Raw genomic sequence first — 215,434 nt, 5'->3', positions numbered from 1 at the left:
TATATAGATATATATATGATTTTTTTCTAAAATAGAGTCATGTCTAGGACAATTATCCAGCCTATAGGCTTTGTATTGTCTTTTTTTCTTCAAGCCAACTTCCTATTCCATCCTTTAATCTTAGTAAGAGAAATATTAATATTTAGAATTCTACTTAGAGAAATGAAAAAATGTCTCTCATCTGACATTTTTCATATACAATCTAAGTTTTTCTTAAAATATATCAAACACAAATATTGTCCTTATTTCTATATTAATTGATATTTATTGTCACTTTATGTCTTCAGAATTGCAAGGTTTGTGCTTCAAAGCTGAATTTTTTTTTTTAGGGAACCTCTATATATATGTACTCAATTTACAGTGATTGCTATTGTATGTGATCTGAAAACTGTTTATAGATATGGGTTTATCATCTCATACTTTTACTTCTTAAAATAACCGTTTTAAACCTAAAACTAGTGTTGGAGGTGTAGCTTAGTGGTACAGCGAGTGCTTAGCACGCATAAGACCCTATGTTCAATCATCAGTGTCACACACAAATGAATAAGTACCTAAAAACAGTGCTCATTAAACAGCTAAAGACAGAATCTTTAGCTAGTCTACATAATTACTTAAAAGGTCAAAGACTACCAAGGCAAAACTCATCCAACCACTTTCCCAAGCTTGAACCATCTCTATCACTCACACTCCTGTTGCCTGGTCTATTCAGAGAAACTCACTGCCTGTCAAGTCAGCTTTATCTAGTTCTTCCTTTATTTAAACAGAAGTCAATGTGTGTTCTTGTGTAGAGGCTACCTCATAAATGTTTAGTGTTATATTTTTCCAAATTATAGTTCTCATATTGATTTGTCTGACCTATCCATTCAATCATTCATCACATATCTAAGGCTTCTGCCACTTACTAGTCCCCAGGGATGAGGATTCAGTAATGAACATGAGACTTGCTTTTCTTTCTCCTAAAGTTAAAAAAATTTCTGATGTGTACTTAGAACTTCAGTGCGTCAAAACAGGTTCACATTTATATTGACATTAGCTGCAGTTTCCAAAGGCTTAACAAAGTAAAATGTATTCTGTGTTGTTAGTAGTCCCAGGTAGCTATTTCTTGTTGGCAGGTAGCTCTCCCCCACAAAGTGACCCAGTAACCCAGGCCCTTTCCATCTGATGACTCTGTGCTCTGTGCCTCAAGTTTTCTGCATCTACCTGACGGACAAGTGAGGAGAGGGTGTGGAGAGCACACCTGTTTCTTAACTGCCTTAGCCAGAAGCCAGAAGCATCACTCCCATTCCCTCACTGGCAAGCATCAGTTACATGGCCACCTAGGTGGAAGGACTGTCTAGGGAAAGACATGGTGGAGAACTGGCCAGCTTTGTTACAGTCTCCAAAATTCTTTCATGTATTTGCAGCTGTAAGGTTATTTCAGGCTTTTTTATACTGGGGCTTGAATTCAGGGCCTCACACTTACGAGTCAGGCCTTCTACTACTTGAGCCATTCTGCCAGCACCTATTTCAATGTACGTAAATCAGTGCTGGGATTGCTTACTACTGTAGTCTGAGACCTAAACAGTACTTAAATAAATTTTCCCAGACTACCTGGTTTTTATATGATAAAAGTTATTTATTGTCTAATAAGTTATTCTCATTGGAGCAATACTTAATTTAATAAATATAAAATGATATTTGTATCCATTGATCCTACTTGTAGTTATAAAATCTAAACTTTTTACTGAGTTAAGCTGCAAATGGCTAGTATTTACATAAAAACTCAGTTTTACAAAATAGAAATTGGAATGGTTTAATCACAGTCTTAATTAGAAGGCTTACTTTCTAATTTCCAAGAGTTTGTGAATCCTAGTACGTTTTTAATAGGTTTTACCTGTTTTTTTGACACCAGCTTTTTAGAGTCCTGATGATTTGTGTTCACATCATAAATGAAACCTATATCACATTTTATTCTCTCTTTTTAGAGCTTTGGCTTGGGGCTTCAGTATCTTCAATTGGTAAACAGTGGCAAGAATCCACCAAGACCTGGAGATACACACACACATACATACATGTACACACCTATGCACACATGCATGCATGCACACACACATAGACACATACATACACATATACACACACACCCAAACATATACATGTACACACATATACACACACCCTACACACACATACATATGCACAAATACACATACACATGCACACACATATACACACATGCACACACACAATATATGTACACCCCACACACACATACACACACACCCATACATATACACACACCCCACGCATACACACATACATATACACATGCACACACACACATATAGACACATGCACACATACACACATTCTACACACATAAACACATACATATATGTGTTACATATACACACATACACACATATACACATTCCCCACACATACATACACACCTGCACACACACGTACACACACGCACACACATAAACATACACAAATGGATGTAACGGTCATCGAGTTCCTCAAAGCTAAATGTAAATTGAAACATCTGGAAAGATATGTGAGTAAGAGGAAGCCAAACCTAAAACTGCTTTGTTTTTAAATCATCTCAGAGAAGAAAGTGTTCCAAGGCAGTAAAAGTGTGAAGAGCACACACAGGCTGGTTAGTTATGGTCAGTAACCCAGTCGTTGTCTTCTTTCTACTCCACAGTCCTCACTTGTTGTTGGTTGGCTTCTCTCATGGGCACAAGATGGCAGCAGCAGACCCAGCACTGCGTCCTCTCACAGAGGAGCAGTTCTTAAGACTTTCTAGGAATTTCTTCTCCTTACATGCTTAAAAAATTAAAGATTTCAGCTAGCATTTTAAGTGAGTTTGTCTCTATTTGCTATTTTATAAACAAAAACAAAAATTTTAAATACTTATTAACTCATTTAAAAGAATTACAAACCTATTGTATGTTGAGATGTATCACAGCTTTTTTTTTTTGATGACATTGGGGCTTTGAACTCAGGGCATCATGGTCTACCATTTGAGCCAAGTCACCAATGCCTCACCCCTTGGTTTTTTTTTTTGTTTTTGTTTTCATTTTTTTGCTATTTTTAGATAGATAGGGTCTCACCCCTTTTTGCCCGGACCAGCCTCAACCATAATCCTCCTACCTATGACTCCTGACTAGCAGGAATTGCAGGAGCACACCATCACTCCCAGCATGTTGATGGAGGTCTCACAAATTTTTTGCTCAGGCTGGCTTTGAACCTCAGTCCACAATTTTTGTCTCCTGAGTAACTGAGATTACAGGTATGCTCAACCATGCCTGGCTTATATCACATATTTTGTGGGAAAACATATGTATATATACACATATATATTTTTTAGTACTAGGGATTGAACCCAGGGCCCATGCTAGGCAAACACTTAATCGCTAAGCTACATCCCCAACACCACCCCTATATTTTCTAAAACAAAACAAAATTAGAATAGTGGCATGATTTGATATTTTTACAAATCTCTTTAATGTTGGTATGATAGAGAAGAGAGTTTCTCGTATCTGCTTCTCATTCAATCTGTGTGTATCACACATCACATAGCCTCAGGAAAAGTCCAGTGTACATTCATGAATGAATGAGAGTGAAAAATGCAAATGATATCTCAGCATTACTATGAAAACATTTTAGCCAATGACCCCCTGAAAGAGAGGTCTTCTTGCCTCTTTTAAGAGCTAGGGAGCCGTTCCTGAAAGTTTTCTCCAGAACACTACCCTCATGTTTAATTGACCAGAACTGGATCATTTGCCCATTTCTAAGAGAGTAAAATTGGCAGGACTGGCTTATACTAATGGCTCTCCAGAGTCCTGGAGAGTGTGTGAAACAGATTGTCCAGCCTCCAACAACAGGAGCCTGAAAATTCGCATTTTTAATGATTACTAAATGCTGCTTGCTGTCCACTGACCGCCTGTGAAAGTCACTGGTTTCAAACAATCAGGAAGAAGGGGCTGTGGCCAGGCTTCCTGGAATGTTATTGCATGGAGGAACGTGGCTATCTTCTTTCTTTTCTTTCCTTTATGTGGTGTTGGGGATCAAACCCAGGGCCTTGTGCACGCTATACAAGTATTCTACCACTGTGCTCCACACCCAACCTAGAACATGGATATCTTACCAAAAACTAAGACTCATTAAGAAGTATGAGAGGGCCACCTGTAATCCTAGCTCCTTGGGAGGCAGTGATTAGAAGGATCGAGATTCAAGGCCAGCCCCAACAAAAAACAAGACCCAACACAAAAAAAGGGCTGGTACACTTGGTGGAGTACCTCAAGTGGTAGAGTGCCTATCTAGCAAATGTGAGGCCCTGAGTTCAAACTCCAGTACCACCAAAAAAAATAAAGAGCATGTAAGGAAAATGGCTATTGGACAGCCAACAGTGTTTACTGTACTTACAATTCTCAGAAAATTTTTGGTATTCTCTTCCAAAATAGAGAAATACCTGAATACTTGGGCATTGGTTAGTGTTTTTTTTTTTTTTTTGGCAGTACTGGGGTTTGAACTCAGGGCCTCTACCTTGCGCCACTCCACTAGCCCTTTTTCTTGATGTTTTTTTTTGAGATAGGGTCTCACAAACTATTTGCCCAGGCTGGCTTCGAACCGAGATCCTCTTGATCTCTGCTTCCTGAGTAACTAGGATTACAGTCGTGAGCCTCTGACACCCAGATGTTAATGATTTTTAAAATGACTATCAAGTATATCTTAGATCATGGACAAGTGAAGAAAAGGGTGAGTGAGAGAAGAGGGACAGAAATAGGATGGGGTAGAGGTAGAAATTTAATTTTAAAAATGTCCCTTTTTTTCCTCCTCTTCCTATGTAGCTCTTCTTGCTTAGGTAAACTTGATGTGGAGAAACAAAGTGTAATTGGAGAGATCTTATTTGCAAATTTATTTTGATAATTTATGTTTTAAGTCTGCTGAGGTGTAAAATTGCATGCAGTCTGTCCCATGTCACCTTGTAATTAGCTTTGCTCTTCACTTTCACATGACTTAGTAAAAACAAATAAGCAAAACAAAAAACTCCTATGGGAGGTTGGTGTAAACATTTAAACTATGCAGAGGTCATGGTTCAGGAAATGGCCTTCTATGTTTTCTCTCCATTCATGAACTTCCATGAAAGAGGTACAGAACTTCAGTGTTGGAAAGGATCAGGGACCAACACCCCATTGTGCTGATGAAAGAACTCAGGCTGGAGAGATGCAGTAATGCACCCAGCTCATCCAGTTACCACATGGGGGTACAAATTATAATCCAGGGCTGTAATTGTGTCTATTTTTTTGAAGTTTTTTTGGGGGGAGGGCAGGGATGCTGGGAATTGAACTGAACTAAGCACACACGCTTATCACTGAGCCCTTTTCATCAGAAATTTTGGTTAGTTCGACAGGTGTTGTAAAACAGATGAGACCAAAGTGTTTAAGGTGTTTGATATCTGTGAGAAGTCACTCCCACTGTATTTTGCTTCAGGTGCAAACCTTACCTTACTACCTTCAATCCCAAACATCATAGCTCTCAGGGCTCCTGCTGCTGGAAGTTTGAGTCAAAATCCATCCAGTCTCTGACACAGCCCCACATGTGAGCCACGGAGTCCCATTTCCCTTTGCTCTCTCAGTGACTTCACTTCTGGGGTCTCCCAGCCCTTCCCTGCCATTGGCCTTTGCCAAGGTCAGCCTGTCATGCCTTTGACACTGAGCCTTAATGGAGGAAGGTGTCGGCACTCCTTCTTTCCTGAGACCACTTCTACAAATCAAGTGGTGAGGCAGTGTTTAACACACTGCCAGGAATGTGTCTATCTGCCTTCACAGTTGCCTAACTAAGGCCATGTCTTTTGGAAAACCACTGGCTGTTCTGCTTAAAGAGAAATTTGTACCCAACTACACTTGTCTACTCAGGGAGGTATTTGTCAACTTCAGAGTTCCTAAACCACTGACATCAAGAGGAAGGAGAAAGTGCTTCAATTGTAAGCAAAGCATGTAACTATTTCCTACTTTTCCCTTTCCAGAGTCAGCCAAGAAGTTCTTTTGGTCCTAGATCTTGGGTCCAGGTGTGACTTTGTTTTGGGAGGCATGGAGCAGGATAGGGAACAGGAGATCCAGGCTCTCAGACAGAGTTATGAACAGGACCTTGTAGTTGCTCTGAGTATTCAGCCCATCTAATCAGAGGAAGAGGACAGCTATAGCAGGCCCAAGACTACCAGCCAAGGCTGGCTACCCACTTCCCTGATGGCCACCATTAGCCGACTCTTACCTGAAACAAATGCCCCCTCCTGTAAATTCCCATACACTGCTTCTTGTTCTGGACAGTGCCCAGTCCAAAGTAGGAGCTAAATAAATGATGAAAAAGGAACAGCACTCCCACATTACTACTCTGAAACAGACAAGAGTGAACAGCAATGTTCTAAGTCTTTTCCTTCCCAGTTTAAACATCATTGTACCCAACAGCTATCTGTGAAACTTTACGACACTGTAAGAGCTCCTAGTTGGGCACTGGTGGCTCACTCCCTATAATCCTAGCTACTCAGGAGGCAGAGACCAGGAGGATTAAAGTTTGAAGCCAGTCCAGGCAAATAGTTTGCAAGACCCTATCTCAAAAAAACTCTTTGCAAAAATAGGGCTGGTGGAGTGGCTCAAGGTTTAGGCCCCGAGTTCCAACCCCAGCACTGAAAAAACAAAAGATAGCTCCTAGAGTCCTCACCTCCTATTCACCCTTCATAGGATGTGCTGCAACTTATCACTCCCTCTCTACACGAGCTGTAGTGGCATCCAGAATTGGTCATGATAGTCTGCACATGGCATGGCTCAGAGGAGCACAGGGGATGTGGGTATTTCCTCCCTCAGATTGCAGGTTGTATTTCCAGTAATGAATCCTAAGCTGGCACTGGCCTTTTTTGGCTCTCAGGACACAATGAAAGACAAAAGGCTTTCTCATCTATTCTCCAAAAGCTCTGGCTCCTTTGCCATCTCCCGATGTCCAGGATCCAGCTTCCCTGTGCTGAGTGTCTTGGTGGCTGAAGGGCTTGAGTCAACAGAAAGTTGGGACTCTGAATTATGTCACAGCAATAATTCAGATGAGTTATGAGTTATTCAGATGGGTGATGAGGAAGCAGGGAAGAGACCTATTGACAAGAGCTTCTGGGCCTCCAGGATCTGAATATCTCAGAGTAAATGTGATAGGTTGGTGGCTGAGAAGTGGCAAGAGGTGAGGAAGGAATAGACAACCAAGCACTCTGCTGTGACTGGGAGCCCTTGTGCCTTTATGGCCAGTTTCAGAGTAGGACAGTGGTGTTCGATCACCATGCTGTCCCTATAGTCCTTCACAGGTGCTCAGCCACATTTTGGTGAGTGTACAATATTTGTCTTAACTATGTTTTCACACTACTAATCAAAATTCCTATCAGATTCACTGTGAGTTCTGAGCAGAGGTAAAGATAGTGTACCTTTCAAAGAAAGGTCATATATCCCTCCCAACCTATGGGAGCAAAGGGAGGCCAGTTAATAGAGTTAATAATACCAAATGAGAGACTTTGTTTCTTATAGTAATTATTAGTCAGAAGTTACTGTGGATTTGTCTAATTTCTTCAAATGTGTTGGCATAAATTCTAATATTAAAAAGTATTTAGACACAATAAAATGAGAATTATTGGACCAGTGGGATTTCAAAGGCTTGTGGAAGGGTTCCCCTTACCAAATCTCCCTCCTACTGATTTCCAGTTGCCTCAGATTTCTAAATAAAAGGTAACCCTTTTCATTTCATTTCATAATTAGAAAACTTTAAAAAGTTATCAATTTATAACTGATTTAACAGGTTACCATAAATTAGTCTCCAGGTTAAAGGTCTTAAGCAAACCATTTTCTTTCGAGGAGAGTAGAACTTTAAGGTGCAGGGGACAAGGTGAGGGATGGAAGGCAGCTACTGAGAGAAACAAGGAACAGAAAGAATAGCAAGGAATAGAAAGGAAGGAAACAAGGAATAGAAAGACAAACATGATATCAGCAGAATAATTTCAAGGTTAGTATTTTTTCATTTTGCAAGAACGAACAACTGTGTTGTTCAGTCTTGATGTTAAATAATTTTTTGTTATGTAGATTGCATTTGTTGGCTCAAGGAAATTCTTCAACTGAGTATTTTCATCTTTTTTTTTCCCTATATCCTTTGTGGGGTATTGGAATTTGAATTCAGGGCCTTCCTTGCTGTACAACTTGAGCTACATCCCCTGATCATCATCTTTCATCCTTTTGCTAACTCTTTAAAGTCTAACAGGGTCACAATGTTCATAGTTTGCTTCAGGTCCTTGATTGCTGATCCTAGTGTGTGTGTGTGTGTGTGTGTGTGTGTGTGTGTGAGAGAGAGAGAGAGAGAGAGAGAGAGAGAGAGAGACTTAAAAATCTTATGTAGCGGGTAGCAGGCTGGAGGTATGGCTCAAGTGGTGGAGCACCTGCCTAGCAAGTGCAAAGGTGCTGAGTTTAGACCCAAGTACTGCCCCAAAAAAAGTTCTATGTATATTTTAAAGTAATTGTTTAAAATATTGTAAAATTTGAGGGCAAGGGCTGTTGGCAATAATGGCGTCCATAGGTTTCAGTTCTTACTGCACCCTTAAGCTTTGGTTTCCCAGGGTCAAGGTCCTGCCTCAAGTCTAGCTTGAATCCTCCTTCTGCCCCAACCTCCAATCAGCATGAACCACAAGATCCTAACCAATCAGATCATGCGGAGTCTCACTGAGGGGTATTTAAGCCCCTGCAACCCCCACTCTTGGCTCTCTCCCTCTCCCACCTGGCAATAAAGAATCTCTTGGCCAGATCACTCCTCTCCACGTGGTCATTTTGGGGCCTACATTTCCAACAAGGGCCATGTTGTATTCTTCATCTGGTTTCTCCAAGGCATGATATGGACACTAAACTGAAGCATAATACTTATATGGAAGATTATCTTTTATGTTTAATGCACTCTGAGACCTAAATGTAGTTTTATTTCCCAAAGGGATTCACAATTGTTTAGGGATCCTTATTATATTATTGTTATTAACTAATGGTAATTTTAGTACTTGTACTATATTCACCTTCATTCATACGTGAAGCAAATATCGTTTTAAAATTGCCTTTTTAAAATGAAAAATCTATGTAACATTGTCAATATTTGTAAAATCAGTCATGGAATTTTAGAACTTGACTCAGTGTAACTCCTTTCCTTTCTGACAGAATTGACAGAAGCAGGATTTTTTCTTTTTTTTTGGCTGCACTGGGGATTTAACTACCTTGCACATGCTAGGTAGGTGTCCTATACTTGAGCCAATCCTCCATCCCCAGAAGGAGGAATTCTTAAATCCAAAACTGATTTGAAACTTTTGCAGATAGGCAAAATGGAAAATAGTGTTTGCAGAGTGGCTACTATTCTTAACTATGCCCCAAATCAAGGAAGAAAGGATGCTGATCTTGTCTACTTTTTATTTTTAACTACACATACGTGAATAGTCCCACAGTCAGCAAGGCTATTTCTCTGTAATGAAAGCAAATGGAGGCGAGATGACTAAAGTTTTCCTTCTTAGCAAGCAGAACATCAATAGATTCCAGCCGGCTCTGCGTTCTTGCCTGTGAGAGCTGAAATGACGTTATCTGGTCTTAGTACTCCCTAAGACCTACTGAGGAGACTCTGTATGTAAGACAGTCACCACCAAAGACACTCGAGTGACTGCTTCATGGGGGCCAGGCTGGCTCGCAGCGCAGCAAACCTGCTTTCTAGTGGTTCCCACTTGAAGGCAAAATGTGATGCCCACTTCCGGCTCTAATTAAGATCGGACGGCATCGCATGCTGACACGATGGGGTTCGAAGGTTCCTCCAGCGGGCGAGGCTCTGAGACCTGTTTCATCCAGTTATTGTCATCCAGGCTAGGTTCAGCTGCGGTTTAGCGATAGGCGGCAAGAGTGCGTGTCTGCGCGGGTGGGAGGCTGGGGTCTCGAGGCTGGGGACGGGCGGCCCAGCTGGGCCTCGGCTCTAGTCCCGCGGCGCGGGAAGGGAGCGCGGTGGCTTGGAGTGGGGGGCTTAGGGCGCGAGACTCCCGGCCGATGTGCGGGGCCCGGGCAACGCCAGCCGCTGGGCAGCGCCAACGGCCCCGGCACGGTCCAGGCGGGCGGGCTCGCTGGCCGGGAAGGCGCCGCTTGCCGCGCCGGGTCACGTGGCGCGGTCACGTGACGCGCAGCCCGGCCGGCGGCGGCGGCGGCGGCGGCGGCGGCGGCGGCGGCCGAGGGAGGCGGAGACTCGGCTGAGACGCGGGGGGAGGCGGCGGCAGCGGCGGCGTCGGCGGTGGCGCGGGGCTGGTGGAGGCGGAGGCAGAGAAGCGCAGAGAGCCGTGGGGGCCGCCGCCGCCACGGCCGCACGGGAGGTGAGACGGCGCGGCGGAGACTGTCACCGACCGCGGCGGGTTGCGCGTTCGCGCCATCCCGCGGGAGGGGCGCCCTCGGGGCCGCGGGCGAGCGTCCCGGTCGGCGGGCCGGGTGCCGGCGCCCTCGGGCGTGGTGGGCGCGGCGGCCGGGGGCCGTCCGGGGGCGGGCGTGGTGCGGGGCTCGGCTGCGGGGGCCGGGGCTCGGGGTTCGATCCCGGGTGGGTGGGTGGCTGGGCCGCCGCCGCGGGGCTCGGGAGCGGGGCGCGGCGGGAGAGGGCGTCTGAGCCGGAGCGCCGGCGGCTGGGGCCGCCGCGGTGCTGTGCAGCCTTTTGTTTGAGCGTGTGAGGAGATGGGGCGAGCGAGGAGCTCGTGTGCGTGTGTGAGAGAGAGAGACTCAGGAGGCGTTTGGCTTGGAGCCATTTTTTTCTTATTTGTGGAGACAGAAAACCCCTTCACGGCTTTCCCGGGGAGGCGGGCTGTGCTCCCCGGCCGCCTCAGCCTCGCGATGGAGGGCTGTCCCCTCCCACCCCGCGGCGCTGCCCACCTTCTCGTCCTGTGCCCGCCCCGCTCCCCCACCCTCGGCGAAGCCCGCTAGCCCGGGGGCCGGGTGTCTGCAAAGCGGCCCGGTCACCTGTCGTGGCAGCTGCATGGAAATCCCGGCGTTGTGCTGTGTCTGGAGTCTTGCTGATTCCTCTGCAAATCACTGAGATTCCGCTTTCAGCACCAACCCTTCCGCCCTGTGCATGACGCCCAGGCAAAGTTTGACTCGCCTGGGCCCCGAGCAGGGAGGTGGCTGCTCTTCCTGTCACGACACTTCTTCAGGGTTGGGAAGGTTAGGGCCGGGGCCGTCTATCTTTGTGGAAGGAAATGGGGGGGGGGGGCGGGTGACACAGCCCTCTGCGGCCGATGTCACCCTATTCATCCTACCTGCTCACCTGCCCAGGGGATCAGAAAGTCCTGTAAGACTTCTCCCTCCTTGGCTAGGGAACAATGTCCTGGGTTTCGAGCACTTTAAGGGTATCCATTAAATCTTCTTTAGTAGGCAGGTTTTAGCAGAGAAATTGTTTTGAAGGTTTTGAAGAGTGTGCAAACCGTTCTGGGATTCCCTTTCTTTGTGCTTCTACTTCTGTCTGGGGTCTGCACTCCTGAGCTGGAGTTTAGTTCTTATAGGCAAGACCCCGGGGCGTTAGAGGCCGCGATTGCACCTTATAACACATGCCCATACTGCAACCCAGAGAGCGGTGCCAAGTCCAGGCTTTCAGGTGGGGCGGTTTGGAGCTGATCGTAACGTAGTGCAACTGATAGCCACTTTCAGAATGGGGGCCACACCTCTCCTTTTTCGTGAGCCTTTACTATCGTAGACATGAGTATATGATACATTATGAATAACAAAATCTTGTTTTTCAATTTAGAAAATAGTAATCTGTGTGAAAGAGTTACTAGAGGGTAATAATTTCCTTTAAGAATATTAAGAGCTCTGTGTTAGTTAGCAGTTTTCCATATGATGGGGGAGATGTTGCTCTTCAGACTTACAAGAATGTAGTACTGATTTAGAAGGACTCCTATGCAGGAAAAGTGTTTTTAACACAATGGAGCTTTCAGGCATGGAAGAGTAGAAAACTATGATTACTCATGTGTCTGAGGAATAACATAATGTATTTACTACTGCATATTTCAAAAATAATGTCCTCTCCATTTAGAAAGGATATATTGTATCGAATATTCTGGGTTTCATATGGAGCCATAAGAGTGGCAGTTTGGTTATTCACACTTGTTTTTCTCTAAAACCCTTTAAAGGAGGGGTGGTATATGAAACTTGTTTAAATTGAACTGTCCAGTGTTAACACTAATATACCAAGTAATGCAAGAATGATAGAGACAGCAGCTTTTCTTCAGGCCAGATTTCAGCCCTCTAACTAGATAAAGGACAGAATGCAAAGCCAGGATTTTTAAAAATTTTTTTAAGTTTGCTTACAGATATATTGAGTATCTGGATTTGGGGAGGCTTATTGAGTGACTGAAGTGAGGTGGCAGTCAGTGTCTTCACGTGTTACACAGAGTTTTCAACATCAGTCCCTCTTCTGTTCTCTTCTGTGGAGGGAGAAAGAGTGAAGACAGATGGAGTGGCCCAACTGTGCATGTACTTTGTAAAATGCACTTTAAAATTGAGTTAAAACCCTGGCATGAAATGCCGTGATTTCTGTGTAGGATTCTGTGAAGTGTTTTCAGTATTACCAAAAGCCTTACAGAAATTGTACACTTGCCCTTAGTGAGACTGCTGAAACTGCCTGGAATATGTAATTAATATGTCACATTTCTTTTAGTTTGGCTGGGATGTTAATTTAATTACTAAATTTTAACATTCTAAATTTTCTGTGGTATAATATGTTACATATATTATTACCATTTTAACCATTTTTCAGTATAGAGTTTAGTGGCATTAAGTACATTGATTGTCATTAATCTGTTACCGAAATGCAGCTTCAAAACTTTCTCAGGTTCCTAAGCTGAAACTGTACACCCAGAAAGCAGTAACTGTGTATTCTCCCCTTCTCCCATCCTGTAGCAGACACACTTCTTTGTCTATGAATCTGACAGCTTTATGGTACTCACATAATTTGAATCATACAGCGTTTATCCTTTTGTGACTGGCTTTTTTCACTTAGCATGCTGTCTAAAGGTTTATCCATGTTACAGCATGTTACAGTACATGGTTTTAAAGTAAAAAGGCTCCCTAAATAACCAAAAATACTGTTTCATCTTAAAAAATAATTTCTTGCTTGGCTTGAGTTCAGTGGCAGAGTGCTTGCCTAGTATGCTGTAAAATAGCCCTAGATTCCATCCCTGACCCTGCAAGAAAAAAAGATTTAAAAATTCTTAATAATCTTCAAATATCCAGTCATTACTTCCAGACTGCCACATGTAAGTTAATGTATACGAGCTAAAGACATAAACAGATGTTTTTTCTTTGAATTTGTACTTTTTTAAAATCACTGAATGTTGTGTGTGCTTGTGAGATTGCTTGAATTAAGACCCAAATACCACCCATACATTACAATTGTCTCTTAACCATCTTGTTTTTGTTTGTAACTTTTTATTGAATTTTCCTGATTGTATCTCCGTAATGTTAAATATGTTCTTTTATTTCTTGTATTCTATACATTGGAAGTTTGATGTAAATGCTATGTGAGATGATTCAGATTTTTGGAGGGGGATGTGCTGGGTATTTGACCTAGGGCCTTGTACATACTAAGCATACACTACCACTGAGCTACACCCCCAGCACAGCACAGATTTTAATTTTTCTGCGAGTAGGATTATTTATCTCAGGAGTTACATAATATCTGAGTCCTTTTTTTCTGGAATAATAGCAATTATTCTTTTTTTTTTCATTTTTCTTTTATTATTCATATGTGCATACAAGGCTTGGTTCATTTCTCCCCCATGCCCCCACCCCCTCCCTTCCCACCCACTCCGCCCCCTCCCTCTCCCCCCCCCAATACCCAGCAGAAACTATTTTGCCCTTATTTCTAATTTTGTTGTAGAGAGAGTATAAGCAATAATAGGAAGGAACAAGGGTTTTTGCAGGTTGAGATAAGGATAGCTATACAGGGCATTGACTCACATTGATTTCCTGTGCGTGGGTGTTATCTTCTAGGTTAATTCTTTTTGATCTAACCTTTTCTCTAGTACCTGTTCCCCTTTTCCTATTGGCCTCAGTTGCTTTAAGGTATCTGCTTTAGTTTCTCTGTGTTAAGGGCAACAAATATAGCAATTATTCTTGATCATTACCTTGGTACATTGATTGATGAATATTATCATTTGGTTAGGTTCTACTTCTGTTATTCTCTCTTTAGTTATTAACCAAAATATGTAAGTAGAACCTCCCCTTCATCAATTATGTACTTATCTTGAAATCTAGATTGTGAATATAGGTGTGAAAAATATCTGGTTATTTCAATTTTAAAAGTCTTGAACTGGTCCCCCAGAATCTTCCATCCAGCAGTCATGGATGAGAGTTTTTTCCTTTTTTGTTTTCTTTTCGGGTATCTGTCTGAACTCCCGTTATGTTAGTATATGTGACATGTTTCAGTCTATTGCAGTTGTTTTTTGATGCTCAAATTGACCCATCTGTGGGCAAAGGAAGCGTTTTCAGGTTGGTGCCTGAGTTCTTCTGATTTGCCTCTAATAATATGATAGCTTCCTTGCTTTCTGGTATGAGATGTTCCAGGCTCATCCTGTATATTTCCTGTTTCAGAATTGGAATCAGAACTGTTCCCTCCCTTCCTTCTTCCCTTCCTTCCTTCCTTTGTTTCTTCGTTTCTTCTTCCTTCCTTCCTCCCTCCACCCTCCCCCTCTTCTTGTGTTGAAGATTGAATCTGGTTGCTTTGCATGCTAGGCCAGCACTCTACCATCAGGCTGTATCTCTAGCCCAGAACAGACATTTTATTTCACTAATTAATTAATTTTGGCGGTCTTGGAGTTTGAACTTAGGGCCGCCCATTTGCTAGTCAGGTGCTCTGTCATTTGAGCCATTCCGGCAGCCCTTTTTTGCCTTGAGAATTTTCAAGATAGGGTCTCATGAACTATTTGCCCAAGCTACCCTGGAACCATAATACTTCTGATCACTACCTCCTGAGTATCAAGGATTGTGGATGTGAACCTCCAGTGCCTCGTATAAACAGGCCATTTTAAACAGAAAAATGAATGGCCAGTAAATGTATTAAAATACTTAATTTCAGCAGATATTAAAGAAACAAAATTCAAAGCAAAAATAAGGTATCATTTGCTGTGGACTGAGTATTTTTTCCCTCTACCTAAATACTTAGGTTGGAACCCCAACTGCCAGTGTGATGGTATTGGAGATGGGGCCTTTACTATGTAATTAAGGTTAGCTGAGGGCATGAGTTTAGGGCCTTCATGGTGGGATTGTTGCCCTTAAAAAAAGGAGACAGTAGAGATCTTGCTTTCTTCTACACCCCGCCTCCCCCAGAGAGTAAGTCATATGAGTACACCTTTAGATGGCAACTGCCTGCAAACCAAGAGAAAAAGCCTCAGAATGAAACCTACTCTTGCTGGCCTCTTGATTTTGGTCGTCTTGCCTCCAGAACATTGAGGAATAAATTTTTTGTTGGTGAAGTTACACAGTCTGTGGTACAGTCAGCCCTTAATATCTGTAAGTTCCAACCCACGGATTCAACCACAGATTGAAGATAGATGAAAAAATTTACATTTGTCCTGAATGTGTACAGACTTTTCCCCCTGCTTATTCTTCCCTAACCAATATATGATATTTATATTGTATTTAGATATCAAAAGTAATCTATAGATGATTTAAAATATACAGGAGCATGTGCTTTGATTATATGCAAATAATATGCCATTTTATGTAAGGAACTTGAACATCTGTGGATTTTGGTATCCATAGGGAGTCCTGGAACCAATCCTTCCTGCCCCCTCCCCTACTTTGTCCCTGTGATACTGAGGTAGCCAGAGCAAACCGAGACCATTTTTCAGTTATGTTGGCAATCTAGACCTTAGTGGATGTGAATCAATTTGGTGATAAAGCTTAATATAAAGTATAGTATTATGATAACTGCTTCGGTTCCTTCTGTTGGTAATCTTAATATTTGGACAGCTGCCAGGGATGATGGTGCAAATGAAGGGACGTATATACTCTCAGGTAGACACAATAGAGGGTAGAAATAAATGTACTCATTCTAGATAGCTGCTGTTAGGTATCAATACAAAATGCACATAGCCTTTGAGAAAGTATACACTTAGTAGGAATTTATCCTAAAGAAATAATAGAAAAGTTTTCAATGATATGTGTATATAGTAAAGAACTAGAAATAGCTTTAAATAAGAAATTTATTGGATTATGACAAATTCATTATGTGCAGCCATTGAAAATAATGATATGTAGCTATATTAACCAGTCTGTAAAAATGCCCATGATATATTATTGAATGGAAAAGGTAGATTTCAGAACTATAGGAATAGCACTTAAATTTAGTATAGGCATAGAACATGCTTAACAACCAGACTTTGAAAGTTAAACTTGGAGGATCTAGGTTTCAGGAACCACTTCATAGATAGTCTGTTTAGGTTACCATGTGTCAAAGTCTGCACCAACTGATTTCATTCTCCTGTGATTCAATTGAGATTTCCTGGAGTGAGTCTATGATTGGCCTCATTTGAGTAATTGGCTTAGAGAGAGAAAAAGAGCAAGAGAGAGAGAGAGAGTTTTCATAGGGTTCAGGTCCCTTTAACTAGAAAAAGGGAAAGACAGTCTAGGAAGCAAGGAAATAGATACTCACTACCTCTTTAGTTCAAATTAAATGCATTCTTACTTCAGAAATGTTGAATTGATTATCACAGCTCCATGAAATTACTGCCAACATATAAACTTGAGTTTTTTTCCTTTAACCATCCCATTAACATGTTAGGACTTATATTAGTGTGTCGACTATGGTTTTTTGGGTTCATAGAAAAGGACTGGTCAAAATAAAAATTTTTATTCATGGATTTAAAATATGCTGTTTTCCCCTTTAAATATCCAGTAAATAGGGTAGCAGTCTTTGTGCTTACGTGCTTTCAAGATACCCTTGAGAGAAATAATACTAAGAATAGAATTAAGACACACTGTTTATGGAAAGTCTTGGTAGTAATGGTGTAGTGAACTACAGAGTATAGAGAGTGATTCTGTAGGTATGTAGAGGTGACTTATTTGGACATCTTTCTCACTGTTATTTTAATCAAAAGCACAAGTAGAACCAGAGTGTATGTGAAAGAGCTTTGAGAAAGATAACATATACTGCTATGTAAAATAGCTTTCACTTTTAGAAAATAATTTATACATAATGGATGTGAAAGGATTTGAAAACACATTAGATGATGTATTATGTTTTAAAAACATTATAGGAGGTATTATGTTATAATTATTTGTACTTCTTTTGGTAATCTTATTACTTGGGCATCTTTTTCTAGTTTGTAACAGACATTAGAGCCACTGGGCTAATATTTTTGTAATATCAAATCTATTAATGTTTGGTTAAGGCTAAGAATTTGGCCCTTTCAGTTGAGTGCGATGGTTCACTCCTGTAATGCCAGCTACTTAAGAGATAGATTGGGAGGATCTCTGTGAGCAAAAAGTGAGTTTGTCTCAACAAACAGGCTAGGGTATGGTAGTGCATGTCTATAATTCCAGTTATGTGGGAGGCTTGCAGTCTGAGGTCAGTCTGGCAAAAAGTGCCAGGCCCTACCTGAAACATGACTTAAAGCAAGAAGGGCTGGTGTCTTGGCTCAAATGGTTGAGTGCTTGCTTTGCAAGCACCAAAATAAAGGAATTTGGCCATTTTAATGAATAACTGAAATGTCTCACTTTTATATCTCTGCTATTGATTTGGCTCGTTACTAGTTGGAACGTTAGATTCTGTTCACCATTTACAGCTTCTACTCAGAAATTATAGACAGATGTTACTGGGTTCATAATTTTTCCATCCTATTGGATGGATTTTCTTTTTTTTTTTTTTTTTTGTCGGTGCTGGGGTTTGAACTCAGGGCCTCATGCTTGCTAGGCAGGTGCTGTATCACTTTAGCAACTCCACCAGCCCATCCAGTTTCTTTGCAGCAACACAAGACAGATTACTTTAAACTTCTTGAGGCATTTACTCTTGATTTGCATGTGTATGTAACTTTCAGTCCTTTGTTAGGGAAATCAAGAATCTTTTGTAGAAAATTGTTTCAGTGCCATGTTACTCTCTGTGTCTTTGGTTATAAGAGTATATTTTACCTCTCTTCAGAAATGTCTGTCACTGTAACTGACAGAATAGTAATGCCAGAGGTCTTCAGGGGAACAGTAGGCTGAACTGTTAGTTCTGGGACAATTTAAATGTTTGTGAAAAGTTGATCAGCAGGGCCAGGCATGGCGGCTCATACCTGTAAATCACAGCTACATCGGAGGTGGAAATTGAGAATCAGGTTTGAGGCTAGCCCTGGTAAGAAGATCCTGAGCCCCCATCTCAATCAAAAAGGCAGACATGGTGGCACCTGTGGTCTCAGCTACACAGGAGGCCATAGGTAGAAGGACTGGGGTTCAAGGCCATCCGAGCAAAAATTCAAGACCTTACCTGAAAAATAACTAAAGCAAAAAAGAGCTGAACATGTGGCTCAAGTGGCAGAATGCCTTCCCAGCAAGCACAAAGCCCTGAATTCAAACCCTAGTGCCACCAAAAAAAAAAAAAGAAAAAGTTTATCAGCAGTGATACTACCATATGCCCAGTTTATATAGGATTACCTGTACACATAGTCAGTTTCTTAAGCTACAGACAACTCTCAGCCATAATAGCAGATGGACAAATTCAGCTTCAGTGTTAGAATATGAAAGCCCACATCATAAGAAGTTAGGCTTATGCTGTGCAGTTACAACCCTGCTCAGCCAAAGTTGACATTTTAGGTGGCCAGAGTTAATGTTTATAATTGTTAAATAATCAGAAAGTTTGACCATTTGTTAACATTTGTCAAAATAGAAAACGTTTTTAAGAAAGTAATACTTGGGTTTACTCTATCTCGGAGAAGGAGGTTTAAGGAGGCTGGGTCATGGGGAGAGTTAGGTAGATGAATATGGTTGATATTCGGGTCACATTTTCCAGCCCTTACAGATAATTTGAACTGTTTCCATTTTTTTATTCTTGTCATCTTTCTCTATGCAATGAGAAACTCCCTCTTGTGTCTCATCTGTGGGAAACTTAATGATATAAATCCTGTAATACTTGAAATGTCTGAAGTAAAACAAAATAACTCTTAATAAAAGATGGAAAGTTCACAATTTGCTTATCTTATTCCATTAGGAATAATTTTTAATACTGTGACAGAAGTGAGAATGCAGGTGGCACATATACTGTTTTGTCTTCTTACCCAGCATGGATTTGGAGGGATTTGGATATAAATTAAGCAGTGTAGGATTGGGGTACTGCCCAGAATCCATCCATTATAGCTTACTAGAGCATTAATTCCCAACCTTTTCAGATTTATGGCATCCTGTTTGTGTTTCTTTTGCATCTTCCTCCTCATCATGACTCTAGAGGCTATGCCAGCCAGGTCTCTCTTATCAGAACAAAGTGCTGATAATGTGAAGTCCAAAAGTTATTACCATAATTCAGTTTTATTTAATTACATCAATCTTTAATTTTAATGGCTTAACAGACCTTTTCTAGACATTATCAAGCTGCATGACTGCATTGCTATAGGTAGTATATTTTAAAAAGTTTTGTTCAATTAATGTTTTGAAAAATTTCATGACATAGTGTAGAAAGTAGTTATAATGAATGAGATTTGTATCTAATATGCATTTTTTTGTCAGAAAAGTGAATGAGATTAGTATTATTGTAGATCCCTCCTAGACTAAGATATTTTTCTTTCAGAGGTATTTATAGAAGTAATAATGTTTATGAGATGCACTATAATCAACTTTCTATGAACTTAATAAGTTTATTGTAAAATAGAGGAGTCTCAAGGCTGACCACATGGTTCAGAAATGGTATGATTGTAGTTCTTAATTCTCAGAGTCTTGGAATATCACATTTTCTCCATTTCCCTTGCTTTCTGTGTTTCGCAAATAATTGTGGTCTTTAGTTGACTGGTGATGGATGATATAAATGGAATCTGCTTGGTGGTCCTTTGCCTGTGTTCAGATAGTAAAGTTTTTTTCTCCTCCATGTGACCCAGAAAGATGTCATGCCCTATTTCTCTGGTATATAGAAGAAGACAGTCAAAATTTGTGGCGACTAGGGTGAGCATTTGTCAGGTGAATGATAACAATAATCTCTGGAGGTCAATTTAAGCCAGTTACTTCAACCTTTTAATTTTAGTCAGTTATCAAACCTTTCACTAGATTGTTAATGACTAGCAAAATTGGATTGAGTTAGACCTCCTTCAGTGCTAATGAGCAGTAAAGTGGATCCCAAGGTGACATGTCTGAAGGAGGTATGCTGTGGAATTGGACTCATTCACAAATTAGAGCATGAGTGACTCCCGGAAGCTAAGATGTGGTTCAATTCCTTTCTCTTCTTCTTGCATCTACCTGCCCTTAAGTACCATCTGTTACCACTTAATGTTATTTTGGGAAGCAAACTATCTTATATAGATTTGATTTGCCTAATAGTATTAGAAGAAGAAAATCAGCTGGGATGCCAACCTTTACCTACTGAATTTCTTGTGCAGTGATTTAGTTATGGCCATACTCTGTTCTGTGTGAAAAATACTTTGTTTCTTGGGCTTTGTATTTTTTTGTGTGTGAAACTTCAATGTCATCTGATATATACATTTTTTTTTTTTTGCTTCTTAATTCTTAATATAATGGTATGAATAATATTGAGATATTGAGCTTTTTTTTTTTTTCTTTTAGTTCTGGGGATTGAACCCAAGGCCTCATGCTAGTCATGCTCCCAATACCCCCTCACCCTTTTTCTGAGATAGGGTGTCTACAACTTTGCTTGGACTGGCCTTGAACTCTCACTTGCTAGGCATGTGCTCTGCCACTGGAGCCACACCACCAGTCCTTGGGTTTAGTTTTGATAGTGTATTTCTTTGCACTCCTTAATCTCTTCTCAGAACTTCCACTTGCGTGGTCACTAGCGTAGGTACCAAGAAGCAAAGCTTGACATACGGAGTTCAAAGAGGACAAATTTTTTATTTTAGAGGGACACTTTTGTTGTTAGTGTTCAAACAGAGGGTAGATGTTTTCTGGAGAGGCTACATTGAAGCTCTGCCTTTTCTAGTAGAGCCTCTTGGCTATAGAGAATTGGAGGCATTGGATGCCATGAGAAGAAAGAGGTGTTTAATGAGATTTGGAATGTGAGTCTGGACATTTATATTTGAAATGTGTGAAATGGTTGCAGCAGAGTACTTACATAGTTTTTTTAGGTTTTTTTTTTTTTTTTTTAAGTTTACTATGTTAGGGAATTTATTATGCCTATTATATTTTCTTATAAGTATTTTTAGTTTGTTGGTTGCTCTATGTTCATGACATATTTTTATCAAAGTGTAAATTTCTTATGTAGGCAGACTTGTCAATCTTGTTCCATAGTTTCTACTTTCATGCTTTTTTTTTTTTTTGGTGGGGTTGGGGTTTGAACTCAGGGCTTCCTGCTTGCACAGCAGGTGCTCTGCTGCTTGAACCACAACTCCAGTCCATTTTGCCCTGGTTATTTTGGAGATGGGGTCTTTTGGGCTGTCCTTGGACCTCAGTCCTCCCAATCTCAGCCTCTCAAGGAGCTAGGATTACGGAGTGAGCCACTAGGGCCCAGTTTACTTTCAAGGTTTCTTAAAAAGCATCTTCCCATGAAGTGTCAGAGAGGAAATGCTGAGGCCTTAGATGAGAAAGATCCCTTTTAATTCTGAGCCTTAGGTGCCATATTTAGGGATTTTGATTTTTATTTCAAGAGCAGATTTCTCAAGGGTTTTAAATACTCAGTATGGCATGAATACAGTGAGCTGAAGTTAATTTAAGCTGCCCTTGCTAAAGAAAACCTTGGTTCAATTTCTACAGTCCAGTTTGATTTGCTGAGCAGGCAAGGAAGGCAGTAGTAAGTGATTAAGGCTTTGGTCATTAGTAGATGTGTCTAGAGAACACAGAAGAGCAACTTTGCTTGGAATCCTATGAAGTAACTATCTTTTCTTCCTCCTTTCCAGTGTGGATGGGAGTGTGAGTGTGTATGCTTTCATGCTTTTTACCTTAAGAGTAACTTGTCAACAGTCTGTCATTCTTCTGGTCTTTGATTATTTAAGTTAAAAAATTGCAGCCAAGAAATTTGTTAAGATAATAAAACTAGGGCATATGACTTCATTGTTTATAAAATTTTAAGTTTATATTAATGTATCTCAAATTGAACTTTTAGCATCTCCAAAGGTACCTTCAAGTTTGATGTAATAAAATCTGCTCTGATTCTTATACATATGGATATATTAGCAAAACTGGATTCCATCCCAGCCATAATCAGGCAGGGAACCTGTCAAACCATATAATAAAACTGCAATGAAAAGATACAGTGTTCCTGTAATTATATTAGGATGTGATATGGTCCCTTCCTATTTTTATTAATTAGTGGAGTTGTAACACAACTCTCTCCCCCTATACATATAAGGATGCTGATCAGTGGGCATCTAAGCAGGATTTAGTTGTATTTGGGAGCCTTCTGTGTAAAGGTGGGAGGAATTGGTGTTTTAGGAAATGACAGGTAAGCCTCCTGCCAAGTTGGCATAATGTGAACAGGACTCTTCTGAGTTGCCATCTGTTTGTGGCTGGTAGAAACCAGCAGTGATTTCTGAAGAGTGAGGAACTGTTCCGTTTATGTTGAATTATTTAGGAATTAGTAATATTAAGACCGTGCTGATAGTCTTAAAATTACTGGACAGGTTGGGAGAAGCAGAGTGTATGGAATGAGTTTTTGTTCTACTAAATTTAGTAGATAGCTACTTGGTTCAACAACACTCCAACCCCCAAAAAAGAAAGCCAGGAGTCTCTTCTGCCCACGCAGACTAGCCACTTGAGTTCCATTTCAATTCTGTTCTGATCAGCTCAGGCTAGGGGGCGTGTTATTTACGTGTCAGTTGTACACTGCTGGTGGAATGTGTAAGTCACAAGGTGCGTATCCTTATGTATTTTTTAATTGTGGTAAAATATATTCAACAGAACTTAGCATTTTAACTTTTTTTTTTTTGGCAGTACTGGGGTTTGAACTCAGGGCCTCACATTTACTAGGCAGACACTCTACAATTTGAACCACTCTACTGGCCCTTTTTTATGTTGAGTATTTTTGAGATAGGGTCTCATGAACTGTTTCCCTATGCTGGCTTCAAAACAATCCGCCTGATCTCTGCCTCCTTAGCTAGAATTACAGGCCTGGCCATTTTAACAATTTTTAAATGTACAGTTCAGTGGCATTAAGTATTTATATTGTGAGACTGTCATATTGTGTCATGTTTTGTCTAAGCACTTTTCAATTTATTTTTTGAGAGAGGTTCTCCCTGTGTAGCCCAGGCTGGCCTGAAAATTCTGGCTTCTTCTTTCTCTGCCTCATGAGTACTGGAATTACAGATGTGTATGATTGTACACGGTCTTAGGTATGGGTTTTCTGATGGTATCCCTACAACTTTGCTTTGTCTCTCTTGTATTATATATTCTCTCAAAGCAGTAGTGTGGAATAATGAACAGTTCTTTCCCCTTTAACCCAGCTTTAACTGGTAGTTTACCTAGAGTAGTTAATCTGTGGCCCAAGAAAATTTCCTTGAAGTTCAGCTGTGACCTGGGAGGAGCAGCACTTGACCTTGTTCCGTTTGGGACCACTATATCTTTCTATTTTGCCTCTTCTAAAACAATCTATGGAAAGAGGCTCTAGAGCCCTCTTATTAGTCAGGAATTCTTGGTTACTAATTGGATTAACTTACACAAAAAAGGGAATTTGTTGGAAGGATTCTGGGCTGACTGCAGAATCTAGGCTGGGAGCCAGAGATTAGGATGTGGTATGGCAAGGGTCTGGGAAATGCCTTTTCTCCCTTATTTCTTAAACTCTCCTCACTTAGCCTCCTACACATGGTGCTTTTGAGTTATTTTTTTCTGATCACAGACCAACATCTTCTCCTTTGTCCATGGGGTGTAACGGGAATAGATACCTAAATATATTTGGTATCAGGGCAGAACCTGGTTGCCAGCCCCCTTGTTTTTTATATTATCTAGGTGTCTAGAGAGAGACTCTTCTCTGTGTAGCCTGGTTTTGACTTTGACTGACGATCCTCCCAAGTCATCTTCCCAAGTACTGGGATTACAGATGTGCTCCACCATGCTTGAACTAAAAATTTTTTTTAGTAGTTTTAGTTTTGAGAAAATTTTCATTTCTCCAAATGACTAGATACTTATTTCAAGATACATTGCAGTCTTATTGTCAATACTTTGAAACTACCAGCCATTGACCTCTGGAAGCACTGTAATTTGTGACGTTCTTGAATGTCACTTATGTTACCAACTGTTATGGTGGATGGCATAATGCTAATGCCAGGAGAGCTGGTCATGGAAATGCATTCACCACAGTTGCCAGTGGTCATGGGTCTGTCTTTGAAAGGAATTTTTTGGGTGCAAAATTCAGTATTTCCCTGAAAATGTGACTTCATCTTTTATTCTTATGGTCTATGGAAGACACAGAAAAAGGAGTTGCTGATATTACAGGGATTTTGGCCCATACTATGGTGGATATCTACAATTTATATTGTGAAGTATGCAGGCATCACTGTGAACTATAATCTAATTATGGCATGGTCTAGGTCATTGTGATATGTTTAACTCATATTTGTGACCAAATTTATGTGGGATAAATTTGGAAACAATGCTTTCAGTTCTGATTTGCTGCACAAATCAAGCAAATCAGATCAATTTCCTGTTACTTGATATGGTTTCTACTTTTGGTTTTAGCACAAATATCCAGGAACAAATTCTTTAACTGAATACATCTGAGAAACAGATTGTTCAGTATAATATAGCACTTTTTTTTCATGGTTCCGGGACATGAACTCAGGGCCTACACCTTGAGCCACTCCACCAGCCGCTTTCTGTGAAGGGTTTTTTTTCAAGATAGGGTCTCACAGAATTATTTGCCCAGGCTGGCTTTGAACTGAAATCCTTCTGATCTCTGCCTCCTGAGTAGCTAGGGTTGCAGTTGTGAGCCACTGGTGCCCAGCATAGTCTGTTTTTATAATAGCATTATTTGAGTTCAGAGAAATTCTGACCAAAGTTTAATCATGCAAGGTAATGATGTGGAGATATATTCCTGAAAAACTGAGTATAAATAAATAAATATGTTTATTTTATTATATATACTGGGTATAAATAAAATATTTTAAATTATACTTTAAATGCACAGGAAGAACTTGCTATCAGAATCCTTTGTAAATCCTTTTCTAAAATCTAATTTAACTTCATATTGAATTTTCATACATCACATTCACTTAAATCAGGGTTTCAGTGGATTATCCTTCCTTCTTTGCTGTCGTATTTCATTAGGGTTATCGGTTCATTGGCAGATAATATCTTCCACTGACTTATGAGGAAAATAGCTACTCCTCTATATTGGTAGTTTGGTTACATACATGGATACCCTCTATGATTTTGAGAACTCTGTATGAATTGGAATTAAGTTTGAACACCTGTGTGCATTATGAACCAAGGAGATGGAAAGTGTCATTTACTGATTGCATTTTTTTTTTTTCTGTGCTAGGGATCAAACCCAAGTCCTCATGCATGCCTGGTAAATGCCCTACCCTACACCCTAGTGATTGAGTGTTCTTTTAAATCACCTTTTCTGACTGAGTATCAGAACAATGGCTAAAAGGTCATAATGCTTCAATACCAGTTCTGACACTAATTGAGTATCCTGCAATTCAACTCAGTTCCTTGCTCGCTTGGACTTAGTGCCAGACTTAAAGCTTTTAGGACTGTCTCCATAAGACTGTTCTCATGGCAGATGCAAGGGGACTAGCTATATTTCTGACCAAGTGGATATAAATTTGGGTGTTCCTACCATCTTGTCAGTTTGGATAATTTAAACTATTGAAAGCATTTTTCTTAACCATCACAGTTATAAAATATACAACTCAGGAACAGCAGAATAGAAGAGACACACAAGGCAAGGATTGGGAAGATCCTAGCTGCTGAAATCCCATGCTTTCTCCCCATGGAGTCCTTTTGCACCCATGTTCACCAACCAGGAAGCTCTTCTAATTTGAGTGTCTAGAGTATGGGGTCCTATTGTCACATTGGCACAATGATTGAACTCAGTCTTTGTTCTTCTTCCTCCTGAGAGGACAATGGTAGGTTTAAAAGTCCTAGCCCTCTAATCACATGCTATTTCCTTTTGGGGTGGACAGCCCTTCCTTTGAAACTGTGTGAAGGTCTACTGTTTGTTACCTTTTTACTCTAAGCTCAGGTCTGGGTTAATAGGGATTCATAATGAATATGAAAAGATACTTTATCACCCAGGAAATTCCAAGGGTTTTAGGGGCTGTGTGCCAGGAACCAGGGCAAAGAACAGATTTGTTTTTATTCTATCACAATCGTGATTCAAATAAACCTTGAGTTCTTGCCAGAAGTTTCAGAGGATATTAAGATATGGTGAGTGTTTAAGCTTTCTATGTAAGGGTAGAAGTTGATGCTACAGGAGATCCCCCTAGGTGGAATGAGGAGGTAAGAGGGTCTTAGATAGAGCTCTGGGAAATGCCTGCATTTGACCAGTGGATAGAGGCTGAGAGGAGGAGGAATGCCTAATGAAGTAGAAAGAAAATAAGGAGAGCTGGTTGTCATAAAAGCCAAGGGGGAAAGTATAAATAGAGACCAGTGATCTCCAGTAGAATTTTCTGTGATGATCAAGTGGCCTAAATCTATATTTGTGTTGCCCAATAAGGTAGCTAACAGACATATGGAGCGACTGAGCAGTTGAAATGTAACAAGTACAAATGAGAATAGAGTTTTTGTGTTTACTTAATTGTACCTTATTTAAATAGCCAGACATGATGAGTAGCTACTATTTTGTATAATGTGATTTAGACTGAGGACATAGTCAACTGGTTAAGAAGGACAAAGACTTTAGGTACACTTTTTCCTCTCAGCCATTGGACTGTAGGGCTGAAGTTTTGTGGTCACTGAAGACTACAGGGTATTCCCCACAGAGGACCTGGATTATTGAGGGCAGTCTTGGAACCACTAGAGAGCTTTAAACTGGACATGGCTCAAGAAATAAATGACTTCTATAAGATGCATGTTCACTTTTCATGTGGAAATCTGGAGGCAGGCAAGCCCTGGGCTGATTGGGTGGTTTCTTGGTTGCCAGAGTCCCAAGATCGCTTTGTCATTCTCTCACCATCTTTTGCATCAGAGTTCCTAAAGTTGCAAGTGACTGCTGGAGCTCCACAATCACAATGTGACCAGATAGGAAGACAAGACAGGTTGTAAAGGGAGGGCAAAAGAATTGACTTGGCCAATACAGTCCCCTTTAAAGATCCTTCCTGGAAGGAACAACAACTTAAATTCCAGTTTCATTATAACACCTACATTTAACCACAGGGGAGGCTGGGAAGTGAGTTTTTATCTGGGCATTTTGCTGCTCCAAGTAAAACTGGAGTTCTGTTGGTGAGGAAAAAGAGGGAGTGGATAGTGGGTAGGTAATCAGCAATCTCTGCCTTGGTGAGGAATGGGTCCACCTTCATGCAGAGGGAGAAGCACCAATGCTCTCATTTCTAGCATCCTGTCCAGGAAGATAACCTACTGCCATAGACAGTGCACCATCATCCACATTGATATCTATAGACTTCTCCACAAGCCCTAGTATATTTGCCCAGCTTTTACAAGAACCCCTTTTGTTTCTCAGAGCTATTCTAGAGACCTTAGTTGTGGGCTGCCTGCTCCTCAGGTTCCAGATACTAGTAATAAGCCTAGAGCATCCCTGATTGCTCTCTACGAGGGTGCATGAATCAGAGGTCAGTTTGCAGAGGTAGTTTCTCAGGGTAGTATCCCTTAGCCCACCTAAGTCTCAGATCTACCTGTACCTACTGCAAGGTTCTGGGGACCTTGCAGAATCTTAGGTCGTTGATTTTCCTAGTTCCCTTAAAGGAAATTAAACTTGTTCACTTCCCTACATTCTGTTGTCCTTTTCAGTAAGGATACAGAAGAGGCTGAAAGGAGGCTGTAAGGGAGGTAGTATTATGGGAAGTATGTGTGGATTTATAAGTGGGTAACAATGGAAAGTGTGGAAGAGTGGAAGGCTCTCCCTTGATTGCATCATTTGGACGTGAAGTCACCTTATGACTGATTGTGAAAATTTTGTGATTGTTTTGCTTTTGAAATAGTTACTGGGTCAAGCATTGTTGTTGTTCCACTAGGTTTTCAATTCTGTTTCTCACTAGCCATCATTTCAGCCGGTCACTTCTCTCTGGGCCTCAGGTGTTTTCTGTGTGAAGAGGAGTTGCCATATTATTGTAGTGTGTATGGGTGAATGCATGTTCTTTGAAAATGTTAACCTGGAGACGCCAGTGCCCAGACGGCTTGGGAAGACGCAGACCACAAGGTGAGCTAAGTGGTGCACAGTACTCCCACAGACAACCCTGGACCAGATCAGCATAGCCCCCTGGACAGACCAACCCCCACCCAGGGAAAAAAAGAGAAACTGAGTAATAAGCAATAAGAACTATAAAGACATGTAGCAAAGAGGGTGGGGCGCCCTGAGTGCCGAAGAGGGGGGAGGAGAATCCCTCATGTAACTGTAAATAAACAAGCCCGGCCAGAGAAGGCAGGAGTGGCGGCACACGCCCAGCAACCAGGAGCGGGAAAGCTTGTAAAAGTGGCGGTGGGAGGAAAACTCCACAGGAGAGGGGGAAAGACCCACTTCCCATGTGAACTGTAAATAAACATGCTGGCCTGAGAAAGCGGGTGCAGTGTCACCTCCCCCAGTGTGCTTGGAAAGGGGAAAGCTCATAGCAGCAGCTTGCACACAGGAGAACTCTAAGTAAACAAAGCCTGCGGGGGGCCAGGTGAGTGTTAAGCTCACTCATGAGACCTGCATAAATGAAGCCTCCAGCAACAGCAGGCTGACAGTAGCGGGCAGGCGAGCCACAGCCTCAGGTAGACATTCACAGAACTGTCTCCAGACTCTTTTTTTTCTCTCTCCCTACCATTGATGAGACAACAACTGAACTACACCTGCATGCTGAAAAACTTACTGAAACTGTATTGCATTTGAACTTGGGATACTTTGTGGGGTTTTTTTTGTTTTGTGCGGTTTTATTTTTCCCCTTTGATGAGACAACTACAGAACAACATCTGATGCACCATCTCCAGCATTGGAGGCTGAGGGGAACACCAAAATTATTGACTGAAACTTTATTGCATTTGAACTTGGATATTTATATATATATATATATATATATATATATATATATATATATATATATATATATATTTCCCCATTTATTTATTTATTTATTATTATTTATTTTTTATTTTCAATCCTCTGTCTCTCTAATGCCTTTCAGCTTACAGTTGATTAGTACACTGTCTCTCCCTGTTTATATCTTTGAAACTTTTTTGTTTCTTTGTTTTGTTTTTTACTGCTTGTTTATTTGTTATTCCCTTTTCCGTTAACTTCTTTGCTTTCCATCTCCTCTCACCCTTCCATTCTAAATATCACTAGTGCTATTATTACAAGCCAGAAAATACTTAACTGCACACAGTACAGGGACAATAACAACACCAAGGGCAATGACAGGAAGACAGAAAAAACAGGGAAACCAGTTTCCCCACAGCAAAACATTAGTACAGGAACCAGAGGGAAATGAAGAAAACAGATACTCAGAACCAGACTCCCAACAAAATGTAGATTAAACTACGCCAAAGAACCCAGTGAAGCCCACAAGAATAATCTAAAAGAAGAAATACTACAGGTACTGAATGAGAATTTTATAGAGATGATACTGGATATGGTCAACCAAAATGTACAGGAGACAGTCAAGATATTCCAAGACACCAAAAATAGAGAATTTGAAAAAGCAAAAGAAGAAATAAAGGAAACCATAGAAGCACTGTATAAACACCAAAGTGAAACAAAGAACACAATTAATAAAGAGATAAATGAACTCAGGACAAAAATAGACAACATTAAAGAGGAAACCACCCAGGATATGGAAAACCTCAGAAAAAAGAATGAAGTAGAATTGCAAAAGAAAACAGAAGGCCAATCCAGCAGAATAGAACAAACAGAAGACAGAATCTCAGAACTTGAAGACGAAATGGTAATTAAAGGAAAAACTGAAGAACTATTAGTTAAACAACTCAAGACCTGTGAAAAGAAAATGCAAGAACTCAGCGACTCCATCAAAAGACCAAACCTGAGAATCATGGGCATCGAAGAAGGGAAAGAGGTGTAAGCAAAGGGAATGTGTAATATATTCAACAAAATAACAGAAAATTTCCCAAATGTAGAGAAAGATATTCCCATACAGAAGCAAGAGGCCTCCAGAACACCAAACAGACCAGATTAAAATAGAACTACCCTATGACATATCATCATTAAAACAACAAGTTCAGAAACTAAGGAAAGAATATTGAAGGCTGTAAGAGAGAAAAAACCAAATAACATACAAAGGTAAACCCATCAAAATCACAGCAGACTTCTCAACAGAAACATTAAAAGCAAGAAGAGCTTTGGGAGAGATCTTCCAGGCACTGAATGAAAATAACTTCCACCCCAGGATACTCTACCCAGCAAAACTATCATTCAAAATAGATGGAGCAATAAAAGTCTTCCATGATAAGCAGAAACTAAAACAATATGTGACCACAAAGCCACCACTACAAAATATTCTTCAAGGGATTCTGCACACAGAAAGTGTAACCCAACATAACCATGAAAGGACAGGCAGCACCAAACTACAGGAAAAGAAAAAGCAAGAAAGTAGAGAGTAACCTCAACTTAGGTACACACAATCAAACCTTCAAACAACTAAGACAACTAAATGACAGGAATCACCACATACTGTCAGTACTAACACTTAATGTTAACGGACTTAATTCCCCCATCAAAAGGCACCATTTGATGAACTGGATTAAAAAGGAAGATCCAACAATTTGTTGCTTACAGGAGACCTATCTCACTGACAGAAATAAGCATAGGCTTAGGATGAAAGGCTGGAAGATTTACCAAGCCAGTGGCCCCTGAAAACAGGCAGGAGTAGCAATACTTATCTCTGACAAAGTAGACTTCAAACCTACATTGATCAAATGAGAAAAGAAGGACATTCCATACTAATAAAAGGGGAAATAGACCAAAAGGAAATAACAGTTATCAACCTATATGCACCCAATGTCAATGCACCCAGTTTCATCAAACAAACCCTGAAAGACCTAAAAGCATATATTAACTCCAGTACAGTGGTTTAACACCCCATTATCATCAATAGATAGGTCATCCAAACAAAAAAATCAATAAATCCTAGATCTAAAATATACAGTAGATCAAATGGTTCTATTTGATGTCTACAGAACATTTCATCCAACTTCTACACAATATACATTCTTCTCAGCAGCCCATGGAACCTTCTCCCAAATAGATCATATCCTAGGGCAGAAAGCAAGCCTCAGCAAATATAAGAAAATAGAAATTATACCATGCATACTATCTGATCACAATGCACTAAAACTAGAAGTCAACAACAAAAGTAAAGACAAAAAACATGCAAACAGCTGGAAACTGAATAACTCATTGCTTAATGAACAATGGGTCACTGATGAAATAAAAGAGGAAATTAAAAAGTTCCTGCAAGTTAATGAAAATGAAAACACAACCTACCGGAACCTATGGGACACAGCAAAGACAGTCCTGGGAGGAAAGTTTATAGCCATGAGTGCATATATTAAAAAGACTGAAAGATCCCAAATCAATGACCTAATGATACATCTCAAACTCCTAGAAAAACAAGAACAAGCAAATCCCAAAACAAATAGTAGCACAGAAATAATAAAAATAAGAGCTGAAATCAATGAAATAGATACCAAAAAAACCATACAAAGAATTAATGAAACAAAATGTTGGTTCTTTGAAAAAATGAACAAGATTGACAGACCCCTGGCAAACCTGACTAAACTGAGGAGAGAAAAAACCCAGATTAGTAGAATCAGGAATGCAAAAGGGGAGATAACAACAAGCACCATGGAAGTCCAGAAAATCAACAGAGACTACTTCGAGAACCTATATTCAAATAAATTCGAAAATCTTAAAGAAATGGACAGATTTCTAGATACATATGATCATCCAAAACTGAACCAAGAGGATATTAATCACCTGAATAGATCTATAACACAAAATGAAATTGAAGCAGCAATCAAGAGTGTCCCCAAAAAGAAAAGTCCAGGACGTGATGGATTCTCTGCTGAATTCTATCAGACCTTTAAAGAAGAACTGATACCAACCCTCCTTAAACTGTTCCACGAAACAGAAAGGGAAGGAAAACTGCCTAATACATTTTATGAAGCCAGTATTACACTTATCTCAAAACCAGGCAAAGACACCTCCAAAAAGGAGAACTATAGGCCAGTCTCCTTAATGAACACTGATGCAAAAATCCTCAATAAAATAATGATAAACTGAATTCCACAGCACATCAAAAAGATCATTCACCATATTTGCCAGCTACATATCAGACAAAGGACTGAAAACCAGAATATATAAGGAACTTAAAAAACTAAATTCTCCCAAAACTAATGAATGAATAAAGAAATGGGCATGTGAACTAAACAGAACTTTCTCAAAAGAAGAAATTCAAATGGTCAAAAAACACATGAAAAAATGCTCACCATCTCTAGCAATAAAGGAAATGCAAATTAAAACCACACTAAGATTCCACCTCACCCCTGTTAGAATAGCCATCATTAGCAACACCACCAACAACAGGTGTTGGCGAGGATGTGAGGTGAAAAAGGAACCCTCTTACACTGCTGGTGGGAATGTAAACTAGTACAACCACTCTGGAAAAAAATTTGCAGGCTACATAAAAATCTAAACATTGATCTACCATTTGATCCAGCAATACCACTCTTGGGGATATACCCAAAAGACTGTGACACAGGTTACTCCAGAGGCACTTGCACACCCATGTTTATTGCAGCACTATTCACAATAGCCAAGTTATGGAAACAGCCAAGATGTCCCACTACTGACAAATGGATCAAGAAAATGTGATATCTGTACACAATGGTATTTTATGCAGCCATGAAGAAGAACGAAATGTTATCATTTGCTGGTAAATGGATAGATTGGAGAACATCATTCTGAGTGAGGTTAGCCTGGCCCAAAAGACCAAAAATCTTATGTTCTCCCTGATATGCGGACATTAGATCAAGGGCAAACACAAGGAAATTGAACTTTGATCACAAGATAAAAGCGAGAGCACACAGGGAGGGGTGAGGATAGGTAAGACACCTATATCCTCTGCGTTGTTGCCCTCCACGCAGAGAAACTAAAGCAGATACTTTAAAGTAACTGAGGCCAATAGGAGAAGGGGACCAGGAACTAGAGAAAAGGTTAGATCAAGAAGAATTAACCTAGAAGGTAACACATGCACAAGAAATCAATGTGAGTCAACTTCCTGTATAGCTATCTTTATCTCAACTATCAAAAACCCTTGTTCCTTCCTATTATTGCTTATACTCTTCAACAAAATTAGAGATAAGGGCAAAATAGTTTCTGCCAGGTTTTGAGGGGGTGGGGAGGAGAGGGAGAGGGCAGGGTGGGTAGTAAGGGAGGGGGTGGGGGCAGGGGGGAGAAATGACCCAAGCGTTGTATGCACATATGAATAATAAAAAAAAAGAAAACATTAACCTGTCATTAGTCATAATAATGTCATGTATGATAATGGAGGTTCTGGGCAAAGAAATGAATACTGCCTAAGACCTAGACACTCCAGTAGTGAATGGCTATAGGTGAGCATAGCCAACCACTTAAGATTTCAACTTCAGGGCAGTTTTGCTATGCTCTTTTAATTTTTAAATAGTAACTCCCGAACTGCTGAAGTCCGTTTTTTTCCTCATGAAAAATGCTCTAGAAGATAGAGGCAATATTAAGTGTTGTTAAATAGAGGTGAAAATTCTGAGAAATGAGTTATTAATCATAAAATAGAAATTTTGAAAAAAATAAATTTTGGCTAAATAAAAGAACACATTAAATTTGGTAGTGGCTTGGTTCTGTAATGTGAGTGAATCTATTAAAAAGAAACAATGCAATGAAATATTTTGCTTGTTAAGCAAAAGACAAAACTTGAGTGAAACTTAAGGGGTTAGATGAGGTGGAATATGCCCAGAGAATCCACTGCTGTGGCACAAACACCCTTTAGGAAAAGCCCAGGAACCTCTTCAAAGGTTCCTTTGAATTAACCAGTACTGAGGCCTTGGTATCGCCACTGAAGTAGCCTACACTGTGAATAAAGGTTGGTCTGATGATTCTGGAAATTTGTGCCACTTGAAAATTTGGAAATTTATGTATGTACTGGTTTGTCTTCTCAAATGCCCAAGACCTTCTGTATTTACACATCAGTCATAAAATATGGTTTATTACCCACTTGACTTACTAATGTATTTAAAACTCAAACTCAAAACTATTTTCCCTCCCGATAAAATGTAGCCTGTGTGGTTGATATCTTAGTGAAGGAAGTGTATGTGTAGAAGGTTGCCACCTGAATAGATGGAAGATGTCCCTGGATGGCTGCTCTGACATGCCCCTTACTTTTTTGCCTCCAGAGGGCTAGGGAACATTTTATTACTGCCTTAAAGGATTTAAAACACAAAAGGTCTTCCAAAATAGTACTGAAAGAGGCCTGCTGTCACGTCAGAATTGGGAGCACTGCCTGTAGGTTGTGGAAAACATTTTATTCCATCTGACCCACTCCTTTGATGGCCCCTTTCTTCAGATCATCGGAGATGCTCCTGCAGTATCCTGTCTTAAATAGAATGACTTGAGCCATACCTGTTACACAAATCAGAGCTAGGGAGCACCACAGACTGGGGAGATTCTGTGCCTTCAACATGACAAGTTAAGTAATGTAAAATCAGAGGACATATGGGGGGACTGATTTCATGTGGTGACTTGACAATACAGAAAGATCAAATTAATACTGTATATTTGACACCTTTTAGTGAGCATGTTAGCTTCAGAGCATTTTTACAGATGTCGTCATCTTTGATCTTTATAGTGTTTGAGGGTGGAGCAGATCATCTGTAGATAGGAGAGGGGACTTTTTCTTTAAAAAAAATTTTATTAGCATGTGTTATACAAAGTGGTTTCATTTTGATATTTATGAACATGCATGTAATGTACTTTGATGATCAAATTCATCGTGACTGTATTAGTCTTACCTAGCCTACCTTCCTTCTCTCCCTTTTAAACAGTTTTTAGTGGGTTTCTTATGCTGGTTTCATACTTACATAATGTACTTCAATCCTGTTCATTCCCCATCACCCTCTCTTTTTCCCTCCCCTCTCCTGCTGCTTCTGCCTCAACAGTCCCCCTTTTACAATCATGTCCTATAGTGATAGTGATGGTGGTGGTGTCTAAGATTCCACATAGGAGTGAAACCATGCAATATTTGGCTTTCTGAACTTGGCTTATCTCACTCAACATGATGATCTCCAGTTCCATCCATTTTTCTGCAGACATGATTTTTCTCTTTTTGTTTGTTTGTTTGAACTCAGGGCCTACACCTTGAGCCAGCCACTCCACCAGCTAGTTCATGATGGGTTTTTTTCGAGATTGGGTCTTGCGAACTATTTGCCTGGGGCTGTCTTCAAACTGCAATCCTCCTGATCTCTGCCTTCTAAGTAACTAGAACTATAGGCATGAGCCACCAGTGCCCGGCTAATTTTATTCTTTATTACTGAGTAATACCCCACTGTGTATATGCACCACGTTTTCTTTGTCCATCAATTGTCTTTGGGCACCTAGGCTGATTTCATAGCTTGGCTATTGTGAATAGTGATATAAACATGGGTGTGCGGTATCTCTCATGTATGCTGACTTACATTCCTTTGGACATTCACCTGAGTAATACAGGAGGATCATATGGATGTTCTGTTTTTAGTTTCTTTAGGAACCTCCATACTGATTTCCACAATTGCTGTAACTTATTTACAGCACATAAGGCCCCCTGCCCTCCTGGCCAGCATACGTTGCTGTTTGTTTCTTGATGACTGCCATTCTGATGGGGTGAGGTGGGATCTCAGTGTCATTTAGATTGCGTTTCCTTTATGGCTAAGGATGTTGTACATTCCCGTATCAGCCATCTGTGCTGCTTTGAAAACCGTCAGTTCAGCCTGCTTTCCTAGCTAGAACTGTATTATTTTTTTCTTTTGGTGTTCAGTTTTTTGAGTTCTTTGTATATTCTGAATATTAATCATTTGTCCCATGAATAGCTGGTAAGGATTTTCTCCCATTCTGTGGGTTGTCTTTCACAAAAACCATGCACTATGCCAGAGCTCCCAGCCAGGTGCTAGTGGGTTGGGTAGAGCCTGTCTTCTGATTCCTCCCTTGATTCTTCTCCCTTCTCTTTTTTCTGTCCTCCTTTTTTTTTTTTTTGCAGTAGTGGAGCTTGAACTCGGCCTCCACCTTGAGCCACTCCATCATCCTTTTTTTGTGAAGGGTTTTTTTGAGATAGGGTTTCATGAACTTTTTGCCCAGGCTGACTTTAAACCATGATCCTCCTGAGTAGCTAGGATTACGTGCATTTGCCATCGATCTCCAGCTCCTCCTTTTAAAAATAAATTTTATTTGGTGATAATTTCACTTATTTAGCTTCTCTTACAGAAGAGTGAAGTAGTTTATAAGTGATGACTAAGAAGGAAGTTACGTTGGTGTAAAAGTTTGTCTCAAGTATGGCAAATTCTTTTTTTCTTATTAAACTTTGAAGGTGAGATAAAAACTGTTTATGGGACTAAATAAATCTTATCTGTGTGCCCAGGGCTTCCTATCAGTTCATTGTACAGCCTCCAAATATTACAAATATATAAAGTTTTCACATTTCACTCCACATATAGGACCGTATGAATGATGACAGAAGTGACAAATGAGGGAGCTTTGTGGTTATAGACACCTTAGCTTTGCTTTTTTGGTATTATATCTACTCTGTTGTTTTTGTTTTTATGAGTTTAGGCATGAAAAGTACAAAATATTTCAGTACATTTGTATTCTCTCCTTCTTCCCTCCCTTTGGTAGCGCTGGGGCTTGAACCCAGGGCCTTGCACTTGCTAAGCTAGAGCTGTACCATGGAGCTACATTCCCCAGCTCATAGTATATTTGTAAAATGGGGGAAAAATCATCTACAGTATTCACTGTCATAACTGTTTTTTGTTTTTGTCTTTTATTTTTAGGTGGTACTGGGAATTACATTCAGGGGCTTGCTCTTGATAGGCAGGCGCTTTACCACTTGAGCTATACCTCCAGCCCTATCATAACTTTTTTAAGTATAGCTTCTCTTGAATTTTTTTCTCATGTGTTTTTTATAATTATAATTATGCTATCTCTGCATGCTTTTCAAATTTAACACGGTATAAACATTTTTTCATATCTTCATAAGTCTACTTTTTTGAAAAAAGTTTTTCTTTTAAGGCAGGTTCTCACTGTCTGGTCCAGGCTGGTCTTGCAGTCACTATGTAGCCCATGCTAGTCTTGAACTAGTAATCCTCCTGCCCTAGCCTTCCAAGTACTGGTATTACAGGCAGGTACCTGGTCTGAAAAAAATTTTATTGTGGTAAAATATACCTAAAATTTACCGTTTTGAGTATGTAATTCTGTGGCAGTAAGTATGTTCACATAGCTGTGTAACCACCACCATCCGTCTCTAGAACTTTTTTCATCTTCCCAAACTGGAACTCTGTATCATTAAACAATTACTAATTGTCCTCTACCCCTAACCCCTGAAAACCACTGTTTTGCTTCTGGCTCAGTGTTACTAGTGTTTATTCATACAGCATATATCCATTCATAACTGGCTTTTTTCACTTAGCATAATGTTCTCGAGATTCATCCATGTTGTACCATGTGTCAGAATTTCCTTCCTTTTCAAGGCTGAATGATATTCATTGCATGTATTTATACATGCATTGTGTTTATACATTCATTGGTCAATGGACATTTGGGTAATTATATTTTTTGAAGACAGGATAATAGTCAATAAATCATAATATGCTTAGAAAATGTGATTCTTGCCTTCTAAGTTGTTATGTCAATATGTCTCACCCAGTTAGAAAACCAAAGCAACTCACTAATAAGAGAAGCTAGCATGGATTCATGCAAACTAATCAAAGGAGGCTATATTTCCCTTTTAGACAGTTACTAGACTGGGGGAGGTGGCTTTCCAAAAGAAGGTCTTCAGTTGGAAATCTTGTCCTTCCTCCTGCTCTGTGTTGCTCTGTTAGGTCTCTGTGTACAGGAAGCAGCCAGTTCATAATAGTAGATCATTTGTGGATTTCACTGCTCTGCCAAGGTAATCTGCACCAATTCCCCATCATATCACTTTGTAGCGGTCCAGAGTTAACTGGAATGTTACTCTGCTGCCTGTGCATGTGACACAAGAAGGTTTGTCAGGGTCAAATTCTCAGTTCTCGCTGGTCCTGTGTAGAAAGTCTATCTTCCTTCCTCCCTCTCTTCCTTCCTTCCCCCCCTCCCTTCCTTCCTTCCCCCCTCCCTTCCTTCCTTCCCCCCTCCCTTCCTTTCTGGTACTGGGGTTTGAACATAGGACTTTTGCACTTGCTAGGTGTAGGCACTGTACTACTTGAGCCATACCCTAGCTCTTTTTGCTTTAATTATTTTTTGAATAATGTTTCACATTCTCCTGATTATGCTTTCTTTGTAGGTGGGAAGAGAGATGTGCACTACCACACTCAACTCTTATTTATTAAGATGGAGTCTTGCTAACTTTTTGCTCAGGCTTGCCTGAAGATGATCTCCTGATCTTCACCTCCCAGGTAGCAGGATTACAGGTGTGAGGCACTGTGCCTGATACTCGAAAGCCATTCTTTTTTTTTTTTTTTTTTTGGTGGGACTGGGATTTGAACTCAGGGCTTTGCATTTGCAAAGTAGGTACTTTACCACTTGAGTCATACCTCTACTCCGTTTTGCTCCAATTATTTTGGAGATAATCTCAAACTATTTCCCAAGCTAGCCTCAAACCACAAACCTCCTGATCTAAGCCTCTGAATTAGCTAGGATTACAGGTGTGAGCCACTGGAGCCTGGCTTAAAAAGTCACTTTTGAGCAGCTTTTGCCTAAAGCCCTATGGTTGAGGACAGTGTGCTTGCCCTTGCTGAATGAGTACTCTTCGGTACTTTTCTGTCAGTCTGATCCCATCTGTGCCATGCCTGTTAGACACTTAGGTGGTGCATCAGTAGTACAGTAGTTCTCTGTTGTTTTTAGTTTTCTTTCTTGGTATTTTTATATTTGATCATTTTAATGGGAATTTGAGAGGGAATAGGTAAGCACGTGGGCTCATTCATCATCTTGAATTTATTCTTGTGTATTATTGTTTTAGTTCATTCCACTGCTATAATGATTGGGTAATTTATAAACAGTAGAAACTTGTTGCTCCCCAATTTGGAGGCTGGGAATCCAAGGACAAGGCATCAGTAGATTTGGTGTCTGGTAAGGGCTCGCTCTCTGCTTTGAAGGTGGCACCTTTTTGCTGTATCCTCACATGGTAGAAGGGGTCAAGGGAGCTCACTGGAGCCTCTTAAGAAGGGCCACTAATCTCATTCATGAGGATGGAGTCCTCAAGATATAATCACTTTCCAAAGGCTCCACCCCTTAATACTCTTGTATTGGTATTAGGCTCTTATACATGAATGGGGGGAGGGGACCAACATTTAGACTATTGCAATTATGTTTTTTCATTTTACTTACTTCTCTTACTAGTTTTGATTTCATTTAGTAACATTGGGTTTTCCAGATGGAAAATTATATTATTTATAAATAAGGGTGATTTTAGGCTCTTTTCCATTTTTTACAGTGTTTTTCTTTCTGTGATAATGTACTTACTGCACTTACTAGAATGATTGCACATTTCATGAGCATCTTTGGCTTTCTCTGCATTTTAACTGTTAGCACTGTTGGTGTTTGTCACATTTTGCATGTTGCCAAATTGCTTTCTGGAAAGGTGGACTAGATTGGAGACTGTTTGTCATCCACATCCCCATGTGCTAAGTGAGTTAAGTATTGTGAAGTTGCTTCCAAATCTATGGCTCTGTCATTTTAAATCAAATTTGAGTTTGGTCATTTGTCATTTCCTCTAGAATTTCTAGAGACTGAGAACAGAGTTGGCCTAGATTTATATTTCATTTTTGGTCTCATGAAATAATCACACAACTTTCTTTTCTTATTCAAAGCAACATTGGTATGGAGTGGAAATTACTGTGGTTAATCTTTTTTTTTTGTTGTCTGTCTGTTTTTTGGAGACAGTATTTCTCTATGTACCCCAGGCTGGTTTTGAACTTGGGATCCTGATCCTGATCCCAAGCCTACCCAGTGCTGGGATTACAGGTGTCTATCAGGCTACTGTTGTTAATTCTGGCAGTGTAGTTTGGTGGAAAAAGTATGGATCTTGAAGTAAAATATCAAATCTTAGTTCTCTATTACTCATAGCCTGGTGAATTTTGATAAATTTACTTAAATTCTTTGATCCTTGGTTAAGTATTTGTAAAATGGGGATCTTTACCTTCTCCCTGGGAGGTTATAAACGAGGAATAAGATGTTCAGTGGGCCCTTAGAAATGCAGAAATCCTTATTTCTTGCTCATCCTCTCTTCTCTTCCCAGTGGCTCATTAACATAGTAAGGCCATTCAGCTTCCGAGAGGTATTGTGTTTTAGATCTTATGTATTTACTTTTGGCACTACTGGGATTTGAACTCAGGGCCTCCAAGTGTTCTACCACTTGAACCATGCCCACAAGACACCGTATCCCTCCCTTTTTTTTTTTTTTTAACTTTTAGCAAGGTTTTATTTTAGTATAACAGGATAAAATATGGAGGAGAGAGAGGGAGTAGGGAAGAGAAAGAAAGAGAAATATTTTCTGTTCCCCATGCAGGAAATGGGAGCAAAGATTCCCCCAAGCCCTTTTTGCTTTAGTTATTTTTTAGGTAGCATATCACACTTTTTGCCCAGGTTCTCTGCCTCCCAAAGAGCCAGGATTATAGACTTGAGCCAACGCACTTGGCCCCCTATTATTCTTTATCCTTGATTTTCAAATGGAATCAGAGTGAATAATAATTTACTCTGCATATCCTTTTAATAATTTGATTCCAGATTTTAAAAACTAATTAGTGGTAGAATATGAATAAAATTACAATGGCCATCTCTACATTCATTGGGCATTCTACTATGCAGCAGGCAGGTAATTGAGTACTTTGTACATGTTTATTTAATTTTCCCAACATTCACACTTCATAGGGAATGGAAGTACAGAAAGGTGCAGTTAGGGAATGTGAGAGTCAAGTCGCACCCAGGCAGTCTGGCTGCAGAGCTATACAGGTTGATAGCTCTCATCTGAAAATAATATTTTAGAGCATGTCAGACTCTGGGTTTTCAGACCACGAATGCTCAACACTCCCACTATGCCAGTAAAGCCTGCACAAATATTCAAAAGTCTGAAAAAGCATGAAATCTGAAATGCCTCTATACGAAGCATTTTGGCCAAGGGCTGTCTACCCTGTAGGAGTCACTGCTTCTGTTCTGCTATTTCTGTGCTGCCATGGTGGTCTTTGTGGGATTGTTCTTTATTCTTAAGCCCTTTGTTTTTATTTCCTTTGTTTCTTAGACCTAGGTGTTAGAAGCAAAACAAAGTGACTGATTTTTTTTTGGGGGGGGGAGAAGCTAATTATTATGAAGTTAGACAGTATCTAATGTAAAGCATTTATGTCTATTAACTGTTAATTCTGGCCTATGTCATTAAGAGTTTTTTCTTACCTAGGCAAAATAATTTTTTTTTCTCCCCCTTCTCTCTCTCTCTCCCGCACCCCCCCCCAACCCCCGCCCCACAGTACTAGGTTTGAACTCAGGGTTTAGTGCTTCCTAGATAGGCACTGTAGTACTTGAGACACATCTCCAGCCCTTCTTATATTTTAAGAACACTGGTTTGACTTTCTCCTGGATTATGATAAAGGTATCCTTATTAGGATATTCTTGTCAGTATAGTTCTTGCCGCTAGATTCTTCTTGCTTTGGTCCAAGGTTGTTTTTTCTTTCTTTGCCTTGCTATTGTACCAGATTTCCTTCAGATTCTACGTTGGCTTATGCTGCCAAGAAGCCAGCATTCTCTCAGCTCTGTTCTGAGCATTTTTTGGCTGTCGGTGATGGCATTTATCTCTTAGTGTTAACAGTTGTCTGTCTTCCCTGTCTTCTCCCGATATGCCAGATGCCCCTCAGGGCCAGCGACTGAGCTTCACTAAGCTGGGCATTGCTCCTGCCCAGCTCAGTGCCTGGACCTGTGATGGGTGCTCAGGGGACATCCCTTCCATGAATGTCCTTTGGTGCTTTCCTCATTTTGCACTTCACTTTTTAGCTATGGTGGTGTCTATTGCAGCTAAAATTAATATATATCATCTGTTGATTTGATGTTTGTCTTTTTAAAGTCTTCCCTAAGCTTTCAGCATTTCTTCCTGATGTTCTGGATACTTCACTGATGAAATCATTTCTGAATTAGAGGTAATCTACTCTTGTTTCCCATTGTGCTTGAAAGTGTCAACTTTCAAGACTGCCTTCATTTTTGTTTATGAGTTTATATAGCAGCCTAGTGTAAATATACAATGTAATTTTATATAATGTAAAGCAGTTTTACAGTAGTCTCTGATCTGTCCTATTTTATTTCATCATTAATTGTTGCTTATCATGTGGTAGTCAAAAAGTATTTCAAGACTTAGTCAGGTGGTAGCTATTTTGGGCCTGCTTCTCAGGTTCTGTCATGACTCATCAATGAAGGAGAGCAAAGAAACATCTAATGCATATAGGCTTTGTCTATGTGGCTCAGAGAGGTTGTGTGTGTGTGTTTTCCTTGTACAAATATTTGAAAGAGTAGCTTTGATTCAGGTGTAACTATTTTCCTATAATAAATTAAATCTTCTGAGAAGTTGGATCTTAAAGTTAGAAAGCACTAGACATGCACCTGTAGTGCCAGCTATTTGGGAAGCTGAGGTGTTATGATCACTGGATCCCAGGAGTTTGGGGCCAGCCAGGGCAACAGAGCAAGACTGTGTCTCAAAAAAAGGAGAACAAAAGTTAGAAAGCACCTTGAATCTGTGCCAAGGGAAGCTTATTAAATGTTGTATATGAAAAAGTAGAATTTGCTTCAAGTGAGTTCAAAGGGTGTGCACAAAAGAACTTACTGGCAGTTGTGCAGTGGAGACTTTAAAATATTTGAAAAAAAGAGATTAGAATCTTATTTCTAAGTCAAATTTAGGAGTGAGTTTCAGAAGGAATAATGGTTAGGTACCAAGGGTTTATTCCACAGTTGTTAATTTATTGATCATATGCCGTATTAGAAATATCACGAGAGAGACGACACTACTCAGAAGTCAATAGGCAAGGCAAAAATTACTTCTGCAGAAGGGTGCACACTGGGAAGTCTGAGAGGTATGCACACGGGATGGGAAGTCCACAAGGGTTTTATCTGACATCATGCTTTCCCTCTTCCGCCCCTGAATTGGACAGGTTTTGGGCTCACATTCTACATGGTTGGCTAGTTAGAAAGGGGTCAGGTTAGGAGGGCACTTTGGGAACAAAGAAGTTTAAAAGTTCAGGGAAGCAATAACTGGTTTTGGTTATCAAGTTCGGAACCAGGGCATCTAGCGGAATTCTTGCCCCTGCCCAGGTGATGATGACAACTCTTCGTTCTGAATAGAAACTTTGATCATATTAATCCATGAAGCGAGTGTATGGGAAGTGAATTAGTAAGGCAGTTATTACTGATTAAATTCTTTAACAGAAAAGACCTGACCTAAACTGATTCTTATAGCTGTCAGATATGGATGCTGCCCCTAGGGAGTTGACAGTCTGGTAGAGGAGAAAGTCTTTATAGTTATGTTATGGAGGACAATAGATCAGTTTATATAAGCAATGATCAAGCAAGTGTCATTCTGTGAGAGTGTTGGGTGAGGGTGGACCCCTGTTATGAGATACAGGAATTTTGCCTTTCACACATACTTTCCAAATCAGAGCCCTTATCTCTTACTGAGCAGGGAGTAATGAGTGTAATAAGGATCTTTCATCTAGGCAAGCATTCTACCACTAAGTCACTCCTCTAGTCCAGGACCTTTCTTCTAAAGCAACAGAAACAACATGCTCTTTCTTAATTACAATTGAGGAGTGAACATGGCCCTCAATAATGATTGCTTCAACTGTTCTTTGCTCATAATTTGTACAGGTAACAGTAAATCAATATAGAGCATCCCAAGTTGACATGTTTATGCAATAGGCTTCCTTTTTTCCTTTTTAAGTTTGGAATAGTTGGGAAGCAATGGGTGCAAAGCAGCACTTCCTTCTCTGAAAGCCATCCAGAGAAGTGTTTCTGTTATAAAACTAGGCAGGGCCTTAGTTATCCTCAGATGTGGATTTGCCTAGATTTCCCTGTCTTCAGTGTCCACCTTTTTTGGGGGGGGGTGTATTGGGGTTTGAACTCAAGGCCTTGTGCTTGTTAGGCAGGCGCTCTACCACTTGAGCCATACCCTCACTCCTTTTTGCTTTAGGTTATTTTTCAGATAGGGCAGCTATTTTGCCCAGGTGTGCACTACCACCTCTGTCTTATTTGCTGAGATAGGATCTTGCTAACGTTTTGCCCAGCTGGCCTTAAACCATTGTCCTCCTTATCGCCACCTCATGAGTAGTTGAGATTATAGATGTATACTGCCATGTCTGGCTTCATTGTCTACCTTTAATGACTCTTCAGTCAGGGAGATCAGGAAAATGACCTTTCTTTCCTGCTTTTGTTTGTTTGTTTGTTTTTTGAGATAGAGTCTCACTTTGTTGCACAGGCTGGCTTCAAACTCCTGAGGTTAAGCAGCTCTCTTGCCTCAGCCTCCTGAGTAGCTAGGACTTAAAGCATGCTAGGAAGTGAGATTTCTTAGATATGAAAGAGTACCAGAGAAAGTACTGTTGATGTTACAGCCAGGTACATTGTGCTAGGTAACTTTTGCAAACTAACCTTTGTAGTAGTGGTATTTATAACATTACTTCTTTAGAAATATTATTCAGTTCTGAACAACCCATTTACATAGACAACTTCAGTAACATAGGCTGTGGCTTAACTGGACTCCCTAATGGGGTACCAGAAGCCTTGGCCTTGGCCGCACTGGCAAGGACGGCCCTGCCTCCATTGGATTTTCTAGCTGCTGCAAGAACTCAGTTTGGGTTGTGTAGATTCATGTCTAGTCTCTAGTGTCAAACTAGGCTTGGTTACTCTGACTTTGCTGGTGGTTGGCTTTGGGTTTTGTGTGGAAGCTGTTGGTCTATACCTTAACCACCACTTACTGACACTGGGACATTTTGGAATGATTCTCAGGTTGTGGTGCATTCACTTTGTGATGCAGATACTCTAAAATCACTTCTTTTTGCTTCACTTCCTGGTGTGTGGGACGACAAATACTCCTTTTCTTTTTCTGGCATGACAAATACTCCTTTTCTTTTCCTGCTTGAGGCAGCTCTGTTTTCTTTACTAAGAGACTATAACATCAACCCTCACTGCCTAATCCTGGAATTCTCTTTCCTTCCTTTGCTAATGTGGCCTGCTATACCAGAGCCCATGCTCCAGTTGGTGTTAGACCCTGTCTCTCAGCAGGAAGTTGGTGAATGTGGACTCCTTTTCTTTTGTGTTAAACTCATCATCACAGATGAGGAGTGACAGCTTTAAATAAAGCATTTGGAAATGTAGAGTCTTTTTCTTCACAGCTTCTTTTTTTTGTTTTGTTGGTCTTGGAGTTTGAACTGAGTGCTTGCAAGGCAGGCTTTCTTCCACTCGAGTCATGCCTGTCATCCACAGCTCCTTTGAAATGAGACTCCTAAAGGTATCCATTCTATACTGTGTAGTGCAGTGAACTGTATTCACAATTAAAGAAAAAACATGTCTAGCATTGTATCTTTCCCTTCAGTTTTGCCATAGTGCATGTTGGAGAATTTAGAGGGGAAATACACAAGAAAATACTGTTCTTTTGGTTACATGCTTTAAGTGTAAAATGATCTAGCATTTTTCAAAAGATGTTTTTCTTATTTGAACCAAAAGATTGACTTTATGCTTGTGTTGCTAAAATTGTTCAAAATGTTTAATTTCATTAATTTTTTTTGTTCATTGAGGCATTTGTGTATATCACATTCCATGAAAAAAAAAAAAAATCCAGGATTTTCTCTCCTTTGTTTTGTTCTTGCTTCCTCATGGTCCTTGGTGCCAGCTGAGGTTGTCAGAACAATGGAACAAAACTGATGGGATGGGAGCAGATTATTCTGCCATTTTTCTAGATCTTTGAGTTACACATCAAATCTGGGGCTGATCAGTCCATGCTTATTTAACTTGCCTGTGCATTTCACAATAGTTTTCCCAGCTCGGTGCTCATTAGTGATTTCAACTTGGTCACTGTAATTGTGCTTCACTGTCAAAGTGAGAAACTAGTTGGAGCACAGTCTACTAGTAACCTGACCTTACTTTTCTTCTCAGCATTGTTGGTAGGTATTCTTGAGAGTATCAGGCAGGATGTTCATGCTTATTGATATAGTGGTATTGAAAGATGGTAGAAAGACTGCAATACTTAATTTTAAACCCATTTGTTTAGATCTTCCCTAGAAAAAAAGTTGGTAGCATTTTGTTTGATTTAATTTGAGAGCATTTTTAGTGTCATGAATTTAGAAAAATAGTTTCTCTGACAGTTGTGAGATGTTTTTTCTGGATCATTTTGCTTTTTAAATATTTTTAGCAGAGTTCAGCAAGTATTCTTGTGGATGGCCTGTTACGCAAGGCACTGTTGTAGAAGTGGTGAAAGGGAGGAGATTCGGAGCTGTCCCAGCCTCTGTATTTAAAGTTTGCCTGGGCCAGGTTTGTATTCCTTTACACAGACTACCAGAGACTTAGAACACTTACTGACCATAGTTTTTTGATAACATTGAATAATTGTTCTGCATTAATAGTGAGGTAATATAAAAAAATATTCAAAATTTAAATCATATATGCTTTCTCCTGTCTAGTTTAAACTTTAAAAACATGAATTGCTTTTGTGCTTATCAGTGATTTTAGCTCCTTTCCCTTCACTGCTGTATTCTAATCTTTTCTATCTTTCTTGCTTTTTTCTTTTTGATGGTATTGAGGGTTGAACTCAGGGTCTCATGCTTGCTGGGCAGGTGCTCTCCCATGTGGGCCATGTCCCTGACCCTTTTTACTTTAGTTAAAGTAAAAAGAATTTTGCACTTATGTCCAGACTGGCCTGGACTGGAATCCAGTTTTTGCTTCCTGTGTAGCTGGAATGACAGGCATGTGGCACCATACCAAGCTATTTATTGAAATGGGAGTCTCACTGACTTTCTGCCTGAAATGGCCTCCACTGGCAATCCTCCTGATGACTGCCTCCCAAGTAGCTGGGATTACAGGCATGAGCCACCATGCCTGGCTCTGTATTTTAATCTTACTGCCATGGGAAGATTATAGTATCATGTTTCATACTAAATGTTTAGAGAATACTTTCTAAGCTTACTTTATGGTATCAGTATGTAGTCAGGAGGAATGTCTTCAGTTGCTTTCAACAAATGCTTAAATGTTGCAAAAATTGGTGTTTGACTTCAGATAATTATGTTAAAAAAAAAAAAAGAATACAGTGAATTTGCTCTCTCAGGCCAGTCATTTGATATAACATAATTGGGAAAATGTCCTAGGCCTGTCTCCTCCTTGCCCCATGTGGTATCAGTCCCTTTATTTCGTACTAAGATCACAGCAGACTTATTCATTCTCTTCCAAGAAGTTATCAAAGCAGCAAGCAGCTGTGGACACTTGACACTTGCTTGGCTTGGAATCCAGCGTGTAAACCTCTCTGCCTGGAAAGTGATTTCCTAAACCAGAGAGCTGTTATTTCAGAATGACATTGTGAAATGAGGTAATGGCTCTTTATGATGAAGCTAACTGTGAGGTGTTAACTGTATGGCCATATAAGAGAAGCACCATGGTGGCCATGAGGGTTGACTTTATCAGTAAGTGGGAGTTAATCAACAATTTTGTTAAGTGGGAATATTGCATATTTCTCAAATATTCTGATTCCTTTTATTTGCCAATTAATTGTTGAGTATTGACCTTGATTTAAATTTTAATTGACCCTCTAGTACAACATTGATCTTCTATCAAGACCAATGTACTTTGAGTACATAAAGAAAGAAAATCTTATATATCTCAAAAAGAGTAGTTGAAGCCATGCCAGTACATGATATGTCATTGTATCTTTTAAAAATTGTTTAATTTGGATATTTTCAACTGATCGTTTATTTCGTTTTTTTTGTGGGTGGGGGGGACTGACATTTGAACTCAGAGCTTCACAGCTGGAAAGCAGTTGCTCTACTGGTTGAGCCACATCTCCAGTCCATTTTGCTCTGGTTATTTTTGAGATGGGGTCTTGCAAACTATTTGCTTAGTCTGTCTTCGAACAGCGATTCTCTTGATATCAGCCTCCCAAGTAGCTAGGATTACACGTATGAGCCACTGGTTCTCGGCTTTCTTAGCTTTTTGAAACAAGTGGCTCTCTGGATATAGATTTTATTTTATCATGAAGATCAATTTCTTACAGAGTTCTTCAGTGAAGAAACTATTTCATACCAAGAGAGAAACTGGTCAGGAGGAATCCCTGCACAGTTTAATTTCTGTGCTTATTGTGCATTTTTGTGGTGATCTGTGTATGCAAGTGATAGTACTATATTCTTATAAAAATTATTTTTTTACATGGCAGTGGGGATTGAACCCTGGGCCTACACCTGAGCTACATTCCAAGCCCCAATTCTATATGCCTCTTTTGTTCACACTTTTTATTAGAACATATTAATTGTGTAGTATGGGGGGGGTTATGTGATATTTCCATAGCACTTTGATTATATTTACTCCTTTTTTTAACTTTTTCTCATGCCTTCCCCCAATTCCATATTTTTAAAATGCTCCTTTTATTGGTGGAAGTACCAATAAAGGTAATCATTGCATTCATTTACTTACCCATCATCATTTAGAACAATTTCTGAAGTGCAGATTAGTCTACTTGCCTTTAGGAAACAAGTTTCTACCTTTTGTCTTCTGACATTGCAGATATTTTCTTTGCACGGTCTTTTTCCACCAGTTCTAGCCTCTCTCAATTCTTGTGTTATTCCTACTCCTTCTGAAGTCTCCTTCCTTTGACTGCTTGGCTGCCTTCAGCTCCTGCTTACCTCGGAAGATAATTTCTAAATAACATCTGTGCTTGAAAAGTGGTGGAATATATACCCTCTCCTGGAAATGAGGCTAATTAGGTATTTTTGAAAACCCCCTTGCTGTAAACACTTAAAAATATTGGAACAGATATAACAAAAATCCTTTAAAAGTCTTTATCACCAGAAAGTGAAAGAAATCCACAGGTGGAGATAAAGAGGAATGTGTGTTCCCTAGAGAGGAAAGAAGGGAGGAGGGTGCGAAACCAGTGTGGGAAGTGAGCACCTAAGGCTGGCTCTGGGTCTCAGGCCAGACAGAGGCTAGGCTGAAAAGCAAAGGAAAAAACATCTCTGAGCAAAGGAAACAGGCTGCTTTTTAAAAAGTCTGTCTTGAGGCTGTTAGGTTTGGGATTTAGATTTATGATACCTGTGTGGTCTAGAAAAAAAATTGTTTTAATTTAAGATCTTTAAGATGGAGTGCACCCCTTCTATGATTAGGAGGAACACAGGTGGAAAATGAAATTTTTATTACTTACAGGTCCAGGGGTACATGGCATGTCTGGAGGCCATAGAACACAGAGGTCAGAGAGTGAAGAAGGGAAGGGGGAAAGGCAAGGGAGAGAGAGAGAGAGACTTAGAGGAGAGTTAGAGAGAGAAAAGGGAGAGAGAGAGAGAGAGAGAGAGAGAGAGAGAGAGAGAGAGAGAGACTTCTGTTGACCTGTGTGTGCAGTTGGATCCAGGGCATGTATTTAAAGCAAGTAGGCATAAGTTCTAGGAGGGCCACACTGTGACTGCGAGTTGGTCACTTCAACATATCTGATAGTTCATAAGGAGTGTGAGGGTCAGCGGCACAGTTAAATAGACTGTATATACTGTCCTATAGGGAGGTGGTCACCAGGAGGAGTTGTATAAGGCAGATTTCTGGATTGACCTCATTAAGGAGCTCTGAGGATATAGAACTAAAAACTACGATTGAGTCTGCTTCTCATGTGAGAAACCCCAAGTTCTACTTAAAATGGATGCTGAGGCAATATAAATCTATAAGCATTTATTTTGATTTGGAAGCAGCCAGGAGTGCTTGGCAGACATAAATGCAAATCCCCTCTAGAAGAATGCCATCCTCACCCTACTGATTAAGAACTGTGAAATACGAACTAACCTCATAAACATTACTGGACGTGTAAAGTAATGAGCCACCATGGATGATAGGTCAACATAGTCACTTATGATGTGCCTTTGTTTCATTAATTCATTCCTCAAGTTTTAATTGAACACTCATCATATACTGGATGCTATTGTCAGTACTGAGGTTACGGCAAAAAATTCTACATGGAAATGAGTACCGGGCTGTTGACATGAGGTTGGACACATTTGGCGTAGGACCCTGCCCACTTCAGGGCTCTAAGTCATTGCGAGAAAACTCTGGAGCTTTCTGGTCCCAGTTGTGTTAGTCTGTTTATTTTACAAATGAAAACACTAAGACCATACTGGCTTAAGTAGCTTGTCCAAGGTATGAACCTCTGTTTTCTTATCTGTAGAATGGGGATAGTATCTATCTCATAAAGGTGCTATGATCATGAAAGTTAACCAGTACGTCATCTGCCACAAATATATCAGGTCTTCCTTCTCGTCCCTCTTAAGGGTAACAGATGGGATAAAACTTGGCTGTCTCACTTTTCAAGCTGAACACCTTTCTGCTATTGGTCTGATTTCTTGAGATCTTTGATTAGTCAAGCCATTTTTACTCTTCATTCTTGGATTATTTCATGTATGTGACTTTACCTTCATAATAGATTGTGAACCATTTATAAAGTTCAAGGACCAGATCTTGTGTTTTCATATTAACTTTATATCACCTGATCTTGGTAGATGTGTTATATAATATTTGTTTGCTGTTACTTGAGTAAGCATAGTAGTGCCATTGTAATAAGGAAATGGAAATTTTTCTCTTCAAAAAGTCATTATGTGAGAGTTTTGACAAAACAAGGAAATATTTTTGCTGGCTGTTTTTTTTTTTTTTTTTTAAATCAGAAACAGTTTTTAAATTTTTCCAAGTAAATTTATCTCTACCGAGCAAATAGTTTTGTAGCTACATGAAATAGAAGTGCCACAAATTTATACATAAAAATTTAATTAGTACTGTAAGATTATTTTCAAATAAAGCTGAACTTTATTTCAGCTTCTCTTTTCCCTTACAAACTCAAATTTAAAAAATAAAAATAAAAATTTGCTGAGCCCTGGTGGCTCATGCTTATAATCCTAGCTACTTGGAGGCTGAGATTGGGAAGATCTTGTCACATATCCCACAGCCACTTACATGTAGCTCTAAGCACCTATCTAGAATTGGAGATTAGTCTAGAAGCTGGTCCTTGGCTGAGCTTTGTTCTTGGCTCCCTGCCGCCCTGTTGTGTCCTGCCCTACTCTTTGGGCTGACGGTATAGTCTGGACTTGCTTTTTGTGTCTACTCTGCTCAAAGTCAGGCGCTTCTGCCTACCATTGGAACCAGAAAGGAGTCACTTGAACTCATCCCTCTCATAGAACACCACTGCAGCTGGAATTTAGCCAGGGCAATGTTCAGTTGCTGGCTGCATTTTAGGTATTCATCTGAGCCCTTTCTATATGAAAAACATGAAAATGCCAGGGGATTATTTTTGTAAGTAAAATAGATGGCAGCAGATGTGAAAACAGATTTATCTTATGTAAATTTGTGTTTTGTTTTCACTTTAGCTTAACAATATATATGTATTCATGACAATCTTTGACTAAAAATTAGGAAAATTTCAAGCTGCTATTATATGTTAAAATCCTTTCAGTTAAGTTTCTTTGGGAAAAAAAAGAAAAAACTTCAAGTTGTAAGTTAAAAAAATTATCAGCATTGGCCCAAACAATGTATGCACATATGAATAAATGAATAAAAAAATTATCAGCATTTGTATTGGGTAAGCTTTACATGTTTGAAGGTACAACTGATTAGGCAATATCAAACTAAAATGTCTTTTGAATTATTACTTCAAGCATTTAAAGCTTACCTAATTCAGCCATATTAATTTTTAGGACTGTGGAATACAGTAGTCAGAGTAATGTGGAATTGTTTTGTCACCTCCTTTCTTTCCTCTGGCTAATATTTCTGTTTCTATAAAAGAAATTGCTTTATATTTACTCAATAGTCATGGTTGAGAGGGTAATTGATTTTTTTTTTTTTTTTTTGGTGGGACTAGTGTTTTGAAGTCAGTACTTCGCATTTGCAAAACAGCTGCTCTACTGCTTGAGTCACACTTCTAGTCCTTTTTTTGCGACACCTAAACCTTTTTTTTTTTTTTTTAATATGTTCTGGACCATAGACTAGTTTGAATTTTCTGTATTACCATGAGTTTATGAAAATATCCTTTATTATTCATGTTGACAGTAAATTTCAGTGTGGTGATAACACCTGGATGCTTGTAGCCATGGAACATTGTCAGGGATCTAGGGATATTTTTAGCTATTTGGAGCCTCTGGATTTTTTGTTTATTTTATTTTTTTGAGACAGCTTCTTGGTCTGTATTAGCATGGGGCTGGCGTTGAACTTGCTGTATAACCCAAGCTGGCCTCAAATTGGTGATCTTCTAGCCTTTGCAGGAACTCTTTATTGTAACGTAAGTATTACGTTACAGGTTTTATTTCATAATAATTTCCAATGTGTTTACTGTCACCCAAGAGTATAGTGTTTTAGATGACTAGAATTTAGCTTTTTAAGAGCCCATAGCTTTTATTTCAGCTTTTTGATGGAAAAATTTTCTAATGGGGTTCCTTTTTTAATCAGAAGATAGTATATATCTGTCCACAGTTTACCTGCAGTTTACCATTCAGGATCATCTCTTACTCTTTTGTGAACACAAAGTGATGTTTTTGGACAGAATTGGCATGTTGGACTTTTCCCTACATTTAATGGTCATTTGCTCTGCAGATATTTACTGAGTTCCTTTCTGGGTCTGGAGATTCTGTAATGAAAATATATTTCTTGCCCTAGGAAAGTTCACAATATAGTAGAGAAGAGAGACCTGGAAATAAAGACTTAGGACACAGTGGGATTTTGAGGAGGGGAAATAGACTGGGGATATAGAGCCAGGGAAATCAGGAATCAAACTACAGTGTGAATGAAGTGTATTAAGCTCTTTAGCATCTATGTGGCCAAAGGTGTGTATGCATGAGTGTTTTATTTCTGCTTGTGACAATGGAAAGACTTTTCCTATAGTTGTTACAGGCCTGTAGAAGAATACAATTTATAATAGCATTGAGAAAACATTTCTATTTCTATACAGGGTTATTCATTCCTGGAAGAAAACATTTTTTAATAACTTACACAAATAAAAGCACTTTTATTCATTTGAATGTACATTTATTTAATACTAATTTCTTTTTTTTTAATTTTTATTTTGTTCATATGTGCATACACTGTTGGAGTCATTTTCCCCCCTTCCCCCCCACCCCCTCCTTTACCCCCCCCTTACCCCTCGCTACCCAACAGAAACTATTTTGCCCTTATCTCTAATTTTGTTGAAGAGAGAGTATAAGCAATAATAGGAAGGACCAAGGGTTTTTGCTAGTTGAGATAAGGATAGCTATACAGGGAGTTGACTCGCATTGATTTCCTGTGCATGTGTGTTACCGTCTAAGTTAATTCTTCTTGAACTAATCTTTTCTCTAGTTCCTGGTTAATACTAATTTCTTGAGGAATCTAAAAGTTCTTAACCTTAAGTAACTCCCAAGTTAGCAGGGATGATAGGGGCTCAAATACCTATAATGCAGTAGAGAATTGAATGGGCAATTTAAGAAAGTTAAAAAAAATTCTATTTTTTACTAAAAGAAGTGCATAGCTAGTTGGGAGGAACTGGCAGGGATTTATGGAATAGGCAGTTTGACGATGTGCCATGAAACATGGCTAAACTTGGGAGATTTGGCATAAGCTTTGCAATTGGGGCAATTAGTTTGGGACCTGCTTCAAATAGTGAGTGTACTTTAAAAGGAGCATAATTTTTTGCAGAGAACAGAGGAAGAGGATAAGGCTGCAAAAACAGATGTGGGACCATTCTGTGAAGAGTCCTGAATGCCAGACTGAGAAGGATATCCTTAGGCAGTGAGTGTGATCAAGTGACTGTTTAAGGTTGGCAAATGGCATTATTGCAGCTGTCCTTGAGCCTAAAGGTCGAATAGAGTAGTGGTAACAGAGAGGATATAATTTGTTTAGTATTAAGACCACTGAAATTATCAGTTGGCTTAAATGCTAGTTTCAGTGCTTAATATACTAAGGGGCTTTAACTTCAGAACCTCAGTTTTCTCATAGGGAAGATAGAAATGATAATTCCTCCCTTTACATCACTGTCTTAAATGATACAACGTTTGTGAAGTCATCTTTAATAATTTGTAGGTTCATTCATTTGGGATTTCACCCTAGGCCTTTTTTTTTTTTTTTTTTCTCTTTACAGTCTTACTAACCTTTCTTTTTCATTTTTTTACTGTTATGGTTAAAACCTCTAGTACAATGGAATAATAAGGTTCTTGTCTTCCTCATCTGGCTAGAATTTTTAGTGCATAGTGGAAACTGTTACTTTGTTTCAATATTAAGAATGTTTGGTGTACATGATTGTTAAATATTCTTTTTCAGAAGAGGAAGTTTGTTCTTGATTTGGAGTTTGTAAGAAATGCCTGTTAGACTTCACCAGACACTTGCTATACTTGTGTTGTGATGATCTTTTTTCCTTCTCTTTAGTCTTTTTAATTTGATGGATTGTACCTAATAGATTAATACATTTTTCTAATGTTAAATTACCCTTGTATTTCTTGGATAAACCCAGTGTGATCACAACCTAACATTCTCTTTATATACTATTGTATTTACTAATGTTTTGTGAGGACTTTTGTTTTATTCATGAGTGATACTGCCTTTAGTTTTTCATTCCCATATTCTCCATGTCTGGTTTTGGTATTAAGGTCTAGTCCTATAGAATTATTGTGATGCCTTTTTCTGTTCTTCAAGTATGTAAGGTAGTAAAATGGCCTGTCCTTTGAATGAACTTGTCTGTAAAATATGTGGCCTTGTGTTTTCGTTGTGGGATGATTTTGAATTACTGATTCATTTTCCTTAGTAGCTGTGGAACAATTTAGACTGTACTTCTTGAGTTAGTTTTGTTCATTGTATTTCCTAGGAATATCATATGTTATCACATTTTTTTAGCATTAAGTTGTTCATGGTATCATTTTACCTTTGTTTCAGTTCCAGTATTTATTTATGCTGCTCTCTTCTCTTCATCTATCTTGCCAGAAAGTTGTATCTTCGGTTACTTTTTTTTTTTTTAAAGAATCAGTTTGGTTTCATTTAGCCTCTGATGTTTCTTTTTTCATTTCTTAAATTTCTTTATTTCCTTCCTGTATTGTCTTTTGTTTTATGGTGTACTTTTCAAACTTTTTATATTGAGCATTTAGCTCTTTATGAATTTCTTCTCTGATGTAAGTATTTAAATAAGTGAACTACCTGCAAGATACTGCTTTTGCTGTAGTATACAAGTTTTGATGTGTAACATTTAGATTACTATTCAGTGTCTTACTGTTATTTTTTAATGTGATGCTGGAGGATTAAACCCAGGGTCTTGCACTGAACCACACCCCTAGCCCAATATTTAGTGTTTTAAACTTTCCACTATGATTTCTTCAGTTTATTTAGGACTATGTTTCTTTTTCTTTCTTTCTTTTTTGGGCAGTGCTGGGCAAAGTGCTCTACCACTGACTAGACCTCCAGCCTAGAAGTATGTTTTTTAAGTTTGTTTACAGCTTTTCAAAAGATGAACTTTTGTAGTTTACCTTTTTTGTAATTAAGTTTTTGTAATTAGTAGCTTTGTCATAGTTTAAGAGCTATGGTCTGTCTCTATGATACTTATTTTTGTTAATTTTCTAGTATGCCTGAAAAGTGTGTAGGCATCCTCTGAATTAGATACAAGAGTCAGTATATGTTCATTAAGACCAGGTTTGTTAATTACAATATTCACATCTTTGAGATTTTTACTATTTTTTCCAATTTAAACTATAAGTAATTAGGACTATGGCCTGAGGCCAAATCAAGCAAAAAAAAAAACCCCAAAAACCTGTGAGACCCTGTTTGAAAAATAACTAAAGCAAAAAGGGCTGAAAGTATGGCTCAAGTTGTGGAATGCAAATAGAAGTTCAAACCCCAGCACCACACACACACAAAATGTAAATAATTGAGATTGTTTATTGAAATCTGCTTTTATGGAGGATAACTCATTTTTCTCTATCAATTTTTGCTTCGCCTGTGTCAAGGTATTAGTATTTAGATTATACCTGTGAAATGTTTAAGGGGAATAGGAATATTTATCACTGTATGGCTCCCTCTATGCCACGTGGACTGCTTTTTGCCTTAACACGTGTTCTGTTCAGTTACCTCAGCCTTCTTTTGATTTCTCCATGCGTGATGTATCTTTAGCTCCTCTTTTTTCATTCTTAACATGATACTAGATTTTTGGTAAGTCTCCCCTGAAAGCATGTAACCTTTTTCTTTATAATAATCTAATACTGTTACCTGGCAAGAATAGGTTTTTAATCATTAGTCTATCGTATTTACTGATGTATTTGAAGTCACTTTTCTTCCATTTATTCTGCCTTTTGTTTTCTTTTTCTCTTTTCAGGGGGTTGATCTGAGTATACTACTTGCCATTTTCTTTCTACATTGTCTTGGAAGCTTTATTTCCAGTCTTTTAGTGATTGTCCTTTAAAATTTGCCATTCTTATCTAAGACAGCCAAGTGCAAGTTAGTATTTTAGCCACCGTTCTGAAACTGTAAGGGTCTGTCATCGTTCTTTTGATCAAATGGTGTTTTTAAAAGTTTTCTATTCCCTCTCTACCCTCCAAACAGACACACTGTAGAGGTTAAAACAACGGGCTAGAAATTGGCAGTTTGGTTTGAATTCCTGCTCTGCCACCTACCATATGAATAATAATGGACAAAGTATTTAACCTCCCTGTGCTTCAGTTTCTTCATCTGTAACATATGGACAATTCAGTGATCTTTCTCATAAGATTAAGGCCTTTAACTGAGAGATTCAGAGCCTATAGTTTAATATTTACAACTGTACCTAACGGTTAACAAGTGCTACATAGGAAGGTTTGCTGTTACTACTGTTACTGTCATTGTGGTTATGTTTTGAACAGATATTATTCTTACCCACATGTCTTTTCTCATAGTTTCTTCTATTTTAGATCTCCTGAGTCATTTTCATTCTACCTGAAGAATATTTTTTACAACTCACATTGTGAGGTTAGCTGTGTTTAAAATTAGCTTTTCTTCTTTTAAAACTGACTTACTATTTTACAGTAATTCTTAAAAGACAGTTTTTCTGTGTATAAATTCTGCATTATTTCCTCAGAATAGAATTTTGTATTTTCTTCAGTGCTTTAAAGATACTGTTTGGTTAATTTCTGACTGCCGTTGTTGCTCTTACGATGTCTGCTATCAGCCCAATTGCCATTATATTTTATAAGGACCTATCTTTCCTCTTAGGTTCCTTTTAAACTCTTCTCTTTGTGTTTTATTGTACAGTTTTCCCCAAATATGCCCAGGCATGGGTTTCTTTTTTATTTATCTACTTGATATATATTGGACTTCTTGTGTCTGTGGATTTCTCATCAGTTCTGACAAATTATCAGTCATAATGTTTTCATATATTTCTTCTCTATTTTCCATGTTCTATCCTTTTGTTAATTACACCTGTACCCCTTACTCTGTATTCCATTTTTAAAAATATCTCTTTTATATTTCTATCTCCTTATCCCTCTGTTCTACAAAAACTTAATGGGCAATTTCATTCATGCATTCTTTTTTTCTTTTTCTTTTCTTTCTTTTTTTTGGTGGAACAGGGGAGTGCATAACCACTTGTGCCACGCATGTCCCCAGCAGTTTTTATTGCATTTTGTTTTTGACAAAGGGTCTCACTAACTTTGCCTAGGCTGCCTCCACCTCCCAAGTAGTGGGATTACAGATATGCAGCACCATATACGGCCTTTAATGGGTAACTTTTTTTTTATTAGCATAGTAATGCATAGTACAAAGGAGTTTCATTGTGATAATTTCATAAATATAGACATTATATTTTGAACCAGTTCACCCCCTTTATCATATTCTCTTAACCTCTCTTCTTCTCCCCCCAACTTTTTTTTTCCTTTTTCTTTTATTATTCATATGTGCATACAAGGCTTGGTTCATTTCTCCCCCCTGCCCCCACCCCCTCCCTTACCACCCACTCCGCCCCCTCCCTCTCCCCCCCCTCAATACCCAGCAGAAACTATTTTGCCCTTATTTCTAATTTTGTTGTAGAGACAGTATAAGCAATAATAGGAAGGAACAAGGGTTTTTGCTGGTTGAGATAAGGATAGCTATACAGGGCATTGACTCACATTGATTTCCTGTGCGTGGGTGTTACCTTCTAGGTTAATTCTTTTTGATCTAACCTTTTCTCTAGTACCTGTTCCTCCCCTCAACTTTTAAACAGTGTTTGATGGGTTTCATTGTGTAGCTTCATATGCATATTTATGTGTATGTAATGAACTTTGATCCCCTTCACTACACAATCCTCTCCTCTCCCCCCCCCCCCCAGTGACTCCTCCCTGATAGTTTCCTTCTTATGGTCATGTCCCTTCATCATCATTTTAGGCCTAGATTCTAGATATGAGTGAAAATATGCAATATTTGACTTTGATCTTGGTTTATCTTGCTCAATATGAACTCCCATTTCTATGCATTTTTCTTACAAGCATACTTTCATTCTTCTTTGTTGCTAAATAATACTCCATTATGTTTATATGCTACATTGTCTTTACCCATTTATCAGATGTTGGGCACCTAGACTGATTCCACAGGTTGGATATTGTAAAAAGTGCTGCAGTAAACATGGATGTGTAGGAATCTGTCTTTTATGTTGATTTACACTCCTTTGAATATATGACCAAGGGTGGTATAGCAGGGTCATAGGTAGGTCTATTTTTAGTTTTTTAAGGAGTCTCCATAAAGATATCTGTAACGATTGTACTAGTTTACATTCCCACTGAAAGTTTATGAGGGTTCCTTTTTTTCTCTGTATCCTGCTAGCATTTATAATATCTTTCTAATTTTTTTGACAATACTGGGAAGGGATTTATTTGAACTCAAGACCTTATGCCTGAGTTGGTATATAGAAAAGCTAATCGTTTTTGTATGTTGGTTTTACATACTGCTACATTGCCAAAAGTGTTTATCAGATACAGAGATTTTGGTAGAATCTTGAGGGTCTTTTAAACATAGGATCATATCATCAGCATATAGGGATAATTTCACTTCTTTCTCCTTGTTTGAATCCTTTTTATTTCTCTTTTTTTTCCTGTTATTTTTATTTTTTAAATTTTTTATTTTATTCATATGTGCATACAAGGCTTGGGTCATTTCTCTCCCCTGCCCCCACCCCCTCTCTTACCACCCACTCTGCCCTCTCCCTCTCCCCCCCCACCCCCTCAATACCCAGCAGAAACTATTTTGCCCTTATTTCTAATTTTGTTGTAGAGACAGTATAAGCAATAATAGGAAGGAACAAGGGTTTTTGCTGGTTGAGATAAGGAGAGCTATACAGGGCATTGACTCACATTGATTTCCTGTGCGTGGGTGTTACCTTCTAAGTTCATTCTTCTTGGACTAACCTTTTCTCTAGTTCCTGGTCCCCATCTCCTATTGGCCTCAGTTGCTTTAAAGTATCTGCTGTAGTTTCTCTGCATTGAGGGCAACAAATGCTACCTAGTTTTTTAGGTGTCTTACCTATCCTCACCCCTCCCTTGTGTGCTCTCGCTTTTATCATGTGCTCATAGTCCAATCCCCTTGTTGTGTTTGCCCTTGATCTACTGTCCGCATATGAGGGAGAACATACGATTTTTGGTCTTTTGGGCCAGGCTAACCTCACTCAGAATGATGTTCTCCAATTCCATCCATTTACCAGCAAATGATAACATCTCGTTCATCTTCATGGCTGCATAAAATTCCATTGTGTATACATGCCACATTTTCTTGATCCATTCGTCAGTAGTGGGGCATGTTGGCTGTTTCCATAACTTGGCTATTGTGAATAGTGCCGCAATAAACATGGGTGTGCAGGTGCCTCTGGAGTAACCTGTGTCACAGTCTTTTGGGTATATCCCCAAGAGTGGTATTGCTGGATCATATAGTAGATCAATGTTTAGATTTTTAAGTAGCCTCCAACTTTTTTTCCAGAGTGGTTGTACTAGTTTACATTCCCATCAACAGTGTAAAAGGGTTCGTTTTTCCCCCCGCATCCTCGCCAACACCTGTTGTTGGTGGTGTTGCTGATGATGGCTATTCTAACAGGGGTGAGGTGGAATCTTAGTGTGGTTTTAATTTGCATTTCCTTTATTGCTAGAGATGGTGAGCATTTTTTCATGTGTTTTTTGGCCATTTGAATTTCTTCTTTTGAGAAAGTTCTGTTTAGTTCACTTGCCCATTTCTTTATTGGTTCATTAGTTTGGGGAGAATTTAGTTTTTTAAGTTCCCTGTATATTCTGGTTATCAGTCCTTTGTCTGATGTATAGTTGGCAAATATTTTCTCCCACTCTGTAGGTGTTCTCTTCAGTTTAGAGACCATTTCTTTTGACGAACAGAAGCTTTTTAGTTTTATGAGGTCCCATTTATCTATGCTATCTCTTAGTTGCTGTGCTGCTGGGGTTCCATTGAGAAAGTTCTTACCTATACCTACTAACTCCAGAGTATTTCCTACTCTTTCCTGAATCAACTTTAGAGTTTGTGGTCTGATATTAAGATCCTTGATCCATTTTGAGTTAATCTTGGTATAGGGTGATATACATGGATCTAGTTTCAGTTTTTTGCAGACTGCTAACCAGTTTTCCCAGCAGTTTTTGTTGAAGAGGCTGCTATTTCTCCATTGTATATTTTTAGCTCCTTTGTCAAAGACAAGTTGGGTATAGTTGTGTGGCTTCATATCTGGGTCCTCTATTCTGTTCCACTGGTCTTCATGTCTGTTTTTGTGCCAGTACCATGCTGTTTTTATTGTTATTGCTTTGTAATATAATTTGAAGTTGGGTATTGTGAACCTCTAGTGTTGTTCTTTTGACTGAGTATTGCCTTAGCTATTCATGACCTCTTGTGTTTCCATATAAATTTCACGGTAGATTTTTCAATCTCTTTAATGAATGTCATTGGAATTTTGATGGGAATTGCATTAAACATGTAGATTACTTTTGGGAGTATAGACATTTTTACTATGTTGATTCTACCAATCCATGAGCATGGGAGATCTCTCCACTTTCTATAGTCTTCCTCAATCTCTTTCTTCAGAAGTGTATAGTTTTCCTTGTAGAGGTCTTTCACATCTTTTGTTAGGTTTACACCTAGGTATTTGATTTTTTTTGAGGCTATTGTAAATGGAATTGTTTTCATACATTCTTTTTCCGTTTGCTCATTGTTAGTGTATAGAAATGCTAATGATTTTTCTATGTTGATTTTATATCCTGCTACAGTGCTATAGCTATTGATGATGTCTAGAAGCTTCTGAGTAGAGTTTTTTGAGTCTTTAAGGTTAAGGATTATGTCATCTGCAAATAGGGATATTTTGACAGTTTCTTTACCTATTTGTATTCCTTTTATTCCTTCCTCTTGCCTAATTGCTCTGACTAGGAATTCCAGTACTATGTTGAATAGGAGTGGGGATAGTGGGCATCCTTGTCTCGTTCCTGATTTTAGAGGGAATGGTTTCAGTTTTTCTCCGTTAAGTATAATGCTGGCTGTAGGTCATATATAGCTTTTCTAATGTTAAGGTACTTTCCTTCTATTCCTAGTTTTCTTAGCGCTTTTATCATGAAATGCTGTTGGATCCTATCAAAGGTTTTTTCTATATCTATTGAGATGATGAAGTGGTTTTTGTCTTTGCTTCTGTTAATGTGGTTTATTACATTTTTGATTTTCTTATGTTGAACCACCCCTGCATTCCTGAGATGAAGCCTACTTGGTCATGGTGAATGATGTTTTTGATGTTCTGTGGAATTCGAATTGCCTTGGCTATTCGTGGCTTCCTGTGTTGTGTTTTTTGTCTTTACTTTTGTTGTTGAATTCTAGTTTTATTGCATTGTGATCAGATAGTATGCATGGTATAATTTCTATTTTCTTATATTTGCTGAGGCTTGCTTTTTGCCCTAGGATATGATCTGTTTGGGAGAAGGTTCCATGGGCTGCTGAGACGAATGTATATTGTGTAGAAGTTTGATGAAATGTTCTGTAGACATCAAGTAGAATGATGCATTGATTTGGGGTGCATATAGGTTGATCATTGTTATTTCCTTTTGGTCTATTTCCCCTTTTATTAGTATGGAATGTCCTTCTTTATCTCATTTGGTCAATGTAGGTTTAAAGTCTATTTTGTCAGAGATAAGTATTGCTACTCCCGCCTGTTTTCGGGGGCCATTGGCTTGGTAAATCTTCTTCTAGCCTTTCACCCTAAGCCTATGCTTATTTCTGTCAGTGAGATGGGTCTCCTGTAAGCAACAAATTATTGGATCTTCCTTTTTAATCCACTTCCTCAAATGGTGCCTTTTGATGGGGGAATTAAGTCCGTTAACATTAAGTGTTAGTACTGATAGGTATGTGGTGATTCCTGTCATTTAGTTGTCTTAGTTGTTTGGAGGTTTGATTGTGTGTACCTCAGTTGAGGTTACTCTCTACTTTCTTGCCTTTTCTTTTCCTGTAGTTTGGTGCTGCCTGCCCTTTCATGGTTATATTGGGTTACACTTTCTGTGTGCAGAATCCCTTGAAGAATCTTTTGTAGTGGTGGTTTTGTAGTCACATATTCTTTTAGTTTCTGCTTATCATGGAAGACTTTTATTGCTCCATCTATTTTGAATGATAGTTTTGCTGGGTATAGTATTCTAGGGTTGAAGTTATTTTCATTCAGTGCCCAGAAGATCTCAAGCCAAGCTCTTCTTACTTTTAATGTTTCTGTTTAGAAGTCTGCTGTGATTTTGATGGGTTAACCTTTGTATGTTATTTGTTTTTTCTCTCTTACAGCCTTCAATATTCTTTCTTGGGTCTCTGTATTGGTTGTTTTAATGATAATATTCTGTGGGGTAGTTCTATTTTTGTCTGGTCTGTTTGGTGTTCTGGAGGCCTCTTGCAACTGTATGGGAATAGATTTCTCTAGATTTGGGGAATTTCTCTTATTATTTTGTTGAGTATTTTACGCATTCCCTCCGCTTGCACCTCTTCTCCTCTTCAATGCCCATGTTCTCAGGTTTGGTCTTTTGATGGAGTTGGTGAGTTCTTGCATTTTCTTTTCACAGGTCTTGAGTTGTTTAACTAATTGTTCTTCGGTTTTTCCTTTAATTACCATTTCATCTTTGAGTTCTGAGATTCTGTGTTCTGTTTGTTCTATTTTGCTGGATTGGCTTCTGTTTTGTTTTGCAATTCTGTTTGTTTGTTTTTCTGAAGTTTTCCATATCCTGAGTCATTTCCTCTTTAATGTTGTCTATTTTCGTCCTGAGTTCATTTATCTCTTTATTAATTGTGTTCTTTGTTTCACTGTGGTGTTTATACAGTGCTTCTTTCGTTTCTTTTATTCTTGTGCTTTTTCAAATTCTCTATTTTTGTTGTCTTGGAATTTCTTGAGTGTTCCTGTACATTGGGTTAACCATATCCAGTATCATCTCTATAAAATTCTCCTTGATTACCTGTAGGATTTCTTCTTTGAAATTATTCTTGTGGGCTTCATTGGGTTCTTTGGCATAGTTTATCTTCATTTTGTTGGAGTCTGGATCTGAGTATCTGTTTTCTTAATTTCCCTCTGGTTCCTGTACTAAGTTTTTGCTGTGGGGAAAGTGGTTTCCCTGTTTTTTCTGTCTGCCCATCATTGCCCTTGGTGGTGCTATCATCCTTGTACTGTGTGCAATTAAGTATTTTCTAGCTTATAATAATAACAGTGGTGATATTTAGAATGGAAGGGTGAGAGGAGAGGGAAAGCAAAGAAGTTAAAGAAAAAGGGAAAAACAAACAAACAAGTAAATAAAAACAAAACAAAAAAGTTTCAGAGATATAAACAGGGAGAGATAGTGTACTAATCAACAGTAAGCTAAAGAGGCATTAGAGAGACAGAGAGAGGATTGAAAAAAAAAAATCTCCAAGTTCAAATGACTACTTCAATCTAAGAAGTATCTAGCTCTCAGTCTCTTTAAAATTACTAATCAAGCTGTTTGTCTCACAAGCTCCATTCCCTCCTCTCTGTACCAATAATTAGATGCTCGTGTTCTTGAAACTGGCTTTTGAGACCAAGCTCAAAAAGCAAATATGGAGTAACTTCCTATGAAAATGTACCTCTTATAACGTTCTGAAAATGGCAGTGGGCCCATAGTCTTCTCCCTTGGATTCTTTTACTCACATAGACCATCATACCTGTCATCCTTAATGCTTCCAGGAGATCCAGGGTTTCTGAATGGTTGGTATTGATCCCTGCTTCACATGAAGACCTTATTCAGTCTGTATTTATTGTTTCTTACTTCCTTATAAAAACTTTGAGGCACTGCCCTGTTCAGTACCTTACTAGTCACTTCATTAAGTGTAGGGATACTTGTGAGAGTAAAAACTCTTTAGGAGTTTATGGTTTAGTAAAAGTAATTAATTAAGTAATTAATTAAATAGAAAAAAATATCTCTACCACAGCAGAGAAGACCCTTGTCACATGCTCATCTGTTCAAGACTTCTGTGTGCTGCCTGTCAAAGAGTCAGTGCTATTCTCTCTCTCTTTTTATTTCTATGTGTTTTTTTTCTTTTATTATCATATTACTGTTTTACTGGGGTTACATCGTCACATTCACAAAGTGCTTACAACATATCTTAGTTAAATTCACCCCTTCTTTCATTCTCCTAATGTTATCCTTAATAAGATAGAACTTTCTGTGGGCTGCATCTCTAAAAATTGTACTGTAATCAATGGGAGGAAAATGATTTGATACTACACGATGGTAGTAAGAATGCATCATTTAATCCTGGGTATGACTTATCTGTGTGTCTTTGTAGCTTAGTAGCATGTTTTTAGAATTCATAGGTGCAGAATGAGAGCACAATAAATAAAAAAGTCATTATTGTACTTCATCATCTTTGCAGTTGTGTTGCCATTTTTCACATAAGTAGTTGTTTCTCTCTGTTTGTAAGTAACCCCATGGTAAAGTGATTGCTTATAGTATCCCTCTCTTAAAACGTCTTTGAAGACAACTTTGAGTTAGCCTCTAAGCAGCTATTGAAAGTGATTAGAACTGGTTAGAACTGCCTTGAACTCAATAGATATTCATAGGTTCTGGAAAATTCCTGAAGGAAATTAGTAACCAATTAGAGGTAGGTCCTCCCTTTTTCCCTCCCTCTCTCTCTTCCTTCCACAAAGGAATGTATATTATAACAGTTACAGGCCTACCTCCTCCATAAATAAACCTGTACTAAGTGGGAAATAGGACCATGATACATACAGAAGGAAAGAGCATGGCATTCCAGCTCAGGGATCAGGCTCAGCACTTTGCCATTTGCAAGTACATGTCAAGGCTGCCGCAACAGATCCCACTGAAGTGGAAACAGCAGAAACTCTGCTTCAGGATCTCTCATTTGTGTCCCATTGTAGGTTTAGCCTATGACCCAGGTCCAAAAATGCCAGCCTTGTCTGCCACCAGCAGAGCTAGCTTCAGGTTCTGTTCAAATAGCCCATACCTGATGGGCATTTCCAGGAAGTAGAATGGATTCTTGAGGGCAGAATCTGATAAAATCTCATAAATTTTTGGAGAAGAGCATTGATTCCAGCTTGTATAGGAAACAGCACCACAAACTTAATCCCTGTCAGTCTCTGGAAGCAGTGCAGCTTGAATGTGTCTGTCTCCAACATCTCAGTGTCTTGAGTTTCCCTGTTCAGGAGACAGCTGCATGCCAATGGCAAAGAGTGAGTGTAACATGGAGGCCAGTATGAGTTTCTCACTGGAGATGAGACAGCTGGCCCAATCAAATGGACACTTAGTTATTAGCAGAGTTACCCAGATATTTTGCAACCACTGTCTCGTTTGCCGTGTAGTTGTGGTTCACGTCCATGCCATTGATTACCAGCACTGTGTGGTCCACTGCAGAGGTGAGGCCAAGGGTCAAGGAAGCTCTAGCACTGGGCAAGAGCTTCCCTTTGCCAAGCTTCCCTACTCCATTCAAAATTTTCTGCTGTGTTCCTTTTTCTTTTTTACTTTGTTCTCATCTGGCAACAGACGTGGATATGCAGTTTTCCCTGTACCATTTGATGGTACATACCAGTGTATGTTTTTTGGCTCCTTTGCCAAAAATCAGATGGCTGTAGCTGTGTGGGTTTATTTCTGTCTCCTCTGTTCTGTTCCATTGGTCTTTGTGTCCCCTTTTGTGCTAGCATCACACTGTCTTTGTTTCTATGAATCTGTAGTATAATTTGGGGTCTTTTGACACCTCCAGTGTTGCACTTTTTGCTCAAGATTGCTCTTGTTGTTTTGGGTCTTTTATGTTTCCATATGAATTTTAGGATTTTTTCTATTTTTGTGAAGAATAACATTGGGATATCGATGGGAATTCCTTGAATCTGTAGTTTGCTTTTGATAGTATAGCCACTTTCATGGTATTCTGCTAATCCATGAACATGGGAGGTCTTTCCATCTTCTGGTGTCTTCTATTTCTTTCTTCAAGGTTTTATAGTTTTCGGTGTAGAAGTCTTACAAATCCCTTACTTACATTTATTGTGAATGAGATTATTACAGTGAGATTCTTTCTCAGCTTCTTCATTGTTGGGATATAGCAAAGATTCAGATTTTTTGGAGGGAGGGAGGCACTGGGGTTTAAACTCAGGGCTTCACACATGCTAGGTAGGTGCTCTACCACTTAAGCCACTCTGCCAACCCCCAAAAGCTACTGATTTTTGTATGTTGGTTTATATCCTGCTACTTTTCCAAAAATGTATTTTTTTAATCAGGCCTAGGAGTATTTTTTCTGTGGAATCTTTAGGGTCATCTAAGCATAGGATCATATCTTCTTTAAATAGGTATAATTTCATTTCTTCCTTCCCTATTTGAATCCTTTTTGTTTGTCTTATTGCTCTGGCTAGGAATTCTAGTACTGTAAACGCTATCACCTTCCTGACTTTAGAGTAAATGGTTTAATTTTTTTTCCCCATTTAGTATGATGTTGGTTATAGGTTTTTCATATATAGCCCTTATAGTGTTGTAGTAAGTTGATCCTCTTCCTAGTTTCTTCACAGCTTTTATCATGAAATGATGTTGAATTTTGTCAGTGGCTTTTTCTGCATCAATGGAGATGGTCATGCGATTTTTGTCTTTCATTCTGTTTATGTGCTTTATTTATTTTTTTGTGTATGTTGAACTATCCTTCCATCCCTGGAATGATAGCTGCTTGATCATGGTGCATGATCTTTTAATTGTGTTGCTGAATGCAGTTTGCAAGTATTTTATTGAGAATTTTTGTGTATATGTTCATCAAGTAAATTGATATATAATTTTTTGTCATGTCCTTACTGAGTTTCTAGATAAGGATAATATTGACTTCACAGAATGAATTTGGTAGTATCCTTTGCTTTCTGCTTTTGTGGAATAAGTTTGAGGAGTATTGTTGTTAGTTCTTTAAGGGATTGGAGATTTTAGCATTGAATCCATCTGGTCTTGGACTTTTCTTTGTTGGTAGACTTCTATCACTGCTTCGATATTGCCTATTCTAGAACTGTTTAGTTTGCTTATCTCCTCTTGGTTCAATTTTGGCAGGAGAAATTCATCTAGAAATTTATGCACTGCTTCTATATTTTCCAGTTTATTAGATTATATGTTTCTGAATTATTTCCTGATGATCTTCTGAATTTCCTTATTTGTTGTCATGTACCCTTTTTCATGTCTGATTTTATTAACTTAGATCTTCCCCTTTCTTGTGATTAATTTGGCTACAGATTCATCAGTCTTATCAAAGAACTTTTTGTGTCATTGATATGTATCAATGAATTTACTTATTGATTTATTTATTTTAGATCTCCATTTCATTATTTTCTGCCGTAATCTTTATTATTTTTTTCTGCCTCCTAATTTTAGGTCTGTTTTTTCCTTGTTTTTCTAGGAGCTTTTTGAGGTTTCTGGTTTTTTTGTTTGTTAGTTTGTTTTTATGTCGGTGCTCATAGCTATAAACTTTCCTCTCAGCATGTATTCTGTACTTTTTGCTCTATTCCGTAGGTTATGGTAAGTTGTGTTTTCATTTTCATTCGATTCTTGGAAATTTTTATTTCCTAACTTATTTAGCAATGTGCTGTCCAATTTATGTGTTTGAACATTTTCTGTAGTTTCTTTTGCTGTTGATTTTAGTTTTATTTCATTGTGGGCTGATAAAATACAGGTGCTATTTCTTTTTTGTTGTTGTTGTTGTTTTATTAACACTTGTTTTATTTCCTAAAATATTTATTTTGTAGATAGTTTCATAGGCTGCTGAGAAGAATGTGTATTGTTTAGTTGCTGGATGAAATATTTCTATAGATGTCTGTTAAGTCCATTTGGTATATAGTATTCATTTAATTTTGAAGTTTCTTTGTTAATTTTTTTGTCTGGATGATCTATGTAATGGTCAGGGTGAGGTTTTTAAGTTTCTGACTACTATTATGTTGTGTCTAGGTGTGCTTGTATGTCCAGTAATTTGTTGTATGAAGTTGAGTGTACCCTCAGTTGGTACATATTGGTTACAAATTGTTGAATCCTCTTCATGGATTTTTCGCTCTATTTATATGAAGTGGCTTCTTTGTCTCTTCTGACTAATCTTGGTTTGAAGTCTGTTTTGTCTGAGTATAGCTACTCTTGTTTGACTTTGGAATCCATTTGCTTGGAAAATCTTTTTTTTCATCTGTTCACCCCAAGCCAATGTCTATCTTTGTCAATGAGATGTGTTTCTTGTAGGCAAGAAATGGTTGTTCTTGTTTTTTACCTCAACCTACCATTCTATGTCTTTTGATTGAAGGATTGAAACCATTAGCTAATCATTGTTATTATTGAAAGGTATGTATGTATTTTTTTGTTGTTTTGTGATGTTTGCCTTTTCCCTAATACTCATTTGTTAATCTGTTTGTCTAACTGGGAATTTATTTTCCTGGTTGTGTTTATCTTCCTCTTCTTTGTGTAGGATTCATTTAAGTATCTTCTGCAATTCTGGTTTAGTGTTCATGAATTCCTGCAGGGTTTTTTTTTTTTTTTTTAATGAAGGATTTTATTTCTCCTTCAATTCTGAAGGATAGTTTTGATGGATAGAGTAATCTAGCCTGACAGTTTTCTTTCAGGGCTTGTAATATATCATTCCATGCCTTCATTGCTTTTACAGTTTCTGTTGAAAAGTCTGCTGTTACTATGATGAGTTTGCTTTTAATTGTTGCTTGTCTCTTTCAGTATTGTTTTTTTGATCTGTATATTTTGTGTTTTTACTGTAATATGTCTGGTGGTATTTCTTTTCTGATCTTTCCTGTTTTGTTTGGTGTTTTCAAAGCCTCCTGTACCTGGATGATCCACTCTATCTCAAGACTGGGAAAGTTTTCTGCTATTATTTTATTGAGTATTTTATCTATGCCTTTAGCTTATACTTCTTCTATGATTCTAGGTTTGGTCTTTTAATGATGTCTCAGAGATCTTGCATATTCTGTTCTTATTTTCTTAGTAATTTTTTCTTTGTCTTTGTCCAGTTCATCTGATTCCTCAACTTTATCATCTGTCCCTAATAGTGTATTTTCACCCTGTTCCATTCTTTTAGCAAGACTTTCAACTGAGTTTTTAATTTGGATTATTCAGCTTTTCACTTACAGAATTTGTTTGATTTTTTTTTTTCAGTATTTCTGCAGCTTTTTGAATTCTCTTTCACTGCCTGCATTGTCTTCCTTATTTCATGCAGCTGCGCATTTGAATTCTCTTTTAGCTCACTCAGCTGCTTATTTGTATCCTCTTTGAATTCATTCAGATGTTTATATATGTCTTTAATTTCATTGGCCATTCTTAGTGTTGTTTATTTGAGTTCATTGTTTGAGATTTCATCTGTTATTATTCAAGTCCTTTATTGTGGAGTCATTCACTTTTGGAAAAGAGATGTTGCCTTTTTTTTTTTTCATATTACTTGTGTTTCTCCATTGGAATTAACATCTGAAGCTATGTTTTTTGTTGGAGATTTTGTTCTCATGTCCTTTCAGTTGGAGTTTTTACAATGTTTAGGCAAGACTAGGTAGTGACTGAGTTGTAAATAAACAAATTTATTTAATAAATAAAAATATACAAAGTAGGATTTGTTTACTTAATATTAAGTATTTATTTACTTAGAAATAAGAAATTAGTAAGAAATAGAAGACCAGGTGCTGGTGGCTCATGCCTGTAATCTTAGCTACCTGGGAGGCAGAGATCAGGAGGATTGTAGTTCAAAGCCAGCCATGGGCAAATAGTTCATGAGACCCTATCTCGAAAAAACCTATCACAAAAAACGGACTGGAGGAGTGAGTGGCTCAAGATGTCGGTGCTGAGTTCAAGCCCCAGTAAAAAAAAAAAAAAAAAAAAGAAAGAAAGTAAGAATAAGAAATATTTACCTAGTAATTTATCTTAATTTTATTTTATTAATAAATCAAAAATTTACTAAAAGTGTATTTTACATTGTAGCCATATGTCTACTGTCTGGCTGTCTGGATTACTAAAAGATGCCTAGATTCTCATATTTGCTTCTGTATTTCATCTGTTGCAATATGTTGGTTTTTTTTTTCAAGCATGTGAAGAAAATTCAACCTTGCACAGATTTGTAATTGGAAAAGAAAGAAATGTTTTACTATTTTTCCAAATAGTTGTGCATATTTTTCTCTGATTACACAAAACTCAAATATCATTTTCTTTTTTTGATGGTACTAGGATTTGAACTCAAGACTTTGTGTTTGCTAGGCAGGCATTGACTTCTTGAGCCACATCTCTATCCAATAAACTGTAGTTCCTTAAAGGCTAGTCACAATATAGAATTTGAAATATGTCAATGAATTTTTTACACAAATAGGTATTAAATGCAAATGAACATAGCATTTTGTGTTGCTATGATAAAATACTTGAGAAAGTAAAAAGATTTATTTAGCTGACAGTTTTGGAGGCTGGAAGTAGAAGATTGGGCAGCCCCAGAAGGACTTCTGGGTATGTCATAACATGGAGGATGGTGTCACATTGCAGAAGTTTGTGTGAAAGATTATATGGCCAGGGAGGGGCCATGCTCAGTGTTTTACAGTAACCTGTCTTGGAGCTCATTCTTTCCTGTGAGACCCATCCCAGTGCATGAGATCAGCATGAATAGTGTTTGCAGGACTCAGTCACCTCCCACTGGACTCTCTCCACTCACCACTTTTTAGTACTGCCACACTGGGGACCAAGCTTTCAGTACACAAACCTTTGGGGGACAAATCATATCCAAACCATAAGAGCACACAATGAAATATTAAATACAAAATAAAAAAATTATAATCACCACTAGTTGCACGAGGAATGTCTTAAGCCCTGAGGAGGTAGCAAGCTCTTAGTGACAGATGCTGGCTTTTCAAAGATCTAATTTTAATTTGAAAGCTCTGCTTTTATCATTGGCAACAACTACTGTCAAAGTAACAGGCTCACTTTGTTCATGTTCAAGAAAATGTCTGCCAAATATCCAAATTGAAGTAGCTACTTTGTCATTCATTCTTTCTAGTAAATGTGGCACACCCTGAGAAAAGCAACTAGTTCAATTTGTAACTTGAACTGTAGCGAAAGTGGTTTTCCTCAGGATTTCCAAGTCCTGTAGTCATTAAAGTTTCTCTGTATGCATTTACAATTTTGGAACATGGAATAATTGTTAGAATGAAAGAGGCATGAAAGAAGCAGAGAGATGGCTCAAACACCAGGACAGGGAAGGAACTCTGCGGAGGGGGTCCCCAGTAAGAGAGCTGGAGTCCCACAGCTGCTTATAGATTTGGAATAGATAATAGGGCAGCTGTGTGGAGGGGAAACTTCACTGGGTGGGAAAATTATTCCAGAGTGTAGTAAACCATTGCTAGGGAAAGCTACAGGTGATAAGTAGTAACTAGGTAGATCAGTTGCACGTTGCTCAGGGAGATAGAGGAGATAAGTGGTAATTAGGTAGGTAAATTGCTCAGCTCTGGACCCTTTGGCAAGGTGGCAGCTTATCATTTCCTTGTGGCTAGATGTGGTTGTTAAGGTGGGTGGTGGGGTGTCAGTAAGCTGCCTGCAAGGATGGAGGGGGCATCCTAAGGTGGCTTCTTTTTGTTCACCCTAACAATAGTAAAAAAAGATCCATGTTTAATCAAATGAATGATTTTTACTGCTGCCAGGTGCTGTAGTGTGAAACTGTAATCCCCAAGGCTGAGGCAGAAAGATTGTGAATTCAAGGCCAGCCTGGCCAACATAGCAAGACCGCGTCTCAAAATATTTTTTTGTTTGTTTGTTTTAACTGCTGGATTAAGAGCATTCTGAAGTGAAACTGGTCCTCTGACTAGTAGAATTAGCATTTCTTGGGAACTTGATAGAAATGCAGACACCCTGGCTTTGCCCTGTTTTTTTCAGTGTATGGAGGAATTAACTGCTGCATATCAGAAAGGTCACTCTGAGGCCTCCTGGAATGGGGGTGGGGTGGGGAGGTTTTGGAAACAGTCTTGCAGCCTCTTCAGAGGATGTGATGTGGGCTTGCACTTCAAGAGATAAGGGAAGAAAGTAAGATGAATTTGCTAGGGATAGATTCTCTAGGATTTTATTGTTAGTCAACAACTTAAAAGCTGAGAAAACAACTGTGCTTTGCTCTGTGTCAGGGACAGAGGACTTTTAGAAAACTCCCTTGCTGCTTCATGTCTTTAGGAAATACTGATAGTGAAAAATCATTTTAGGTAACTTCCAGTTACCTTCAGTCTCCTTTTTGAATATGTCTGCTTAAACAATGCCTTTAACCTCTATGGGGTAAAGTCACACATTCAGATCCAGGGTCTTAGAAAGGACAGTGCAGTGCAGAAGAGTAGAGGCAGTGATTTCATTCAGATATACCCAGCCACTGACAAGTTAATGAAACGGTACGTGGCAGTCAGATTCCTCACTTTGTATGTTTTCTCATACATAAAAGGGATGTATCCTTTTATCACCTGAATTTTAGCAGTCACTGTAATCAGTGCTCCATTTGATAGATGTCATCTTAAAGATGGGTCTCCAATGTAATTATAGCAATTATTTTGTTAGAACCTTTATTCTTCAGTATCTTAAAGGTTTTTTGTTCTATATTCTTTTTTGTTTTACAGATCTGTAAGACTCCAGGGTCTTCAACATGATTATCTGATGGTTCCTCAAGTAACTGGGAAAGCAAATGCTTCAAGTACCAGTTGAAGAGTGTGTATATTTAAAATCTTCTCTCTATACATGCACATTTACACAAGAAGACAGGCTTATCCTTGTGCACATCTGAGAGTTTATAACTGATGAAAATTGATTTAAGAATCAAATGGAGCAACTTGACACCACTGGGCTCAGGAGCTCAGGGAGAAAAATATATCATTAATGGCCAGTTTTCCATATGGTGTTCATAGGTAAAGAAAGTTTGCAAAAAGAAGAAAAAAAAAATTTCAGTTTAAGCCTCAAAATACCTCTCCAGTTTAAAGAAAGAACTAAGGGAGAAAGTGACCAAGGGAGAAATGTGAATTCAGATCTTGTAGGTGGGGTCATGAAGTGTTTTTTGCACTTTATTTTTTGTTGGGTTTGGTGATTTGGACAGACTTTAAGATTCTGGACTGAAAAATAACTTTTACTGTGGTTGTGGCTGGAGAAAAGCAAGTTCAAGTGTGATGGGACAAGTCTGAACAGTGAACTGATTCCTTTGCCTTTATCAGTTAACTATATTTGAAGAATTTTAACTTATCTTTTCCCTTTTCCTTTTCTGCATCTATAGGATATTATCTTAAAATAGCAATTGGAATCGATAATTACAAAATAAATATCCAGGAAAACCCAAGCAAAGCTTCCATTTCCTTGGACTAAAGGTGTGGAAACAGGCCCTAAATGTGACCAGGAAGGCGCTCATCATCAAAGCCCAGTGCACTCTAGGGAGACTGTATGGTGTAGGAAACTCTCATCTGGCCTGGGTGTGTGATGAAGAGATTGTCTGCCCTCTTGAGTCTAAGAAGATTTGCATGTAAGAGGAAGATTACTTGATGGACTTAATTCTGAAATTACTTTTTTTCATTAAAATAGAAAAATACTTGCTTTTTAGGAGAAGCAAAGTGGAGAAGTAACTAGGAAGTAAGAAAGGAGTTGAGAAAATCCTGCAGCATGACTCTTTGTGAGGAAGAGGAAGTAGGACTCATCCAAGGCAAATATTTGGTTCACTTTAATAGCTTTAGCCTCTGTCTCTGCCAAGAGAAGCGGCTTACTATCTAGCTCTATGGCATGGAAGGGTGCGCTGGCCAGTGGAAGAGTCATCCTAGGGAGCCTTGCATTCCCTGGGTCCACAGGTCCCAGCTTTGAGGCAGGAAGTTTTTGGTTTTGATCAGTGGAGGAAAGTTTTTCTTCTAAAATTTGGACTTCTGTCTGCACAAACTGTGGTCTGTTTTGCATGGTGTGTGTGCCTTTTTTCCCTTTATGCAATCTTTTTCAGCTTCAGCAGCAGCAATTTGTCTAGCTCAGAAAACATGGCAGAGGATGACTTCAGAAAATGATCCTGTGTGTTCTCTGTCTACACCTGAACTTCAGAATGAAAAGAAAATTCCAGCTAGAGGGATTCTTAAAGCCTTAAGTTACTTGAAATCTATGTGTTTGCAACCCTTTGTCTCTGGAATCACATTACACAAAACTGGAATCTCAGGCTGAATGAGAATAACCAAGTCAAGTAAAACAGAAGAGAGTTCTGTGTCTTGATCACCACTTATTGATGATGCTCGTTCTCCAAAGGATCAGCACATTCCTTTCCTCTTCTAAGGACTTGAAAATAAAAATGGACCCCATGTTTTTTTAGGCATTACCTTTTCTTAGCAGACTGCCATCATCTTTTATAGAGGAATTTTTTCACTATGCATTTGGTGGATCTTTATAAAATACTGACCTTCTAATTGGTTCCAGGTCAGTCTTAATTAAATAGGGGACAGAAGCAACGCAAGATAACCACAAAAATAAAATAAATAAACCAATGAAAGAAATTGGTTCAAAGTTTTTGGTATTAAGCATTACTTTTTAAGTAAAGTAATTTATTGAAAAAAGTATGTATGCAGCAGTGGAACATGGGCCTGTGCTTTGCAGCGACTCCAACATCCTCTGCCTGTCCTGGAAGGGGCGTGTTCCCAAGAGCGAGAAGGAGAAGCCTGTGTGCAGGAGGCGCTACTATGAGGAAGGCTGGTTGGCAACAGGCAATGGACGAGGTGTGGTGGGGGTGACTTTCACCTCCAGCCACTGCCGCAGAGACAGGAGTACTCCGCAGAGGATAAACTTCAACCTTCGGGGCCATAATAGTGAGGTAAGCTGTGCTTTTGTTTTCGTTTTTGCCTGGTCACTTTTATTCTCATTCCTTTCTCTTCTTCCCCATTTTTTATAGTGTTTGGTGGGTTTCATTTATGCTGTCTTCGAACATTACACATGTAGTGTGTTTTAACCCTCTTCCCCACCTCCCTTAGTATCCTTTCCTTGGACTTTCCTGTACTTTTTGCAGATAAACTTAATTGTATTTAGTGAAAGGAATAATGGAAACTTACCTAATTTATATCCTAGAAAGAAATTTAAACTAATAAAATATATTTATTAGAGTTTGGTGGATGTTTCATTTTTATCTGCTAGCTTTATTAAGTTATTCAGGAGACTGAGGCAGGAAACTTGAGGGTTCAAGACCAGCTTGGGCTACATAGTGAAATTTTCTGGATGGTAAAATGTAAATAAAAGGATCTTCATGGCGAGAGTTGGATAACAAATATATGAATGAAGTAAACATCACATTTAAAAAACATGTTTATAAGTTGTTTGAACATAGCTATTGTTAACTTCACTGCCTTTTTTTAATAAGATGTGGCTATTGTGCTATGCTGATCTACTGAGCACCATTGTAGATCAGGGGATGATGTGCCATGGATCAGGGTGGTCAGAGAAGCTTCCTAGAGGAGTCAGAGGATGAGCTGCACTTTGAACTCATTTTGGTTCCTTAAACATTTGAGAGCCCATATTAGGCTAGACACTGCTGGGCTTTGGCGCTATTTGACTTGGGCATCTGAGATGTAGATATCATTCATGTGGATGTGACATTGCTCTTGCTGATGGTAATTGTCATGTATCATATGCCCACAATTGTCCAGGTGTTTTATGTCCATTATTTTTTCTTACCCTCATAATAACTCTGCAACTTTATATTATTACCCTATTATATAGATGGAGAATCTTGGGCTCAGAGATGTTATGCAAGTGTCCAAGGTTTTAGAGTAGATGATGGCAGAGCTGAGATTTGGATTCATGTCGATGTGTTTTCCTTCCATAAGACACTGTTTCAAAAAAGTGAAGGGAAGTGGCACTATTATGAACAGAGAAACAAGAGTTAGGAATGGCTCTGGCAAATGCTGTGGATGCTGAAGAGTTTGATGAAATGTTGGAGGGTAGTGGAAGGCAAAGCTGGATGAGCAGGTGGAGCCAGACATACTCATGAAAAAATAGTAAGAGATGCTTGTGGGATGTTTTTTTGGTCTGGGTTGTATTCCCAGGACTATTAGAAGATGGTTGTATTTAAATAGAAATGTCAAAATATCAAGTGTCAACATAAAAATTGATACTCTGTTCAGTGAATTTATTCACCAATGTAAAAAACTGAGACTTGACAGCATTGGCTATACAGTAGACCCTTGGTATCTTTGGGAATACCATTCCAAGGAGACTGCCCTTGAGGAAAAACTGTGAATGCTCAGGATGCATAGAGTTCAGTGCTGCATTCAATGATTGCTTCATTTTTCCCGTAATGCATGGTAATGTCTGCTAAAGACATACTGCCTTTCAGCAAAGCTCAGTAGTGTGAGTTTCATTTTTACCATGTTAATACTTTCACATGGATAAATACTACTAATAAAAAATAGCAGTGTTCTGACTCCTGCCTCCCTGCCCCCATCCCTTGTCCTGGCTGCTCACTTTATTATCTTTTTGATGAATTAAGTTTAGGACTTTGACTTCATTCTCATTCGGTCAGTGGAGTTTAATTCTCTTTTTCTTGGTCACTCAGTCTAGCTTTGGGCCCATGACCTAATCATCCCAATATTGCAATATTACAATAATTGTTTCACTCAGTATTCAGTGTTTATATTATTTAAACTATGGGAGTAGTGTTCCAGATGAGACAAGTAGGGGATATAATTCATATATACATTTCCTTTATTGTTCAGCTTTTGCCTCCTTATGATAAGAATTGCCCTGTGGTTTCTTTATTGCAAAGCCTTCCTAAATCTTCAGTGCAGTTTCACACATTTAGACTAATTAGATAGCTTATCTGTTCTGATTTCTTTTCCTTGGAGACTTCCATCTGGGGAATTTTGTCCTACAGCTGCTGTATGGATTGTTTGCTCAGTGGCCTGCTGCCCAACTGATGTTCTGAGTTTCCTTTTATCATCGTCTTCTTTGGAATCCCTTTGCTCCTTACTTCTGCCAGATCTGTTTTTGGATCTCATGTTTTTGTCTTTCTTATTCTAATTCCTTCTTTTTGTTGGATCATAATCTTCAGTATCTTTCTAAGAAAGAATGTGAAAGTCATAAATTTTAAGACTATATATTGCAGGGCTGGCAGAGTGGCTCAAGTGGTAGAGTGCCTGCCTAGGAAGTATGAGGTCCAGAGTTCAAATCCCAATAACACACACACACAACGGTATTACAAAAACTGTCTTAATTCTGCCTTCACTTGTGATTGATAGTTTGGCTGGGTATAGATTTCTAGGTTGGCTCCTTCCAAAATTTGAAGACATTTTTCCATTGTTTCTATCATTCAGTATTGTTACTCACAGTATTGTTACGATCTTAAGTATTATAGTTTTTATTTGTGAAATTGATTTATAAATAGTACTTTCCTCCTAGAGGAGTTTTTGTAAGGTTTATTAAATGAGTTACTATATAAAAAGAATTTAGTGTTTGATGTATTGTGAGGATTTTGTAAATTTGGTTATTACTTCAAGTCCTTTATGTGGTGACCTTTAAAAAAAAATCTGAAAGTTTTTGCATGTGCTCTTTGCCCCTAGATATTCTGAAGTTTCATGATGATGGGCCTCAGTGAATGGCTTTTTTCTCTTAATGTGATAGGAGGAGGAGACCATGTCCTTTAGCCCGTGACAAACATATATACATATTTGCTACTGGGGTTTGACTCGGCCTCAAGCTTGCTACCACTTGAGCCACTCCACCAGCCCTTTTTTTAAAGTGTTGAGTAATTCAAGAGAGGGTCTTACAAACTATTTCCCCTGGCTGACTTCGAACCCCAATCCTCTTGATCTCTGTCTCTTACGTAGCTAGGATTATAGGTGTGAATTGTTGGCGCCTGGCTCTAGGACATATTCTTTGTCCACTACAGTCCTCCGCTCTACCAACTGAGCTATCGAAGGACTTGCATCTAGGACATATTCTTAAAACTGATTTTTGTGTTTGCTTTTTTCTTTATGTTTTGATAATTGCTTGCCACCTGCACCCTGGATTCTCTCTGTCTTCTGTAACTTATTAGACTGATGTTGCATCTCTTAAGATAAATTTGTGATTTTTAAAAATTTTACTTTTTTGACTTTCCGAGAGGTTTTTTCTCTATTCTTCAAAGCTTTCTAATTAGTTTTCTGGGGGAGCTATGTTTTTGTTTTTGGTTTTTTTTTTATGTCTTAACAGCTTGATCTCATCCTCTGTCCTAGTTATTATTTCATGAACACTGTTTTCATGTACTTTTGTAAGGATACAAATTATGGCTTTAAACAAGTTTTCTTCTCCGTCATTAGATCTGCTTTTTTTTGAGGCTTCTTTTTTAGAGATATATGTAAGTATGTATCGGGATGATTATATTTGAATCTCTCCCCAGTTTTCATTCTTGAGGCCATTATTATTTATTATTTATTAATTTATGGTAACATTGGGATTTGAACTCAGTGTCTTGCATTTGCTAGGCAGGTGCTGTACCACTTGAGCCACCCCCCCCAGCCCTTTTTGCTTGAGTTGTTTTTTAAATAGGGTCTCACTTTTATGCCCAGGCCAGCCTGAACCATAATACTATTTATGTCTCCTGTGTATTTGGGGTGACAGATTTGTGCCACCACACCCAGCTTTTATTGGTTGAGATGAAGTCTTGCAAGCTTTTTGCTGGGGCTGCTCTGGCCTGAGCCACTCCACTCTGCTTACTTGAGGCCTTTACATGTTTAATGATCCTTGAGTATTTACTCAGATTTAAAAACAAAAGACTCTAATGTTGTTTGGTATCACTATCTGTATGTATGGGGGGGGGAGGTGTTTCAGCTGGGAGACTTTTTTGTTGAATCATCTCTGCGAAAGGCAGCTGTTTTGTTGGGGACCACTAAATGTTAGCATTCAGGCATCTTTCTCTGCAGTGGTTCAGTTTCTCTTGATATACAGTAGTCCTTCAAGTTGCATCCCCATGAATTTCCTACTACTGCCATCATTCTGAGAGCTGAGAGGTATATGTGATTGTGTGTGCATATGCATGCCTTGCCCTTGTTGCACACACTGGGCCTGAGTAGTCATAGTGTTGCAGGAAGTTGCTAGCTGAGATACGAGACACTGAGGCAATTTAGCAGGAAGCAACGTTTTTTTGTGCCAGCGCAGACTCAGTGGACTCGTGTCCAAAGGCGGAGCCCCAAGAACAAAGGGTCTCACCATATATACCCTTGCAAGCAGGTTACAGAAGCAAAAAGCAAGGTCCAATCCATATATGGCTGTATTTAATTTTGTAGGCTACTTTACCCTAGTGCTACATGATTTTTTCCCCTCTCCAGTGCTATATGACCTTCCTCATGTTCAGATTTCTCGGTTTTATCTCTGCTATGACATCCCTACCTCCCTGCTATTTTCTTAGGACTCAGGCCTAGTCTGTTGTCTTCTGACCCTCCTCCCTGCTACAATAGTAGAAGCAGGAGGAGGAGCTAATGTTGGTTACTATGAGCCACACAACACTCTAAGATGCTTTAACTCATTTGATCCTCATATGAACTATGGCTTCATATCTATTATTATCATCATTTTATAGATGAGGAAACTGATGTACAGAGGTTTTAAGCAGCTTGCCCAAGGTAAGGCATGTCTGCTAATTGACAAAGCTGAAATTGAACTGAGGAATCCTCTGGATTCTACAGTCTTAACTACTATGCAATTTGGTTTCTTGGAACATAACTCTCATTTTCATTTCTTGTCATCACCTTCATTTAGCCTGCTGTCCCACATCTATTTTTTATGGTTTACTTTGCCCAAAATTAAATCTTTAGTTTCTGATGTTGATGGGAGAAAAGAATCGCCTGATCACACCTCTAATGGTCTAAGAAGGTGTCTGGCTGTGTAGGTGGGGTGGGTACTTGGGGGTAGACTGTTCCAGGTATAGTTTTTCACAGCTAGATTCAGCTTGGCTCAACCTGTGCCTGGAACCTCATAATCCTGAGTCTTCCCAGGGATTCTTTTCATGGGTTTCTTTCTGCTGGACTTTGTTTGACCTTCCTTATTAATCTGTGCTATTTCTGTCTTCAGATATTGTGGTTTGGGGTTATGATGCCCTGTTTCTTAGCCCCCTTGAAGACAGTGTTTGTGTTTATTTATTAAAACACTATATAATGGAATTATATTTTATTAAGAAAATAAAATTTGTCAAAATAATGGCACTGTACATTTTTTCCTTTCAGCAATTTGTTTTCTTTAATTTTTTTCCCCTAATAGAAATAAATGAACATGTCTGAAAATAACTTATGTATATGGGAAAAAACCATCTTCTGGGTATAATTTTGCTTGGGGAAAGAGATATGAGTATAAACAGGTATTATTATTATTATTTTGATAATTGACTTCTAGGGAAAGCAGTTTTCATGTCAAAATGAGAGTGAAGGAGATGGTTACTGATGTCATAGACAAATAAATGTTTCCTTAACTATATAATCTGTGTTCATGATTTATTAACAGGTAAACCCCTATGGGTTCTTGAATCAAACTGCTTGGGTTTAAGCAGGAATTTCTGTGTGATTTGGGATGAATTACTTCCCTTCTGTGTGCTGTGGCTATGTTCTCTATGTGGTGGCTAACATCTGCTTCTTGAAGTGTCTGTGGTAACCGGAAGATTAGATAGAGTTCATCATAGCTCCTAGAACACAAGTTTAGTTCCTTCTAATTATACTAGTCATCCTTGGGTTTTTCATTCATCTGCATTTCCTCCTATAGTTGGGACAGTGGATCCATTGCCCCTTTGCTGAGAAGTGGCCTCATGATTTCTAAATATGTGCTTGAACTATGAGGCAGGAGGCAGGTGAGGTTATAGCAGCAGGGTGAGTGGTATCCCAGCTGGGAGGGAGGCTGGACCCCTGCCACTAGTCTATCATAGGTTTGGAATTCTGGAATACTAGGCATCTAATATGTGTTGCTTCTTACCTTCAGGGCACTTCTCACTGCATCTTACAAGTAGTTTGTACAGCTGCTTACTTTTACCTAAGCCAACCTATGGTCTCAGATGTGCATGTATATTTCACCTGTGAGGCTTTTAAACTTCAGCACAGAAATATATCCATAGTACACAGAACAGTGGGTATCATATTTTACTAGAGGGTTTTTGTGTAGAAGTCCAAAGCTATTTTCCTGGAATATGATATAGGATGGGGTGGAGAGGGCACTGGAAGGGAGAATGGGAGAATCTGTACCATGGAATAGTTTGGTATTTCCAGTTGGGTCCACCCACACATTTGACTCTGAGCTTCCAAAACAAACAAGCCTATGTGTTTTCCCAAGATTATACTGCTGGGTGTTTTTGTTGTTACCTTCTGATAACCTACATTTGAATTCTCTCCCTTATTGTTGCTGTTTTAGGGAATTCTTAGTGACATGTGTTGTTAGGAAATTCTTGGTGACGTGTTGTTTTTACACTGGGCCTAGTTAGATTTGGTCTACTAAAATACAAAAGAAACTGTTTCTACATCTAGGAACCTTTCTTTATCCTGATATAATCCTTCTGTTCAGACTTAGTTCTACCCTTTCTTTTTCCTCCCTGTGCATAAGCCCTATAGTAATACATAAAGCAAAACCCAATTTTGTCTGTTTTAGCTCTATTTTTCTCTTTCTTCTTTAAATTTTTAGATTTTAAGGAAGTATTTATTAATCAGGGCCTTAAATAGAAAAGTAACTGGAAGAAATTATTTATTGTTACAGAAAATGAAAGTGGGATTGATTGTGATTAGTTAGGGAATTACCGTGAGTAAAGAGTTCTTTCTTGTTGCTTAGGTTTTTTTCCTTTAGTTATGCTTAAAAATGCCTAATTATCTATTTATTTCTGAGACTTAAATCACCTTCAGGGAGTCAGGATTTTTAATGTAAATTGGCATTTTCCCTTAGCATTGAAGTACTTAAGTGAACAACACTTCTTAAAACAAAAAAGTATTACTATTTTTTAAATCATCACTGTGCAATAGAAATATTTTAGCCACATATATAATATTAAGTTTTAAATAGGAACCACCTTAGAATAAAAATAGTTCAAAATAATTTTAGTGTTATATTATCCAGTATATTTAAAATGTTATTTTAAATACATTTTATGTAATCATTATAAAAATCATTATGAGATCATAATTTTTTCACACTTATATTTTGAAATCCAGCACATCTTAATTTGGGTTAGCCTCATGGCAAGTGTTCATTTACCACATGTTGTCAGTAGTTAGTAGAGTCCAAGAGTCAGCTGTATATATGAATATAAAAATATTTTAGAAATCATGAGTTTGTACCAATACTTCCAATTCGAAACCAACTCACATTTTATTTGTATTTCCCTCTTCCTTAATTTGCTCATTCCCATAACTCATATTAAAATAATTTCAGAATTCTATTACTCTACTAGTACTAAAATCAAACTTACTGAAACGATGTTGTGAATCAAATGTTTGTATACTCGCAAAGTTCATATGTTGAAGGCACTAATCCCCAGTGCTCTGGGAGATGGCGCATTTGAGAGGTATTTAGGATTAGGGCCCTCATGATGAGATTAGCACCTTATGTGAAGGGACAGCTGTGTGCTTACACAAAGAAGAGGCATATGAGCAAGTGGTAGGATGGCAGCTACCGAAAAGCCAAGAGAAGATGCTTCAGAATGAAATCCACCTTGCTGGAATCTTGATCTGGGACTTCTCAGCTTCCAGAACTGTCACCAAAAAAAAAAAAAAAAAAAAAAAGTCAGCTTCTGAGCTGGACACCAGGCTTGTAATCCTAGCTACTCAGGAGGCAGATATCAGGAGGATCTTGGTTCGAAGCCAGCCCCAGAGAAATAGTTTGCGAGACCCTATCTCAGAAGTACCCATTACAAAAAAAAGGGCTGATGGAATGGCTCAAGTGGTAGAGCACCTGTGTGAGGCCCTGGGTTCAAACCCCAGTACTGCCAAACATTTCTGTTATTTAAGCTACTCAGTCTATGATGTTTTGTTATGGTAGTTCAGCTGATGGATAGGAAAAAGTTCAGAATTTGTTTGCAGCTTCTCCCAACATAGCCCACCCTCTCAAGCTAGATGTATATTGTCAAGTACTGGTGTTCATAAATTGCTGTGCTTAATTTCTCTGTACTCCCCTTTCAGTGTGTGCTGTGGTCTGAATGTGCCCCTCAGAATTCATATATTGAAATTTAATTGCCAATATTTCAATATTAAGAGGAGGGGGCCTTTAAAAGATGATTAAATCATGAGGCAAAACCCTTAGAGCGTGAGGGAGTGGGTTTACCTCTCTTCTGCCACTTGAGGACACCTAGAAAGTTCCATGTAAGAGGGACAGGTCTTTGCAAAAGTCACCTGTTTTGCTGCTATCTTGATCTTTGCCTTCCCAGCTTCCAGAACTATGAGAAAGTAAATGCATGTTCTTCATAAATTGCTCAGTATCAGATATTTTGTTAAAGCTATACACATGGGCTAAGACAGTGTGGTTAGATAATTCATTTGAAATACAATTGGGTTTCAGTTTGCCTTTTAGTTTTTGGATTTTTTTCCTCCCTTCCATTCTTGTTGATTTTATTATATATTTTGAATATGTAGAACATTAATATGTAGAAGTCAAAAACACATAAAAAGATAAACCTAGAGCATTGACATTCTTTTCCTTATCTCTTCTATTTTATTCACCTATCTTGTAAATACTGGCTGATTTTTTTTTTGGTTACTTTCTGTAAAAATAGCCCCAAAGTATGTGTGCATGTTTTCTTATTTTCTTTCTTTGATAAGAGAGCATACTATATATTTGTTTTGTATTTTGCTTTTTTCACTTAACTTCTAGAAAGTACTCCATGTCAGCTTTTTTCTTTTGGAAGACAGTCTTGCTAGACTGGCCTTGAGCTCACTATCCTCCTGCGTCCACCTCTCAAATGCCAAACATGTGCCATCACTCCCAGATTTTTACTCCTTTTCTTTGTTGTTGTTTAATGGTGCACAGTGCTCCATCATATACATGTACCATAGTTTATTCATCCAGTCTAAGTTGGAATGTTTTGGGGAGTTTTGTCTATTTTGCAATCACAAATAATACTGCAATGAGTAACTTATCTTCTGGGTAGATTCTTAGAAGTGAGATTGCTTCACTGATGTGTGAAAACATTTAATTTTGTTAGATATTGCCAAACTTCCTGCCATAATGCTGAACCACTTTGCATTCCCACCAGCAGAGTACTCCAGTACCTTTTCCTCCCAGAGTGTCATCGGCAGAGTATTTTATCAAGCATTCAAATTTTTGCAAATCTAGTAGAAATGACACCTCAGTGTGATTTTTGATATCTCTTATTATGAGAATAATTGAACAGCATTTCATGTATTTAAGGCCATTTTTCTATTTTATAAATTGCCCACTGACATCTTTTCTCCTTTTTCTATTTCCTTACCTCCCCTCTTCTTCCCTCCCTTCACCTTCCTTTCCCTGCTCCCTCCTCTCCTTCCTCTCTCCCCTTCCCTCCTTCCCTTCTTTTTTTTCTTTTTCTTCTTCTTTTTTTTTTTTTAAAGACAGAATCTTGCTGTGCTGTCCAGGTTGATCATCCTGCACTCATGGTCATCCTGCCTTGCCTTCTAAGTGGTTGGGATTACAGGCATGTGCCATGAAAGCTGGCCTCTTTTGTCTATTTGTATGTTGCAGTTTTGGTCACTTTAACTTTCAAATTTTATTTTAATTAATTAATTTTGGTACTGGGAATTGTACCGGGACCTTGTGCATGCTAAGCATACATTCTGCTATTGAGCTGCATCTCCAACCCCACCTTCTTAAAATTTTAAAAGTTCTTTCTATATTGGGGACATTAGTTCTTCTTTGATATATATTGTGAATATTTTTTCTCTGTTATTTAATTTTGACTTTGCTTATTATATCTTTTGCTATGCAAAAGCTTTTTTTTTTTAGTTTTTATATTGCCAAATTTATGTCTTTTATTGGAGCTGTGTTTTGAATCATAATTACTAAGTCTTTTCCTATACTTAGGTTATGGAGGAATTCACCTATATTTTTTTCTAGCTCAGGAAAAGACTCATAGATGAAAACTGTAAGAAAATCAGTATATACTTTGTACTCATTAAGGAATTTTTGTCCATGGTTTACTTAGAGCAAGACAAGTACTTATTAAGCACTCTCAGACATTGCCAGCAATCTGTTTTAAACTTCATTATATAAATAGATAAGAACAGAGAGTTTACCGTTTAGGTACAGTTAGTGACAACATTGGGAATATATCATTTTTAAAAACACTTTGATTTCTAAATCTGTTTTTTTTTATTCATTTATTTACATGTACATACATTGTTTGGGTCATTTCTCCCCCCTGCCTCCCGCCCCCACCCTCTAAATCTGTTAAAGATTTGTGTGTGTGTGTGTGTGTGTGTGTGTGGTGGTAGGGCTTGAACTCAGGGCCTCATACTTGATAGGCAAGCGCTCTCCCACCCTTTTGCCTTTTTAGTGCAGGGAGAAGGAATGTGGTACACACACAATCAGGTGGGAATATCATCTCTGGTGTTCTCCCTCTAGAGAAAGGAGGTTCTACAGTTCTCTGGACACATTCCCAGATCAAGCACTATGAGCGCATCCAACCCTGTGCTTTCTGTGACAGTATTCTGATATCCTCATCCTGTCATCTTACCTGGAGTTCTCAAGATGTGCTTTCTCCCTCTTAAACTTACCGGGAGAAAAATTGATTCCCTTTAGCTTTGCCTTTTTCATGAAGTGCTCCGACGTTTTGGACTCAGTGGCCCCAGAGAACTCTCCAGCTTCAGTATCTTAGGGTCACTCATCTGTTTGTAACACTTGCTGGGTGGATAACTTATTGCCTGCTATTACTTTTTAGGAATGTTTGTACATCTTGCTTCTCCTGTTTATCAGTTATTTGAGTTAGAACCTTTGAAGGACTGTTGAGTATCCCAAAACAAGCAGACATGAAGTAAGATTAAAGAGTTAATGACTTTTAAAGCTCTTTCTGTTTTAAAATCATGCCTAAGAATCTGCTGCACTCAAAAAGGTTAGTATGTGTAAACTTGTAGTATTTATCAACATGAGTCACATCTTTGCTTTCTTGTTCATTTGCACATACTTTAGATCTGAATCCTGAAAATTAGTGTTTTGTTTATAAGCCTAGGTTATCTGTGAAGAAAAAATAATTTCCATATGGCTGATCCATTCAAGGACATAATTACATAGCCAATTTTGTAGCTTAAGTTTGAAAGGTTCCTAGAATAATGAAACAACTAATTATATGTGTCTTACTTTTTATATTTCACTTTCTTTTTTTGCAGTACTGGGAATTTAATCCAGGACCTTACCTATGCTAGGCAAGTTCTACCACCTGAGCCATACCCCAGCATTTGATACTTTAGAGTGAAAGTACAGGCTCTGTTGCCTGTGTTTTCTGACCTTTCGAAAGTGTGGATAGAAGGAACCATGGGATAAAGAGCATAGGATTTGAAGTTAGACCTTGAATTGATTCTTAGTTCTGTCCTCCACTAGCTGTATAATCCTTAACATGTTCCCTTATCTCTAAAGCAGAGATACAAAATCATACAGGACTGTTGTGAGGATTAAGTAGGATAATGTACATTTATCTCATATATAAAATACCTGGTATGGTGGTGGCCCCAAGAAGATGCTCAGTAAATGGTAACTTCTAGGCTTCCTATAGTGAACAATGAGATTAAAAATAAACAAACATGTATGTATATATGGAGCTTTTATTATGTGTTGGGGTCAACACTTTTACTTTTGGGAATGCTTCTTCAAAATTATCCAATATAAGCATCAACATAATAGTTTGATGTACATATGCAGTTGTCTTTAAGTATTTGTAGGAGTTTGGTTCCAGAGCCAATTCAGATACCAAATCCATGGATGCTCAGGTCTCTTATATAAAAGCAATATCCTCCACACATTCCTCTATATACTTTAAGTCATCTGTAGGTTACTTACAGTATTTACTAACATAAATACTGTGTAAAGAGTAGCTAGACTGCACTGTTTAGGGGATAATGACAAGAAAGAAAGTCTGCATGTTTTACTTCAGACAGTTGTTTTTTAGTACTTTTTTTTAGGGGCCTAGCACTTGGTAGGCAGACATTCTACTACTTGAGTCACACTCCTGCTCTTTTTTGCTTTATTTTTTAGATAAAGTCTTATGCTTTTTGCCCAGGGCTGTGGCCTTGGACTATGATCTTCCTACCTCTGCCTCCTGCATAGCTGGTATTATAGGCATGAAATACCACACCTGACTGTGAGATTGGATCTTGTTAACTTTTTCCCCAGGTTGGCCTCAAACCTCTACTCTTCTGTCTCTACGTCCCAAATAGCAGGGGTTTTAGGTGTGAGCCACCGCACCTAGCTTTTTCCCAAATACTTTCTATTCAGGGTTGGTTGCATCCAACTGAAGGTATAACTACCCATCTGCTGCCAGGCAAGCTCCCTCCAGCATGTGTCACCAGGATGAGTTCCAGAGAGAAGCTAAACCCACATAGCGAGAAAAACGGGCCTGTGGTGATGGCTTATTTAGTGGGCCCGAGGCTCACAGATAGCTACCTGCAGGAATGGAGGAGCTGTGCTCGCTGAAACTACATGATTGAGCTTGGACTTTGTCTGAAAGGGAAGGGGCTCTGAGGCCTGTGAGGTTTGTTCCAGTTCCTTTTTAAGGGCCAAGCTGGACCAAAATTTAGATGTAGGTTACAAATAGGCTGAGTATGGTGGTACACCTTTATAATCCCAGCACTTGGGAGGCTGAGGCAGGAGGACTGTGAGTATAAGACTAGTCAGGGCTTAAAGGCCAGCCTGGGCTACAAAGCAAGACCCAGTCTCAAGAAAACACCCTCCCCCCCACAAAAAAAAATCATTTAGATTATAACTGGGTCTAAAATGGTAGTATGATTTAGATTCAGCAAACATTGGTTAATTTGCTGTTAATAAGCTTTTTTCTTTTTCAAACCATACCTAGAAGAACTCAAGTTAATACTTCGAGCCAGTGGTAAATGTTACAGGCCAAATGTTTGTGTGCCCTCCAAATTTATATGTTGCTATTCTAACCTTAAGTGTGACACTGCTACAAGGTGGTGCCTTTGACAGTAATTTGGGTAATGAGTGTAGAGTCCTCCTGAATGGGAGTAGTAAGGCTCCATAAGTAGGCCTTATCTTTTTTCTCACCACGTGAAGAAATCAGGTGGCCATCTGCAACCCAGTAGAGGGCCCTCATGGAACTGGACCATACTGGCACCCTGATCTCAGACTTGTAGCAGCAGGCCTGTGAGAAGCCTCCCACTCTGCCGTATTTTGTAACAGCAGTCTGAGCTGAGACAGCGGGAAAAGACAATGGCTACTGGCTGGCTTTTTAAATTTTAATTTTTATCTGTTGGAACAAGTTGTGTTTTAAGATGAAAGTACTAATAAAATGAAGTGCATGGGGAAAATACTAATAAAATCAGTATGTAAATTGTTCCTGTTACTCTTATTTAGCTTATCAAATATGAAAAGGATCTGTAATTTTATCCTTGGCTAATTTTAGTTCTAATATGTAAGTTGTAAAATTTCATTTAGACAGATACTTATTTAGGACTTTTCTAGATGTTAAGCTGTTGCTGAAGCAAAAGTCTTTAGCCACTCCTCCTTTCCTTCCTTCCCAAAGGTTTACATTTCTACCCTTTCCTCATGACTTAATGCTTATGCTTCCATAATTCTCTGATCTTCTACATGCTCTTTTTCCCTTCAATTTAAAGTTTAATGTGTGTGCATTTTTTTTTCAAACTTGAATGTAAAATATGACCACAGCTGTATCAAGTATCCAAGATAAATTAGTTTCTTTTGAAAGCCACAACGTAGAAATGTCAGGTAGTGTTTTTTCCTGGTAAGTAACTTTTTGTCGAACTTTATTTTTAAAATTAATCCGTACAGTACAATCATTTATATGGTTTTCAGTGAATTAGAATTCCTTATTTTCCTGTACTGCAAAGGTAAGTGATATTAATGATATGATCCTAAGGGCATTAAAATATTCCAAAGTATCTTGTGAATAATTAAAGGTTATTATTTTATTACATCATAATTAACTGAAAAGCCAAAGCCTGCATATTTCTTATAAATAAAAACTTTCTCACTTAAAAATAGCATGAATCATTACTATACATACATAAAATTATAAATACAGGAATATAAAGTGTATGCATGTTTCTAGTGCAGTCACAGTTTTACTCATAGCCACGGTCTGAGCTGCCACAACCCATTGTTTGGATTGGCACACTGACCTTGGTTGCCACCTTCTCTTCTTACTTTCCTTTACCTACACAGTGGCCATAGTGATTGTTTCAGCATCCAGAGATCCTTTCATGAGCCCTCCACTGACCTCTCCCTTTGTTATTATGGCCATTAGGTTCCCCCTGGTCTCTGTGCCTCAGACTCTGTCCTCTGCTCTCTCTCTCTGCAGGTGAGTTCTCTTGCCCCTTGACCTTCCTGAAGCAAGCAAAACATACCCTCAGGCCCCAAGATTGTAGGTGAAGGTAATTGATGAGCAGGGGGGGTGATGTGAGACTGAGTCAAAAGGAGATCTGTTCTTTCTCTGAGAGGCACAGGGTCTGGCTTCAGATTGGGTTGGGTACATATATGATCTTTTTTTTTGGAGGATGAAAGGAAGGGGACAAAGTGGAAAAGCTGGTGAAGCATTGAAATAACTCCTTAGGAAATGGAACTGACCAAGGGTGAGTAATGGACTGCTGAGGAGAGTTGTGATTTGGTTAAGACTAGTAACCACACAGTACTGTGCTTCTAATAGGAGAGAGCTGTGCCCAGCAACTTGGGGGTAGTTCTACTCTATCACAGATACAGAGTAACAGTGTCTAACATTTTCTTTAATCTGGATAGTAAGAGGTGCTGCTTTCTGTGCTGTGGGATATAGTATTTGCCCATGGCCCCCATCCCCCAGAGAGTTCCAGGGCAGCATCAAGAAGTTGGGTGGTGTGGCCCTCCATCCCTCCCATCTGCAATCCACCTTCACTGGAGTTGGATTTGTTGACTTCATGACTGAGTCAAGGTTTTTATTTATTTTCAGTGCCCTAAATCAAGGCTTCATTTGTGTAGAAATGAGAGTTGTTTTTTGTTTTTTGTTCTCCCACCCCTCCAGGAGAGCATGCTTTCTTGCAGAAAAAATGTGACCAGCAAGGTTGAACAGAAGCCTGTGTCAGATGTGTATCTGAGCTGTCAGGCAAGAATCATTTAGTTTTGGTCTGTCTTCTAGTGGGCATTTTGAAATGTAAATATTGGCCTTTGATAGGAGAGGTGTCTTGAGAAGATTCTTTCTTTAGAGTCAGTACTGTATGTGCATGAAAATGACCATGTTAACCCAGCAGTCCTGCAGATATCAGCATCTCCCTTAGCTTAGTAGAATGAGCACTGCACTATCTGCTTTTGTGTCCACTGGATGGCTGAACTACACCTTTGTTGAAATCCTGTGCGCAGAAAAGGAATTGTCTCCAGAATTTAGACATTTCTCTGGTTGTTATGCTAGACCTTGCTCTGCAGTGACTGCTCCTTGGCCTCTACTTCAAGGCACCTCCCCACACTAGTCTTCTCCAACTTCTGTTTGCAGAGTAGCTTTTACTTCCTTCTAGGCTGCTGACTTTGTTCTCTGACCTCTTATTTTTCTTTAGGACCTCTGTTACATGCCATATGCAGAAAGTGTTTGCACTCCTCCTCCTCCTCCTCCTCCTCCCTTTTTTTTTTTTTTTTACTAAAGACGTTGTTAAATAAAGATAATGATGCTTCTGTGGTATTCTTAGAGGCAAATGCAAATCTATGTGTGAAGTTTAAATGTGGTTTGTGAATATTGTGCTCAGAATCGTCTACCTTTACCCTGCTAAAGTCTCTTCTTTCAGTAAACCTATCAGTTCTTGTAGTATACACACTTTACACTTTCTTTAATCAAAATGGTCCATTTCAAAGAAACTTACTGAGTCATGTGATTTATATCTTGTTTAGGGCAGTTAGTACCTGTTTTGCAAAGAATTTCTGGTTGAACTGTTGCTCTGCGTCAGTATGTTACTGTGGATAATGATGACAAAGGAATTTTTTGGTTCTTCTAGTAAAGCAGATATCTTCTATGGGTGGGGTACATCAAGCATCTGCTTTGCCTTAGGTATAAAAGAAAAAAAAAAAAAAAAAAAAACAGTGAGAAATGGTTCTGCCCTCAAAGGGCTCTTACTCGAGGGTAGAATGTCAAATCATGGAAAATGTTCGAAGCAAATGGCTCACTAAAAGCACTGTAACTTGGAGGAGAATACTTAAACTTTGATGCCATCAGAGAGGTCTTTTCAAAAGCAGGAGCACTTTAGGTAATGAAGTTCCTTAAGTGAAGAATGGGAGACAAGCACTGCCCAGCCAGGGCATTGGTAGAGGGTATAAGAAGACCAAAGTTGGCTTTGGTGAGGAGTGAGAGGACCCAGTTAGACACATGGGGAAGCATACACTGGTCTAAGCTGTTTGGCTTTTCTCCCACTCAATAGCCAGCTACTGTGCATTTTTCTCTTCAATATAAATTCTTTGATAATGAATAGAGAAGAAGAGGTGACAACTTAAGATAGTCTTCACAGGAAGAATCTGCCTCTAATTTTTTTCTCAGTGCTGAGGTTGTGAACTCAGGGTCTCATGCTTGCTAGGCAGGCAGTCTACCACTTGAGCCACACGCCCAGCCCTTTTTTGCATTAGTTATTTTCCAGATAGGTTCTCCAGTTTTTGCCTGGGGTTGGCCTCTGACCACCATCTTCTTGCCTGTGTTTCCCATGTAGCTTAGATTATAGGTGCATATCACCACACCCCACAGATTTTTTGTTTTTAATTGTTTCTGTGCCAGCCAACCTCCCCTTTCCCATGTACCTAAAAAGGAAATTGTATCTCATTGTTCACAGTGCTGTATGTTGATGGAACTTTGGAGAAAGAACCACACCCCTCTCTTTTTTTTTTTTTTTTCAGGAAAAAAAATATTTTTTTGGTAATTTTGCTGTATTCCTTCCTAATTATGTTCTCCAAGGAAACTAGTATGACCTCAAACTCATAAATTAACCATCTTAAAACTTCCAGAATTTATCCTTTTTTGCCCAGCTAAAAGGCCTTGGAACAAAAAGAGCTTACATTTTCATCTAATTATTATTATTATTATTTGCAGTGCTGAGTTGTTTTGTTTTTTTTTTAACTCTGGGCCCACACCTTGAGCCACTCCACCAAGCCTTTTTTGTGATAGGTTTTTTCGAGATTGGGTCTCACAAACTATTTGCCTAGGCTGGCTTCAATCTGTGATCCTCCTGATCTCTGCTTCCTGAGTAGCTAGGATTGCATGTGTGAGCCACTGACACCCAGCTGATCTAATTATTTGATATGTTTTTCTGTGGATTAATTAGCTTTGATTTGTTGTTCAAGTCCTCTCCTTTGGCTCATTAGTGCCAGTAGTGATTCCCTAGGCTTCTCCCTTGACTTTGGATTTGGGGGACTTGATTTTTGGACCCACCTTGGCTAAGAGTCAAAATTAATGTTTTGATTTTGGTAAAATAATTGAACCACCCCTTTTTTTCTTCCAAAAAATGTGGGCTAGATTAACCATAAGCAGCACCAATTGCATATCTTATATGTAATATATAATTACATAATTATATATGCATGGCAGCACTAGGTAGGTACCTGTGGACCAAGAAGTAACCATAGTGGATAGCTTCTCTAGCTTTTATTTCAGTTGTGGCACTCAGCATTCCTATGTTTGCCCATCCATCTTGGTAGGCTTGGCAGGGTACTGAGTCTTGAGGCAGACAATTCCAAACTTGAAAAACCTTCAGTTCACCTTCTTCTGGGTTGGCAGTCTGATGGGGTTAGTAGTGTCTACCCGAGAAGATGTGTTATTGTAAACTGTGTATTTTAGGATCTCCAAGATGATACTGTGAGTGAATAAAAAAGGAAGCTGTTGGCATCAATAGCACCAAGTAGAATGTGGGGTTTTTGAAAAATTGGGTTCTGTTACCAGTGTTACCAACAACCAGAAAATTGTGTGAAAGGAGAAGAAATCCATTATCCATTAATGTTTAGTTGGCCATTATGTATTGCTAAGATGTTTACTTAATTTTGGAAGAGTGGAAGATTATCAGAACAATCCTGCCAGCTCTGAGGTAGTAAAACAGGCCTCATCCAGAAAGCAAGCAAAAAGTACAGTCCATTTCTGTTGTCTGATGTTCATCCTCTTCAGAAGTTAGCTTGCTGCTACATTTATGTTGCTGTTAGCAAAATTATATTTAATGTAAATATTGATGTGATTAGGTTCAGGCCTGCCATTTTGTTATTTGTTTTCTGTTTATCTTAGGTTTTTTGTGTATCATTGATCTGATCCTCTTTTCCTGTCCCCCCTTTTTTCCTTATTGCATGCACGTGTGTGTGTGTGTGTGTGTGTGTGTGTGTGTGTGTGTGTGTGTGTGTTAAACAAAAACATTTCAACTTTTGGTTTTAAGTTCTTGTTCTTTGCTCTTTAAGTGATTGTTCTGCAGATTATAACATCAGTCTTGAATTTATCACAATATACTTAGAGTTAATACTGAATCTTATGGTGAAATGAAGCTGCCTTCACCCCACCCATCCTGCTGTCATAAGTCTCAGTCTCTGGTGAGTTTGAGGTACTGGACAGTTTTATGAGAGGAATGACAGCAACAACTGCCATTTTTAACAGTGCATCTAGATGCAGTGATTACTTGAATAGAATAATAATTAACTGTAGCTTTTTTGAAGTCTTTAAAATGTTTGAGGAGGGTGGCTTTTACTGTTAAAAATTGTAATGTGTTGAGAGAGATGAGCCATAGGTCCCTGGAAGAGAACTTTGAAAGCCCATTTAATCAGTGTGGCAGATTATCTTTTTATGACTTCTTTTTTTCTTTTCTTTTTTTTCCTTCTCTTTTCTTTTGTTTTCTCATCTCTTCTCCCCTGCCCTCCCCTTCTTTCTTCCCCTCCCCTCCCCTTCTTTCTTCCCCTCCCCTCCCCTGCCATCCCCCTCCCTCATTTTTTCCCTTTTGAATAAAGACTACACAGTCCTATCTGAAGAGAATGAGATAGCAGCACCTCCTGATATTAGAAGCTAACCTATTTGTGGATGAGTCTGTTTCCCCACCCGTTTCTTATGACTTACAACATTTTTTAACCTTTAACATAAAAATTTTGAGTGCATTATTTTTCCTCAAGAATATCCAAACTCCTCACTTTTAAAAGTTCTCTGGTAGTTGGAAGACTGGCATGAGATTACTTTCATTGGTCTCTACACACACAACATTGTTGAAATACCTTTGTTAGGCTGAACATAGTGGCTCACACCTATATCTCCAACTACTCAGGAGGCAAAGATCGGGAGGATCACACCTGCAATCCCACCTGCTCAGGTGGCAGAGATTGGAAAGATGGTGGTTCGAGGTCATCTTAGGCAAAAATTTAGTGAGTCTCCATCTCAACTAACAAGCCAGGTGTGGTTTTTCACTTCAGTATTCCCAGCTATATGGGAGGTATAGGTAGGAGGATTGCAGCAGTCTGAAGCTGGCCCAAAATGAAAACATGATACCCTATCCAAAAAATAAAGCCAAAAAAAAGAGAGTGGTGTCTGGGAGCACTGTGGTAGAGTACCTGTCCTAACAAATGCAAGACCCTGAGTTCAAACCCCAAATATCATCAATAAAAAAAGAAAACAAAACAAACAAAAAAGAAGTAGCTTTCCTGTGTTTAGAAATACTCATCTGAGTGGCATCAGCTCTTTTCCAGTTATGTGAACCCCCACTCTCTGGGTTATTTGTACTGAGTCTGACCACAGACTGTCTTTCATTGTGTTCTGAAAAGTGATTCTCCAGGGAAGTCTGGCCCTGTTGTAGTTACAGACAACGTAATAGGCAGACTGCCCTGGCTTTGTGCTTCTCCAGCTGGGACCAGCCAACCTCTGAACCTCTGGGTTCAGAGCCTTATTTATATTTCACTAAGGTCTTTGGTGCCTGCAGTTGTAGAATGTCCCACTCCTACATTTCACCCAAAACTACAACAGTGTTTGCGTAGTAGTCTGACTTGACACCGTCTCTGTGCTGACCTGTCTGGCTTCACACTGTTTGAAATTAATATTAATTAATATTTTATTGCCTGTTCTATCACATGAAAAACTGTAAGACCTGCTCTCGTAGTCTTTTTGTACAAGTTAAAAAATAGGCAGACAACTGTTCTGGGATTCAGATGTAGAGTTTTGGAGATGACTTTATTAGGGAATGTGTTAACCTGGCCAGTTGTACAGAAAAAGTGGTATTTGTGTATGAATCACTGTTAAATCATTGAGAGGTTCCTATTTTTATCCACTTGGAGTATTAGCTAGATTTTTGGGTTTTTTTTTTTTTTTGTAATACTGGAGTTTGAACTCAGGACCTTATACTTTCTAGGCAGGTGCTGTACCACTTGAGCCATTCCACCAGCCTCAGATTTTTATCGATTGTTATTTCAGTGTCTATTTCTATCTAAGTTAAAGATATGATAGTCATGTCTGTAGTTTATTCTTAATTAGTTAATATATACACACTTGATATTTGTAACATCTTAATTTTATGAGTGCATATTAAAATTGTGAAATAATTAATGTCATATTAAAAGAAGAATTCAGATTTAGAGAGGCACAGAGAGAACTTCTCTTCATTTAGGTCAAACCAAGGATAATTATGAATTATTTTTCAAAATTTCACCTTTGAGAAAAGAAGAGGTGAAAACTATGATTTTGTGTTAAATCTGGAGTAAACAGCATATTGTAGAGGGCCTAATAATTTGACCAAACAAATGAACAGTAAGTAAATGACTTAATTTCTTGTGAGATTCTTCCTCATTTTACTCATACTCTAGGGAAGTTGTAATGTGAATGTTGGGAAAATGTTTTCTTAATATTTAAGAGCTCTCAACTTACAGTTTTACATCTAACTGAAGCTGAAATATAAGAGAGGTTGAGAGACGTTGCGTTATTTTATAGGAAAGAATTTGGAGTCAATATAGCAAGGGTCTTTTTGTCTCAGCATTGATTACTTATGAAACCTAAACAGGTCCTTTATTCTCTGTTTTACTAGCTTCTTAGCTTGGTGGGGGGAGGTTAAATTATTTCTGTTGAAGTGATTGCTGTAGTAACTGTCTGTAGGCAGTAAACCTACTGTTAGTTTCAGGAAATGTCTTTTTTTCTTCTCACTCTTCTGTGTTACTGTGGCCATGGCTGTTGTGGAGAAGCCTGCCATTAGTCCGTGTATCATTCCCTGAAACTCTGTTTTCACTCTTGGTAGCTTCCAAGGCTTTCTCTTTATTCTCAGTGTTGTGCAGTGTCACAGCATTTGTCTAGGAGGCCCCCCCCCCGCCCCCGTCTCTGCTGGACACTCACTGTGAATTTTCAGTGTCAAGATTAATCTCTTCAGTTCTCAAAGGTTTTTGGCAGTAGTCTTAATATTCCTTCCATACCATTCCTTCTAGTTTTCATTTCTAGAAATCCTATTGGTTGTAGTTCTTCTCACCTGTTACATCACTTAGCTTCTCTGTGTGCATAGTATCTCTTTTCTAAACTTGTGACTGGGTTTTACCAATTTTCTCATTGTGGCTGGTGTTGAGTTTCTCCTATCTATTGAGGTTTTTTGTGTTTGTTTTTAAGATAGTGGGGTTTCAACTGAGGGCTTTGGGCTTCTTAGGCAAGTGCTTCTATTGAGCTTTTAATCAGTATTTCTCATTTTTGAAACTTCAAATATATTTTGCTTTCAGATCTACCTATTCTTGTTCATTATCTGCCTGATTTTTTTTTTAAACGAGCCTTTTTTGTTTTTGGTTTTCTTTCACATCTCTTTGAAGGTTTTGACACATTTATATTAAGATTGTTTTTAGTTAGCCCTGTTCTCATTTTGACAGTAGTAGGTTTATCGCTGGTTTTAAGTTTCTGTCAGTGTTCCTTAAAGTTAGTTTCCTTCGGGAGCTTTAGGCTTTGAGTTTAGAAGACTGTTTTGAAGTGGGATTCTTTGCCCCTGCTGTCTCTGCCTCCTCCCCGCCCTATCTCTTTTTGCTGTTGTTTCAGTTCCCCCCCAAACTCCTGTTTGGGTCCAGATCTTATCTTGGAGGCTCAGGCTCTTGTCCTTCTGGATTTTGGGACTGAGGAGTTCTCCTTTTGGTGGGCTGTAAGCAGTCTGTGCTGCTCTAGGCCTGTGGCTTTATCTTACCCATCGACATGGTGCAGTAGTCACAGAAGCCTTTTCAGTTTCTTTCCACAAATGTGGTTAATGTTATGAACCCATTTGTAGAACATAAACAAACAGCTCCAGCTTCTGGATTGTACCCTTTGCCACTGGTTCCACTCCTGGTCTGTCCTATACTTTGTGAGTCACAGAGCTGTGGCTTCAGCCTTATTTCCACTCTGATGATATTCCATGTGTCTTATTTATAAACATGACTTCCTCTCAAAAAATACTTTGTTCATCATTGTTATCATTTGGAGTAGTGAGTAGTATTTTAAACCTGTATCCAAAGGCCAGAAATTCTGTCTTCATTTTTTTCATCTTCACTAAATAATCTTGAATGTCTCTTCTAGCTCCACACATTCTAACTTCCCAAGTGCACCAGGCAGCAAGACAAATTATTCATGAAGTTGGGTGTTTGGCATATTATTATCAACCCAATCACTTTTCTTTCCTGATGGATTTGGGCCAGACAAGATGTCCGAAGGAAGCCAGGTGTGGTAGCTCACATGTATAATCCTAGCACTTGGGAGGCTGCGGCACAAGAACCAAGTTTGAGGCATTCTTGGACTATCTAGTGAGTCTTTGTCTCCAAAGAGGGGAAAAAGCCCCCAAAAGTCCAAAGGGGTGTGCCTCAACAGAAGCTCTTCCAGATTTATTTGCTTCCCCAGTTAGTATTTTCCAAGCTGGACTTTGCTTTTGGAGGGGTGGGAGGGATGGAGGGAGTGGGGAAACATAGGAACATGCCTTGGCCTGTCCTCATTGGCCAAAAGAGCATTTCTGTGTGAATGGTGCTGGCCAACGGCTCCTTTTCTCTGCTCAGCATCCATCTGCTTTCTTCAGAGACCTGGATGCCTCCAGAAACAGCTTCATGGGAACTGAGGACCCTTTCATTTTCTCTGACGAAACTATAGTGATGTTCAGCAGCCCGACTATTCTGACTATTCCAGCCTGGCCCAGAACAGCTCAAGTAGGGAAAGTAACAGATCATTTTCCAGTCAGGAAGAGACAGAATTTACTTTTTCACAAGATTCTGAAGTCTGTTAGTACATGATTGTTGGATCTGTTTGTTTATGTTTTACAAATAATGTTTAATGAAGAACTGCCAAAATTGCAGTTAACATTTTTTGGAAAAGTAAGTTACCACGGAAGCTACCATATGGTATCTGTTTAGAACTGGAAATGTGGAATCTAGTTTGAAAAGAATAGACCTATCAAAACAAAAAACCTCCATCCTTGTAAAAATAATTTTGGTTAATTTTTTATATTAGATTTAAGATTTTTAAACTTTTACAAATAGCATGCTAAATTTGGCAAGTAAAAATTCTGAGGAAATTTAAAATTTGATTCCAGTTGGATGGTTCTCTGATATCCTCTTATCCTTCTACTAACCTTCTAAGAATCACACATGGCTCCTGCTTTTAAGGGAACTAGACACTGTTAGAGAGGAGCAGAGGGTTGAGGCTGGCATGAGGGAGGAAGGAACCAAGAAGAGAGGGATGCAGCAGTGGCCCAGGAGTGTGCTTTGCCTGTAGCCCCAGTCTCTCCAGCATACAAAGGCACTACCTCATCTTCAAAACTCACATCAGTGATGACATTGAATTGCAAGTTTGAACTATCCATGAATTTTGTTTCCTTGATTCCATCATCCTTTGATTGGTTTGTTTGAGTACCTGTAATCCCAGGTACTCAGGAGGCAGAGCTAGAAGGAACATGGTTTCAGGTCAGCCTGGGTAAAAAGTCAGCAAAGCCCCTTCTCGTCAAAAAGCTGGACATGGTGGCATGCACCTGGCATTTAAGTTACATTGCAGGCATAAACAGGAGGATCGTGATCCAAGCTGGTCAAGGCATAAAGTCACAAGACCCTACCTAAAAAACAATTAAAGCAAAAAGGGCTGCGGATGTGGCTCCAGTGGTAGAATGCTTGCTTAGTAAGCTCAAAGCTAAGAAAGGGGTGGGGGGAGGAAAAGATTATCTATAAAAGGACTTAATTTTTTTACATAAAAATATTGTTAATGTTAAAATGATTTACAACAATTACATTGTTCTCTTCAGTTTAACTGCTTGACTCAGTGTAATGTTCTTAGCTCTTTTTGACTTTTGAACAGCATCTGATAGGCCTTTTGTCTTACATATAAAATGTGAAAGGAATCCATCCTAGTAATGTTTGGTAGTAATTGCAAACAGGGCTAGTCAGCTCAGTTGTGTCAGCACTCTGTTGGAGCTTCAGCCTCTGGGTCACCCAGTTCATTTCTTTCAGTTTTCTGAGCCCAGAAGTGGATTGCCACAGATCTATCTTTGTTAAAGAAACAAAATTTGGCTATGCAACTTGGGGATGGAATGTATGCCAGTATCATTGTAACTAAAATATATAAATCACATTCTCTTTAAGTACATAAAAATGATATAGTTGCCTGTGGGACAGCAACAAGTTAAAAAAAATTTTTAATGTTTTTATCCTCACAGTATTTAGTAGATAATTTGTTCATTCAGCATAGTACAAAGAAGCCTTACCACATGATTCTAAGTCTCTTTGACCATAACCTTGCAGAACAATGTGCCATGATATATTTTTACTTGTTTTGAGAAGCTTGTTGCAATAACTTCACAGCTGTCAATCACTGTTGTAGGAAATATGGTGCCAAATTGCAAAAAGTCCTCTCTTTACATTAGAATCGGTTTAAAAAATACAGTGATGGGACACAGTGATTCGCACCTATGAGTCCAGCTTCTCAAGAGGCAGAGCAGGGATGACCACCAATCAGGCAAAAGAGCTCGTGAGGCTAGGGAAATGTGAGGCTTATTGTAGCAGCATCCATCTTCCAGCACTAGGAACCAGAGAAAAGGAGTGAACCTTGTGGTGTCTGATTGACTCTGGTTGGTCCTGGCTCAGGCTACAGCTGAAACTCATCCTGCCCCTGGCCTTGACTCAGCCCCTCAATGTGGGAGCTGACAAGTATACTTTTAGCTTTACTTTCTCGTCATATGTGTCAGAAATCAGAGTCCCAACTGATACAGGTAATACCATTTAAATTTTAGGATTATCAGATGATTAAATGATAATCTCTACAAAGCACAGTGTCTGACATACAGAAAGCACTCAGTAGTAATTTTATTAGTCAGAAATCTACCTAACATCTAATAACTCATTCTGAAGCAGAGTAGACGCTGCAAACAGAGTCTTGCTACATAACCCAGGCTAGCCTTCAATAAGAGATCCTCCTGTCTCAGCCTCTCAAGTGCTGGGATTATAGGCTTGTGCCTACTATGCCTGGCTTATAAGAGAATATAACAGAATGTTTAACTTCTTAACCTGGCACAGGTATGCTCTACTTCTGTGCAAGGCCACATAGTTTAAAAGTCCCTAGGGCCTATAATAGCCAAGAGCTACTAGATCTGCTTAGGTTCCAGAGTTGAGGCCAGTAGAGAGTATGCATTTGAGAGTAGATTTGAATCACCTGTTGTTTTCTATTTTTTTAATATATTTAAAAAATATAATTCAGTTCTAAGCCTGGGCTACAAAGCAAGTTCAAGGCCAGCTTGGGCTACATAGTGAGACCTTGTGTCAAAACCAAAAAAGGCCAGATGTGGTGGTGTATGCCTATAATCTCAGCAATTGGAGAGGCAGAGATAGGAAGATTATGTTCTAAAGCCAACCCAGGCAAAAATGTGAGACCCTGTCCGAGAAACAAAATACAGGCAGGCTGAGTGTGATGGCTGAAGTCTATAATCCTGGCTACTAGGGAGTGGTTTGAAGCCAGCTTGGGAAAAAGTTTGTAATACCCCATCTCAACCAGTGGCTGATGGTGCATGCCTGTCATCCCAGCTATGCAAGGAAGCATAAATAGGAGGATCAACAGTCCAGGCCAGCCCAGACATGTAAAGCGAGACCCTATCTAAAAAATAACCAAAGCAAAAGGCTGGTGGCATGGCTCAAGTGGTAGAGCTAGCCTGCCCAGCAAGTGTGAGGCCCTGATTTCAACCCTAGTACCACCAAAACAAGCAAGCAAACAAACAATAGCAGCAAAACCTAAAAGCAAAAGGATTGGGAACTTGGCTTAGGTGGTGAAATAGTTGCCAACTTAGCAAGCACTATAGATCCTGAGTTCAGTCCCCAGTACTGCCAAAAAACAAAACCAAATTCCATTCTATGTGCTATTTGGGGAAAAAAAGCATGAAAGAAAGCTATTGGGTAACTTGAAAAAAATAAAGAATTCAATAATAGCAAAACAGGCAGGGACTGGTAGTCTTAATATACTGTGATGCATGATATTTTGACTACCTTTCCTTCTCCAGGTCTTCCGAAGGGGAAAAATCAGAACAAGTAACTATAGAGATGGAGATGAATCTTTTTTTTTTTTTTTAAAGCTGTAACATCAAACCACAGGGCCCATCAGATTACATAATAGCAAAAGATTTTCTGTTACCTCATCATTTTCCTAAAAGTACAGTGTAGCGTATTTTTAAAGATTAAACTGAATTAAAGTCAATTTCTGTTTTAAGAGTTTGAGTAGTATTAGGTAATTGGAAAGATCCCTGGAATGCTTCAATAATGGTGAGAGTCATTGTTCTTAATAGTGGAAATGAACTCTGAAATTACAAACACTAATATTTATACACTCCAGCTAACAACATTTTAAAATAGCGGTATTTCCAATGCGGTGGAGCTCCTGGCCCATCTGTAATAATCCTGACTTTTTAATGGTCATCTCATCATAGACACTATACTTCTAAAGTGTTGCCTTTATTATTGGAAAGCGCAAAATGTAATCCTTGGTTTTTTTGTTTGTTTCTTGCTGCTTCATAGCACTCACTATAGCAATTAGTCAGAAAACATAGAACATAAAGGTAAAGAACTAGGAAATCAAGTTTATATTTAGATTATGTTCATGCAGTAATAATGGAAACTATTGATAGAATTTTCTGTCAGCATATAGTCTAATATTGAGCAAGACGTGACCAGCTTGGCTTGCTCAAACCAAAAGAAGCTGGAGACGAAGGTAGTAAGGGTGGAGTAGGAGCTGAACTGTAAAGGAATGTTGAGTCAGGCTTTACAGAGCAAGTTCTTCAGTGTGAATGAAAGTGTGGAGTCTGGTAATAAACATGGTAACAGGCACTATGACCCTAGCCTCTACCTCTATAGCCTGACTGTGTTCTAGGTGACATTCTAGGTGTGGGCATTAATCTGTTGAATTCTCCTAACAACCCTGTTAGGGAGGTCCTTTATTAGGAAGCTGAGGGCCGTGGCTAAATGGCTTGTTCCTGGCATGCAGTGAGAAAGTGGTGGAGCTGATACTTCCACCACCTGTTCTGCCTGCTGGTACAGTGTTCCTTTGAGGAGCCTCATTTTAAGAAGCCGAGGAGACTGCCGCTAGGAAGACATCTGGTATCCACTCATCTTCTGTGCCAGGAGGACAGATGCAGAATTCAGTGTGCAGTTGTTCCATAGAGTGGTCTTTTTCACCCCAGGTTGCTTCGCACCTGGACCAGACTTGTAAAACAGTGTGTTCAATCCCACTTGTCAGTTGTGGAGTTTATCTCTATGTGATTGATATCAGTGCTTTTTAAGGAAAGGACATTTGAGTTAAACTAGTTATACAATCTAAGGTGTCTGCAAGGCTTACTCCTCCAAGAAGCTGCCTTTTTTACCTCCTCAGTCAACATAGGTTTTTCCTGAGGACTTATTCTTAATACTCACCGCCACCTGTGTTGTAATGTTTTTAGGGGTTTGTTGACCTATTCAGTAGGTGCTTTTTGAACCCCTATTGTGTTTAGTCATTGGAGATGTGGATTTAGGACCAAACTGGTCCATGGAGACTAGGTAGATTCCAGATGGCCAGGAATCCAGGAGTCCTTACTAATTAGGATAGGGCAGTTGTTCAAGATGACTATGCTTTTCTTTGTTTTGAAAGAAATCACACTGAGGAAACTGGTGAATCTCTATGTTGACACATCCTTGTATTTGAGAAGGTCGATTATACAGACTGTCTCTTGACTTGTTTTAATGATACCATTGTGATAACTATTAGTGACAGTAATGCAGTGCTGATCAATGCAGTGATGCAGTGCTTACCTGTAAGTAGTGAATTGTAAACGTGGCTGTATTGCAAATGTGGGTGGTATTTTGTAGGTTCTACAGATTTTCCAAGAATGGAAATAAATTAGGGAAGAGTTATGAAATTCAAAGAGGATAACTACTTCATTTGTTTTGTAGGATCAGCTCCCAATTTTGTGTTCCCTCATGGGCGCTTACCTGGTAAGAGAGAAGAGCTGTCACACAGATGGAAGGGAGCTCAGGGGTTCTAATCCCACTCTGTCACTGACTTAAGTAGCAAAGTTTAGCCCTTCACTCACCATGGAATTTAAAAAATCTTTTTTTTTTTTTTGGTATCTTAGAAATAGTCAAGTTGCTTATAAGAGCATTTCCCCTTTTATAACAATAGTAATACAGTGAACATGGGAATATTTTGCTGTACCAGCTGCCATTATGTAAGAGTTCATGGTTTTTAGCTTTTCAACAGTGAATTTACTCATGAATGGTACCTTCTAGAATTCATTATATTTTTGTTTTAAAACAGCTCTGAAATGTGACATTTCCTAAAGTTGCTTATTCAGGACATTTTTGATGTGCTTACATAGTTATCATAGTATTATTTTTTTCTCTTTAAAACTGTGGCTTTGCTATGCTTACATAAGCTAAGAATTCAGGTTTTCAAATATGAGTTAAGCAATTAAATGGCTTTTAAAAAAATTTAACATGTTCCCTCTCTTCCTCCTTCCTTTCCTTACCAGTATCTCCCTGTGTGGCCTTGAACTCCTGAACTCAAGTAATACTCCTGCCTCAGCCTCCCTAGTAGCTGAAGATTATAGTTGCAAGCCACCACAGCCAGCTTTAAACTAATTTATAAAATATAGAAATATGTTGAGATGTCTACAAATAAGAATTCATTCTAGATTAAAGAAACCAGAATAGCTAGAGGAAATAAAATTGTGACTCAGTGTAACTAAATTAAAGATACCTTCATTGGGTGGTACAGTGACTCAAGTTGAAGAGCACCTATCTAGCATGCATGATGTCCTGAGTTCAACCCCACAGAAACACCACAAAACCAAAAGAAATATTTGTCATGATGTGGGCACTAGTGGCACATTCCTGTCATCTCAAGCTATGTGAGAGGCTGAGTTCAGGAGAATCTCAGTGCCAGACCAACCCAAAGAAAATAGTTTTTGAGACCCCATCTCAATGGGAAAAAAACAAAAAACGAAAACTGGGTGTGGTGGCACGTGCCTATTATCCCAGCAACAGGAGGATCATGTTCCAGGCCCACCTGGGTAAAAAGACCCTATCTCCAACATAACCAGAGTGAAAAGGGTAGGGGGCATGGCTCAAATGGTAGAGTGCCTGCCTTGCAAGCACAAAGTCCTGAATTCAAACGCTAGTTCCACCAAAAAAAAAAAACCAAAAAACGAAAAAACCTGTCAAGGACAGAAATAAGGGAGATCAGTGTGGCCTAATGAATGTAACAAGACTGGATCATAAGCTGGAGGACACTCTGCTTTGTGAACTAGGGCTGGAATTCAGTAAGAAATGAGCAGAGGCTAGAGACCAGAAATAGCATGGAGTCTCATTGAGCTGGATAGATATATGGGTGGAGGGCAGTGGCTAACCCAGCTCTCTTTTCCACGTCCCATCTCTTTTGCCTCCTTCACGTCCCAGTTAGTAATCTATTGCAGCTGAGGAGATAACTCCAGAATATACTGGCCTAAAATAACAGGAATCTTGATGGTGGCTGTGGATCAGGAACATGGGGGCAAAACCATTGGGTAGTTGTGGCTGGGAGTCTGCAGCTACAACTTCACCTTCAGTTGAAGCTGCAGTCAAGTAGTGAGAGGGTGGTGCTGGTGTCGTCTCTGAGGCTCTTCACTGCTGTGTCTGATGCCTGGTCCTGACAAACCGTCACACCTTTCTGCCTGTGTGTGGTGTGTCTCCATGGTCTCCTCAGCACACCCAGACTCTTCCTTTGATTGTCCAGAGCTCCAAAGAAGTTTAATAGAAAGATACATAAGGGCAGTTGAAAGTTTCATCTTTTCTCACTTAGCCTGAAAGTCCCACAGCATCATCTCCACTGCGGTCTGAAGCCTGCCCATATTCAAAAAGTTCTCTCCATGTGAGAGTATTTTTTTGTCTCAGTTTAAGAACAACATGTGGAGTGAGATGTTAGTGCATCCATCTTTGGGAAATACATTGTGCCACAACACAAGAGGCTGGAAGAGTTAGAACTGCTTCTTTCTCAGTTTCTTGTGGGACATCACTGAGGTAAAATGAGAACCTGACTGGCAACCCTGAGAAAATTTATTTTCCATGTAACAGGAGCAGATGTGGCAAACACTACCTCATCCTTACCCTGTTGGGCACAACTGTATGTCAGGCGCTGTGCGGTCACCTCATGCCACATGAGTGACGGAACAGGAATGGCTGGTTGTGGTACTTTCTGACAGCCATGGACAAATGACGTCTGCCAACCTCTAGACTTGTGCTTTTGTAAGAGAGTGAAGCTGTTTGAGCTGCTGTCACTAGTGTTCTGTTGCTTGTACTGAATGCCTTCAGTTGATGCAGTATGCGATACTATATAATGCCGGTTAGCTGACATGTTAAGATTGGGATTTTTGCTGGTACTGTGTTTTGTTTTTCCTGTGGAACTGGTATTTGAACTCAGGTATTCATGCTTGCAAAGCAAGTGCTTTACTGCTTGAGCCAAACCTTCAGTCCATTTTGCTCTGGTTATTTTGGAAATGGGTTCTCACAAACTATTTGTCCAGGCTGGCCTCAAGCCATGATCCTCCCGATGTCAGCCTCCCAAGTAGCTAGGATTACAGGCGTGAGCCACCAATGCCTGGTTGGTACTAGGGTTTGAACTCAGGGCTTCATGCTTGCTAGGCAAGCATTCTGCCACTTGAGCCACATCCCCAGCCCCTTTTCCTTTTGGTTATTTTTTGGACAAGGGCTTGAGTTTTTGCCCAGGCAGTCTAGACCACAGTGCTTCTATTTATGCTTCCTACATAGTTGGGATAATTAGGCAGGTGCCACTGTGTCCAGCTTATTGATTGAGATGGGGCTTTCACTAACTCCTTCGTGGGTAGGTGGAGACTGGCCTCCTCTAACTGCAATTCTCTTGATCTCTCTGCCTCCCAAGTAGTTGAAGTTACAGGCATAAACCATCTTACCAGGTTCTTTATTATATACATATTTTTAGGCAGTGTCTTGTTACATTGTCTAAACTGGTCTTGAATTCCTGGGCTTAAATGGATCTCACCTCAGCCTCTTGAAGGTTTGTTTGTTTGTTTGGTTTTTAATTATTACTAATAGAAAGAAGTAGTTGAACTTTATTGGGCAGTGGAAAGCCATTTGAGGTTCCTCTGCAAAGTATGCAGTTAGTTTGTTAATGAAGTATGTGGCATGTGTGTACTGCATGTTCAGCCCTGTCTTATGCACAAAATAACATCAGAGTGGTTAAGTAACATATAATTTACTTGTAAGGAGAAAAGCAAATGAATAACAACTACTCCAAAAGCAAATATATGGCTTTTTTTGTGCCAGGTTTTATGCTGAGGATACAACATGAGCCATTACTTCTTTTAAACCTTATATATGCTACCTGAGGAAGGTATTCTTGTCCTGTTTTTTACAGATAAGCAGGCACATACTTAGAAAGGTTAAGTAGCATGACTAAGTTTAATTGTAACATATTCTGTTGTTTTAAATATAAAAAGAATTTGCTCTAGAAGTACAGATTTTCTTCTTTCTTTATTTCTGTTTGTTGGTAGTTCTGGGGTTTGAACTCTGGATTTCACACTTGCTAGGCAGGTGCTCTACAATTTGAGCCATTCCACCAGCCCTTTTTGTGTTGGGTATATTTGAGAGACAGTGTCGTGAACTATTTGCCACGCTGTTTTATAACCACGATCCTCCTGATTTCTGCCTCCTAAGTAGCTGGAGTTATAGGCATGAGCCACTGGAGCCCCCTCCAGATTTTCTACATCTTCACATGACAGTTATTTTAGCTTAATCAAGTATACTGAACCTTTGCATCAGTGCTGGACACTGCTCCGGATGTTGAGACTATGTAGATGAGCATGGTAGGATCCCTGAGCTTGAAGAGCCAAGTCCAGTGGGGAGGCTGCTTTCTCCATAACCACATGTGGAATGGCACAAAACATTTATTGAGGGCCTTCTATGTGCTACAGAATGTTTCTATGTTATCTTTTAACACACGGAGTCAAATTTTGTAATGGTCATCATATATTGTAGCATAAGGAACCATTCCAAAGCATAGTACTTAAAACAACTGTTTATTTAGCTCAAGGTTTTGTGAGTCAGTAGTTGACATGGACTGAGCTAGGCAGTACTTCTGGTCTTAGTAGAACCAGTCATGTGTCTCTGATCAGCTGCCAGTCAGCTCTCAAATTGGCAGGCTGTCAGTTGGAATGTCAGGGCAACTAAGCCATATGTCTGTCTTCACTCAGCAGGCTAGCCTGGACTTGTTTTCATGGCAGCTGCGCAGGATTCCAAGATTAAGAGCTGAAGCACATAAGGTCTCATGAGGCTTAACCTTGGAAGTTGCATATCCTTTCTTCAGCATTCTGTTGGCCCAAACCACATGGCAAACCCAGATTCAAGGGATAGAAAAATAGGTCCCACTTCTTGATAGGAGTTGCTGCAAAGTCACATTGCAAGACAGAATTGCCGTGTTTCCAGTCTGCCCCAAGTTCCATAATAGTAATTTATACCAAGCTCACTGAGACTTAAAGGAATAATTCTAGGGTCTCTTTCTTAGAATTATGGTCATATCATGTGTTAAAATTGAGCAGTCCTAATTGCTAATGAGGAAATTAGTTTTGAGAGAAAGTTCAGTTGAAAATGTTGTTAGAGGTGACAGTGGGTTATCCAAATAAAAGTGAGTTTGGGTTTAATTGGAAATTTGGACTGAGAGAAGTCAGGGCTTGAGACAGAGCTTTTTGGAATCATCTCCCCAGGGGTAATAATGATGTTGCTTTTAGAGGGAGAGGGACAGAAATCTGTGTGCTGTGTAGGATGTAGATTGGCTTGAGGAGGGCCAAAGTGGAGTAAAGACTAGTTAAGAGGCTACTGGAGTTGCCTAGGAGAGCTCTCAGACTGGCAGTACAGGTATAGTTGACACTGACAGGATCTGGATATTTCGTGGAGGTACATTGACAAGATTCACCAGTGAATTCACATTTGAAGTGTGGTAGAGAAGACGCAAACCTTCCTGGCCTGATCAGATGGAAAGGTGGAGTTGTCTACTGAATAGTGAAGATTGAGTACAATGTTTGGTCTTTTCTGGTGAACCTATAGCTGGAGTTGCCCCAAAAGGGGAAAGAGGGAAGGAAGTTCCTATCAGGGACTTTCCACAGTACCTCAAAATAGGGCCAGGAGGGATTCCAAAGAAAGAAGCACTGAATGTCAGGGTGAAAAGTGTGAAGAACAGCAGCAGCAGCCCTTGCTGTGATAATGAGAGAAAAAAAAGAGATGTTCTGTCTAAGTATGTCCACTACAAGGGATCAGGGCAGAGAGTTTAAATGCTGCTTTAAGGCATTTGACTTAGGGCCGGGGCTAAGGCTCCTACATGTTTAGCCCTTTTCATTTTTCTTTTAAATAACTCTGGAAATTCCTGCCCTCTATTCCTACTGCCCCTACCCTATCCCCATATTATGTATATACATTATATATTATAGTCAATATAATGTTATAATGCATAATTATATTTAATCATACATAATTGTATTTTATATTAACTATATAAATTTATATATGTAATATAACATTAACACTATAACAGTTGTTATAGAATATTCTTAGTATGTTATAACAAATTAATTTAATTTAGAAAGTATGACCTGAATTCATGATCTGCCTGCTTTACTTCCTGAGTAGCTAGAATTAGAGATGGAAGAACTGTGCCTGACTAGAAATTCAACTTTGAATATAAGAACTTCATGCCTGTTTAGCATTTATTTATATGTCTTTACATATGTTGACATTGGTTAGTTCTTTTCTCAGGCCAAGCATTTGAGTTTGTTGACAGCGATTAGCCAGCTGTCTAAATTGGGTTGAGATGGCATTATAACCCTAACTAGGCATGAGCAGTGACTCCACATTAGTCAGAGGTGTCAGGCCTGAACATGGTTGTGGTCAAATGACTCTAGGAAAAAGACATTCTTGGACTTGCAGAACTGACTGGACTGTCGGTTAAGAGGATAGTCAAGGGCTCATCAAATAAATGTTTGGAGTGTGCTTAATGCCTAGTGACTACAAATCAAATTATTTATTTGGAAAACTTCCAGAGGTAGCTTTAGAAATTCTGAAGTTAATGACAGATTATATCCTCAGCTCCAACATCAGGTTCTAAGTTAAAAGTTAGTTGACTAACCCAGGCCCACCAACATTTAAGACCATTCTTGCTGACTTTCTGTTGCACCTGGCTGCCATTGTGTATTACACAACTCTAAACAGGGCTTCTGGCTTGCTACCAGAAGTTAGGTTTACCATAGGTGATAACCTACAGGCACTGATTTTGGTCCAAATAAGAAGTGCACTGTGGCAGAAAGAACATGGTTTGGGGATTAGACATTGGCCTTCAGATTAGTACATGTGTTACCTTGTGCGTGCTACTCTTTGAACCTTCAATTCTTCCATAAAATGGTGATACCATCTGCCTCAAATATGTTAAACTAATATATTGCACATATATGTAAATACATACATAAAAAAGTCTACGTATAAATATACATTATGTTAGTGTACATTTACAATATATACTGCATAAGTATGTATTTTAGTAGTTGTATGTAAAGGTCTTTTGTTCTGTTTTGGTTTTGGCTACACTGGGGTTTAAACTCAGGATGTTGTACTTGCTAGGCAGGCTCTCTACCACTTGAGCCACACCTTCAGCCTTTTTTGTTTTAGGTTATTTTTCCACTAGGGTCTTTTTTTTTTTTAAATATTATATATGCTTTTTAAAAAATTTTATTTTATTCATATGTGCATATTATTGTTTGGTTCATTTCTCCCCCCTTCCCCCTGCCCCCTCCCTTGCCCCTCCACCCCTCCCTCCCTTACCCCTCCTTACCCCTCACTACCAGGTAGAAACTATTCTGCCCTTATCTCTAATTTTGTTGAAGAGAGAGTATAAACCTTCTACATTAATTCTTCTTGAACTAACCTTTTCTCTAGTTCCTGGTCACCTTCTCCTATTGGCCTCAGTTGCTTTAAAGTATCTGCTTTAGTTTCTCTTCCACTAGAGTCTTGCCATTTTTACCCAGGCCAGTCTGGACCATGATCCTTCTGTTTATGCTTCCTGAGTAGCTGGGATGCCACCATGCCCAGCTTTTATTGATTGAGATTGGGGGGGCGGGTTCTTTCTCACTAACTTTTTGCCTGGGCTGGCCTCAAATTTAATCCTCCTGATCTCTGCCTATTTAGTAGCTAGGATTACAAGCATGAACAATCATGCCTAGCCCCATTGTATAATACCTTTATTTTTTTTCTTTTCTTTTTTTTTTGTGATACTCGAGGTTGAACACAGGGCTTCACACTTACTAGGCAGGTACTCTACCATTTGAGCCACACCTCCTGTCCTTTTGCTCTGGTTATTTTGTGTGTGTGGGAGGAGGGGTTACTAGGGTTTGAACTCAGGGCCTCACATTTGCTAGGCAGGTGCTCTATTGCTTGAGCCATTCCACTAGCCGTGCTCTGGTTATTTTTGAGATAGAGTCTTGCTTTTTGCCCAACTGGGCCTGACCACAATTTTCCTATTTATACCTCCTGCATAGCTATATGAGAAGCACATGTCTCCATGACATGCTCTTCTTCCATTGAGATGGGGTCTCACACACTTTTTTCCCAGGCTGGCTTGGAACTACAGTCCTCCCCATGTTAGCCTCCTGCTTAGCTGAAATGGCAGGCCCCCACCACTGCCCCCAGCTATTAGTAGAGATGGGGTCTCGTGAACTGTTTTTGTCCAGGCTGGCCTCAAACATTCCTCAGATCTGAGCCTCCCAAGTAGCTAGAATTACAGACATGAGCCACTGTGCCTGGCTCCTATTGTATAATACCTTGATTATAAAGATTATAGTTGAAATATTAAAAATTTAATCCTTTCAGATCACTACCCCATTGATTGTAAATTTTATTATAAATTTCAGCTAAGAATGTTGTATTACTCTATCTTGTTTTGCTATCTGAGTTTGGGTAGGTTTTATTTAGCTCACAGTTCTGGAGTCCCAAGAGCAGGGTACTAACGACTCCTTGCTTCTAGTAAGGGCTTTATGGCATTTCAGCTTATGATGGAAAAGCATAAAAAGGAAGCAGGCATGGGCAGAAGAGCACATGTGGGAGAGAGAGGGGAGGTGCCAGGCTCTCTTTGTAACAACCTACTTTTATAGTAAATAACCCAGTCCCAGAAGAGCAAGAATTCCTAGGAAACTGGGAGAAAGTAGTCAAAATGGAAAAAATGTAAAAGCAGAGGGTAAAAAATAGGAAAACAAAATCCTGCCTGCAGTATGGTAGGAAGTGTGGGTAGAACATTTAGGGCTAAAACAAAGGGAGCCTTGAGGGTGCTACTGAGGCCTCATAAAGGGAAACTGTGACACAGGTACAGTAGGGTGATGAGCATGGTGGCTGTTTTTAATAGGTTGGTTGATTAAAAGCTCTCAGTGAAAGTTCATTGTGTTCACAATAAAGCACAGTCAAAACTTGGAGACCACTGCTAGTCAAGAACATCTAAATTACTATAGACCTTGTGTATTAAGTGACCATCTGGCAAGCACATATGTACCTTTATGTTGTATAAAGTTCCATAACACAACATACTTTGATGTCATTGGACTGAAGGTTTTGATCAGAAACAGAAAGAGAGATTGAAGAGCTAACTAGCTAGATAGGTAGGTATATAGGTAGATAGGTAGGTAGGTAGGTAGGTAGATAGATAGATAGATAGATAGATAGATAGATAGATAGATAGAGGAAGAAGTCATTTTAAAATGATACATAAATACCTTAAACATTTTAACTTAAAGCCTAATTCCTTCCTTCATTCCTTCTTTCCCTCCTTCCTTCCTTTCTTGATGAAAGGAAAGAAACAGGTTTATTCGAGGCTTGCCTGAGGAAAGTGGAGAAGCCCATTGGCCGCAAATCCCCATCTTTGATGGTTCAGTATGAAAGGCTTTTATAGGATATAACGGGTTGTAGTGAGACTGAGTTGGAGATCCTCAGGCTGGGTGGAGTCATTCTCCTTGGAGCATCATCTCCTTGACTGACCTCTTGCTAAAAGTCATCTGGATCTTGACCTTCTGAGGCCAGTATCTTAAAGCATAATTTCTGAAGGGCAGGTTGACCAGTGAATAGTTTTAACATATGTTCACTACAGTAGATATCATGGTGTCTTTTCCATTACCCAAGGCAGGTGCTACTTGCTATAAACATAGTGTTACCAATATTTTATTCAAGGTAGGCTCTGATGGGATTTCAGGTTGTCTTTTTTTGTACTTGTGTGTATGCACACAAAACATGGTTTCTTTTTTCTTAGCAGTTTCACTGAGATATAATTCACATGCCATACAGTACGCCTATTTCAAGTTTTTACCTACTACTTAATGGTTACAACTGTTTATTATGAGCAACACTCTAAAGCTGCCTGAAAATGAAAGCTAGCAGTGTGTACTACCCCTCTAGATTACCGTCATTAATCTTTTATCACCCTCACTTAATTCGGTTGAAATCTTTTTAATGAGCTTATTTCATTGAGTCTTTGCAACTTTTCTTAGTTTTCATAGCTAAATTCATATTTGTGACTGTACAATTCAAACTCACTCCCTCAACAAATGAATTCTGTAACTGATCATGTTTACTGTCTTATTTAGTACATATTAACATAGTTACATACAAAAGTGTACTTGTAAGAAATTTAAGTACTCGCTGGGTAGCACATATACTAAAATTGGAACCAGAGAAGATTAGCACAGTCCCTGTGCAAGAATGACATGCAAATTTGTGAAGCATTCCGTATTTAAAAAAAAAAGTATCTAAAATTCTTTAGCCAGAGTAAACAATCACATCTTTTCTGTTTTCTATATAGTAAATCTCCAGATCCATATAATTAATATAGTGCAGTAATTAGTAATTTCTGTACTTAACTAACAAATAACCCAAAATTTTGTTTATAGATTGATAATAAAATTGGTCTTATTTATCACATCAGTTTCATGAAGAAAAATAGTGAGTTTCTAATGAATCAGACAAAGCCCTCATCATAGGTATAGTTATCTTGAAACAAGTACGATACTGTTTATTATTTAACAATCACCTGAAAAAATAATGTTTGCCATAAAAATAACTTTCTGAAGTTATCAGTATAAATTAACTTTGCAAATTATAGTCAAGTAGTATCATAATTGAAATCTTAGAAGTATATGGTACAGACTAGACTAAATTGAGTTTGTCCTTGAGTTCTACAGAAGCACCCTGGTGACAGCAAAGGTGGGACTTCCCACCACTGGTTGATTGCTGTGGTGGGTACCAGTAATCCACTATTGTCAGCTTGCCCATTGTTTAGTTATTTCTGATACCTTGTCTGAATTATGAAAATGAAAGTCCCAATTCAAGATGATGTGGGTTACTGGTTCATAGTTCCAAAGAAATGTATGGATCCAAAATAAATAAGTTTCATAATTTTGCCAAATATGGTGTATTTTTGCTGAAAATATCCAAATAGGAAAAGGATTTAATTTTCTCACTAGATCCTGCAACTGAAAGCAATAAAAAGCAGCTTTTCTCTGAGATTAAAAAAAGCATACCTTTTTCTTTTACTTCTTAAATATATTAAAAAGTTGTGTTTTGGTGTGGAAATCAATTTCAGAATTTTTCCTAATGTTTTAATTGCAAATTGCTGTAAAAGAGCATATGAATCATGCTGTGTACCTCTATCCTTTGTGTTGACAGTCAGTGCTTTTGACTTAAATCATGTGTTTTCAGTATGGATTTGGCCAGAAAGTGGAGAACCCAGTAGTTTCACTCTGACCTTATTTGTGGAAAGACCCCCTCAGTTTATGGTTGTAGTACATGTTGGAAAGTGAAGCCTGGTTCAGCTGTGTTGCTTATAAATTTATGTGCATATGAGCCAGCAATTTTGCCAGGTGGTTTTATATGCTTTTAATAGTATTAAAATATTTCTGGTTGCCCAAGCCATTCATATGCCTAGGAAAAATTTAAAAAATAAGGAAGTGTTTAAAATGATGTATCTTCCGCAGTATCTAGAGAAAGTCAGTAACAGTTTAGTATCTTCTTTTTAATCCTTTTTTAAACTTTTAAATTTTTTATTGTCATATTATTGTTGTACTGAGGGTTACATTGTAACATTTACAAAAGTACTTACAATATATCTCAGTTAAATTCACCCCTCCATCATTCTCCTTTATCTCCCCTTCCCATTCTTAGAATGGTTCCAGTAGGTCTCATTTTTCCATTTTGATACAGGAGAACATAATATTTCCACCAAATCCACCCTCCTACACCATTTGTCTATATCCTCCCCTCCCCCACTGGTACCAGCCCCCAGACAGGACCTGATTAACATTCCTGTCATCCATTTTTGAGGGGAAAAATGTCATTCTTATTTTTTTAAGCTATCTATACAGACAAGGTATCTATACAGTTTCATTATGACATTTCCATGTATATATGTATTGTATCCTGAATTGGTTCATCCCCTCCATTTTTCTCCTTTCTGCCTTTATCCTCTTCTTATGGTGAGTTTAAAAGGTTTAAAATTTTTATATAATTTTGTATTGAAAGTGTATCACCCATATTTACCTTCTATACTTCCTTCTTTTACCCTCCCCTTCCTGTTACTGCCCTCCCCCTTAGCATGACCTGTTTTTCATTCTTATCCCTCATTGTTTAGTTTTCTGTTTATTGGTCAGTGGGATTTTTGCCTTGTATTATACCTGTACATGCATTGTGCTTAAGTCAGTATAAGGCCCCTCCACTGCACTTTCTCACCACTTTCCCCCATCCTGTGTTGTTTAAGGTTTTCAGTGCGTTTCCTTGTGTCTTGTTCCTACACAGATGTGTTTCATTATTATTTGCTATCTTTGTTTTCTTCTTTCCCTACTCCCTTGTTCTCCTCTACCAGTCCCATGTTTGAATACATGCTCTGTATATATTTCTAGATACATATAATATTGCTTGTATTTGTATTGGGCCTGTATTCCATACATGAGAGAAAACATGTAGCCTTTGGTTTTCTGAATCTGGCTAACGTCACTCAAGATGATGTTCTCCAGTTCCATCCATTTACCTGCAAGTGACAAAATTTCATTTTTCTTTATGACTGCATAAAATATTGTATATAGATACCACATTTTCTTAATCCATTCATCAGTGTGGGACATCTTGGCTGTTAGCATAGCTTGGCTATTGTGAATAGTGCTGCAGTAAATATGGGTGTGCAGGTGTCTTTATTATACCCTGACTTAACATTCATAGTGTGGTTTTGAGTTGCATTTCCTTTATGGCCAGAAACATTGAGAATTTCTTCATGTGGTTTTTTGTTGTTGTTGTTGTTGTTTTGTTTTTGCCATTTGGACTTCTTCCCTTCAAGAATCTCTGTTCAAGTTCATTTGCCCATTTCTTCATTAGGTCATTTGCGTTTTGGGGAGTTTTGTTTTTTTGAGCTCCCTGTATATTCTGGCTATTAATACCTTGTTAGATGTGTAGCTGGCAAAGATTTTCTCCCATTCTGTGGGCTGCCTCTTCAGTCTGGTGACCATTTCTTTTCTTATACAGAAACTTTTTAGTTTCATATACTCCCATTTGTCAATCCTTTGGTCTTAGTTGCTGAGTAATTTAAGTTTATTTAGGAAGCCATTGCCTGTGCCTGTAAGCCCCAGTGTATTCTCTACTCTTTGCTGCATTAGCTTCAAAGTTTCAGGTCTTATGTTAAAGTCCTTAACCCACTTTGAGTTGATATTTGTACAGGGTGAACGACATAGATCTTGTTCAATTTTCTGCAGGCAGATATCCAGTTTTCCCAGCAACATTTGTTGAAGAGGCTGTCTTTCCTTTGTCGTATGTTTTGGGCACCTTTGTCAAAAATCAGGTGGGCGTAGCTGCGTGGATTCCTATCTGGGTCTTGTATTCTGTTCCATTGGTCTTCATGTCTGTTTTTGTGTCAGTACCATGCTTTTTTTTTTTTTTTTTTTTTTTTTTTTATTGCAATGGCTCTGTATAGTTTGTATACTACAGCACTGCTCTTTTTTTGCTCACTGTTGCCTTGGCTATTCGCTGTCTTTTGTGCTTCCAAATGAACTTTAGGGCTGATTTTTCAATCTGTGTGATGAATGTCATGGGGATTTTGATGAACATTGCATTGAACATGTAGATTGCTTTTGGTAATATAGCTGTTTTCACAATATTGACTCTGGCAGTCCATGAGCATGGGAAATCTTTCCATCTTCTGTAGTATTCTTCAGTTTCTTTATTCAATGGTTTGTAGTTTTCATTGTAGAGATCTTTCACTTCCTTTGTTAAGTTTATTCCTAGGTATTGTGTAAATAAAATTATTTTCCTATATTTATTAGTTTTTTCATTGTTGGAATATAGAAGTGTATTGATTTTGTATCTTGCTACTTTGCTGAAGGTGTTTATGATGTTCAGCACTTTATAAAGAAGGTGGTGGGCTGAGCCACCCCTCCCCTACCAGACAGGTGTAGAGATTTTCCTCCATTTATTAGGCCAACAGCTTGTCCAGGAGGGGTGTAATTTGCAAGCTGTGCTTGACTATGGTTTCCTCCACAACAGGTGGTACGACCTGAATGGGTTGTACTATTGGGGATCAGTAGCTCAGTTTGCAGGCAGAATTCATGAGGATCTGCATCCATAAATCTTGGTAGGGTCCAGGACATTCCAGGTGCTTTCGGACTCATTCTGATGTTCTCTTTGTTCAGGTTTTGCTCTTTAGAGAGTGAGAAGAAAAAAGACCAAAAAAAAAAAAAAAGTGTGGGGGGGGACTGCTCTCCATTGGTCCTATGTGGCAGGTGGCAGCCGCAGTGCCCAAGCTTCTAGGGCTGTTCTGTGCTATAAAAAGCTAATTTAAAGATTAGTTATTGTAGATGGATCTGTCTATGTATTGGCAGTATATTACTTGGTGGAGAAGTCAGGTTCATTGGCCTTTGATACCACGAACCTGAAGTTTTCTTTCAGACTTGTGAGAGCTCAGAGTTCTGGCATCTATCAGCTATCTGCCATCTTGGTCTCCAGTATTTTCCATGGACCTTTTTTGTGCACATAAGGACAGGTAAAAGTATAGTTGTACATTTAAATGTATACAACTTTGAAAAAAACAAAATAGAATCATGGTACTGCTGGTCTGTACCTTACCAGAAGAAAAGAAAGAAGGGAGGGAGATTATTATTCAAATTAACAAATGTATCATTTATATTTACTTATTTAGCCACATATTAATGGATGTTTAAATTGTTTTGTTTTTACTGATTTGTTAGCATCTTCAAATAAGAAAAACAAAACCAAATAAAAACACCTGAATTCCAATTTGTTTTTGTTGTTTACTGCTGTGTGGGGTAATACCCATAAATAGCTATGTTTTTATGTATTTGACTTCTTAAGCGTTAACTCTATACAGTAAAGTATTCATACCTCATCTGAACAGAAGATTGACTTCTCAAGGTAAATTGGGCGTAACTACCTATCTTTATACTTCATTCACATACATTTGTAAGTAGAAATGTCTTCAGAGACTATCTGTAGAGTGTAGTTCTTATGAGAGTTTCCTAGATAAGGAAAAGTCATTACTATGCCCACAGATAGAAAAATTCAATCACAACTGGAAAAGGAGCACATAGAATGCTAAGAAGATTGAAGGCTGTGTACCAAGCAATTGAAAAATCATGGAATGGAAAATAGTACACATTTATGGAATGGTTTCCTGGAAATTGAAGACTCAAGAAAAAAGAATTTTAGTCTGTAAACATATTTGTTTTATTTTATTTTGCATGGGTCCTGTGTTTTAAAGTAGGAATAAAGTGAAAATATTTGAAATAAATGGCAGCATAGACATACTTCAATGTCATAGATTTCTTATGTAGTGTGTGAGAAGGGTAGGTAGAAGATGTGTTAATATTTTTGTGAAATCCCAAATAAAAGCCTTAAGGATATATTTTGCTATGAAGTGGTGTACAGCAAGGTCATTAGCTGTTCTTCTGTTTCCTTTTCATAGTTTTTCATAATTGTATGTGTGTAGTGCATCATGCCTCACAGAGAGAGTATAAGCATCTGTGACTTAAGCCAAATAATCATTAACAACAGTTTATAATCAGCTATAGTTTTTGAAGGTTCTCTTAGGGAATTTAAATATACAAAGACAAAATTGGTAAATATTTATAAAAGTGTTTATCTCTTGACAATGATATTCTTTTCTTTAAAACAGATCAGGCATACTAAGTTGTGGGGACTTTCAAATACTTTTTCCATACCTATTATAATAGACATGGAATTCCTGGATTCAGAAAAATGAATTAGGAAGAAGGATGGTATAGGCTAGTTAGGTATGTGTGCCTGCTTGCTTTCTAGCTCCTTGTACCAGTGTACACTGCTGTGTTTGAGGGTAATAGTTGATTGTGTCTTTGTTAGTGTTGGCTATTATATTTTACTATTTTTTTTCGTTGTCATTACATTTGTTTATGAGTAGATGTCTGATGTTACCTACAGTGGTTAGGCATGCTCTCTGCTGAGGTGCAAGAAAGCTTCACAAGATTTGGCCTTTGCTGATTTTTTTACTTCTGTTTGTTGAACTTCCAACAGTGTCTTAATGTGACAGGCAATCAGTAAATGTCTGTTGAATGAATGAAATGACAGAATATCGTGTAGCTTGGACAAACAGGAATTTGATCTTATAGTAGGATATCCACAGGCAAGTGGCTGCTACCATTTTCAGAGGCTCAAGGCAACTCTGTGATTCCTGTGGCTGCTGCTTATTCACAGTGTTTAGGGCAAGAGAGAGCAGGATAGGGTGGGGTGGTCAGAAGGTTTCTGCTCACATCTTAGAATCCAGAACTATTTCCTGTGGTGTGGCCTGACTACAGGGGGTGATTTTGTAAATAAGCAGGGGCAGGCAAGGTGAGCTCATGTTGGGATTGATTGGAGGCTGGGCAAGCCATCCACCATCCTACATTGCCATTTACCAATTTGTTTAACTTTGTGTTTCTTTGCTCAATAGAGGGGAACTAAGCATTTCCCATTATTTAGTATTTTCTTTTCATTATCCTGTTAACATTTGACAGACACAGTTTAATAATTTTCATTAACATCTCTACTAGCTGCATAAATCTGACTTTAAGTAAATAAAAAATAGAAAATTCATTGTCTCTCCTAGGGTCTGACTGGTCACATTTTGGTCCTGGGACTTAGGCTGTGTCCTCAGGTCTCTGACCTCTCCAGGTGTCAACTTGATTCTCTTTCCAGCTTCTTCCACGATGGGGAGTCCCAGCTTTCCATGACCTTAATAGTTGAGAATGCCAGGTGAAAAGGTGGACCCTTTTCCCTCACGGATGCTCTCTAACTTCAGGAGTGATTATAGTGTTCACCTCTGGAGCAATCGCTGCTATTGAAAGTGTGAACCACCTAGCTGGCCTACCTGAGGCACAGTACTCTATGCAGACTTAAGGCTAGGAGACACAGTGGTGGGGGATTCTGAGAGAAACACCTGGGTAGACTAGGGTTTCCCACCGCCTTGTGAGACTGGGTGCTGGATATATGGAAATAATGGCTGTGGTGGACACCACAGGCCTAAATGTAATTTATGTTTCCATAGTTGAGTCTATTCTTGTTTGATTATCTTTTCTTCCCTCAAACTGTAGAAAAGTGTCATTTTTTAAACCTGTTATACCTCTATAATTTTGTTTTATTCTGGCTTTGCTATAGTTTGATATTTTCATATTTTGCTCAGTCCTGAGCAAAATTGATTTGAAAGATGACTTATGATGAGGTAGCAGACTGCTAAACACTGTGGGTTCTTGATTTAAATTGCCTGACTTCACATGTGGTTCTCCTATTCAACTCTGAGACCTTAGAAAAAATTATGAAGTCCTATGCTTCAGTTTTTTCATCACTAAAAATAGGGGAAATAGTATCTTACCAAATGAGAATGTAATACTGTGAGTACAGAATTAAGCAAAGTGCTCATACCCAATATGTGTTAGCTGCCATTATTATTTTTACTGTGTTCTCTCTCTAAAAGGGAAAAAAAAATTCAGTGTAGCTTTCTCTAATTTGCATGAAACTATATAAGTAGTATGTATTTATTTTAAAAAGCTTAAAATGCACTAAAAATGTAAAAAATCTCTTGTAATCTCATCTCCTAGAGATAAGCAGTGTTTAAGCAAGGGCCTATTCCCTCCCATACTTGTTTTCCATACACATACATTGTAATATAACTTAACATGTATCACTTAAATATCCATAACTGAAAGGGGTTTGCATTCTTTTTAAGTTTTCTACTAGAAATGCAGATGCATTTCTTTAAAAATACATGTGCTTTTTCTTAGGTGCCAGCACTCAGTCTTTTTTTTTTTTTTTTTTGGCGGTACTGGGGTTTGAACTCAGAGCCTTCACCTTGAGCCACTTCGCCAGCCCTTTTTTGTGAAGATTTTTTTTGAGATAGGATCTTGTTAACTATTTGCTCTGGCTGGCTTTGAACTGCAATGCTTCTGATCTCTGCCTCCTGAGTAGATAGGAACATAGGCGTGAGCCACCGGCGCCCAGCAACACTCAGTCTTGAGAACTTGGTAGGGGCTCTTTCTGTCTGTGATGTGGTGGAAGTACAGATGGAGGCTGCAAGGCTGCAGTCTGTATTGTTTTTACATTACATTAACTAGCGATTGAGGGGAGTGGATTAGCATGGGATTGTATAGCTGGTGTAATTATGGAAGGTGAAAATGTTTGCTTCATTTTCTCTTCAGGAGAGAGATTTTCAACAATGAGATGAACTTTAGATGGATACTCACAACTAAGTACAAAGCATTCAGAGGGAATCTGGGGAAAATGACCCTGGTAGACCATCACAAGCTATATGTGTCCATCCAGTAGCTGTTTGTGGAGACACACTTTAGTGAGGGACAGGGGACAGTCCTGGCTGGGGTAGGACAGGACTGCTAGGATTTGAGATGGAGCCATGTGATCATGTGTGCTCTTATTCTGACTTGGCCAGTACTGTCCAGGATGCAGTCTGTGATGCTGCTTCTCCTTCTCCTGGCCTTGTCCAGTGGGATGTTTGCAAAGACCTTGGAAAGCAAGCTGTGCTTGATCTTCCAAACTGCCTTTTCCAGTCAGTTTGTCACGGGCCATTCTATACATATTGTAGGCCCAGTCAGCCATGCCCTGAATAAAGACAGCGTGGAATACAGCCTCAGCTGGCCCACAGGGGTACTGATATATGATCAGGTCATAAGGCCAATGCTTTTGGAACCTACAAAAACAGCACACTACCTATTATGTGGGTAAAAGTACACACATGTGGGAAAAGTACCCACCAGTTCTCTAAACCAAACTCTACCCCAACTTCCTTAGCCACCCAGTGTGTCAAAATTCACACGTTTATCTGATGTCAGAGCCTACCCTTGAAATTACTACACTGCACTCAGAGATCTTTAGCATTCATATGGTTTTTGATTAAAGGGCACTCTTTGCCCTGATTTCTAGTCACATGATACTTGGGTAATTCTTACACTGCTCTTCAGATCCCTACACTCAGGCATGAGAAGGCACTTGTTAACATTCTATAGGTGGTGGTTAGCATTCTCCTGGCCTCAGAGTTTTATGCTACAAATCACATTTAACCTGATACAGAGTTTAAGAATTACCAACCATTTTGATAAAGTTTATCAAGAGTATTCATCTATAAACATTTTTTTTTTTTGGTAGGACTGGGGTTTGAACTCAAGGCTTCACACTTGCAACCCAGGCACTCTACTGTTTGAGCCACACCTCTGGTCCATTGTGCTCTGGTTATTTTGGAGATGGATCCTCATGAACTTTTGGCCCAAACTGTTCTAGAATCATGATCCTCCTGATCTCAGCCTCCCAAACAGCTAAGATTGCAGGCATGATCCTCTGGTGCCCTACTTCTATAAATCTTTTTTAAAGTTACTGAACTAAATTAATAGAAAGGTCTTTTTATACCCAGGCATGATCTACAAACTTTTCTTGAACAACATCTTTGTCAGCACAAAATAATTAAGCAGGTACCCAGAAAGTGGCATGTTTATATATGACCTTGCCATTGCCATACTTTATAAAATAAACTGAACATGAGATGACAGTGAAATCTTTCCAGTCAGATGGATTTGTTCTAATATATAATAACAGCTGGAGGTGTAGTGCTTTAACTCATAATTGTGTGTGTAGATCCATATGCAAGTAATTGTCCTGGTCATTTCTTTTTTTCCATCTTGGAGGACCTATGTCTTGTCAGGTCTGATTAACTCATCTTTATACTTACCTCTGATGTGATTGGTGTAGAAATCATTCTAGGAAGGGGAAAAATGTTGCTTTTTTTTCTTCTCTTTCTTTTCTGTTTCCCTCCCCACCCGTCCCCATACTGGGGTTTGAAATTCAGGGCCTTTTAAGACTACTTGTGGTTAATGTAGCTAAACTACATACACAGCTCAGAAGTCCACCTATCTGGTATGAGGTAGGGACCAGAAAGCCCCGCTGTCAGTCAGTAATGTTAAATATCAGTAACATTTAGTTTTTGTTTAAATTAAGACAACTACAATGCAAACTGTTAATGTTTTTCTCCCATACACCCTGATGGAGTATCTTATATACATCCTATGGGAACCTGACTCCTCTTTGGAAATCATTGGTAAGGTCAGTTGCAAGTGGTCATGGGTCTCTCTCTCCGTGTCATGAGCCCACAGACTTCTGGTGGCCTCCACAGTGGTAATGATACTCAGGAACATTCCATTTGCTTGGCAAGACTTTTGGGATTGAGTTCTGTCAGGGTAAGTTTTCCTTCATAGTATGAGCAGTTTACTGTTTTTCACAAATTCCCAGTGTCTCTGTCATCTCAAAAGATAACCTTATGTTCAAAACAGCCAGTTGCTAAGTGATACATCTCTACTTGGGATGTATCCACTGGGATACTTGGTCTGGGATCTACAGGGTGCATAGGACAAATTAACCTAATTTGAGAAAGTTTAACTCTACAAATATCCTCCTTTTTCCAAGTTAATCCCTTGTTCTTATCAAACATTTTACAAAGGGCATCTCCCCTTTCTTGTTTTCACTAAGGAATTAATTATGTACAAAATATGTACAAAAGACCTTTAACCCTGTGGCTTTCTTTCTAAGTGTGTGTTTGTTGTTCACTTCCCTTTTGGTCAGGCCTTCTCAGAGAGCTTCCTGGGGTTCTTCTAGAAGACTGGTTTGCCTCCTTAGCACTGGGAGCTGAAGAGTCTTGCACTAAATGGATTCAACTGTTCCACTGCTTTTAGTGCACACTTAAGTTCTCACACAAGCTTTTGTCAGAATCACTGGGCAGATGTGCAAAACTAGATTGCAGGCCCTGCCCTAAACTTCAGATTCAGTTGGTCTTCAGGTCACTACCTGAGAATCTGCATCACTCACAAGTCCTTGTGTAGGTCTGATGTTGCTAACCTTAAGACTGGACTTTGAGAGCCACTGACTTGAAATACCAAGTATCTCATTGGTCTCATTTTTCTCAAGTTACAAAGCTGAGATGGGGATTCTTGTTTCAGCAATATACTAATGTGGCTCTTGGGAGATGAAGGCATTGTAGGCCAGCCTTACCATGTGGTCCTGCTCACTCCTGAAGTGACAGAGGTATGAGCCAGTAGCTTCCTGGTGTCTGCCACTGTTTTCCCTGAGACTGAGGTATCCTTGGCTGGAGTTAGAGCAAGTAGCTCTCAAGACTTGGGAATTTGCCCTGTAGATGAGGCCTGAGGGCATAGGAATGAACCCAATTCCCCAAGGACAGTGGAAACTCAGACTTGGCAGAGGACAGATGCTTGGGGGACACACCCATTTAGGGTGGGATTTCAAAATGGGCAAGCAAAGCAGTTGGGAAAGGAGTGGGAGTGTTTTGCGGCAAAACCAAGAAAGAGAGGTGATTCAAGACAGGGACGAAAGAAAGGGAGAGAGACTTGGTTTTTGTATGATTGTGAAAGCACAGAATGGGATTGGGATACACAAGCTGCTGTCTTGGTTGAGGAACTTGGCTGGGAACTTGTCATATCCAGGTGCTGGCCAGAGGTTGTTCTTGCAGCATCTCTCAGAGAAAGGAAGCATTTTAGAACACAGGCTTTGGGGTCTGGTCAATCCAGGAACCATCATTGACTCTGTCCCTTCTCACCAAGAGCTTTGGGGCAATTTTGTGAACACATGTAGGCCTGTTCCCTCATCTTTAAAAGGGGATGGTTATAATTATCATTGAGGTTTTGCAGATGGATATGTGTCAAGAAGCTGCGAATGTAAGTCAAAATGAATGGTAATTGCTGCACTTCTTGCAGCAGTCCCGTTAGTTAAAAACTGTCCCCCTTGTTTGTAGATGGGGAAACTAAGGCTCAGTAACCTCTTCAGGGAGGCTAAGTAAATCACCAGAGTCACCTGGTGGTATTCTGTCCCATTTTAGACACCACTGATAATAAAATATAATTAACTTCTGTTTGTTTTGTGGTACTAAAGTTTGAATTCGGAGACTTGCGCTTGCTGGGCACGCACTTTACATGTGAGCCATATCTCCAGCCCTCTTTTTGCTTATTATTTTTCAGGTAGGGTATCATGTTTTTGCTGAAGTTGTCCTGGACTGTGATCCTGCTTCCTGGGATCTCCTGTGTAGCTAGGATCACAGGCATGTACCACCACGCCCAGTTTATTGATTGAGATGGGATCGTGCTTTTTATTTGGGCTGGGCTTGAACCATGATCCACCCTATCTCTGCCTCCTGAGTAGCTGGGTTTATAGGTATGATCCAGCACACCTGGCCTTGACTACTATCTTTATAGTTTATTGCTTGATGAATTTTTTGGTCAAATTGCCTGTGATAATTCCTTTGAAACGAGTGTCATGTGCATTTGTCAGCAGGCTGCAGGTATTTGTGGAATAATGGATATTTCAGCAATATGGGAAAAAGTAGATTTTAATAAATAGACTTATATCTAAAAACAAATGCAGAGCTGGGCACCAGTGGCTTACATCTGTAATTCTAGCTACTTGGGAGACTTGATATTGAGAGAATCGCAGTTTGTGGACATTTTGGGCAAATAGATGGTGAGATGCCCCCCCAATCTCCAAAATAACCAGATCAAAAAAATGGACTGAGGTGTGGTTCAGGCAGTAGAGCACCTGCTTTGCAAGAGTGAAGCCTTGAGTTCAAACCCTAGTCAAGCAAAAATAAAAAATAAAAAACAAAAAACAATCTTCCCAGTGAGGCTACACATGTTGGCTCCATCTGTAATCCCAGCCACATGGGAAATGGCGGTTGGGAGGATCAAGGTTTGAGGCCAGCCTGGGCAAAAAGTTAGTGTGACCCCATCTTAACAAATAGGCCAGGTTTTGTGGCATGCCTGTGATCCCACCTATGCAGGAGGTATAGGTAGGAGAATCATGGTCCAGGCCAACCCCAGGCCAAAACACAAGACCCTTTCGAAAGCAGAAATGACTAGAGGTATGACTCAAGTGGCAGAGCCCACATAAGGCTCTGAGTTCAAACCTCAGTCCCCCCACAAAACTTTGCAATGGTTTGTAGTATACAGCTTGAACTAGACCAACTTGTAGCAGCCCACTGCATCCACTACCTCTTACGCTATGCTCTGAAGACAAGTGTGACCTCTTGCTCTCCCCTCCATTTGGCCTCCTATCCTTACATTTCCTCCCCCAGCTGCAGGCTTATCTGTGTCTGTTCCTTGTTGTGACTGTTTTTCTCCATTGTCAGTGTGTCCCCACAGGAGCTTCTAATTATCCTTGTTTAGGGGTTTCCTTTTTTGCCTTAATCACCTAACTAGTAATTAGTCATCTAGTTTAAATTTATAGCTAAAAGTATCTCATTAGCATTTACTTTCATGTATGGAAGTAAACTTTGGAACTGAGTCTAGGTTTGAATGGTGGTGCTATCCGAAATGGCTCCGTGATGTTAGAACCAAAGCACCTGACCTCTGTAAGCCTCAGTTTCCTGTTTCGTAAAATAAGAATGGCAATATGTACATCATATGCTGGTCAAGAGAATTAAAACCTCTCACCCACCAGACTATCCTTGTATCTGATACAGATGTGTCAGTGTCTGGCTTCAGTTGGCTGAAACCTTTACTGTGGTTAGTTCATTACATCCAGGTGATTGCATCCCTTGAATGCCCACTGCCATACATATTGTGTTTCACTTAGATTTTCTTCCTACCAAGATCTCCTGTGTTGTTAAAAGACCCTAACTCTGCTGCTGAAAGATAGCAGAAAGTTCCAAAGCCCTTGCATGTATTTCAATTACATCTTTGATTTGAAGCATTCCCTGAGAGATACTTGGAAAGTGTCAGGTCAGGAATTTAGCAGGTGTTTGGTGAGAGTATGTTGACTTGCTGGAGATGAAAAGGGACTGTACTGGCAGGGGAACAGTCACTGGCATCTGTGATTCTAGGCAGTTATCCCTGAGAGTTTGGCATCACAGCCAAGGGTAAAAGGGCTGATCTCCCACCAGGGACTGGTCTGATAGCAGCCCCAAAGGAAAGAGTGTGACTTTAGGGAGGCGTGATCCTCAGCTTATGAAAGGTCTTATAAATTTGTACCACCCCCTGGATTTCATTCCTTGTAACAGACACAGGTGTGAGTGCATTGGTGGGTGGGTGAGAGATAAGCTTGATAACCACTAAGGAGATGCAGAACTCAAGGGGCCTGTGTGGAAAGAGGTTTTTGGTTGGGGAAGCAAATAATTGTTTTTGCTTCTCTCTGACATCACCTCAGGAATAATGTCTAAAAATTTCTACTTCTTTTTTTTTTTTTAACCTTTAAAAAATTTTTGTTGTGGCAATGAGAAAAAATAAAGCAAGAATCTGTAGAGATGGTTTTCTGCTAAAGAACAAGAAGCCAAGAGTTTTGGCCTGGCTTTGAATTTTCCATTAGAAAAATGACAAGGAGAACAATTGATCCTTTGGCAACAGGATTTCATAAAAATGTTGAGTTTTTGTATTTAAAGTGAAAGTCTTACCTCTCACACCCTTCCCACTTCTGCCTCCCTTCCACCTCTTTTGTTTGTTTTTTTTTAAATACTAGAAAGGTACATGAAATAACCACCATCACAAGAACTTAATCTTTTGTCTCAGTATGTGCCAGGCTATGCTCTACCTGCATTAATGGAATTAATTTACCCAAGTCCCTCATACCAGCTCTGGGGAAATAAGGAAGTCATCTAAAGCCACACAGCCAGGAAGCAGTAGAACTCAGATTCAGATCCTGGTAACCATCTGCACTGTCCATGCTGTATCAGAAGGCTTATGTGCTATGGACATGAATTTCAGTATCTTTGGATGATTTCTCTTTTCCTTAGTTCCCTTTCTTCCATGTCTCCATCTTTGTTTCTATCTTCCTTTCCTTCTGCTTGTAGACAGGGTATGTTACTGAGCAGGGGACTCTATGAAACAGGAAGTGGCCCAGAGATTTCAGGAGAGATTTATTACTTGTTCCCCCAGCATGGATAACATACAACTTTTGAGAAGAAATGAACACATACAACTGCGGTGAATATATTATTAGAAGCTGACAATTACCTTGAAGGGAAAGATTGATTTTGTTGATTAGCATTCAAATATGCAGTGTCTGTATGAATTTTTCCCAGTGAAAATAATGACTCTTGGCAGTGGATTTTCACTTTGAAGATGGCCCTTGGGGTGTGCTTGGTTCTCTATGCTGTCAATGAACATTCAGTATCAGCTGGTTTGTCCTTCATGATGCTAACCATTGTGAAAGTTGGGAATCCACTCTGTGATATCTCCTCTACTGGAAGCTGGGCATTTCTAGAAGATCTGAAGGACAGCCCTTCAGGAAAACTATCTAAGGGCTGTGTTGAAGCTTGATCAGTAGTGTCATGGCAGGAAGACTCCTGCAAGTTTCCTCAATGGGTCTTAATAAGAAGCTGCCCTTCCCTAGCCCTAGAGTTTCGTGACATTGGAGAGGTGGGAGAAGGATGTCCCCTCCTGCCCATGAGTTTATGATTTGATTAAATATAAAATACAGAAATATGAAATCAGCTGAAAGTAAGGTATTAGTATTGCAAAGCTTATGACAGGAAATGGAATCATAGAAAAAGAGGTGTCAGGAACTTACCTGTTCAAGAGAATGGGCACACTTTCACTGGAATTAAATGATACACATATACACACACGTAGTCATAACAAAACAGGGAAGAAATACTTGTGACTATTAAGTCATTTCTGTGACTGGTCTTGGGGTCATAGCTAAAATTCATAACTCCCCTCTTCAGTACCTATTCTATATTCTCTTTTTCAGCAGGTACCTCAGCTAGTCATGATTCTTTCTGTGAGGGGTTTACCAAAGATAACCTACACTTTCAATCCTGAATGGTCTGGAACATTCATAATCCTTTCTAGATTGAGTTTTTGCAGTTTTTCATTGACATCAACCACAGGGCATGATAATACTGGAGACACCCTACAGAAAGGATCTCCTATATTCCAAGAATACGCTTCCTGACCTCCATGTGGAGTAGCAGTCCAGTTTCCCCTTGGTAGTTAAGATCAATCAACCCAGCCAGCACAGTGACTCTCTTCTTTGCATGTTGATCCTGAGGCATGAGGAGCCCAAAGTTGCCAGCAGCAGTCTTAACTTTTAGTTCAGTAGAGTCATTGTTGTGTCTCCTGGAAAAAGCCTTCCTCCTTTTGGAACTAAGACCTCTAAGATGATAGAGCATAAGACCTGGAAATAGGAAGCAAAAATTTTGCTAGTGTATGACTAGGGGTAATAGTGAGTAATACCACTCTCATTTCCACTCTTAATCCCCATGAGTCCTGTCTATAAACAATATAACTATATATTTTGGTTGCTGATTATGAGACTGATGCGCTGCCTACTGCTCTAAGAAGGCACTTATTTTGGTTGCTGATTGAGGGCATATATAGCCTCGTGGAGAACACCCAGCCCTGCAGAGTATTGGCACCTACCAGAGACTATAATTGAGTCTTCAAAAGGCCATTCCACCATTCTATTCAGCCAACTGCTTCAGGATTGTAGTGTACATGGTAAGACCGGTTAATTCCATGAGCATGGGCCTGGTTGATTTACTTGTTTGGTTGATAATTGGATTTCTTGGTCAGAAGCAATTCTGTATGGAGTAAAGTCCACAGATTGTAGTTTTTGACAGAAGCAAAATCAGGGATGGGAAATCCATATCCAGACTGTCTATTCTGGTGAGAACAAAATACTGCCCTTTCATGGGCATTGAACTTTGTCACTAATGTGGTCAGCCTTGGTGAGTGGAAGTCCATGTTGTTGAGATCATATGTACCCTTTGTTCATGAGCTCATTGGATAATGACTGCTGACTGGGGAAAGATGCTGTCTGGTATCCACAGAAGAGGTCATTTTATCTATAGCCCTCTGCAAGAGCTGGGCACAATGGCTTACACTTGTAATCTCAGGTACTCAAGAGGTGGAGAGCAGGAGAATCTCTACTCAAGATCAGCCTGAGTAAAAAGATAGCAAGACCCCTCCTCAATCAATAAGCCAGGCCTGGTGGTACACACATGTGATCCCAGCTTCGTGGGAGACTGCAGGTAGAAGGATCTCAGTCTGGCCAGTTCCCAGCAAAAACATAACTAAAAGCAAAAAACAAACAAACAAAAAACACCCAGGGCTGGGGGAATGGCTCAACTGCCTAGCAAGTGTGACCCTGAGTTCAAACTCCAGTTCCTCAAGAAAAACAAAAATTTCCTCTGCAGAAAGGTACCCTTTGGTAAGCAGTTTCATGATATAAACATCTTCATGGGTTTTGCCCATGCAGAGGGGTCCATCCACCTACCCTTTCTCCAAATTTCCTTGTCACCAGTTTTCTAATGGTCAGTTCCCTGACCATTGGCCATGGCCCATGGATCTGTGTATAACCACACATCTGGCCATTCTTTCTTCCAAGCAAAGTGAACAGCCAGGTATACTGCTGACCACTGGGAGACTGTTCTTTGAGTCATCGCAGAAAGAGACTATAGTGCTGCAGCCTGCATAACATGCAGAACAATCTGCAAATCAGGCCAAAATCTATTTTTCTGCCACCTCATCACAGGGGACTTCCCATGCCACCATAGGTGCAGGGTAGGAGAGAGAAGGTAGTGAAGCGAGAGTGGGAACCATGACATTTGGGCTACTTCTTCATGTAACTTTCTTGTTCCTTCAGAATCTGCTTGGGCCCAGTCATACATAAACTACTTCATTTGATGATGAAGTACTGCTATGCCCATCCAATTTATGGTGGTGGTCAGATATACCAAGCATTGCAGGAGGCTTATGTGGCATGGTAACTTAGTGGACCATGGTCAAGCATCTCGTCTCTACCAAGGCTTGCTAGCAGGCCACAAGCTGTTTTACAAAAGAAGAGTAGTCGTCTGTGGAAGATGGCAGGGTTTTGTTCCCAAATCTCAAAGGCCTTCACTGTGACTCTCCATAGAGGCACACCAAAGACTCCAAGCAGCCTCTCTGCCAAGCACCACTGAGTCTGCAGGACCCAAGTGTCAGAGCAGCTTATACACAGCAGCATGAACGTGTTGCAGAACATTCTTTTGTTCTGAGCCCCACTCAAAAGTAGCAGTTTTGGGGGGTTGCTCAGAAAATAGGCTGGAATTGACATACCTAACTAAGGAATGTGTTGTTCCTAAAATCCAGAGAGGGCCAGTCAAGTTGACATATAAAATTAAGCATCACAGGGTAATGTGCTATGATGCATTGAAACTCAATTTAGGGAGTGTTAGAGTAATCCAGGATAGCTACTCTGATCTTTGGTGATAAGAAAAAAATAGAGAACCAGATTCTCTTATGGTTCCTAAGAATGGGGTGAAGTTGGGGTCTGAGCCTCTCAAAGCCTTAGGTGGGAGATCTCAGAATTCAATACCATATATTGGCGAAATGTTCTGTGCTCCACAGAAAGGCTTTGGGGACTGTTAACAGAATTACAGAAAAATTTTTTAAAGAGTGATGGACCCCTCAAATAAAAACAACCATCCTTCTCTGCCAAAAAGTTGAGTTAAGGTCCTGTTGCAATTAGAATCAAATCTAAATGCGATGGGGAAAAAAGGATCATTTGCTTGTAGACGGTAATGGCTTATGGAAATTAATGACCTTTGCTAATTATTTATAGGGGTTAGTGCTTTTTGTTTAGACACTCTTTTCCAATTTGAAGTTTTCTTAATCCTATTTTGGTACTTCAAGTTACTGCCTTACTTTCAGCTTTATTGGTATTTAAGTCATCTGGCCTCTTTGTTTTCAGAGAGCGCCTTTCCAAACTGGAAATGCCCTTATCCAGGAACACACCTGAACAGCAGGTGGGGCCTGACATAGGTATTAGAATGTCATTTTCACCCAGAGTGGTTTGCAGGAAGACTGAATGGGAGAGAGGCAGGTAGGAAAGAGACGTTGCATCCCAGCTGAGCCTGTCCATCAAGGGCAGCTGGACTAGGTGAATAAACTGAAAGGCACAAAAATAGAAGTGCCCTCACTACTGTGAAAAGATGCCCTTTTCTTTCTCTTCCTTTCCTTTTACTTTTTATAATCGAGCAGTAAGTTCATTTTTTTAACATACTTTTTTATTTATCTCGCCAATTTAATGGAAATATATTACCTACTGGGTAATTAATTCCAAGGGATGCAATTAGATTATTTCATGATTATAAAGGTTTTTGGAAAGTCAATTATGAAGAAATAAATATGAGTAAAAGGAAATAGGAATATAGTCTTTAAATTGAAATTGGTACATGTGACACTTTGGTTTTGAGCTTTTCGTGTGTATGTGTAAATCACGTTTTCCATGATTCATGTAGTTCTATATGGGAGCCAGTGTTTCTTAAGATTCATGAATTTTTTTGGTAAAACTCTTATATTCTCTTTTAATATTATTTGAAATTTCAAAGGAAATGATTAGAAATCAAAGCATGCATATTATGCTTTATTAAGACATTTTAAAAGTAAAGCAGTTACATTTAATATGCTTTTTTAGAGATATGTTAATTTTTAAAATTATTTTGAATTCAGGGCTTTGCACTTGCTAAACAAACACTGTACCACTTGAGCCACACCTACAGCCTTAAACTGCTTTTTATATAAAGTATACATATATATATTTTTTAAAGAATAACAGTCTTAAGTGGCTTTCCATTTACCAACAAGATAAAAGCCAAATCTTTAGCCTCTCTTTTGGAACACACTGCTGGACCTGATAGAATACTTACGAAATTTATGCCAAGAGAGCAGTTGCTGTAATTCCTTTGTTTATATCAGAGGAGCATAGTGAGTACTTAAGCATTCTCAAAAGTTAATTTTGCCACTCTTAAGTATGTAGAATAGTCTCATTGTAACTGACTTTCATGTGCTTATTTGCCACGTGAATATCTTTTCTTTGGCAAAGAGTCTGTTCAAATTTCTTGCCTTTTAGGAAAAAATAGTGGTTTTTTTTTTCTTTTTTAGTTGTAAAAGTCCAATGCAAACACGGTCTATACATGGTATTAGGTTGGTATGTCTTTTAAATCTCTTTGAATTCATAGGTTCCTCATCTCTTTGTTTTTCTTGCATTAGGAAAATTCAAAGCCTGAAAAATTCTTTAAGATAAGTGAATTTTCCTAATTACATCTCTATGGTACTGGTTAGTATGTTTTCTCTGTATTTTTTTAGGCTGGTTATGTCTAATGACTTCAAGTTTACCTGGTGTTGTACTGGTACTACTTCATGCATATCCATAAGGATGTAATGTATGATTTTGGTTTTGGCATGGTGCTGGGAATTGAACTCAGGACCTTGCATGCTAGGCAAGTATCCTAACACTGACCTGCATCCCCAGCCCTTGGTTTTCTAGACAGGGCCTTGCTGTATAGCTCTGGCTGGCTTCTATCTCCCAAGTGCTAGAATTAAGGTGTACACCACAATACCTGGTGCCAAAATTGTCTTCTTGTGATGTTAAAGTTGATCAGTGAGTTAGGACTAGTCAATTTAATTCATTCATACTTGTATTCCCATCAATTTCCCACATGATTTCAGCAACCACTCACAACCATTCATAGTCATTGCTTACTTAGCAGCTGGAAAATGGTGATATCCTGATTTTATCATTTCTCCTTTATATAAAGAAAACCTTGCTAGGCACCAGTGGCTCACACCTATAATCCTGGATACTCAGGAGGCAGAGATTAGGAGCGTTGCAGTTTGAAGCCAGCCTGGGTGAATAGTTCATGAGACCCTATCTTGAAAAATCCTATCACAGAAAATTGGGCTGGTGGAGTGGCTTAAGGTGTAGGCCCTGAGTTCAAGCCCCGGTAACGCAAAAAAAAAAAAAAAAACAACTGAAAAACACCTTGCCTCTCCAACTATTTGGTTGTTATGGGGTACTGTTTATAAGTAATACCAGGTTAAATGTGTGTGTGTGTGTGTGTGTGTTGCTTACCAGTTTTCAGAGTAATAAATTTGTCTTATACCATGGTTCTAAGATTAGAAGTAATAATTTTCATTATTTAAGATCATCTTGCTTTGATGAATTTTAGCATACAGTAAATATTATTTTCAACATATTTGTTTCAGTGAATTCTTTTGTATGCTCAGATTGTTCTGCTCTTGGTCAGTGACATCCCCATCATGTTGGTTCCAGGTTTTGAATATCTGCCTTGCTTGTGGTATAACCAGATGTCCCAGGCTCATCTTACATGTTGATTTTTTATGTCAAAAGCCAGTTACTCACCCCAGCAACAATGAACACATCTAGTACCAAGACCTTGTTTGGTTTCTAATACCATTTTTCCTGTAAATGGAACCAGTGTTCCATGGAGAAATGTTTAATTCAAGGACTGAAGCAGTAAATATACATGATTAGCTGGGAGCATCTTATAGTATCAGAAAGTAAGATAGTGCCCCCAAACCAAAGTCAAACAACCCATCTGCAGTGATGATGGTATATCAAAGTGGTATAGGAGCCAACTAAAAGAACTTTATTGGCCAAAGCTGCAACAATCTGAGCAACAAAATGCAAGTGAGGTTTCATTGTATCCAGACTATAAAATAATTTATTACTCCATGCTAGTAAAACAAATGGAGCAAAATAGGCAAATCTCAAAGGCAGATGACTTACAGTTTATGTAGCTACTCCATTCTCAAGGAGGCAAATTATAACTCATCTATCCTTAAGTGTGGGCTGTGCATTACCACTTCTATGTGCAATATTTTCATAAGTTTATAGTGAAGAACAAGCACTACCTCAGCTAGGTGATCAAGGTTAGTATCTGCTATGGATTAGATGTTGAGTATCTCCCAAAGCTCCATATGTAAAGACTTTATTCCCAGGGTGGTGGTTTTGAGAGGTGCTATAGGGACCTTTAATAGAGTGAGGCCTTCTAAGTGGGGCTTATCTTCAAGGGCATGGCCTTGAAGGGGATTGCAGGAATGCCATCTCTCTTTTTCTCTCCCCTTTAATTCAAGATGTGACCATTTGCTCCTATACATGCTCCCACTGTGATGTGGCAACACCTGCTGCCCTCACCAAAGGCCAAACCAACCCCTCCCACTATCTCTGATCTTAGACTTTAAACCTCCAAAATTGTATGCTAAATAAAACACCCTTTACTTTATAAGCAGCCTGTGTTAGGAATTTTGTTGTAGTAACACAAAACTTACCAATCAATATCAGTAGCGTTGTCATGTTGATTGTACCATTGATTCGATATGTAGAGAAGGGCACTTCAAAGACCTCTTCTTCCCCCAAACCCGTGATGATAGTCTATCATGAGAAAAAACATCAGCACATCCCAATTGAGGGACATTCTACAAAATACCTCACGACAGTCACGAAAAACAAGGAAAGCTTGAGAAACTGTCATAATCAAGAGGAGCTGGAAAAGACATGACCACTAAGTAGAATGTGCTTCCTGAGATACTGGAACAGAAAAATGACACTAGGTATAACCCAAGAAAATCTGAATGAAGTATGGACATTAGTCAATAGTAACATATTTGTACTAATGCATTAACTGTGGCATGTACCCCACTGATGTAAGATGTTAATAATAGGGGAAACTAGGTGTGAGGCATGTGGGATCTCTGTAAAGTTTATTGGCAGTACTGGGGGTTGAACTCAGGACCTTTGCTTGCTAGGCAGGTATGCTACAACTCGAGCTACTTTACCAGCCTTCCCAGTTCTTGTTTTAAGTTAAGAAAAAAGTCTTTGGAGCACTGTGCATCTTCTTAGTGGTGCATCCTTCAAAATATTTATGACAATATCATAAGCTAATGTGAGTAAAAATGACTTGAAAACTATTGGGAAAGATTCTGAAACTTTCAAACAAGATAGTTTTTTCAGTTGTGGAAGTAAAATAGGTTTATTGTAGAAAAGTCAGAAAAAAGTTTTGAGTAAAAACCATAATCTACCACCATTTTAGTTTAATTTTTAGGTTTTTTTTTTCTTTTCTCAGAACTGGAACTTACTGTTATTTTCAAGGACAGGTTTGCATTGTAGCAGTATGACAGCATGAACAGCTCAGGCTTTGTGGCAGGAGGTTGCTTTCACCTGTGCATGTCCTCTCCCAGCAGCACCTGCTTGTTTCTTCATGAGTATTCATTGACTGAGTGATTGATGCCTGCAGGGCAGTTGGGTTGATTAGGATGGATCTCTAGCCTGGACCTTGACTCAGCCTGGAATCTGCCGTGAGCCTTTAGGCAAGTCAGCCCACCTCATTAGCCTGATTGTCCTCATCTGTGAGACAGTGTGCTTGGTTTTAGCTCCAAATTAGCTATTGATAACTTACTGTATACACCAAGGGTGTCTGAGAGTGAGTGGGAAGTGATGGTGGGGAAAAATGCTAATTTACGATGATAAGGCGCTTTCTACACATTGAATAGTGTTATGAGTTACTATACATTCCTGTAAATTTTTACTTGGGAGATAACAGCTGAAATTGAGTGGGAAAGAACAGAGGTTAAGAGTCATGGGGGGTATTATTTTACTGGATTTTGAGGCAAGTTAATGACTGGATATGGGGAAGAGGTGAAAGAAGTATTAACTGGTTTTTTTTTTTACAGACCATAGTTTTAATGTAGCTATTCAACATGTGCATATATTGCTTAAATGAAGGACTCTTGCTGCTACTTAGCAGACAAGAGGCTAGGAATGGTAGTTTTGCATTGATCTCAGGAGACTTGTAAAGTTCTTTTTTTCCTCCTAATTCAGCCCTGTCTGATAATATGTACTTCTATCCAATAAGAAGATGTATTCTTTTCCAACAAGCAGGTTTGGGAATTTTGGGAAGAAATATGTAGGTGTCAAGTTTCCTGGGAGGTGCCATGATGACACTGGGACCACAAAGTCATCCCTAACACACTCAGGTCAAGAACACTGTAGAGACCCCTTGGTTCCTGAATTCAGGGCTCTGATAATAGACTTATGTTCTCTGAATTATTTTATTGTCTCTAGATGATTTCATCTGTGCAGTTCTTACCAACAAATTGAATTATGTGAATGAATGGATGAGGGCTGGGATTGGGAACATTTAAATGAGAGAAATAAATTGGATTGCCTGGAAATAAAATTTAAAGTTTTTCTCAGATGTACTCAGTGTTTCAGAGGGCTTAAGATAAGAAACTCCTGCAATTAAATAATAAAAAAGATAACCCAGTTTAAAATGGACAAAGTGTATGAGTAGACATTTCTCTAAAAAGACGAATAAATAGCCAACAAGCCCCTAGAAGGACATTTAACATCATTGACCATCTGAGAAATGCAAATCACATTACTTCGTACCCACTAGAAAGACTGTAATAAAGACAGGTGATAGCTAGTATTGGAGAGAATTTTGTACAGCAACTGGAACAGTCATTTGTAGTAGGTAGAAATGTAAGTTAGTATAGCCACTTTGGAAAATAGTGTGGCATTTCCCCAAAAAGTTGAACATAGAATTATCATTTGATCCAACAAAGAGAAATGGAAATATATTTTAAAACTTGTCCACACACATTCATAACAGCCAAATGTGGGAACAGTCCAAATGTTCATCAGCTGATGAATGGATAAACAAAGTGTGAATCCATACAGTGGGATAGATTTGACCATATAAAGGAAGGTAGGTACTGACGCAACATGGATGAACCTTGCAAACATTATGCTAAGTAAAATAATTCATTTATAAATATGTGATTCCATTTATATAAAATACCAGTGGTTGACCTGGGTGGAGTATTGAGGTGCTACGTGGTGATAGCTAAAGAGTACAGGGTTTTCTGGGAGGGCATTGAAGTGGTTCTAAAACCTACTGTAATGGTTGTACAACTCTGAATACATTAAAAACTATCAAATTGTACACTTTCAGTGGATGGATGGTATGGTATGTGAATTTTTGCCTCAATAAAGCTGTTACTGAAATTAAAAAAAAAAATCTCATTTGAACCAGTTCTAACAACTCAGTGTTGAAAGAGAGAAGACAAAGTACAAAATTCTTTGAAGAGTAGTTAACCATCCTTCGAGAGCAGGTCAGTTTAGAAAGGTTGCTGACTGTCTACTCTGTACATGGCACACTGCTAGGTGAGAATGAAAGCAAAAGCAGATTCTTTCTTTCTTTCTTTAATTAATTTATTTATTATTCATATGTGCATACAATGCTTGGGTCATTTCTCCCCCCTGCCCCCACCCTCACCCTTACCTCCCATTCTGCCTCCTCCCTCTCCCTCCCACCCCCTCGATACCCAGCAGAAACTATTTTGCCCTTATCTCTAATTTTGTTGAAGACAGAGTATAAGCAATAATAGGAAGGAACAAGGGTTGCAAAATCAGATTCTGATGGGAGTGGCTCAAGTGGTAGAAGCACTGCCTAGCAAGCATGAAGCCCTGTGTTCAAGCCCCAGTACTTCCAAAAAAAACCTCTGGTGAGGGAATTGGGATAAGAAATCACAGGTTCCTCCATGACCAGACTGTATATAGAAGGTGCCATAGCCACTGTAAGAGAGAGTGGGAGGTCTGGAAGGGTTTCTCCACCAGGCATCAAGGGGCAGTAGGTGTTCCACACCAGAGTGTTCTTCTAGATCCAGAGGTGGTTAGAGGTATAGTTGTCAGGAGGTGGGTCTGGAAAAAGGAGTTAACTTTCAAAACATCCATCTTATACTAAAGAAGAGGACACTGCATGTAAATACTGTGCTGAAGCATTGTTTGACTTTGGGAACTTTTAGTTCAAACCTAGTGATTAATGATACAGAGTTCTTGGTTAGTGTGTATTTGCCATGTGCCTGGCAACCATTCTAAGGGCCTTTCTCATGCTCCTCACCACAACTTGTTGAAGATATGCCATAATGACCCTCCTTGACAGGCGAGGAATGGGACAGCAACAGGGTCCCAAGGTTGCCCACAGGCAAGTGGCAAGGCCAGAACTCAGGTCCAGTGGCCAGGCTCTAGTCTGCTCTCCTCCACATGTTTTACAGACGGTGAGCAGCCATCTGTAAAACCATCATGCTCCTTGAATGTCTTCCATTCTCTGTTTCAGTGTGCTTTGGGTTCTTTGTTTAAATGCTTAAATGCATCTAAAATTAAAGCGGCAGTCATTTTGTTTCTTTGGTACAATTGAACGCGTTGCTGTTTCGTTTAATGAATAAGAACAATTGAGTAATGCTAATCGTTTACAGGGGTTTCTTCCTCAAACTGTTTGCATTTAATGTTCATTCAAGTTACATTCCTTTTAGATTGAGGGAACTCTTTCTGAACACTGATGATCTGGCTGTTTGCTGAGGTAGTTTCCAGGTTGCTACCTCAGAAGAGTATCTCCACTAACTGGCATTTGTTTTGCTCTGCCTAAAAATAGTTCTAGATGTAAGAAATGAAGTCATTCATCTAGTGCCTTAAATTATAGCTCAAATAGACTTCTAGCAGTTATGCCTTATGCTTGTATTATAAGTTTCCCTACTTTTAATAGCTCTCAATAAGTATTTATTGATAATGCTAACTCTATAAAATGATAGAACATCATAAAGAGGGTAGCAGGCTGGTATTTTTTGACTAACCAAAGGTTTGGGACAAAACTTAGCTCATCCTCTTACTGTTTTAGTAGAAGAGTGCACACTTTAGCTAACACCTTAAATGCAAAAGTTCTTTGGTGCTTAAACTAAATTAGAGTTGTTTTCCTTTAAAAGGGCATGAACATTGTGCTTTAGGATGCTTGGGCAGATCCATAGCACCCTAAGAACCTAAGATTTGGGCGACTAAGAACCCAGATGGCCTCCTGGCTGGGTAATTTCTCAGCACTCTGGTATGTCCTAATATTGCCAAGTAGGCTGGAAGAATTTAGAGAACAGGAAATAAGCTGCTGTGAGATAAAATGGGCAGCTGTGCATTACAGACAGGAGAGGAAATGAGAATGAATACTAGCCCAAGGAAACAACATTAGCAGTTCCACTTCATTTTTAAGCCAAGAATTATTGGAAAAACGTTGGTCTCCAATTGAGGGTGTTCCCCACCTACTCAGTTATACCAGTTAGAACTCACAATGAAGAAGTATGTGAGTGGGATCACATTTCCAATTACTGCTGCATCTCAACTGATTAAGAATTACAGGATGAAATTGAGTCTGTGGACATTTCATTTACCCAACAATGGTGCTGTTTTAATACCAAGAAATCTTTAATGTTGGAAATAATTTTAAAATATCTTTTGCCTCTACTCTTTTGTGTTTGTATCATTCAGTGACTATGCAGGCTATTTTCATGAGGAAGAGGGGTTTCATTGTTGTTAACTAAATATGCACCCATACATGGCTTAGGTGAAAGTAAAAGCAAATAATATGACTAACCTCTGTCCTCTAAAATATGACACTTTATCATCAGAGAGGCTTGTGGTAGAATGAAGATTCACCGTGTTAACCTAAAGAAATACTTTAAAAATGGACCAGTCGTGATTATCATGACTGTTTTCAGATTCCATCCTATGGTATGCATTCTGAAGTACATTAAGAATTGTGGGCTTCTATGATTAATGTTTGTCTGTAGAGACCAAATTGTAGCTACAGGCACATTTGTGGATTGTAGTGTTTAGTTCAAATCACTGTTGGATCTAACAGGAGTTTATGAAGTTGGCTTTCTTAACTGTTTGGAAATTCTAAATTTTATGACACGTTCGATGTCATTTAAAAACTTCTATTGTTGTTGGCTTGACTTTTTAAAAATCAGTAATTTAAATAGCAAATTATTAGACATTAGGTAAGTGAATCTGAATTTGTTGTCCTCTTGTCTACCCATTGAGGTCGCCTGTGTATGTTCAGAATCCTGTAATTGTGTGTGATGCACTATATTATGTATGTTTAGTAAACTGAACTCTGATGGGGCCAAAATCCCCTAATCTGTGTCCTCATCACTTAATAGCGTCTGGTTCATCATAGGCAGACAGGCAATATTTGCTGCTATTAAAATGCATTTAGATAGGGCTGGCGGAGTGGCTCAAGTGGTAACAGTACTTGATTAGCAAACGTAAGGCCCTGAGTTCAAACCCAATCCCACCAAAAATGGAAAGAAAATGTACTGGAAACAGTCTTTAATATAGCTCAAGGATATAATTTAAAGGATCACAACTTCTAATTCAATATTATCCTTCATAAAATATACTCAAAATTGTTGTTAGTATTGAAGGGTCCCACACCTCAGCAGCACAGATCTGTGTCCACAAACTGATAATTAGGGTAGATGTGTTAGCGTTGCACCTGAAAAGCCAAATTATAACAAGAAAGGAGCTTCCACCTGGGATACAATTAGGTGGGGCTGCCTGGGAAGTTTTCAGTGTACACTACACATTCTTGCATGTTGACTCCAGTGTAGTTAGCCATCAAATGAATTAGATTTAACTAGTGATTGCCAGGTCTCAAGAAAGCCCAGTTTCCCAACTTCCTTTAGTTTTTGTAGGGTTTTTAAAAAGCAGCAGTATTTTTTTTCCTCTTGAAAATTTTGAGGATTTTGTTATACATCTTACAAGTGCTGATACCACTAAGTATGGTGAACCAAGGCTAAGGCCGACTAAATCAGACCATTCTTGGTGGATGGGGGGAGGTTCTCTCCTAGCTCTCTGATGACTTGGAAGCACATTTAAACACCCCAAAATCAGATGTGTCCATTGCGTAACTTTGAGAAGTATGGGGCTGTGCATTGGTCTGAAAACAAGAAGTATGCTTTAGAAAGATAGGTGAGAAGGATCTGGGCATACTAAGGGTTCTTAACCATCAGTCATTGAGCTCACTTTCTATTTCAGAATCTGTGTAAGAACTTGGAAACCCTTTACACTGGTGTCACATGTGCACGATAGTTGCTATGAATTTATTAGGCACAGGATGCTGGGAGAAGACAGAAGACGCATGTCTTGATGAATAGCAGGAGTACTCTGCTGACCAAGGTAGTACTCGTTCATCAACATGTCAGTGGTATTCAACCTCGACTTTTAACTTCTGAGAGTGGTGAGGACGGTTGTGTCCTCCATCTCAACATCAGCCCCATAGCACAAGCATAATGAATCAGTTCATGTCAGTCATCAGAATAGGCATACTGGGAGACAGCCTCAGGGAACACTCACCAAAGTGTTAGTTTTGTGGCTCAAGTTCTCCTGGGATCAGTCCAGATTCTCCTTCTCTTAGAGATTTTGCTCAACTCCGTGAGGACTGATCTCAGGTCCCTCAGGCATGTATTTACCCAGACTCACAAACCACGTGCCAAACTTTCTATCTTTTTTAGATAAGAAATTATACTTGAGAAAGAGGAAAGTAATTTGCCTCATTCAGAATTTTCTAAGTTTAAGCACTTTTTTCTAATTTTTAAAAATGTTTTAATTTAATATGTGAATTGTGTAAAAGGAACTAAGTTCTTATAACTTATGAGCTTATAACTTCTTCATGTTTCCTCTTTCCTTCATGATTATAAATCCTAAACAGCTTACATCTTTCAGTTGTTTATTTTCCAAATTGACCGTGTATAGATGTGTAACTATTCAGAAATACAGAGGTGCAGAAAAGAGAAAATTTCACTGCTTGTAGAAAATGAAGTTAAATAAGACTCACCCTTTTTTTGTGCTGAGAAAATAATACTGTGATTCAAAAACATGACAAATTTTGTGAAAACTGTTTCCCCACAACAGAGGACTAGCAGCTCAATGATCATTACACAGCTGTGAGAGACAGGTGCTGGATTCAGGTGGGTCCTCTGTGTTTTTATAGCAGTGGGCATATTCTAACTGTATTTTATTATTTGCCCAGGTGCCTGCTGTTTTCCAGAAAGCTATGTCAAGTGTTTGTGGATCTTCGTGAGACTGTCCTATGTGGGTTCCACCTGGTCCCCTCTACTTGTTCCACATCATCCCCTAGGCTTTTGCTGTGACTGCCTGTACTCTGTTTAGTTCTGGAGTCTGAACACTTCATGGAAGTAAGGTTGACCCTCTGTTTTCTTTCCTGTGATAAATATTTTCTTGTTGTTTTCTAGGTTGTGCTGGTGAGGTGGAATGAGCCATACCAGAAATTGGCCACATGTGATGCGGATGGAGGAATATTTGTATGGATTCAGTACGAAGGCAGGTGGTCTGTGGAGCTAGTGAATGACCGAGGGGCTCAGGTGAGTGGACAGCAGACCTCTTCCAAAGAAAGACTACAACACAGAGATCAGACCATGTATGCTAGAGCTCTTTCTTGCATGAGGTAAAGGAGAAGTAAATAAAATTAGAACCTTGTCTTTCATTCAACTTCTGTATGTCACTCTGGAGAGAGAGTGTGAAATCATACTTCCTTCTCGTCAGGCAGGCTGCAACTGTGAGAACTTTCCAAGCTGTAAGCAATCTGTGAATTATTTTGTACCATTCAGTGTTGTGCTTCTGGCATATCACTTTGTTCCCTTTTAGAAGGTATTATCCCTGTGCTGTGGTCTTTATATGTCTCTCACCAAGAGCACCACATGTTTCTCACAATCTACTGGCCTTAAAAACACTCTTTTCTGTCAGGTTTCAATTAGTGCAGCTACCTGTTGTCATAGGCCTTTATTTCTGATACAATTTATCTTTGCTCTGAGGAAAACAATTACTGCAAGGACATCCTGCTGAGCTGTGTTATTTCTAGAATGGCTTCATGGGTTGTTCTGGCTTGTGGTGCAGTTCCTCCTCAGATGGGAGGATGGACTGCTTTGGCATTTGCCCTCTCACATGTTTAAGGTCACGTCAGAGCAGGCAGTTCTTATCCTGTGGATTTGGCAAAACTGTGACTTCAGAATGAGTCCTTCAGAGGTCATCTATTGATGAAGTGTTTCTTGTACTGTTTTGACTCTGCCACTCTCCCAGTAGCATTTCCCTGTGATTGCCTTTCTATACTTTTCTAAAGGTTTGGATTCTCATCCTTTCCTTTGCCACCTGTTGCTTAAATAAATTATGAGCTTCTCAAGTCTGAAAGACACAGACCATTCAAGTGACATAAAATAACAAGGCATGAAGATACTGTCCTCATTGAATATTAGCAGGCTAAGAGTCTCTGTAAGATATCATCACAGAAGACCACCTACCTCTCTGGGAAAACAGAATGTTCTTTTTTTGTGAGTTTATTTAGTAGAATAAATATAACAACATTAACTGCTTCTGATAAAACCATATCAATTTTACCATGCCTCCTTGGAGTGGGAAAAGGAAGACATAATACCTGTCCTATGATAAGAGAGCTGCAAATGTGGCAGTCTCCATGACCATGAGAAATTAATATCACTTTGATGAGGGATATTGCGGTCAAGAGCATGAGCTCTGGCTTCAGACACCATAGATCAACAGTCTCACTCCAGGACTTCTGAATAGGAGATAGTTCTGTGTGCCTAGTTCCTCATCTGTAATACAGGGACTGGAATGGTCCTTGCCTCCAAGGATCACTGTGAGGATTAAACAAGAGTCTGTACATGAAAAGTACTTGTATTACTGTTTGCATGTAACAGCTGTCTTTGCATGTGACCATACCTTCAGTATTTTGCAGAACTGCTGCCTCCTAGCCTCTAGCACAGAGCTCACCTGCCTTAGAACAGTAGCTATATGTTATTCCCAAAGACAAGTTAAAGTCAGCAACTGTTTTTTGGTTTCTGTGAAGTGGAGACTTCTCTGAGGTTGACCACAGAATATAGCTAAAGTGCCATATTCTTCATCTAGGACATTATTCCCTAGAAAGGCCCAGTGATGGGCTGGGTGCATTGACCCAAGCCTGTAATCCTAGCTACTTGGGAAGTAGAGATAGAGAGGATCATGGTTTGAGGCCAACCTGGGCAAAACAGTTCATGAGACCCCATCTTAACCAATGTCTAGTTATGTTAGTGCACTCCTGTCATCCCAGCTACACAGAGAAGCACAGGAGGATCATAGTCCAGGCTGACCCAGCATAAAGTAAGACCCCTCATCAAAAATAACACACAAGTGGTAAATCACTGCCTAGCACAAGTGCAAGTCCCTGAGCTCAAGTCCAAATACCATGGCAGGAGGTACTGGGACTTGTCTTCAGAGTTAGGATGTCAAGGGTACTTTAAATCATTACTAAGAAGAAAAGAAAATTAGGAAACATGCCAGCTAAGGGTGTGGCTTTTTCATGTGTTATTTCTCTCAATGTCTATAGGAACTTTATTCTGAAATGTTGTTATTCTTAGTTGATATAAGAAAAATCCAGGTCAAGGATGTTCGGTAACTTACCCAAGTAGGTTCATTGGGAGTAAAGCAAGAACTCAAACTCCACTTTGAGTCTACAACATTCCATTACACCATTCCCAGATTAAAACTATATTCTCTTTTGGCAGAAATCCATGTATTCATAGTATACCCCAAAATTCCCAGTCTTTATTAATCATTTGAAAGGCCCACCCCCACCTACAAAGCAGCACCACCATTACATGGTTTTCTCTTGACAGCAGCCTGTCTGAGTAGGGGGCCCCTGTCATCTCCATGTAGCACCTGTGTGATCAAAACCACCTGTCGAATCCTTCCATATTTCTGTACAGAGTTTTGAGGAGTTAAACATGTCAGAAACAAGAAACGTAAGATGAAGTCAGCCTTACAGGTAAATGAGCTTATGCAGAGCACAGAACATCTGGCTGCATCCAGAGCTTCACAGATGCCTGTGGCTCCGAAGTGTCACTAAAGTAATCACTGTGTCTTGTGACCTTATTCCAATGTTTATGTAATTTTGCTGTTTGGAACTGATTCTTCAAACCTTGGAACCCGTTGAGCAGCTGTCATCATTAAACACTGGCATTCTGGGTAGGTTTGTTTGCTTTAAATTGTGTTGGAGTCAGATCTTATGTGAGTGAAAAAGACAGCACACACAGGTGATGGCAAGTCACTACTCAAGGCAGTGGTGGCAGTTTTACCTAGAGAAGTTTCTGGTTGCAAGAGCACTTCTGTGACTTACAGGAGGACCATCTTTGAAGCCAGCTCAGAGACAAATGTCTCTTGTGAAAAAGAATGACAAGGTGTTCCTTGCCTTAGAGCATGCCTTTCATTGTCATAATGTAACCAAACATTTGGCAAAAGCCAAGTGAAGCTTTAACACTTTCTTTTTCAGGGTATGATTATAAACTGATTATTTCAAATGAATCTAGAACAGTATGTGCATTACTGTACACTGTCAATCACTGAGAATGGTTCAGTACCAGGCACACACACTCTGAGACAGTCTCATGAAAACCTGCCTTAGCTTACTCAGGCTACTGCCCAGCTTCAATTAATCCACAACTAAGAACTCTCCTTAGTAAAGCAAGAGCATTGCAACCTTCTCTACTTGAAAAACAACCCAAAGAAGTAGAATTTTTGCTGGCTTTTTCCAGCATTTTATACTTGACTTTTGAGGTTTTTTTTAGTGTGCGTGTGTGTGTGTGTGTGTGTGTGTTTGCTTGCAGTTCTGGAAGTTGAATCCGGGTCCTACTGCATGCTAGACAAGCATTCTACCCCTGAACTACATCCCCAGTCCTAGATTTTTTGAGATAGGGTCTCTCTATGAAACCAATACTGGCCTTGAACTTACTGTGTAGTCCAGGTTGACCTCAAACTGACAACCCTCCTGCTCTTGCCTCAGAATGCTGGGATAAAAGACATGTACCACACCTGTCCAAATGTCATTTTATTGTGATTCTTATTGCTCCATGTTGACCTAATAAACCAAATTGGCTCATGTGAGCATCCTACATGACTTTTTTGTGAGATTGCTGCTGGCTTTTATTTCTTTGGGGGAATAAGACTCCCAAAGCACAGGAAATAAAAGCAGAAATAGACAAATAGAATTACATCAAACTAAAAAGCCTCATAACAAAGGAAGCAATTGACAGAGTAAGAGTCAACCTACAGAATGGGAGGAAACATTTGCAAATCTGCATTTGACAGGATTGGTCATAAGGAAGTTAATAGCAAAAAGCCCACATGATCCAATTAAAAACTGGGTAATAGACCTAAAAAGATGTTTCTCAAAACAAAATATACAAATCACCAACAAGTATATGAAAAAATGTTCAGCCTCACTAATCATCAGGAAAATGCAAATTTAAACCACAGTGAGATACCACCTTGTAAAGGTAACAAGTGCTAGTGGGGATGTGGAGAAAAGGGAATCCTTGCACAATGTTGGTGGGACTGTACATTAGTTCAGCTATTATAAAATCAGTATAGAAGTTCCTCAAACAATTAAAAATAGAACTCACATATGATCTGCAAGCCCATTATTAATGAATAGGTAAAGAAAATATGCAATATATATATGTACACACACAACACAAACATACACACATACAGAATAAAATACTAATCAAACTTTAAACAGATGAAATCCTCTCATTTACAACAACTTGAATGGACCTGAAAGTGAAATAAACCTGGCACAGAAAATACAAGTGCCACATGATGTCACTTATATATGGATTGTGAGAAAGTTGATCTCATGGAAATTGAAAGCAGAATCGTGATCACTAAAGGCCAGAGAGAGTAGGAGTGGGAAAGAGGAGAACGGTTGGTCAGTGGTACTAAGTTATGCTTGCTTAGATAGGAACAAGAAGTTTTAGAGTGTGGTTGTACTACAGAGTAGCTGTAGATAGCGATTATGTACTCCATATTTCAAAAAGAAGTGGAAGAAGGGATTCTTTAATGTTTTCATTACAAAGAAATAATAAATGTTTAAGGAGATAAATTTGGGGGTTGCCATTATCTCCAAGAACTTTCTTTTTAATGGCTGTATTTTTTAGCCTTCTATTAAGAAGATATGTTTCCTTTTAATACAAATCTTTTCTAGGATACATAGTTAAAATTCATGTCAGTAATAGCATTATCTTTACCCAAATGAAATACCTTTTCAGTTTTATTACAGAATATGAGTTGTCTCTAAAGGAATGTTGTTTTAAATTCTTAAGAAAAACTAAGTAATGAATTTATTGGAACATGATACGAATGAAGCTGAGGCTCTGAGTTTACCTGAGCAATACTTACTTCCATAACCTCAGAGCAGCTGTTCAAGACCTGTCTCACTAATCAGTGTCATTGTCATAAGAGACATTGCTGATCACTCAGCAGAATCCTTAGCCCCAGCTGAGAAAGCAGTCAAAAGTTATGTCCTCTGCTGTATGTTCATTTATTTTCTTATTGCTTGAAATGTGGTATTTCTAGTAATGTCACAAGTTTTTTAGAAAGCTGAAAATTATATAAGCAATAGTGAAGATTATAAATAGGAATTTTGTGGGAAAAGATTAAAAAAGAAACAAAAGGTAGTACAAACTAAAAAATTAAGGTGGTAGAAGTAGAACCAAATACAACACTAATGTAAGTGTACAAAATTCACCAATCAAAAAATATAGCTTGACAGAGTTTATTTTTTGTTTATTTATTTATTTATTTTTTATGGTACTGGGGATTGAACTCAGGGCCTTGTGCTTATTAGGCAGGCCCTTTACCAATTGAGCTACTCCCCCAGCCTACAGATTATATTTTTTAAAACCTGGATATATGCTTTGAAGAGCCATATTTAAAACTTATGGCTTATCATGCTGACGTAGCTACATTAGTATTTAAAAAACAGCTTAAAGAATGTATTGTCTATAAAGACCAGATAATAATAAAAACTGGGATTTCTCAAGATATTTTAATATGTATGCTTTTATGAATAATATACCATCAGAATATTTAAAGGAAATTGATGGAACTGAAAGGAAGACTGATATATCCATTGATATACTCTGAATTCAAACAACAACCAGAAAGATACAGAAGACCTGAGCAGTACAGTTAACAAACTTGGCCTTGTGTGCCTGCATGATTCTCAGTCTACCAATTAAAGAACATACATTTTTTTCCTCAAATGCACAGCACTGAACAATCATTGTGTTCTTGGTAAGATTCTGCAAACCTTTTCTTTACAGAAAGGGGTAAATAGTGAATATTTTAAATGTATTTATGTAAACATTATGTCACAAGAGAAAACAATTTTTTAAAAAATTGATGAAATTAAAATTGTATGAACATTAAAACTTTAATATCCTATACTTTCAGAAAATAACAAAATATTAATCTACTGATTTCTTTCTTCAGGCATTTAAAACCATTCTTAGCTTGCAGGATATACAAAAACGGACAACTGGACAGATTTGATCCACAGACCATCGTTTGACAACCCCTAATTTGGTGAATAAATAAAACCTCAGCAAATTTGTAGGCATAAGTCAGAACAGAAGTTTTTAATACAGTGCAACTGGGTTAGAAGTTAATAACAAAAATATAAATTTAAGAAATCCCTACATATTTAAATTTATTTAATGTATGGTTAAATAGTACTTGGGTTAAAGAATAAATTTATGAACATTTGTAAAATCCTAGCTCTGAATAATAATAAAACATATCAAAATTTGTAAGGTATGGTTAAAATGATAATGTGAGATAAACGTATAACCTTACTTTTTTTTTTTTTTTTTTGCAATGTTAAGGATTAAACATAGAGTCTCATCCATGCTAGACAAGTGCTGTACCACTGAGCTATACCTCTAGCCTAACCTTAATTATTTATATAGAAGTTCTCTATTATCCATAGGTATATAAAAGTAATATAATGGAAAATCCATGGAAGCAATTTACCACAGTAGATTAAAGGAGAAAAAAATTGTGGTCATTTGAATAGATGCAATAAATGCATTTGTTAAACTCAGAACCCAAGTATAAGTAATGTTTTCCAGTTAGATTTCTTTTCCTTCATTTTGATAAAGGGGATATTGTTAGCAAGACTGCAAGGGAACAAGAAACTGAAAGCTTTACTATTTTGGTAAGTGACCAACAGGCATTGATGGACAATCTGCTACTAATCATAAATGGTAGGCTGCATAAACAGTGGTTAAAAGCAAGGATCCTGGAGCCAGACATCCCTGGGATCATTGACTCTGCCCTTTGCCTGCCATGTGACTAAGTGTCTCATTTGTCTTTGGAGATGGGGTGATAATACTCACGGGTTGTTGTTATATGGCTTAATGAATTAGTTTACACAAAACATGTACAGTAGTGTTGGCACACAGTATACACTATATTACATTTCAGTTTTTATTATAGCTTTTCAAATGTCTTTTATATTGTTGTCTTTACGCCATCTTGATTATCAAAAGGCTAACTTAATTACTACATCTAGGCTTTGAAATGCTATCCCTTTCAGGTTACAAAATAAACCCTTCTCTGTGTGTCTCTCAAAGGTGAGTGATTTCACATGGAGCCACGATGGAACTCAAGCACTCATTTCATATCGAGATGGGTTTGTGCTGGTCGGTTCCGTCAGTGGACAAAGACACTGGTCATCTGAGATCAACTTGGAAAGTCAAATCACATGCGGCATATGGACTCCTGATGACCAACAGGTAATGGCTCTGGCATGTGAGAGTGTGATTTACTTACTGTGGTGACTGAGAAGGATGAAGGGGACAGGAGAGAGGGAGCTGCAAAAGCCTCTTAAAGAATCACAAAGAAAAGGAGCAATATAACTGTCCAGATACAAATTAAAACAAAAAGTTATATGAAACAGATAGGAGAAATTATATTTGCCACCAATGTGGTAAAAAAATGAGTTAACATCTTAATTATATAAAATTTCATAGAAATTAGTTTTAAAATCACATAAATAGCAAATTGATAAATAAATAATAGAAATACATAAGTCATTTACAAAATAGAAAGTTCAACTAATTAATAACCATATGGGAGAAAAATATACATTCTCGGGGCAAAATTAAAATTAGCACAATGAGGGTGTATCTTTCACTAATTAGTAAAAACAATAAAATAATATTATGATTTTGCTAAATATTGACAAGAGTATGAACAAATGAGCATTCTCATTGATTGCTGGTAATAATGTGTGTCAGACTTTTGGGGAACAATTTATCAAAATACATCAAAAGGCTTACAAATTATCCTCCACTTTTGTAATACATTTTGAATCTAGTCTAAAAAAAACAAAAGTGGAAAAAATAAGCTACAATTTTAAAGCATTATATATAATAATAAAAACTGGTCAGCATCCTTCTTGACTAAAAATAAGAGAGTGATTATATAAACTAATTTAACCACTTAAAATGAGTATAAAATAGCTCAATAAATTATAGATTGTAGTTATGAAAATCATATAATCTGAAAGAGCTTTTAGGACGTTAAGAAAAAAAATCTGGTTATGAAATGGTATGTGTGATATGTTTACACATAATAAAGCAATCAAAAGAAACTATCCATCCAGCAGAAAGCGCTGGAAGAAAACAAGTCAAAGTGCCACAGGTGGTATGGCAGTGATAGAGCTCCTGCCTCGCAAGCACGAGGCCCTGAGTTCAAAGCCAACCTAGTACCACCCAAAAAAGAAAGAAAACCCTGTCAATTTCAAATTTATAAACCTAATTTCAAAATTTTCTTAATTGTACTTGTTTGATTTAATGATCAATTAATACATAATAGCTCCATAAATTATATATTGATAATTAATTTTTAAAATATAAGTATTGACTAGTTAAAACCTTTGTAAATATAAAACTTGTGTTTTCCAGTATGGTAGAATCCATAAAATGCCAGATTTTTATCAGAGATTTAAGTTTAATACTGGTAAAGCAAGCAGTGTAGACTGAAACTGTGACTTTCATGCTGTATTTTATTTTGTGCTTGGCAGTACTGGGTTTTGAAGCCAGGGCCTAGTACTTGGTAGACAGGTGCTTTACCACTTGAGCCACACCCCAGCCCCCTTTGCTTTAGCTGTTTTTCAAAGAGGATCTTGGGTTTATGCCGACCCCAGTCTGGGCTGCAGTTCTCCTATTTACACTTCCCACAGAGTTGGGATGGCAGGTTTATACCACCATGCCCAGTTTATTTTGATTGAGATAGGATCTCATGAATTTTTTGTCCTGGCTGGCTTCAAATTGTGATCCTCCCAATTTCTGCCTCCTAAGTAGCTGGGATTACAAGTAGGAGCTACTGTGCCCAACTCATAGCATGTGCTTAATTTCATCTCTTCCTATAGCTGATTTATTCAAATGATGTGTCTTACTTCAGGCTAAAGTTTGTCTTCTGTTAAACTGCAAGAAGGAAATGTAATTCTACTGGATTTTATACGGTGGGTGAGGACTCTGCATAGTCTGCTAGGGCTGCCACAATAGAAAACCACAGAATTGGTGACTACACTGACAGAAATTTATTTCTCAAGCTGTGTGTACAAGACCAAGATGTCTCAGCAGGTTTGGTTTCTCTTGAGGCTCCTCTGCTTGGCTTATAGATGTCCACCTTCTATAAGCTTAGAGATGTCCATGTGTTCTCACATGGAGTTTTCTCTTCCTCTTAGAAGGACACCAGCCCTGTTGGATTAGACTCCCACTCAAAATGGCCTCATCTAACTTTAATTACCTCTTTACAGACTCCATATCCAAATAGTCACTAAGGGTATCAAACAAATTTAATCCATTTGCTGAAAAAAATCAGGATATTTATTTGGGGAGGCATATAATTCCATTTATGACATACTGATAAAAATATTTGGCTCATGCCTATAATCCTCCCTACTCAGAAGGTGGAGATCAAGAGGATCGTGGTTTGAAGCCAGCGCGGGCAAATAGTTCATGAGACTCTGTCTTGAAAAATGCATCATAAAAAAGAACTGTTGGAGTGGCTCAGGGTGTAGGCCCTGAGTTCAAGCACCAGTACTGCAAAAGAAAAAACAGGATGGTATACATAAAAGTGAGAAATAAATAAACATAAACATAATGGGAAAAAATATATGTGGGTCCTACTTTGATCCAGAGTAATGTGGCAGAGCAACTTTTGCCAGTCTTAGAAGGCCCTGACATCACAGCTTGGCAGGTATGAACGAGCATGCTTTGTTTCCTCTCATTCTCCAGAATGGGAGAAGACCATGATACTTGATTTATGAAGGTGCTTTGAGACACAGGCATGGAAGACTGTCCTTTCAGCAGGTTTTGATGTTGGCTGACTTCCTAGCACTGGGGAATGCTTCTCAGAGCTTGAGAGTCATCTCTATTTAAAGAAGCAGAAATGGTGACAGTCCTCCAGCAACACAATAGGCATGACTGTGGCTCTCCTTGGAGGACAGTGACCAGCTTGTCTATCTGTGCCCTCGAAGCCTCATGTTAATGTCATCTTTTCTGGACACTGCTCTTGCTCATTATCAGTCATACCTCTCAGCCAAATCTCTTGCTTCTTCCCTTTCCTCCCACCTCCCAAGGGCTGTCATCTTGCAGACATGCCCTCCTAGGTTGTTTCTAGGCTCCAAGCTTTGGGTCTCTTCCTTTTTGCCCTGTCCTGTTGGTGAGCTTTTCTACTACCAGCTCCTGCTGACCCATCACAGACTCCTTGATCCTGCCTGTTCTTGTACCTATCTCGTTCTTTACACAGTATCACTGTGCCTGCAGATGAACTCAGCCTAGACATTGCTCACCTCTAATGTGGTCGAAATTTGCCTTGTTCTGCATCCTGCTCCTACTCCCCTTTCCCCTCTTAGCCTCCTCCTCTGCTCCTGCTAATCGTGCACTCCCACCTGGGAATTTCCCTTGGTTTTCCCTTTTCTTTATCTCTACCCTTCTTCCTGGTTATCAAGACCTATCAATTCTATTTCCTTAATATTTTATATCAGAGAATTTTTTTTACATTTAAAAGTTAAAGATAGTTGGGTTAAAACTAGACTATATGAAGGTATTTAAGGTTTTGCAGCTCATAGTTCTCATGAAATACAAGTATATTCACTTTTTATAGTAGATGAATATATATAGTTGAACTGAGTTTTTGTAAGCATGGTTACATTTTAAATAATAACCTATGGGAATCTCCCTAGTTAAAGCATATGCTGTAAAAATTGCCCTTATTTAGAAGGTATTTGTTAGGTATCTTCACCTAATACATCTTTTTGTTAGCAATGTCCAGACTTCAGTTTTCTATGAATATCGGTAATATTTGTTTAAAAATTGTAAAACTATTTTTAAAAGGAAAGGATCTTAAATTTATTTTTAAAGGATTTTTAAATTTAAAAGGATCTTATACAGTCTTAAAAAGTGAATTGAATTCAAATAAAGTAGAAAGGGTCTGGATTGGTAAGTATTAGAAAGTTACCAGGATAAGACTTAAGTTTTCAGGTCTTCACACACTCAGATATAAGTGGGTAGCATTTACTTCTGCCACAATGCTGGTGGGTGGTTTGTTTTATGCTTTTTAACCTAGAAACGGAAGATTTTTTTTTTGGCTTGTCTCATCTGCTGGAAGGAGGCTTTCCACAAAATGTGATCTGATGTATGTATATGTGCTCCTGAGTCTGCTGTGTTTGTACTGCAACTGTGCACCACTGTTGATGGCACATGGGGAAAGCAACAAAAAGCCACTGAAAGTGTGATATGCCTCTGTGCCATCTGTGACATGCAGTACATTATTGGACTGGACTGGAATTAGGACTTGAATACTTGGTGTTACAGGATCACTAACATACATGTCAGTGCAGAATTTTTAAATGAAATAATTAGTTTAAATAATTTTTAAAACAATTTTTGTGGTATTAGGGTTTGAACTTAGACCCTTGAGCTTGCTAGGCATGCATTCTACCACTTGAACCATGCCCCCAATATTTTGCTTTAGTTTTGTGTTTTTTTGCACTTTATCTTTCATTAGCATAAATTAACTGTGCAAAGAGGTTTTATTGTGATATTTCCATACATGGGTATAATGTACTTTGATTACATTTCACCCCCTTATTATTCTTTCTTAACAATCCTCCTATGTAACAGTTTTTAGTGAATTTCATTATGCTATTTTCATGCCTATTTATAATGTAATCATATCATATTTGCTCCTCATCATCCTCTCTATTCTCCTCCCCCCCAAAAAAAAAGTCATTTCATATTGTTTTTTTAGGTCTAGACACCACATGAGTCAAAAAATACAATATTTTATCTTTCTGAGCTTGGCTTATCTCACTAAACATGATGATCTCCAGTTCTATCCATTTTCTGCAAACAACATAATTTCATTTTTCTCTGTTTTTGTTCAGGTAGTACTGGGGTATGAACTCAGGGCTTCACACTTGCTAAGGGGGCACTCTACCACTTGAGCCACACCTCTAGCTCTTTTTGCTCTGGTTATTTTTGAAATGAGGTCTTGCTTTTTGCCCTGGCTGGCCTGGACTGCAATCCTCCTATTTCTGCTTCTCGCAGTAGCTGGGATAAGAGGCACATACCACCATGCCTGGCTTTTTCTGTTCATCAGGATATCACAGATTTTTTTTTTTCCCAAGCTGACCTCAACCACTGTCCTCCCAGTCTTTGCCACCTGAGTAGCTAGGATTATAGGCATGAGCCACCTGATTTAATACTCCCAACGTGTTCTTGTACAACACTTTCTTTATCCATTCATCCCTTGATAGACACCTAGGCTGAATCCATAGTTTAGTTATTGTGAATACTGCTGCAATAGACATGGGCGTGCAGGTGCTTCTCTTGGATGTGGACTTAGACTCTTTTGGACATATGCCAAGAGTTGTCTTGTAGCATCATGTAGTAGTGCTATTTTCAGTTTTTTGAGGGACTTCCGTAAAACTACAGTGGCTGTACTTACTTATATCCACCGCCAGTGTATGAAGGCTCCTGTTTCTCAGCATCCTCAGCAACCCCTGTTGATTTCTTGGGAGCCATTCTGATTGAGGTGAGATGGAGTTTCAGTGGTGCTGATTTCCAGTTCCTTTGTGGCTAAGAGTGCTGAACAGTTCTTCATGCTTTCACTGGCTGTTTGTACTTTGTCTTTTGAGAAGTCTCTTCAACTCGTTTACTCATTTATGAGTTGGATTTGGTTTTTTTGCTGTTTAATATTTTGAGCTCTTTACATATTCCAGGTATTAATTTTGAAAGATTTACTCCCATTCTGTGAGTTCTTCTTCTTTATTGTCATATTCATTTCCTTTAATATGCAGAAGCTTTCTAATTTTTGTGCAATCCCATTTGTCAAAACTTGACAGTAATGGGGCCTGACCTCAGGACCTCTCTCTTTCTAAGCAAGCCTTGCACCACTTGAGCCATGCCCCCAACTTTATTTTTCAGGTAGGTCTTGTATTTTTGCCTGAGGCCAGCTTCAGACTACAGTTCTCCTACCTATGGCTTTCCATATAGCTGGGATCACAGGTATGTACACCAAGCTTGTCTTGTTGGTTAAGATGGGGTCTTGCTAACTTCTTGCCCAGGCTGGCCTCTTTACCATGTTTTTCCCAATCTCTACCTCCCAAGTAGCTGGGAGAAATTGCGTGATTCCCTGGGTGCTCAGACTTCTCAGCCTTCCTTGACAGTAGCAGAAAGTCAAACAGCTCTTGGAGGTCGAGCACTGTGCCAGCCAAGAGCGTGGTGTATTTCTGTAGTAATCCTCAGTCAATGAGTCTTGCTCTCATCAGGGAAGGCAGGGTCACTGACCACCTAACCTTTCATTGCCTGAACTCCCAGCTGCTTAAACTTTTCAGCTGGTCCACATCAGACACTTTCCTTTCCCATGAACGCCTGTTGTGGAAGTCACCTTCCCGGACACTATGACCCAGTGTTACAAGACTCTGAATCGTGATCGTTTCTTGTTTTCAAGTTCCCCAAGTGGCTCATTCCTCAAAACAATGGGGTCTTTCTCAAGATAGCACCTCTTTATATCTCTCTGAGCTACAGGAGTGAAAAATTCTGTCTTGTCTAATGCTAGCCTGTCACATAGTGAGAGTCAGTGTCCCACCCAATCCCCACACTGGGTTTAAGGCTTATGGGAGGTGTGGGCTTACCCCCACAGATATGTCTGCCAGTCTGTCGTGAGGGTCAGATTTCCCCAGTATAACCCCAAAAAAGTTAGATTTGACCAAAAAAAAAGAAAGAAAAGTAAGAGTCACAATTCATTATTTTCAGAGAATTCTTGCTCGCCATAAGAAAATACTTCCCTTGCTGGCCCTTGAGGGCTGGCTGTCCGCCATAGTGCCCTCACCTTCCCTGAAGCCGGCAGGCTGTGAATCCTACAGTACAGACTTCAGTTTCCCTGGAAAAGACTCCTAAGTCAGTGTACTCAACCCAACAAGAAAAGAGCATGGTAGTTTTTCTCACATAGCCTCTTGTATTGCGTATTTTCTGTTAAAAGTATATATATACAAAAGGTCAGTGAAGCGTGCCTATGCTGAAGGACCGGTGGGATGAACTGCTAGCTCAAGGCTTATAGGAGCACAGCTTGGAAATGAGATTCAGTCCAAAGCAATGCCAAGAGTGATTCTCTTCCCTCACTCCACATGACTTTGTAGTAGTGTGTGTACAGCAAAAGGGAAGCTTGTCTTTATTTTAAGCTCTGAACGGAACTTATATAGGAATTGTTCTTGCCAAAATAGGCAGGGAGTACATGAATCATCACAGTAAAGGAAAAGAGTAGAAACCACTCAGGAAAGAAGTTGGTAGGTGGACTCCTGCCCTTCTTGGCTATCTTTCTATTATGGTGGGGTTTTTTCCTAGTTACTTCTTTTTGTGTGCATTCTGTTGATTTTGTTAAACTTATTGTGGGAAAAATATATTTCTTTAGCAGAAGCAGGCACAGCTACTATATTTGTACTTTTCTTTCATTTTTATTTGTCAGTCTTGTTTTGGTTACTGACAGAGGCAATTAAGATGTTTGGAAATCCAAAGCTGGGTGTGGTTGTACACACCTGTAATCCCAGCACTCAGGAGACTGAGGCAAGAGGATCACCAATTTGAGTTGGCCAGACTCTGTCTCAAAAGAAAAAAGGTATTTAGGAATCTAGTTGCTCTTTATTCTCTCTGGACTCAGATCATCACTGAATCACTAACTAAGGAGCCATTATAGTTGAATTATAAAATATGTTGCAAAAATCCTTCTTGAAATTTACATTAAACAAATTATGCTAAGAATAAGAGATTGGAGAGAATTATTCATATACATTAGTTCTTATCACGTACACCTTCTTAAAACTGGCTTCTTGTGAATTTGCATCTTGGGTTTTCTTTATGTACCTTTATTACTACCACAACTTGACAACGGCCTTGGTTCTGACTCACAGATCTTATTTGAAAGCCAATGTTTTTACTGGTCAGATAGCTGGACTGCAGAAATCAGTCTTCCTGGCATTCCAAGTGAATTCTATGGAGTCATAGCTGTCCTTTCATTTCTGTCCACAGTAGCCCAGTCAGCATTTGCTGTCCTTGAAATTGAGGATATCCTGTGCCACACTGAGGGGAGATGAGATGTGTGCTGCTTTACAGTACTTGTCCACTACTGGGACAAAGACTTTCCTCGTCAACAGTCTGGCCGGGCACCCCTGAGCCCTTTTCTCAACCGTGCCTAACCTTGACCTATAAAAACTGCAGGATCTCATCACACATAGTTTTATACATGCTCCTTACCTCCCCCCCCATCCTATGCTAAGACTTGAACAAACACTGTCATTATTTCTAATAACTCATGGCTGTGTCCCTAGGATGATGACACCAGCCTCTTAAGTTCCTGCCTGGGAAAACTTAAGGCTGTCAAGAGAACTGACTCTCCTGGCCTCCACCCAAAGATAGGGCCCATCTCCAGGTTTCTGTGAGAGGGCAGGGGCCTAATGGTGATAAGCAGACTCAGAAGACCTAATCACATTAACAAATCCCTGTCCTATTTTTGTTTATTTGTACTCTGCTCAAGCCCCCAACATGCTCCCTCCTTCTTCATTTTCCCTTTAAAGCCCAAGGAGAAATGGAGTTCAGGTCACTCTACACTCTCATCCTGGCCACAGTAGTTATTATCAATTAAAACTTATCCATCCTGCTTTAATTTATGTCAGGCTTGGTTTGTTCTTGGCCACAGTTACAGAACTGTGGGCTCTTCTCCTGTCACTGTGAATCCAAACTGCCATGGCAGTACAGCCCTACAAGTCCCTTCCACCAGCCCTTCTGTGAGGAAGTTTATTAGTAGCCATAGGAAGAATCATTTTCATCTTTATTAAGAACATATTAAGATATATCTTGAAACAGGAAACAATTTGAGAGAGTATATTATACAGCTTTCATTGCTGATAGAGGAGCCTGGCACTCAGGGAGGCAGAATGAGCACTGTTATCATAACTAGCCCACAGGAAAGCAACACCCCCTGCTGAGTGCTTTGCACAGGAATGGATGCTTCCCCAACAGGCCTACCCTGTGCACACCAAACACTGGATGGATTCAAGCATCACTTGTCATCTGCCCTGCATCTTCTTTCTGGGCCTCTTGGTGATTGGCTAGCTTGGACATTTGTGCCTTACTTCAAAGACCTGGTACAGAGCTACATTCCAGAAACATTTTTTTCTTCTTCATTCAAAGTATATTTAAACATATTTTTTAATAAATAGTGCATTCACACTGTGTAAAACTAAATGTTCTAAAGGACATGTGATTAAAAAAAAGTCCCCTTTCTCTATCCCCAAACCAACCAGTTCTGTTGCCCAGATGAACCTGTTGTATGCTTATGGACATGTTCTCGTTAGATGCATTTTTTAATAGTTCTTTGGTCAAACTACTCCCCTTCTCCCCACAAATCATTATGTGGGTGTGTTTTACAAGGGTAACTAAATTTTAAAATGGAGGATGAAGATTTGTGGGAAAATATTCTAGTAATAAAAATTACTTAAGATTAAATTTGAGGCCTGAGGCAGATAGAATATTTCCTATGAAATATTGAATAATCTCTTGTCTTTGTGGGTTAGTTTACAAGTGGTCTTTTTTGTAGCAAAGAGATAAGATGACTTTCAGAATTATATATTTAGCCATAAGGTACAAATTTAGAAGTTATTATTCCAGTCAACTGTGAAATTACATTTTATGTCTCTTAAAAAAACAGTAAATATTCTGCTAAATGAGCAGTTATATTATTTATAGTTCCAGGTTTCAATAACTATTTCTTTAGTTTCAAAATATTCAGCCCTGGCCTTGAAGCTTCTGTAAAGGCCACTGTTCTGAAATCCATCAGGGATACCATTGAGAAAATAGTTTTATTTCATAGCATCTCAGAGCACCGGGCTCCTTCTGAAGAATGGGGGCATGTCCTGGCTATACTTTCATTTCTGTCCTCAGCAGCCCATTCAGATGTCTACCACCAGCAGTGCTGATGTTTCCAAGAGGAACTTGTCATCAGTTTTTCTCTGTTCCCCCAGCTTTAAGTCATAAAGCAAATGGGAAAAGTCACTACCTTCAGGGATTAGTTCCAATGCTGGAAAACATACTCCATTACAAAAGCGTGAACATTCATTAAAGCATGTATTTTTAAGTGAAATTTCTCAATGTGGTTTTATTCAAGCATTTAAATGAATATTGTTTCCAAAGATAGAGGTACTGGTGACATGCTGCCGCTTCCAAAACATAGATCTTTTGAATAATTGCATGTCCTCTCCCCATTCCACTTTGATTTGTGGCTTGGATCATTTTAAAACACTGGTAATAATTGTGTTTATTTAAAAATCATTGCATCTGGAGCTCCCACCCCCTGCATTTGGGAGGGGGTGCTTTTTTCTCCCTTTCTGTTTCTCCCTGCTTTACTAAATAAACCTTTGCTGAGCTTCAAAAAATAGTAATTGCATCTGTTTGTTTTAAATGTACTGAACTGAGGAAGAGATTGTGTATAGATACCATAATTATGTTGTATTAAAAATTGCCTTGCAGTGTATGTTCAAGGTTGGAAAGTGAATTAAACACAAAAAGATAGCATCGAACTAGAATGGCCCAATCCACAGGTCTGCACTAATTTATGTGCTCTTGGTGTATACTTCATAGAAGGAGTGTCATACCTGCCTTACCCTGAAGCATGCAAGCCACCAGAAGAAACAGCAGGACAGAAATTTACATGGTTCATCATTGAAAATATTGAGGACCATTTGGGAGGGTGAGGAGGCAGGTACGGTGGTTTGAACTCAGGGCCTCCTGCTTGCTAGGCAGGTGTTCTTCTATTTGAGTCACTCCACCAGTCCTTGAGGGGCAATTTTATAGGGGGATTTAAGCATTGATTTCTGGTTTAAGGAAGAAAAGAAAAGAAATTTACCCTTTGTAGGAAAACGGGTACAAATGAAAGATTTGGGGTAGAAATTTGTTAATAGTTACTGATCATCCACCTGTGATGGCACTGTGAGACAACCTAGGAATGCAGACCTGCCCTCTAGAAATTTGAGGGAAGCTGGCTCATACCTGTAATCATAGATACTTAGTAGGCAGGAGGATTGCAATTTGCGGCCAGCCTGGGCAAAAAAGTCTGTTAGACCCCATCTTAACCAGTAAAAAACTGGTTGTGGTGGCTCTCACTGTCACCCAAGCTATGTGGGAAACGTAAATAAAAGGATCAGTGCCCATGCTAACCTGGGCATAATGTGAGACCCTATTCAAAAAATAACTAAAGCAAAAAGAGCTGGGGGTATGACTCAAATGGTAGAACGCCTGCCTGGCAAGCGCAAGGCTGAGTTTAAACCCCACTACCAAAAAAAAAAGGAAAGAAAGAAAAATAAAAAACAGCAGCTTGAGAGAGGCAGACACTGAAAACCAGTGCAAAGCTGAGAGTGCTTTGGGGGCCATGATTAGAATGAGATTAATTCTGTGTGGTGGGTCCCCACATAAGATGTCTGAGCACCTGTTATGCATCAGACTGTGTGCTGGACATTAGAGATAGAACATAAGCCACAGTCTTTACTGGAAGGGACTTGGTTTGCATGTGTTTGCTCAGAAAGACACAAGCATGTGTTCTATGTTGGACAGGTTAAGCTGGAAGGGCCTTTGACACATTCAGGGGGAGATAGCTGGTAGGCAGTTGAATATGTGATCCTGGGGCCCAGGGAGAGACTTGACAGGAAGTTGGCTATGAATGGGGTCCGTGAGACTGTAGATGTGATTGTGTTCTTTGAGTGAGGAAAAAAAAGAAGAGGCTAGGACTAGCCACAAGGAATAAGAAGGGGAGGAGCCTGGAAGGCGAGGCTGTGCCTGGAAAGGAGCTCCCAGCACCAGCTTGTCTCAAGCACACTTGTTATTTGGCCGGGATTTGAGAGGAGATGCAGCAGAGACTGGTGCCTTTGACGTGTGTGTGTTCATTATGAGACTGTCTGTCTTGTTCTTCTGAAGTCCTTTGCTTGCATGAGCTTTATCTCATTGGAAGTGATTAGGCATGAAAAGAACTTATAATGGAGATTTTTTTAAAGTCAATTTTCTTGTTGTATCAGTGTTCCTCAATTATCTGTGACATATTTGTTTCAAAACAGAGTTGCTTCCTCCATCATTGCTGACAACCATATTGCAAATGCTTCTTTCCTCTTTCCTCTTGTCTCAATGGTGAATTGTTTTCCTGAGGGAGCTGTGACTGGAATGGATTAATAGTGGGAAACTTGGGACTGGAGTTTTGTTCTGTCTTGTTTTAGTGTGTGACGCTAAACACTGATAGCTCATTAAATCACCAGTTTTCATTCAGGAATTACATGTCTGTTCTTCTGTCTTGTAGCTATTCATTCTCTGAAATGGAAAAATATGTGACTCAGTGCAGAGGCATGTCCTCCGTCCTTTCACATATGCTTTGCTGGGCACACCAAGACACACACCATGACAAGTCCTGGGGAGATACTGGCGCACAAAGCTCACATGGTTCAGGTTTCAGCTCAGGCTGCTATAAAAAATACTACAGACTAAGTGCCTAAAACAACAAATGTTGCCTTCTCACAGTTCTGTAGGCTGGAAAGTTCAAGATTAAATTTGGTTCCTGGTAAGGATTCTCTTCCTGTTTCAGATGACTGGTCTTTCCCTGTGTCCTCACATTGCTTTTCTTTGGCTTGGTAGGGGGTTGGGTGGGGGGGGGGTGACACCTGGTACTCACAGGAGACACCAAATGTCCACTGAATACCCAAAGCTTTGACAGATGCCAGGGGTATAGCTGTGAAGGCTCTGTCCTAAGGAGCTTAACATCAGTCTCAAGAGCAAAAAGAATCCAAAATGGAGACTCCTTAAATAGTAATTTGTCTTGTGTGTAAATTCCAGTCTTTCTAGTCAGACAGCCCTGACTTCACCACTTCATGGCTTTGTCAGCTTACTTGGCCTCTGTTAAATTGTTTGTGTCTGTGAAGTGGAAATAATGATCTATGTGGTTGTCAAAAATATAAGAAAGTTTTTAATGGAAGTAGGTGTAAGAAACTCTAGAGATGATCACACAAAGAGGAAGGTAGCACCAGTCCTATTTCCTGGCTCTAAGGTTCCTCTAGGGACGTCCTGCTGGTGATGCACTCATGCCAAGGGGAGATTTCTAGCAGCCATTGGGTGTCCCATGCTGTTCTTAGGAAGAAGGTAACACCTTCTTCTCTGCAGCCTTCCCTGAGCATTCTTTAGCTCAGGTCATGGGCATATTTGTATGTGTACTCTGAGATCTGGTGAAGCTAAGGAAAAACTCTTGGGAGAGACTCACAGGGTACTCAGGTATCAGGCCCATCTGAGGTCCATTCCAGCAGTGCTAGTACCTATTGTTTTGATAGTTAATGAGATAAAGCTTTTTAGCATGCTTAGTATAGAGTAAGCACTCAGATGAGTGTGGTAATACCATTCGTACATCATTGCATTATTTCCTATTAACTCATTAATGTCATTATCATTCTCAGCGAAATAAAACATTAGACATTAAATAGCAGAAGCAAAACTATTTCAGGAACATCTTGTTTTCCATATATGGTTACATAACATGCTTATGTAACCAAACATTTTCTCTTTGGTCAAACATAAACTTAAACATTTTCTTCTAAATTTGAGAAAATTTTAACAATGACTCTCTGCTACATCTTTGTTTTCCTAAAAAGTAAATGAATATTAACTTTCTTAAACCCTCTCCTCCAAAAACAACCTAAAAAACAAAACAGATTTCTCTAGTTTTATTTGGAAACATCTGTGCCACATAACATGTTCGTTATTCTGTTAGTCACAATTCAGTATTAGAGGTCTAAAATTCTCACAATAATAGCCAGCTGAATTTCCACTACTTAATATTTTATCACCACTTAGTTACCTAATTGGTTTTTTTTTTTAGTTCTAAATATATTTTGTCTTCCTAAAACAAACTGAGACAAAGGCTTATTCCCACTCAGTCAAGGGTACTGGTCCTTGGTTGCAGGTGCTGTTTGGCACAGCTGACGGGCAGGTGATTGTCATGGACTGCCACGGCAGGATGCTGGCCCATGTCCTCCTGCATGAGTCTGATGGCATCCTCAGCATGTCCTGGAACTACCCCATCTTCTTGGTAGAAGACAGCAGCGAAAGCGACACAGACTCGGATGACTACTCCCCTCCCCAAGGTAGCCAGTTTGCTGGCCCCTCGTTTTCTTTACCATTTAATAGAAGGGAACATAAGAGTATAAAAGAAGGAATGAACCAATTTAGAGAAGGAAAAGTGAAGGTCTGCCATATGCACAGTTCTCTAACTTACTGGGAAGAGTTCTTAATCTGAAATGCAAGGCAGGATTGGCCTATCCTGTCTTCTTGATGTGACTGTCTCCTCTCTGCTGTCCCTTTTTTTAAGATCACTGGAGAAGTTGATTACACTCCATGGGCTCAGGTTTTCCTAGATAAAAAATGAGATATGTGGCTCTTCCTATGTCCCTGGGGTGTTGTGGGGCTTGTATCTTATACTTAGCGAGAATAGAGAGAGCTGAGGATGAAAAATACGGTGCTATTAATATAACTTGATGTGTGGTATAGCCAAATCTCTAATGGTATTTGCCTATAGCTATAGTTGCATGAGAAAAGAATTAGTTCTGCCATATCAAAGGCCAACACCTGGGGCCAGGACTCCGTGTCTTTGCCCTTCTGATTTCAAGCACAAACTCTACCCCTCTCACTACCCCTTCTGTAAGCCACACTGTGGTGTTAGATGCTTGTGGTGGTGATCGTTTCAGACTCCAGCCTCTTCTACTCCTAGCAGTGTGTTTTATCCCTTAGATGAGTAAGAGATAAAAAAAAAAAAAAAAAAGAAAAAAAGTAGAAGGAAGCCTTCGCTTGTTGGCCTCATCAGAGGTAACATTGGCCTTCTTCAACACCAAGATCCTCCCCTGCTCCCACCTGTCTTATTTTTTGTAAGAAAAAAAGTATTATGAAATTGTGGGGTGGATAATGGCTCCTTGATTAGAAGGAGTCACATTGCTGCATGGTACTGCCCTTGCCTAGCATAGGTGTACTCACATTGCTAAGTGCCATTGAGTTCCAGGCATGCACTGGATGGTTTCTGACTTTTCCTACCATTGTGGGGCATATCACCCTGTGCAGGGCTGGTCCAGGGAACGTGTGCCAGTGCCCCTCCCACCCCATCAGTGTCTGCCTCCACTGGAGCTTCTGCCTCAGGTCGCAGAGACATATGATACATTTTCCTTCTCAGTGGCATGCTCCTGTGTGTGTGTACACATGTGTGCACACAGAGAAGATGTCTTTCCCATGTGAAACAAATGGAGATTTGTCAGGAGGGTTTCAGGATCAGTGAGTCTAGGAGAAAAAGGTCCTAGCATCCATAAATTCATTTGAGAAGTAACCATCCCTTTCCTAATAGGACACCAGCCTTGAGCAAAGCATTAGCCATATTTCTACAGCCTCTCAGTAATATAGTCAGTGTCTATAAAATGCACTCAGCATACTTTTAAAACAGAACTCCTCTCCAGTAGGTTGAATCCAGATTGAATCATCCTGTTTATTATGGAAGTAAATGGGGTCCAAAGACCAAGTCCAGAGTTGGTCTAAGACAACAGTCAGTCCCTGGTGCTTCTCTGAACAGTTGCTCTTCTCAGAAGCAGTGGAGTATTTTAGGATGACAGGGGGTATTAGTGTTCTTGTTGGTGGCCTAGAGAGTTGAGCATGACGTAGTAGGTTGCAGTGTCTTAGAGAAAAACAGAAGAGAGCACTACTTAGGTTTCCCTGTGGGTAAATATCAGGCAGACAAGCCTGGATGGCTGCTGGAGATGAGTTCAGTGTGACTGTGACATCCACCAAAACCTCTAAAAAGTTGATCCCCCATGTGTGCAGAGGGACTTTTAATTTCTCAAACAATACACAGAAATGCCAGTCCCTGGCCTGTCATATGCAAGTGCTCCTGGAACTGTCTAAGCAGGGAGTTTGGGTTTGCATTCGCATTTGGTTTGGGGTTTTTGTTGTTTGTTTCCTTTTGTTTGTTTTTGCGGTACTCGGGATGGAACTCAGAGCTGCATGCTTGCAGACTTTTTTGGAGGGTGGGGAGCCTAGGCAAACACTACCAACTTGAGCGACTCTCCCAGTCCATGGGTTTTATTTATGTTGACTCTGTACTATGGATGTAGCAAAGTGCTTTATGAGCCACATCTGGCCCCTGCCTTCTCTCTAACTTTCGTGTCTCTTAAGGTAAAAACTTAAGAAGCAACTAGTGGTGGTAGCTGTGGTTGCTCAATGCTTGTAACATTCAGTGAAAGAACATTTAGTATCCTGTGCATTGGACTAAAATTAAAACATTTTTATCTCTCGTCCCACCATCCTTTATGTTCTATGACATTAAAATAATTTGCATTTACATATCATTAGAAACACATTAACACATGAGTTAATAAACTTTTCACACATATTTTCACCACCCTGCAGTTGCTGTTAGGGCTGCATAAACCATGCTGCTCCTCATTCCAAGGTTCTCTACCAGAGCCTTACTGGTGACCCATGTGTGGGTTCCTGAGTGGTGCAGTGCTTGCTTCATTTGGTGACATCCCAGAGCAGAGTGGGATCTGCATTATCAGTTTCCAGGGCAACACACAAGAGTGTAGTGTCAGGCTCCTGGACTGGGTTGTGTGCTCATTGCCTGCTTTTCACTCCACACTTATGTTTCCACAGATGGTCCTGCAGCGTACCCTATCCCAGTGCAGAACATCAAGCCTCTGCTCACCGTTAGCTTCACCTCAGGAGACATCAGCTTAATGAGCAACTACGATGACTTGTCTCCAACGGTCATCCGTTCAGGGCTGAAAGGTACAAAATGCTGCCATGCCTAAACCCCACAGATCAGCCCTGCACACATTTGCCTTCGCAATACCTATTGATTCCTGTCTCTGCTATGACCTGGTCTGGGCTTAATGGAGTTTTTGAGAAAGGGCTTTGCCCATGGCTCCTCTGCTTAGCTGACAAATCAATACCTCGTCTTGTCTTGAGCTTGAACACATTCCTGACATTCAGTCTTGGTCTTTACCTGCTACTTTCCTCCCTCTGACAAGAACTACCCAGGCATACACTGCATTTGCACCTGGCTGATACTGTGGCTGCATCATATTCAGAAAGCAGCACCTGCCACTCCTGAGGCAGCAGATGGTGTGCAAGTCATCATTTACACAGAAGCCTGGGGAATTTTAAGAATCTGACAGGCTTATTAAGGAAGTGATCATTGCGTAATAAAGTTACTTTGAAAGACTTATGAAGCTTCCATAGTGGCTTCAGTGGCCAGATGGAGCAGCCTTCCAGGTTCTGGCACCTTTCTGGTGAATATGAAATGTTATCACAAGAGATAATCCGTGGACAAAACTATTGGGGAGTGCTCAGAGTTTTGCATTTCAACAATGCTATGACCCTGGCGAGTTCTTTGGAAAAACTATCTCGTCTCTTCAGGGTTAAGTGGTTGCAATGTAGAAAGATTTTAAAGTTAAATTCCTGGGTCAGCTCTGGCCCTTGATGCTAAAGGGATCTACTGTAATTTGAACGGAGAGTTGTGAAACAAGCCAGGACTTTCCTTGCAACTAGTTACTGTTATTCAAAACTGGCCATTAGTCTGGACAGATACTGCCATGCGCTCCTGCTGCCTGTCTGGACTCTAACTGCGGGGTATAAAGAGCTCCATGTACATAGCTGTGGGTTAGCAGAAATATATTGTACCTGTATGCACACTCCACAGGCACTTACTAATTCTACTTTTAAATTATAATACTCCTGAAGCAAATTATACTCCCTTTTGGTATCCCATCTTGATGTTTCAGAACTAAACTTGTCAGGAATCATTTAGCCATAAACTATGGTACCAAAACTATGTAGAAGTCCTTTATGCCACAGATAACCATTAGGAGTTGAGTGAGTACTTTTGTGTTGATGATGACCTGAAATTTCTGTACTGTTCTATACATTATAACCTGAGTATTCTGACTTTCTTAAAGCTAAAATATAGTGATAGTCATCATAAATTCTTCCATATATTTAGTAATCTGAGTTCTACTTTTCTTTAAAAATTGTTTTTCTATACATTTTGACCAATTCCTTGAGAACCTGCCTCTAGTTGTGGAATCTTGAATTTTCTTCTCTACCAATGATCTGTTTAGGGCTCAAAATAATGGAATTACTACTCTGGTCCTTTTTATTCTTTACAGGGTAGATTTTTCTAATTCTTTGCAGCCTTGCTGTGGAAACTTTCTGTTTTGCTGATGTATTTTTGTATTGTGTCTATTAAATTCCATTATATTGTGGCAGTCCTTCTAACATATCCCTACCAAATGTGCAGAATAGGAATATAAACACACAGAGGGTGACCTGGAAAGGTGACCCAAAGTAGCCTTCCCAAATGTGAAATTTTTCTACCTGAGTTCTTTTCTAGAAATTTAGACAATTAACATTCTAGCCCAGTCTGAAATGTTTTTGATTACTTTCACTGTTGGGGGAGGGCAAATGTTTTTGTGCTGTGTCTTCCTGATTTCAGACAGTTGGATCAAAATGAAGGGAGTCAATTTGTACCTATGTAGGTGGTTTCTCTTTCCTATATTGGTGTCATAATGTCTTAAGGACCTGATCTTACTTGTATGGACAGCAATAGTTTATCATTTTTTTTATCCATGTCTTATGGGAAGAGACAAGCAGAATCTGTCAAAGAAGGCCACGGTTTGCTATCACAGTAGAGACGGGTTATCCAATGTCTCAGGAGGAAGACTGAAGGGTGCCCTTCTCCTTGTCTCTTTGTTACTGTCTCAGAGAGCTTCTCCAGGAAAGGAAGGTGGCTTGTGACGTCCATTAGTTTATCTCCTGTGCAGAACCAGTTAGAATTCCAAGTGAGCCCTGATCCCAAGACCAACCCTCCTCAGTCACCTGCACCCTTGCTTTTCACTACAGATTTCCTGGGAGTGGGCTGGCTGCAGGTGTCTGACTTTGCTTTACAACTGTTGCTAAGGACCTCTGCTTACACACAATAAACACACACAAACCTTTGCTGTGACTTTATTCCTTCTTGATGAAAAATAATTAAGTCATGAGTTTTGACAGTCTCTGACCAGTGAACCTCTCAATGTTGATCACACATGTGCCCTCAGATAAAAGCACTTAGGCCCTGGGGCTGTGTTTATTTGTTTTGCAGGATTTTCTCTTTTTATAATTCCATCTAGCACTCTGGGTATGAAAAGTTTTTTTTTTTTTTCAGTACTGGGGGTTTGAACTCGGCAGCACTCTACCACTTGAGCCACACCCCCAGCCCTTTTGACTTTAGTTATTTTTCAGATCCAGGGTTGGCCTTGGATCTCAGTCCTCCTACCTGTTCCTCCCACATAACTGGGTTTACAGAAGTATACAACCGCTCCCAGCTTTTTCTTTGAGATAGGGTCTCAAGACTGGTGGTAGAGGGCTTTGCCTAGAAAGGATGAGGTCCTGGGTTCACTCCCTGGTGTATCCAAAAAAAAGAGGCGGGAGGCCCTCCAGGCTAACCAGTCTTTTTATGATTTTCTTTGCGTAAAATATCTTTGAGCCCAAAATACATATGTACTCAAAGTCACTGAGAAAAGCAGGTGCCATGGGAGGACAGACCACTTAGATGCTTTGGAACTCCCAGATCTTATGTGGAGTATTAGAGACTCCATGCCAGAAACTTTAGCAAAAGGACGAGGGCTCATGCGTAAGCATTTGTGCTGTCAAGATTGTGTTCCAAATAAAGTCTTCAGAGCCAGGTGCCAGTGGCTCACACCTATAATCCTAGCTACTCAGGAAGCAGAGATCAGGAGGATCGAAGTTTGAAATCAGCCCTAGCAAATAGTTCACAAGACCCTATCTCAAGAAAAAGAAAAAAACCATCACAGAAAAAGGACTGGTAGAGTGGCCTAAGGTGTAGGCCCTGAGTTCAAACCCTAGTACCACAAAAAAAATTTTTGTTTTAAATAAAGTCTTTAGAGAGTCTTTATTATTTTGGACAATGATATTGGGGATTATTTTTTAAATAAGACTGACAGAGTTGACAAAAATTTCTGAAACAGCCAGGTGTGGTAGTGTGCACCTGTAATCCCAGTACTCAGGAGGATGAGGCAGGAGGATCCCAAGTTCCAAGCCAGCTGGGCTACAAAACAAGTTCCAAACCAGCTTGGGCAACTTAGTGAGACCCTGTCTTAAAAACAAAACACACACACACACACACACACACACACACACACATACACAATTCTGAAACAGAAGAATTCTGTCCCAACCATGTTGAGGTTGCAGCTTGGTGGTACTACTTGGGAGACATAGATAGGAGGATCCTGGTCCAGCCGGCCCCAGGCAAAAATGTGAGACACTATAGAGAAAATAACTAAAACAAAAAAGGGCTGGGAGTATGGCCTAAATGGTGGAGTGCCTGCCTAGCAAGCATGAGGTCCTGAGTTCAAACCCCAGTACTACGAAGAAAAAAAGAGTGACTTGCTCTTGCAGATAACAACTTTCAGTATGACTTTGCATTAAATAAGTTCCCTGGGGATTTGCTTGTAAATACTTAGACTCACTCTCACTTCCAGCAGACACGAAGTTCCACCCCCCTCCCATTCCCATTTCCATTCCCCAACTCTGAGCAGCCTGTAGGCACTGTGGATCCAGGCCAGTGCCACAGGGCAACAGTTTACTTTCTACTTTTCAAAACAACTTTTGGCAAAATTCAAAGAATTTTTTAAAAATATTTGAAGTGTGGTGGCTCACACTTGTAAACCTAGCTACTTAAGAGATAGATATTGGGAGGATCTCAGTTTGAGACCAGTCCAGGCAAAAGTCCACAAGACCCCATCTCAACCAATAAATAGCTGGGTGTGGTGGTCCATGCCTGTCATCCCAGCCAATCAAGAAGTAGGAGGATTATGGTTCAGGTCAGCCTGGGCATAAAGCAAGACCCTATATCAAAAAATGAGCAATACAAGCAGGGGTGGGGCTGTGGCTCAAGTGGTAGAGTGCCTGCCCAGCAAGCACATGGTCCTAGGTACCACCACCAAGAAGAAAGGAAAGAAAGAAAAATGCACTGTCATGACAGGTACTCATTTCAGAGCCAGGGCTCCTTAGTTAGCTCTGTTAGGTCACAGATGACCACAACACCACCTTTAATGTATGTATAGAAATTATTCTGATGCTAATACCAGAGCATTCTGAAGTCCTCATTGATGTTCTTTCACCTCCTTTAAAAACTTAGCCAGGTACTTGCTGGTGCCTCACACCTGTAATCTTAGCTACTCAGTAGGCAGAGATCAGGTGGATCACATTTTGAAACCAACCCTGGGCAAAAAGTTTGTGAGACCCATCACAAGAAAAAGATTGATATAGTGGCTCAAGTGGTAAGAGTGCTTGCCTAGCAAGTTGGAGGCCCTGAGTTCAAACCTCAGCACTACAGAAAAAAGAAAAAAATCTGGAGAGTATTCCCCAAAGCAAGATGGTCCCTATCCCTCATGCTGTCTTCTGCCAGCAGAAAGAAGGAGACAAAGGGTTAAGCTGAACAGTTAAAAATACAAAACAGAAAAACCTATAACCACCTGAATCAAAAAAGTAACTTAAAAGAATCAAGTGAATACCCTGATGAATAAGAGTTTGAAGACAAGGGGAAGGGGAGGCCATTGGACATTCAGTGCTGGATCTAGTCTAGAGGAAAGCTTGTCATGATGATGAAGCTGAAATGATGCCCTGGATGGCAGGGTTGGGCACACAAGAAAACCAAAAGGAGAAGTAACAGTAACAAAGTGATAGTAAGAAAGAAGATGGTGTCTGTGGGCTCCTGAACAGAAATGTCACTGTGGTATGCTAGAAATAAAGATGACAGCTCTAAAAAAAAAAGAAAACAAGGCACATGGCACTATCCCCAGCTTTTCCTGGTGGACTCCAGCCAAAATCCTATCTTCTTCCTGAGTAGCACAGAGCTCCTCCTTTAAATTCAGTCCAGTCTCTACAAAATGGGCTGCTTGGATCTAGATTTCAGAGACCTTTCTCTAAGCCAAATGATGTTTTTTAAGGGAGAAAAAAATGCTACAAATGTTTTTAGTACTAATAACTTTTTTCCTACCAGCAAGAAGTAATTGTTCACCGTGGGATAGGACCACCACTTTACAGCATTTGTTAAGCAGTGCCTAGCTTGGAGGTAGGCATTGCATCCCCAGTGTGAAAAGCTACCTACCTTTTAGCAGGAGTGTTTTTCCTCCTCTCTGTGCTCCCACAACATACAGTGTCAAATAAAAGCCAGAACCTTATCTGCCTGTGTCCACTGTCTGAGCCCCATCTACCCAGTGGTGCCCAGGCATCAAATGCATAAATTGGGCTTTGCTTTTAACTTACGTTTTACTTTGAGCATTTGTAAACTTTTTGAGTCCTCTGTGGGTATAAAGAACACCACAGTGGGAAAGCACTGATACAACATGTCCCACAGTCACAGTCATAGGTCTTACTATCTAATTTGCTTTTAAAAAGTTTCATAATATCTACTGGTGGTAGATATTTAATATGCTACCATTCTTTAAAAAGAAAAAAACAAAAAACCAAGATCTTGCTGTGTAGCCCTGCTGACCCCAAATTTATAATCCTTCTCCCTTAGCCTCACAAGTAGCTGGGATTACAGGCATGTCATACCACCCCAAGCTTTAACATGCCACCTTCCTTATGTCTGGTTTCTACCTGATTTGGTTATGTTTGAGGGGAACTATAATCCCCATCTATTTATAAACACCTGTTTTTTAATGTAATCTGTATTAGCCTCAAAGAAATAGGTCTCTTTCCTGAGAGAAAGGGGAAGGATCTCTATTGAATTTGTGTAGAAGGCACACAGTGGCATGGCTGAGTGGCACTTGAAGGAGGGCTATGTCCTTGTGCTGACCAGCTCTTCTGTGTGGTTTCAGAGGTGGTAGCCCAGTGGTGCACGCAGGGAGATTTGCTGGCAGTAGCTGGGATGGAGCGGCAGACCCAGCTCAGTGAGCTCCCCAACGGTCCCCTTCTGAAGAGTGCCATGGTCAAGTTCTACAATGTTCGAGGGGAGCACATCTTCACATTGGACACACTTGTGCAGGTAAGGACACTCAGGAAATGCCACATGTTGGTATACCTCCAGTCTTGGTAAATACCCTTGATTAGGGTATAGGTTATACTCAATTATAGTTATTTTACCTTTTTAAAAAATTTTTAATTGAACTATGGTATATACACCAGGAGAAATAGGGGATAAAGCAGTTTTTGTCTTTCAGCCAGAGTGCTTGATTCTATTTCCCAAGTCAGTGAATGCACACTGAGTACACAGAGTGAGCTGGTGTTGAGGAGCAGGCTGCCGTCCAGATCAGCACTGTGGTGTGGATGCTGGATCTTCATTTGTTCACTTGGAAGGGAGGAACCATAATGTTCACAAAGAATTAGCTGGCATTCCCAATAAGTAGATTGGCGTTCCCAATAAGTAGATTCCCAAAGTAGATTAATAAGAGAAAAAGCAGAGGTTAATAACATGTATACTTTCTGTATACATAGGAAATAACTCAGAGAAATAAGTAAATGTCTACAGTGGATCTCAAAGGGTTATATTAGACTTTAGGCTCAAATACTTTGCTGAAACAAGCTGGGATGTAGCTCAGTGATTGAGTGTTTGCCTAGTGTACACAAGGGCCACAGGACAAGGGTACAGAGGTTTGCTCTTGGGCCTTCTGCAAGGAAAAGAGTCTCTAGCAATACAGTCCTCCTGGGTGCAGAGAGGGGACATCCTAAAAAATGGAGGGTCCCACTACCTTAGTCCAAGCAACCATCATTTTTACCCTCGGTTCCTATGAGTTTGACTCCAAATATTTCATATAAGTGGAATCATAAGGTATTTGCCCTTTTGTGGCTGTCTTATTTCACTTAGTATTATGTCCAACCATGTTATAGCCTGTGTCAGAATTCCATGCCTTTTAAAGGCTAAATAAATACTCCATTGTATTTTGTTTATCCATTCATTCTTCTGGGGACACTGGGATTCCTTCCGTCCTTTGGTGGTATAAATAATGTTGCTTTGCATATAGGTATACAAACATTTCTTTGATTTCTTTTCATTCTTTTGGTTATGTACCCAGAACTGAAGTTCTGGGTTGTGTAATAATTTCTGGTTTTGATTTTTGTTTTATTTTTTTGATGATCCACAATATTGTTTTCCATAGCAGCTGCTATAGAAACACTGCACAGTGGTTCCAATTTCTCCATGTCCTTGCCAATACTTGTTATTTTCTGGAGAGTGTTTTGGTAGTAGTTATCCTATTGAGTGTAAGTTGGTATCCCATTGTGGTTCTTGGTTCATTTGCAGTTCCTAGTGATTAGTGAGTTTGAACATCTTTTCATGTGCTTCCTACTGACTTGTATGTCTTTAGAGAAATGTCTGTTGAATCCTTTGCTTTTTTTTTTTTTTTCCCAGTACTGGGGTTTGAACTCAGGGCCTTGTACTTGCTAGACAGGTGCTCTAACACTTGAGCCATGCCCTCAGTCCTTTTTGATTTGGTTATTTTTGAGATAGGGTCTCACTTTATGCCTAGGTCAGCCTGGACTGCAGTCCTGTTTATGCTTCCATGTAGCTAGGATGACAGATACATGCAGTTTTGTTTTGGTTTGGTTTGGTGTTTGTTGGTACTGTGGGATTAAAGTCAGGGCCTCATGCTTGCTAGACAGGTGACCTGCCACTTGAGCCACTCCACCAGTCCCTTTGCCCATTTTTTAATTGAGCTGTATTTTTGTTGTGAAGTTGTAGGATTTAAAAATGTCTTTTGACATGTAATATCTTCTTGGGCAAATAAGCCTATTTGTTCATTCATCTGTCCAAGCATCCAGCATGTTTTTGAGGGGCTACCATGTAACTGGCACTGAGCTTTTAGTACCACTATTTATTAGGTGAAGAAGGAAGATAATCTGTGCCTTGTAGGAGCTTGGAAATAGAACTATTTACCAGGTGCTGTGGTAATTTGGAGGAAAGGAGTCTTACTAAGATGTGCTTTTTGTGGATGTTTTTCCAGCTCTGCCAGGCCCCTCCTCTTATCAGCAATCCTCAGGCAATTTCAGCCACTCCTGCAGCTTTAATTACTGTCTCAATAAAGATCTGGAGTGTCAGAAAAAGACCTGTGTAGACCCAGCTGCTTACTTCACACACCTTTCTCATAAACACTGCACATCCAACCTGTTCAACCTTCAGGAGATACCACCTTGCAGAGAAGCTCCTTTTCAGGTTGTGGTTCCATCATCCACAAGCTGCTCCAGGCAGAAACCATGTCAGCTGACTTATATCAAATCTCAGTAGATATTTTTACCTGCTAAACATCTCAGTGTCTACATCTTTTATTCTATGTCAGCCTCTACTCTCATCCAAGCAGTTCTACTCTCTCCTGCAGAGTTAAGTCCATATCTTTCCCTTCTAAACCATTACCCAGGTGGCACCCAGTCTTTTTAAAAATCACAAGTTAGATCTGTAGCCTCTTACTGCACTTAGGATAAAGTCCAGAGTCTCCTGTACCTTAAAGGAACCTCTACCATCTGGCTCTCATCTTCTGTGGAATTGGCTTTCACCACTCCATCCTCCTTTGATCCTACCATTCCTCATTCTGTTCCTCATGTGTCCCAAAGACTCAATTGCTTCCAGTTTCCACTGTGCCTTTCCCTCCATTAGACTAACCTCTTCTCATACCTGTGTTTTTGTCTTGTTACTGTGCTGAGCACCTTTGATTTCCCAGGTTCAGTTATACTGACCCCATAGTACCTGTCCTTTTAGTTTCAGTGGTGTTCACCATACTTAACCTTTATTCCTTCAAGGTCTGTTTCAAAGTCATTGAAAGCAGAGTCCTGTCTCTGTTGTTCAGTATTTTATATGAGATGTTTTACATATAATAGGCATTCAGTAAATACTAATTGGCATATTACTGAGTGAAAAAGCCACTTGAACAAATTCACTGCCCACATACAAAGTGCTATGGCTGCAGCTACATTCGAATATTTCTGCTGGTTATAGAACAATTCCATTACACCATGAATTAAGGAAATACATTAAAGAAAAACCAAATTCACTACTTTTTGGAAACCTGCTTATTCAGCAAAGATAATTAGTGTTTTCATCTGAAACAGATACTATTCCAAAGCTCCTCACCATCACACCCAAGGTTCTGTTCAGCATGTTAGTCCTGCTTAAAATTCCTTGGAGATCCTTCAGCAAACCCTCACCAGGCTCTGCATGCTCACTTTATATCCTGCCTTCCCCAGCCATATCTAATGTGTCCTTTTGCACTCATCCTTATCTGCCGTCCTGTAACTTGAATGTGCTACCCTAGAGGTACATCCTAGCTGTTTTGTCTGCATAGAATCTGCTTACCTGGTCTTTGTTCAGGCTGACTCCTCTTTACCCTTCAGGTCCTAGTTTAAGTGTCATCTCTCAGGAAAGGATTTCCATGTGTTCCCTTTGTCACTCCACTTCCTTATAACTACCTTCTGTTTTATGTGCTATTTCTGCCTTAACACTTACCAGGATCTGAAATTCTCTTATATATTATCTGTTTAGTTGTTTCATCCCACTGGAACATAAAGAACACGAGTGAAGTATCCTCACATATCTTACCCATCATTATACTTCAAGTACCCATAACAACACCTGGCTCATGACAGTCTCAGCAAGCAGTGGTTGAATGAATCATTGAGCCTTAGGATTGCCTGTCCTATTACTGTGCAGTGCTTATTGAGTTATATGATTCCCAGGGATCAGGTAACTTAAGATTCTTTGCCATGTTCATTTAGCTAGTAGCAATCATAACACAATTTCTTTGCAAGAAAACTTAAGAATAAATTATTTTTTAAAAATAGAATACAGTTTGATTATAGCATAGGATATACAAAAAAGCAACAGTAGGAAATATAACTACAAAAGCGCTTTAGGACCAGATGTGTCAGGTCCTGAATGCCTAACTGTCTTAGTCCTTTCAGGCTGTTATAACAAAATACCTTAGACTGTGTAATTTATAAATAATAGGTTTTTTTTTTTTTATAGTACTGGGGTTTGAACTCAGGACTCCCACATGTGTGGCAGGCATTGTGCCACTTGAGCCATACTGCCAACCTGTAAATAATAGAAATTTATTTCTCATGATTCTGAAGGCTAAGAGATCCAAGATGAAGATGCTACCAGGTTTGATGTCTGATGAGGCCTTGTTTTCTGCTCCATGGTGCCTTGTTGCTGCTACGTCCTTACATGGCTGAAGGGAAAGAAGGCGGGAGACAGCTCCTTTGAGCCTCATTTCTTTAATTTCCTCCCTCCCTCCTTTCCTTCCTTTCTTCCTTTCTTCCTTCTTTCTGTTGAGATAAGTTCTCCTTGTGTAGCTCAGGCTGGCCTTGAACTTGTGATCTTCCTGCCTCTGCCTCCCAAGTGCCCTTCAGCCTCTTCTGTAAGGACACTAATCTCATTCATGAGGGTGGAGCCCTCATTACTCAGTCATTTCCCCAGATGCCCTTCCTGCCTCTTAATACCTCAACAATGGGGATTAATTTCATTTTGAAGGAACACATTCAGATAGTAGCACTGGCCAAGATACACGTTTAGATGTGAGATTTCATTTGGTCTATGAATTTTTGTTTTACAAGGGCAACACAGGGAGAAGCTTTGGGAAGACTGATCTGACAGCAGTGTTGCAGTAATCCTAGGCAGAAAGAATGAGGAAGGAAAAACAGGTCAATGAAGTAGAGTGGTGGAGACAGGATTCAGAGAGATGACATAGGCTTGGATCCTTGACATGCAGCAGGAGAAGGAGGACACCAGTGCCAGTGAAGGCAGTTGATTTCAGTTAGAAGTCCGAGCCAGATGTCTGGTTGGAAACTAGGAGATGTGGAACTAGAACTCAGGCTAAAGATTGGGTTGAAGATAGTGGTTTGAAGTCACCTACATGGAAGCCATAGTTGATGAAATGAAATTGGATTAAATGCAGTGGGAATGAATAGAGAGAGGGCAAATGAGGAAAGGTCCAAGCATAGAGCTTGGGTAGTAGTGTAATAATCCTCATTTAGCAAGCAGCAGAGGAAAGGAGATAGAAGAATGTCATAAAAAAATTAAAGGATAAACATATATCAACCAGGAGGAGGACAATTGAATATATAGACATGAGAAAATTAGATTTGGAGGTTTTAAGGTCAACAGCTGGTCTCAATAGAACAATAGTGATGAAAGTTACATTGTAAAAGATTTCTTCAGTCAATCCTTATTGAGCCACCTGTGTGCTAAGTGTTGTTCTAGATGCTGCTGCAACAGCCAAAACAAAGAATTAATGACAGAGTGGTTCATGAAGAAGTTCTCTGTATAAACTGTTTCATAGGTTTGAGGACAAGGCGAAGAGATAGTGGCACCTTGAAATGGAGAGACATGACCATATTTATGAGCAAATAATAAGGCTTTGGGCAAAAAGAAGAAATAAGGGAGTAGAAGAACATCACAGAGCAAGGGCAGATTGGAAAGTGCTGTAGGTTTAAGGACAGAGGGGAGGTCACTCTGGAAGAGATATATAGGAAGGAGAGATTACAGGAAGAGCCAAAAGACTGTTAAGAAAAAGGGGGGGACAAAGCACATTATGAGACAACTCTGACTTCTCAAGAAAACTAAGAGGTCAAAAGAAAAGTACAGTGCCATAGGGAATATGATGCAGGAGCCATTGGAGATAATAAGCTGAAATTATGTCCTAGCCAAAGCTGAATAGCATTACTTTAAAATGAGTGCCAGTACTGTCCATGCCTTCTCTACAGTTAGAGTGTCAAAAGTAATACAGAACTACTCTATGGAACTCGGGAAAAGAGGGAAAGAAAAAGAGAACGACAGAGCATCAGTAAAACCGTAAAACGCAACATCTGTGAAGGTAGAGGATGTAAGGATGTATATTGAAGGCTGTTGAAAAGGTGGGCTGGAGAGATAAAGGGATAAGGGAGAGTAACAGAAGGGATTGAAAGGACCAAAACAAAGTATACCCACAGCAGCGATACATACAGAAACCCCTTTGAACATCAACTTAAATATTAATAATGAAAGACAGAACTGTAAAATAGGTACAATGTGTGTGAGTGGGGGGGGGTGAATGAAGGAAATTAAAGTGAGAGTATATGGTTGATGGACTTCATGTACTTATAACAAAGAAATCTCTTGCAATTGCTTTAAGTCAGCAGGGAAGGGGTTAAGGGGGAGAGAGGTTAGGGATGATCTAACCAATGTATAATATAAGCCTAATCATAATTGTTGCCGTGAATCCCCCCCCCATATAATGAATATATCCTAATAAAAAATTATAATAAAAAAGTATTACAGGGTGCATAAAATTAGAAATTGGAAAGGTTAGCATAATAGAAACCTAGAAGGAATTTAGGGGAACCAATAGGATGTTAGGGAAATAGGTAGCTATGGTGGCTGGGTGGTCAGATGCTTCACTACCTGAGATTTGGAAGCTAGAAGTCATGGAAAGGCATGTTCAACAGGAAGTGATTAAAAACAGAGCAGGAAGTCATGGTTAGATAGGAATTTCAAATTCTTTTTTAGAAATGAAGTAGTAAGAAATAAAGTAAGCCCAGAGAAAAGCTGGCTTTATGGACATTAGTGTGAGGCCAGGGTATTTGGCAAAATAAGCATTTATAATGGAGTCCTAGTAAACCTGAGATTGAGGAAAGATTGCTGTGTTCAGAGTTGTGGTCCCACTGCCAGTGCATTTCCTGGAATATTGTAAGTGATCAACAAATATTTGTTCAGTGGGTTGATGTGTAGACAGGTGTCAGCAGAGGTGTTATTTAGTCTTTCAAAGTTTATTTGGTACACAGTTCTGAAAGTTTGGAAGTCTAAGAGCATGGTACCCACCTCTCAGCATCTGATGAGGGCCTTCTTTGCCATCATAGTATGATGGATGGCCTCATATAGCCAGAAGAGAGCAAGGGTGCCAGCTACGACCCCTTTTTCTCTTACTAAAGCCACTAATGCCGTCACGGAGCTCCACCCTCATGAGCTTATCTAATCCTAATTACCTCCAAATATGAATTTGGAGGTTAATTTTTCAATGCATAAAATTTTGGGGGACATAGTCAAACCAAAACAAGCACATAGGAAAAGATAAGAATTTAGGTTTTTGTGTTTATTTGGATATTTGTAAATTCAGGCACTGAAACCCAAGTACATCCAAGCCATGTCTATTGCTCTGTCTGACTTAGAACACACTTTCTTCTGGTATTCTATTCCCTGCACAGAGAATGTCCTACCCCACCATCTCAGTTCAGCAGGAGCCCAACCTCCTCAACAGCAACTCAGGCACATTGCCTTTTAAATCCGTTCAAGGGATTGGGAGCCCTCTTTTCTATGAATCCTTGAGGTGAATGTATTACACTAGTATTCTGTCTTGTCTTACTTTCCTCAAACTAGAGACCGTGTTTTCCTAAATTTTCTGACCTTCAGTATGCCTAGAATATAGTAGAGACTCAATGGCCTTAACCACTGCAAAAGTTCTAATAAGTTGTCACATTTAACTAACATGGGTCTTGAATTTAAACTATTTGGGCTCAGGGGTAAGAGAGGAGCTTAACTGATGTTCCTTTTTGGAACAATAATACCTGTAGTGTCTCAACATTTTAATAAATCAGTGATTCTTTTTTTCATTTTGAGGGTCCATTTCAACCATTGGAAATTTGCTTTAATAATATGAAGTTAAATAAGGATGCCTTTGAAAATCAAGTACAATATTAATTATCTGTTGTACCAACTCAACTCTTGTCTGTAGTGATCCTAAAATCACATGTAACCTGTGCTGTGCTATTCAAGGAATCCAAAGGCAGGAACATTTTTATAGCAGAGAAGAAGTTAAGCAATTTATTGGACTATCATAAAGAGAACTAAATAAAATTTAATTGGATAACTTATTTCCAAGTTAATTAGATTGTAGGCTGTTGTGTACAGAGCCATTGCCTGATATGATGTGTGACAATAGCAGCTTTAAAAATTATTCTCTTGATTACTCATAATAGCAATGCCTGTGGCTGAAGCTGTTATAAGGAAATATTACTATAATTCATTTTCCTTTCCTTACAGTGTGTTATAATTTAAAATTCTATAATTTATCTCATTAGCTATTGTCCATGACCATTTGTATCTACTTGGTATTTGATAATCTGGTGACAGATTTCTAGAGTTAGCACCACCAATCAAAGCCAGCCATCCTCCTGATCTCTGGCCTCCTGAGTAGCTAGGATTACAGGCATGAGCCACCAGCACCCAGTGATTGGTTATTTTTGAGAGAGGGCCTTGCTGTATGCCCAGACTGGTTTGAATCACAATCCTGCTGTTTATGCTTCCTCACATAGCTGGGATGATGCACTCACCACTGTACCCAGCTATTGGTTGAGATGGAGTCTTGTGAATTTTTTGCCCAGGCTGGCCTCAAACTGCAGTCTGCCTGTCTCCACCTTCCAAGAAGCTAAGATTACAGCTGGATTAGCTCTTTCTGTTCTGATAGAAAAGTCTAATAACAGAAGCACCGAACTTCCATTGTGCTGACACTCCCTGAAATGCTGATCGTTTTCTTGCCATTTTGCTCAGATTTAGATATATGAAATATGTGAACCTCTCTGTGCAAATTAAATTTGAATGTTGTCTTCTTCACAATTCTAGCTGTCACTTCTAAAAATTATCATTTTGTCTGATTTGAGAAAGAGATTTAAGGCCACAGATATACAGCTGAGTTTCCCTTGGTCCTCAGCAGCTGTTCAGATAAGAACATGAATCTGAAGGAGGTGCATTAGAGAATTCTTGTCTGTCCCAAGGCCTATTGGAATTGAACATGGGGTGTGTTTCTTTTGAGCAGCTCACCCTAGTAGGTGGAAATACCTCTAAAGGAAGGATGTGGGAAGGTCTCTGGGCAAGCAGACAGTTGTGCCATGTTGTACCAGCATGGCTAAGCCCAGAGGATGGAGTGACAAAAATCCATGTCTGTAGGGTCACCCAGTCAACTTGACCTGGCTCTACTGAATGTCCCCCACCAATGCCAATGCCTTGGGTTGGGGGGGGTGTGCATTCACCTCCATTTCAACTCTGGTTCCTTCCAAAGCTGCAGGACATTTGTAGGGATGGCCTTAGGGAATGAGTACCAATAAGCATAACAGGAAATGTTACTTACAAAAAGTAAGATGGCATATTATAAAAGGACTTTCTGTGATTTATAGGGATCCTGAGAGGTCATGGTCCTGCTGCCTGACCTCTGACTGAATGGTAATCACAATAAGTGATTTTCCCCACATCAGTGACACCTCGAAATCTTCAGACAAGAGGGACAATTTTCGTTATCTGTAAATTCTTCCCTATTTTTTTTTTCTAATACATTCTTAAAAACGATTGTGACAGGGCTAGGAGTATAGCTCTGTGATGTAGTGTTTACCTAGCATACACAAGGCCCAGAATTCCATCCCCCAGAACCATAAAACAGAAATGTCTGAAGTTTCTCTCCCCTTTCATATTTTCTTTATGGAACTTACCACACTCCATAATTATCGTTGATTTATGTACTTAAATACTGTGTGCTTCTATCCACTGTAGTAAAATCTTATAAAAATTATTGTGACAAAGGTACTGCATATATGCTGCTTTTTCATCTTATATGCAGTATGTGCTATAAAAACTAAATTACCACACACACACTGGAATAAATTGTCACTGACTTGTATAAGTAAATGAGTGGTACAACCAAATTAATTTAATGTAGGTTCTTGTGAATTTTATCCTCATCTTAGAGAAGGGATTTCCTGATAATCCTGCTCTAGAGAATAATGATTCCTTTGGAACCCTGTAGTCATCACTTCTTCACACTAAATAATTTCAGGTTTTTTTCCCCTGGGTTCTGGTTTTCAGTACTTTAATTTTTTTAAGTCTTCTCATACCTATTTGGCTTGTTTTCCCCAATCATGCAATGCCTAGTTTGAAGTACAGCCCTCTTCCCTCACCTTCAAGACATGCCATACTCCTACCGTTTCCTATTCATCTAATAATACTACCTGGTAATTTGTCTTTGTGGTCTCACATGACCTGTGGATTCTTTTCTGTCACAATTAAGCAGATCATTCTCCAGTTGCTCTTTATGAAGTTTACTTTTCCTCTTGTCCATATGCCATTTTTGTAGACATGTTATTTGGTTTGTTTCCCAGTGAAATAGACTTGACGAAATAGATGAAGAAAAGTCATTACTTTCTTTGTGATTGAAAGACAGTTGAATTTTTCAGTGAGGTAGTACTCATTCTTCAGGCTGTTGTATCAGAGCATTGACACCTAGGAGAGGCCATATCTTGTAGTAAGATAAGTCAGATGTGGAATTGGGGGAGGGTTCGAGTTATAGCACTCCATCTGTTAGCTGTAACTTGGCTACTAACTTCTCTTAGCTTCAGTTTCCTTACGTGTTAAGTAGGAATAATGATACCAGTGTGATAGTAGTGAGGACTGTGTGAGGTCATGTATGTGAAGATTTAAGGTGTCAGTGTAACATAGTGAGTTTTGAAGACATGGTTATTTTGGTTAAGATTGGGTAGTAAGTATTTGAGGATCTTCATCTGGTTGAAAGTCTGTGTTAGTGGTGTAAGATAAGAGATATACTTATAATAATTTTGTATAAAATGTGTAATCAGCTGCTGCACAGAGATAGTTCTATGGAAAGCAGAATGAGGAGGATGGGAGAATGAATCTGCAGTCCCTGTGTTGTGACCACTGGCATGTCAGATCCATTGATCTATGAAAGAAAAATGGAAATTAGAGGAAAGAAGTGTTGTGTCTCTGCTCCAGCAAGTCAGGTTGTGCTGGTTCCCAAACTGGTTTTCATGACTTGAGCTCTAGTTAGGAATATTTTGTTAAGGAGCTCAGGTATAAAAGAACAGCAATATCTTTGAAACTGAAAATGAGGACTGGGGATGTAGCTCAGTGGTAGTACGTATACATGCTATGCTTGAGGTCACAGTTTAATCCCCAGCACTACAAATAAATCAAGTAAATAAATATTAAGCATGGTTTTGGTGCTTACAGAACCTCTGTACTAACCTGCAATTATAGAGCTTGAGGATACCAGAGACATTTTTTTTTTTAATATAGTGGTCTGCCCTGTCTTTAGCAGTGATTCTGACTTGCTGTGAATTAACAGTTTCCTCCTTTGGTGTCTATCCTTTATATAGGATAATCTCAGGTAGAGTCCCAGAGCTTAGAAGTGCTTCAAAAGCCCCCATACTTGAGTTTTGGTCTCCACAGCTAACAAACACATGGACCTCTTTTGTGGGGTATCTGTGACCTTCATCCTACCCTGTAGCTGCTTGACCTCATGGAAGGAAATGCAAAATGAATTCTCTTCTGTCTTGTATTTTGCTTTGAAGTTGAAACCAGGATTAGCTGACCCTGAAGGCTATTTTAAAAACTGTCTTCCTTTATCTTGATGTTTGTCAGAAAAATGTTGTGAAAATTCTGTACCTATCTGTCATTCATGTTAAAGATCTGCCATTCCTACTTCTGATCTCTGAAACCCCCTGAGACCTCTAAATTAGCACTCTATCTGTCTAGACCAGAATGAACAAATCCCTTGCTGTTTCTCTATCACAGCCTTACATCTCTTTCTTCCTTTCTTGGCTGACCTTACTTAGATGGCACTTTTGAGTTTGGGTTTTGTGTTTTTTTTAATATAAGAAGCTTCTAACATGCATGTTTGAATTTCAACCTACCTTTTTAAAGAAAATGATGACCACAAACTCCTCGTGAGGCTGCCACAGGAATTCTGCTTCCCCAACTCCAGAGAGCTTTCTGCTTGCCTTCCCTAGCCTGTGATTCTGAAGATGGCTTAAAACAGCATTTACTTAATACCTGGGTTGTAGCGTGTGAAGCACTGTGGCATCATCATCTCCTTTAATCCTCACAACACTTTGACTCATGAGAAAAGTAGGAGGCCTTTGGCCATTGGAGAGTTCCTAGGTCATACAGCTGGGGATCTCACATTCAATGTGGATTTGCCTTTGAAATGCTGCCTGTTGGGAAAGAGAGAAGGGCCATCTGGTCTACCTTCCCACCAACTCCTTGAGCCATAAAGAATTACTACTGGGTAATTTGAGGATCCAGATAACCAGCACTTCAATAAGGAATGAGGGTTACTGTGCCCCCAAGGCAATTTCCCTAACTAGCAGAAATACAATCATACAGAGCTAAGTTAGGATTTATGGCACCAAATTCATGAGATAATGCATGTTATGATACTACTCTAGTCCTTTATTTGTTCTCTGGCCTGGACATCTAACTATTTTTCAATACAAGTGCTCATTTCATAATATACTATTTAACATTATTATACTTTGAAAACCAACACTCTCAAAACTGTCAACTCACTTCATTGTGCTGGGACAAGTATGTGTTATCTTCGTTTGCTTACCAGAAGGGCAGAAGCTTACGCACCGTCTTCCCTTTACTTCCTGACAGCGCCCCATCATCTCCATCTGCTGGGGCCACCGGGACTCACGGTTGTTGATGGCGTCAGGACCAGCCCTGTATGTGGTTCGTGTGGAACATCGGGTGTCCAGCCTGCAGCTGTTGTGCCAACAGGCCATTGCCAGCACCCTGAGAGAAGACAAGGATGTCAGCAAGCTGACCTTGCCCCCCCGCCTCTGCTCCTACCTCTCTACTGCCTTTATCCCTACCATCAAGGTAAAGCCTTTTGCCCTCTTTCTGGCCTGTTTTCTTTTCACCTGTCTGCCACATAGACAGGAATGGTACCACAGAAAGTGCACAGGGGTTTGTCTGCTTCTCTGTGAGAGTGCCTGTTAGTGGCCACTTATGTCTCCTATTAGTGTTTGAGTAAGATTTGCCTTGTGTGGTGGGCCTTACCTTTCCAGGCTGTTCCCAGATTGATTCCTACGTCATCCTGATGATTTAAAGTGTGAGCATTTATTTAGTGCTTCTTATGTACTAAACATTGCACCAAGTTCTTAGAAACCTGTTTTGTTTGTTCAAGCCCAACTTCCTGGCAGATGCCAACATTACTCCCGCCTGGCAGAGCAGGAAACAAGTTCATAGGAATAGAGTACCTTGTTCTGTAGCTAGTTAGGAGACTAGTCAGCACTGGACTCAGTCCAGTACTGGACTTGCTCTCCTCCCCAGTGTGCTGAGGGGTGGCCTACACACAACACAGCTGCCAGCCATCTTTTATACTGACTACTTTTCCAGAAACTGCCTGTTTTTAATGGCAGCCTTTGACCTAGATATGCCAGTTGCTGCTTGCATGTGAGTTTTCTCTAACCTCGGACCTTTCTGTACCTTAGTTCCTTTTCTGTTTCTGTCTCTACTTCTAAGTATCAGTTACTTTTTTCCTGATACATCACAGTTTTAGAGTCTCTTGTGGTTTTTTTTTCCCTAAGTTGTCTGACGATATTGATTCCACACCAGCAGTTCTCAACCCTGGTATATTGTATTAGAAAAAAACAGATGCCCAGTCCACCCCCCAGAAATTTCAGTTTAATTGCCTGAAGTAGCTTAGGTGTTGTTTAAAAGCTTCCAGGAGATCCGTGTATGTGTCACATAGGTATCCTCTGCTGAGCTATCAGCCTGCACACTTGTCAGAATGATAGTGACTTTGCAGCCACCCTGCCCCATGCCTGCTCTGTGTCTCTCTGGAGTCCCAGCTTTGCCTTTTCTGCCCATGTTCTGCCTCTAGCCCCCAATTCCAGACCCCAACAACATGCGAGACTTTGTCAGCTACCCCTCGGCAGGCAATGAGCGGCTGCACTGTACCATGAAACGCACTGAGGACGACCCAGAGGTGGGCGGCCCATGCTACACACTTTACCTAGAGTACCTGGGTGGGCTGGTGCCCATCCTCAAGGGGAGACGCATCAGCAAACTGCGGCCAGAGTTTGTCATCATGGACCCAAGGACAGACAGCAAATCAGGTAGGCCTCTTGTTGGAAGGACTGAGACCCTATTCCTGTGGGCTTGTGGAATATTATTCCTTAAAATTCATGCAAAGAGAATGCCTGTTTATGATATGTGAGCTTATGGAATATCCCAGGAGATACATTTCCAAAATCCCATTTTAAGTGATCAGTTCTTCAGATGTCCTTATTGACAGGTTTTTAACAATATTCCATAAGGCATCAAATAGTTGGGGTTGCTGATAGAGGAAACCCCAGCTCCCAACCAAGGGTAAGCCAGCGTAGACCTTCTAGCACAAGAGTTCTTAATACTCACCAATCAAGTTTTGAGTACCTTAATTTTGAACTGAGTTGAAAATAATAATGAAGTACATCCCTGCCTCCCCAAAGTGGATGATGGAATTAAGGGTTTTTAAACTTTCAACCTACTCCTCAGCCTTCTGCCTGTCTCTTACTAATCCAGTATTACTTGGTTTTCAGCTGATTTCTAGTGAAAATTTCCTGCTCATCCATAAAAGTTTAACGTGATGAATCACTGTCCTACAGACTCTCTCCTGCGATTCTCATTACTCAGATATGTTAAAGGTGCCACTGTTACGGGATCCTATTCCGTGAGGCTCCCATGGAAAAGGACTTTGGGTTTTTCATGCCACTGATTGCTTGCCCTATGTCCATGCACTATCAATACCTGCTGCTCAAACATTCTGAAGTCTTGCCCATCACCTATCCCAGAATGAACAGCATGGCTGTGGTGCTCACCACCCATCATGGGCTGCTGCTGTCCTAATCAGCACACTGGAGTCATTGTGCTTCAGATTTTGCCTGCCCCACTGAATCCTGAGGTCATAGAGGGAGGAAATTCAATCATCTTTGTACCCCCAGTGCTTTACAACCAACAACATTGGTTAAATTGGATTTGTTTTCATTAGCTTATACTCTCTCCACTTCCTTTTCCCAGTGCACTCTCCCACCCATCAGACTGGCCTCTGTCCCTCAGTGTGTCCCTGAGATGGCCATAACCTGCATGGCCAGAATCTTCCTATTTCACAATGCAGTGGGCTTGCTCACCCTCAGCCTCATTGCCCACACCAGCATTCTGTGTAGCTTCTCCACCTCTGTCTGCTACACATTAGCGCTCAGCCCCTGCAGCAGCATTCTAATACCAGGATTACTATTCAAAATCAAAAGCAGAAAACCTCTAAATACTGAATATTCATTTTTTTTCTGGTCTTTTTTGTGGTGCTGAGCTGTGTTTGTGTTTTAATCATGTGGTAGACTTGCACCAAAAGCAGAGAGAACAGGTAGGACTGGGGACTGATGGGGAAGAGGACAGCACAAAAAGAGAGCAGCGGATGTTGCCTTCTTCTAAGGAAAACATGGTTTTGGGGAACGGGAGAGGCAAAATCATTGCTGGCTGGAGGTGGCTGGGGAGAGGGGTATGTGGGGCAGGTCTCCAGCACAGCCTAGAACACAGGTCTACTGCACGTTAGTGTCTCTAAGAGTCCTCCCTTGGATATGGGTGTAAAACTGAAGCTGAGATGAAATTTAAGATCACTCAGTACTACTTAGTGATAAAGAAGAATGAAATTATGTTTACAGGTAAATGGATGGAATTGGACATCATGTTAAATGTAGTAAGCCAGGTTTCAGAAAGACAAAGGCTGCATGTTTTCTCTCATTTGTGGAAGATAGATCCAAAAGATAACGGTATACACAAAAACAAACATGATCACATACACATTTATATAGAGAACATGTTTGTAATAGTGGAACTACTCTATGGAACTCTGGGGAGAAGGGAAAGGAAAAGAGAATGATAAGAGAGTCAACAATATTGAAATCCATTGCATCTGTGTAGGAAGAGGACATAACAATATGTACTGAAAGCTTTTGAAAAATAGGGGGTAAGAGGGAAAGGTAAGGGAGAGTAATAGAGGGTGTTAAACTGAGAAAAATACAGTATATGCACAACTAAGATACATGAGAAACCACTTTGAACACTGACTTTGGAATTAAAACTGGAGGACAGACTATAAATAGGTCCTGTGAGGGGAGATGAGTACTTGGGGGAGGAAGGGGTGAATGAAGGCAATAAAAGAGGATAAATGTGGTCAGTGTACTTTATATACTTATGTGAAATAGAACAATGAAACCTTTTGCAAACATTTTAAGTAGGGGGAAGGAGAATGAGGGAGAGTGGTGGTGAGGATGAACCTAACCAATGTACGATGTAAGCATATTCAGAAATGACACAATGAATCTCCCCTGTACAGCTAATGTTTGCTAATAAAAATGTTCTGAGAAAAAAAAGATCACTTGGGTGAAGAGCTTATGTATTTCCCCATCTGTTAAAATTCCTGCTAAAGAGAGGGCTAGATGGATGCCTTGGGTACCAAAGCTGCAGCCTCCCAAGGCCAGACTTGCTTGAAGCCTGACCCGCCCACCCAGAATGTCTGGTTTTTCCTAATGTTCACACTTGCCAGATCACAACACATACAAACTGACTCAATTGCTAATAATCCTTTGGAAAATTACATATTTTATTTTCATAATTTTTATAATTAAAAGAACTAAATGTTGAAAAGCAAAGCAAATCCACAAACATTCAATCAGTGCCTATATTATATGTATTTTAGTCTCCTCGGATCATTAAGCAGTATCAGGGTATCTCTACTTTTAAGGAGTTTGTAGCCCTGCTGGAGGACAAGGCAACCTAAGCAATTGAAAAGTTCAGTAAAAAAGTCTAGACTTAAACACTCATGACAGATATAGAAGCTGTGTCACAAGCCACAATATAACTAGTTGCCAACTAAATGGTATAACTAGCTTCAGAGGAAGAAATGATGCCTAACTTTGAAGAGCCAAGAATTTCTCACCATGAGAAGCTGATCAACTCTTTCCAGGCCCCACATCAGTCTTTTTCATTAGGTCTGCGGCAAGTTCTAGCAATCTGCAACTTGGTGGGATCCCCAGGTGATTGTTAGACACTGAAGTCCATGATCCACTGCTGTGAATGTTCTCCAGGTGACTTGACAAATATGTTCCTCAAAATTACCAGAGTATGTTTTTATACTAGGTGGTATGAGACCCAGTAAATTTTTTTTTTTTTCGTAAAAATCCACAAAATTTCAAAACGCAGTCTTTAGTCATAACTTGCTATGGCCCAGTTGTGTGTTCTCCACTCCTAACTCATATGTTGAATGAAAAAGCCACATCCCAGCCCTTTTGGTTTTTCATTTTGTTTTTGAGATAGAGTCTCACTGTCTCTGCCAGTTTGGCCTTCCAACCTGTGATCCTCTTGCCTCCATCTCCCAAGTAGCTGGGATTACAGCTGTGTACCACCACAGCCAGCTCATATTTCAGAGTCTTAACCTCTAATATTACTGTATTTGGAGATATGGCTTTTTTTTCCATTGCTGGGGATCAAACCCAGGACCTTGTTCATGCTAGGCAAATACTCTACCCCTGAGCTACATTTCTTAGTTAAGGTTAAATGAGGTTATAAAGGTGGAGTCCTAATCTGATAGGATTGTTGCCCTTATCAAAAGAGGACCAAGCATAGTGGGGAAGTCCTGTAATTTCAATTACTTAAAAGGCCCTGGGCAAAAGCACAAGCACCTATCTAAATAATAAACCAAGGCTAAAAAGGGGGGGATGTGTGGCTCAAGTGGTAGAGTACTTGTCTGGCAAACATAAGGCCTTGAGTTCAAACCCCAATATTGAAAAGAAAAAGAAAAGAGAGAGAGGGGTCCGTCCACACACAGGTACCAAGAAAAGGACATGAGCACATCGAGAATTCTGGCAGCTATCTGCAGGCCTGGAAGAACCTTCCCTAGGAAGTAGCTGGGATGGCACCTTAACCTTGGGACTTCTCAGCCTCTATGATTGTGTGAACCAATTCCTAGTAAGAAGTCTCTTAGATAGGTAGACAGACAGGCAGGCAGACAGACCTAGATATCATATCGGTTTTGTTTCTCTGAAGAACCCTGATTAATAGAGGTTTTGGTACTGGGAAGTGGGTGCTACTGTAACAAATACCTACCAGGTGAAAGATACTTTGGAACTGGGTAGTGGGGAGAGGCTGGAAGAGTAGCAATGTGGGCATTAAGGGCAATTCTGATTGGATCTTAGGTGAAAATGAGCACACTACTGGATTTGCCTGAACTGTGTTCCAAGTGTATGTGGAATTGGATATTTAACTGAGGCTGTTTATAAATTCTGTTGACAGAATAGCTTGGTTCCTTCTGAAAAAGAAAGAGATGTATTGAAGGAGTTGTTCAACTAAAAGGATCTAAAATGTGAAGACTTTGAAAATTACCAGCTTTTTCATATTTCAAGAAACAAGAAAACACATTCTTAAGAGAATGTCAACGATGTGGCTAGACTATAAATTGATAAAGAGTTTTGTGAGATTATTCAAGAAAGAACACTGCCAATTTGAACTGAAGAAAATGGAAACAGAAGGCTGTTGGATTTCTTGGATTCAGTAGGTCAGGATGATAGAGATATTTGCTAGCTTGCTCTGTTCTTCAAGAAGAGATAAAAATGTCCCCAGAGATGATTGAGAGATCAGCAGGGCCACCTCCCTGATTTCAACAAGCCAGATGTCCTCTACCTGGAGCCTTAGGGCAGGACTGTTTGGCAGAGAGATGGGGCAAGGATTCCTGCCTGGAGCCAGGAGGATTATACTGATATTCCAGTGGTCTTAGAATGCAGAATATTCAACGAAAGAGGATTATTTTCAAGCCTTAAGATTTATGAAATTTGCCTTGCTGAGCTTTGGACTTGCTTGGGACCTATCATCCATTTCTTCCAGCTTCTCCTTTTGGAATGGAAATGTCTGTTCTATGCCTGTCCTCTCATTCTATATTAATAGTACATAACTTGTCTGGTTCACAAATTCATAGCTGGAGAGCAGTCATACCTCAAGTCTCACCTATATCTGATTTAGATGAGACTCTGGACTTTAAAGTTGATGTTGGAATGAGTTAAGACTTTAACTTGGTTTGTTGGGATGGAATGAATGTATTCTTCATGGGAGAGAGACATAAATTTTGGAGGAGCCAAGGGCAGAATGCTATGGGCCAAATTGTGTGTTGAAGTGTGACTATATTTGGAGATACGGCCTTTTGGGGATAATTAAGGTTTAATTGGGTCATATGAATGTGATATTAATCGGATAGGATTGGTAGCCTTAAAGGAAGAGAGATGTCTCCCTCCATGCTCATGCTCTAGAGAAAGGTCGTGTGAGCACAGCAAGAAGGCAGTCATCTGCAAATCAGGAAAGAATCTCACCAGAGTCCTACCTTGCTGGTACCCTAATCTGGGACCTTCAGCATCTAAAACTGTAAGAAAGTAAATTTCTGTTATTTAGGCCACTCAGTCTATGGTATTTTGCTACTGCAGTCAGCAGACTCAAATAAGGCTTATATTTAAAAGCCATTACAATAGTTTCTGAAAAAAAATTCTCTTGGTAGGACTGGGGGTTGAACTCAGGGCTTCACACTTGCAAAGCAAGTACTCTACTGCTTGAACTAAGACTCCAGGCCATTTTGCTTTGGTTATTTTGGAGATGGGGGTCTCACAAACTATTTACCCAGGCTGGCCTCTTGATTTTAGCCTCCCAGGTAGCTAGGATTACAGGTATGAGCCACCGGTGCCCAGCCTGAAGATTTTTAATAATTGTATAAGCACATCTAATTCAGGTTAAATATTTCGAAAGCCTTCAACCTAGATGAAATTAATGTATTCTTGAAAATGGGCAAAATTGGAATGTGAAGCCCATACATTAGAGTTGTTTTTGGTTCCCAAAGATCAATCCAGTTTTCATTTTTCTACACTTTGGATGTTTGTTCCAGAACTCTTTGACAAATTGATGCTACAAAATCTCCAGAAGTGTTAAGTACAGCCCACTATCACCCTGCCTTCCTGAGTACTGAATCAATTTAAGGCAGTGCAGGGAATTTCTAGTTGTGGTGATAACAAATGCCAGAGGGGCAGTGCTTACTCATATGCAGTTATATTTCTGAATTAGCAAGACTCAGTGCATGTACTCTGAAAGCAGCTTCTTTTTCTTTGCCATCTTTTAGAGCCTCATTAATTCCTTCAGGAAGTCTTTGTCAAGTTCCCGGGATTGTTCTAGTTCCCCGGGTTGCAAAGGAGGCAAGGCAGACAGCTCTCCTCCATGTGGAGCTTGCCTTCCTAGTTGGGGAGACAGTCAAAAGTAGGTATGAAGAAAAGAGAAAGAGAAATTGGTCCAGAAAATAGACCATTTGAGAAACTTTGGGACAGAGAGAAATTTTTTTGGTTGAGTGGGCAGTGTATGTTCATGAATACATGGCAGCATTCTCCTGTATTTAAATCATAGCCAAGCTTCCTTTAGTCCAGTGACTCCTACATTAAATAACGGAAAACACTGGCCATGGACATGGATTAAGCTTTTTCTTTATGTTACCAAACTCAGGCGTGCAGAACCATGGCTTGCTAGGTGTAAGAGTTGTTCCGTCTAATTCAGTAAGTAGTTTACGAAGGGGTAATGAAGGTGGCACAGACTGGGCACAAGCCTCTTTCCAAGTAGCAGGCCAAGTTCTTCTGCCGCAGAGAGGCACCTGTTCACAGATGTCACTTCTAGATACTCAAAAGTCAGAGATGGGTTTGAATTGACAAACTCATTCTTCGAAATATCGACAGCCATTTTAAATAGTGAAATCATTCACATTCTCTGAATTATTTCATTGTGATTGGATGATTCGTTTTTTTCTTTTACCTGACAAGGCCCTTAAAGCCTTGAGAAAATGAAGTTTTAGTCAGTAAAATAAAGTTAAGTTTAAAGAATGGCATATTTACTTACATTGAGGGCAGATACAGTGCAGGGCTACAGAAGGAAGGCAAGAAGAGATTTCAGAAAGATGACTTTTATCTACTTTGGAGTTTTGCGATTGGCCTACTCCCTGCACATCATCTTATCTTCTTCCTTAGGCCCTCTAATCTTCCTAATAAGCTAGTTGGCAAAGTTACCGTGAATGGCTTCCATACAAGGTGGTACCACAGAACAACCCAGTGCTACCACTCAAAAGATACTACCACACAGCGTTCCCTTAAGCCATTGGCCCAACAGGTGGGCAGCTACACCAGGTGGAATTGCAGGGCCCCATCAGCTTGTGACAATACCAATAGCAAATTAGCATTCCAGACAAACTGCTGGGGCACATCAGCACAGACCCGTCTATGTCAGGACTGTAGTCCCAGCAAGCCTGGACCAACCAGCACCTTCCCCCCACAGAAGAAGGTTTCTAGGGACTCTGTCAGCAAGTATTTACTCATCCTAGGTTTCTGGGCTGCCTGAAAGCCACACAAACACAGGTGGATCCCTGTGTATCATGAAGCATAACAGTGAAGCCATTTTGGTTTCAGTTTTTGGCAGAGTAAATAATGCCCAACTATTTTGAACAATCCCAGGAACATTAAAATACCATGCAATTTTGACAAGAGTAGGAGAAATTGCCAACCTCTACTTAGAAAATAGCATAAAAATATAAAAGGAAAAACATTGCTAAGCTCCTTTCTGTTCCAACCTCTAAACCTAAAATGTTGGCCTATAGAGTCAGTCTGCCCTTTAACTTATAGCAGGGATGGTTGTTAGGTCAAGTTGATATAGTGTCCCTTAAACTTGCTGCTTGTTGTCTCATAGATGAGATCTACGGGAACAGCTTGATTTCTGCTGTGATCGACAGCTGCAACTGCTCGGATTCCAGTGACATCGAACTGAGTGATGATTGGGCTGCCAAGAAATCTCCCAAAATTTCCAGAGCTAGTAAATCACCCAAACTCCCAAGGTAATCATCCAATCTTCAGGGTACCTCTGATAAGATTGTTTTTGTCTGCATCAGAGTCCCATTGAAACTGAGACTAGTGAAGATTCTGAACCATCCTGAGTCCAGAATGCTGCTCAGTTCCAGAACCTTCTCTTGCTCACCTAAACTTTCTGGGAGGAAGGAAGGAAGAAAGAAAGGAAGGAAGGGAGGGAGGGAAGAAGGAATGAAGAAAGGAGAGAAAGGGAGCTGAAGGAGAGAGAAAGGGAAAGAGAGTAAAACGTGACATTTGAACAACAGCAAGATCAACACTCTCTTTTCTTTTCTCATCACCTTTTCTTCTGGAAGACTGTCCCTGGAATAATTACAGTGATTGTTTATTTGTTTCCTTTTAGGAAGTTTGCTAAATCCCCAAGGGGTTAGCCTTGTTTTTCCTTCCAGTTTAAGAAAAGAAAGAAGGTTTTACAATGTGTTGAGGAGAATGCCATCTTAAATGCCTATATTGCTATAACTGGGAAATTGATAGTAAACTAAATTTAAAAAATAGTTCCTAAGATCTATCTAAAGACAGAAAGCTAAGAGTAGATGGAAGGGCCTGCATTGTTTCAGATGAGAATACCACCTTCCTTCTCTGTTGCTGTTTGTGGCTGAGTGATCTTGGGATCTTGGTTAAAGGTAAGAGTTTCCTGATCTGAGGACTTTAATGGGTAGACAGATCCTTACCACAATTTTTGCCAGCTATATAATTCTGTGGTGCTAAGTGAAGGTGTAATTTAGCTGTAGATATACACGTCCAAATGCTCAACTCTCAAACAGGTAACCTACTTGCACAGTTGATAAAAGAGTGTTCCTCACCTGTTTCAAGATAAAGAACATGCCAGTCATCCCAGAAGATTTCTTGTGCTAGGCACTGTTACTGCTTGAACCACTCCAGCTGCCCTTTTTTGTGATGAGTTTTTTCGACACAGGGTCTCACAAACTATTTGCCAGTGGCTCACTTCAAACTGCGGTCCTCCTGATCTCTGCCTGCTGAGTAACTAGGATTACAGGTGTGAGCCACCAGCACCTGGCACTTTTGCCTTTTCTTGAACTTCATATGAGTGGAATCAAACAATATGTACTCTCTTTATCTGGCCTTTTTTTTTTTTTTTTTGCTCAAGATAAGATTTTGAAATTCATTTGTGTCACAGCATATATCAGTAAGTTGTCTTTATTGTTCAGTGGAATCATTCCTTATAATGACCTTATGTGTTTATCTTATTTACAACCAATGTATATTTAGTAGTTTCCAGCCTGGGGACATCATGAACAAATCTATTATAAATATTCTTAAACAAACTTTTTTCTGGGTATACACACTCATTCCCTTGGTTATACTTAAAAAGGGAGTTGCAAGGTTATGGGTTAGATAAATGTTAAACTTTAGTGAAGACTGCTAGACAGTATTCAAGGTAGCTGTACCAACTTAAATTCCCAGCAGCCATGTGTGAGAATCACAGCCACTTTGCTCTCATCTACAGCTCTATTGTATTTTAAAAAATACAATAAAAATACAATAAAGTTTTACTTTAGGTTTCACACTGTATCTCAGATAACTTCACATCTAGATTAATTTTTATATATGGTGTGAATTAAGGGTAGTAAACATTTTTTCCATGTAGATACCCAATTGCTCCAAAATGTGATTGATTTATTTTTCATTATTATTCTAAAGCTGGTTAAAATTACACATAAAATTAAGATTCCAACACTTGCAGTGTTTTGTCTTTTCCCCTTATTTACATGGAAAGGTCATTTACCATGTATACAGCAAAACCCTCTGCTCCTAGATATCTAGTTACTGTGTCTCTGTGACTGGTCCCCCTTCCCTGTTCTTTCCTCACCTAGAATCCCCTGTACACAGCAGCCAGGCTAATGATCCCAGCTTACTGTTTTAATCAGCTCAATCCCCTATCCTTCCATTCCTCAGGAGCCCGAAGTTTCTTATCAAACTTAAAAGAAGTATATATGGGACTTCATGCATTTTTAAAATAGGATGTTAGAAACCTTACCACATTCTTTTTTATAACACACTCTTTGGGGAGACTGTTATAAATAAGGAAGGAAGGAACAGAGATAGAACATGGAATCAAAAGCAGACAACTTTAGAGTCACTATTTGGTTTAAGTTTTGCAGTGGTGAAGTGTTAGAAAAATCCTTTAAAATCCTAATTATAATAGAAGGAATTTTAAAAATCATAGTGGCCTTAGGATGAGAAGTGACTCTTCCCTCCTGCCACTTTTCCCAGGACTGATTGTGCAGACCTCTGGCAGAAGCCATGTGGCCATTTCCGAAATTACTGTAAGTCACTAGAAAGTGACAGTTAATTCTCGAGGTTCCTTAAAATGAATCACTTGGTCTAATCTCAATATATTTTAAAATTCTTTATTATTCAGTATACACTTTCTCATGTTCCTAAAGCAAACAAATGAGTGCTTCATGAAATTAAGGCCCTGGCCACCAAGAATCAACATCCTTGGCAGGTCCAGCTGCACATCTCTTTGCATGCCTGACCCCTCCTGACCTTGTCTCCACAGGATCAGCATTGAGGCCCGCAAGTCTCCCAAGCTTCCCCGGGCTGCTCAGGAGATTTCCCGGTCTCCCCGTTTGCCCATGCGCAAGCCCTCCATTGGCTCACCAAGCCTGGCGCGGAGAGAATTTCCTTTTGAAGACATCACTCAGGTAGTAGCACACGTCTGGCAGTGCAGCATCAGTGCGGTTGAATTGTCAGCCACTGGATGTGCCACTTTCCTTCCCACCTTGCCTGTCCCACTTACTGCCAAGCCCAGATGCAGGCAGCCTGGCTCTGCTGCACATGCCTTTTGTGGTAGAAATCTTCCTCCAGAGGATCTCTGGTTAAGACGCATCCACACTTTACATGTGCCTCACTCAAGCCTATTCTGTTCCTGCAGTGACTCCAGTCTGACCTGCCTGCCTCCCCCCCACCGCATCCACCCACATACACATGCACCCTAGCCCTCTGGACACAAGCCTGTCCTTTGCCCTGTGCCTTTGTTCTGCCTGCTTCAGCCTTTCCTTCTCCTTGTCCTTGTTTCTGCCTGCAGTTCCAGACCTAATAGTGCCACTCCATCATGAATGCGTCCTTCCCGGGCTCAGCCACAGTGTGCTGGCACATCTAGTTGGTGTCTAACCCCCTGGTGGTGTTTCTTAATGACTTCATTGGGTACAAATCACTAAAGTCTCATCTCTCCATTAGATTATAAGCCCCTCAAGGACATTTATTTTTGTGTGTGTGTCCTGTGTGACACCCACACAGGTGCATGCAATTACACATACTCCTTGGGCACAGTGGCAATTTTTTAAATATTTTCTGTGTAGCTGAGAAAATAGATAATTGGATAGTTTATCGATTATAACGGTATCAATGCAACTGATGTCTCCAGGAAAGATATAAAGCATAAAAATGGATTCAGGTGGCTGGTGGAGTGGCTCAAGTGGTAGAGTGCCTGGCCTAGCAAGCATGAGGCCCTGGGTTCAAACTCAGGGCCACCAAACCAGTACCACCAGAAAAAAAAAAAAAAAGTACTCCGAGTTAGGTCCCCTCGCTAGTCTAGTGATTGGAGAAAGAAGAGGTGAGAAAAATATCACCAAATTACTTTGGTGGCCTTTTCATTTATTTTTAATGTCTCAGAATTTATTTGTTTGTTAATTTATTTCATTTGAGATTGGGCCTCAGTATGTAGCCCAGTCTGGTCTGGACCGCAAGATCTTTCTGCCTCAAACTCCCAATTTCTGGGATTATAGGCCACAATACCTGGCTTTTTTTACTTCTTTGAGATGGGGTCTCACTATATTTCTTTAGCTAGACTCGAACTCATGGGCTTAGTGATCCTCCCACCTCAAGCCTCCCAAGTAGCTGGGACTACAGATGTTTATCACTGTGCCGAGCTTTAGTGGTCTTTTCATATGCATTTTTGCTGGTACAGAACCAGCCTTCATCCCAGCTCACTACACCATCACTAGGAAATGAGAGTCTGGTCTTAAAAATGCAGGATGATGGTGGGAGTTGGTTTTTCTGGCAGTGTAGTCTTGTGGCTTTTTCAGCAATAAATGTTAACAGTCTTACTAAGCAACCAATAAAAAATACGGAAACAGACTGATATTCTTCCTTTTTCTTTCCTTTTTTCCCCCACAGCACAGTTACCTTGCTCAGGTCACATCCAATATCTGGGGAACCAAATTTAAGATTGTGGGCTTGGCTGCTTTCCTGCCAACCAACCTCGGTGCAGGTAAAAACTCACCCTGTTTGCTCACTGTTCCAGGTGGAACTCAAGTAAAAATCTGGTTTCAACCTTTGGCAGACTAAAGTAGAAAATGAGCTTTTAAGACAGAACAAGAGCAGCATATGTATAACTCTTAAGCCTTGACTCCAACCACTGTGATTTCAGAAAAACAGAATTATCACTCAAACAAACTGGTTTTTGCCACTGGTGCTTTCATTTTTTAATAAACTCTGACTTACTAAAATAATAGTAATACAAAGATGACAAAAATAGCCAAAATCTTTGCCAAACCTCTCAAAGATTTCTAGGTATTTTTGGCCTCTGTGGGCAGATTTTGAAACCAGTGTTTAGGTTCTTGAAGTCATAAGAACCTTCTGAAGAAAGTAGTCAGGAAGGAAAACTCTAAAGCTTGTAAGTTGTTAGCTGACTGTTCAGAGCTGTTCTTAGTGGTAAATATTTGTAGGTTTCACTTTTCAGTATTAGATAACAGGTAGACATTCTACCCATGACAAGTTTGAGACAGAGAGCCTGGTAGAGTGGCTCAAGTGGTAGAGTACCTGTGTAGCAAACATGAGGCCCTGAGTTCTAAACCCCAGTGCCACAAAAAAAAAAAAAAAAAAGTTTGAGACAGAGGGAAAAACTGAACCAAGGTGGTACAAACCGGGCCAGAACCAGGCTTTGGTTCTCTTCTGCATTCCCCAAAAGAATAGTAATAGCTTGTCATGTTTACCTCAGAGACAATGAACAAATGAAAATGGCAAAAGATGCTTTTCAAAACAATGTCTTTGCCAGGTGGATCCCTCTTTGGGTTACGTAGCTATGTTGCTCACCTCATCTTCCTGAGTTGCCTCTTTGTTTCCCATTATACACATTTTTCTGACGCCAGGGAGGACTGTGGCCCTCCATCTCATCTGTGCTCTGTGCAACCTACTAAAAATTGGGTTTTTTAAAATAAATTTCAAATCTGTCTATAAGAGTTTCCTACACAGGTCCTATGAAATGAGTTATTTTTGCAAATCAAATTTAAAATACCTATTGATGGACTGGGGATGTTGCTCAATGATAGAACACTTGCCTGCTTGCATAAGAACCTATATTTGATCCCTCAGCACTACAAAAAAAAAAAAAAAAAGCAAAACGACCTTTTACTTGTGTACATCTTCAGAGATTTATTAAAGAGCACTGCTGGACACAGTGGCTCATACCTATAATCCTGGAACTTGGGAGGCTGAGGCAGGAGGATCAAGAGTTCAAGGCTAACCTGGGCTACATAGCAAAATCCTGTCTCAAAAAAAATACTGGATTTTTAATTTTGAGGTCTGTCGTCTGAAAGAAAAAGAGGAATAAAAGAAGAACATAACCTGACTTGGGTTCAGTCCCAAGTTCCACAAAAAATAAATAATAGACCATCTTGAATGTAATGTGAAGACATCGCTCATGACCACAAAAATATGTTCAATTATTTATCTGTTCCCTATTGATAGATATGGTTGGTGTTAATAACTACTGTTTGAATATTATTATCCCCACATCAGTGAGCGGAAAAATTAGCCATCTGCTTATAGTAAACATTGAAAAAAATAAATCTTGTATGAGAAATAAGGGCAGAATGAAGAATAGTTCCTCAAATAAGCCAATTAGGATCTTAAAGTGAGAGGCTGTGAGTGACTGAATCACGTTACTCCAGTCTGAGTCAGTTGAGTGCCTAAGACAAAAGCTTTCTGTGACTGCATTGGAACTGTCCTGATCATTGACATCTTTAAGCGTTAGGGCCCATATAGTTAGTATTATCAAACTAAAACCGTTTTCCACTGGATTCTACTAGAGTAAAGAAATTATATTGTAAAAGGTATGCTATGTATGGTACCCCATTAGGTAATCTTTTCAAAGACAATAGATATATTCCACTGGACTTAAAAAATGGATGTTCCTTATATTGAATAATTCCTTTAATTAGAGTTATCTGCTCCATGGAACTTTTTATTTTTCATATTTCTTAATTTAAATATATGCTGGATTCAAAATTCAAGAGTCAAAGGCACATTCAGTAAAAGTCTCATCCTGACCTTCCAGCCACCTAACTTTCTTTCCTGGAGGCAACTGATGTTGTTTTCCTAATCTGTCCTCAGTTTTTTTTTTTACTTTATTTTTTTTGTTGCCTGAGATTCCCTTGGGTTTCACAGTCATTGTCAGTACCATTTTCACTAAATTATACTTCCAGTTACAAATGAGCCTTTTAAAAAATTTTCCCCTACACTAGCTTGTTACAAAACCAAAAAAGATTTAAGTCTTAAGATACAGGGGCTTTTGTCAGGAGGGAGTTTGGCTTTTGGGAGATTTTTTGCTGTTGTTTTTTTGAGATAGGGGCTCACTTATGTAAGTCCAAGCTGACTTCAAACTGTTTACCCTCCTCCCTCAGTCTCCTAAGTCCTGGAATTACAGATGTGCACTATCACGCCCTACTTAGGATATGCTTTTTATATTCAAAATTCATGGTTCTATAGGCAGTTCATGGTTGGCAGACTGGTTGAGCTAAACCAAGAATTTGTCATTGCTGAGTCCAAAACCACAACCAGCATGACCTCATGTATGCAGGAGAGATGAAGAACTCATCTCTTGCATTTCTCTTCTTGAAGCTCTGCTGACACTTTGGCTCTCCACATTGTGTCTTTATTAACTGTGCCCTTCTTCCTCCTTACCAGTAATCTATAAAACCAGTCTGCTGCATCTCCAGCCACGGCAAATGACTATCTATCTCCCAGAAGTTCGGAAGATTTCCACGGACTATATTAATTTACCTGTCTTCAACCCAAATGTTTTCAGTGAAGATGAAGATGATTTACCAGGTGCGTTCACATGCATGTGCTCCTTTGTCCCAGTCCCTCTTTAGTGAGTCATGCAAGGGGGGACAGAGTGATGGTAAGTCATCGAGGAGTATAGCCTGCTGCCTTGGTTTGGAGAAGGCACACCTGCCTTGGTAAGCTTGATAGACGCTATGGTATGTCCCAAGAGAAAGGTTGCAGTTAGACATGTCTTTAGAAGGAGGGAGACTTAACAGCATGTCTAGTGACAGTGGCACCTCGCATTCCCAGAGCACTTCTCACATCTCTTCTCCTTGCGGTCACTTTCTGTATCATGTGCCAGATAAAGATAAGTTAGAAGGACTAAAACCCCACCTTGATCTAGGTTAGCCTCCTCTCCATCCCCACATAAAGAACACCTCTCTCCAGTGGCCCGTGGTGCCCACACAGCTTAGCTTCTCAAACCTCCTTGCATCTAGCACAGAGAGTCTTTGCAGTTGAACACCTCTCTTCCACTGTGCAGTGCAGATCTCTGCATAGAGGACTGGCCTGAGCAAAAGGTGAAATCTGGCTGGGCACCGGTGGCTCACATCTCTAATCCTAGCTGCTCAGGAGGCAGAGATCAGGAGGATCTTGTCATTCAAAGCCAGCCAGAGGCAGATAGTAAAACCCTATCTTGAAAAAAACCTTCACAAAAAAGGGCTAGTGGAGTGGCTTAAGGTATAGGCTCTGAGTTCAAGCCCTAGTACCGCAAAAAAAAAAAGGTGAAATCTGGTACACCATTTTTAAATTTTACTTCACAAATCATCAAATAATCTGTAGCATCTTAAGTTAATTTGTTTCCTGGTGGGAATTCTATTTTGATTAATAGATCAAAATGATGTCTAATTAGACCAGGAATCAGTTCTGTTACTATTCTCAACTACTTGAGGGCACTTGAAAAAAACTGCTTTTCTAAGTAAAAATTCACCTGTGATTTCATAGATAACAGGGACTTCTTTACTTCCAACATCAATATCCAGTGTGGTGAATAAAGCCTCATGTACTTGAGCTTGATAGGCATATCCTGTGCTGTTTCGGTATCTTGAGTTTAGAAGTGTCTTACACTTCCCTCCCCCCCCCCCGCCCCGTTCTCCCCAAATACAATAAATATAGCTGTTTCCGGGGTTCAGTTGCTGCTGCAGTTGTCACTGCTATCTGGGATTCCCAGTGAGAGTGGGAATCATGCTGTCTCGGTATCACATTCACTGAGGGGATTGCACAAAAACGCTGTTCCTGTTGTCAGTGTTCCCTGGAGACGAAAATATCTGGAAGAGGAATCTACATAGGAGTCATGGGAAACCTGAGATGGGACCGAGATCCTTGCAGGCACAGGATCACCATGATTCACTGGAGGCCTCCAGAAGGGGGAGATTTGGTTTCAGGGCCCATTTGGTGGTTTAACTTATGATACACCAGCTGCTGCATTCTTCAGTTCTGGTGCGAGGTTGACCAGCTTGTACAATGAGCCTGTTAGATACTGTTTCCTGCCCAGGTAGTAGTTGCCATGTAGATCTTAGCACTAGGCTTCAGGCCTTTGGATCTGTGTCAGTGTTCCCTAAGGAGGAGCCATGGTGGCTGAATGGACCACGAGGAGCAAAACTGCTGAAGTTCTCAGTAGGCACTTTCAAAAATGGCACAGACAGTGGTTCTAATACCTGCCTGCAGGTCACTACTCACATGCATGCTCAATGAAACTTCCACTGTACATAAATATGGAATGTTCGCAGGGTCTTCTTCTGCAGGACTCTTCCTTACGTGTTATTTGTAGTGCTAAAAAGCACCTAATATGCACATTTGCTAGCAGATTCTTATTTGTTGGTTTTTCTACTACATTTTACATGGTTCTATTTGTAGAAAATTTATACACAAATTTCAGATACATATCTGTTACATGTCACTTCCCACATGAAATAATCCATAATTGTGGATAAAACTGCTTGAAAGACTTAAGCATGTGAGTCCTCAGTGAAATTTCATATGTATCACAGCCCTCTTCTTGAATAACAGGGCAAGTATTTTATGAGTATCATCAGTAAAAAAAAGTTTTTTAGACATTTAATTATTTGTGATTCAGTACCACTCAGGCACATGATACCAAATTCAGAAGGCTTAAAAGCTGTGCTCATTGAAAAGCTCTGACAGTGCTCTTTTTTTTTTTTTTTTTTTTTTTGCTTTTATTCATATGTGCATACAATGTTTGGGTCATTTCTCCCTCCTTCCCCCGCCCCCTCCCTTACCCTCCCTCCCGCTTCCTCCCTCTCCCCTCCACCCCCTCACTAACCAGGCAGAAACTATTTTGCCCTTATCTCTAATTTTGTTGAAGAGAGAGTATAAGCAATAATAGGAAGGACCAAGGGTTTTTGCTAGTTGAGGTAAGGATAGCTATACAGGGAGTTGACTTGCATTGCTTTCCTGTACATGTGTGTTACCTTCTAAATTAATTCTTCTTGAACTAAACTTTTCTCTAGTTCCTAATCCCCTTCTCCTATTGACCTCTCTGACAGCCCACATTCAACAGGCAAGCTGCCCTGAAGACCCCCCAGTTGCCTGTATGTCCTTCCAAAAATATTAGAGAAGCTTTGTGAACAGTCTTCCTCAAACACATCTCAATTTCTAGCAATTGCATTTTGCATGCAAAATATGAGATGAGTCCAAATGTACTGTTTAATCTGGCACAATTTCATGACACTATTTTTCTAATTTCCTTCCAGTAACAGGAGCATCTGGTGTCCCTGAAAGCAACCCACCTTGTACCGTGAACATCCCTATCGCACCAATCCACAGTTCTGCTCAAGCTATGTCCCCTACACAGAGCATAGGGCTGGTGCAGTCTCTGCTAGCCAATCAAAATGTGCAGCTGGATATCCTGACCAATCAGACAACGGCTGTGGGGGCGATAGAACATGCAGGAGACAGTGCCACCCAATACCCAGTCTCTAACCGGTACTCCAACCCTGGACAGGTGATTTTTGGAGGGGTGGAAATGGGCCGCATCATTCAAAACCCTCCTCAGTTGCCCTTGCCACCACCGCCACCACCACCACAAGGAGCTGTGCAGCTGTCTGTGGTGGACCATGGAGACCGAGATCACGAGCACTTGCAGAAGTCAGCCAAGGCTTTGCGGCCAGTGCCTCAGCTGGCAGCTGAGGGGGATGCAGTGGTTTTCAGTGCCCCCCAGGAGGTCCAGATGACGAAGATGAACCCTCCTCCCCCCTACCCAGGAACCATTCCTGCTGCCCCCACCACGGCAGCACCCCCGCCCCCTCTGCTACCACCACAGCCCCCAGTGGACGTGTGCTTGAAGAAGGGTGACTTTTCCCTCTACCCCGCAGCAGCACATTACCAGCCCCCCCTGGGCTATGAGAGGATCACCACCTTTGACAGCAGTGGCAATGTGGAAGAGGTGTGCCGGCCTCGAACTCGAATGCTCTGTTCCCAGAACACCTACACCCTTCCTGGCCCAGGCAGCTCAGCCACCTTGAGACTCACGGCTACTGAGAAAAAGGTCCCCCAGCCCTGCACCAGTGCCACTCTGAACCGCCTAACCGTCCCTCGCTACTCCATCCCCACAGGTGACCCACCTCCATATCCCGAAATTGCTAGCCAGCTGGCCCAGGGGCGGAGCGCTGCCCAAAGACTGGATAGCAGCCTCATCCACGCCACCCTACGGAGGAACAACCGTGAGGTTGCACTCAAGATAGCCCAGCTGGCTGACAGCTGCCGGGCCCCACTACAGCCTCTGGCCAAGCCCAAGGGTGGTTCTGGTGGGGCAGTGGCACAGCTTCCAGCACGGCCCCCACCAGCCCTGTACACTTGCAGCCAGTGCAGTGGTGCAGGGCCCAGCTCACAGTCAGGTGCCGTCCTGGGCCATGCTCTCAGCAACTCCCCGCTGGCTTCCCAGTCCTCCTACAACCTCCTGAGCCCACCCGACAGTGCCCGAGACCGCACTGATTACGTCAACTCAGCCTTCACAGAGGATGAGGCTCTGTCCCAGCACTGTCAGCTTGAGAAGCCCCTGAGGCATCCCCCACTGCCCGAAGCCACTGTCACTATGAAGCGGCCTCCCCCTTATCAGTGGGACCCTGTGCTGGGTGATGATGTTTGGGTTCCTCAGGAAAGGACAGCACAGCCTGCAGTGCCCAACCCTTTAAAACTGTCTTCTCTGATGCTAGGAGGGCAGGGCCAGCATCTGGACGTGGCTCGAGTGCCCTTTGTCTCCCCAAAGTCCCCTGCCAGCCCTACTGCCACTTTCCAGACAGGCTATGGGATGGGAGTGCCATATCCAGGAAGCTATAACAACCCCCCTTTGCCCGGAGTGCAGGCTCCCTGCTCCCCTAAAGATGCCCTGTCTTCAGCACAGTTTGCACAACAGGAGTCTGCTGTTCTTCAGCCAGCGTATCCACCTAGCCTCTCCTATTGCACCTTGCCTCCCACATACCCAGGAAGCAGCACTTGTTCTAGTTTACAGCTGCCACCTATCCCCTTACACCCATGGAGTTCATACAGCGCCTGTCCACCAGTGCAAAATCCCCAGGGTACTCTTCCCTCTAAACCGCATTTGGTGGTGGAGAAGCCCCTTGTGTCCCCACCACCCACTGACCTCCAAAGCCACATGGGAACAGAGGTGATGGTAGAGACTGTAGACAACTTCCAAGAAGTCCTCTCCCTGACAGAAAGCCCAGTCCCCCAAAGGACAGAAAAGTTTGGAAAGAAGAGCCGGAAGCGTCTGGACAGCCGAGCAGAGGAAGGAAGTGTTCAGGCCATCACAGAGGGCAAAGTGAAGAAGGAGGCTAGGACTTTGAGTGACTTTAATTCTCTCATCTCCAGTCCCCGCCTGGGAAGAGAAAAGAAGAAAGTGAAGAGTCAGAAAGACCAACTGAAGTCAAAGAAGTTGAACAAGACAAATGAATTCCAGGACAGCTCAGAGAGTGAGCCCGAGCTGTTCATCAGTGGGGACGAGCTGATGAACCAAAGCCAGGGCAGCAAGAAGGGGTGGAAGAGTAAGAGAAGCCTGCGGACAGCCAGCGAGCTGGAGGAGTTCAAGTGCCGGAAAGCCAGTGAGAAGGAAGATGGGCGGCTGGGCAGCCAGGGCTTCGTGTATGTGATGGCCAACAAGCAGCCTCTGTGGAATGAGGCTACACAGGTGTACCAGCTGGACTTTGGAGGACGGGTGACCCAGGAGTCGGCCAAGAACTTCCAGATCGAGTTAGAGGGGCGGCAGGTATGGATGCTGTGGCACTGTGGCCACTGAGTGAAGGAGGTCAGTGCTTTGGCCTCCAGGGGCACTTGTCAAAAGACCAGGAAAAAAAGGGGAGAAACAGCTCATTTCTTTTAGGTAGAGCCAGTGAAATTAGAAATATGTGTGCCCACTGCTGCCTTTTGTGTATTTTTAACCCAAGTAAGATGAGTATACCGAATATTAGTCAAATGATTCCATGAGACTTCTAAGTAAAATCAGCAGGCCCCAAGCCGCCCCTCACAGTACCTGCTCTCCCAGAGGCGGGTGCTTCTCAGCATTTGTTGTTTTTTTTTCTGGTATTTCCCATCATATTTGCAAAGAACATGTTTATGTTCCTACTTACTAGTGTTTCCATTTTGGACATCTTATCTATATTGCCTTCTCTCTGAGGCACTCTCATGGACTGTGCTCTGATTCCATCAGGAGCTAAACAGATTTAGTTATCTCTTTCCCACCCCTTTTCCTTTCATGATTTTGTTTCCACACCACCCTCTCCACCATATACAGTTTGGATAGCTTGATGGCAGTGTATACCTTCTAGACCTCTAGTACCCGTTCTCGATTGATCATTATCTTCTGTCTGGAGAATGTTTGTTTGCTTCACCTCTGTCTCCCTTCCCCATACTACATGTATGAACTTCCCCTCCCCCTTTCCCAGTTAAAGCAATAATCATTCACAACCTTGTTATCCCAGTGAGTATATGCTAGCTGAGCCTTGTGTATCAGGTACTATGGCAGTTTTTCCTAGACTTACTGCCTAGTTTTTGTTTGCCTGTTTCTCCTTGAACTTATTAATAAGTCATATCCCAATTCCCTGACAAAAGGTAAGTCTCTTGGTGCAGCTCAGCACCATTGGTCAGTGTTTCCTGCTTCTACCTGGGTGGCTGCCATAGCTCTGCTGCTTAAGTTCACCTCTTCACCATCCTTGGAATCCCTTTAAGCCACCATTTTTAAAATTACATTTTTATTCATTCATTTATCAAGTATTTGCTGAGTACCCACTTTGTGCCTGGCAGTCCTCTAAGCCAAGAATAGGCAAACTGGCCCATGGGTCTATCTGGCCTGCTGCCTCTGCTTGTAAATAAAGTTTTATTGAAACACAGCCCTGCCTACTCACTTGATGTATAATCTACAGCTGCTTTCATCTAATATGAGCAGAGTTGAGTGGTTGCTGCAGAGAGTGTATAACTTACAAAGCCTAAAATGCTTATTATCATCCCTTTACAGAAAGCTTGCCAACCCCTACTCTAAGTGTGAAATTATAGTATTGAGAAAAACAGAAGCCACTGCCATCATGGAACTTCAAAAAGTGGGAGAAAGACCACAAACAAATTAGCATATGTTCTACAATGTAATGCAGTAATCTCATGTTACCACAGGAAGTAGTAAGGTCACAAGTACAGCAGGATGAGGAGGTGGAGCATAGTGGACAGGTAGGAGGCTGGGATGTTCTAGAAGGGTGGTCCAGGAAGCCCTCTGTAAGGTACAGACATTCAGCAATTAGAATGGACACTTCTCTGAGGTCTCTGAGAGATTCTGCCCTCTTCTTTTTCTCTCTCCGAAATCCTTCCTTGGTGAAGAACCATTTTCATTTGGCTTGTAGAGCTCCATGTTCTGAATTTTGCTCATTGTCTCCTCTTCCACTGTTTCACACGTTCCTGTCTCTAACTACAAGCTTGTAGTTAGATCTGGAAGCTGAGATTTTGTCACTTTTTTGGTTGGCAGAACTGTCTTATGGACTGTTCTGTCTGCTTCCCTCAGGAACTGGTAGATCTAACTGTCTCTTTTGCACCTTGTTTTTCTCTTATGTCTTTGTTTCCCACACTTCTCTCCCAGGTGATGCAGTTTGGAAGGATTGATGGCAATGCATACATTCTAGACTTCCAGTACCCCTTCTCAGCTGTGCAGGCCTTTGCTGTTGCCCTGGCCAATGTGACTCAGCGCCTCAAATGAAGATACTGGTGCAGGAGGAGAGAAGCCAAGGAACCTCTGGAGGTGGAGCCTGTGCTGCCGCTTCCCAAAGGACTGGAGACAACAGTGGAACTGGAAGAGTCCATGAGAGCAGCAGACCACTGGTCTTTAGGCTTGGTCATTTATTTGATTATCCTTTATTGTCTTTCTTTTCTTCTTTCAGTGTAGTGGCATTTGGAAGCCAGAGGTATGAAGTGCTTGGTGTTCTTCCAGGCAGTGTAGCTTAACTGTAGAATATGCTGCTGGGTTTGCTTCTCAGCAACCAGGACAAGGGCCTTTGGAGAAAAGATAGACTGCCTTCTAGCCTGCTATTTTAGACATAGGGAGTGTACATTACTGTTCATTCTCCATGACATCTGGCCTCTATTACTCATCTGACATTACCACTAGTGCAAAATAAAAAATTTTTTAAAAAAACACGACCAGAAATCCTGAAAATTCAGGTTCTTCTGCGGGGAGGGGGCAGCATTTAATTCATACATACTATGCTACTCCCCAAAAGATGACTTGATGAATGAAGGGTATGTGGGCAAATGCACTGTGTTCCACTAATACAAGTAAGCTCTGTATAGGGGTGCTATTACTAAGGTAAATGCAGTTTGGTCAGTGATAGTGTCAGGGAAGGGATGATGGGTGAGCAAGGAACTGTAGACAGGCTTACAGCACTCTGCAGACACTGGGTGACTCAATGATGTGACTTGTACAAAGCCTACACTCCTCATCCATGGATGTTTATGTTGAAAGATTCCACTAGTTTCATAGGACCAGTGATGATTATTCAGTAAGATTGACTTCGGGAAAAGATAAGACACAATAGTGGAAATATTGCGGCTAGGATAGGGCTAGGGATTATCTCTGATAGTGTGTTGGTGAGTCACTAGGTCCCAAACTTGTTTAGGAGCAGCCTGTATTCTTTCTATGCCTTTTATTTTTTAATCTGGAAGATACTACTGTAAACATATTTTTCATTAGATATCATTGATCTGTGCTTTCTAAGAAAGTATGGATGAGACTTGAGTTGAAACTACTCCCTTTCTCCTATTCGTTATATTAAAATTCAATTGACTATAAATACTTTCCATCAAATTGGAAATGTATCCAAAAACTGTTTTTTAAGCTTTTGCCAACGTATTAAAAAGGTAGCGTTATGGTCAGATCTGTGACAAAAGCTCCATGATATTCCCTAAGGAAAAACAAGAGCTGTTTATTAACTATACAGACTGTTTATTGAGGAGATAAACCACTGGGAATATATTGTTAAAATTACCATACTTGAGGCAGTTGGTCTACTGTTAATTGGAAAAAAAAAAAAAAATCCTCCACCTAGAATATCTTTGCCTACTTTCCCCTCCTCATGGGAACACCGTGGGCAATATTCAAGCCTGACAGTAAGAACCAGTTCATGGTTTTTTTTTTTTTTTTTTTTTTACTCATACCTGTGATATTGTTTAAGTCCAGAGCACAAGAGCTGACTATTGGCCTTGACTCCTAAATTTGGACTTTATTTGAAACAGACAAGTGGAAGGTGGTTCAGCAAAGTATTTTCAAGTTAAAGTTTTTTTTTTAACTCCCTGTGTTTGAAGAAATAGAAAAGAAACTGTCCAATTCCTTTGCAAGAACAAGATAAAAGTCACTCTCCATTCTTTCCAAATTCCAACGAAATACAAGGTTTTTAAACATAGCAGAGGACATCTTCCAGCTAGCACTGGAGTTTCCTGTTTTGTAGTTAAAATATGAAACCTGATTCTTTCGTGGGTAAATTCTTCAAAAAGAATTTAGCAGAATATTCAGAATTATCTAATTCTTTTATTTGAGTTTCTACAGCTTGATATGGTGTTTCAGTGCTTATTAGTTGTGCAATAATGGTTATAGCCTGTTTCTGAAATAATTTAAATGTGATTCCCCCATTTTGTTGTCCAAAAGATATTTATCTTGCTTTTCATAGCATTCTTAGGAATTATTTTGCTACTATGTATTGGTGAGCTGTGCCCATTTTATTATTTATTTAGAAAAACAGCATCTTTGTAACGACTTATTTGGTAGCAGTATATTTTACTGCAGAAAATAAAGAGAATGTGATAGAAGATGTTTTTGCTGGATAATTTGTAACTTTTTTCTAGTTGGGGAAAAATCCTCTATTAATCCTTTAAAAATATTTTTATTTCATGGTAGTCATTATATACAATGGATAATATTTCTTTAAGGTAGCATTCCCTAAAATAATATTTCCTTTATTTTGAGTTTAATTTTTAATTAGAAATAAAAGATGATAGGAAATGAGTGAGACCTATTAGATGAAGAGTAGTGAAGGAAGGAACTCTTAAGAAGTAAGCTTCAGGTTTTCAAATTAGAACAAATATGGAGAAAATCCCTCCCCAGAAGACATTTTCCACATGGAGATAGGCTTCCTGCATCAGCTGGTGTAGGGACAAGAGAGTCTACAAGGGAGTGAGCATATAGCACCTGACCCACCCCCACCCCAGGCCATGGAGGAGGGAGTCTTGTGTGCCAAGGCAGTAGTTGTGATACGGTGTCTTTTAAAGTCATGGTGGTGGTTTTACTTAGTAAAAAAAGATTGCTTTCATTCTGTCATTCTCAGCTGAGTACATACTATGAAAGTAAGACTTTAAACAGCAGAATTCTAGGCACTTTATGTTTGTTAATAACAACTTATAAACGTCCAGCTATTTGATGGCTCCCTAAATTTAAAAACATTGGTCCAGTAAAAAGTAAATTTCATAAAGACTTTTGAGAGAAGCAGTATATTAACAGACATAAAAACCAGTTTTAAATTTTCTTGACTCTAACCTCATCAAACCAAAAGCCATAGATATAAAATGCCCATTGAATGTATATCCTAAGAAAAATTGGGACCAAAGAAATAAGAAACTCTCAAAGCTCTATAGCAGAGAAAGAAAAGGCTTTTTCAGGTTGCTAGTTTTCATCCATAGGTGTCTCATGAGGACATGCAGAAATGGGTAATGTTCATTTTATAATCATAATAGGTGAGGACCCCCAGGGTTGAGCCTGCTCTGCCATAAGGCTGGAGGGTGACCATGAGCAAGTCCCTGGGACCTCCAGACCTCCCTTTGTCCATTTGTAAAATGAAAGGGACTCACAGAACAATCTTCTAAACTCCTTTCCCAGCTCCAGCAGCCTGGGAGCTCAGAATGGAACAGCTTCATCTTCCACCTCACAAGCATGGAAAGTATGTTTCAAAACTGCCCTTTTGTAGAGAAGAATTTCTTTTCCTGAGTCTGTAAGCTGTCTACTGAATACAAACCAGTGCATTTTACATACTATCTTTAGAAAGTTTACCTCTAAAAGAATTTAGAATCCTGCTTGTTCTCATAAAATTATAGAAGCATGGATTCCAGGCAATGGAAGAGGTCCCCTTGTTCAGAGGACACCTTCAAGAAAAACCCTAAAAGCACCAGTTGCCCCCAGAACTGAGAGTGGATTGAAAAAGAACAGAGGAGTGTGGATCCAGGCTGACTTACATCCTTCAGGGTACTCCTGTGCTCAAGTATTACACTACCTTCCAATTCAAAAGATTTCTTAAAAAGGAACCTGTGAAAAAGAAACCCATGGAGTCTCTGTGTGGAATATCAGTCACTTGGTCAAATCTGTGGTTGTGGACAAAGTTAGCTGAGACAAAATGGGTCACAAACGTTATTTGAGTTCCTGGGAATATGTACTAGCACACAGTTCAGAACTCTATCATTTGTGTATTTCCTTAAATGCGGCTGATAAACCCTGAAGGATTGTGGCTTATTTTCTTTGGCTTTGTGCAATTCTTGTGTAACTTTCCTTATACCTGTCTTTTCTGTTTATAATTTGTTTTTAAGGGGAGGGGTAGGATTTAAAGATTTCATTTATTATAGATAAATTTATTTTGTGTTGTAGAAAAGCATGGATTACGCATTTGAGTGAAAAGGGCACTGTGTTATTTTACCAAAGGGGTATTGTTTTTGCATTTGTTTATAAATGCATTATTTTGGTACTGTAAATTCGGACATAATTTCTGGGTTTATTACTACTGGTGTTTATTCTTTCTTTATTCCCATAAGTATGCAGTGCAGGTGCACAGGTCCCAGATGAGCAAGACCACCAGCATGTACTTGTCCAAAATTTGGGTATGGTGTGCACTGCTCTGTGCATATCTGTTCCTCTGTTGTGGGTTTGTTTTTTAATTCAGCATCCTGCTTTGTTTTACTTTCCAAACATGATCTTTTGAGATTCTTGATTGCATTTCAAAGAGCTTTCCTTATTTATTTTGTGTATTAGACTGTGCAGGAAATATTCTAGAAGGCATTAATGGTTTGCATTCAAAATGATGTGTTTTGTCCAAATTATTTTTTGTCTTTATTATGGAGATGAATTTATCTCTTTATTTTTTTCTTGATGACTTAAAATTGTAAGAGTCGTCCAGCTATTGCTTAATAAAATTTTGCAGATCAAAAAAAAAAAAAAAAATCAGTGACTTGTTTGCCGAATTCAGATTGTGGGTCTTGAGTCCTTTGAGAAGAAATCACCTCTCTCCATTGGCATGAATGGCCAGCCTTCAGTTGCTTCAAGGAACTGACTGCAGATTTGAGATCCTTGTCATTGTGCTGCCCCATTGCAAGGTCAGAGATTGTGCTGCCTGCTTGGTGAATTGGTTTAGGTTTCTTTTTTTTTTTTTTTTTTCTTTTTTAAAATAGGACCCAATTAAGAATGCACCCATATAGCACCTAACAGGTTAGAGGTGCTAAGTATATTAACATCTTCCTTGTTACTATGTAGGAAACTTAATAAAACCAGATTTTAAGCAGTTCAGCTATAAAGTGCTAATATAACTGTTAATTATTATTACTGAGTGCTTGCAACCCTCCTTTCTCCCCTCTAAACTTTCTTATGACTACAGAAAGCAAGGAGTCATGCCTATAAGCACTTTATATGTGTATTTACAGAACTGCCCCTTGGGTCTCTTTCAGAAA

At 39.7% G+C, this 215,434-nt stretch overlaps 1 protein-coding gene, 1 non-coding gene and 1 pseudogene across 9 annotated transcripts; 2 read left to right on the top strand and 1 right to left on the bottom strand.

The window, feature by feature from the left end:
• Positions 1–9,907: 9,907 nt before the first annotated feature.
• On the top strand, positions 9,908–213,423 carry Tulp4 (TUB like protein 4). 8 transcript variants are annotated; one of them, XM_074071412.1, is made up of 16 exons: positions 9,908–9,932; positions 73,754–73,841; positions 74,398–75,954; positions 144,167–144,295; positions 151,397–151,558; positions 165,321–165,501; positions 168,044–168,178; positions 174,280–174,446; positions 186,861–187,085; positions 188,092–188,326; positions 195,999–196,143; positions 198,696–198,840; positions 200,315–200,408; positions 203,105–203,248; positions 205,957–208,466; positions 210,321–213,423. In XM_074071412.1, exons 3-16 carry the CDS (start codon positions 75,703–75,705, stop codon positions 210,435–210,437), a joined length of 4,641 nt encoding a protein of 1,546 aa, XP_073927513.1. In that variant the 5' UTR covers positions 9,908–9,932; positions 73,754–73,841; positions 74,398–75,702; the 3' UTR covers positions 210,438–213,423. The 8 variants fall into 8 exon arrangements, with proteins under 8 accessions (XP_073927513.1, XP_073927486.1, XP_073927503.1 ...); XM_074071385.1 differs by lacking the exon at positions 9,908–9,932 and adding an exon at positions 10,260–10,390; XM_074071402.1 differs by lacking the exon at positions 9,908–9,932 and adding an exon at positions 38,777–38,936.
• Positions 66,066–66,528, bottom strand: LOC109688385 (trafficking protein particle complex subunit 4 pseudogene; annotated as a pseudogene).
• LOC141416268 (U6 spliceosomal RNA) lies at positions 114,377–114,478 on the top strand. The gene has a single exon (XR_012441039.1). It is a non-coding gene; the product is annotated as a U6 spliceosomal RNA (small nuclear RNA).
• Positions 213,424–215,434: the final 2,011 nt, after the last annotated feature.

This window comes from Castor canadensis, chromosome 1, assembly GCF_047511655.1.
Source record: "Castor canadensis chromosome 1, mCasCan1.hap1v2, whole genome shotgun sequence".
NCBI lineage: Eukaryota > Metazoa > Chordata > Mammalia > Rodentia > Castoridae > Castor > Castor canadensis.
The sequence above is the reverse complement of the archived record's forward strand: the minus strand, read 5'-3'. Positions and strand labels throughout refer to the sequence as shown.

Coding starts and splice junctions, on each gene's coding strand:
- Tulp4 (XM_074071412.1), top strand. CDS start 75,703: ATGTATGCAGCAGTGGAACATGGGCCTGTGCTTTGCAGCGACTCCAAC. Junction 187,086..188,091: donor CCTTTATCCCTACCATCAAG/GTAAAGCCTTTT, acceptor TTCTGCCTCTAG/CCCCCAATTCCAGACCCCAA. Junction 208,467..210,320: donor TCGAGTTAGAGGGGCGGCAG/GTATGGATGCTG, acceptor CTTCTCTCCCAG/GTGATGCAGTTTGGAAGGAT.